The sequence below is a fragment of the Equus asinus genome, chromosome 10 (genome assembly GCF_041296235.1).
Source record: "Equus asinus isolate D_3611 breed Donkey chromosome 10, EquAss-T2T_v2, whole genome shotgun sequence".
Classification (NCBI taxonomy): Eukaryota; Metazoa; Chordata; class Mammalia; order Perissodactyla; family Equidae; genus Equus; species Equus asinus.
In genome coordinates, this window is record NC_091799.1 from 89271225 (window position 1) to 89559582 (window position 288358).

Below are 288358 nucleotides of genomic sequence, written 5' to 3' on the forward strand. Positions count from 1 at the left end.
CAAATATTTATTATCTCACAGTTCCTGTGCGTGAGGAATCTGGCAGAATAGCTGAGTGACTGAGGCTCAGGGTCTGCCCAAGGCTGCACTCAAGGTACGAGCCAGGGAGACAATCACCTCAAAACTTGAAAGGAGGAAAATCTGATTCGAAGTTAACTCACATGGTCCAGGATGGATGTTGTTCAGAGGCTAGGGTTCCTTGCCTTGTGAGCCTCTTCATAGTGCAACTCACAACATGGCGGCTGGCTTCGCTCAACGCAAGTGGGGACGTAGGATTATAATATCTATAAATATATGTTCCATGGATTTTTTAATTCTTCTAGATTGCTTAGTTATTCTCATTTCTTTGTATTTCCAAAGATATTAAAAGTAGTTTGTCAATTTATCTCAAATGCTATTCTTTAATTAATTTTCCTGCTAATTCCTTCAGTGTCTTTGTTGTTACTTGTCTTTTAGTGTAATTCTCTCTGCTGTAGTTTTTCATTTTAGTGACTTGTATTCTATTTCTTAATCCCATTCTTCACATGTTCTCACTCTGATGACAGCTTTTGCTGTTTATCATCGTTGCTATGGTAAAGATTTTTGACATAGATATGTATATTTGTTGTCAACTATTCATGAGATTTATAGAGGAGAGAAGTTAGTTATGAGTAGTATATTTCCTATTATTATTGAGACAAAGAAAGGCACCCCATGACAACCTGGAGCTGGCCTGGTAGATTTAGCTAGGAGTTGGCATTGCTACGAGCTGGTCTGGCACTCACAGCTGGGCTTTGGTGTTCTCCTATTGGACATAAGCAGTTCTAAAGAACATGTACACCAGCCAGGGCAGCTCTGATTACGATGGATCAAGGCAAAAACAGCAAGACTACCCAATCCTGTCGGAATATAGGCCAAACATGACCATTATTCAAGCCACAAAACTCCCCTTCCCCTTTGATATGAATGATTGTTGCTTCTTTAACAATTACAGTTGTGCCTCGGTCTTGTCTTCCCTCCCTCTAACTAAGACTTACCTAATACTCAATCATAGAATTACCCCTACTTCCTGACAGCATCCAATCCAGAGTAAAGCCTCACTCCATTAAATCCTCCCACAATCACCTAGCATAACCCACATCCTATAAATCCTTTCTAATACTCATTTAATGAACATCCCACAATTTCCCATGTGAGTGTTCTCCCTTGATGCAACAAGAAATAACTCAACTTGTTCAACTACACTTGTGTTCCTGGTTGTCTTTGGGTGGAGGGCGTTGATATTAACTAATATAAAAGTCATTTATAGGAAATAATTCTATACTGGATTTTTTTCACAGATATGAGATAAAAAGTTTACTAGAGGAAGCAATTTGTTTTGTAATTCGAACTTGTTTGCAATTTTCCAGATTAATTAAAAGAAGTGGACTGTTTATATTTTGCACACTTTTAAAGTAATATTTACATCAAAATTTTTATTATTTCAAAAAATTTAAATGAGTCAATGCTTAATGAAAAATACTTTTCTGAACACTAATGTTGATGAAAATATCAACATACTGAATAAATAAGGGAACAAACATTTTATCAGGGTTTGTTTGTTTAAGAAATCTACTTGTCCCTATGATGCTTAAGTTTCTAATCAGATGCAAATATTCACCTTTGAATATCTGCTAGTTCTTTTCCCTAGAATAGATTATTTTATAAGAAACTAGGAAAACGCGAACATTAAATGGCAAATACAATGCAATATCTTTATAAAGTTGCCTTTATGTGCGTTATCTAATGCATACACAGTCTCACATTAATATATTTTATTTTCTCAACACAAACAGTTTTCATGGGTTTTATGTACATTATACTATTTATGAAGTTTAATGTGATTCAACATAATAAAGGCGTTTGCATTTCAACGGAGTCCTTCAGTAGATTTTTGTGCCAAGAAGCTTACATTGCTATATAATTCATTTGCTTCTTAGCAGTCTCTGGACAGGATATTTCATGACCTGCCCTTATTACTCTGTGGCACTTTACTCTCAGACACTGCACACTTAAAGACTAAAAAGCCAACTGTCTTTATGATAGAAAGTACCGCTACACTTCTCACTCTCTGCTGAATTATCAGATAAATTTCTTTTACATTCTCTTTATCTTACAATGAACACAAAACTCAGTCCTCCTCTTGTCCTCACCACCATTTCAACCTACTGTGCCAATGGCCCCATAATTCTATTGCATAGACAAAAATCTCAGATTATTTTTCTTTAAAGCATGAATTCACTCCAATTGATTATTTACTTTTTCTATCAGCAACAAACTAGGTAAGTTGAAACTTTGTGTTTCAAGGCCAGTAATGACATCATTATTTTTTCATCTTACTTGACCTCTCTGTAGATTTTGACATTATGGACAATACTCCCCTTCTTATGACCCTTTTTCTCCCAGTTTCTGTGACTCAGCTTTTGCCTTTTTTTTTCCTTTTGGGTGTTGTCTTTAATTCCCTGTTAGATAATCTCCATTCTCTTTCAGATAAAGACAGAAGTTTTCAAAATCTGCAGTGATCTCTTTCTGTCTTCGCTCTTCACACCCTCCACCTAACTACATTATAGGCTTTTTTAATCTAACATACCAACAGTAAACTCTAGAGTATCTTCTAAAATATGCTCTTCTCTAGTGTTCTCCAGCCACATAGAGGGCACCGCTTCCATGATTCATCTCTGTCTTTACTCATATCTATTAAACCATCACGTCCTGCTGATCTTGCATCCAAAACATATCACAAATATGCCTTCCTCTCTCCGTCTCCTTGGCTAAAATCCCAACAAAACTTCAATGTGTCTTGCAGCTACACTGCGGCAGCAGCTTCCTAACAACTCATCCTACTTTTCTATTACTCCCCTCACAAACTCTAAAGGATAGTGCTGCTTCTAGCTTTGGAATCCATTTCTTTCTTACTTCTTTCTAAAAAAAAATATAGAATTTAAAATGGTGCTATTTTAGAAGGATTAATACCAACTTCATTTAAAAGAGGTCTACTCGGCTTGATAAAAATCCACACATCACATTCCCACAGGGCAGGGTTTGTTTAAAGGATCAGTGAGTGAGAACAATTGGGCAAATCAGAACCAGCAAGCTACCATTTGGGAATGTGTTTGAGCTTCAGAGAAAGTAGAATGGAGATTTTTGGTTTTCGCAGAATGTTTTTCTACTCCTATTTTTATAGCACTTGTTTTTGTACCGCCTAGAATACAGAGTGGTCCTCTACAATATAAAAGAGAGACCACAGCATCTGGATGCGTAGAACTTTAGCACCTTCCCAGTAGACTGAGAACAAAATAGGAGTCCTTTACTTTGGCTTAAAAGCCCCATGTGGGTTAGATTCAGAAAAAGTCAACAGAGAGGAGCTAACTGAAGCCAGGGTAATGAATGGCTCTGGCTAAGGGAAGAGTGGCTTGTAAACAATGGAAATTCTTAAAAATATCAACATTAAAATGCGGACTTAGGAAGAAGAACTATAAAAAGACAACAAGTAAGAAAACCAATAGAGTTAGGAAGGAAACACGAAAGGGCATTTTATGAAGAAGAAGGAGGAGGAAGAGGAGGAGGGGGAGGAGGAGGGGAAGGAGGAGGAGGAGGACAGGGAGGAGGAGGGGGGAGGAGGAGGGGGAGGAGGAGGGGGACTAGCAGGAGGAGGAGACGGAGAAGGCTGTGCCAAAAACTGCATTTTAAGAAGGAAATGGTGATTGGCAGTGTAAAATTGCTGTGTGGCTTCCAGTTCAAGGTGACTGACTAAACAATTTTCTCATCTTTTGTGTCAGTCAGCTCAGTCAAGATGCCATAACAAAACAGTATAGACTAGGCGGCTTAAACACAGAGATTTATTTTCTCACAGTTCTGGAGGCTATAATTCCATGATCAAGATGCCAACATGGCCAAGTTCTGGTGAGGAATCTCTTCTGACTTATAGAAGGCCCCATCTCTCTGTATGCTCACATGACCTCTTCTTCATGCACACACAGAAAGAAGGAGAGATAGGAAGAGACAGAGACAGAGAAAGACTTATTTTATGAGGACACTAATCGCATCATAAAGTGCCCACCCTCATGGCCTCATCTAAACCTAATTATCCTCCAAAGGCTCCATATCTAAATTCCATCGCATTGGGAAGTTAGGGTTTCAAAATATGAATTTTTGGGGCACACAAACATTCAGTCCATAACTCCTTTCCTCCCTGGCAAAATCCCACTGCAATGACAGAATAAGCAACAAACAAACAAATAATCCCATGGTAGCCTGGCCTACTAGGAAGGATGCCATAATAGACTAGAAACATTAAAATATTTCTGGAATTTATGAAGTGGATGACATCTGATTATTGGGGAAACATAATAGAGCTGAAGGAATTAGAACTCAGTATAGGCAAATTAGTGGAAATACGGCAAGAGATTTTTTTTTTAAGAAACGGAGAAAAGAAACTTCCAAAGATCACAAATAGAAACAGCTTGCTTCAAAGTCAACTAGAGAAAAATTGGTGAAATGATTTATCAGTAGGAATATAGAATAATGACCCATCCCTAGCTGGAAGTTGAATACCTACAGAATTTTTCTCTAGAATAAAATCCAAAAACTATAAAGAACAGCTTTATCAATAAAAGCTATGGGGAGATTTTGCTGTGGGGAGACTTCACTCTAGGCAGTTTGTTATGAAAGAATAAAGCTAGAACAAGGCCACATATAACGTTGTAGAGGAGGAAGAAATTTTCCCCCACCCTTGTAGGTTCTTCTGGCTGGTCTAAGAATTAAATTGACATGAGACAGAATAACAGGAGAAAATCAAACAAAGTTTAATAACATGTATACATGGGAGAAACTCAGGAAAACTGAGTAACTTGCCAAAATGGCCAAAGTCACCACAATAAATACCATCTTCAGCTAAAAACATAAGAGGATGTTGAGGTTGTAGTTTGGAAATTCAAAGGGGAGGAAGGCAATTCAAATGGAGATAGGAAAATAAATGTTTAGTAAACAAACATTTGCCATACCTTACAGAGACAATGAGACACAGAGAAGACTTTGATCAAATGGGCCTTGCTAGGTTTCTCCCTGTCTACCACGCCTCGTTCATGTCACTCTATAGCTGTCTATGGTGATAGCTCCTTCCTGGAACAGGCCTTCTATCTGAAATTCTTTTAAGCAGTTAGGGGAAGGCCAAATTTTCTTCTGAGTCCTTTGTTCTTAAAAGCAATCAAGCCAAAAAAATACATTTTGGGGTAGAAAATACTGCTCCCCTAAAACATTATGTGATACTGCGATAGACAGAGATCTTCTAAACCTGGAAGGTGACCTCTCTAAAACAGAGAATAGAGAGCTGGGCTGTGAATCCCAAAACATTCCTCATGACCAGGACACCAACAATCATCATTTGTGTTCTCTCTAGAGGAGAGTGATTTTACGTGAGGGGAGAAACCAATTCAAGCAATGGATATTGAGCAACTTTGAACATGTTTCATTAATATAGACAAGCAGTCGAATGAAAGAAAAAAGCTAGAACAAGGCCACACATAATGTTGTAGAAGAGGAAGAAATTTTCCTCTACCCTTGTAGGTTCAAGGGTGGTGGAGAAATTTATTAAATGTTTGAGAAAAATTACCATGCTAGATGGGCATCAAACTGGAACAAACTCCTCAAGACAAACCAAAAAACAAACTGGCATACCAATCTCTAAGAAGTAGTGTTTAAAATGAAAGGGAAGATATACACAGAGGGAAACAACAATCCAAACTGCTTCCATAAATATATTTTAGAAAATGTGACATCTATGTGAAAATAATTGTCTACCATTTTGAATAAGGAAACAGAAAGCAAGAATTTCTAGTAATTAAAAACAAGATTGCCAAAATACAAATATGCATCAACTGAAGGATTAATGATACAGCTGAAGATTGGGTTGGTGATATGCAAAAGCAAGTTAAGGGATTCCTCCACAGAAAAATGTTTTAAATGTACTCTGCTTATGTTCCATTTCAACCTTGCTTCCTCCTAACTCCTAATTTAGTCTCTGATATTCAATCACAGTTTTGCCTTCTATGTTGGTAAAGAAATCTTTAATTTTGTCTTGGATTTATTCTTTCTATTTTTACTTATGATTATTTCAGGGTAATTTGCTTACCCAAATCCAACTCATTAGGACCCAACACTAAAACATATGCATTTGAATAATGCTTTTTATCAGTTAGAAATCTTTTTTAGCGGAAGAATCAGAGTTAGTCAACTTGTGATCTGGAAATCAGCAGTCTCAGGGTTGACAGTTTAACAACATCATCAGCAGCTCAAAATCTATTCACTTGCTCTCTTGTCTTTAGAGTCTTGGCACTTTACCCACCTGTTCATTCCTTGTGTTCACAAGATGGCTGCTACAGCGCCAGAACTATTGTTGCATTCATGCGCTGAGGACAGAAACACAGTGCAAATGTAAACTCTTATCTCATGCATGTCCCTTTTATAAGGGAGAACTTCTCTGTAGGCTTCCAGAAGAATGTCGCTATTATTTCATGGGCATATGCCTGCCACTGCAAAAGAAGCAAGTACCTTCTCTCTTGAAATCAAGGTATCTTCACCCAGGACTTGAAAACATTTCAGTATTCTATTAATTGGAAAGGGAGTGGGAGAATGTCTGTTGGTTTGATAAGCATAAGAGCACAAGAGAAGTTCCCTGGTAGGGAGAAATAAAACAACAATAAGGACATACAGAATCCTTCCAAACATCTTGGCTGTGAAGTAGAGGAATGTAGCATTGTGGCAACAGAAGGAGAGATGGTATAAAGGGAGTATGTGTATATAGGTAACTGTTCATATGTATCCACACATATATACAAACACACACACATAGTTGCTGCTATTTTGCTGTTGTTAATGTCTAACCTTGAGCATGGATAAGAACCTGGGTTTAATCTCTTCCTTTCACTTTGATACCTATGGACATAGTTTCTATTTTGGCTCCCCATCCACAAAATGACAACACACAGAATGTCTTTTATTCTATGAAAAAACGCACTTTCACAAAAGCATTAGTAAACACTCCAAATTTCACAGATGGTTTTGTAAGCTACATGTAGGAGAAGATTTACATCATATATCCACAATAAATAATTTAAAATCCTCTGTTAGGCTTTTTTTCTTCTTTCAATGTCCCATGGTTATGATTAAATTATGCTCTGATTTGACAGAACAATTCTAATTTGTTCTAGTTTTTGAGAATGATTATTAAGAGTATCCTCTTCTACTCCTCAAGTGTCCAAGTCTAACCATGAACTCTACGTTTACCCTACTACACCTGGGTCAAATAACCAGCCATCAACTCAGGAGGGAGGACAAGGACAGGCAATTCCCTCTTTGAACTCAACTTAGTGGGATTTCCTTTCTCCCTTGCCATCACGCAATACTTTAAAATTTTCGTATCTTTATTTGCAAATAAACTTTTATTTAACTAAGTCTTGGGTTTGGCCAACATCCAGTTCTTAGGCACCATTTTCTGCCACAAAGAGATTTATTAAAATATATTCTCAACATAAGCACAAATCTATTAGAAGGGATTCTCATATCTCTTGCTAAAATATCACAAAGTCTCTCTGAACATTAAAAGGGAGGGAATGAGACAGAGAGAGAGAGGACAACTGATGTGTTACATTTATTTGGGTTTTCCCAAGACACATCTGTGTATCAGGAACTGAAGTTGAATTGAATAAAACTGAATATTTCAAAATATTCTTAAAAAGTGGATGTATTCTTCATTTTTAGTATGTTTTAGCTAGTCTGTCTGTATTACATATCATTGTAAGCTCCCTATTTAGTAGAGATTTATCTTTCAATGGAAATTGTAAAGTTTTATTAATCCTAAAAACAATGATTTTCTACAAATAAGGCAAATTCACATATTTTCAAACCATACTTTATGTTTAAAATAGATCTCGGCTTACATTTTTATGTTTAGAATCGACACACTTATTAGACTTAATGACATTATTCATTCTTACTTTGGTTCAGAGAAATCAAATTCTATCATAGATGGATTCTCTTTTCAAAATATGAGAGGGTCTTTTCACTGTTCACAAGCTAGTAAAAAATAATAATAATGATAATATAATAATAACATATAAAATTCATCTGTAAATCATACCTCTTCACAAACCAAAAATAAATTAGCATTAAATATTTTTCTAAAGGGTTAATTTCTTACAGGTTTCAGAAAATATTATGTAAGTTATAAAGACATATGTCAATGGAAAATATATTGTGGACCACATATTTGTTTCAAAATACTTATATATACCTCATGCATAAACATGAGAAAAAGTAAAATGAGTCTTTTCATTTTATTTTAAGATCTTAGTCTATTTTCTTTAACTCTATCCCAAACATGGATAAGGCCTAATTGATTTGGTTTCTTTATGTTTTTATATAACACATTTGATTTTTATCCTGATCATTTGAGATTGCTATAATATACAATAAGAATTGCTCGGTTGACAGCTATAGAATAGCTTTGAAGCAAAAATATATGCATAAATATAACTGAAAATGGAAGGAATCAGTATTCAAAAACAGAATCTGTCAAACAATTCTCTGTAACAATTCCAATCAAGGGCACTTCCCTAAATATTCCATTTAAAGTATACTTTGCTATTATAAATCACTCACATAAAATCAGAAATAGAATTCCAAGTACAGTTCAAGACATTTTTTATTCATGATAATCCTATCATTTCTTCACACCATTTCAAATGTTATTACCATAATCCCTTAAATATTTTTTGCTTTTAGCTTCTTATAATATCTTGGTATACCACGTGAAGAACATTTCAAACAAAAGAACATTTTCCACTTTATGATTAGATGAGAAATTGAGTTTCAAATAGATTCTCCTGATATATCTATATAATTTTTCTGGTTTTAAATTATATAATGTATTAAACTTTCTTCTCTTTTAGAAGTGAAGTTTGAATGATGCTATTTTTATCATATCTCACCATGAATTCTCTTCTAAACTAGCTGACATTATTATTCCTTTATTTTAAGCTTTGATTTCCTACTCTTTTATTTGCTAAATGGCCTTTATAAGCTTTGATCCTTTTTTGCCTGTTGTATGAAGAACTTAGTCTTTTAATTTATCATCTTTCACCTGAATCCTCCACTTCATTATTATTCCATTTTCTATAATCTCTTTATCTCTAAATAAGCTCTCTTTTTTTGCTCTTCTGTTTTCAAATGACACAAAACACATATTTTTGTGCTAATGCCCAAAGGAAGGTTTCAGTTTATACAAATTCTTAAGGTCCAATTCCTACTATTATTAAAAATATTTAGCAGCTACCCTCAAATAAATAGTCATTTCAATTTAAAACTGATCCAACAAAAGCATAATTTATTCTTTTCTTTTTCCTTTTTTTGTTTTTGAGGGCAATTAGTCCTGAGCTAACATCTGCTACCAATCCCCCTCTTTTTTTTTTTTTGCTGAGGAAGACTAGCCCTGAGGTAACATCCATGCCCATCTTCCTCTACTCAATATGTGGGACACCTACCACAGTATGGCTTGACAAGTGACACGTAGGTCCACACCCAGGATCCAAACCAGGGAATCCCAGGCCACCAAGTGGAACATGCAAACTTAACTGCTGTGCCACCAAGCCAGCCCCTATTCTTTTGCCTTTTTTATTGAAAGATTTTTTTCTACTGTTTTAGCTGGATTACTACACAAAAACAGTTGAAAAGTATTTTTGCTGGCTATATAAAGTATATAAAACACACACACAGAGAATGAGATTATGGATAAATGGAAACATTTTATATATATATGCACTAAATGACTAGATACCATCAATAATTAATATGTTGTATATAAAATGGTATCATTTGAAATAGACATGCATTTAAAATAGTTTAACAGTATGCAACTTTCTCCTTACAAGTTAATATCAATATTGTCAGAATCTCTATATTTTAGTATATTTATAAAATAGATATCATAGTTTCTGCAGATTATTTTTTTAATTTGTGACAAATTTTTACTTATAAATTATGAAGAATGGTAGATACTCATATTGGAGTAATCAGCTACCTTACAGATGAAATCATGCATTAAATATATGAGAAATAATGTAATAGAAAATAAATAGAAAAATGTCAAACTTTATTACTAAAGCCAAGAATTATTTCTTCAAAAATACAGTGAATTTTTGACCAATAAGGAACACACAAATAAACTCATTAAGAATGAAAATAATGATTGTATAACTGAGTAGGTTTGTGCACACACAAACACAGAAATGCACTATAAATTGGATGATGTTGGACGGAATATAATTTGATAAAATTAACTCAAGAAGTGACAGAAAACTTGAATAGTCCAAAACATCATTACAGGAATTGAAAAACATTCAAAGTTATATCTCTTTAAATTCACTGAGTTAATCTGTTATCATACACATTGTTTTGAAGTATTGTGAAAGATAAGACATTTCCCAGACTCTTATAAAAATTAGTATAACTATGTAAAAAAAGGAAAATAAAGAAAAAGAACTGAACTCTTTCATCTCCCCTATGAATAGAGGTGGAAAAATCTACATAAAGTACCAGAAAATCATACCCAGCTAAGTACTTAGTTTGTTAAAGCTATTCATTATTTCAACCCCATATATTATTCTCAGTAGATGACAAAAAGTTGATTAAATTTCAAAATCCATTCTTGAATAAAGACTTAGAAAACTAAAAATAGAAGATACATTTCATAGATTTGCATTTCTAGGAATAGAATAAATCTACAGAAAAATTACAGAGATAAAACTTTCCATTAATGTCAAAAAGATGAACAAGTCCTCACTGTGCACTATGCCTATTATTTAATATTTTGCTGTCAGTCTTAGATGACATTATAAGTGAAAAATAAATAAATACAAGCATAAATGCTGCAAAGGGCAGCACTTACCAAGATTTTTTCTGAATATATCATTATACAGCTTGAACATACAAGACAATAGATTGTAAAACATCACACCTAATATTAAAGTTTAGTATATTATATTAATACATGTTAAATATAAAAAAGTAACTTTTCTATCTAACAGCATTATCTAAGCTGAAGATTTGAGGCAAAAGGAAGCAAACCATGTCCCTCACAAGGAAGCTGCTGTATGGAGAGAAAGTCGCTATATGCTTCACACGTCAAAATCTTATATCAGTAAAACATGTTTCTTTTTGTTTCTTTTTGTGAGGAAGATTGGCCCTGAGCTAACATCTGTGCCAATCTTCCTCTATTTTATGTGGGATGCTACCACAGCATGGCTTGACGAATGGTGGTAGGTCCATGCCCAGGATCTGAACCTGTGAACTCCAGGTCACTCTGGGTATTCTCTGAAGCAGAGCATGTGAACTTAACCACTAGGCCATTGGGCCGGCCCCAAAACAGGTTTTTTTTTAATGACAGATTTTTTTTAAAAGTGAAACAACTGATTCTCATTTTTTTTTAAAGGATAAGAATAATGAAAATATTATGAAATAAGAAATTACAGAATTGAATGGAGTAAAAGGCAAAATCCTACTTTTACCACAACCCGGCCCCCTCTCTAAGCAACTGGTACATATTCTTCAATATCAATAGACTTTATTACCGATTCCAAAAATAATATATAAAGAATAATATAAGAGTAAAGTACTTTATCTCTCAGAGAAAGATAACCTTTCTAGTTTGTTGAATTTTCTAGTTTATTGAATAGTTTTTGAATTTTACTTCAAGACCTTTCTAGGTAATTTTTTTTTTTTTAAAGAGCAATAAAGATAAATTCAAAGCCTCCTTTGCTGTCCTCCAGCCTTAGGTTGCTCTCCCTACCCTGAATATGTAGCTGGAAAAATAAACAACTTACTGTCTCTTACTCTTTGTTTTTGAAAAAAAGTCTGAAGGAGGAAAGAGGGATTATATTAGGAATTATTTTCACATTTCAATCTATATACTTTCAAAATTATTGCCCCAAAATATTATTACGGTGGTAAGATGGCTAAGAAAGTTTCTTTGTGAAAGTATTGTCAGTTGTAATCAGGAATTAATATGATTATTACAAAAAGACCTTGGTTTGGGAAAGCAAAAGTCCTGCATTTTATTCCTTTCTTAAGGAGATGAAAAGACCTATGCTAAAATAGTCCTACTTTTAAGATACAGTTCACGATATTCAAGTTCTAAATATGCTGTTTCATTCTCTGATTTTTTTGTGTTTCAGAAACTAAATGGAACTAAATATACTTTTCATCTTAGTGCTGCTTTTATAACAATTTATTATGTTTTATCATAACTGAACATCAGAATCACTTGGGCGACGTGAAAAAGAAGACAGGTGTTGAGCCACTTTGCTAGATTTTGCTTTAATTCATCTGTGGTGGATCTAGGCATTTATATTATATTAAAAACCCACTAGATACTTCACCTGTATAGACAGGTTTGAGAACTGCCTAGAATCAAAATCAAATTGCCGGATTTGGTATTTGAAATTAACATTTACCAGAAAAGAAGGTTTTCTACCCATTACCCAAACTCGAAGGAGACTGATTTGTGACCTCGAACTTCAGTGAGCTTATTAAAAAGAGGAGATAGGCGTTAAGGTCTCTGAAACTCCCAATTCTTGTATAATTGTTGAAACAGAAAAGCGACTTCACACGAGAGAGCTGCTCAGTAAAAAATGAAATTAATCACTTTGTTACGTCATTATTACGATGGGTGATTTAAATTCCTTGTCAGTTCCAACATACAGATTTATCTCAGACTTGGCATTACTTGATTTTCAGTTGTGATTTTTCTGCTTCGTGGGATGATGAGTGGTTTTTGATTGTTATGGTTTGGGATATGGTGTTAGGAGACTGTCAATACTATTTAAATCTTTTATTTCAGCAGGCACTTGCACTACTTAGCTTTAGTGTGTATGTCCTGGCCTAAATTTGTACTCTGTGGTTCCATTGACACCTTAGCTTGCTTCGGTGGTTTTTTGGTCTTCTTTGTTCTTTGGGCTCCAGGAGAGCTCCCCCTCTACCCCTGTCGGTGCTGCCTGTTGGGGTAGCTCCCTTTCTACCCCGTGTTGGTACCCTGGGACTCCCCACATTGCTCAGGAGGTGGTGAGGATGCTGACTGGAGAATCTTTTCTCTGGCCAGTTTGCCACACACCTGGTGCCATAAGCTTCCAACTTATCTTTACTGGGGCTGTTGGGGGAAGAATTACCTACATGGGCAGCCTTCTGCTACCAGGGGAGAATCAGGAAATCCTGAGCTTAGCTCACTTTCTGCTCTTGGGTGGAGCAAGGCCGGGAAATACCACCTGGTTGGAGCTGGGATGTGGTCAGATCAGTTCTGCTGCTGCCAGAGGTATTGAGTGGTGGATGGATCTGCCTTCCAGCCTCACTGGTCCTGTCACTGCTGCTGGATATGAATCAGTGGATGGATCTCTCTGCCAGGCATAAATAAATTCTACACTATCGTGCAATTGGCTCTCCCTTCTGTTATTGATAACATAGGCATCCACAGGCCCATCCATTTTTGACCTGTATTGAGCCTTTTCTATTTTCTCGATCCTGGATCAAGTATCCAGTGAATATTTCAAAGTCTTCTGGCCATCTTTTTCCATTGTTTCTGTTAATTTCAACTCCAGAGATCTCTCTCTCTTTCTCTTGTCCTTTTCATATGCTCCACTTCCCTCTGACCAAATTCATTTTTGTTTAATAAAATTACTGGCTTCTCTTCTACGGTCTACTGCCCACACCTAACAAATTATAAAATCACATATTATAATATTAATTAGCTAAAACTGCAAATATTCTATAATTGATTTGAACTTCAAATTAAAAAATACTCAACTGTTGTGATATAATCATATCAACTAATTTCCTATAAGTTAATTATCAAAAACTGGGAAAATAATTCTTAAAATAAATAACTCAGGAAATCTTTTTACCATCAAATACAACCTACATAGTAACTATAATTAGGGTAGTTGTAGAAACGTAAAATAAAACCAAGTCCATATTAGTCTAATTGACATCATACAGTAGAAGTCGCAGCCATAAGGGCAGAAGTACTTGAATTCATCAGTAAAACTATTCAATAAGTTCTGTATTTGTTAGGATTTAAGAAACTTGGTGAAATATAAAGTATCTGATGGTAAATTATTTAACAGGACACATCATAAGCAAATATGAAATGTAGACTTCAATGGTTTTACAGTCAGCTATTCTCGGACAACTTGTTCAAGCATTTAGGTTGTTTAAAATATTTTTGCTACAGTCTGCATAGTAATAGAGAATTTTAGAATATGTTTTACGATTATGCAAAAATTGCTGCATAATAGTAAAAGTTAGTGAGTGTGCATGCCCAAGCAATTACATTTTTCTTTCAGAGACATATGATATATAAACAAAAAATGTAACGTGTGTGGTGGCTACTGTTTATTGCTACACAGGATGAGGTATACATAGTATTATGTCAAGAATTTTAAAATGTGGCTAAATTTAAAGTCATTCATCACAAACTAATCTGCACTATATTTCCTTATTTCTTCGTATATCTCATAAATAATTGCTTTAACTACTTAAGGATTTCTAGGACCCTAGTAGTGAGAGTCCTCAAAGATCAGGTAATATATATTAGCTCTTTAGACACTAGACTATAGATTAATCTTAATTGTTTAAAAGTGCTCTTCTATACAATAATTATGTAGTTTAAATAAAATTTATTCAGGTTTATTACATTTTTCATAATATATTTTAGATAATTATTTTATGCCATGGGGAAAATTGGTAACTATATTTATATTAAAATTAAAGAAGATAGAGAAATTAAAGGTTTCAAGGGAATTAGAAAAAAGTAGCAAACTGCTAACTGTATCTCTTTGTGATGAACTAAAGTTAAATATTATGCTATGGTGTCAGAAATTTAATTATTTAAATAGACACCTGATGCATTCCTGTCACTGTAAGGAAGAGAAAAAATTTTGCTGATAAAAATAAAAGATTGAAGTGCATACTAATTGTGCTATACTTGGTATTTTCAGTTTCTCTGAAACTGAGCTGTATTTGACATTTCATTAAGTTTTTCGCTCTGTAAAAACAATGATACCACTACTAAGAATAGATAACAGATGCCAAGTTTATCTAGAAATATTGTAATACTAAAATATATGTCGTTTGGATAGAAATACCTATTTTTAAAATAAAAATCAACATGCACTTCATTCAGAATTATATAGAAGATGTTAATTTTTATTTTACAAATAAAAATGATCTTTTTTATTATTAATTATTATTTTATTTTGAGTTTTGATAATTTCGCTATGTAATAATGGACTAGTTGTGATGGACAGGTATCAGACTGCCCTTCTGCCTGAAAATAAACCTAAAACCACAGAAAATATGTGAAGCAACTGGTTCCAGGATTTAGACTCCAGCGGCCTTAGCCTGCAACCCTTGGGATAAGTTCCGCCTACAAAGTGTACTCCACAGAGGTCTGGAGGTTGCTCAGAGCTGAGAGGCAACGAACCAGCCAGAATGAACACATGTCAGTAAACATTCCAGGAATTCAATTCAGACCCAAGAAGGGCACTGCCTTAGTTGTAGGGCTACCCTTGATGAAATGTCAAATGTTCAAAATTTTTTAGTAGACAAGCCTACTAAAGAAAGATCAACGCATCGATAGATCAAGCTGATCTGCCAGTGAATTAATTGGCAACCACAGCAAACGTCAACACGAGTTCTATAGCGCATTCAACAACATACAATATTTCCAGTGTACAGTGAAAATATTACATACATGAAGACAAAGGAACATGTGCCCCATAACTAAAGGGGAAAATTCATAGATGATGAAGATGTTATAATTACAAAGAGGAAAAAAAGATTTGAAACATTTAACTAAAAGGATGAATGTAATGATTGGAAGGATTGAGAATCTCAGCAGAAAAATGGAAATTATTATGAAAACAATGGAAATTCTAAAACTGAGAGAAAGAAAGAGGTTCACGTGGGATGCAGGACTTGTCAAAGCACACACAGACACACACACATACAAAGAGCCACCTCTTGAGAGGGCATCCGATAATGACATTTAGAGCAAGAAAGTGAAGAAAATGTTAAGAGAAGGCTATGAAGAGTTGGAGATTTCTTCAGTTATAGAAGTTGAATTTCAAAAATCACACTGGACCATCTTGAGAGTGGAATGTCATGGAGGGATTAGAGTTTGGGTCAGAAAAGAGGATGTGTGAAGCCATGTGATGCAAAGGTTCTCAATGAAATGAGATGCCTTGTGGGATCTAGAATTCTTCAGTGATTGAGGGAAACAAGAATGTAGGGCATAATGGGATTTTTCCTTTATTCTTTCAGAAAAATTTGATAATCAGCCTCATTTTTTACACGACCTTTGGGCCATGGTGATGGTAAAGGGGGGAGATTTAGGAGGGGAGGGTGCAAGAGATAGTTGTCAGAAGCACATCAAGTTCCAGGAGTGGGGGTTCTTTTAAATTTCGCAATGAGTAGTTTTTAAGCTGGACTATGCAGAGTCTAATGTATCCATTTTATTTTTGTCAGTGTTTGTTTCGAAAACTGGGAATGTGTTCTATATACTTAATTCTTCCTATTTAAATTGATTCCCTAATGGAAAGTCTCCCAATTCAAACTGCACAGATTAACCTCAATTTTAAACTATGTTAATGTGCTCTCACTTCAAAAGTTTAGGTTATATTCCCTCTTTTCAGATTTTATTTTGATTTGATTTGATTTCTTGATTCTAGAGACAGCTCTGTATGTTTCCCACGATGGCTGTGCTTTTCCTTTCCAGATGGACCCTTGGGTGTGTGATTGGTGAGAATTCTGGGTCAAGGTTACACTCATGTTTGTGTTAACACATACCAACACACCACTTTCTAAACAGTTGTAACAATTACTATGTGCAAAAGAAATGTCTTGAGGCTATATCCTGTCCTCCAAACCCAGTTGACTACGGATATTATTATATTTATTATTTTAATGTTCCCTAGTTTGATGGGTGAGAAGTGATACTTAACATCTACTTTAATTTGATGTATTTGAATCCTATAAAGGTTGATTCTCTTTTCGTTTGTGCATTTGCCAACCAGATTTGTTTTTCTGAGAATTATTGTTTCAAATAATTTGCATTTACCATATTTCATTATAAATTTTGTTACCAATTTAAGTAAACATTTATTAATTCTAGATAGAAAATATGCCACATGATTTTTTCTATTAATGTAGCAGTAGCAATGTCTATAGGCTATGTTTAATACAGTAGCTAGATGTGATTTCTCAGTCAGTGTCAAGTGAAGTGCTCAAAATGCGACTATTGGTTACTATATTGGGCAGTGCAGATATACAACATTTCCATCATCTCAGAAAGTTCTACTGGACAACACTGGGCTAGATAGAATGTGCCAATCTTTTATGGAGTCAAATATGACTGTGTTCTCACAGTCTTTGGTTTTCCTATAATGTTTATTAAAAAATTATCCTTTCTGTATAATATGTAGATACTCTTGTAAATCCTTTGCTAACTGTTATATTGTTTTATGTTTTACATTCCTAATTGTAATCGCTTGGAATTTATTAGGTATGAATTAGAGGTCTAATCACATTCAACTTTTCCTCCAAATGGAGAAAAAACAAAGTACTTCTTATGATACCAGACCCTATGTACTAAGTAGTATATGTTTTTGAACATTGTGTAATTTTCCATTGATCTAGTTGTCTGTTTCTGAATTAGTACTGAAATCTTGTTATTGGCATTGTCTTACAATATTCTTTTTCACTATCTGTTTTGGCATAGGCCTTGTTATTATTTTCAATATATTTTTTAAATTACTTTCAGACAATATTCTTTCATATGGACATTAAAATCATTGTAATCAATTCCCAAAGCAAATTTCATTGGAATTCCATTTAGAACTACATTGCCTTAATATATTGAATTTTGGAGAAGTGATTTTTTTATCATATTAGGTCTTCTCTCCTGTAACTTTGTTCTAATATTGTTTTATACCTTAATTCTACTCTTCACTGATTTGATTTAATTCTTAATTCTGTTTTTTAAACTTATTCTTTCCTCCTTTTTCTTTTCTAACTTTATTTTCTTCTCACCTTGATGCAATTTCAACTCACACTGCTAGGGTTTTATAGAGTGATGGCTTTTTTCTTTGTTGAGGATGCTAAATCTTTTGAGATCTTTTGTATTTTACTCAACAATACATCACTTTGAGATGTACATCTTTGACTTGAAACTCCTAAATACTCATCCCCTTGTCTGGCTCTAAAGTTATTTTTTAAAGACCACATGATAATTTATCTCTTCTCATTCTGGAATTAGGAGAGGGCTATCCATACAGTGTTTTCAAGAATAAGGCTAAGTTATTTGAGCAGGTTGATCCTACTGTAGCTATTTTTCTTTCATAATCATCATATTTTTCACTCTGCAATGGTAGAGCAGGATGATACTTAGTTCTCGATTTGGCTATAGTTTCCAAATCTCTGATGGATTTTACTACAGACTGAGTGGATTAAGCAACAGAAATTCAACTTCTCATAGTTCTGGAGGCTGGAAATTCCAAGATCAAGGTCCCTTAGGGTTTATTTCTGGTGAGGGCTCGCCTCCTGGCGTTCAGAAGGCCATCTTCGCACTGTATTCTCACAGGGTAGAATGAGAGAAATTTCTTTCTCTCTTCTTCTTCCTCTTCTAAGGCCACAGTCCTATTAGAGTAGGGTCCCACTCATATGAACTCATTTCACCTTAATTATCTCATAAGGATTCACCTTGAGAGTCAGGGCTTAAAGATATGAGTTTGAGGTGGGGGGAGAAAAATTCAGTCCATAGCAGGGTTTCAGGATAAAAAAATGGGACAGTGATGTGTGCCATATGGATCAGGAAGCCTTTTACTATGCACTATACAGCCATGGAAAACCACCACTACCTCGAGAAGGGCTAGGTGGATGGGAGAGAGGTCAATATTGGAGAGTCTATTATTTAAAAGGACTATTTAAATCATCAGATCCAGTTTTGATTTAATAGGAATAAAATCAATTTCTTTTGCATTACTGACTGGGCAGAGGCTCATGGTAATAAATTATAAAAAAAGGAAAAAGATATTTCCTTTGCTTACTCTGAGTATCGGGTGATGTATTTACAACCTTGACACCTAGTCACTGACATGTCAAAGATAATGTTAGGGGAAAGGTGTAGAAATAAGGATCACTTAAACAAATTGGAAAAGAAAATTTGAGGTCATCACAAGGGATATAAAATCTTAGAAAAGTTAACGGGATTGTAAATTAGGGTGACAATCTTGATGATCCAGGAGATTTGTGATTTATGCCTGTTTCTTGATTTAATATTAAATTAATATATTAAGTTTAATATTAAAGTGTTCCAGATTGGTTGGATCCCTATAAATATCTTGTCACAGCAGAAAGCAAAGAAATTGTCAAAGACTGGTAGAATCATTTATAAAGGGCTCAGGAGGCAGTTTTAAGATGTTCTAACAGGTCTACAGTGGGACAATTTGAGTATCAATGAGTAATAATGCAAGTGATTGAAATTCATAATTAATTTAGATCAATAAGCCTATCTTTATGGGATTATTTCAGCTCATAAATTAAGAAATTAAGAATTAGAATATCACTATTTTGTAATCCCTAATAGATAAAGAAACTAAAGCATTGTCATCAATAGCTTCTAGCATCACAAATAAAAGACAACTAAACATTATGTGTCTCCTGATAAAAAAGAATATCTGTGAAGTGTTCTTGACAAAACAGCAGAAGGCTTGGGAGTAAAGAATCTAATCAGGTCCCTAAATATAATTGCCAATTTAGAAATAATATGATGACAAAGGCACTTATTTGACAATTCTACAGGGATGCCATCAGAAAAATTTAGAATGTGGGTACCCTATACATAGTTTATTTAACAAATAAATTGTGATAAATATTTTAAAAAGTGAATTTTGATAATATTAAGAAGTTATCCTTTTTGTTTTAAGTTTATTGATAGCATTTTAGATATATATTTTGTCTTTATTTTTTACAGATATATACTAACATGTTTATGAATAAAATTATATGATTGTGGAATTTGCTTCAACATAATCCATTAGGGTGATAGAAGTATGTGGAGTGCAAATAAAACAAAACTGGTCATGAATTGATAATCGCAGAAAATAGTGAATTGCTATGTGTGCAGTGACTATTATTCTCCTTATTTTTAATATATCTTTAAGATTTGCTGTAATAAAAGTTAGAAAAAATACCCTGTTCTGTTTGCCTTCCAACCAATTCTAGTATTTGGGATTTACAGAGGTAATTATTTTGATTAAATAGAGGTAATGGTTGGCTAAGTGGAAATTCATCGCTTAAAGGCAGCAATTGATGTCAGAACTAATATCATGGTGTTTTGTCGTTAATTCTAAGATGAGACTCTCATTGACTTTTCTTGATAGATGAATTGCGGCAGGAGATTTTTATTATGCAGTCTGGGTTTCACAGAAGGAAAACAGGCAAATCTTTGATTAGGTCCTTGATTTTTATTTGAGAACTTGTTTAATGTGGTATTTATTTAAACACATACTAAAAAATGAAAGACCTTAAGATTCCTGTTTGTCATGGCAGCAGAAAGAGAAAATGTTAAGAAAAATGTAGATGAGAATAAATCATTTGCAGTTTAACTTAAGATGAGTGATCTACATCTTATATTCTTTCATTTGGGATGTTAAGTTATTCTATGTTCCCCACTTTGATATTCCAAAAATCGAATATCTACAGGAGGTATGCTCAGTGAATCTCTGACTCCTACTAGGATAAGTACTATGGTAACTTCTGATGTTTCCTATGACTTCACATGTTGTACTTTGCAGAAAAATATCACTGAAAAAGTATCAATTTCTTGGGAGGAGGATGGAATTACTGTGGTAATATTTTACCAATATTAAATTGTGTTCATCCAAGAGGGGCAATTATGTGCGAACTCAAATGGAGATATCATTAGACAAGAATTTTTTCAAAAGAGCTTTACAACATAAGCACAGGAGATATATATGACTAGCTCAATATATAAAAATGAGTTTACGATTATATAAATAAGCAGATAATGAGGGGAAGCAAGCTACGTAATGAAGAGGAAGACACGTGGGATCCACAGGGTTAGGATGCCTTAATCTGGATTTAGCAATTTTCTCTTTGTGGAAATTTAAACAAGCTGTTCTCTGGGTACCAGCCAATTTAAAATAATTTGGATGCATCTTATATTTAAATCCCTGTCTGCTCTATAATAAAATAAACATTCAAATATAAGAGGCAAGGCCCTACTTTTTCTTCTAATGAACATATACCTCATTTAAGCATGAATGCTGCCTTAATAGTGAATATTTTCAACAAAACTGTGGTCATTTTCTTAGATTCTTTTAATGGGAAAATATTATATAATGTCTATGCATCATTTTAGAGTTTCTACATAAGTATATATTTAAACCAGGCTAGAGTAAATATTTTAAGACTACATTCTTAAATAGTTCCAGTACTTTCTACACTGAAGTCTTCCTCATAAAGATAGGTAGTATGTTTAAAACTTGTTCATTTCTTCACTTTAATGTATTCATCGAAGGAACAGAAATTAAGATTGCTTTGGTACTAATTGTTAAAGAAATGTGATTTTCAAAATTTCTATGATTGAAAGATTCTATTGTGATTGGTGTTATTCAAAACTTTCTAAATTTCTCTTGAGTTAATTCATTTCCCCCAAAATAAATGCATTTGGTATTTCTCTCAGAGTACTTTAGTGTTGTTATAGCATGAATTTATTTCAAGTGTGAATTAACACGTACATACTCATACATTCAGATACACATAAAAATAAATTTACAACTTGTTTTTCTATGTAACATTTGTTCATAGCTCTAGCATATTTTCTGTCAGTCTTTCTTTTTAGCTTTAAAATTCTCTTATAAATTTAGGCTATACTTTGCAATTATTTTCCCAGTGTGCGGTTTGCCTCTTTACTCAGCTATGGTGATTTATTTTTAACACACAGTTTTTAAAAAAGTGTTTAAGATTAAATGTGTTGATATTTTCTTTTTAAGCACCTGGAAGTTTTAGTAATAGCGCATATTCCCCATTTACTTGTGAAAGGTTCACCTACATTTTCTTCTATCACTTGTCTGGCTTTATTTTCAAATTAAAATCTTTGATCCACTTGAACTACACATCCTGATGTATGATATGAGGAACAGATCCAATTTTAACTTTCTCCACATGACTCTATATTTATTCCAGAACTACCTATGTCAAACACTATCCTTTCCATGCTAATTTGAGACTTCAGCTTTATCATATATGAAATTTCCACAGGCAAATTATTTTTTGCATTTTCAAGAAAGATTTTTCAGGTAGAGACTGCTGTGTAAATGGCTATAAAAATGTCAATAATGGATAACAACTAGACTTTTAGTGGTAAGCACAATGCAGTCCATGCAGAAGTTGAAATATAATGATGTACACCTAAAATTTGTATAATGTTATAAACCAATGTTACCTCAATCGAAAAGAGATATCGATAAAATTGCCTATTCTAGTTCAACTAGACCTACTTTTTCTAGGAAGGCAATATTTGGAAGAGCAGCCAAAACATGTGAAAAAACCTTCTATTTGTTTTCTGCTGATTCTCAGATGTATCTTCCTACATCCAAAATAGCACTGGCTTTTTCAGTGCGTTTAAAGAAATTCATCTCAGAGGTCCACTGATGAAAGACATTTGTCTTTAATTCCAAATATTGAACTCTTGATCTGTCATCTACTGCTTTCACATGGTAACCAGACGGCATTCTAGGCAATGGTGCAATTTACAAATTAATTATTTTGGGTTATGTCCTCACACTACCATATTTTTATTCCTAATAATTGAGTTAGATCATTGTGATCAGAAGCACTCTTTTTGGTAGCCCAGAGTCAAGCCTGAGCCTAAGCAGGCCCAGTGGCCTCCTCGGGTTTGTCACCCAGGCTACATGCTGATCTCAGTTATTACAGTGTTACTGGCTCAAAGACAGGCAGAATCATCCTCAAAGTTAGGCACATTGAAGGAAAATGAACATTTCCTCTGCACTAGAGACATTAGCCTGCATTGTCGTCCTATGCTTCATTTTTCCCGTCTGATCCTGATTTGTTTTCAGAGGGTGAGAAGGAAGTGAACAACTTGGAAGTTGGTTGAGAATCTGGACCAGCCTTTTCCTACCAGCCACACAGGAAAATATACATACAGCAAATCCAAAAAAGAACACATCAATCTCCATTTTAATAATGTTTAATGCATTCTTTTTTCACCCATCTAGCTTGAACTCCTCCTTTCAAACTCCTTTAAAAAAAAATGAGGACATAAGTTTCACTTATAAGATTAGGAATAAAACGAGCAGAGATTTATATGTATAAATTCACCGACTTCTTGCCTCCAGAGTCCTTCCAGTGTTTACTTTTCAAAGTGTTTCCCCTTTCTTACTTCTGGGATTCAGTTGTGTCTCCATAATACCGACAGACCTAGGGCATCGCTGGCAAAAGGCTTAGGCAGCTCAAGGATGGCAGGGAGTCACAAACCGACATTAATCAGGGTGCAAGGAACGATTCCAGGAGACACCTACCAACACAAAATAGGGCTAAGCTGTAGGTGCACGTGGCCTGTGTATTCAGAGGTAACAAAGAGCAGACTATGGACATACTCAGCTTTTGGCATGGTGGATGTCTCAGAGGTCTAGCAGGAATCTGTGAATGTGGCGAGGAGGGTCTCAAGCTACAGATGTGTCTGACAGTGGGCAACAGGATAATGGAGTGATGGATATTATCAACATTAGACAGGTGTGTGAATATGTGTGCATGAGTGGATGTGTACATGTGTGTGTATATGCTTGTTTGTGCAAGAGAGAGAGAGGTCTAGTTAAATAATAGGATGACCAATGTCTAATTCTGGAAGGATCAGTTGACTCTCTGGAGTTTTATTCCCAGAAGTTCTGGAATAATTGGCAGGTAGAAAAGGAGCACATGCCTGAAGCAGGAAGCCAGAAAATCAGATCAATATAAAAGCAAACACTTGAATCTGAGGAGAAACACTGGCCTTGGCATTTGAAACTTGGTGTGGCTTCAGTATTTGTTTATTTTCCTTGTCTATGGAAAGATTGTAGTCTGTGCTGAGGCGGAATATGAGGTATTTCACCAAGAAGACAACATGCCAACATGAATACTCCCAATGTTAGATTCTGAATGTGAAAATGAGTTGTCAAGCATTAACTCTCACCCCAAAATAATTTTAAGCTGTGGTGCGTAGTGTCAGAGACCCAAGCTAGATTTATTCATATGTTCATGCAAATGCATAGTTGATTAGAATAGGGGAGTATTGATAATATTCTAACATTTGTTATAAAGAATCAATACCAACATGTTTGCCTATACCTGGTTACTGTTCTTCCTTGAATCTCACTTTTTCTTCTGGGTTCAATTAATTTCTACTCAAAATTGATCCTGTAGTACTTGTTTCTAGAAGTTTTACTCCCATGCCCAAAGAAAATTGTCTCGGTCTTGGTTTGTTTCTTTCCTTTATTAATTAATTAATTAATTTTAAGGAGAATGACTAGAAATAGTTGTAACAATAGTTCTCATTTATTCATCCCTTAGATTTAGCCCAATCCTGAGGTGAGCACTTTTTCTGTGTTCCTTCATCAAATCCTCACCATTTTTTTCCTCTTCTTTTTTTTTCCTCAAAGCCCCCCAGTACATAGTTTTATATTCTAGTTGCAGGTTTTTCTAGTTGGCTATGTGGGATGCCACCTCAGCATGGCTTGATGAACAGTACTAGATCTGTGCCCAGGACCCGAACTGGAAAAACCCGGGGCCATCAAAACAGAGTGCTGAACTTAATCACTCAGCCATGAGGCCAGCCCCTCTTTCTTTCCTTTGAATTAAAAAAAAAGGTTCCAAACTTTTTTCTCCTCCTAATTCTATAAAAATGGCTGAAATAGTTTATTTGTTTACTAAACCTCCTGCTGAAAATTCCTTTTGCCCCAACATTCTCAAGATACTATTCCATTGCTTTCTGACTTCAGTTGTTGCTAACGAAAAGTCTGATGTTAGTTTAAGTAATATTCCATTGTAATTACCTACTTTTGTGTCCTCTTTGTTTTATTTTGATATTCCACAGTTTCAAAATTATGTTTCAGGTGTTAATTCATTTTAATTCTATTCATTTACTCTCTTTGGAATTCAAAGTTTACTGATTTTATCTCTTCTGAAAATTCGTAGTCTTACTTCATTAGATTATTATATCTATCCTTATTCTATCTTTTGGAACTCATACTAGATATATGTTGCAACTTCTCATTTGATCCTCCAAGTCTCATCACCTATCACATATTTTGCATTTCTTTTTCTCTCTATGCTGCATTGTGGGTAATTTTTATCAAATCTATGTTCCAGTTCATTAAATTTCTCAAAGTTTAATTTAACACATTTAAAAGCTAACATTTATTTTAAAAAATTAAAGTAACTATATTTATCATTTATAGGACTTGTTTTTGGTTCTTTCTCAAACTTTCTTGACTATTTTTAATGTTGTTGTAGGCATCTTTATTTTAAACATAATTTTTCTACAGAGTCTATGTAATAGTTTTACTATCTAAAGATACACAAGAATTGAATTCCACTTTTTTGTGACTGTTGACTCATTTATGGTATAATGACCACTTTTATATTTTTATTTCTTAATTGTGAGCTCATTTTTAGAGAATCTTTATGTGTGGATTTTTAAACATTTGATTTCAATTTATGTCTTTGCTGAAAGGATTTTGCATTTGCTTCTGCCGGTAAAACATAGGTGGCACCCTCCTACAATTATATTTTATCGTCATTTGTTAGCATGGATTTCACCTCCGTAGCCTACATGTACTTGAACCTAAAGCAGTGGATGGAAAGATCCAAAATTAAGAATTGTCAGAAGACACTTATTTCTTCTCCTATTAATGGGCTGAGTATTTGTCTACTCAATTTACCAATGGGAGGATTCTTTTTTCCTAGTCTAACTACCCTCAGAAAAATGCACAGAGATTTTCACACTTTGAAGTTCCAAGCTTTAATCAAGCATCTCAGTACCAATTAAAAATTTAACATGGACCAAAGAACTGGTCTCTGACTTGAATATAAATTCAAGACTCTAATTATCCAAATCTGAAATCCTTAAGAATACTGGTTTATCACCTTGGTTTTTAATTCTCTCCTTTTTTTCTAGGCTTGAGTTATTTACCTTATTTTTATCAAAACCGTATCTGTGCTTTTAGAAATATGTTACTTTACTTAATTCAGAATTTGTGTTGGTAAATAAATCAGTCTTGCTGAGGGAGAAAGATAGACAGAGGTAAAGAGAGAGAAAAAAAGAGAGACAGAGACAGAGACAGAGATGAGAGACAGAGAGATACAGAATTACGGAGAATTGTTTATAATTTATGGCTGTGAGATCATCATCACAGGCGACTTCTTGCTCAGTTTTGCCAGAATCGTTTCTCAACTATTATGTGTCAACTGATGATTATTCTTAACAGAACAGAACTTATCAGAGAAGATAGCAACCTCTATCCACATGACAGAACACGTGCAGAGTTTCATGACTAGAAACAGATCTAAGTTGTTTCCCTAACAACTCTAAAAAGAGTTGTATACAAATAATGCAGAAAAAAGATATGTTAACACACTAACATAACAGAGAATCTTTTCACTGCATTATAAGAAAGCTGCTCTAATTATCTTAAACATTCACTGCTCAGTTAGTAACACTGTAAACAATAACCTTGCTAAAAACAGTGCCATATTTAAATTAAAGGGCAAGCATGCATGAAAGTAGTTAAAAGAGGCTTTTCTTAGTGTTACCGCTAATAGTCTGAGAAGTTTCAAGATAATTTTTAAAATCATTATTCAAGTAATTTGACTAGACTGTGTGCATATCAAGGCATTATTAAAATAATTAATTGCTCTTTCTTTATTCAGTCCAAAGCTAAACTATTACATCTTCCAAGTCAATATAGTATGTGAAATTAAAGCATTAAAAATTAATTTTTCATAGTTACCCTTTATTGAAATAAATTATTTAGAATTAATATGTAATAATTCAATACTATTTTTCCTTTTGGAGTTTTGGTAAGTTATTCAATCCCTCTAAGTAGTCTGAGGATTCTACATGAGAAATCATTTGCCTTGAGAGAGAAATGGGCTGCTTCAGTATAGGAAATGTTGAACAGAGGAAGGGTTATAATTAAGTAGAAATGTTATAGATGGAGTATCGTCATTCAGGTTGCCTGCTTCTCAACGGACTCCATTAGTCTCTCCATGCTTTATTCTTTATTTCTGAAAAAAAGATTTGAGGTATTACTTAAAAAAAATCAAAGTTCTTTCCCTTCAATTTTCATCAGCCCAAGACTGAGTAGTCTGACTTTTTTTCTTGAGCCTGGTTAGTCAGAGTTTAAAAAAGAATACAATGAAAATCTTTATCTTTCTATTCCAAAGAAGAGTCTAAGATAGACCATGATTTTTGAATGTATTTTAGAATAATGCTTCCTCCCTGGGTGCAACCAACACACGCAGTTCATATTATCATTGATTTACTTCATCGACTGGTCACAGCTCTCTTTAGAGAAGCACACAATTTAAGACTATTGTTGATAAGAACAGACAGTGTCCTAGCTGTGGAAACAAATAAACCTATAGCCGAGTAAAATATTTGGATTTTCTTTAAGAAAACATGTCTGCACAGAAAGAAGGCATTGTAAATATTCAATATTAATTTGAAATTCTCTACTGCTCAATTCTACACTATTTGGTTTGAAAACACTGGTTGCCATCAATTGGTAGTTTATACCAATTAAGTATTTTATATATATCTGAACCGTTACCAAAGGGAGATATTCCATAAGAATGCCTTCTATGACTATTCTAAAGGTATTCTATACTTTCCTCCCATCTCTATTGAGGTAAAAGTGATAAATAAAAACTGCATATATTCAAGGAGTACAAGTATACAACTTGATGTTTTGATAAACATACACATTGTGAAATAATCACCCCACTCAACCTAATTAATTTACCCATCACCAAAGCCATGACGAAGCCCTTAGACGCTGCATTTCATTTCATTTTGCTCATCTAACTACAGGTCTTATTCACCACATTAATGGCTTACAGAAATCTATTGGTCTTGATAGTAATATACCAGACGTAAATTGAGGCAAGCTGCTTGCCTTAAGACAAACAGTAATTTTACAATGTATTGTTAACCTGCGAAAATTTTGTGTGTCTCTTTGAAAAGTTAAAAGATCAAGTAAATATGTGTGCAGTTAAATCACAATTGATTTTAAATCCCAGACACAACAAAGCTCCAGAGTATGAATGTACGTTTAGGTATTGCCACTTTTGATACAATAACTAGGATTTACTTTAAAAATGGGGATGGGAGATGTTTCCAAAATTAATACACCTTTAACGGTGGTTTGTGTTTTTTTTTTAGTGAATCAGGCTGCTTTCCTAAAATAGAATTACACATCTAACTATAGCTAAAGCAAAATAATATATAATCTTGAAAACTCTAATATGGTTTTTACCCCTACACAGAGAAAAACAATGGGCTTTTTAACTATCAGTCTACGAAATCTAAAAATCATGTACTAGTCTTTCTGTCTTAAATAAGGTTTTTCTGAAAGCTTAAACCCGCAAGTATGTTCTTCAGGCAACAGACTCATTTCTGAAATAGAGAAGGGAAGTTCACCAGAGGAAGATAAGTGATGGAAATTCACCTAAAGATAAATCACATTTATTTCTTCCTCTCTATGAATACTAAACTATCTTTTTGCTTACACTACTTTTTGGGATCATAAATTTACTGCCTCTCTATTCTAGTGATCAGAGGATATTTGCAACGTATTGTAAGTAGACAAATTGCCTTTCTGATGTATCCTTCCTCTAGAGATGGATAATTCTGGCTGAAGAGATAAAACTGAGTTTGTGAAATTGAAAAGCCAACCACTAGATCTTAAGACACCATGGTAAGTATAATATGACAAAAATTTCAACTGCATTGTCAACCCAGAAAAACAGAAACCAGTTTAAGAGGCAAAGCATTTATTTGCGATCAAAGAATTGCAATTCAGAGATCCCAGATTCAGGGAGAAACTCGAATAGTGTCCCAATTACAGGAGAAGGGCTCAGTTTTTTATGGAAAAGAGGAGGAAGGTGAGGTAAGATGTTTTTATGGTGTTTTTGGTTGTTGAGCCATTCTTTGTTCTTGGAAATAGATCTTACTGGTTGTGGTTTATTATTCTTTAAATATACTGAAGAATTTGAATGGTTAATACTTTTAGAATTTTTTTCCAGTAATTTTATTGAGATAATGGTTTATAACTTTGTGTAATTTCAGATGTACATTATTATCAATTTCTGAATACACTTCATCCTGCTCACCGCCAGTAGTCTAATTTTTATCTGTCACCCTACGTATGTGTCCCTTTGCCACTTTTCCCCACCCCGCAACCCCCTTCCCCTCTGGTAATCACTAATCTGTTCTCTTTATCCAAGATGTTTTTAAGAAGAGTTCTTTGGTACTGACAAGCTAAGCTACTCTTGGTCGTACGTGATTAGTTACTGATTCTATCTTCAGAAAGTCCACAAACAACTGTCTTGTGATGAGGATGGCCCATCTCCTGCTCATTTCTCTAGCAACTGCTTGTAAAACAATTGCCATTTTGGCCAAGTCCAAAGGTTTGGCCCAGTCCAAGGTTTAAAGAACAAGATGAGTGAGGCGGGTCCTCTGCAATGGCTGCTCCGGCTGTATGTTATAATGGCTCCACTTACTTCAATTTTCCACAGCGTCATGACAATAAATATAATAATTAATTTTGACAATAATGAAACAAAATAGTAGTTAGTTTTATATTTATGACAAGAACAAAACATTCAAAACAGTTTTTAAATATTTTTTAATAAATAGTATATTAGGTAAAGAAACATGAAACATTAAGGAAGTAATATTGTAAGAAACATGTCCCACTAAAATACTTATTTACCTCTTTATAGTCTTTCAGAAAAATTTATATTTCTCAAAATCTCATACACTGAAATGCACTGTAAAAAGTAATGTCATTGTGGATATTTGTTATTGCAGACAACATAATTTTGACTCAATTTTATTTGTATATATAAAGGCGATATTTAAAAAATCATAATCTATGTTTAAAAGATGATAAAAATAGGATTGTTTATCCTCTTTAAAAGTGCTCGTTTCATTTTATTAATTCAAAGTGGATTACAAACAATTATTTATGGGTGCATATATAGCGGAAAGTGCTTATCATTCATTCCTTTGTAGCTAAATTGTCATTCATCACTTAAAATCTAGTAACTAAACAATATATTGCTGCTGCAAATTCACTTTGGAATGAGGCAGGTGTAATAAACAAGGGGAAAAAATAAATGAGAAGAATTTAAATTTTCTGCCATATAGGATTTTGACTTATCTGCACGACCTATATAAACAATTCCTGGATACTTTAAATACTTCAGAGGAATAGGGTGATAAACAAAAGTTGGAATAAGCACTGCCTGAAACTGCAGTCATGTCTCTGGTTATGTCACCAAACTGGTAGATAGACAAACTGCCCAAGAATAGCTGGGCTAGTTAAGTTCTCATTTCTGTAAGTAAGAGACATTTGCTCTCCCTGAATTGTGTAAAGGTTTCCAGCCTTGGTGTGTGAAATAAAATTTACATGTTTTATGAGTCCCACGGCTAGAGTTCAGACATCGTCCACTGCCTCTGTCTTTAGAGACCCTGCCTTAACTCTAAAACTGAGCCTAAAAGGTGATTAACTGAGAGAACTGTGCGACCCTAGGTTAAGCATCAATGTTGGCCAAGAGTCATGGAATGCTTATTTCATATAAGATTTAGTAGTGAGACTTTCTAAGAATTTCATCTTCTCTGTGATTGCTTCTACTGAAATGGACATGCTGCCCCTTTGCCAACTGCCTAAGAAAATGAAGACTGTCACCTTTCCAGCCCCCTGAGTATAAATGTTCCCTGTGTCTAGTCTGGTTTCCAGAAAAATAAAGAGGACACAGGAAGTGAGGTTGTTGAGGATATAATAAAGATAAACCATATTCCTCTTGGGTATATTCGCCCATTTGACTGAATCCATAACTACATTCCATAAATTCTTGTCCATTTCTTTATATCTGTGATATCTCCTGTCCAAAAAAAGCTTCTATTTTTTACAAGGTGCTTTCTACACTTCTTTTATCATTTTTGGCCTCTGACTCTGTCGATGTTGTCAGAAAAAAGAAAAAGAAAAGTAACATGTCCCACCCTCTGTGCCACTTTTCCACAAACGACCCAGTTCATATTATCCATAACTGGCATTTTCAGTCTGAGGTGATTTTAAGTTCTGCTCTGTTTTCTTTAACATATAGTGAATTTATTGAATCATTTCTATTTTGCTTTATAACGGTTTAGGTAATTTATAACTTTCAAAATTTTATTTCATTCTGGTAAGAATACTTAATATGAGATCTACCCTGTTAACAAACTTTTAGGTGTACAATACAGTATTACTGATGATAAGTGAAATGTTGTACAGCAGATCTCTAGAACTTTGTCATCGTGATTAACTGAAACTTTATGCCCATTGATTAATGACCCCGCATTTCTCTCTCGCCCTGTCCCTGGCAACAACCATTCCACTCTTTGAAACTATGAATTGGATGACTTTATAGATACCTCATAAAAGTGGAATTATGCAGTATTTGTCTTTTTGTGCCTGGCTTATTTGTTGTCTTTTATCTACACTTCTTTTCTCCTCCTTTCATTTTTTTCTTTGTTTTTCTTTTTTGAGGAAGACTGGCCCTGAGCTAACATCCGTGCCCATCTTCCTCTACTTTATATATGGGACACCTCCCACAGCATGGCTTGCCAAACTGTGCATAGGTGCACACCTGGGATCCGAACCAGTGAACCCTAGGCAGCCAAAGCAGAACGTGTGAACTTAACAGCTGCACCACTGGGCCGGCCCTCCTCCTTTCATTTTTGAGATGAGTTAATCTTGTCTGTTTTCTTTTTTCTTATTCCATATTTATATCTATTATTTAGTTCATGCATAGAATGTCTAGTAATAAACTCAGAATTTTTCTATGCATATTTAAATTAGCTAAGCTGAAATTTAAACCTCTCTCCTCACTAATAAAAGTATGTTAGAATATTTTAACTATAGTCATCTTCATCCAGATACCTTAATATTTTTGGCCAGTATTTGAGCTATTTTATCTTCATAGAATATTGAGAATTCTTGTTAATATTGTTTTTAATATTGTTATTTTGTTACAGACACTAGGCTTTATTCAGAGGATTTACAGAAGTTTTTAAATGTATCTGTGTTTTAATTTTTCTTTCTTATCATCTCAATGTTTCCTTCTTTCTGATAGTTTTCCTCCATATATTCTTTTATTATGTTTCTAGCAGTAAACTGTTTATTGCTATACATTGCTATTTAAACCTTGAAATGTAATATTATTTAGAGCCTTAACATAGAAACAGAATGCATACTCAAATGGAATAATATAGAACAGACTATGTACCAAGATGTGAGCAGGAATAATGAGAATCAGCTAGTGATAATGAAGCATTCTGGGCATAGCAACAGCAGAAGTTCCCACCTTGAGGCCTGAAGAATTCAATGAGGCAGTGTTACAGGACTAGTAAGAGCTTTAGGTGTAGAAAAGGACCAATGCTAATAATTTGAGGCTTTGAAAGAGGAACCTCCACCAACCTAAGAACTTGAAGGGAGAAAACTTAAGGAAAAATTATCTTAACATCTCTTCTTTCATCCTCTGATCTCCAGCTGATGACTCCCAAACGGCTGAAACAAAGTAGAGTTTCGAGAGCTTGTTTACATGGTACATTATTTTCATTCCCTTTCTCTCTCCCTCCATCTCTTCTTTTTTTCCTTCTTCCCCTCCTTCCTTTTCACCTTGCCTAATCTCTTCCTTCCATAAGACATTTTTAGACCAAATTATGCATTGGATATAATTCTATGCACTGGGGTTTTCTTGGACCACATGACTTGGTTTCTTCTCTCACGGAGTTTAAAGCCAAGATATGGAAAGTCTTTATTTCTCCTTCACTGTTGAAGGATAATTTTGCTGAATAAGGAATTCTAGGTTGCTTTTTTGTTGTTGTTTTTAATGTTTTAAATATTCCCCTCTACTCTCTTTTTATTTTCATGTTCTTGTTGGGGCTCAGGGCAGGCCATCCCAAAATATCCCACAGTAGCATATTGATTATTTCGAATGTTACTTGAGAAGCAAAAAGGGTGTTCTGACCCTCCTGTCTTTGCTCCCCTTGAAAGCAGGAAATAACCTCTCATGTGAAAGGTACTCTCTCTCTGCCTCCTTATCACCAGAGCTGGGGGAGTCAGGGCTGAGAAGCCTGCGTAAACCTTGCTCACTTACTCCCTTAAGGCTAAACTCTGCTTAAATTCCTCACTAATTACATACTTCAAAACTAAGTTTCTTTGTCTTGTCATTCCTCGCAAATTTACTGTTTCTTCGTGTAAAAGATATATATATACTGGGGGCTGGCCCCGTGGCCGAGTGGTTAAGTTCGTGCGCTCCGCTGCAGGCGGCCCAGTGTTTCGTTCGTTCGAATCCTGGGCGCGGACATGGCACTGCTCATCAGACCACGCTGAGGCAGCGTCCCACATGCCACAACTAGAAGAACCCACAACGAAGAATATACAACTATGTACCGGGGGGCTTTGGGGAGAAAAAGGAAATAATAAAAAAAAAAAAAAAAAACCAATACTGGGAGGTGTACCAGTATTGTAAAAAAAAAAAAAAAAAAAAAAAGATATATATATACTGCCTGCTTTGTTCACTCTTTGAGCATCCTTCCTCTATAATCTCCAATACGTATGTGTTAAACTGGGGTTTTTCTCCTGTTAATCTGGTCTTTTGTCAATTTTATCATTAGACCAGCGGTAGGAACACAAGAAGAGTAGAAAGGGAATTTGCCCCTGCTCCTACAGTCTCTGTCATGAAGTTTACTGTAATCCTTAAACTTGATTCTCCATAGGTTAGAACCACTCACCCCCCCCAAATCTCTCATTCTATATTTCTATCAGGGTTTGGATTGACAGATTGATAGATGGTACTCTAAAATTTTGTGTCCTGGGTATTTAATTCCATTTACTCTTATGAATTTATATCAGATGTTGGATTTTTTTTTCCCCTTAAATTCATAAGTAAAACAATTGAAATCTTTTAAATCTTAAATGCAATCAGCAAATTCAGTTTATTATGTTTATGTAAGTCAGATGGTTTTTATTACATCTATACTTATAATGATAATCTGCTAAACATAACTTTCGGCAAAAGAGTTATTTGAAGGCATCTTATGCAGTTACAGATATACAAAACAGATTTGACATCTTGTCGGTTACATTATTCTAAGTATGTATATTCTATTTACTTGTAGATTTGCATATATTACACTTGAGAATAGAAGGAATATGTGAGTTAACAGAGAAGTCATTATGTGATCTCATAGCTCTCATAGCCTAAAACTCTTTTGATTGAAAAGATAACTGTTGTAGGCATCAGGATGCCTAAATAATGAACTTTTAGAATTTTGTAGTATACATAAGATAGGAAGTGATTATGTAAGTACAATCAGAGGTTAAATACAAGCCTTTAAAAGAAACTTATTGTCCTAAAAACACCGGATAGCCTGGTCTAAAAATTAAGTAATTTGTTTTAATGTGCAACAGCCATGATTTTTTCTTCTACTCTCACTCTTTCATTTTAGCCATTCTAGTGAATGTCTAGTGGTATCTTATTGTAGTTTTTTTAAATGCATTTTCTTAATGACTGATGTTATGGGATATTTTTCTATAACTTCTGATTTTCTATCCATCTTCTTTGTGAATTATTTGTTGAAATATTTTGTCCTGTTTTATTTAGTGGGTGGTTCTCTCATTATTGAGTTGTAAGTATTCTTTATTTTTGAAATGAAGTTTTTGTAAAATATATGTATTGCAATGTTTTTTCTTCTAGTATTTGCTTGCCTTTCATTTTATCTCTGGTGGTTTCTAAAGAGCAGGATGTTTTATTAACTTCTTTAAAGTCCATTTAAAATTTTTTACATAGTTTGCCTAAGTATTGCCCTAAGGATTCTTTGCCTACCCCCACATATTGGTGATTTTCTCCTATGTCTTCTTTTTGAAATGTTATAGTGTTAGCATTTACATTTAGACCGGGGTCTATCTTATCTTATGCCAAAACTTCAAATCCACAGATAAGACAATCATAAAGGACACATTTGATGAAAAGTACAGGAAGGCAAGAGCAAGCTGGAACCCACAAGCAAGAGCTGAGGTTCATGATACAGACTAAAATCCATGTCAATTCTTATTGTCTCTGACCCATGTGGAACGCATGAGTCCACAGCAGTTTATTATGGAGATAAATGCACATACTTAGTCCAGGATTTGGAGAAACTGAAGGAGGATTGTAGGGAGGGTAGACAGTCGCAGACCTGGCCACTCTTCAAGCCAATGAGGTGAGCTAGCAGATAAATGACAACATGTGTGTTACAAAAACCACTGCTGTTTCACTTCTATACCCCAAGTCTCACACAAAGAAATTTTTATTTTGGCCCACTCTAACCAGAAACATACATGGAAGAGAATTCTGGGAAATATAGCCCAGCCTAGCAAGCTGACATGATTCAAAAGACTCTATATTCCACTCCTTGGCAATTTTGCACTGGCACCCACCATGGATCTCCTGAAACTATACTTAGTATCCAAATAAAGACAATAACAATGTCATGCTAACACGATATGCAAATCCCATGTACAACCCAAAATTACACACTGTTCTGTTTTCCCAAAAGAGGACATAAATCCCGTTTAGTCGTAGGTGATTTTCTTTGCTCCTAGCTGATTAATTTTGATTTCCTGTAATGTAGGTATATTGATAAAAAGTTAACTACTACACATATTATGATGAGATGATGAGAGAGAGGATGAACACACGCATGCACACACACACAAATCAAAATGAGGAAGAAGTACTTATAACTGTTATAGTCCTAGATTCTGGAAGTTTACATAGTTCACATTTATAACTAATGTCCATATTATTCATTTCATAGTTCTTATATGCCTAGCAAGTACCCCAGTTGGTTGTGATTCATTGCCTCATAGGGTTCCTGAAAGATTCATTCTTAAATGTTCTGGGCAATTATTATTAGACCTGCCTTGGTTGTTGTACTTTTTCATTGACTTTAATCATGGGCCATGACATTCCTAAGAGATGCTCTAGGGGATGTCCTTATAATTAATAGGCTGACTCCATTTTTGATGTTTCACTATAATAGCTTTCAGATCCCCTGCATGCTCCACATCCGGGTAACCAGGAAAAGAACCCCACACATGTCCTTTGTTTTTGCATACCTGTGGAAATTTCAACTATTTACAGTCTCCAGACTGTTTGTGGGAACTCCCCCATGCTAGGTGCCCCTTCTCCTTTTTATCTGACCTGTGTATGAGCCCTTCTCCTCCTGGGAGTCTCCAGTTTGTTGTGAGTACTAAGCATATTTTATTCATATTCATGGGTGAGTGGGTTGTGTCATCTCTCTTGATATCCAACTAAATTCCTGGGAAGGCAAGCATAATTACCACTGAGTTTATAAATGAAACACTCCTTCTCCTCTTACCCTTTGTGGAGGTGCAACCCAATTCTCCTTATACTCAGGATCGATCACCCAGAATCACAGTAATCTCTTTTTTACCTATTGATTCAAGCACATGAAGAATCCAATGTGACCAGTGGCAATTTTCATTTCTAGTTTACTGGCATCATTATTTTGTCTCCAGGTAGAAGTATTCTTCTCTTTGGAACTAAGACCTCTACATCAGCAAAGCCTAAAGTCATGGGGACAGGAAGCAAGTACTTTGCTACTGTATTTCCAGGATATGAGGGAGAGAAGCCATTTTTATTTCCACCCCTTGTTTCTCACACCCATGAATTCCGACTATGAGAAAAATAACACCATAAACCGGATGCTAATTTAGAGCATATATTGCATCTTGGCAGATATTGCCCCGTCCCCCCAAAAGTGAGGTGTTGCCACCTGGCTGACATTGTAGCTGAATCTTCCAAAGACTATCCCACCATTGCATTAAGCTGCTGCTTCAAGATGATGGGGAGCATGGCAATCCCTGTGAATTCCAAGAGTGTGGGCCCATTGTCACACTTCATTTGCTGCCAAATGATTTCTTTGGTTAGAAATGCTGCTGTATGCAATCTTATCATAGTCGATAAGATCTCTGTAGTTTTGTCAGAAACATTGCAGGCAGGAAGACAAAAAAATATACTGTCTGTTCTAGGACGAAAAAAGTGCTGCTCCTTCCACAATATTAGTGGTCTAATATAATCAACCTGCCTTGAGGAATCTGATCTATGCCCCTGAGAGATAGTTCCATATTCGGGCTCAGGATTGATCTCGGCTGTGGCAGATTAGATACTCAGCATGGCTGTAAACAGATCACTAATGGTGAATATGTTGTTGAGCGTAACTTTTACTTCATTTGGAATTTATTCATTCAGTCACTCATTCATTTATGATATATTGTGCTACTGCTTGGAGAGATTTCTCGGTTTGTTAAATACTGAGGTTAGATTTTTGTTTCTTATTTTTCTCTTATTTTGGTAATTTCTGGAGAAGAGACAGTTTTGAGCTTTAAAATTTTAAAACAAGAAATTTATCTGGAAGTTACCTTTGAAATTGAAACATACAGCAGAATAAGGAATTCTGGTGATGTTTGTCTGATCCATTTATTAAAATGTTCAATTCAGGCCCGGCCCAGTGGTGCAGCAGTTAAGCTCTCACAGTCTGCTTCGATAGCCCAGGGTTCAGCGGTTCGTATCCCAGGTGCAGACCTACACACCACTTGTTGAGCCATGCTGTGGCAGGCATCTCATGTATAAAGTAGAGGAAGATGGGGACAAATATTAGCTCAGGGCCAGTCTTCATCAGCAAAAAGAGAATTGGTGGCAGATCTTAGCTCAGGGCTAATCTTCCTCACAAAAGAAAAGTTCAACTTAACCTTTCACCCAATGATTTGGCAAGTGTTGATGATCATTCCCTGGTCCACTAATTTTCCTTAAGAGTTATGAAATATTAACTTTCTAATCAATTTTCCTGAGTTGATTATTCACCATTCCTTTTTTTAAATGTTTAGCAAATCTACTTCATCAAATGCTTTGCTACCCTTAGATACAGTCAGTAGAGGAAAGACATGACACATACTTAATTCTTTCTCTTTTTTTATAATTATCTATTTGCAGAAAATGGTGCCCTAGTAGCCTTCAAATATTTTTTATATTATTATGAAGTTATGAGTTTTTAATACTTTCCAGTCCATTGAAAATATGCAAATAAAATAAAAAATTATTATTTTTATTATTATCTTTCTATTAGTATTGTCCCTTTTAAGCCAGTGGGCATCCTCTGCCAAAACCAAAGTCAGTGAGAACAGAATTCCTCCAAAAAAAAAATCCAAAGGTTTTTTTTGTCATCCTATCAAGAAAACATACCTACATTCAAAAAGAGTCAGTATAAGATGTAATTTTTTTCTGGAATTATTTTTGATTACATTTTTGATAATTTATCATGCGCAAATAAAAGGACATTTCAGACAAATTTGCTGATGTCAATGCTTAGTAATTAGACTTCAGACTGTTACGGTTTTCCCCTGTAATTTAAATTCTTATGTATTCAAAGTTCCAATCATGTATGTCAAATGTGCCAAGTTCCAATGAATGCTATCATTTTTCAGAGCTTGAACATTTTATATTTTCCCTAGTGGTCCAAAAGTAGGATAACTTTCCTCTTGTTTAAGTATCTGGCCAAGAAGGTATTCCTTTGATCAGCAAAAACAAAGTATGGGACAGAAAAGTGGTATGATTATAGTCAAATCTTCCCAAAGCAGTGCACATATTTTAATATTTCACACACTCTTTTTCACACGCTGCCACTTCTATATCTAGACCAAAGATTTCTTACAGGCTGCTCAATAGAATTTTGGAAATAAATGTAATTAAATGATTCAGTGCACTTTAGAGTCAGATGAAATTTTTAAAAATATAATTATTTATTGGCAACAATAATAAATCTAGTCTTCATATATCCCTGTTGCTGCGTATGATAATCCATTTTCCTAACTCAGCTCACTTGCAACAGCAATTCTAGAATAGCTTCTTCAGAGAAAAATCTTAAGGGCAAATCCTCAAGTTTTGAGAAAACGTTAATTGCCCTTCTTTAGTATCATTAGCCCAATGTCCCTCATGGATGAATCATTATGAGCAACTTCTTTCACTGCAGTTGATAAAAGTTTAATGATTTGTTCTTTTTAAAAAACAGATAGTTTATACCCTGAGGTAGGTCACCAATTAAGTGCTTGACCTTAGAAAAAGAAAGAAAAATGCTCAGGAATGTCTTTCCAATTTTCCTATAATAAAATTTAGACAGTACTCAGAAAAAGCATTCTTGAGTCAGATAAAGTTGACCCAGCTCCAGACCTGCCATTTATTAAAGATATGGTCTTGTTCAAATCACAGGACTGAACCAGTTTTCTCATCTTAAGATAAAAATAATATAGGACCTCAGGTTTTCACTGGTTTGAATCCTGGGTGCATTCATGGCACCACTCGTCAGGCCACGTTGAGGTGGCGTCCCATGTGCCACAACTGGAAGGACCTGCAAATAAGATATACAACTATCTACTGGAGGATTTGGGGAGAAAAAGCAGAAAAACAAAAAGAAGATTGGCAACAGTTGTTAGCTCAGGTGCCAATCTTTAAAAAAAGAAAATAATATAGGGCCTCATTCAATTCTGTGAGAATTAAACATGGTTTCTTGTATGTGTGCACACATGCATGCATATGTATATATTATTTACCACTATATCTGGTACATATTATTAATAAAAACTATAAAAATTGCTACCATAATTATTATCATTCCTAGTAGTGATAGAGTCTCAATATCTTGTATTTATCCTTAAGGATAATGTGTAAGAAAAAAAAAAAACTGGAATGTAGATCCCATTAATTTAAAATCTGTTAAACAGTACTTTCTTTCAGTCACAGTACTTTTTTCTGGTTATGAGTCACTCCCCAGTAGAAAGGTGAGAGTTTTAAGAGGTAGCTTAATTTTCTCAGGCCATAACGATAACAATTTCTACACTTATGCACTTATTTTTAAGGATGCCCTGTTAACTCAAATATTTTATAGCATCTTGTAAACATATTTATTTATTTTCAAGGAGTACCTCATTTACTGGAAGGATGCAATATTCATTCAATGCTAGTATTGAATGAATTCATTCAATTCATTATTTCACTCAATGCTAGTATTTTGGGAAACCAAAGTAAACCTTTAACAGAGCCAATTAAGTTATGATTAGAAAAGAGTGTGTGTATACTGCTTAGAGACCTCTAAAGTGCTTAAGTATAATGAGGAAATTTGGTGATGGTGGAGAAATTCACTCATTTATCAGTTTATTCCACTAGCCACTCTGGTCATTTGGACGTACTCATTTAAAGTATAATGAAAAGAATTTATAACACCAAATCCAGTGCAATGTGATTTCACTCTACAACAAGCAGTTTGTCATAATGAATCTGCCATTCTGTTGCTGTAGGATGTAGTATTTCAAATTGTTCCTGAGTGCGCATTACGACTATTATTTTGAGTTGTTAACCGACAATATATGCAGTTATTAACCTGCAGTATATGCAAACATAGAAGAAGGTTTATTAAACACATCAATGTGGGTGTTTAATAAATGTGGCAGTGTATTTTAATGTGATTAAATATAATTGGCCCATGGCTCAGTATATTGATAATTAAAAACTGCAAATTATAGAAAATAAAATGTCAAATGTGTTGTGTTATGAAATGCTAGTATGATAATATGAAGTAATATACCATTTTCGGTCCCATACAAGTGATTCCTGTGAAACTCATTTTAGCCTGCTCTAAACCAATAGTCTAAGAGGTCCCCTGCTTCCACCTTTGCCATCCTACACCTCTCTCTCAGTACCTAGTCATCCTCTCAACATATAAAAGAAATCATGTCATTCAATTCTCAAAACCATCCAGTGGCTTTTGGTCATAAAACAAAATCAAATACAAATCCTTAAAATAATTTTCAAGGCCCTGCATGATCGATATCTCCTCCTGCCATCTGTCTGACTTGATTTCCTCCTAATGTTCTCGAACATTCCCTCCATCCACACTACTCTACTTGCTGTTTCTGACCCCAGATATGTGACAGCTCAATTCCTCACTTCCTCGGGGTTCCTTCTTACATGTCACTATATCTGAGGGGTCTCCCCTGATCATTTTACATAAAATAGCAACCCACACTGCATGGTTTATGTCTCTTATCTCCTTTATTACTAACCGCAACACATCATCTGATGCTAATTATGTTTACATCATTCATTTTACCTGTCTCAACCCATGGAAAGGGATGTACAGTCGTATTGATGAACAGAATTGTATATAGACTGTTAATGACAATTTGATGAATGGATGAATGAGGCTTAGGTTCTATTTTTCAATTTATTTTTAAAAAATAAGATATGGTACAGCAATTTTCTACTTACAGATATACATTTAAATGTTATAAAAATTGCCTATTGATCACTTTTAATTTCTTGCTTAAAAACATCTAAGGCGTAAAACATAATGCAGAAAGCAGTCTTAAAAAGTCAATAATGCCTAAAGTCACTGTGGATATAGAAATGTCTTGTAAATTCAACAGAAAATTTGAATTAACCCATGATGATGTAGTTTATTTTAAGATACAGGTCAAAAATAGGTTAATGAATCTTAATATTTTTTAACCAAAGCATGCATGCATTTTCTATTAAACTATAAATTATGTCTATAGAACATATAAGAATAGACAGACTTTACAATTTATTTATATTACTGATAAAATACTGTTAGTAAATTTTCTAAAAATAAGAAAATTTCAGTCATTGAACTTTAGTAACAAAATAAGCTTATGATGTGACATGGAAAAGACAACACTTTTACTATACTCTGTTACTGTCAAGGTAGACCAGGGAAGATTTAGTATAAGAGTGTATGCCAGTGAGGGTACTTCCTATAATATGACTTTGTGCAACGTTTAATTATTTTATTTATTTGACAAACATTTATTTTGAACAAACACTCTTTTAGCATTGGAGATATAACCAGAGTAAAATGTATCAATGACCCAGATCCTATGATGATTATATTCTAGATCTGGGAGATATACTGCCAGCCATTTTATATGTGAAGTGTCAGAAAAAATTATTTAAATAAAAAATTAAAAAGTGTTAGGTAAGGAATTAATATGGAGAGATGAGATTTTTTTTTTTTAACAGGATACGGTGCAGATTTACTTTGGAAAGGAGAAGAACGGCAGGAGGTCAGGTCAGAGGTCTTGTTTTGAGTGAATGTTTGAATGAACCTCTTAGACGTTCTTGAGCCAAAAGATAGAAATCAGTAGAAAGAATCACAATAACCGCTGAGTGTAGTATAATCTGTGGGAGCTTGTAGACAATTTAAAAAGGCATACAAATAATTCAGGAGAGTAATAACCATGCCCTGGACTAGAGAGGTATTGATGGAAATGCTGAGAAGTTGAACACTTCTGAATATGTTTTGGATTTGCTAATGACAGATGTGGAATATGACAGAAAGTCAAGTGTCAAACATGCTACCACTGTTTTTAGCCTAAGTAATAGACAAATAGAGTTCTAAAACACTGAGATTGGGTAGACTAAATAATGAACAGATTGAGGGGTGATGTGATATTTTTTGTGATGAACCAATTGAGCTAGGCTACAGTCACCAGTTATTCAGTTAAACACTAATCTAGGTGTTGCCTTGAAGGTATTTGAAGACATGATTAAAGCCCATAATCAGTTGACTTTAAGGAAGTGACAGTATCCTAGACAATCTGAGTGAGTCTGACTCAATTAGCCGAAAGCCCTTAAAAGCAGAGCTAGGTCTTCCTTGATGTAAAGATTCTACCTCTGGACACAGCTTCAGGCTGTGCTCGGGAATCCCAGCCTGCCCCTAGAGCTTACTCTACAATTTGGAAATTGCCCTAGCCAGTCCCCAAAATTACACAAGCCAATTCCTTGCAATCAGTCTCATAATATATATCTTCTGGTTTACTTCCCTGGTGGAACCCTGAGTGATAAAGCTAGGTAGTATTTTTTTTTTCCTTGAGATACTTATGAATCTCACAAATGAAGATGTCAGGCAAATATCTGAAAACTGTCATGGAAGATGTGGGGCCTGGAAAATCACATGTTGGCATTATTAGTCTATAGAGATCTCTCATTGAGAGAGATCAAAAAATGATCCACCAGAAGCTATTCATTGGAACCTGTGAAATCCCTGGAAACTGTGAATAACTTATTTGGAAAAAGAATCTGTACAGTTGGACTTAAGTTAAGGATCTTAAGATAAAAAGATCATCCTGGATAATGAAAGTGGGCCAAAAATCCATGACAAGTGCTCTTATAGGAGACACACAGAGAATAGACACACAAAGAAAGAGGTGATGTGACTATAGAGGCAGAAGTTGGAGTCATGCCGTCAGAAGTCAAGGAATGGCGACAACTGCCAAAAGCTAGAAGAGACAGAGTGCAGCCACACCAACACCTTCATTTCGGACTTCTGGCCTTCAGAACTGTGAGAGAATAAATTGATAGCGTTTTAAGCCACATATTTTGTGGCAATTTATTGAACAGTAATACAATCTTATCTAAAACCATGAGACTGAAGAAGATAAATTAGGAAGTGAGTATAGATAGAAACAAGACTTGTAAGAACTGACTTCTGGGGTACTCCAAAATCAAGAACTTGGGAAAATGAAGAGAATCTAGCAGAGGTATTTGAGAGGGAGCACCCCAAAGCTTATAAGGAGAAGCAAAATAAAGCGTTATTTCAGCATCAAGGAAAAATAAGTGCTATAAAGAGAATATGGGCATCTATCAAAATCAGATAGGTCAAGAGAGATGAATGTTGAGAACTGACATTTACATTTGGTGAGTTGAAATCATTGATAACCTTTATAATGAAAGTTTCAGTCCTGTGTGGCAGCTAAGGACTGATTTCAGTGCTTAATAGAGAATATCCAGAGTGAAAGTAAATACATTGAGTAACGATGTCTCTGTTGTGGTATTTTTGCTTTAAAAGGAAGCAGAAGAAGAAAGTGGTACCTGGCCAGAATAGTGACGTCAAGGATGTGTGTGTGTTTCATGGGAGACAATGCATTGTACTGGCTCACTGGTGAGCTGCCACCCTTACAGAGGAAGTTATAAAATAATTAGAAGACACAAAAACAAAAAACAATAAAAACTTGCCCTGAATGTGTTATTAGAATTGATTTATTGAGATCCTAGGGAATGAAGAAGCCCCTATTTGAATGAGATTACTGGCAAGTGGACATTAAAAATAGGAGCTTCTGGAACTTCTCTGACTCACTATATTATGACACAGTCCCTCTTTCTGAGAAGAGTAAATGAATTTGCTACTCTAATTTTGTAATCAGACAAACTAAGAGTTATTTGCCTCCATTTTCTACTTCAAATGCCCAATTTGTCCAGTTCCAGAAAAGAGATGGCGCTTGTAGATTAACTGTGGATTATTGACAAGTGAAAGAAGTTGCAACAATGGTGATTGGTATTGTCTGCTGTGTTTCTGTAATGTAGGAGTTTCTAATTCAACATTTCCTTGGTTTTTTGGTCATTAAACTGGCTGGACATATATTTCTTCATTTCATGTTATTTGCCAGTTGACTTCAGCATGTTTCATGAAGAGCTGACTCTGTTTTTTGGACCAGGCTTAATGTTTATTACCAAAAGGGCAATGAGCTAAATTTTAAGACACCAAAAAAGAGAGAAGCAAACCTTTTCTAGTGTCCTTTTAGCCTTTTTTAAAAATAACCTTAAACGTCTTCCCTGTTTTACTTTCACTTGCTTCTGTGCTCTGCTAGGATTTTAAGATTTTTTTTTCATTCTTTTCCTTCCTCCTCCTCTCTCCTCCCCCATTCTTCACCTGCTCCATTCCTCGCCTCCCTCCCTGCCTGCTTTCCTCCCTTCCTTCCTCTCTTTCTTCTTCTCTCTCTCCCTCCCTCTTCTCATTTCCACCTCTTTTTTAATTCCTTTATTTCAACAGTTCTGGGGGCATGTAGAGAATATGCAAAATTATTTTTCCTTATGACAAGATTCCTCAGGAAAAGTAGAATTTTTCAAAGAGGAAGATATATTGACCTCTTATTTTATTTTCTATCCTTTCTGGAAATGATAATGATTGACAACACCAATATCCAATTATACATTTTCTTACTCTATTAAACACTGAGAGGAAGGCAAAGTATCACAAGGATTTCCTAAAAATTACAAATACCTCTTTCCTTTCCTCATTCCCACAGACTTCTGTTCTCCCTGGCGGTGCTGTGGTCAGTCTCTCAGGTCTAAGCTACAGAACTACAAGTGACAGTTTGTCAATCCTGTCTCTTTGTAGACAAAGAAAGCCTTGACATATGGCCAATATCTAGAGAGCTCTTTGGCCTGAAACCCAGATCATTCAGGTATTTCCCAGAAGGGATTTAATGTATTGTAATAGTCTTGCCCGGGACCAAAAGCTAGATAACAATCCTGTGGGCAGATAGAGCTTTTTAATTGATAGGTGATTCAATTCTGTTTCTTGTGAGAAGAGGCAAGATTCTGGGGTCAGAAGTAAGAACACAGAACATGAACCATAGATAGGGTTAAAGGGAAAGTGATTTCTGTCTGAATGCTAAAAAATCAGGCACATCAGTCTTGACCAGTGAGGGAAGGAATAATGTGTAGTATTTCTAGAGCTCGGATGCACCCTGGCTTTTGCCAGAGGGCAAAAGCAGAAGGCAAGAAAATATCCTAGTAAGAAACCCCCACATCCTTCTTTTTATACTTTTATCCTTTAGGTGTATGGGTTTTTCTTGCTTTCATTTTCTTTTTGAAATTCCCAGCAGTGTGAACACGCTGAGCCAGCACCTCGACAAGATCACAGCAGAGCAGAGGGGTCATGAATATAAAGAAGAGATTGCAACTTCTTCTCCAAAACATTGTACTTGGGTAATATTTAACTTGAATAAGCAATTTCCAAGGGCCCATCATTATCCAAATCCTTTGTATTTTTAACTTATTGACTATCCATAGCAAATTTAAGAGGGAGGTCATTTTTAAAGTGCCGAAACAGATAGACTGAACAGTTTGCACATGATTACATAGCTAGGCAGTTGCATTCCTTGGACTGAATTTTAGTCGGGATTGGAATTACAGTGTTCTTGATAGCTATGCTCGATGTCTGCAGGATCAGTATTTGTAAGAGAAATTTGTATCTTAATTACATACATCCCAATTTTAATTTTTATTTCACCAATATCTTCTTCCTTAGAATGTTTTGAAGCTTTTTCTTGCACCCGTCTTAGGTGCTGTATCTATCAAGAGTTGCATCAGGATGTCTGCAAAAGGCCACACACGTCTTTTCTTTCAGTTTGAGGGCTTTGTCTTCCCAGAGGAAAAGGAAATCTTCCAGATGGTCAGCCCTGGTCCAACCATCATTGTACGCTATGCTTCCAAAACACCTCAGTGATCCAGAGCTTATCATTAGGTTTTCCTGATTATTTCTCCTGATATCCAAAACACACATACTAGACTGATTAAGAGTCCCTGATTTCTTTACCTTTGTGTGGTTCTCTACACTGTTCCACTGATTATATGGGGACAAAGTCCATCCTCAGACGTGATGTAATTGCGTGCAGTCACCTTATTTACATCATGAATAAAGGTCCTACCTCAGGGTTGGAGAATGAAGTTTGTCGAGGTTCAGGTTCTTCTTCCTTTAAAATAAGGAGGTTGAACTACACGAACGTTAAAATTATTTTCAGTTCAAGTCACACGCATTTTATAATATTTAGAAACTGATTCGTAGATGTAGAAACAATCACTGCCATTTTCTCTAAGGTTCTAAGAAAAGCAAAAGAAAACAAGCAGACAAGCAAACATTCTGTATTTTTGTATTAGCTCGATGATTGTACACAGGCTGTATTTAGTGAAAACAAACTTATAGTTGAGAGGCTGTATGTGTGATGTTCTCTGTTGCTTTTTTCAGCACTTTTTAAAAAAAATTCAAATTTCTTTTTGAGGAGAGCTTTGATTCCAAAATAAATTTTTTGAAATATTGAAAAATAGTTATCTATAATATTTGAATATTGTGATTGAGGAAAAGTTTGCTTTATCTGTATCAGTATATCTGTAAATAAAATCAATCTGGTATATGTCTAAACTCCCTCTGAGTGTGGATACATAAATTTCTGTTGCATTATTTTTTACTTTTCATTGTATGCTTGAAATAGTTTAAAAATAAAAAGAAAAGAAAACTTTGAAAAAGTAGACTATGAAAATACAAAAAAGGGCAGAATTTTGTTTTAAGGAAAGCTAGGTAAAGAGCTGCAAATACTTTAAAATATTTTTAGAGATTAGAAAGAAAGAGCGGAGCAGTAAAAGTTTTTTTTATTGGATGCTCAAAAAATAAATATGGGCTATACATATCCTAAATCACGTCAGAATATTGCTAAATATAGTACAAAGAAACAAATAGACTCAGAAAGAAAGCCCTTCACTTCACATCAAATTACATAACATAAAAGTAAATTGGACATAAGAAGAAATAAAGGGAAAAAAAACACCTACACACTTCCCAGAAAGAAAATCAGAAGGTTAAAACAGGCTATAACCAGACAACTGTTGGTAAAAGAGTTATTGAGTAGGTTCATATATCTTCTTCTATGTTGACCACATACATTTAAATTTCTAAGTAGATCTTTCTCTGTAATCCATTCAGAAATACATTTCTTGCCATTTTTACCTCCCATAGATACTATTTTATACTGAAAGTGGTCCTTAGGAGACTATGAATAATTGAAAAGGAAAGATAAAGCATACAATAAAAAAGAAAAGCAGGCCAGTGTTCAGAAATAATTTTTTATAATGCTGAATAAAAATCACTTGAGTGCACTTGTGATGTTCCATTTGTATTAATATCTTAGAGCAAGAGTTTTGCATTTTTTTACACCCTTGAAACTATATCTTGAAACCTTCTTACCCAGAAGCATAAACAAATAAAAAATACAAAAGCAGTAACAACACTTGTGCAAAAGACATACTGGGAGAGTAGTATGCCCATTTACAGACACACAAACACACACATACACACACACCCCCAAGGACAGCAGTAAGAGGCCTAGTTTGTTTATCGTTGCTGTTATATTTTTCAAACATTTCATTTTAAATTCTTATATATCTCAATGCTTAAAACGTAAGGGAAAAAATAAACATTTAATGTAGTCATATCACAGTAAAAAAAAAGGGAAATATAAAACGGGAAGTAAAAATTTTACAGAGAGGAAGAAAATGCTAAATTACACAATACATGCAGGAAATCAATTCACATGTTAAAATATCAGGATATCAGAGATGAGGCATGAATTGTATGATTCTCCACTCCTCCCAAACGGTCACATTTAAAAAAAAATTTTAAATACCATGTAATACTTGATCATAAGAGTATGATGTAGAACATTAAATCATAACTTTTTGCCCAAATAAGTCCATTTAAGTTTGCAAATAATATTTAAGAATATAGACAAAATCTAATTTGATCTCCTATATACACTAGTTGTTCTCATACAACTTTGTGAGTATAGATTCTGTTCATAAATTCTGAGAGTTATATTTTGTATGTGTGTCACTTATCTAAAATTGCATCAAGTGCCTACAAGAATGTACATTGATGCACTGTTTCTGTGTAAACTATCCAGAGGAAGAATGGGATTCTTATTCGGTAAGGGATTGTATCATGAAATAGTTTGGTAGGAACTGATTTACAGTCATGCGTTGCTTAACAACAGGGATTCGTTCTGACAAATGTGTCGTTAGGTGATTTCAACATTGTGGGAACATCATAGAGTGCACTTAAGCAAATCTAAATGGTATAGCCTACTACACACCTAGGCTACACGGTACTATTCTTATGCACCCACTGTTGTATGTGTGGTCTGTCATTGACTCAAAGTGACGTGGCATCTGACAGGAATTAACACACCTGCTTCTATCAACATCCCTATCTTGACAATGGTTTCTAGAAAACTATCTTTTTGTTTGTTTGTTTCAAAAGGTGTGAGCATTGGGTAATCTAAAAAAGCATAGACACAGTAAAATAAAGCATATCTTGCACATGGAAAAAGTTGATAGGATCAAAACCTTTTTTTCAAATAATTTCCTTTCTGCAAATACTTTTAACCATTGGAAAAGAGTATGCTCAGAAGAATAATCATCTTTTACATTTTAAATCCAGAAGTAACACATAAATAAATCCAAGAAATTTTAATTTATAAATTTCAGAAAAAGCATAGCGTCTGCAAATTAGTTCAAAAAAGACCTTATCAAAGAGGACAAAGAAACCCAATTATATTTCCAGAAGCACTGACTATTTACCTAAATTACAGTCATCAGGAACACCAGCTGCAACACACTCCTTAGACTTTTGCTCTAGGCAACTTAAGTCTTAGAACTACTTTTGGGAAAGAGATCTAGGAAAATGAAATGAGATAACTAATTGTTGCATTAAGCTTATTGTGGCTCAGGAACAAGGAAAAATAACAGTCATTTGGTAAGAGGCATGTCCCACTAAAAGCCTGCATTATCTAAATTTTAAGGGATCATATCCATAAATCTTTTATGTACTTTCTTGTTTTATTTAATTATGTTGCTTGTTTACATCATGTTGCCCTGTGTTTATTGAGATCTCGTATCCTTCTCATTCTCCTGCCACTGTATGACTCCTTTCCAGCTTCTGACTTTGTAGGAGTCTGCAAACTTTGCCGTGAGTCAAAGTTACTTGAAACGTTTGTCAAAGAACCAGTCTTCCAAGGCTCAACCTTAAGAGTCTGCTGTAGCAGTTCTGAGGGGAAGCCCAAGAAAGCTTTTTATTTTTTTTTCCTTTTTTTTTTAAATTGAGTTAATGATGGGTTACAATCTTGTGAAATTTCGGTTGTACATTAACGTTTGTCAGTCGTGTTGTAGGTGCGCCCCTTCACCCTTTGTGCCCAGCCCCCACCACACCTTTCCCCTGGTAGCCACTAATCTGTTCTCTTTGTCCACATTTTTAAATTCCTCATATGAGTGGAGTCATACAGAGATTATCCTTCTCTAACTGGCTTATTTCACTTAGCATAATTCCCTCAAGGTCCATCCATGTTATTGCAAATGTAATGATTTTGTTCTGTTTTGCAGCTGAGTAGTATTCCATTGTATATATATACCACATCTTCTTTAGCCATTCATCTGTTGATGGGAGCTTAGGTTGCTTCCACGTCTTGGCTATTGTAAATAACGTTGCAATGAACATTGGGGTGCATAGGACTTTTGGAATTGCTGACTTCAAGCTCTTTGGATAGATACCCAGTAGTGGAATGGCTGGATCGTATGGTAGTTCTATTTTTAATTTTTGAGGAATCTCCATACTGTTTTCCATAGTGGCTGCACCAGTTTGCATTCCCACCAGCAGTGTATGAGGGTTCCTTTTTCTCCACAACCTCTCCAACATTTGTTACTATTAGTTTTAGATATTTTTGTCATTCTAATGGGTGTAAGGTGACCAAGAGAGCTATTTTAAAATAGCAAACAACAGGTACAAAAATACTAAAACCAAACAAACATAAAACACTCCAAATGATTCTGATAAAGATTCTTCTGACCATCTCAGAAGTCTCTGCTCTGGTTTTCCCAGGCACATCTTTACTTTTTATAAAAGAACTAACGTGTTTTAAAAAAAAATCAAGTAGCAAATAAGAGACAATGTAAGTAATTCATCATTCTCCACCCCACATTTCTGCACCTAAATGCCCTCTCCTTAGAAGAAAACACAGTTAACACTTTACCTCTTTTTTCTCTTAGATTATCTTATCTCTTAGATTAATGTGTCTATATTGATTTTTCTTTTCATCTACTTTAAATATTGTCTATAGAAATCATCCTATGATTAATAAAAGTGTAGCTCACTCAATCTATGCAGACTTCTCCATTCTCAATAAACATATATTACTAATTTAGTCCTCTAGGTCACAACATTAATTCTATATTAAAATACTTAAAATTTGGTCTATGCTAGAAACAGTCCTGTATTTTCAGATCTCCTTCATCCATTCTTTTTACATCAATTTGCTGTTAACGGGATTGGAAAAGCTATGTTCAAGTTTCCATTACTGGATTTGCTTTTGAGGCTATGATTTTCTGAACAGAGACAGTGAGCATTGCAAGTGATGGTCTTGGAAAATGTACGGGGTGGACCTGCCTACCTCCTTCCCAAAGCACTACAAGCTGTTACAAAACTGCTTGCGTGATCCATTGCTAACCTTCAGATGAAGTGGAATAGTTCTAATATATTATAAATACCACATATCCCATTTATTTATGTTAACCAGCTGAAGCTTTTGTGCCTGGATAGTACATAATTAACATGTCACAAAAACTTACCATAAAACTATTCACTATTTGGAAGAATAAATTCACATTCCATTAAGTAAGGATCATCACTACTTTAATGGTCTACATGTTACATTTTAATAGCCATATAAGTAACCAGAAAATTAAATAGGTCTTTTATCTAATACGTATTTTCACATTTGAGCGTACTCCTGGCAGAAGATAACTGGGATGGCTGCAACTGATCAGGTTCCATTAATGTGAGATTGCTTGTGAAGTAGTACATTTTCTAATATCTCCCGTGGAAATGTTATGCAAATTATTTGTAAATGTGAAATCCTCAAGAGCAAAGCTACATTAACTGTTCCTATTGCGAATGTATGCTCAATAATTTACAACCCATCAATGGCTGAATTGGAAATAAATTGTTTCTCAGCAGTTCCAAAATGCAGTAGAAATGTAAACAGCACCATCTTCTGGATTACATGAACTCTCATAATTGTTTTATAAAATACTATCCACGTCTTCTCTTAAACAGATATCTAACAGATATTAAACATTACATGTGTATGCTGCATATTTTGACATTTTTACTGTTAATTTTAAGCACAGCATTTAGATATAGACACTAACCCAATAATGTGTGGATAAAATATAAGCATTTTTATATACATTAATTTGAATATTGAATTATAATCCAAGCATAAATACTTTAGAATACAATAAATACAAGAATATTGTTCTGATCTGATTAACTTCATCCTTCCATAGCCGTTGTCAGTTTATGAATTATCTGAAGTGGAAAAAAAGCGTTTCATAGCTTGAACATTTCCTTGGAAAAGCAAAGCAGAAAACAGACACAACATCAATATGTACTGTCAAAGCTCTCATCTCAAGAAGCAAAATACAATAAAAGATTTCCCCAAATGCCAATATCTGGAAGAAAGTTATTTTACCATTTCCTTATCTTACTGTAATTAGCCTTAACAGGAAGAAAGTATTCAAGGATATTGTGTGCCTTGCAATATCCGTATGTTTTCAACTGAAATATAATTTTAGTGATTTAATTTTTCATTTGCCAATACTGAGAATAAATTTGTGATATATATATATATATATTTTTTTCCACTCTGATAGAATGTGAAAGAAGCTAGGGAAATTAAGACGGAAAACCAAGATATAAAGATTAGAAACAGAAATAATATGAAGAATATAATTAGTAAATTTTTTTTAATTCTTTCTGTCATTCCTCCAACAATAGTCCTTGGCCTTCTTCTGTGCTCTGTGGCTGGGCTTTCACCTTTCTTCAAGTCATTAGCCATATCCTGTCATCAGTTTATTGGCTCCTCAGGCTAGACACTAGGATCCTGCTCCCTAATCACTAACTCCTTAGTGCTCTCAATGATGGGAGTCCCTTTATCTATCTTGATTTAAAGAGTAAACCTGAGATCAATCCAACCCTCCAACTTCCCTTCAGCTTTGAGTGGGTTGAACAGTGCAGGCGCTGAAAGACAAATACTGTACATCACTTACATGTGGCATCTAAGAGAGCTGAACACATGGAGACAGAGAGTATAATGATGGTTACCAGGGCCTGGGAGCTGGGGATATGGGGAGATGCTGGTCAAGAGTACAAACTTCCAGTTAGAAGATGAATAAGTTCTGAGGATCTAATGCACGGCCTTGTGATTACAGATAACAATACTGTATTATATACTTAAAAGTTGCCAACAGAGTAGATCTTAAATATTCTCATCACAAAAAAGAAATGGTAATTATGTGACATGATGGAGGTGTTAGCAACAATAAGGTGGTAATAATCATAGTGTAATATATAAATGAATCAAATCAACAAGTTGTACATTGTAAAGTTACACAATGTTAGATGTTAATGATATCTCAATAAAGTTACAAAAAAAGGAAAGTTGATGAACTTGTTGCAAAGGTAAAGCTGGACCTTAATTCTTTAAGTTGATGGTGGTTAGCATCAGATTTGGAGACCTAGCCTCCTATTTTCTCAATTTGAATGTGAAGGTCTGAGTACAAAGATTCTTTGGATTACTGATTCTGTCTCCCACTATTATTTCCTGATAAAAAAATCAAAAATGGAAAAAAGAAATTACAGGGGGATGGTCTGGAGAAGAAGCTAATGTGTGTATGGGCCCACAGGAAAAATAAATTACAGTTAATCTGAATACAAATAGATATATTTGGATTTGGATTTATATATGTTGTATTTACACATATATACACACAACTATTAACCTATATATATGATATACACTCAACACAAGGTTGACATAGGGAAGCCATATTGTAGAAAAGAAATCATATTGTAATTTTGAATGACTTCTGATTAACTAGCCCAGACATGCTCTGTAGATTTTGTGGCCATTCCCAACTGCTTTAAGATGATAACTTTGTTCCTTTGAGCTCCTTAGGAATGTGATGACCCCCCTGGCAGAGCGCCTATGCTGATAGCCATCATCAATGACAACTGAAAGATCAGGGTGTAGGGCATTCTTCTGGTCTCCCAAGCATATCCAGTAAAACAAAGGACTATCAAGAACTGGGAAAAGATGTCTGCCCCACCCAGAGACCAGCCCCCTATGTAACTGTCCTGTAGTCTTTGTTCTGTAAGATGGTTCTTTCAGACATTAGTTGGCCATCTTCCCTCTTGCTAGCAAGCTATAATAAATAAACCCTTTCTCTCCTACTACCTTGCCTCTTGACTATTGGCATGTCTTGTGGCAAGCAGATGACTGCCCTCGGGTGATAATATATACATGTATATATGTATATACGTACATAGATGTATGACAAAATGAGGCCTAGGCATACAAATTAATTTAAATGAGATTCTTAGAAATTTAGACTTTCCTTGGAGGCCCATCAGGAGCCATTAATGGTGTTAAGTAAGGGAGTGCCATGATGAAATTTTCGTTTCATGAATATTCTGTTTTTTGGTATAGAAATTTGAATGAAAGGAAGTAGTATGGGAAAAAGAATCAATGAGTAGTCTACTTTGGGAGTTATCAAGGTCTGTTGGCAATTTTGACTTGATCGTCAGTGTAAGAACAGGGAAAAGAGAATGATCCTCAGATTCTGGTCTTCAGTATATAGATGATGGTGCCCTAAAATGAGTTAGGACATACAGAAAAGGAAAATATTTAGGGGGAAATATGCTAATTCAATTTTAAAAATACGGAGTTAAAGGTGCTTGCTGTAGATACAAGGAGGAAGAATCGAATGTCACCAACAAAGTCGGTTGTGAGCTCATTGAAACCATCTTGACCTCAGACGTAGATGTGAGAATTTTGTTTGCCTACATTTTGTTTGCCTACTGAATCCAAGAAAGCAAACAAGATCATCCACAGAGTATATTGGGGACACATAAATGAAGTGAGCATCTTAAGTAACAGGATAACTAAAGAGAGATGTTTTTACAGAAGACCAAGTGCGAGGTGCAAGAAGGACAGAAAAACAGTGCCATGAAATATCTGGAAACAAATTAGGAGAGGGAATATTGTAAACTGCCCAAGGCTGCAGACAGGCAAGTAACATCCGGCCACAACGTGTCCATTGGAATTTTTCATCTAAGTAAGAGCATTTTTTATGAATTTTGGGATGTTAAAGGTGAATTCATAGTTTATGTGAAGATGTTATTGTTCCTAAGCCCATTACTTGTCTTTCTGTCACTCTTTTATCCACTTTGCCATGAGGTTTTGCAGTGATTTATTTGATTATTATGTTTGGAAGGAATAAGTGAGCAAGCTTACCTCAGCTATGCCCTTCTTCACTTTGAGAATGAGTCAATTTACCAAATAACTTTCCAGTGCTTTTTTGTATGGGGGTCCCCTCCTCGGAAGGAATCCTACCCCTATCAATGATACCATGCGTGAGTGGGTGTATTAGTTTCCTGGGACTGTTGTAATGAAGTGCCACAAACTGAGAGGCCACAGAAATTTATTGTCTCATAATTCTGGACGTTAGATGTTGAAATCAAAATGTAAGCTGAGTTGGTTCCTTCTGAGGGCTGTGGAGGAGAATTTGTTCCCTGTCTCTTTCCTAGCTTCTGGTAATGCTGGTGCTTGGTATCAGCTGAAGCCATATTCTCCAATTCAGTTATTATCATCAAAAAAGGTTAACTTTTGGTTCCCATAAATACATTTTCCATTCTTCAATTTGTTCAGAAGTCCTGTAGGGAAAGATATTGTCATTTATTTGGCCCCCTCAGAGTTCCCACATGTGGGAGGAATGGAGTTTACAGACTCTTGGGATCATCACAATGGCAGGTTGGAGCCAGTTTGTACCAGCTCACAAGAGCCAATGGTTACATTTTTAAGAATTTTGAGAGCCAATTACTAAACACACTCATTACTAGAATAAACTTGACAATTAAATACATTACAATAAATATACAAAATTCTTCGCTTCTTGTTTTACTGCATATTTTTTTTAGATTGGTACCTGAACTAACGTCTGTTGCCAATCTTCTTCTATTTTTTTTCTTCTTCTCCCCAAAGCCCGCCAGTGCATAGTTGTATATTCTGGTTACAGGTCCTTCTGGTTGTGCTACTGCAGTTTTTAACCATCTATGCTCTTGGATTATTTGCCTCTATTGTATCTTTCTGGTGGAAATACTATCTAATGCTACTGATGTACTATGATTCTATATCTGTGTCCGACTTTGCATTCAATAACCTCATAATGGTCACTTGAAACTGGCCATGGTAGACATATTTACTCCACATAAATCAGCAAAGAGTACTAATCAAGACTTACTTTATTGTTTTATTAAATCTCTAGACTAAAGAGCATGACTGAGAAAATGTTGATAATGCACATTAAACTTAAATGCTTCCTGTCTCTAGCTGATGCTTTGTAAATAACAAAAAAAAAATGAGAAAATAGTATTCCAGTATTCTAACACTATTCTGATTCAACAAAGTAATCAAAGTAGTCACTTGCATCATTGACGAGTAAGTGAATTTCCAACATACATCTGCATTATTTGACTTTTGTTTTACTCATTAACATAAATGAAAACACCAAGCAGAACTCACTTTGGAACTACATGTGAAGAACCCAGGTGCTAGTGCATCACAGAATAGTGAGGAAATAATGGTAGCAAATTTAGACTTTTTTAGTAAGAATTTTGACACTACAGGTAGGTTGAATGATGTGTGGGCAATGTAGTTTTCTTGGTTTGTTTTTGTAGTGGAAGAGATTTAAATATTCATTGGAAGGATGTGTGTGGGAAGACAGAAAGAGAGACAGAAACTCAATCTGCACATAAAGTGAATGTACTTGAAGAGAAGAGATGAGAGCAAACCTGTGATGTGGTTGAAGAGTTTGGCCTTGAGAGTTGCAAGCAACTCTTCAATCTGAGAAGAAAGAATAAAATAATGCCTGCAATTTTAGGTAACTTGTAATTGGTATTGCAATATATTGAGAGAATTCACACCTGGTATTTTTACATTTTTCTGTAAAACAAATTTATTACTAAAATGAGAAGGAAGTCAGAAAAGCAAAGGACTTTGAGTCTAATGGAGTGGTTTTGTTATCTACAGAGACAAACAGTGGTAAAACTAAACACTGGGGGGAAGGGGGGACTGAAGGCAATAAGTAGGGCTTTGTGGGCGCCTATAAATTTGCATATTATTCAATAATCTGCCAACACTGTTTAGCCCACTCAAAGCCAAAAGGAAAAAGTTGGAGAGTTGAATTGATCCAAGTTTACTTTTTTTATCAAGATTGACAAAGGGGCTCACATATCATCTAGAGCACTAAGGAGGTAGTGCTTAAATGTCACGATCCTACTGTCTAGCCTGAGGAGGAAATAAACAGCCCTAAGCTGTGCAGGCTTGGGAGAGGGGTGATGCCAACAAAGTCAAATTGTTCTTCTTACCCACTTCAACGTGTCTAAGCTCATTTTGTTTGTTTTTTTGTTTGCTCCAATTGGGCGCTGGGAACTTCTCTGGAAACTTGGACTTCCATAAAGGCTTTCTCATCCATAGGAGAAAATCAAAGTCTGTGTTCTGCAGGCACTCACAGACCAGGGCCAAGAGGGGCCAGTAGAGATTCACAGTCTCCTGTAGGTTCCACAGCTGGTAGGGAAGTCCATCTGCCCATTACCCCATGCACTGGTGGGTGAGACTCCTTCCAGGACCGTTGGCCTGTGGAAGTGGGTCCTGCAACTCCCACATAGGCACTTCCGTTCATGGATGGATGCTGATTCTATCTTGAGGGGAGGGAGGCAAAACCGAGGAACGTCGTATGTGCCGTGATGCTGATATTACCCCCTCTAGTTTCTGTTTGTTTTTGAGACAATGTTTAGGAGTTATAACGCTTTGCAAACAATTGTTTTTCAATCTTATCATGAGTATTTCATCACTATTATTTTTTTGCCAAGGAAAGCATTAATGTAAAAAAAATACATTTTAACTTTTTCTTCATAGTATCTTGATTTTGTGCCACAAAAGGCCTTCCCCATCAAAATTTTCTATTAGTATTTTAATATTTGTCTTTGTTTTTATTTTTAGTATTTTCTATACCTTATCCTTGAATGACATGGGAGTAATGTAGGTAAAAAATATGTTTTAACAAGTGGCTATATCTAAATTTTTACTAAGAAAAATAATTTGTGACATTGGAATGGATATATCTTGTCTTGACACCTCTTTTCATTTGTTGAAATTTTGAGAGGAAGAAATTTGGTTTAAATTAAACATATACAATTTTTCAAATTGGAGTGGATTTGCTAAGAAAGCAAGAGAATGTCTAATAAGGAACATACAATTATCCGTTACTGAAATTGGAGCAACTGTACTTAAAATGTATGAGTTTATCAGTTGGAGCATAGAGATATTTTAAATATACATATATATTTCTAATATATACAAATATAAATTTAGACAATTTTTTTGCTTATAAATATGTTGCAGTAGAGTGATGTCTGAGTAATTGAGTGATATATGTATTATTAATTTATTGATTTTTAATTTCCACTGTTTTCATGAAAAAATTCACTTTAGGGTATGTATTAGGGAAAAATGCAAAAGGTTCTAAAAACTAGGCAACAGGAATACACTGAAAATATAAGTTGAGGAATTTCTCTCTTGCATTGTCTTTCTCACATGATTTCTACTGTTTGAAAAAAGGGTAAAAAACTTTAAACTTGGATAAATACACATAATTTCAAGGGTTACCAGTAAAATAAATGAAATCATATAGACAATCAGCACATATAGGTTCATATTTAGAGTTTTAGAATTCAGAATGGAGTCTCTAGACTTTCCCTCAAAAGGACACTATTGAGCCACGGAGAGACAGCATTTTTGTAAAATGCTTTTTATAGAATACTTTTGGCATTCTCTTTCTTCCAATGGCCATGTGATATAAATGCAAATTATAGTTATAACTACATAAATTAAAGTTTCAATAATAGGGGCCGGTCCTGTGGTGTAGCGCCTAAGTCCACGTGTTCCTCTTCTCGGCAGCCCCGGGTTTGCTGGTTCGAATCCTAGGTGCGGACGTGGCACCGCTTGGAAGCCATGCTGTGGCAGGCCTCCCATGTATAAAGCAGAGGAAGATGGGCACGGATGTTAGCTCAGGGCCAGTCTTCCTCAGCAAAACGAGGAGGATTGGCAGCAGTTAGCTCAGGGCTAATCTTCCTCACAAAAAGAAAATAATAATAAAAAAAAATTAAAAAAAGCTTTAACAATAAGCATGATATAATAAAAATGGAAAAACATGTTACTGTCCATTATAGTTTCTGTTCTTAGAATAAGAATTGTATTTGAATAAGTATCATTTTAGATAACTTTCTCTTCTATTAGATAGAAAATAAATTATAATTAAACAATACCATTGTTTAGTATTACTCTATCATTCTCTTCCATCACAAGAAATTCGTGATGAGAAATCTAAGTACTTTTTACATACTAATTTTTATTTATTGAACACATTTTCCTGACCATAATATTCAGTTTGTGTAAAAGACTGAAATTATTATAATAGCTCATATCCATTTTTACCTGCAGGTAGCAGCAAAATACTATTAACCGAGAACAATTATCCTCTGAGCCATCAGGAGTTTTATTGTAAAACACAGGCTTAGATGCAGGATTCCTGGATACCTTAGAATATGGTTACTTAGTTTTTCCTCTAAGTTTATGCAAATGGATCAATAATTCTAAATTAATGATACTTAAATTGTGGTTCCCAGAAGAGCAACTTCAATCTCTCCTTGGAACTTAACAGAAATGCAAATTCTCAGACCTCAGCTAGTCCTGGGCAGGGAGGGCCTAGCATACTGTGAGTCTGGGGCAAGCTAAAGTTTAGGAGCTATGGCTTTAAGTTAGGGCTGTGCAATAGAAGTTTCTTTGATGATGAAGATGGCCTATATCTATATTTTACAGTATAGTAGCCAACAGCCACATAAGCCTACTAAGTAATTGAAATGTGGCTAGTACAACCAAGGAACTGATTTTTAATATTATTTAACTTTAATATAGTTAAGGTTAGAAAGCTGCATGTAGCGTAAGTCTGAGAGAACCCACAATTGATTGGAATCACAGAAGATTAAATTCTAAAGGAAATATAAGTTTATTATATCTTTCAACCACTGTTGGAATTCTTGGTGCTATAATTTACTACAAGAAAAAAAATCTGGGGCTGGCCTGGTGGAGTAGTGGTTAATTTCACTTGCTCTGCTTTGGCAGCCTGGGGTTCACAGGTTTGGATTCTGGGCACAGACCTAGGGCCACTTGAGAAGCCATGCTGTGGTGGCATCCCACATAAAAAATAGGGGAAGATTGACAGAGATGTTAGCTCAGTGACAATCTTCCTCAAGCAAAATGAGGAAGATTGGCAAGGGATGTTAGCTCAGGGCCAATCTTCCTCACCAGAAAGAAAAAGAAAGAAAGAAAAATAAATCCATTACAATTTTGATCCTCACAAAAAGACTGTATTAGTGGAGTCATTTACTTTGACAAAATTTTTAAACTAAAATTGATTTAAAATTTTTTGTATTTTTTACCAAAAAATGTTGTATCTGTGTGTAGTAGGCAGAAAGCTCAGATGGTGTGCATGCCCTGTATAATCCTTGCCCCTGGAGTGGGGATGGGACCACTGAATGTGATGGAATCATGTTCATGGTTAGGTATCTTTATAAGTTAAAGATAAATGGATTTTGCTGATTTTATAAAGGTCTCTTCATTTGATAGTAACTTAATCAAATGGGAGATTATTCTGAATGTGGCTGTCAGGTGAGCTTTTAAGAGAAAGTCATAAACCATAATCAAGTGAAGTTTATCATTGGGATGCAAGAGTGGTTCATCATATAAGAATCAATTAGTGTAATCAATCACGTTAAGAGAACAGAGGATAAAAACCACATGATCATCTCAATAGATGCATTTGACAACATCCTTTCGTGATAAAACCTTTTTATGATTAAAAACAAACTAGGCATAGCAGGAATTTCCTCAACATATTAAAGGCCATATATGAAAAGGACACAGCCAATGTCATACTTACCAGTGAAAAATTGAAAAGTTTTCCTCTAAGATCAAGAACAAGGCAAAGATGCCCGCTCTCACCACTTCTATTCAACACGGTACTAGAAGTCCTAGTCAAAGCAGCTCCAAAGACGCTACAAAAAAATCTGTTAGAACTGTTAGAACTAATAAACAAATTCGGTGAAGTTGCAGGATACAAAATCAACACAAAAAAATCAGTTACATTTCTGTACAGTTAAAACAAACTATCTGAAAAGGAAATTAAGAGAATAATTGCATTTATGCCAGCATCAAAAAGAATAGGAATAAACTTAACCAAGGCATTGAAAACCTTGTATACTGAAAACAACAAACATTGATGAAAGAAATTCAAGAAGACATAAAACGGTAGACAGACATCTGTGTTCATGGATTGGAAGACTTAATATTGTTAAAATGTGCATACTGCCTAAAACTATCTATAGATTCAGTGCCATCCCCATAAAAACCTGAACGACACTTTCTACAGACCTAGGGAAAATCCTAAAAGTCATATGAACCAAAAAAGACCCTGAAGAGCCAAAGAAATCTTGAGCCAGAAGAACAAAACTGGTGGCATCACATTTTCTGATTTCAAAACATATTACAAAGGTACAGCAATTAAAACAGGATAATATTGGCATAAAGACAGACATATAGGGGCCGGCCCCCTGGCAGAGTGGTTAAGTTTGTGCGCTCCACTTTGGCAGCCCTGGGTTTCACAGGTTCAGATCCTGGTTGCAGGCATGGCACCACTCATCAAACCATGCTGAAGTGGCGTCCCACATAGCACAACCAAAAAGGACCTACAACTAGAATATACAATTATGTACTGGAGAGCTTTTGGGAGAAGAAGAAGAAAAATAAAGAAGAAGATTGGCAACAGATGTTAGCTCACATGCCAATCTCTAAAAAAAAAGGAGAGACATATAGATCAATGGAACAGAATAAAGAGCCCAGAAAATAGCACACATATAATGTCAACTGATCTTTGACGAGAGTGCCAAAAATATATAACGGAGAATGTATAGTCTGAAGAGCAAACGGTGTTGGGGAAATTGGATATCCATATCAAAAAGAATGAGAGTAGATGCTTGCCTTACACCATACACAAAAATCAACTCAAAATGGATTAAAAACTTAACTGTAATAAACAAAACCGTGAAACTCCTAAAAGAAAACATAAGGAAAAAGTTCATGACATTGGTCTTGGCAAGCTTTCTTGGACATGACAACAAAAGCACAAGCAACAAATGCAAAAATAGACAAGTGAGACTATATCAAACTAAAAATCTTCTGCACAGTAAAGAAAACAACCAACAGAGTGAAAGTAGGAAATAGGTATTGTAGAACAGCTCACATATACTGAGTATTTAGTATATGTTAAACCTGATGCTGAGTACTTTACATGGATTGATTTATTTAATTATTAGTGAGAAAGCACTGAATGCTAACCATTATTGTTAAACTTTCCTGTTGAGAAATTGGGGCACAGAGATATAAGGTAATTTATCCAGAATTCACAGCAAGTGGTAAGTCAAGGATTCCACAATAGGGATTTTAGTTCCAGAGTCTTCCCCAGTGCTTACCCAGTGCTCTTTTTGCCTCTCAATGGGACAGTTCACATTGGAATGTGGAAGGAAAGCATTTCTCTGTGGAAGGAAATTATTTCTGAACACAAAAGACATTTTGAATTGGAGAACAGGGCATCCTGGGAGATGTTGGTCTTAAGGAAAATTGAGGCAACTCTTGAAAAGATGCAGTAATTTTGAGGTAAAATGAAAAGCAGGAGAATACTTAGAGAATGGTAGATGGCCAAAGAAAACTGACAAATTTAGCAGAGTTGGGAAAGTTTGAAATAGATGTTCTAGGATATTCAATAAATCTTCAAAAAGAGAAAGGTAGTTACTGTGTAAGATAGACAAGCCAGAACCATAAATATTATCCATAAAACCTAAAGCACAACCATCAGATATTTTAAAGCAGACTGAGATAAAAAGGACTTGCTAGTGCTTTAAACCTGGCCCCTGGGACCAGGAGAAGTATATAGACTTTTCTAAAAGTAAATGTTACAGATCTTTTTTGTTATTTGAGATATCTGATCTAGGGATCTGCAAGCAAATTTTTCTATTAGTATCCAATTAAGTTCTAAAGAATAGGAGTGGAAAAGATCCTAGAGAAGAAATGAGGGTAACATTCCACTTTTATTGTCTATAACCTAGCTAATATAAAAAATAAGTGGATGGAACTGAAACATGATAAAGAAAGAAGAGCACACAGTTACAAAATTTTACCATAAAGTTACCAGACAAAAATATGTTTATTAAAAGAAGAGGAGGGGAGCCAGCCCCATGGCCTAGTGGTTAAGTTTGGCACACTCTGCTTTGATGGCCCAGGTTCGGTTCCTTGGCACGGACACACACCACTTATTGGTGGAAAAAAAATAGAATAGGAAAATAAAAACCTTATGAAATGAAAGTCACATTGAAAAAAGAAAAAATTGAATAAATATGAATATAAACAACACCACTACATACAGACTTATGAAATGTGATGGTTAATTTTGTGTGTCAACTTGTCATGGGGTGCCCAGATATTTGGTCAAACATTATTCTAGGTGTCTCTGCAAGGGAATTTTTGGAAGAGATTAACATTTTAATCAACACAGTAGAGCAGATTATCCTTCCTAACGTGGGTGGGCCCCATCCAATCAGCTGAAGGTCTGAAGAGAACAAAAAGACTGGCCCTCCCTCAATAAGAGAAAATTCTCCAGTGGACTATCTTCAGACTTCATCTGCACCATCGACTCTTCTGGGTTTCTGCCTGCGGACCTTTGGACTAGAACTACACTATCGACTCTTGGGTCTTGTGCTTGTGGGCCCACACTGCGGATTCAGACTCCCTAGTCTTCATAATAGCTTGTGCCAATTCCTTATAATAAATCACACACACACACTTCCTGTTGGTTCTGTTTCTCTAGAGAACCTGACAAAATTCACACACTATCCAATGGAAAGGAAAGCAAGTCTTAAGCTGGTTCCAGTTTTGATCATGAAGAAGTAAATGGGCAAGTCACTTACCCTCCTACAAAAATATCAACCATAATACTGTACAAAATTTACACGTTGACTGGCTTCAGGCATTGAACAATAGAAGGTAAAGGCCTGTGATCCTGGAGAAAAAGGAGTCAGAAGAGGTAACTCTACATTCAAAACAACATTGTGCCTGTGGGCACTTTTCAAACCACAGCACAGGAAATGGAACTCAATCACAAAGCGATGTTCTTAATGGGTAACATAAGTAGAGATTAGAGATTGGGGTTCTTGAGACATTTAGAATTTGAGGGACATTTAACCAAAGGATTTGACTGTATGAATAAGCAAATCCTGAAAACTGCTTCCTTCAGCCTGTATCCCCATCCAAATTGTGCATACAGTGGGCAACATTCTGTGAGCTCTGGCAGAACACAGTACTGGAGGTTTGTGAATTAATAGAGACTATAAGTGTTGTACAAAAGACATTAGTGATCTCATCATGTAACATGAAGTGACCTTGCTGTAGCGCACACAGTTTTTTCAAGCACATATGGAACATTCACAAAGATGAACCATCATTTAGTACATAAAACAAGTCTTGACAAATTTCAAATAATTTCACTCATATAAAATATATACCCTGACCAAAATGAAATGAAATTAAAATCAACAACAAAACTATCTGGAAAATCCTCAAATAGTTGAAAACTGAGCAACACAGTTCTATATAGTCATAAATAAAAGAATAAATAATAAGTACATATAAAAACATTTGACATAATAATACACAATAATGAGAACACAATCAAAATTTGTGTAATGTGTTTAAACCAACGCTTAAAGGAACTTATATGGCTTTAAATATTTATGTTAGAGAAGGAAAATTTTTAAATCAATGGAGAAAGTTTCTATCATTAGAAGGTAGGAAAAGGGGAGTAAATTAAATCTAAATTAAGTTAAAATATGGAATGTACAAGTATAAGAGCTGAAATTAATAAGAAAAGGACAAATAGAAAGAGGAATAAAATTAGAAGCAAGTTATTTGAAAAGCTTAATAAAACTGATAAAACTCTAGCAAGACTTATCAAGAAAAGACTGAAGTGTAAGTGTCAACGAGAGTAGCAATCTCATTTATGGTTCCATGTCCTCTTTCAACCTCACTCGTTGTTGGTAGAATTACCAATGTAACAAGTGAAAGAGGGGACATCACTACAGGTTCTATAAACATTAAAAAGGTAATTAAAAAGTATACAGTTTTACATCATAGTTTTCTAGCTGAGAAGAAATGGACAAATTCCATGAAAGACACAAATTACCAAACTGTCATAAAAATAAAAAGTCTGAAGCGTCATCTATCTATGAAAGAAACTGATCTCCTAAGAAAAGAAAAACAACTTTCATTTGAAGGAAATTTTAGATTCATATATGTTACAGGTAATTCCTTTCAAATATTTAGAAAAGAAATTATGTCAGCATTGTGCAAAATAATTTAGATAATATAGGAAGAAGTAACATTCCTCGTTTATTAAGTGGGGCCAGCAAAACATTGACACCCATTGCTTAAACTAAGAAGATGTAGAAAATTTGACAGATATATTGATGCTCATGTACTGGTGGATTCAATATTTTTAAGATATCTATTCTTCTCAAATAGTCCTAAACAGTTAAAGAAATCCCATACCAAATTCACTGGGCTCTTATGTACTACAGAGTTATATTAACTGTAAAGGTGTTAAATTCATTCATAATTCAATTCTAGTTGGGAAGTCAGAGGAAAGCAAACAGTTCATAGACTATACAGAACACATGGTTGTTTTAAAGCATATCAAGCGTTAAGTATTGAGTACTAGCCAGGAGATGGTCAAAGTAAGATTTTGGAGAAATCAGAAAGATTATGAGGTCAGGGCAGTAGGTCTGGACTCCCAATTCCGCTGCTGCCTAGTGTTGCTGCAAGAAGGAAAGGCAATGACTTTAAGGCGCTTGGTAACTGCCCAGCACATACTAAAACACCTTATACATCCAGTTATCATTACTAATATTAATGTTGGGAACAAGAATGAGGGCATCAGAGGTTTTAGAACTCCAAGGTTCACCTTAGTCAGACTTTGCTTTAGTTTGGGAAAGCAAAAAAAAGAAACAGACCAAGGCCATTTGCATTAATCCAAGTCTATATTCTATGTCTGAATAAAATGTTTTCTGTCAAATTGTTTTTACTAGCCATAATCAAATTCCTCATAATTTATCCAAATAAGTTTACCCACAATTCTCCAGAGAGAATAACACAGCATTCATGTGGAAGGCTTTCTGGATGATTTTATGTATATTATTCTATTTGATCCAATCAAAATAATTAGAAATTATGAAAATATATTTTGAATTTTGATGACAAATTTGAAGATAACGCCTGTTTTATTTAGTCTTTTTCATTATATGATTAAATACTAAGAATTAACTTATTTTGAATAGAAAAAAATCGAGTGAGAGATATAAAATTTTTCTTCAATTGAAGAACCGTTTATCTTCCACAGCTCAATGCTTGCCTATTTCAAGAAAGCCAAATGCTCTCACCTTGAAAGAGGTAATGCCTTACTGAAAGGTAAGGCATTAATACCTGTTGTGAAAAACTTTTATTAGTGCTAATTGTTCCAGCTAGCGGTGAGTGGGGAACAGCAGGCCCAGGGGCTGTGTGTGACTATCGACAATAAAAAGAAGTTCTACACTTCATGGTGCTCTAAGCCTGCAGCTAACCCTCCTGATTACAAAAGGCGCAGAGTGCCATTAAAAGGCATCAAGATTTCCTGAAGACAGTTATAAAGGCTTATAACATCTGTTCTCAATCATGGGCGACAGGAGAGAGAATGTGCACCACACGATATGTTACATGCAACAAAGCAGTCCAGCTGTGTGAAGAAAAGCATGTGAAAAGCCAGTGGCCAAGAAGGGACAGTTCAGAGTAAGCATCGTTACAGCGACAGTGACCCGTGGTGATCTCTGAGCAGCTCTGTGAGGCCAAGATCTGTTTGTGTTCCCACAAAAAGAGCCACCTGCGACATCCTCATTTATCGGTACTATTCATAAAAGCATACAATTTACAGGACAATTGGGATTTAACATTTCAAATGACAAACTTCAAAAAAGCTAGATGGGAAAAAGCATTTTCTTAACTCTTTGTTCTAACAGCCCGGGATCAGAAATGCCTTTCTCTCCTTATAGAAATCTATGTCAGTCCATATCATTTTTACGTGATTCAAAATAGAACTAAAATAGTCTCATAATAACTGTCAATATGAAAAATTATTGCTGAAAATAATGATTAGGGAAAAATTATGTAACCATTTACCCATTTGGCCCCACAGCTTCTCTCTCTTTCTCATTCCTACTGGTCTTCAGCCACATGGCCTCCTTGCTGTTCTTCCAAAATGACATGCATTCCAACCAGGCCTTCGTACATGTTCTTCTGTCCACTTGCGATGCTCTTCACCCAGTTATCCACAAGGCTTGCTTCCTTATCACCTGTACACATTTATGAACATCTTACCATCGCAGTAAGGCTGTTCCTGAAAAACCTAATTAAAATTGAACCCATTCTATACCCTTCCTATTGTTTCTGACATGTTTTCACATAGCACTAATCAGTATCTAACATATATTCTTAGCTTTTTATTTTGTGTATTTATTATCTTTCCCTGGAAAATATAAGCTTTGTGAAGTTAGGAGATTGGGGCTGTTTTGTTCAATACTGTATCAACACCTACAACACAGAAGAAAAGTTCAAAATTACTTCTCAAATGATTGAATCACTTTATGATTTCTCTAGTCCTACATTTTAATTGTGTAGTAAAGGATTAATTCAGCAGGTTTGGGGTGCTCAAACACTGCACATTCCAAAGAAAGGACTGGCCGCTGACCATTTCCAAAAGGATAATCTCTGAGCCCCTTGGAATATTCTGCCTGATAAGAATGTCATTGTATACCTGACACATTGGGCCACATAGATATTTTATGCTAAGAATGTAATTTATGGTGAACACTTATTTTTGTGTACTTGATATTTTGGGCCACTCTGTATCGGTTTGACCTCTGGAGGGCTGGAGTCCAAGTGGCTTAGGTTAGTCATAAGTGTTCTCTGTGCCTATATGACAGACCATTAATAAAAACACTGGCCTCAAGGCTCGAGAAGGCTTGAGCTTCTCTGCCAACACTTTGCAAGTGTCATCACACACCATTGCTGGGAAAATCAAATGCTGTCTGTTTGATGCCACTGACAGAGTACTGTTGGAAGCTGGCACCTGGTTTCTCCTAAACTCTGCCTTATGGTCCTTTTCCCTTCGCTGATTTTAATCTATATTTTTCCAATGTAATAAACTGTAACTGTGAGCATAACAGTTTTTTTGAATTCTGTGGGTCTTTCCAGGAAATTACCAAACCTGAGGGTGCTCTTGCAGACCTCTGAGACCATAATTATATCCATGTTTGGATAAAAATAAACTAATCATCACTTTGTAGTCAAGCTAAGTAATTTTTTTATTTATGAAAGTCATTACACAAATTCCATTCTATTAAACTTATAATTTAGATTCCTTTATGTGAATGAATTGTCTTCTTTGCATAAATAATAATTCACTGACTTTTGATAAATAAGTATTACAGAGAAATTAACAGAATTGATATTAGTATAATATCAATGTCACTAATTGACTAATTCTACTCCTGACCCTGAACTTATCTGGGAAAAATGAAAATAAGTTTCCATGAACACTCAAAATTAATCTAAGCCATACCTTACAAAAAATAATGCATAGTATTTATTATCATTCTTTCCTATTTGAATAATTTCCAAAACCAAAGTGGAAACATGCACAGAATCAAAAATATAAGCCATAGGTTCACGAATATAAAATAGGTACATTCTTCACAATTACGAGCCCACATGTTTGTTTCAACTTACACTAATGTCATGTGACTAGGTTACCCACATTCAATGGCTTTAGTTTCAAGTGATGGAAAACTCTGACTGATTTCAAACAGTCAATATATTGACACCTTTAACTTAATAGTTTGGAGTCTGGATGGGATTCACACATAGTTCTCTTATAGCACTGGCTGTGTTTCTGAGAGAATCTCTTTTCTCTGTTTTTATCTATATCTGAGCTTCAATCTAAAGTTGCAAAAACACTAACAGCCATACACAGCAGTGTATGTTTCATTACTCAGAGCCAGAGCAGAGGGAAAATAACTCTTCTGACAACTTTTACATAAAATCTTTATTTCCTTCTGAAGATCTCAGGTCACTTGAATAACCTTGAACTCTAAACATGACACATGGGATAAGATTAGTTTTCTTAAACTCATCAAGGTCTGCTCTTGCAGTTTTGACTGGGTTAATCATATCCAAGCAAATAGCTGCTACACAATGGGGTAGGGTTTGAAGGATCATTAAAAAGACAATACCAGATGGATGTTAACTAACCTTATTGTGGTTATCACTTCACAACATATATAAGTCAAATCATTATTATGTACATCCTCAACTGATACAGTGCCATATGTCAATTATATCTCAACAAAACTGGGAGAAAAAGGCAATAGCAATGTTCAGAATCTATCATTTGTTCACTTAATATTGATATATACCCTCCATCTTATACAGAAAACTTCAAAAAAGTGTATGTTTAAATTCATCATACTCATGCCATTTTAAAGGGAGACAAATCAACATTTATTCCAGCTGCTGTGTGAAGCTCTGGTTTCAGAATCTCTGCTGTATCAGCTCTCATCTTAATTGGATCCTGTCATTGGTCTTCATATTCCAGTTACATATGACTAATTGACAAGATGTCTACCTCTAACACGTGATCTATAATGAAAAAGAAAGAAGAGAATGTAATGGAGCATCTCTGTTAACGTGCTGTCACTTGAACTAGTCACTATAGTGGATGTTAAAACATTCAATGTGGCAGGTTAATTGGCAGGTAGGGGGGATTGAACATTTAGCTAAATAATGAAAATAGAAAGATAAACATCAAATAATAAAAGTTCTAAATGATCAAACTAAGAATTAAAAATCTCATAGCCAAAAATGTTTTTAAGTGGGGACATGATCACACCATTTTTGATAATGAAGAAGCATCCTGTGCCAGTGTACAGAAGATGGAGTAATGAAGTTCTTTAGTCACAGTGAAACCTAATATTAAGCAGCAGGCTTTGCTTAAGAAGACATGAAAAAATTTAATAACCATCTGAATATACAACAACGACTTAGGTCACAAAAATCAAGCACACAGTAGATGTTTTTGAATGTTACTGGAATTTTTTTGCACGACCATCATCATTCGTATTTGCAATCTATAATTTACTCTTATTTTAAAACCATATTTTGCTGACTTTGCAAAATGAGGTGAGAAGAGTATTTTTTTTCTATTTTCTAGATGAATTTGTGTAAAACAGGTGTTTTCTCTTTAAATGAAGGAATCCACAAGTGAAGCTCATCTGAGACTGGAGTTTTCTTTCTAAGAAGATATAAAATGATGGATTCAAGTTCATTAATAAGGATTATTCAGATTTTCTATTTCCTCTTGTGTCAATCATATTGAGTTTTTAAGAAAACTGTTTTCATTGCCAAATTAAAATTTTTCTTAATATTTTCTTAACTTTTTATGTCTGTAAAATATATAGTAATGCTTTTTTAAAATTCCTGGTATAGGAAATATGTTGCATTAATCAGTTTTATTAATACAATAAATTTTATTTTTATTATAAATGATTTATGATCTCATATTTGTCATAATTTCTTTCTACTTTCCTTGGAACTATTTTGCTTTGCTTTTTCTAGCTTTGTATTATTAGTATGCTAGTTTCCTGTGGCTGCTGTAATAAATTTGGTGGTTTAAAACAACAGAAATTTATTCTCTCAACGCTCTGGATGCCAGAAATCCTGAATCAAGGTGTTTGCAGGACTGCACTACCTCCAAAGACTATTAAGAAGGCTCTAGTCTTTACCTTTTCCAGCTTCTGATGGCTCCAGGCATTCCTTGGTTGGCATATATCCCTCCAATCTTTTCCTTTGTGGTCACAGTGTCTCCTTGTCTGTTTGTCATGTCTCCCTTGTGGATCTCTTACAAGAATGCTTTTCACTGGATTAAGGGTCCAAGGGAATTATCCAAAATGATTTCAAGATTCCTAACTTAATTACATCTGCAAAGACCCTTTCTCAAAATAAGGTAACATTCACAGGTTCTGGGAAGTAGCATGTTGACATTTCCCTTTGAGGGCTACTATTCGACTATAGCCCTTTGGTAGTTTAATGCTTAAATCGTGGAGTTCCTGTCATGCATTTAAGGCTATAAATTTCCTATTGAAGATAGATTTTGCTGGCTCCCACAAATTATGAGACATTTTACTTGTATTATTATTTGACTCAAAATATTTTCTGTATGTAAAATAGACAAATTGTACTTGCATTCTTATTTGATTCAAAATATTTTGTGATTTCTTCATTGAAACGTGGCATGTGAGATACCTAGAACTGTTTTACTTAATAACACAGTTTTGTGTTATCTTTTTAGTACTGAATTTTAGATTGCTTTCATTGTAGTTGACAAATATTCTCAGTATGGTTTGGATCTTTGAAATAAATTTAATTAGCCCAGAATTTGGTACACATTAAAAGTTTCCATATTTTCTTGAAAATAATTTTATTGTTGGGAGATATGGCTCTAAATATGTGACTTTTATTAAGTTTATTAATCTTGTTATTCAAATATTATCTATCCTGAGTTTTTGTCTGATTTTTCTATGGCGCGATTTGCATTGATATCTCCAACTGTGACAACATTTTTCAATTTTGACTTTAATCAGTTATTGCTTATCATATATTTTGAAGTCATGCTATTAGCTGCATTAAAATTTAGGATTTTTATAGCTTTTATTCAATTGATCTTTTATCATAGCTAAGTGTTCCCTTTTACAGCATGTAATATTTCTTGCTTTAAGTCTGTTTTGACTCATAACAGTACAGTGCCATCAGCTTAAATATTCACAAAAGCCAACTTAAATATTCACAAAAGCTTCAATGGCAAATGACATGCACAATATCAGGCTAATTTCTTGATTGTTTTCTTCAGCCACTTCAAAATTAGGTCTGTTTTGCAACTCAGAACTTCAATTTTAGTCTTCTCATCCCAATGAGATGGCGAAAACTCTCAAGATGCTCTTTGTTAACTCAGTTTCTATTCCCCTGTACTGTTAATCAGGAAATGCCCTGAATGAGATGGCAGTGGGAAATGTGTGACCCATGGCACAGTACCAGCCTTTTCTCTGAGGTATTGGTTACTCAAATTTAGTCTGTCTGGGTTGTACTCTGAAGCTGTCAAATAATTGATTTGTGCATTTTATCTAATATTTATAATTAATCTCCGTGGGAGGCTTTAACTTTGACAGGGCTAGAAGCCATGATGCATTTATAGAGGGTTAGGGAAGAGAGGGCAGTGTTGGGAAAGGCACCAGTTGCTTAATTCCCATTCATTCAAATCACACCCTAAGGCAATCTGCCCTTTGACTTGGACAAAGCTTGTCACAATCAAACTTTTGATAGTTCTTCCAAATTCTTGATTCAACTCACACTAATCTTCTGTAATTAGCTTCCTTAGAGGAAAGACAGGCAAAAAATCTACAGAAGAATAGAAGTTTATTTCTCTGTAAAGGAATGGTTCAAAGGAAGATCCTCCAGAACTGGCATGGCAGCTCTTTCATTGTAGGTGTGCTGTTTCCATCTCTGTGCTCAGAGTGGCTGCTGTGGTTTTCATCTTCCCCCACAGCAATGATTAAAAGATATAGAAGCACCATAGCAGATGCTCATTCCTATTGGGAAATGGCCAGTAAGTGGTATACTGGTGCAAGAACCTAGACACATGGCCACAACCAGCTGCAAAAAAGATATCTTTGCCATTCATTACTCAAGATAAGACCCGAGAGTTCTATGATTAGAGAAGGAAATGAATATTAACTCTACAGCTAGAAGTCCCTGTCATCTTCCATCTTTGCTTTCCCAGGGATGGAAAAGGCATGGAGAATATGTTCAGAGTATCATGGTGTGGCATGAAGGTGTAATGCCAAATAAAAACCACAAAGCTCTGGTCTCTTGTAAGGAATCAGATCTTACCCTATCCCACCTCCACCCTTGCAAGGTCATTTTCTAAAAAATAGTATTAATGCTAGGTGACACTATTTCCCTGAGGATGTCCTCATGGAAAATTTTACTGTCTAAAGTACATGTTCCACAGCCAAACAGTTTACAGCTTGTTACACTATCCTCCATAATGATGTAAAATTTAATTTTTATGCAGCCTTTTCTTCTAAGTTCTGCAACATATTTCATTCTCTTTTCAACTGATTCTTGCCATATCAAATTTTACATGTACTTATGAAGTCTTACACAGTAGTGTTGAAATGCAATTCTGGAAGCCGAGGATAGGTGTTTACTCTCAAGTCATTGTATGTGATACTTTGGCTTCCCAGGATAGAAGTGTCAATATCAACACTGTCAATATCAGTGACACTCAAAGTCCATGTGGCAATGCCAACAGTTCAGTTATCTTTGCCAATCACTTTAATCACAGTTTCTAATACAGCTAATAATATTGGGACATCTGCCTCAAGGCACAATAGAAATAGAAATACAGAATAAAATTTTTTTCTTTTGTATTGTTTTTAATGAAATACTCTTGGAGTGAGTGGCGATAACCAAATTGGAAGTATGTCGTATAGCTGAGTGAATCTTTAACACATTCAAGAGGGCTTCTCATTCTGCAGATCAATTATCATGATTGTATTTTTCCCAAGGATCATTTCTAAATGGACTTTCTCTGAAAATGTAGTTAGACATATGAGTGTCTAAGTATGTCAAGTTTAAGTATTTTGCTTTCTTAAGCAGATACATTCCATAAGTGGAAATAACATTTTGACCAGGTCATGTGCAATTACATAAGCAAGCTGGTTGTGGACTATTTGTTCAAACCGCGTCTTTCTCTACCCCCTGCAACATGCATTGTCCAAGAAAAAGATATTTTGCAGAAAAAAGATATTTTGTAAATAGTTGTTGAATGGGAAGATAAAATCAATTAATAATATAAAGAAGAAACTGAAGAATGATGAATTCCCATTTTTACGTGTCGTGTTTGAGTTGACATTTGGACATTCACATGGGGCTATCTGAAGAGCCTGTGATAACTGATGCTAGAACTCAAGAACTGGGTCACAATCTTTCTCCTACATTGAATAATTTATACAAATATGTAGATAAGGAATGCTTTTTTAATAGATGTTGAAAGTAAATCCCAGATCACTAATATTCCATTAAGAAGGTTAAATTTAATTGCATGTATTAGAGGTCTTACCTTTCTTCCTATTTCCCCAACTGACAAGGAAAATGTAATTATTTTAGAAACATGATAATATGCTATAAATGTGTGACCTTTCCACAGTTTAAGCAATAAAGCTCACTCCAGGGTGTTCTGTTGGAGTATAATATATATATTTTTTTCTAAATATTGGCACCTGAACTAATAAGTGTTGCCAAGCTTCTTTTTTTTTCTTTCTGCTTTTTCTTCCCAAATGACCCCAGTACATAGTTGTATATTTTAGTTGTGGGTCCTCCTAGCTGTAGTATGTGGGACGCCGCCTCAACGTGGCCTGATGAGTGGTGCCATGTTGGTGCCCAGTATCCGAACCAGAGAAACCCTGGGCCACCGTAGTGGAGCGCGTGAACTTAACCACTCGGCCATGGGACTGGCCCTGGAGCATAATATTAATATACCTAAGCTACACTTACTTTTGATTAAATATGCTCACATATTACCGACAACATATCCTCTGAAGTATTTTAAAGGACCATCAAGTATCACATGTAGAAGAATTGCTTAATATTTGAGAAAATTTTTCTACAATCATGTTTGCCTATTTACATATTTGTGAAAACATGCACTTATTTAAAATACTCATGTTCTTCCAGTAAGTTTGAAATTTTTCAAAATAAAACATTGGAGGGGAAAAAATGAAATACCCATTTTAATGTATAATATAAAATTTTCCCTGTAAAATACAATCTTATTTTCATATGTTTGGAAAATCTGATGTTCCTGTTCCAGTGGATAATTACTGATATATTAATATACATAACTAAGAGGAAACAAATTTTATACTAAAAATGTTAAAGACTTTGAAAGTTGTGTATTGATAGTTTCAACTTTATTTATTCTTGTGTTATAGAGATGTTCAGAAACCAGAAGTCACGTAAATGGGCTAATAGTTTAAACATTGGCCATCATCACAATTTAATGTCTAATGAATTCTTGCCGGATTCATGAGCTCATATTTTCACTAGATAGAAATGGTATTTTTTTCCTTATTTTATTAGTTGTAGATTACATATGATTCTTAATGAAATATTTATATTTCATTGACAAATCAATGCAGGATTGCATGTACCCCGAGGAATAAAACATCATGTACATTTTAGTAAAAGTATAAGAGCTAACATTTATTGAGGATTTACATAAATTAGTTCATGTAATTCTCTCAACAGCCTCATAAGGCAGAGTGATTAGTTAAAATAATGTGAGTTTCTGAAATAGATAAGGCCCCAAGTATCAATGGCTTACTTAAAACAATAGAATTTAATTTCTTATTCATGTGAATCAATAAAAGGGATTTCTGATTAGGACTCAATTCCACTCAATCATTCAGGGAAGCAGGCTGATAAAAGTTCTTCCCACTTCAACACAATATTCCCGTGAGCATCAGTAGCCCGTCAGCAGCTGGGGAAGAGGGAGAGAATCACACATAGGAGGTTGTGATGAGCCACACTACGTTCACATTCTGCTAGTTTTAACTCGGTCAACGATAATGCCTCAGAAACAGGAAGTAATCTTAGTATAGGGAAAATTGTCTATTTTCTCTGTTACCAATTTCTCCCACAGTTTGCCCTTCTATTTATCAAATATCAATTTCATCATTTTTTCCACTTAGGGAACATGCTCATTCTTTCCCTGATGAAGATACAAGGAGTTTCCATCAAGTTTCTGCATTCAATTAGATGGAGCTCTGGTTCTAGAATATATGGACCAAGAAGACAAGCAATTTGCTCCCAGGTTATGCAATATACAGTCGTGGAACGGAACAAGATCATTGTAATTAACTTCCCCATTTTGAAAATGAAGTATGGAGAGACACAAGAGCAATCATGAAGTTCTGACAACTGGAATTAAAAAGTCTTGCTTTTTAGAAGTGGAGGAAGATCTTTGATTACAATCTAATTCTGTGCTCAAAAAACGTCTCTGATCTATTGCCTTTTGAGGTCCCTAGCTCAGCTTTCTGGGACACCCTCTGTACTTTCCTCTGAGGCCCCATTTATGTGAGCATTGAGGCAGAAGACTACCTCTCATGGGAAGGAGGGCTTGCACAGACAGCTGCCTATGCATGCAAGTTGGAGAACTTGAGAGCTCTTTTAAACCTTTATAATCAAATATATTTTAGTTCCAGTTGCTAGTTTCATTGGCACTATAATTCCCTCAAAGGAAGAGTGTACTTCTGATTTATTTGTTTCTAGTCAGTACCATGTGGCAGGAATCATGCTGGAATTCTGTACTAAACAAAATTCTGAAATATAATTCATTGCTTTTGAATTCTATTCTGTTCTTTTCCAAATAAATAACACCTACCTTGAGGGAATAAGACTCGTGTGAGAAAGAAATACTCTTTTTCATATTTTTGTCACAGGGATGATTCTTAATTGGTTGCTTGAACATATTTTTTTCAATTTATTTTCCCTGTTCAAGGTAAAGAGTCATTTTTTTTAAACTGTTGAGACTGCACATAAGCTAGCAGCTTCCATTTCAATAAATAAAGTTATTATCCCATTTACAGATGAGAAAAACGAGCACAAACTCTGGTTATGTAATGTTTCTTGCGTCCCACAGCTAAGAGCTTTGAAGGTAAGTTTTAAATACAGCCATTTTCCTAAACTTAGCATTCCCTGCTATGCTATCCCTCACATCCTTTGTCTCCTGCCATAGCATTTCTCTCCATCAGGGTTCGAATACCCGTCTCTATGGCATAGAAATGGAACAGACTTTATCACATTATTCTCATTAACCCTTACCGTGGGTTTCTTCAGATCCAATCTCTCCTCTATATCTCAGTGAGAAACTGAAACTCTTGTGCATACACATAACCTCACTGAAACAGATGTCTGGAAGTATATGATGTGGTCATTTCATCTATACCCAGGCCAAGTCCAAATTTCTCTTAGACTTCCAAACGGCTCCTTCCACTTATGCACATCTCTACATATGTGACAAATTTGCATTTTTAAGTGGTATTAAATGTATATTTTAAGAGCCAAGCACATATGTTAAGTCTATATATACACACATTTATATGGGTATTTGGGTGGACACATCATATGATTTTTCTGTAGCAATTTAAATTAGAGTGAAAAAATATTTTGAATGAGGTAATGTGGTATGCTTATATGTTTTTTCTTAAAAACATAGTGTCATATTTTCATGCCCATGCTTGTCAATTAGCAGATGCTCAGAAATATTTAAAATGGACATATAAAGACCCACCACTGAAGATACCAAGGCTGTAGGTCTGGGAGAGTTCCTGCCTTTCTCTATATTTTTTAAGAAGTTGTAGTATATTTTGATGCTCTGAGTGAAAAACCAGTGCTTCCTTTATCGGGTAGGCAGAATAATGGCCACCCAAAATGTCAATGTCTTAACTTCTGGAACGTGGGAATATGTTACCTTACAAGTAAGAAAGGACCTGGTAGATGTGATTAAGACAGAGATTAAGAATACGATTAAGATTGAGATTGGGAGGTTATCCTGAATTAGCCATGTGCACCCAAACTAATTGCATGAATTCTTAAAAGCAGAAAACCATTCCCAGCTGTGGTCAGAGGGAGCCGTGGTCAGAGGGAGCCATGACTGTGGAAGGAAATCAGTGAGATTTATTAATTTAATAATCACTGGCTTTGAGGAGATGCAAGGGGACCAGGAGCCAAGGAATGTGGTGACCTTAAGGAACTGGAAAAGGCAAAGAAATGGATTCTCCCACAGGGCTTCCAGAAGGGAATGCAGCCCTGCCTACCCACAGATTTTAACCCAGTGAGACCTGTGTTATACTTCCAACCTACACAACTGTAAGATATTAAATGTGTTTTGTTTAAAACCACTAAATTTATGGTAATTTGTGACAGCAGCAATAGAAAACTAGTATGCTGTCTTTCTAATTCATATATTACTTCACTTTAACACCTTCGAAGTATTTCTTCTAAGTTGAATCTTTTAGTTTGTATTTAAAAAAATGAAAAAAGTGAAATAAAACCCTAATATCACAGCATCTGTTTTATTTTTACAACAAACATTGCATTAAATTTCAGTTTTTTACGTAGTCATGAATGGTGAGCGAATTTTCTTATTGCCCCCAAATTGTCAACTAGGATAGAAAGCTGAGAACAGAAGACCATCTCCCATTCTAAAGTGAGCCTCAGACTTGGTGTCAGAGACTTCCTTCAGGGTTTATGAGTTGATCACTTGCACTGTGACCCGTAACTCTCAACTCATTTTCCTCCTCCATCTGTGGAAGCAGAAAGCTCAGGAGAGGGAAGACAGAGAAGGAATCACTGGACTTATGGTTGTTATTTCAGTGGGATGTTGCAAGCAATACCTAGCTTTGCTCAAGAAAACCGCTAGCAAAGACCTGTGGTGGTTGAAGAAGGGGATACTAGTGCCCCTCCCTACTACTTGGTGTGTGGTGAACTGCAGAAATTAAGCAGTCCATCTTTGGGACAGCACTTTGAGAGGGAGTTCTTCAGAGGTGGACATGAGTCCCATTAAGACTGAGCACTTTTGTGAACATAGTCTGATGTCTATTTCTCTCCTAGACATTCCTGATGGCAGGGGACTTGTTGACTTGGCCTACATCGGTTGGATACTATGCCTCGGTAGAAATGGGTACAGAAAGAAAGGAACCTTGAGGCTTCCCATGAAGCAATAATAATGAGCTCAGTGGTGAAAGCAGAAGCAGAAAAAGTAAGAATATGATAGCAGAGACTATATTCTTCATTGCATATATCCTTAGCATAGGGGTTGGCCTGTAGGAAGTATACAATAAATATGTCATGAATCCATGCTCTAATGTAATGTAAAAGGCAAAATAAAAACTCATAAAAATATTCATTAATTAAATGCAAACAGAGAAAGTATGCTTTATATCCTAAACATAGACTATAGAATTTTCCTAAAACAATGCTCTTTTCAATGGAAAATGGAAAAAATAAGGTCCATATCTCATACATGAGTATGTAGAAAAAAGTTAATGGCCTGCAAAGACAAGAAGGTCGTATTCAGAACTAATAGTTATACAAGCATGACTGAATTAATTGATACTAAGAATGAGGATAAACATGGACTTTTATTACTACGTGATAAATGGTTTAAAATTGATTTTGTTTCACCACGGTCGCACAACTTTTAAAATGTCATATTTGTACTCAAATGACCTTTCCTAGAAAACAAAAATGTCTATGGTTTTATAAATATTTTGCTGAATGGTTTCATGCTTGGGTAACTTTTTTCTACTTAAAATTCATAACTTTGTATGCTTAAATGGCAAGAACATCTATACTATCTAAAAATTACCAGCTATTTAAAATATTGATTATTTCCAAAAGTCAATATATGATATAAGGTAATTAAAATGAAATAGAACATATGGAGTGGTTCAGAATTGCACTACTTATATATGCTTACAATAATGACAAAGTTACTCACTAATAGCTTTCCAAACTTAACCACTTGGCCATGGCCCGGTCCCCTTATTTCTTTTTAAGTTGACCTTTTTTATAAAAATGGGAGGTCAGGAATTATCAGTTGCTTCTTTACAAACAACTTTATTGGGATATAACGTCCCCACAACCAAGTAATACAGAAATACTTTTGGGGGAGTTGATTGATAATTTTTCTGTTGAAATTGATTTGTTTAAGCTTTCTATGTTGAATGGGGTCGATTTTTCTAAAGGGTACCTTTTCTAGGAAATTACCCACTTTGTTTTTATATTGAAATTTATTTCCTTATAGTTCTACAAATATTTCTCTTATACTTTTATTATTCTGTTTTTTATTTTTCTGTTGAAAGTTTGCTTCTCCCTTCACAATCTACTACAAATGCAGTTCAGTAACTGACTGTATGGAAAAGTTCAGCTCTTCAAATTATAAAACAGCTATCACTCTCTGCATGACAGTAACAGCATTGGCATTCTCAGTGGTTCTTTTATATAAAATAGAATAACAGGATACATCTAAAATGCAACATGTGGACAATAATCAGCGACAACAGGAGAAGACTGACAAGTGTTCTAGATATTGGAGTTGAAAGAAATGAATTTTAAAATGACTATAATTAATATATTAATGTAAATAAAAAGAAAGATGAACTACGTGCATGAAAAAAAGGTGACATCCAAGAGAGTACTGGATTCAATAAAAAATAATAATAAAAATATTTAACTTGGCATTCGATGCTGAACGTGGGATGGGAGAAATCACACCACCGCACTTGAGACATCACTAATTGCACTGTGCAGAGGCTGGGCTGGGGAGCAAAGAGCCCGCCCCAGGTAGCTAATGTTCAATGTTAGGTTAAGAGATGCAGAAGTCTCTAGAATTTTTAACGTATGTTCTCCATTACGTAAGGATGATATTCTTGTAGACCCTGCACTGGCAAGTTCTCAGAACCACCGCCTCAAGAATCACCACCATTTATTCTGTGAATAGATTGTTTTATTTCAGAATGGATGTCTATCACTGTGTTATGTTCTTTTGTCTTTTTTGAAGGGGGTGCCTTCTTAATACAGGTGGTAAGTATGTAAACATGATATTTCTGTTTGGTAGTCACCTCTTATGTGAAATTAAAAATGGAGACTATATCTAAAGAAATACCTACTTGTTATTTTTATATTACATAGCTAATTTCAACTAATTTACAATCTTAAAAATATACTCTAAAGTCATGGAAAATCTCCAAAGGGAGCCCAATAGCTGATTCATAATCTTGTATAAAACTCAATTTTATGAGGGCTGAGAACACTTAACAGTTGCTGTATTATGAAATGAATGTTTAGACTAATGGTAACATAGGTGAAAGAAAAAATTAAGGGGTGGGGCCGGCCGGGTGGCATGTTGATTAAGTTCACACACTCTGCTTTGGTGGCCCGAGGTTCGCAGGTTTGGATCCTGCGTGTTGACCTAGCACCACTTGTCAAGCCACGCTGTCATGGTGTCCCACATGAAATGGAGGAAGATTGGCAGAGATGTTAGCTCAGTGACAATCTTCCTCAAGCAAAAAGAGGAAGACTGGCAAGAGATAGCTCAGGGACAACCTTCCTCACAAAAAAAAAAAAAAAAAATAAGGGAAAATGCACCTGGCTAATCATGAAAAAAGAAAATAAGTATTGAAAAACAGACATTAATTAGAAAGCAGTAGCAGGTATATTTGTTTCTATTTTACTGCTCAAATTCAAGTAAAACAATGATAAAACAATAATGTCGTACAAATAAAAACAATCAAAGTAATTTCTGTAGCACATAATTGCATGTGTGACTAGAAAAAGGAGACTAAGAAACTATTTGAATGCCTTTATAGACAAAAATTTGTGAAACCCTGGAAAGGATATAATAAGACTGAATTAGGGGAAAAGGCAAAGCTCAGAGTTAAGTGGTCAAGCATATTAACAGTATGTGTGCAGGAGATTGCAATCTCTGTGGTTTGGAGCATCATTGAAAAAAGAAATTCTCAAATATAATTTTGTAACATTAAAAAGCTATTTCCACGCCAAAGTCTGAATTTATCTGTGCCCAAGCAGAAGTCCCACAGCCTGCTTTATTTTAGGTTACCTTGAGAATTGATAACAAGATCTCTAATCAATTATTGCCATTAGAGCAATCAGGCCTTTATGTTCCTTTAATGCTATGTGTGGGTAAAAACTTTTAACGTAACCACTGAATTTGGTACTCCAAATTCCCTTCTCCTTTGAAATAATTAATACCATATGGACATCTTATCATGGTGTAACCTCTTTTGTCTCTGTAGTAGTGGAGTTTTTTTGTCTTTTTTTTTTTCTGTGACGAAGATTGTCCCTGAGCTAACATCTGTGCCAATCTTCCTCCATTTTATGTGGGATGCTGCCACAGCATGGCTTGAGAAGTGATGCTATGTCTGCGCCCAGGATCCTAACCTGCAAACCATGTGCTGCCGATGTGGAGCATATGGACTTAACCACTATGCCACTGGACCAGCCCCAATAGTAGTGTTTTTAAGATAAAATCTATTGTCATCATGAATTTCTACATCATCCCTATTATGCTATTAATCTGTGGGACTAGATTATGTTTTTGGCAATTTAGAACATGATAGTCACTGTGCTCAGTTGGTGTTTTTCAAGGTGTTCCTCCTTGTTTTATAAGATTTAAAGATTCTTTTGATGGCAAGACACAATGCAATAACACTTGAATAGATGAAAGGCAGAACTCTTTGTGACTTACAGCTCCAAATGGAAAGGCTCCCAGGTTGGGCCACACAGGAGGTTGGCTCCAGAAAGGGTAACAGCAAGCTGGTGCTGTCAGGGGCTGTTTATATAGCAAGCAGTGTGAAGTTAACTGAGTTTCCCAGGCTCCCTGTGGACTGGCTAATTTGAAGAATCTGGATAGACTCAACGCTTAAGGATTGCCCCTCATTGTCTGGTGCCTGGTTCCCAGGTGAATGCCTAGGGATCCCAGTGTATGAAAGCCCAGTAAGGGAAGCAGTTAGGATGTGGACTTACCTGCTCAAGAAGGGGAACTAACCTGGCCGCTAGGTAGGGTATCAAAACTGGTCCAAGAAAGCACAACAAATCAAACAAACAAAAAATTTATTGTCATTCTTATAGGAATCTTGGAACTTGTCACCTTATCTGAATCGCCCAAGGCAGAGTGCCACATCTCCCATTAACTCCTGTGCTAAAAGAGAGCTTAACTTTTCTAAACTTGTGTCCAAAGATGGAAATAAAGCTGGACTGACTAAAATATCCAGGCAGTTGAAATTAGAATAAACCTTTATATAACTCTTCTCACAAGAGATCAGATCCCAATCCTGAGTCCCTGCAAACCCACTATCTTATTAATAAATAAACCTGATAAACATCAATTTGTCTAGGGCCTACAATTACTAGTAATGCATTTTTCCAATCTTAAAATCTGTCATTCTTATCATTTTCCATGCATTTCACCTGTTTCTAAGTATCTCACCATACTGAATTTTTTATATACATACCTATTTTCTTTCTCTATCTATCCTTATAGACTTTTTTTTGGCCTGAATTATATTAAATCCTTCCTTATGTTTAGACTGGAATTCCCCAATGCTGCCTTGAGAAATTTTGATTTGTTGTTGTTACCACCATTATTTTTCTTTCAAATTCTCAAAAGGAATCAGGCTGAAATGTGATGTTCTGTCCTTAATCCCTATGGTGAGGAGTTTTGGCTAGCCTCTTCCACAAAAATGATCATATATAAGGACTGTTAATTTTTCTTCAAGTCGTCTTATAAGATAAATTTATAAAGTCATACTTCATCAAGAATTTACTTAGTTGAGGGAGAAGAATAAAGTTGTAAGATTGACACTATCCGACATCAAGACTTACTATAGAGCTACAGTAATCAAGTAGTGTGGTATTGGTGAGAGAATAAATCTATCAGTGGAACAGAATAGAGAGCCTAGAAATAGACCACATAAATATAGTCAACTGATCTTTGACAAAGAAGCAAAGGCAATAAAATGGAGAAAAGATAGTCCTTTCAACAAATGATGCTGGAACAACTACACATCTACATGTAAAAAACTGAATGTAGACACAGGCCTTATATCCTTTACAAAAATTAGCTCAAAATGGATCACCGACCTAAATGTAAAACACTAAACTATAAAATTCCTAGAAGATAACATAGGAGAAAACCTAATGACCTTGGGTATGATGATGACTTTTTAGATACAACACTACAGGCCTGATCCATCAAAGAGATGATCGATAAACTGGACTTCATTAAACTTAAAAACTTCTGCTCTTCAAAAGAGAAGGTCAAGAGAATGAGAAGACAAGCCACAGACTGGGAGAAAATATTTGCAAAAGACACAACTTATAAACGGCTGTTATCCAAACATACAGAACTCTTAAAATCAACAATAAGAAAACAAACAAGTTGATTAAAAAATGAGGCAAAGACCTTAAGAGACACCTCACCAAAGAAGATATACATATGGAAAGTAAGCATAGGAAAGATGCTCCACATCATATGTCATCAGGAAAATGCAAATTAAGACAATGAGATATCACTCACTTCACACTTATTAGAAAGGCCAAAGTCCAGAACACTGACAACACCAAATGCTGGCAAGGATGCAGAGCAATAGAAACACTCATACATTGACGGTGGGAATGCAAAATGGTACTGACACTTGGCACTCCAGAATCGAAGCAATAATATTTACTATTTTGTTTGTTTATTTATAAATGTACTTATTTATTTTAGTTTAAATGATTTACCTTCTAACAATATATCAAATTATTAATCAATCTGTGATTGTCATTCATATTTTTAGACTACTCTTCTCACTACTCAAAAAACAGTGTCTTTAAAAAATAAGACTTTCTTGTAAATCAAAGTCAATAAAATGATGAGAATGTAACTGAGCTTTTGGACAGCTCTTCTATGTTCACAAATAAGTTTATAGGCTCAGCAATTTCTAATCAATCTCTAATCAATAACTAATCAACCTGGCTTCTATATCTATAATTTAGTTATATGTTTTTTATTTCTGGGCAAGATTTTATTCCTTTTATTTTGCTTCTCTTTTGCCCACTATTTATGTTGTAATCTAGTATTTCTGTGTTTTTAGGTAGGAAGGAGGGAATAATGTTTGAGGATACACTGAAAAACTTTTCTAGGGGAGAAATTTTGGTCATTAATTTTTGTATATTTTCATTTTCTTTGTGTTTACTTCCTTGTTTGATTTTTTTGAATGAGCAGAGGGATTGAGTTACTTGACATTGGAACAAAATTTTGGGTCAATTCCTGATAAATGAAATGTATAGTAACAACTGATTGAATAATTTATTTCACATGTTCCCCAATATTTCTGGATAAAAAATCCATGGCTATATCCAGATTCACTTTTCCAATTCTTTCATATTTACTTCAACATTTTTTTAGATAAACAAAATATCTATCTAAAAGTCTACCAACACACTAATAACCAAATTCAAACAATATGATAAATAGTCCATATTAAAATTTAACTGAGCCCATTATAGATGTTTTTAAGAAAGGCTTTTAAAATAATTATCTGAATTAGTTAACCACTACATTTCCAGACAATTATTTAATGCAGAATATTTTCAGAACTCAGGGCAAAAAGGATGGTCTTGTTAGCAGCTCCCAAAGAAAATTTTATGTACAGATCATTAAGGAAGTTTAGAATGCATAACTTTTACAGGTGTCCTGTTAGAAGTTACATAAGTAGACCTTATCTAAACATGCATAAGCAACCATGGACAACAAATTTGTAGGTTGGTATAAATCAGTTTTCAAAGAGGTATCTTAATTATCTTGAAACTTGCAAATGGAACCTGTTATTTAATTCCATCAAACCATTTGCCTGATTGTAAAATCCCAAACATCTTCTTTATCCATTCCTCCCTTCATGGGCACCTAGGTTGCTTCCAAGTCTTGGCTATTGTGTATAATTATGCATTATACACGATGGAATACTACTCAGCCATAAGAAATGAGGAAATCTGGCCATTTGTGACAACATGGATGGTCCTTGAGGGTATTATGCTGAGTGAAATTAGTCAAAGGGAGAAAGGCAAATACTGTATGATCTTACTCATAAGTAGAAGATAAAAGCAATGACAAACACTTAGCAATGGAGATTGGACTTATGGTTACCATAAAGGAAGGCAGGGGTGGGGGGAGGAGGCAAAACAGGTGATTAGGCTCACATGTGAGGGGATGGATTATAATTAGTTTTTGGGTGGTGAACATGATGTAATCTACACAGAATTTGAAATATATTTTGATGTACATCTGAAAGTTATATAATGTTATAATCCAATGTTACTGCAATTAAAAAAAATAAAATCCCAAACAAAAATCAAAATGAAACTACATTATGTAAACCCTTTGAGTTCACAAATGAAACTTTACAATGATGTTTTATAGATCACTATTGTTTTATTTTTTCCTTATTTGTAGTTGAATTTAAGCTTGATGAAAATTTTAGATTTCATCTTAACACAGGAAAACTTCTTTATGCCTTCCTCAGGACTGAAAGACAGAAATGGACCCATATTATCCTTCTCCACCTCTCCACTCAAGACCTACAAATTAAAGTTGAACACAATTCATAGTGAAAGTTTTCAGGCTGGCACGTCAAGTTGACAATTTCCCTACTAGAGAGTAGCACATATCTTTACAAGTGTCTTTCTTTCAACACTTCCTAACCTGTGTTGATAAATTAGAAGTGAGTATATGTTTCTGCTCTCAACTTCTGTCTTTGCTGTTCTTTTGGAGCTATTTTATGATAACACATGGAGAACTGCCATATATAATAAAAATATACCAATGCGTGTCACAAAATTTTCACAGGAAATCTATTTTCAGCCATATTATTTGATGTATAGTTCATTAATTTGTATGTTAGGATAGAGATATAAAATTTTTTTCAACATCTATCTAAAATCAATTAAATGATAGCCAAATAAAGCTGATGTTTATAGCCAGAGGAAGAACAGGCCCAAATAATACTGACGTGTTAGGTTTAGTTGAAAATGCTTGATTTATTTCTCTTAATATCACCATGGAGCTCCGTAGACTTGCTTCTTATTTACTCTAATTATGTTACCATAAATTTTCTTTTTTTAAATGATTTGACAGAATGTTAACATGAGACATATGATGCTACCATGTTTAGGTGCCCTTAGAAAAATCTAATATTATGGCATGTTTTAGCCAACTGTGTCTACTAGAGGAGTGCTGTGTTATAAATAGTCCTTAAAACTTTAATAATCCAATATTAAAATAAGTCTTCACTATAAGAATTCATATTGAGCAATAGCAGAATAAAGTATGCTTGGTTACAGGTAGAACATTTGAATTAAAACTTCTCCCCCAAACCAAAATCAATGAAGTAATATAAACGGGGATTTGAAAGTTTACTTTGGAGTATATTTCCATGAATGTTCACAGCTTTGGATCGGGTTATAGTGTGTAGACTTCCTTAGAGGAACCACCAACTCACATTGACCAGATGTCTTCAAATTTCCTTCAAAAATCATTCAGAGTATACTTCTCACAATTGGGCATAGTAAGCTGAAACTGAAGATAACTCTTTTTTTTTTTGACTGGTTTATTGTGGTATGATTGACACAGAAAAAGCTGTAGAGGGGCTGGCCCTGTGGCATAGTAGCTAAATTTGGTGTGCTCCACCTCGGTGGCTTAGGATTGCAGGTTCAGATCCTGGATGTGGACCTACACCACTCCTCAGCCATGCTGTGGCGGCCACCCTCATATAAAGTGCAGGAAGACTGGCACACAGATGTTAGAATCTTCCTTGGCAAAAAAACAAAAACAGCTGTAGATATTTAATATATACAATATGTACAATTTGATATATCTGAAGATAAGTACACACTTCTGAAACTAACATCACTATCAGTGCTGTAAACTCACCCATCATCTCTAAAGTTTCCTCCCATCTTCTTTGTAGTGTTTTTGTTTTTGTTTATTTTTCTGTTTGTGGTAAGAACCATTAACATAAGATGGACACACATATTTAAGTATACAATACAGTATATGTCTACAAACATAGACATTTAACTGATTAACAATAAAATTAGTAAAATGTCTAATTATGAACTAAAACAAAGTTTTACAACTAATAGTCACTAAATAAAAATTATATCAGATTCAATGCTAGGTGTTGGGATACAAATGAGGGAAATAATATATGCATCAATTGCTTCTTTTTCTAGATTGAAGATCAGAATTCACATTTAGCAATTTTTATTTCAATATATTTCTGGAGATATCTAAAATATATATGTTAATTATGAATTGGTTATAGGAGAAAATCTCAAGAATAAAATCTAGTCAAAAAACATTGATTTATGAATTATATCACATAAATGACTTTTGAAGATGTGACAGTGGATGAGATTGCTGTGGGGGAGCATAGTAGAAAATAGAAGGCAGAACCAAAACTTAAAGAATACCATTATTTAGGAATAGATGCAGATAAGAGCATCTTAAGAATAAAAGAATGACCAGTAATAATAAATGAGCTTGGAAATCATTTTGTGTAAGTGATTTGTTTTTGAAATTATTTTTAAACTTAAATTTAGGAGGAGAGTATGAGGCAGAAGTGCAATTGAATTGGAATAAGGAGAAGCTATGACGACAACTGTAATTCACTCTTTCAAGACACTTGTTTGTGGAGAATGGGGGAAGATAAGGTACGGTAGCTCGAATAGCTGAGTAGTGTATCTGGATAGTGGAGGATATGTTTTTCCTAATACTAAGGAAATTTTAGTATATTTAATATAGATTTGAGGGGCATATTTTAAGGAGGTGGTGGGGATATATAAAAGAAGGACTAGCCAACAGAGTAAGGCGGAATGGTCTGTCACTATGCCGTTATTAACCAATAATAAACCATCTTAGCACATTGCTTTCTACATGTGTTTACTCTATTCTCTCTCCACTTAGTCTTTGTACCTACATATTTGGAAAATAATCAAGGCTTCTAGGAAGTGTTTATGCAAACTGTAGGCAATAACAACATTTGAAGAATCAACTGTAATTACTTAATTTAAGAAATATATTATTTATATCATGAAAAAGAAACAATCGTTTGACTGTGACAGACATTAAAACAAAGTGCATATTTAGGTAAGTGCATGTAAGTTACCTTATTAAAAGCAATATATAGACAATATTTGAAAATGCTTTTTAATATTTTGTGATCCACTTTTATTTTCCAAAGTCGTTTCCTCATAGTTCCATATTCAACTTGCATTTTAAAGGAAAATTATTCATATAATTATGAATTCTTTATGCTTATCTCATCACAATGTTTTGCATGAGATATTTTCTATCTGTAAATGCTCTAAACCTCTTAAAAGTCCTTTATTCTATGTTGCACAAAGCTATTTTATCTACAATTTAAGTCAGGGTTGAAAGGAGTCAAATTTATTTGCAAATGAAAAATATGCAGTGTTAAAATGAATTGGGGACACTTCCCATTAAAGTGTATTTGAATATGTCTGGAAATTGTTATACCAGAAAACAATTTGTGAATTTAAACTTGTTCTGACATTTTCCCCCGAGTGTTTATAATGATATGACTGTTAACTAGAAATACGTATATTTCTTTGAAAGTACAGATATTTCCTGTCCTTAGTCCAAATATGGGTGTTTCTCATTTATAATAATCAGGGTCATTTTTGACAATACATTGGGCTGCTCAGCATAAAATAGCATTAGTTTGTGGGCTTAATATGATCACAGTATCGTTTTTTCCTAGATTTATGAATGCAGCGTATCACACTACCTCAAGTTCTACTCCACTTACTGCTCTCATTGTTTTAGTTCTTGTCATTGGCAATGGTGAATTGTTAATTCTACATCTTACACCTTTGGTTTCTTCCAGAATATGTCATGTTAACTCAGTACAGATATTGTTCTTTACTTCTTTGTGTCCCACAAACTGACAAAGACCATGGTTTGTGTCTAAAATTTGTACAATAACTATATAACTAATTTCTTAATCTACCTACTTATAGCTAAATATTGAGCTTGGATCCAAGTATAATCGATTTAATTACCTGTGATCTATTAGTCATTAATGCCTTTCATCTGAGCAAAAGTTTTATTTATCTTGAGATGCAATATGTACCTGAGTGAAAAGGATGGTTGATGCAACAATGCTGTATTTGTACAAAGAACTGTGGAGACTTATAGTAAAGAATTTCAGTTCGGCTCAAGGAACGTGGACTAGGTTTTAGGGGAAGCAATAAATATTTTTACATCATTGCTTCACATCTCTCATTTATTTTCTGTCCAGTCCCCAATGATTCATAATGTGGTAAGCTGGCACACTAGTTGCAATTACACACACTCACACACGCACACACAAAGTAGTGAAAAGAAATTTTCTAGAATTTCTATGACGTTGTGAGTTCAAAGCACCAGCAATAGCGTCAGGAATAGCTTGAACAGAAATAAGACACAAGAATTCTGTTGTTTTTAGTTAACAGCTAATTATAGCCACATGTCAAAGGCAGCAAGAATATCGGTTAGCTCATATGCTTGTCATTTATTTAAAAGGCAAGGAGGTAAAGCATTACCATTTGTTGGGGAATATCAGTACTCTCTGCACCAAACATTAAAAAAACTCAATGTAGATCCCATAACGTATCTGCAGCAATATTAGTTACAGCAACATAGCTACTGCTTTGGGTAACTATGGTGACTGAAAATGCCACCAGATAATGATACAGATGGAGAGAGGAAAGTGGCCAATATCATAAAATATACAAAGGAACGATTTTTCAGAGGAAAAAGTAATATCCTCTATTTCATAACAACTTGAAAGAGGCTAGAACTTTTAAAGAGTATGTGAGAATAGAAGTTTAAAATGTTTGTGATTCTTTCAAGGCTCTATTTTTGTCTTCAAGCTGTTGAGGACTGGGAAATATAGAATCATTTTAGTTCTGTTCAAAAAGTATTAGATAAACCAAAATTTACCAGGCACTCTTCTGGGTGTGAGAGACATGAAGATTAAGTGGACTTATTCCGTGGTCCTCCCATACGATAGACAGGTGCTTAAAGAGTGTGTTTTATATGTTACATGCATTATAATAGAATACAAATATTTTTAGTCTTTGTGAAACTGATCCATATGTGAGCTTTTAAGGATGAGTAGAAGTTAGAAAGGCCAAGACAATTATCTAATCAAAGAGTGAAAATGGTAAGAGCTAACATTTCTTCAGTGTTCCCTTGTGGTTGACGCTCTTCTAAGAACTTCACGTGGATCATTTATTAAACCCTCCAGACAACTCTATGAGGTGATCCTATTACGATACCAATTTTACAGATGGAGAAGCCAAGGCTTAGAATAGTCAGATAACTTGTACAATATCACATAGCTAATGGCAGAAGAGATGGATTAAAAACCTAGGCAGTCTGACCCCAGAGTCAACACTTAGCATTTTACTAAACAGGTTATGGAGAACCATGTAAGTTCACCTTAAACCTATCCTAGTTATTTCAGTCAGTCATTTAAAAATGTTTTAAATAGGGACAACACAGCAAGATAGATACTTAAGATCTGATAGTCTTCCGCTGAGGAATTTGGGGATGATTTAGAACTAGAGGCTGGAACACAATTTGGAGATAATTGCATGTGAGATATGTCAGGGTTTGACTTATGATAGATAAAGTAGTGAACAGAAAGGAGGATGGATTTGAGACACAGAGATTAAAGTTTCCAGGAATTGATGCTTTATCAGGTGCAGAAAGTAAGTAAGGGATGAAGGATGATTGTGTAGATGATCTTAAATCTAACTGAGAGAAGAAACACAAGTATAGCAAGTCTGGAGTGTGATTTGAAAGGCGGGATAGGAGTATATGCTTTGAATAAGTTGAGAATGAAATGTATGTTGAACATTTATATGGATGCTCACAACACAGCTCAATGTATAAGTCTGAAGCAGAGGGAGAGAAAGCGTTTGTGTGTTAGATTTCAGTTCCTGTTTTAGTTCAATTTAATGAATATTACTGAGCAAGTAGTATATTCTAGTCAAAGTAAGATGGAAAGACCAATAGGATATCATCCCTGCTCTCAGGGTTCTAAACATCTATGCCAATTTCATCAGTATATAGGTGGAACAGGAATTACATTACTCAAGGATAACACTAGACAGAAAGGAGAAATGGACCAAGTGCAGAATGAAGTGGAAGCCATAAGGAGATTGATTAAAATGGCAAGTGATTACAAGGAAGACCTAGAAAATGTAATGTTTGGACGTAATTTAGTCGAATTTCCATAAGGGACAGCTCAACAGTGACCTGCACTGCACAATGTCAATATGCGTAGTTTTTAATATTTCTTTTTGGTTGCTCCTCTTTAGCAATATTTATTTGAATTTTAAAATTACTCTATTTATCCAACAATACAGTCTAAACATGTACAAAAGATAGCATTGTTCCTCCTGCCCCTTCAGCTGGTTGTGTTGGTAGTCTGTTGCTTACAATGGAAAGAAACCAGACAAATGCAGCCCACAAAGCCAAATCCTGGCTTGTGGGAAAAGTTCGATCCCAAAATACATCCTTTGTCAAAAATCACATCAAGAAATGTGATCAGGGGCTGGCCCAGTGGCAAAGTGATTAAGTTCAGGTGCTCTGCTTCTGAGGCCCAGGATTTGCCAGTTCAGATCCTGGCTGCAGACGTATACACTGCTGCTCATCAAGCCATGCTGTGGTGGCATCCCACATAGAAGAACTAGAATGACTTACAACCAGGATATACAACTATGTACTGGGGCTTTAGGGAGAAAAAAAAGAAATGTAATCATATCTCAGTTGTGATTTAATTTCTTAGAGCCAACGTGATCTAGGAAAAGCACGTATGCGAGGTCACATTTTGTATAGAAATGTAATCTACTTGAGAAAAATGATTTTTATTTAATCGCAACTCATATTTACTCTAGCACTTTTAAGAAGGAAGAATTAAGAGTCCAGATTACTACAGGATATTATAGGATATATGAACAGACAGAAGATAGATATTTTGTCTTTTTCACGTATAGAATTATTAGAGATTTCTACAACTGAGACCTAAAAAGAGCATCAGATAACAAAGTGAAAAAAATTCAGATACAAAGACATATACAGTCCACAGATATGCCACTAATAATATATTACTGAGAAAAACTTCAACAAAATGTTATTTGGCATTTGTTAAATGGGGAAACATGCAAAGACAATATATAGCTTAACATTTTCCAACATGATAAAATTATAGATATTTTCTGATACATATTCTGTCACTTAAATTAAAATGCAGAAAGTGAACTATGTTTTAACAAATGCATTATAAGTAACACAAAATAGTGTGGTTCCTTATGTTCAATCATGCATCTCTCCTGAGGATTTATACTTAAATTGGGGTGAAAAATTTGTCAGAAGCAAGAAATAAATGTGAGCAAGAATTTGTTATTCACAAAACATCTGCTAGTATTTTTTAACTCACTGAAACTTAATCATATAAAATAAGTTACTTTCTCTGTAAGTGCATCTCTTAATGCTGTTTAGCACTATTAAATTTTATATTTCAATAGATTTAAAATGAAATATTTTGGAAAAGATTGTATATAAATATGCTTTTCTTATTGCTTTTAACTGAAAGAGAAATGAATCTTAAAATGTATGATTTTCACAGAAAAGCATTATGACTATATAACTATGCATCTACTCCCCACTTTTTCTATTTACTTTTCCTTATCACTTTAGTTATGTCTCCCCAAGGTTCTGGTCATAGCAGTCAGTGGCCAACTAATTTTATTGTCCCAACATTCATCTGGGTGGACTTTTCACAGAATAACTCCAACAAACATCCAGCAATTACTTGAAAACTATATCTAGACAAAATTTTTGGAAATATTTCTCATCAAGAGGTAATAACAAGCATAACTATGGATAACTCTATCAAAAAATACCTTTATTGAGATACTTCTATTTTCATCTGTGTCTCTATCTCCATGTCTGCTAATCCATATATCACTTACAAGTCTTCACTGGGTGTAAGAAACATCACACTTCATATGCAAACAATTCTTTAAACCCTGTCACAAACATGAGATGGGCATTATTGATTATACACTTTTCCAATGACTTTCCCAACATCATTTTAGACACTAAGTGCATAACTCAGTTAACCTGAACACAGACAGCCAGATTGTTTATGACTAATGAACTCAACTATGCAGCACCGTCTAGCTCTCACTAGACAAAGTCATGGGGACAAGAGATATCTGTTGCTCGGGCTAAAGCATTCTAGAATTTCTCAATGAAGATCAAAGTTTGTTGGGGGGCCTGGGGACAGATAGGATGAGCATAGATACATATACAGGTCCTGAGTGGCTTAGCTCAAAGGAGAGATAGATTTCCTCAGTGAGTAGGCTTACTTCCACATCCACCTTTGGGGCATCTTGGATGAGTTGTGGGGCTGAAGGAAAAGGGTAGATTTCCTATTATGAGTCCCTTAAAGGCACCCACTATCAAGTCTTGAAGAACACTGCTATACTACAGTGACATAGCAGCAACAGCAACCTCACTCCTGATCACCTTTGAGCTGTGCTCTCAGTTAAAGAATCAATCATTCACAAGAGTACGAGCTTCATGGTAAAGCTCTCCTATTCATTGCTATGTCTCCTACTTTGTGTATGATTCTTACTACACTGAAAGTATTTATTAAATATTAGCTGAACTAGTGGAAGGGAAGAATCTGTACCACCATTGCAATCTACCATACTCTCAGAAAGAATGTGAATATGGGACACCTTGACTTATTTGGGCACACTGACAAATCACTCATCATAACACCCCACCCAATGGGTCACTTGTGTGGGATGGCACCCTTGACTGAGATCATTAATAGACAGCAGGGGGTGATTCGGTGTATTTTCCTACCTTTTAGTATATAGGTCTTCACCCCTTTGGTAGAAAATACATGCCCAAACATCCAGTGACTATGTGCCAAACATGGCCTGTTAATTTTTATATGTTGTTAACCAATTTATATTTGATCAGTAGTAATTTCCCATATGATTATTTGTATTCATGAGCATTCAATTTTTTGAGATTATTCTTAAATTTGTAAAATACTTAATATTAAAATATTGTCATATATATCTAGTCCTTAAGATGCATTTCATAAAAAGTCCCATTTGTTCAAGTCTGCCAGAGGAAATAACTTATGACAGAATTGGCTCATAGTTTCCAAATTTTGCCTTAGTCACAGGCTGTCATATGCTTCTCTATCAAGAGATGTTCTAAAGTGAATTTTAACCATCCCTGATGAAGTGAATCAATAAACTCATCATATAGGTTAAATATTAAGGTAGACTTGATTTTAAAAGTACATCTTAGGCCAAGTACAGCCAGTTTTGAATAATTATAATTAATAAAACTGAAATATGGGTCTACTATTTAATATCTAGAAATGACTGAGAGTCTTTACTATGAACTAATCTCTTGATAAAGATAATTGGTTTCTAAAGAAAACTGTAAACTTATCAATCAGAAGCTGTTCTGCAGACAGCACACAGACAACTCCCCCTTCTGTTCTCTGACAACCCGCTCTTTTACAGGCACTAAGTACAAGGCAGTAGGTCCTAGGTCAGTGCAGAGAATCGCCCTACCTCAAAGTCCACCCTGTAAGCATAGTCAATTTTTTCTCCAATTCAATGTTTACATAAACTGCGCTAGGAACCAAAGCACTGGCTACTTATTATTTTAAAAATAGTGTGATATTTATTTCCTTGGGAAAGATTGTATATGATATAAAGAAGAACTTGGTTTTGGTCCAAGCTCATATCACTTTTAATGAAATATTGAATCACTAGAATCAGGAGGACATTAGACTTCCACTATTGGCTTCATATGTTTTACGATGAACAATACTTTATGGGAACAAAAAAATAGTGGCACTAAGAACCTGAATTATTTTATAGTTTCCCTAACCTGGTGTGCTCAAAATGCATTCCAAAAAATACATTGTGTTTCTAAAGACATAAGATAATACGATTAGTAACAGTAGTCAAAACAATAACAATATCAATAATAATGATAATAAATTGAAATAATCAGTTGTAAACTCAGATCAGGAGGTCATAAAAATAGCTTCTAGACATAATTTTGGCCTAATAATATGAGATTACAAGTGTAATGGTATTATTGTAATTTGTATTATTATCCTTTTAAAATCAATTTTAGTAGCCAAAGAAGAAAGGATAATATTTCTTAAGATAATAATTTTAAGTAGTTTTAAATCATTTTGTAAAAAATCAAAAACAAAGCTCAGACTGGGGTAGAAGTAGTTTGCAAATAAGAGCTCAATTAAAAATATCATGGAGGACATAGTAGAGAAGATAGCCAGAATTATAAAAAATAAATCGTCTTATTCTTTGATATGATGAAGCACATATAAGTACTAAACCTAGAAAGAGAGAGAAATATTTTAGCATTAGGATTAATCATATGAGAGAACAAGGAGGCATGACTAGACATGACTTGTTCAAATGACAGGTCATTGAAAGGGAAAACGCAGATTGAATGCAATGTGATGTAACAACACCTACTTCAAAGGAGGGAAAGTTGCTTTCTCTGTAGACTGAGCCACCTCCAGAGCTCTCCATTCATCTGAGATTCTGAAATTGGAAATTAACTCAAGAAAGTGGACAAGCGACCTGGTTAATAAAACTTTGGAAACAATGTTATCTGAGGAATGATAAGAGGGTTAGGAAAGTCAATATTTGGAACAAGATGACCTTTCTCCAAATGTTTGAATAATCTTTATATGAAAAAGGAGAAGACTCATTTCTTTTTTATCCAAAGAGCAGAATTAGGATGAGTGTTTTAGGAAGGTATATAATAACTTATTATAAGAATTCTAGAATGAGAGCTAACCAACAATAAAATGTGCACTATGGCAGAATTATGAGTTTTCTTTTACTAAAAAATGTTGAAATGAGGCTAATTCAGTCTACAAACTTGTAGGGAGGTTGATTAATTTTGAAATTTTACTGTTTCTATGATTTGAAAAATTCCGCATTAAGATGTAATAGATAAACATCAAAAGGTCACATAAAAATACATTGGTTTATGTTTTATCTGCTCCATATGTTTTAATTTATCTGAATTGATCACTTTGAGGTCAAGGTTAATATATTTCTTACTGTTATTGATTGTTCAAAAAGCTAGACACAGACTTGAATTTCTTTAGCATGCATTGAATTTATTTGTGCTGATTCTAATGAAAGTTTAAATAAAAAGTATACACTGTAATAAGCTATATACTTATATGTTTTACATTTATGTAACATTTTCAGAACAAATAAGATAACTTTCTGTAACATGGAAAAATAAGGTGATGCAGCATGCTTTCTCTATCCATGAACAAATGGAAATACTATTTAAGATAATTTGTAATTAGAAATTTTAGGGATAAAAAAGAAACTGGGAACTCAGAGATAAATAAGTTGGAAGCTGACACCACAGTGACAAAGAATTGAAGACTGGGGGTAGGAATTTTGAGCACACACAGGGACCAGAGAGTCAGCCATGGGCCAGGAAAAGTCACAGAATGACAATTGAAATTTTCGCAAATATTGGACCTCCAAAATACATTACCATCCATACCATGGGAACTGAAAATGTTCTTGCATGGTGGGCCTGGTGAAATAGGAAGAATGTGTACCACAGACACACTGAGCTCTGAGGGACACACACACACACACACACACACACACACACACACACAGAAAGAAACTCCCTTGTGAGGAGTCAAAATCTCAAATCTGTGCAGGAAGTGGGGAATCAAAATTTATTCCGCCCACATGTACAAGAATCCAAAAGATGAAAAATTAACATAAAGTGGTCCAGAGTTGTTAAACTTTGCTGTGAGAGCAAAAAGAAAATTTAAATCTACTCTACAGAAAAATTTCTGCCCAATAAATGTAGAAGACCCCGTCAAAACATACAACCCTGTGTAAAGCAACCAAACACACACATGTAAATTGAGCTTACAATAAAAATAATCCCAGCTCAAGGGGAAAAATAACAAAAGCATCATCGTGATGAAAAATTACAGATATAAGACAGAAAAACTTCATGCAAAGAAATGAAAAACAAAAAAACAAACTGAAATTAGCTTAAACACATACAGTTTAAAAATTTTAAGATGATTCTCCCTCAGGAATAAAATGGTATAGCGTTTTTAAAAGAATAGATCATTTTGATAGAGAACCAAATGAAACATCTAGAAATAAAAGCAAGTTTTATAAGCACCCAATTCCTTGCGTCAAATATCTCTCTGTTCAAAATAACTAGAGTGGTTTTTTGTTTTGCAGTTGAACTGTTTCTACTACATGAAAGATTTGCTTCTTCAGAAACTTTTCAGCAATAGTCTTTTGCAAATAATAGTCATGAAATAATTTTGCCATTGGTAAAAATATCTTCCTGGGAATGGAGACTCTACAAAGGAACTACTGTTTGATTAACATATCCACTTAAAATTTCAGCATTGTTTAATCATATCTTTTTAACAAATTTATATTAATATATTCTGTTGTGGCTAGCTCCTTAAACATGCCACTATCATTCCACACCATTAGACTAGCCATTCACATATCAAACTACTTATTGACAGGTTAGGAAACATTCTCTAAATATGAAAACAATCCAATATGAATTAGTAGTACCAACACCTGATACATCAGGGTCGTTGCTGCTGAAATTCCTTCTCTCTTTTACATTCACTCCTATTACTGCTTTCAGCAAATAGTAAATTTTAAATAGATTATTGTTATTTTTTGTTTGGCATGACGTGAGGGATTTCCTGGTCTATATTTTGACAGCTATATGAATGGTGATAGTTAGAGTTAAATTACGACAGCATGTGCAATTGACTAATTTAGGCACCAGCCAACCGATATCAGCAGTACCTGATCTTGACGTTGATCTTGATCTTATCTTTGTCCTGCTTATGTCGCATCATCTAAAAGAACAACCAGAGTGGAATAAAGTTGAGCAAAATAAGATGAAGACTGATGGAGGATGTAAATACCCTTTGTAACAAACCACTGTAAAAGTTAGCGCCCTCCACAAAAAAAAAATCACTTGTTGTTTTTCACAATTCTGTATGACTGGGCATTCTTGCATCCTGAGTTGGCCACACTGGGGCTGGTTGACCCAGTATGGGCTGAGTCATCTGACTCATATGTGGGTTCTCCGCCGAGAAAGCTGAGGTAACTGTGAGGTCTGGGACCACTTTCTAGTTGGTTGCTCATTGTGCCAATTTGCCTTGGCTAGTTCACATGGTAGAAAAAGACATTTCATCAGCAAGAGAGGAAATGCCCCAATATACAATTACTTTGCATATTATTTTGCATTTCTCTGGGTGCCTTATATTTGCAGATATCCTACTGAACAAGGAAAGTCATATGGGCAAGCCCAGAGTAAAGTTGGAAGGAGGTATTATAGAGTGTATATGTTTAAATATTTCTGTAGGGTCCATTTTTAGGGAAAAAAAAAAGCTTGTGCATGTTTTATAATTTTTGACATTGACCGATAATATCGTCTATCTTTGTTAAAAATGCCCCTTTTTATAAACTGTTTTAAAATTTTAACTAACTAGAAAAGGGAAAAACAGAAAGAATAAAACTAATTGAAATCTGAGTTTATTATAATGTCTGTTTGAACAGTTTATACTGAAATTAATTCATTCTTTCCAACTAAATTTAACAAATACTGGTGATTTCTAATACGTGCACAGCATTACTCTAGGATTCTAGCAAAATAAAAGGTCAGTAAAACATTGCCTGAGAGTTGACCATCAAGTAAGAGAGATGAGATATGTTTACAAGTAAATGTAAAAGAAGGAAGAATGTGATTGATGTCTCTTATTGATTTGAGAAAGCACAAGGTAAGGATTCTTGCGATGTTATATTTAAATTGTCTTAGTCTGCTCTGGCTGCTCTGACAGAATACCATAAACTGGGAGGCTTACAAAACAGACACTTCTTTCTCATAGTTCTGAAGCCTGTGGAGTCCACGATCAAGGTGTTGGCCTATTCCTCCCGGTGAGAAGCTCTCTTCCTGGCTTGCAGAGGGTCATCTTCTTGTATCTTCAGATGGTGGAGAAAGAGATCATCTCCTTTCTGTCTCTTCTTATAAGGCCACTGATCCCATCATTAGGGCTCCACCCTCAGGACCTAATTAACTCCCCAAGGCCCCACCTCCAAATATCATCACATTGGGGATTAGGGCTTCAATATGTAATTTTATGGGTACATAAACACTGGGTGCACAGCATTGTCCTTCAACCAAATACAGAATTTTGACAGGTAGAGATGAGGGAGAAAATCAATGAAAGTAGAACCCAGACAGTGGATAACTATGAACGGCAGTATTCTATGTGCTGGCCCTACCTGTCTCTCAAAATTGTGACAGAAGGGTTATTTAGCTACGAATGCAACTAAAACCATTACCAATTATTGAAAGCTAAAGGAAGTATTATAGATAGTCTGGTAACATGAACAGGATAAAAAGTTTAAATCCATTTCAGAGAAGAATTTTTGTCTGAAAACGTTTTCATACAAGAAGATATAGTTCTTCAAATAGAATTTTATATCGAAATGATGGCTATATTTTCAAAATAATTTATGCAAATTAATAACATTTGAAAACAGTCAGCACTCTTTAGGAAAAAAAGAGGGAGAAAAACATGTCAAATATCTAACTAAATTTTCCTCCTTTGCTGTAGCAGAGAATTGACTTTTAACAATGTCACTAATGATTAAATCAATAAGAATATTTTGGAGAGTTAATAGCACCTTCGGTGAATAACACTTTCAAATATCACTGTTATCTTAGTTCAGCGCAAACGTAGAGTCATTGCTAGAGGCTGGATCTCATACTCATCACCTATGATTTTAGTGAATGGGAGGGAGTAGAAAGTCAGCTCCAGAAAAGGCTGTGGAGTAACAGCTAATTAGATTGTCTTAAAGATGGTGTAACACGTCATCACGGCCAAAACCTCATTTCTGAATATTGACTTTCTCTTGCCAGACCTTATGGAAAAGGGTTTCACACAAATTAATTGCTAATGTGAGAACTAATTTTTAAAGCTGGGATCTTGGCAAAATGCAATTTAGCATATAACGGGTAATATTTTCTCTCCACTGCCAACTTGACTAAGAAAAAACACAAAAGAAAATTATCAAGATAATCATGTGTAAGGTAAGATAAAATAAAAAATGCATAAAATAAAAGGGATAAATATGGATTGAGGATGCAGATAAGATTCTGTATTTACATATATATATATATATGTAATTTACAGCACACAAAGTAAGATATGAGAATGATATAATAGATTTTAAAATATACAAAGTCCCCAAAAAATACATTAGTTTTTAGTTAAAATGGAGGCCAAAAAAATGTGGAGAAAGAGCTAATAAGAAATCAAGTTCTCTCAGCAAGGTACCATAATCAGGGCAAGAGAGCATTGTGTCCCTGGCTGTGTCTGCCTGGAGCAGAGGTTCACTCAGGCTGAACTGGAAGGTTGGGCTGCAGAGGGCATGAGTTGTGGTTCGAATGACACTGTCTCTTGTTGTTGCTCCCGAGTTTTAGTAGATTTTCTAAAATATATGTTTCTTCATTTGCTGTATGATCTTAGAACAATTTTCAGAGACTTTAAATAGTTTTTAATTGATTTTGACCAGTTATTCTTGTCTCACTCCACAGAGCATCACACACTACCATTCTAGAAGTGGAATTCCTATATAAAATGTTAGAACAGTTAAAATACCACTATCTATTATATATACATAGGAATATATCTATATTCATAAAATACACACACACACGCACAATCTTCAGGAAGTGCTGTTGAGAATAAAGAATGCTGGGGCCTCGACAACCACGCACACACAGCTTGCTTGTAGGGTGGAGCATCTATGCTGGGAAACACAAGCTGAAAAGACCAGAGGCTACTGCCCACACTGAGTGCCTGCTCCTAAAGCACAAGTGTCACCTAGAGAGAAGCATGCCACTGTCCCTGCCCCCAGCTCCAGCACTGTGACTCAAAGAATTTTCTCAGGGGGAAAGCCTGAGAAAAAAACTAAACAAATATAAAATAGCTAAGAAAGTTTCCAAAAAGAATTGACTTTATTTAAAACAGGGTGTGAGGAAGCTTGGACCTAAGGGAGCTCTCAAAAACAATGGGGAATTTGGTGATTTGTCACTAAGGAGAGGGTTGGAGCTTCATGAAAGACTCAAGTTAAACCATAGGTTAGGTGGTTTACCAGGAAGAACTATGGAGAGACAGCTAAGAGGTCCTCAAAGATTTGCCTCAAGAACAACCCTTACAAAAAAGCCTGCATTTAATTGGTATTAGATTAAAAATAAAGAAACAAAACTACCCACAAAGAAAACCTAGGCCCGTAAGGCTTCACTGGTGATTTCTATCAAACATTTAAAGATGAATTAATATCTGTTCTTCACAAACTTTTCCAAAAGTTATTAGAAGAAGGAACACTTACCAACACCCTCCATGAGGCCAGTATTACCCTAATACCATAACCAGAGAAAGATGTTACAAAAAAAGAAAACTACAGACGAATATTTCCTATGAATAGGGACAAAAAAAGTCTCAACAGGGACTGGCCCGGTGGCGCAGCAGTTAAGCTCGCACATTCCGCTTTGGTGCTCGGGGTTTGCTGGTTTGGATCTCAGGTGCAGACACAGTACTGCCTGACAAGCCATGCTGTGGTAGGCGTCCCACATATAAAGTAGAGGAAAATGGGCACAAATGCTGGCTCAGGGCCAGTCTTCCTCAGCAAAAAGAAGAGGATTGGCAGCAGTTAGCTCAGGGCTAATCTTCCTCAGAAAAAAAAAAAAAGAAAAGAAAGGTAAACTCATCATATCAAAGTACTTGTTGGTATTGTGCAAACTTCTTATTTGTGTTGCACAAGTCTTCTAAGCACTCTACATTTTTGTTTCTTTAATATATTAGCTCCTGATAGGTATGTGCCAAAAGGATGAAAATAATTTTGTCCATATTTTAATAAAGAAAATAAAGGTACAGCTCACTATTATTATTTTATTATAATCTAATTTTAATAGTTAGATTCAAACCTTTAAAATTATTATGGTTATTAAGATTGATATATAATTTTTTCTGTCTTTCATATTCCTATGTTTTCAATGCTCCCCTCTTAGCATCTTCTCATTAAAGCAGAACATGTGATTTCAGTACTGACCATGTTCACTCAATGCCAGGTCAAAACAAAACAAAATGAACCTTTCTACCTGAATCCATTCATTGCCTCCTTCCATCCAATATATCTCTCCTTTAAGAGATAAGATTAAATATTGAAAGTGCTGGTGATTTTTAACTAAATGATTTTTACATGTCCTGAAACTGAACCGTAGAAGCATCTGCTCTCTACACAATTTTCCTACTTTTTTCCTCTTATTGCATTGGTTCCTTCTCTTTTCTTCCCCCCAATCCCTGCACTGTAGAAACAGAATGATGCTGGAACATGGCTCAGGTGATCACATTTTTCTTTATTTTCCTCATAAACATCCAGTTGAGGTGACCTCTAATAGCAGAGTCAGGCTGACGCAATTGTTCAGGAAATTTAAAAAAGAGAATTTCCCTCACCCGTAACATAATTCTGATGGCACTGAAGCTCAGAGGATGTACACAAAATCCAAAACAGTAACTACAAATTATATCAACAGCAAGGTAAGTATATTGACTTCAGAGTGTTATCCAAATTTTCATCTAGCCTTATTATGCACCTCTACATGTTTAAATAAAATTATCAATTTCGTTATTCTTAATTTTTTCATCAATAGTCTCATTTTATGAGTTTTTTCAGAGCTTGGCCATTGAAATCCATTTTCTCTCTGTTCATATTTGTATAGGCTATTATAAAATATTACTTTCAACAATACCTTTTGAAACATCTGGCATCCATTTGTGATTTATCATGCATCCCATCTTCTAGACCAATGACAATTTATCGTTTGAGGGTTCTTGGACCCTTTTGGTCCTGGAGAAGTACCTACAATAATTCACCTAAGGAATAGGGCCATATTGCATTTTCAGTTTTGTTTTAATAAGTGATAAACTGATTAAATCTAGGTCAAAAGGAACTAGTAAATGCAATGCTTTCATTAACAATGAGTATTTGATTCTCTAATAACATTTTTAAGTAATTATTTCTGTTATAGATTGAAAACACTCCTGTTATTGAATGTTAATATGTAGGCAACCAGACTGAGGAATTTGTGGTTAATGATGAGGCATTAGGATTAACATTACCTATATCAAAGTAAAGATATCAAGTTCAATGAGAAGATGAGCATGCAACCGAAGGCTTATTATAATGGTTTGCCCATCAAAATTGGACTGAAAGCTTTATCAATGAAACTGCTTTGGGAGTTTCAGTTTCAACATAATCAAAATAAAATTTTCACTTTTCCCCTTCTCTTTCCAAAATGTTTTTGAGCTTTTATCTATGTCCAACATTATTAAGAACAATTAGAGACATTCGGTGTTAAAACATTTGGTACCTATAAAAAGGAAGAAGTAGATGTCAATATCACACCTATTGATTCTCCATACATCCTCAGATGAAATACAATATTCTTATTTTCAAGTGCATAATGAATTTCATGACTCAATACATGTATTGACTACAGTTTTAGCAAAATTATACAACTTAACTTTATCATGAAAAATAACCATACACTTACATAATTTTCCACCTTGTCTTACTGATGCCAAAATGAATGGGATTTAGAATGAGAACCGAAGGTAGAGAAAAAGTATGGCTAATGGTTTCATAAGCTGCCTTAGTGCAGTTACAGAAGTATAATTGGTAGACATTATAAAATGTCAGCTTTTATCTATAGTAAATATAATTTACACAGCAGACAAGAGTGATTAGAGTCAGATCACTGAGAGGCTAATGAAAAGAGCCATTGGCACAGATGGGGATTGTTCATTTTGCAAGAGATCAGAGAAGTGACAAGTGCTGAAGGTGTTTTCACACGCACTGACACTCATCTCAGAGTTGCTCGATCATGCCCTGGGATACAGAGCAATCTAATCATTTTCTATTAAATAATTCAAATTCTATGGCCTGTGTTTGACTCACATTTTGAAAGGTATTGAATTGAGTCATTCATTGCTGGGAAGTTAAAGTCTGTTTCATAACTCGGGCTTGTGAGAAACATTAACAAGAGAAGGCCTTAACAAAACAGAACAGAATAGAGGAATGGGCTTGACAGGGATAATAAACCAGAGACCAAATTGCAGAACTAAATTGCAACAACAAAATAAAAAGATCTGATATGCTGTTGAAAATAACAGTCTACATATTTGTTTTGTAAATGATGTCCTCTAATAACTATTAAAGGAGTTATTTGAAAAGTTTCATTTTTTTTGTACTCGAGTTAATGAGATTGTAGCACTTAAAACGTTGCCTAAGGAAGAGAGGATGAAAAAGAAAATTATGTTTCTTTAGCGTGTTTTGGTAAATGAGTGCTATTGCTTAATCAAATAAAATTAAATCAGAAGGGAAATCAGAGAGAAGCACAACTATCTGAAAAAACACTTTGAAGGACATTTAAAGGAAATGAAGGACACATGAAAGCGATAAGGTCAACAATAACAAGTCTTGTTAAATGCATATTTATCCAGTTATTATATTTTTCAAGATAATAAAGAAATCAGTTGAGGTAATAAAATCCTGTGGTATGCTCACATTTTTAAAAATTTCATAAAACTATTTAATTAATATTTTGGGAAAAATTTAGGCAGGAAGATTTAGAAAATCATTTTGAATTATGAGATTTTTAACATTAACCTGGAATATAATTATTCAACACAGCATGTTTTCTTAAGATAAATATATGTGCACTATTCTCAGCTGGAATTATTTTTTTATCTTTTACTTTTTGGTGAGGAAGTTTGGCCCTGAGCTAACACCTGTTGCAAATCTTCCTCTTTTTGCTTGAGGAAAATTGTTGCTGAGCAAACATCTATGCCAATCTTCATCTGTTTTGTATGTGGGATGCCACCACAGCATGGCTTGATGAGCAGTGCTTAGATATGCATGCAGGATTCGGCCCCATGAACCCCAGGCTGCTGAAGTGGAGCACATGAACTTAACCACTACACCACCAGGCCTGTCCCTCTTTTGTTATTTATTTATTTATTTATCTTTTGAGGAAGATTAGCCCTGAGATAACATCTGCCACCAATCCTCCTCTTTTTGCTGAGGAAAACTGACCCTGAGCTAACATCCATGCCCATCTTCCTCTATTTCATATATGGGACACCTGCCACAGCAGGGCTTGACAAGTGGGCATAGGTCCCCACCCAGAATCCAAAATGGCAAACCCCGAGCCACTGAAGCAGAAGATGTGAACTTAACCACTGCGCCAGCAGATTGGCCCCCTTCTTTTGCTATTTTTTGATTGGGAAAGGAAAATGTAATTTTAATTATTATTCTCAGAAGAGATTAAACAAGTAATTCAAGAAATTAAAATACAATAATTTAGATAATTAGAATAAACAAAAAATCAAACAAAAGTATAGCACAGCAGCAACAACAGCAAAGTAATTAAAAAGCAGCAGTGAGGGGCTGGCCCCGTGGCCGAGTGGTTAAGTTTGCGTGCTCGCTGCAGGCGGCCCCGTGCTTTGCTGGTTCGAATCCTGGGCGCGGACATGGCACTGCTCATCAAACCATGCTGAGGCAGCATCCCACATGCCACAACTAGAAGGACCTACAAGGCAGAATATACAACTATGTACTGGGGGGCTTTGGGGAGAAAAAGGAAAAAATAAAATCTTTAAAAAAAAAAAGGAGCAGTGAAATCAAAACAAAGAAAAATAGAGAAAACTTCAATTTGCCTGACAGTAAGCCTCAATTAATGAATGCATTTATCTAAGAGAGAGATGGGAAAATTGAAAGATAGTCCTCATTGTGAACATACCTGGAAGTACACAGAAAAACAAAATATTCTGGCAAAGAGGAAAATAAAAACTATACTAAAATTTGCATGAGAGAAATAAAAAGAAAATGAAAAGTCCACTGCAGAGTTGCTTACAGAAATGACATTAATCCTAAGTATGGATGATTTGTTTAATACAACTAAGCCTGAATATTCACATTAATAAAGAAGCAAAAATAACTTACTTTTTAATTTGTATAGGCTAAGTTTCATGTTATGGTATACAGTGCTATGAACTTTGATGTATGTAAAAGTCACATACCAACAACCACAACCACGACAACTACTTATGTGCCTCTTCTAGAATGCCACATGCGTGGAAACATAGTATGTTGCCTCTGGCTTCTTTTACTTAGTAAAATGCATTTGAGAGGCCCTCATGATGTTGTGTGTATCAATATTTCATTACTTTTTGTGGCTGAACAGTATGGATTGGCCCCAGGGTTTTTTTTGTGTGTGTTTTAAGCCCTTTACTGGATGAAGAGTATTTGGGCTGTTTCCAGATTTTGATGATTATTAATTAAACTTCTAAATTCCTGTATGAATGTAAATTTATATTTCCATTAGATAAATACCTAGGAGTGAGATTCCTGGATCATATAAGTTAATGGTGAATTTTACATGAAACTTTCAAACAGTTTCCAAAATGGCTGTGCTGTTGTACATTCCCGCCAGCAATGTCTCAGAGTGCCAGTTATTCTGTATCCTGGCAGTGCTTATATTGGTAAGTTTTTTGTTTTTTCTCTTTTCTTTAATTGTAGCCATTCTAGTAGATGTGTGTAGGTATGAATTTGTCATTTGGGTTTTACTTTGCACTTCCCTGATGACTAACGATGCTGAATGTCTTTTCATGTGCTTGTTTGCCATCTGTATATCTTCTTCGGTGAATTGTGTGTTCAAATTTTTAGCAACATATTATTTTTTACTTTTAGGTGAATATATACACACAGGTCCACAGATTGGGATAAAATATTTGCAACTCACATCTAACAAAGGATATCTGACAAAGGATATGTAAAATACTAAAAGAACTTAAAAAAGGAAGAAGAATGAATGTATGGTGTGGTAATTAAGACAATAAGAATTATAACAAAAAGTATGGTGTAAAGAGAACATTTCATTTAGTGAGATTTTCAGTGTGTATCAATAAGTGACTTAGCTAATTTTATCCAATGTTTTAAGTTTATGGGCACAAAGGTCTTGGTAATATTATGTTTTCTTCCTTTGCCGCCTACATGGTTTGTAGGGAAGTCCTCTCTTTCATTTATGATATTGCTAATTTGTGGCATTTCTCTTTTTTCTTGATTAATCAGACTAGAGATTGATCAAATTTCTAAATTCTTTTCCCAAAAGCAGCTTTTGCTTTCATTGAATTTGTGTATTCTTTTGCTGTTTTCAGTTTAATAGATATCTATTCTTATGATTTTTCTTTCCATCCTTCTGCTTGCTTTACATTTGATGTGCTCTTTTGTTCTATTTTCCTGGATGGAAAGAGAGATTACTTATTTGAGGCCATGTTTCTTTTATAATCAAAGCATTTAATGCTATGAATTTCCCTTTAATTGCTACTTTGGATACATTCCATTAATTTTGATATCTTGCATTTTCATTTTATTCAGATCAAAATATTTTACTTTTTTTTTTTTGGTAAGGAAGATCGTCTCTGTGCAAACATCTGTGCCAATCTTTCTCTATTTTGTATGTGGGATGCTGCCACAGCATGGCATCATGAGCAGCGTGCAGGTCAGCACCCAGAATCCAAACCCACAAACCCTGGGCCACCAAAATGGAGCGTATGAACTTAACCACTACGCCACTAGGCCAGGCCCAGATAAAAGCATTTTTATTTCACTTTAAGTCTTTCTCTTTGACACATGGGTAACTTAGAATTATGTTGTTAAATCACCAAATTGGGGGATTTTCCAAATATCTTTTTGTTAGCAATTTCTGCTTCAATTTTCATATAGCCTGAAGAGATACTTGAAGAGAAAAGCACAACAGTAGTTGTGAGGTGTAATGCAAGTAGTTGGGAAAAGAAAAGTAATCTGAAGTAGTGTTTCTGTGTGTTGGTGTTTAAGAAACACAAGAAAAGCACTTGGGTTATTTTGAAATAAATCTTTGGGTGTTTTGAATTTATGTTGGTAGACCTCTACTTCTCATTCTTAAACATTGCTATAATACTGGATCATGAAGGTTTCTACATCAATGATATTAAACATTGTGGTTACTCAACCTTGTAATTAGTAATATTTTGGGCCAGATAATTCTTTGTGGTCAGTGGCTGTCCTGTGTAATGTAGGATATTCAGCAGTGTCCCTGGCCTATTTTCATTACATGCCAGCAGCACCCATCCCCACTTGTAACAATCAAAAATGCCTCATGACAACCAAAACTACTTCTGGACATAGCCAAATGTCCCCTTCTGCGTAGAAGCATGCCTGTTGAGAACCATAGCTGTAAACAATTTAGTCTTATATAAAGATTAAAAGGAAACATTGAAATCATATGATTTAAATTTTTATACAATAAATGCAAAATTTCCCCATCTTAGTTTGTCTTTTCTGCATTGATTACATAGGGTCAGAACACTGAAACGACTCACAAAACTCTTCAGGATGTCCTCATAAACATCTTAAATACAGAAATAGCATATGATACAGTAGGAGAAAGGAGGCTCAAGCTGGCCTGAGAGACCAAAGGGACTTTCAGATGCAGCTCCTCACATTTCTTTCTCAGTTGCTTTGTCTCTGGATTATGAATTCCCAGAGTTTGAAAGAGAAATCTTGGTTTCAGGATACCTGAGGCAAAGTTTCCAGGAGGAAGCCAGCCCTGATGGACTAGTGGTTAAAGTTTGGTGTGCTCTGCTTCGGCAGCTCAGGTTCAGTTCCTGGGCATGGAACTACATCACTCCTCTCTCAGTAGCCATGCTGTGGTGGCAGCTCACATAGAAGCAAGAGAAGGGCTTACAAGTAGGATATAGAACCATGCACTAGGGCTTTGGGGAGAACAAAAGGGAAAAAGAAAAGGAAGATTGGCAACAGATGTTAGGGCAAATCTCTCCCTGCAAAAAATAAAAAGAAAAAATGTTTCCAGGAGTGTCTTTTATTCCCCACTGGTCACATAGCCAAGGCACACTGGATAACCAGATAAAGTAGGCTTAAGGCATTGATCTGTACGTCTCTAACTTATCTAAGCCAGATGTTCCAGAAGAGTTTCACAGTTTAAAGAGGCCATTGTACATCCCTAGCTAGCCCATCTTGTCCTTACATTGTCTAAGTTGCAGTACTGACTTTGAGGCGTTTTCAGAAATAAGCATAGAGCTGTGTCACTGCAGCTGTAAGAAAACTATTTTATACTTTGCTTCAAAAAACAAAAGCAAAGAAAAAGCACTTTTCTCAAATCTTTCTTTTTCTCTGACTGGCATTAAACAAACTCTCTTTACAAGCACAGTGTTTGGTATAATTCTTCTTACTTATTGTGTTTATTACTGCATCACACATTCTTTTTTTTGTTTTTTTAACTTCTTTTAACATTTTAAAACACACATCTTTAAGAGTAGAAATTGCTTAGATTTAGCAAACTTAGACAGTTGCGCAACTATCAACACAGTCCAATTTTAGAATATTTCCATTCCCCAAAGGCTCCTCATGCCCATTTGCAGTGGATTCCTGCTCCCTCTCTTGACCACAGGCAATCACTGATCTGCCTTCTCTCTCTATAGTTTTGCCTTTTCAACAAATTCCGTATTCCTGGAATCATGTTATTTTGTCGGACATCTTTCACTTAGTGTGATGCATTTGAGATTCACCCATGTTGTGCGTATATTGTTAGTTCATGCTTTTTGTTTCTGAGTACTATTTCGTTGTATGGATATACTACATTTTTTACATTTAAACCAGTTGATGAACATTTGGCATGTTTCCAATTTTTGTCTATTATGAATTATGTATCTGTGAACATTGGTCTGTAAATCTTTGTTTGGACATGTGTTTTCATTTCCTTGAATACACACCTAGGAGTGAAATTGCTGGGTTTTAATGTAAATTTATGTTTTATTTGCTAACATACTGTGCAAGAGTTTTCCAGTATGACCACAGCATTTTACACACCCCCTGGCAATGTATGATAATTCTGTATTTCCACTTCTTTGCTAACACGTAGTATTGTTAGTCTTTTCAAAATTTTAGCCATTGTAGCAGGTGTATAATGGTTTTGTTTGCATTTCCTTAATGACTGATGACTTTGAGCATCTTCTTTTTTTTCCTCAGAATTTATTGAGGTATCATTGACATATAATGTTGTATAAGTTTAAGGTGTACAACGTGTTGATTGAATACACTTATATATTGCAAAATGCCTACACCATAGTGTTAGCTAACATCTCCATCACCTCACATAATTACTATTTCTTTTTTGTGGTGAGAAGATTTAAGATCTATTCTCATTCCAACTTTCTGGTATACAGTAATATATAAGAATTGTTACTTATATTCCCCATGCTGTACGCTTAGATTCATGTACTTATTCAGCATTCTTTGAAAAAATATCTATTAAAATTCTTTGCATGGTTTTATTTTTATTGGGCCTTTTGTCTTCTTTATTGACTTTTCAGACTTTTTTATATTCTGCATACAACTTTATCAGATATATCTTTTGAAAATGTTTTCTCCTCAGCTTTTGCTGGCTTTTTAATATTCTTAATGCCATTTTTTGAAGAGTAAAACTTTTTTAATTTTGATGAAGACCAATCAACCATTTTTCTTTTATTGTCATGTCTAAGAACTTCTTCCCTAACTCAAGGCTACAAAAATTTTTCACTCACATTTTCTTCTAGAAATTTTATATTTTAACCTTTAAAATTAATTCTGTGATCCATTTTGAACTAATTTTATGGCACTAGCTAGGTAATGGGGTTCTTGTTTTATTTATTTTGTTTTATTTTGAATATGGGTATCCAATTGTTCTAGCCCTATTTGTTGGAAAAAGCTTATCCTTTCCCCATGGAATCACTTTGGTATTTTTATTTAAAATCAGTTGACCGTATGTGTATGTCTATTTCTATATCCTTTTTTCTAGTCCATAGAGCTCCATGTCAATTCTTATGTTGCTACCACAGTAGCTTTTTACTGTAGCTTCATAGTAAGTTTTGAAATAAAGTAGTATAAACCTCTTAAAATTGTTCTGTTATTTGGAAACTTCTTTTTATTTGGCTTAGCTGGCTTTGAAAATCCTTGGTTATTATAGACACCATTGCCGTGTAGTGATTTCCCTTAAATATCAGTTTAGGTATGTAAATACAGACATAAGCATATACTTTATTAAATGTGCCATTATATGATAATTTATGTATAATAAATATGATACTTTGTATATAATAAATGAGTGGATATTTTTAGCAAAGCTTGCTCAAAATGAAACAATAAAAAGTATTTATCACAACGTCATTAGAAATCAGGGAAATGTAAGTTGAAACCACAATGAGGTATTATTACACAACTATTAGAATGGTTAAGAAAACAAAACAGTAAAAAACACCATATTCTGGCAAAGATGTAGAGAAACTAAATCACTTATACACTGATGGTGGAGATGCAAAATGGTACAGTCACTTCAGAAAACAGTTTGGCAGTTTCTTACACAACTAAACATGCATTGATCATATGGATCAGCGATGGCAATTTTGGGCAATTAAGCCAGAAAAATGAAAATTGATGTTCACACAAAAACTGTAAATGTACAAAAAAACTGCACATGACTGTTCATAGCAGATTTATGCTTAATAGTCAGCACATGATGGTTCAATAAACTGATCCATACATACAATGGAGCGTTATTAAGCAGTGAAAAGCAACAGATGCATGTCACAACTTCGATGGTTCTTAAGAGAATTATTCTGAATGAAAAAAGTCAATCTAAAATGATTACATACTTTATGAATCCATTCATATAACATATTTGAAATGACAAAATTATGAAAATGGGAGAATGTCTTAGTGGGTCCTAGGGATTAGAGAAGAGCACATTAGTGGTTATAGGGGAGGAAGGATGGTGGCTGTGGCTGTGAAAGGATAGTATGACGGACACTGTGGTGACCCTATTCTGTGTCTGGACTATCTGAGACAATCTGGACGTGAACCTACACATGTGATAATATTGTGTAGAAATAAATGCACATACACAGGTGTGCACACACGGATGAATGCATGTACACTGGTGAAATCGTAAGATCAGTGGATTGCCTCAGTGTCAATTTCCTGGCCATGATATTGTGATACAGTTATGTGAAATGTTACCACTGGGGAAACTGGGGGAAGGATATACTGAATCTTTCTGTATTATTTATGATAACTGTATATCTATCTACAATTATCTCAAAGAAAAAATTTTTAAAAATACCTTTAAAAAGTTTATTGAATATTTACATCCCCAGCAATTTTGTAGTCTGTAGAGCTATAATTAAACAATGTACTGCTCATTTTGTTAATTAAATCTCTTCTCCCTTAGCATACATATAACACAATAAGGACACATTGTTTCAAATATATATTGTTTTATATTATATCATGTGAGCCAGGAACATTGTAAGTATTATATCCATTTTTTTCAATGACAAAATGCAATAAAAATAATGCTAGTTTTGGGGGATATAACTGTGAAAAAGATAAAATTGATCCATTTATTTAAGAGAAATAATATAAAAATAATGTTAAAACTTATGAGTGCTTACTAAGAGGCAACACTATTCTAAACTTTTTACATCCATGAAATCCTGACACTCAGAACTTTATAGCAAGCCTATGAAGTAGGTGCCAATATTACCGTTACTTTAAAAATGAGTAAACTAAGGCATAGTGAGCATAAAATCAAATTCAGACATCTAGTAAATAAAAGAGTCAATCTTTAAATCTAGGCATTTGTAGAAGTATTCTTAACCACCTCTATAATAGTTAACCTCTCCATGGTACCTAGTGTAAGTCTCAAAGAATTTAAAGATGTGTAAAACCAATGTGGACTAGAGAAGCTCTAAAAATTGTTATGAGCTACTTAAGCATATTTATATTCAAAACAAGAAGAGCAACCTGCAAGAATGGCAAAGCTGTAAGTTGAGACACATTATTGTTCAAGATCCACATTCAAAATCAGTCAAGTAAGAACCAGTAAGATTTAAGCCACACTAAGAGGCAGCAACATATTTGGGGAAACTGAGGTTTTTTTCTTGAGCTACAGATATAGTTTAATGTAGCTGTTTAAGTTGAAAAGAGAAAGTACTTTAAGTGGGGCTTGTAGGGAGAGTTCCTAATTAGTAGTATTGGGATGGGAGGGGGGAGACAAAAGTTGGAATCAAGAAAATAATGACTGAAATTGAGCATTAATTGACTATAAGCAATAAGGAAAGTGATTAGTCAAAATGATTTCTACAATTTTAAAGATGTGAGATTGAATAGTATAGTGTAAGAGATGCTGTCATGCACCACACAGCTCCTCCTTCAGAAATGAAGGAATTTTTTTCCCATATCCTGAGAATGCTGGCAGCCGACATCCTTCACCTGTCAGCTCTCTTGGGAAGGTGACTCGGCTGAAGAAGCTGCATCGTGTGAAGTCATGGACCTTTCCAGTGCAGCCCAAATCTATTGCCCAATTAATATAGTAATATAAAGATATATAAAATTGCCAGAAAAAGTGAAAACCTGGAGTGATCTCAGCTTCAGCGATCCACATAAGGCGGTGAAGCCTTTAAGACCACATCACAAACTTCAGTCTTCATCTAATGCTGCTCTTTTTCTGTTCTTCCACAAATTCCAAGCACGCTCCTTAATGAAATTCCAGCATCTTAGTCTCTGTCACAGCGTCCGTTTCCCTGAGAAGCAAATCTGCAACAGTCAGCAATTTTGAAAAACTGTAATTGACAAGGTGCTTCCACTTGTGGGGAATGAGATATTTACTGAGCACTGAGATGATGGTAGTATTCTGAAGTAAGTGTCTCATGAGCAATGTTGCCCTGGCTCTGAATTTCTTGAAAATACCATCACCAGAGTAACCCAGCCAGAAATTTGAGAATCATCCTTTACTCCCGACTATGTTCTTGTCATTGGCAAGTCCTATTCTACACTGTTTTGCAGAATTTCAATGTTGAGTTTCTCCTCTCCATCTCTCTACTATTGTCTGTGTTCTTGCCGTGAGCATCCCTTTCCTAATATGACTGCCTCATATTATTTTCTAAGCCATTCTCTATACTTTACTATATTATTCTTTTCCCACAACAGCTTATTATTATATAGCATAGTTAAGATTTTTGGAGTATTGGCTATTTACTGGAACAAGAATTGTCCAAAATGCTTTACCTGAATTAATTCATCTAATCCTCACAATCTTACACACTTAATAAACTTGCAATACCTTGAATATGTCAAGCTAATCTGTCCCTCAGTATGACATTGTTCCCTCCACATGCGATGATCTCCCCTTCCTCCTGTCTGCCATGTAAACATCTACTGATCCTTCCAGACTTTGTTTATTACTTCTCTGTTAATACTTTCTGCTGCTCCTTCAGGTGGCAGTGTTGACTTACTCTGCACCATTAATTTTAGACATTTCTATCATAAAAGCTCTAATGCATTACTGAAATCTTTTTTTAATCATTCACTGAGCTCCTGAACTTTTAGCAAGATGAAGAAATATATCAAATATTTTCTCTTTTGTGGTACAAAATCTTTAACAATTAAAAAAAATACATAGATGGTACTGCTGTCTTATTCCATTAACAAGGACAATGATTGAAGTGATTTTCTCAAATTTCTATAGTCAACAATAGCACTTGGCTTAGAGATGCATTGTGAAACAGCAGCAAAAGTGTGGGTTTTAAAACCAGTCAGATGTAGATTTGAATCTTGGTTTTTGTCTCTTGTTAATACTTGAATTCATGTGGAATTCTTGGTTATAACATGACTTTTCTCTGTAAGATGATAGTAATGGCACTTCATTTTTTTCAACAGATCTGAAAGGTAGAAACATTACTTCATATCACACATAGTACATAGGAAAATCTCAAACAACAACCGGGTATGCTTGACTTTGCAACTGAATTTTAACTCTGCCTTCCACTGTCTCAGCTTGGGTTAAGTCATAATTGGTGGCTGTACCTGAATGTCGGTCTTAGGATTCATGGTGCTAGGCGGTCTTCAACTGACCTTCGCTGTGGGCCAGGTTGTCTTTAGGTGCCGGTACTTGGGGCTGTTCCTTTTTGTGGTAGCTCAATTTTGGTGTTAAAGTAGGAAGCCATGTGCAGTCCACAAGTTGATGCGTCATCTAGATTCAGAAAAATAAGCCACTATGGCTGCTGGACTTGAATCACTCCATCGTCTACTGCCTCATTTCCTTTATGACATAATTTCCACCTTTAACCAAGTCCCCTTCCACCTGCACCTTTGTGTCCTGCTATTTATCACCAATTCCACTCAAGTGCCTGCCACCATTTGAAAAATACTGTTCTACATGATAGAAAATTAATTAATGAAGTAATACTTCCTTGCACTTGTAAAATAGACTGGCTTCCTAGAGGAGAAAATGAAGTCTGAAAATTCTCTTACTTATAATAAAACTCAGCTAAAAAAATGGAAGCTAATAAACCAATTTAATAAACTTATTTTTCATTTTCATTTGGATTATCTCAGTACTCAATTTAAGGGAGATTTAAGAAGAATTTCCAACAGCAAACTAGCAAAGCATGAGAAGTTTACATTTTAAAAAATTTATAAAGGAATTATGATTTTAGTGATAAGCATTTAATAAATAGCAATACATAAAATTACAATAACTTCAGACAACCTTTCAGCTAGATTTGCATTTAGTGTTTTCCCCCCTTCCAGGAGATATTAATAATAACAGATTAATTATGAACAACATCAAAAAAGAAAACATCTGAATTGTCATTTAAATTTAATTAAAACATAAATCGATGTAACATTGAGCTTATTGGGTAGTAATTACCTTTTCGAGTTTCTTTCCTTCTATACAATTACTTATAAAGAATTTGATGAATTTGTTTTGCATTAAATTAAACAATTTAATTTTTACTCTATAAAAAGTAAAACCAAAAATAACTAAGCCTGTATGCACTACATTACTCATGTTATTAATTTATACACAGGCAGGCCCAAATTGTTCATTGTGATATATTTCTTTAAAGGATGTTTTACGGAAAGTGATATGAAATGTATCATTTCCCCCTCATAAGTAATCAGAGGTATTCCATAGGACAGAGAGAATCGGTTACTGTTTTGACACTAGGTGGCATCCCTGTGTAATCAGAGGAGCTAAAGGCTAACAGCGGTGCTCTGTTTCTCAGAGATCTATCATAAATTCACAGATAAATGGATTGCAGCTGGAGAAAGTTGAATGTAGGCTTTTTATTCAGAAGATTACGTGAATAAACCAATACTGTATCATGTTATTTACAGTTTGTTGACTATTAGAACATTAAAAATTATTGTTCAAGCTTCATTAATTTAGAAGTATAGATGCTAGCTACTAAAAGCTATCTTGTTTCTTTTTACTTAGGATATCTACCTTCATGCAAGTATTTATGTTTATGTTAATAATGCAGAAGGCAAATTTAATTCAACTTTCTATAAGTTACTGTCACAAATTTATTTCAATGAGAAAATAATTCCAAGTATCAAAATTAAAGATTATCTTTGGTTCATTATTACTGCAAAAAGTTTAAGCAAAGTATAAAAGCCTCTTAAAATTTGTATAAAAATTAAACTTTAAAAAATAACTCACTGCTTGTCATTTGTATATGATAGTGAAATAAACCACTAATTTTATATGATGCATCTTTTGACATATTAAATATGCAAATGTTCTTGTTGACGTAGAGCTTCTCAAACTTTTACACCACAAAGCAAACACAGAAAATGATAATATTTGCGTGACAAACTTGGAGGGAAAGAAGGGGCTGGTCAAAGCTTGGTATTGAGCAGGTTGATAGGTCAGAAACCTGGAAGTTCTTCATGGCACACCAGTGGAAATGCTCAATACTAGACATAAACACACAAATATTAAAATGTTAGTAGAATTAGACACTTTTTTTCAAAATTATACTAAGAAAATAACATATGCTGTTAAATTTGCTGCTTCCTGAAACAAGAGGAAGATTAATTTTTGCAATAAGATGACATATTTATTGACATATTATATGTCTGGCACATCACACGTTATCTCTAATTTTCAGAACCATCTATTTACCTAAATCCTAGTCGCATCCCATTAGACATGAGAAAACTCTGGGTAGAAGAATTAAATTATGTATCACAGGCCACCAAATGCCAGAGCAAGAATTTGAACTGCAGGCTATTGAACCACACACTGAATTTTTCACTACATAATTCAGCATACTTCTTATGGGCTGAGTTGTGCTTCCACCAAATTCGTATATTGAGGTCCCAAAGCCCAGTACCTCAGAATATAACAGTATTTGGATAGAGGGTTTTTAAAGAAGGAATTAAGGTTAAATGAGATCATACATGCTGGGGCCCTAATATAATATGACTGCTGTCCTTACAAGATGAGAAAGAGACAGCAGAGATGCGCACACACAGAGCAAGGCCATGTGGGGACACAGCCAGAAGACAGCCATCTGCAAGACAGAGAGAAAGGCTTCAGGAGACACTAAACCTGCTGACACCTTGGATTTCCAGCTGCTAGAACTGTGAAAAAATAAGTTTCTGTTGTTTAAGTCACCTAGTCGGCAATGTTTTGTTATGGCAGTCCTAGCAACAAATGCAATGTTCAAAAGAGTGTTCTTAACATTTGATAGAATCCAGTTTATAATGACCTCTGATTTAACACAGGGAATCTTTTTGCAAACATATTCTTAAAATACTAAAATACTTAAAATACTATATACATATATACATATATATATGCAGACACACATACATACTCATTGAATGAAGTACATTCATTCAACAAATAAGTATACAGAGAGAAAGAGAGAGGACTACTATGCTACTATTTGTGACTGGAAAAGAACTAACTACAAATAAATCTTAAGCTTCATTCAGTGATTTTACTGCTTTGGAAATGATTTTTCTGGTATACATTCAGGTAAAAACTAATGTTAGAATTTTAGAAACCAAGATTTTAAGTGAAATAAAAAATTAAAACATTTTAGTTATATAAAATGGCTGCAATACTAAATATGCATTAGAAATTTCAAATTTTAAAACAAAGTCACAATTTTATCAATTCTTATTTTATATCTCTCCCTTAAACATATCTAAAAGCACTGACATCCCAGTAACAATGAGCTCTCTAACCACAAGCTTTTGGGTTTCCCACTAAAATGCATGCACAATAGCTGATGTGCGACCTGGCACAAGTAATGTACATTATGGTGAGCATAATGCTTTACGATGCACCAGAAGTAAAGAATTCTAAGACTAATGGATTCACTCATGCGGATACAGAAGTCAGCTCGAAGATTCTAGTACTTGTTAAATTTGTGAAAATGGGAGCATCGAAATGTTAATGATTTTAATTGATTGGAACAGATTGAATAAATAAAAATCTATGACTTCATAGGGAGACTCAAATCAAAGAAAGACAAAAAGCAACCAAATGGAAAAACAACTACTATCACAATTACATGTCTATCAGCTTCTTACTCAGAAAATTAGTATTAAAGAAACAGGCAAATTCTCATACTGTTATTTCATTAGAAAGTGTACCTCATTCAACAAATAACTCCAGATTGCTAGGAAATCATACACTCGTGACAATAATGCTAGTTGATAAAAGTAAAAGGAATCATAGAATTTGAAAATTACCAATGACCCCCAGTGAAATCATTGATTCAGAGAAGAACCATCAGGAAGTGCTAAATCCAGCAGGTGCAACGTTGGGTAACTGAACATTCCCAGCGTTCAAAGTTTCACGGTAGAGATTGCATACTATTTGTTACCAAAATGTGGTAACAATGCAGTGGAGAAACAAAATCACATTATGTGTCTTTTGATGTTAAAACATTCAATCTGAATCTAACCTCTCTCCTTTGGAGCTGATTTTCAGTTTACAGGAACACAGAGAATACCTTAAATAACAATTTGGAAATGATGAGGGAATCTAGAATAGAGAACATTCTTCAAGGCAAGTGTCCTCATCTTCCCCACAAGCCAGTACAAGAGAAAAAGGGTAAAGGGAAGAACTATACTAACTTAAATAGAAAAGAGAAAACAAGAAAATGAAATATGTAGACATTGGTTATAATTTTGTTTGAGGTAAAAAAGAGCTACTAAATGCATTTTGGGGAAAAATAGGGGAAATTAAAAATGGAATGTATATTATATAATATTAGTTTTGTTGGCATGACAACTGAATTGTAGTTAGATGTGAAAAGTATTCCTCTTAGTTTGAATATATTTATTCAAGATTATATACATAAAGTGTTAAGACACCTGTCAATAACTGTGGTATTTTAGCTCTTCAGTATTTGTTTTCACCAGAGTGCAAATGAAGCCAGTAGAGCAAAATTTAACAATTATTCAATCTAGGGATTGGTATACCTGAGTCTTCACTGTATTATTTTATGCTTTTCTTTATTTTTTAAAATTATTTTTATAATAAAATGTTTCAAGTTTCTTAGATTGTTTTGTGATATACAATATAGAACATATACAGTATAAGAATCCATATTTAGTACATAGAATAAATAATAGCTATTTTCATAGCAGTGAGCTTCTTAAATACAGTGTTCTGACATATATGTGACATATAATTTTCCAGTGTCACGTGTTCAATGTTATTGAGAGAGAGAGAAAGAGAGAGAGAATTGTGTTATTTTTTAAAACACGCAGTCAGCCAGAGGAATTATAGTTAAGAATTCCTTCTGAGTATTTTAAAATACCAGACTATCAATCATTTAAAGACTTTGAAAAAACAAGTGTCATTAGTGTGGGCATGGATAACAGAAAACTAATTTAATGATTCGAAGTTACATTCTCTGTCATGTCAGGAGTGTCCCGCTCAGAGCTCATTACTAGCCCTACATGACCTGACATAAAATCCAATACAGTACATGCCCCACAGTACTCAGCTGCAAGGGGCAAGGAGTCCTTAGACTGTGCATGCCTGGTTAGATGACAAAAGGGCAGCACAGCGGATGATTTGCTTTCATGACCTCTAAATTTTTCCCATTACTTATTCTCTGATTGCACATGCAAACTAGGTACATCTTGCTATGGCAAATAATAATAATCCTACTACTAAGAAATAACTTTTCAGTCTTAGGAGGTTGTGTCTTATTAGAAAAAAAAATGCAGCTTAATGAAAAAGAATCAAGTCCTGGAACAAATTGATAGTGTGAATTAGCACAGAAAGAAATTTGATAGTTATTGATAGTTATATATGGCCATTTGATTTCTGTATACCTGACTTTACTTAATTGTATTCTATGGAAAGCAATGAATGACTTGGAAAATCTAATTCATTTTTGATAACTGTAAGTCAATCCCTCACTAAAAAGAGATGTATTTCTTTCATATTCCAGAAAGTTCCACTATCTGATTTTTTAAGAATTGTACTTCTTTTCTATCCCAAACATATTTCACTGTGAGAAAGTAATTATTTCAAGTATTAAAATTTAACTGAATTGCAATAAAGATCCCTCTCAACCACCATTAACATCTCATCAGGACTCGAGGCCAAAATATATACGTTTTCTGTCACATGAAACCTTATTGCTTTTAGAAATTATTTGGAGGACTCCTTTCTCATCAAATTATTTCTGAATTTGTTAAATTCCTCATTGAAAGCAACTACTTATAACTACTTAAAATCAGAGTACAGATGCTTAGTAGTGACAATATGGAAGTTTTGCACTTCTTTCAGGCCCAGTTGTATTGATTCAAACATGTTATTGCAAGATAACTGTAACTTGTACATTGTTACAGACACAGAATTTCATATTTTAAAAAATGCCATGGGCATCTACATATGCCATCTACTGGTCACACTAAAATGTCTTACTTTCACCCTAATGAGGCTAACCGATTTTCAAGTTAATCAGGGTGATAGTATTAGTTTCACAAACTGACTGTCTGAATGCGGGTTTGTAAGTGAAATATATTTTTCTCCTTTCAAACACATTCTTGCCTAAAGTATGTAATGTTCTACAAGGCTAAGTGTAAACAAATTCTATTAATTTTCAGCAAGTTACTGTTCAGTGAAATAAAATTGCCGTTTGATTGTAACAAGGAAAACCCTAAACAGAACACATAACTCAGTATTACTGGCAGTTGGAAAAGACACATTGCCTAGATTACTGTTAGTGACTAGGGAAATAAATGACCATTTTAGAGGTTTTAGAAGCACTTGGAAGAGTAAATGAAGATAACTTTTGAAAACTGCTGATGGGAATTCATCATAATGGAGGCCTGAGTTATATAAACAACATTTATTTCCCTGATTTGATCATTCTAGAAAGGAATGAAGTTTTGGTGAAAAGAGATTTCTTTATATGAAAAAAATGCTGAAACAGCATAAGAGAAAATTCAGAAAGAGTTTTTGGTTAGTACTAACAGGTAGCAGAAAAAGTTTAGTTTACATCATGTTGAATTTAAAAGCCCAGGATTTACTTAGATGTCCAATAAAAAAAGCCGGCCCTGGTGGTCCAGTGGTTGAGTCAGTGTTCTCACCACCAGGACCTGGGTTTGCTTCCCAGTTAGAGAACGACACCACCCACCTGGTGTCATACTGTGATGGCTGCATGTTACATGTGATTCATGAAAGCTATGCCATTGGTATTTCAAATACCAGCAGAGTCACTCTTGGTGGACAGGTTTCAGTGGACCTTCCAGCCTAAGACAGACTAGGAAGAAGGCCCTCGCTACCCACTTCCTAAAAAATTGGCCATAAAAGAGGTCAGGCCGGTGGTATAGTGGTTAAGTTGGCATGTTCCCTTTCGGTGCCCTGGGATTTGCCGGTTCGGATCCCGGGTGCAGACCTATGCACTGCTTGTCAAGCCATGCTGTGGCAGGTGTCCCACATAAAATAGAGGAAGATGGGCACAGATGTTGGTACAGGGCCAATCTTCCTCAGCAAAAAGGAGGATTAGTGGTAGATGTTAGCTCAGGGCTAATCGTCCTCAAAAAAAAAAAAAAATGGCCATGGCAACCCTATGAGTAGCAGTGGTCCATTGTCTGAAATAGCACTGGAAGGTGAGAGGAGGGTGCAAAAAGACTGGGCAGGGTTCTACTCTGCTGCATACAGGGTTGTCAGGAGTCAAAATCTACTTGAGGCCTCTACCAACCACCAAGAAACTCCCAGGTGTTTCCTTTATTAGAATGTTATGCACAGGATTCAGAAGGCTGATATGTTAAGAGCTTCAGCTTGTCTATGACACTAGATGAAGCTGCATTAAATATAGCTCTGCCAATTGTCAGCTGTCTCAGCTTAGTAGGACAAAAAGTGATTAGGTTTGCTGAACACACAGAATAAAATAGTGTTTGAAGATATCTGGGGTGTGGACAGCAAGTGCATTCAATACATGTGCTCCAAGAATTTTTTTTTTTTAAAGATTTTATTTTTTTCCTTTTTCTCCCCAAAGCCCCCCAGTACATAGTTGTATATTCTTCACTGTGGGTCCTTCTGGTTGTGGCATGTGGGACGCTGCCTCAGCGTGGTTTAATGAGCAGTGCCATGTCTGCGCCCAGGATTCGAACCAACGAAACACTGGGCCGCCTGCAGTGGAGAGCGTGAACTTAACCACTCGGCCACAGGGCCAGCCCCGCTCCAAGAATATTTTTGAGAAAATAAAATCTATTATTTCTCTTTTACATGTCTAAGATACATTTTAAAAATTCTGTATATTTTTCAAATATTTATAATTTTAGTAAACATGAAAGAAATATTCACATATGCATCTATGTTTCCAAAAGCTCTAAGTTAATATCTAAGGAATAGACATTTAATAATGACTAAGTTGAGATCACTATCCTGAAGACCTCTAAAGATCATTAAGACACCTTTTAGTTTTATTGATTTGAGTTTTATTTTAATTTATGGGTTTGATCATTTAAGAGAAAAAGTATTCATCATCATTAGGAAAAGTTCTTTTATTCATCAAATATGTCCATTTTTTAAAACCACAATTTTAGATTTTAAAATACAACTAATTCATTTTAGATAGTTAAAAAAAGGAAATGGTATAAATTTTTTAATCCTTTATTTGTAGGAAAATAAAAACTTGGTAAACAATTCTAATGAATATATAAGGAATAGGTTCTCAAGAAGCACCTCTCATTAAGTGACCTAGTCATATATTTAACTCCAGTGATTTTAATATATTGTCCATTAAAAACAAGAATTGTTCACACTGATAATGTCTACAAATTATTCTACCCTCAATAATCTCTTGGATACTGTTTTCAGCGAAAGTGACTAAAGCATGTGATCTATGTGGAGATCAGACTTCACTCTCTCTCTTTCACTTCTTTTTATTACCTGAAATGGACTCTTCTACACAAATCAGATGTTCTCAGTGCAGACTGCCCAATTCAGATCAATTACAAAGAGTAAGCTACAAGACAAGGAATAGCGGAAGACGTGGCTGGAGAGGCAGGTGGTGGTCACGGTGAATCTTACATGTGATGCCGAGCGGTTTGGAACTGTCATGGAGGCTGCACAAAATCATTGAAATTTTAACCAGCACATTGAAATGATGAGGTATACTTTTAGGTAGATGTCACTGTCTGCTTTATAAAAAATATAGATTTAAGTTATGAATGACTAGAATTAAATGATCGTTTGGAAGACTTTTGCAACAACCCAGAAGAAAAATAACGAAGGCACAAAATAAGGTTAATGATAGCTGTGAATGAAACAGAGGGTAGGGGTTGAAGTAGGAAAGAAAGTAGGCACAAAGAAGGATTTGGAAATTTGTTCTATTCAAGGGGCTGAGGTCTTTGCATTCCGCTTCCAGATTTTGTTTAAGTGTAACATTTACAGCTTCTTTAAATTTGAAGTGTTAGATTACAGACAATCTTCCTCCTGGAAAGCATTCATTTGAAGTAGAATTCAAAGCAGTATGGAGGATAACATATTAGCACACCGTAATAATATGAACAAGCAATTGATGATAGTTAAGATTTATATTACAACTGCTGAAAGAATAAATAATAAACATAAGTTGAAAGTTCTGTCTTTAGGTAGGAGTGAAATTAATGCAAATTGAAAATATGTTTATTTAATGTAGTGTGTATATCTATGTTGTACATAATTAATTGCAAAATCAGATGGAACAGAATGTAAGTAGATGTTCAGAGAAGATGAATAAGTGATTATTAGTAAAGAGGTGGGAAATTTTCATATGATGTATAACATGCGATCTATAATTCTAGAATTAAAAATAGGTAACAATTTAAATAGAGTTTCTAGATTTATCCAAAAAAGTTAATTTTGAATTTCAGATTAGTAACATAATTTATTAGTATAAGTATGTCTCACATAATATTTAGTAACTTATACTAAAACTTATCCACTGTTTATCTAAAATTCAAATATAACTGAATAGCTTGTTTTATCTGGAAACCACAGATTTAAAGGAAAATAGCAGTCCAACAAAGAAAACCCTCAACAGTGAAGTGAGATGTGATAAACATGTCACATAAATATTGAGGTGAAGGTATATGTTGTAAACAGAAAAGCATACATTTATAGAGAGAGAAGTCCAGATCTGAAGAGCATCAAATGTTGAGCAGAGAAATGTAACTCATTGAAGTTAGAAGTATGAAACCATTTAAAGCTTTGATCAGGAGACCAATCAAAATGTGTTTAAGAGTAATCTATCTAGAAATTGAATTCTTAATGGATAGGACAGTTAAAGACTCTGGAGTCAGAGATTTAAGAGAACATTTAACCTGGGTTTGTAGTATACTCTTCTGATAAATTATTGCAAATAAAACAGAAGGTCTGTGAAAAAAGGGAAATTGTGGTCAAGAGTACTAAATGCAATTGCAAAGACAGAGTAACTGGAAAAGGTGTGATAAGAATACTGCATATGTTACTGGGATTTTTTTTTTTAAGTTAGTAGGAGGTGGTTTCGTGAATGAACTAAGACGATATATATGCTAAAAAGGGCAAAAATTAAAAATCTGACAATTTCAAGCATTGACAAGTATGTAGAGCAACTGGAACTTTCACACATTGTGGGTGGTAATACAATAAGGCATAATTATTTGGGGAAATATTTTGGTAGTTCCTTATCAAGTTAGCATTCACTTAACCATGCTGCATCATTTCTGCTAAGAAGTAGTCAACCAAAAGATATGAAAAGATATGTCGACACAAAAACATATACACTGATGTTCATCGAAGCTTGACCCATAATAGCTTCCAACTGGTAACAACCCGAGTGTCCATCACTGGTGAACTGTAGACCTAAAATGTGTGCATTTTATCTCAGGTAAATTGTATTTTGAAAAATTTGATTTAGAAATTCAGTTGGCATATGAATCACCTTTCAAGTTTATGAAAGCACACATTCTCAGACCATCGTGACAGATACACTCACCAGCTAGAGGTAGGTTAGGGATGGAGCACCTCACAGGTAGCTGCAATATTTGAATGTGGTTACATAAATGTTTACTTGTTCAAGGTGTTATATACTACGCCATATGTATTTTAAATATAATATGCGGCTATCTGGTAAATTAGCACCTAATTTCTCTGTTCTTAAAATTTTCCTATACTTAGTCAAATAGTATCCTCTTTAAATTGTCAGCTCTGTAGAGATAAAACAGATGAGTTCGTATTAAAAACTGTCAACTGAGAAAGTGTGTTATTTCTTTCTCACTCTTAAATGGAGATCCATATTTCCATTGAGTATAATATAATCACAGGAAGTGGGGCTTAGATAGGAACGCATTTGTCATTTCTAGTTTTTATATCAGTTTGCAGTTTATATCAGATACAGATCATATTATATAAACCTGTGTCTCATGGATCTACAATTTCAATCACTTCACAAAAGTCTTTACTTAAAAGATGTGTTTTAACATTCCACTGATTTCACTTATACTTAATCATTCTAAACTCCAAATCGAAAATAGCAAGTTTTGGTTGCTTATAAATTCTCTGAGCCTGTGTCTGAACATATAATAGTTATATTTTACCTCTTTGAAGAAAAGGAAGAATTACTGAAACCCTTTAAATCTTAATTTGTGGAGAAATGTATATATACAAATATTAATTGAGCATCGACTATATGCAGTATTATCTGGGTGACCCAAAATAACCCAAGCATTGATACTATCAATATGTGATCAATATAAGAAAAATTATCAAGATATTTAAATACAGTTGGGGTAGTCTGATTCCCACAAAGAAAGGTCAAAGTACAATGGAGTCTCAGAAAAGAGCATGATCAGATATTATCCGAGAGGAAAAACAAAATAATAACTTCAGAAATAGGACGTAAAGAGTGCCATAGGGGCTGGCCTGGTGGCATAGCAGTTATGCTTGTGTACTCTGCTTTGGCGGCCCAGGGTTCTCTGGTTTGGATTCCAGGTGTGGACCTACACAGCGCTCCTCAAGCCATGCTGTTACAGGTGTCCCACATATAAGGTAGAGGAAGATGGGCACAGATGTTAGCTCAGGGCTGATCTTCCTCAGCAAAAAAAAAAAAAAAAAAAAAAAGAATGCCATAATTAATTGAATGAAATGTACTTCAACTTTAAATACTAATCATTCACATAATTGCTCTTGTCTATAAATAACCTGTAAATACATATGTTTATGACTAAGCACAGACTTTTTTAAGGATCATTGGTCTTTGCTGGTCCTACGTACTATACTCGAAAATTGGTGGCAAACACTGAACTGCAATATTCCTCCAATTAATACACCAGCTACTCCAAGGTTATGATATCCTAATTTGGCTCTTGAGGTTTTTTTCCCCAAACAAAATTAGAGACTACACAGTGAGTTGATAGAGTGATAAAATTGTGATTATAGGTATTGATCACAGAGCTTAGAAACATGGAAAAAAGGAAGAATAAATATATGGGGGTCTTTTTCATTAAAGATTGGCCCTGAGCTAACATCTATTGCCAATCTTCTTTTTTTTTTTCCCCTTCTTCTTCTCCCCAAAGCCCCCCAGTACATAGTTGTATATTCTAGCTGTAGGTCCTTCTGGTTGGGCTATGTGGGACACCACCTCAGCATAGCCTGACAAGTGGTGCCAAGTCCGTGTCCAGGATCGGAACTGGCAAAACCCTGGGCCGCCAAGGTGGAGCTCAAGAACTTAACCACTCGGCCACAGGGCCGGCCCTGAAATATATGGTTTTAATTGTAAGAGAAATCAGGATTGTATGGTTGTTTTTCATTTTTACTTTTTTAAAGTATTTGTGCTACCATATGCTATGCTTGCATATGTTGGCAACCAAAAGAAAAAGAGCCAACAGAATCTTTGAGACTGGTTGTTAAAGATACTGAAAGGAAAGAGCTTGCTAATCGCCTTATAAGAGAGACAAAATATGACATTTTTTATAGTGAAGGCGTGGGACAGTTAGCCCTTCTTCTGATACTGGATGGGACTTTTAAAGAAAAAAAATGTTTGCAAGGTTAGAGATCTTTTGAAGGTAAGCATCCCACCTCTAATGGCACTAAAGGAAGAGACAGAGTGGGCAGACGTAGAAAATTGAGGTCTGGTGTGGCCACCAAATAGAGAATCCAGAAGGACCTCACCAGGGCTCGTGCATATATGACTGAGAATGTTGTGCTTCTGACATGTGCGGGAATGGCATTCCCATTGTAGTATCCTGAGTATGTATAGCTATTGGAAAATTTTCCTTGTGAAAACAGTAAACTGCTTTGAGGAAAAGGTATATTTTTATAATTAACATCGTCACCACATTGGTTAACAATGGGGAGGTAAGAAACAGTAAATTAAACATTGCCGGGCAGTGTGGAGGGGCTGGGGGTATCAAAGCCAGCGTGGATAGGCAGTGGCCACCAATGGTAAAGGAAAGGGGAGCAAACAGATGTGGTCAACTATATGGTGATGTGTGACAGACATAATTTTGAGCTAAACAACTTCTAATTCAAATGGAAGAAAATGAGAGATTCTAACAAACCTTGTAGGGAATGTGTGACGTGTCTGAAGATACCTGGTTCTGATCTGAGAAACACGGAACTTACAGAGTCGTCAAAGATGGTTGAAAGGGTGAGTTGGTGGGGTGTTTGCAGGATACGGAATAAGCTATATATCTGAACAGTGATTTAACTTTCCAAAATTGGCTAATAATAATTGGTAGTCAGAATAAAGAAAACAATTCTTAAAAAGTGTTCTGATTTTTCTCTCCAATTAATGTTTTATTATCTAATCTGCAAAGATTTAATGAGGAGAAATAATTATGGCAATAAAATGGTAAATTAATTCTGATCATAAAGTGATTTTAACTATATGCTATATTTAATTTCACCTGTGATGTGTTTTATCACATTGTTGATTTTTGGGGTCTTAAATTTGGCTTTACTGGCAGTGGTGGTTTTAGCAGATTTTTATATTTTCGTAATTTGATTCTAATTCATTTGACTGACTAGTTTGCTCATAACAAAGCACAGTTTTTTGTTATATTAACCATGTATATATGTGGACTTAATTTTTAAAAAGGAGGCTAAAACAGACTACATAACAATAGTGGTAACGTTAACTATTTCAATTTGTATTTTAAGAAATCATAATTAAGATTATGTGACATTAACAGTTATTTAAGATTCTATATCTTACATGTAAAATTCATTTAGGTCCAAAATTTCTCTTACTAACCAGTTATATACTTCCATTTCTTCATTCCACATATCAGATTATGAAATCCTGGGAGAAAATTTAAACTGTTTCTTGGGATAGTATGCATAGTGGTCGTCATGGGTTCAAATCTCCACTCTGTCACTTATTGGGAATATACATTTGGATAAGTTACCTAAACTCTCTGCACATCAATTACCTTCTCTGGAGAATGAAGGTGATCATAATAGTCCTCCGATGCCATAGGATTGCTACGAGGAACACACTGTCATTAAGTACAATACTTATAGAGTCTTTGGTACAGAGAAAGTGGAGCTCTCTGAGTTTTTCTATAGAGATTTTTCATACCACAATTTCTTCAGTTTTTTAGAAGACAGGTTTACAATCTGCTTTAACCTGTTTGCTGTCCTCTCTAGTGATATTTCTACACTATTTTGTTCATTTTGGATATGAATATTATAAATCAGTAACCATGAATATCTTAATAAAATAGCTCGCCGTATATATAAACAATTGCTATCATATTTCAAAACCCTAGAACTCCCAGCTTCACTCCCAAACACAGCCCTGACACTGTGAATTTGCATCTTTGGCCTGTGAGCCTGGGTATGTTTAATTGATTAAAAGTTCACCAGGTGAGACAAATACACACTTCTGGTTAAGAACCACAATTAAGGTTATCCCATGTAAGATTCCTCTCACAATTCAGCGTTTAGGATCACTTCCTTGATTCCCATGTTTCAACACATCTGTTGATACCCTTGCACCAAAAAGTGACAGAATTTATTTTAATTCTATTTCAGTAGAACTTCTCAAATAACTTTGTAAATAATAAAAAGATGAATAAATCTCCTTGGTGCATTCTTCCTTTAAATAGTACAATGCTTTGTGATCTTCATAGCTATACCTTCTTAGATTTCTATAGTCTTCACAGGTTTTTTCTGTGTGTTAACACCAAAACTCAGCAAATATTGATTTCTGAAATGCTGAATAAAAAATTATGTTGTTCATCTAAAATATTTAAATTTTTCCATCGCTCATCTATTATATCCCATCATAGACAGTTATTGACAATATATTCTACATCTGCTAACTTCCTATCTTCCTCCAAGGCATGATAAAGTTATTCAGGTAATGTTTAAAGCATGAATACACTAGTCTTTATAAATATTTTGTTACAAGGAGCTACTGAGAAAGATATTTCAACATTCTCTCATTCTTCTTTTTAAACTTATTTCTCTGGGAGAAGTCTGTCCTTATTAAACTGATAGACTTCTACTAAATATAACTCCAACTGAGAAACATGATTTTCTCTGATTTTAAGTTCTCAATTATAATCATTAAAGTTGAACTCATAGAAACAGAGGGTAGAAAATTGATTATCATGGATTAGAGGGTGATAAAGACAGGGAGGTAATGGTCAAAGGGTACAAGATTTAAGGTACAGTTACAAGATGAATAAACTCTGAGATCTACTATATAATGTGGTGACTATAGCTAATAACACTGTGTTATGTACTTGAAATTTGCTAAGAGAGTAGACCTTAATCTTCTTGATTTACTGAAATATTATAAAGGTAAATTAACCTTGTTTGTATTTTGCATTATTAAGAAATGATTCAGGGCCCAGCCTGGTGCCATAGCAGTTAAGTTCGTGTGCTCCACTTCAGTAGCCCAGGGTTCATGGGTTTGGATCCTTGGCATGGACCTACACATCACTTATCAAGCTATGCTCTGGCTGACGTCCAACATATAAAGTGGAGGAAGATGAGCACAATGTTAGCTCAGGGCCAATCTTCCTCAGCAAAAAGAGGAGGATTGGTGGTAGATGTTAGCTCAGGGCTAATCTTCCTCAAAAAAATGAATAATTCAACGTTACAAAGAATCTCCATATCTCTCTTCATTCTACTTTCTTTAGTTTATATTTTCTCACTTCTAATTAGTAAACGTAATCAGCAGATTTCAAAATACATACCTCAGAAAACTCTGCAATGTTAACATTCGCTGAATGATTCTTTCATTATATTCAGGATAGTCAAAACGTTATGCAAGTGCATCCTAGTGACCTAGCTTAAATAAAGTGAGAAGAGAAAATGAACTGAGAAAAGATAAAAACTGCTGACCAGCTCTGCTCTCTTTCACTAAGGGCAGTTGGAGAAAATATGAAGAGGAGTTTCAGCATGAAGGATTTGGAATTACTTCCTGTCAACGAGGGGCCTAAAATATATGTTTTTTTGATTGAACAATAAACTCAGGTAATAAAGCAGTAAAAAATCCAATAACGTCTGATTACACAAATATTTTATGTACCATAACTAAGTCAATACACAATTTAAAGCAAAAACAAAACTACCGAATTTTACTGTACCTTAGGTTAAATATTTTGACCATTACACTTGCCAAGAATCCCACATTAATAATTGCTAATCACTGTGTAATATGATCTTTGACAAAAGTTTTAAACTATTTTATTTGCTATTTGAGCACCCGGTGCTTAACAGAAGTGAACTCATTTTCTAAATCTTCCATAAACCTTTCATTGAAGGGGATACCAAATCCATACCAGACATAAAATGTTGGTAATATATTTCTGTTTGCTACATAATAATTCACTCTCCCAATTATAGCTGCAAAGTATTTTCTGTAATTATCTGATTGTCTGAAGTGATATTACTTACATTGTGTCTAACTAAAAGAGAATGACCCTATTTGTTTTTAATGGCTTTTGAGGGATATATTAACCTAATGAAATCGAAGCAGGGGAATAAAATAGGCTGGAGTATAATTTTTGTCCTAAATTGTCTTATGAAGAAAAAAATATGCTATAATTAATCTGCCAAGCCATCATCAATGGTGCTAGCTCAGTCAGAGGCATTAATATGCAAGTGAAGGGCTGTATTCTCTTACGGTAATATCGTTGAGGGAGGTTGTTGATTAAACTACTAAATGTGGACATACAAAAAGTATAAAACGAGAAATAATCAAGGGCTTATTGCACTTGAACTTAATTTAAACTTATATTTAGAATTTTTTTTTTTTGAGGACGATTAGCCCTGAGCTAACTACTGCCAGTCCTCCACTTTTTGCTGAGGAAGCCTGGCCCTGAGCTAACATCTGTGCCCATCTTCCTCTGCTTTTTATATATGGGACGCCTACTACAGCACAGCATGCCAAGTGGTGCCATGTCTGCATCCAGATTCCGAACTGGTGAACCCCAGGCGGCCCAAGCAGAATGTGTGCACTTAACCGCTGTGCCACGGGGCCGGCCCTATATTTAGATTAAATAATTGGCTAAAACCTTATGTGATTCTTATGTTTGTTTTTTGTGTCTCAAGAATACATAATTGCTGATGTTCTTAATTTTTTTTTTAAAAAGACATTAGAATCTCTAATTTTCCTATCAGATATTTGCAAGAACTTAGACTTCATTCTTTTGCATTAAATAAATCTGAGGATAGTGATATCCATACCAACTGGGCAACTGAGGGCGCATGGTAACTAGGTGACCAATAGGTAAGTGTTAAGGCCCAGTATCAAGCTGAAAGCTGTTTCTCAAAAGTAGAGTATTATCCATGAGGATGGCCAGACTTCGCTCTAGTATCCTAGGGGTCTGCACTGTGATTCATCCATAAAAGCCAGTAAAAGGCCTGAAGCAGCATCTTTCTCTGCCATTGACACTCCAAGCATCACGAGATTTGCCGGATCACACGGCCCAAGTAGAAGAAGAGCTTGCATGGCAGCCTGGACCTGTCGCAGAGCTTTTTCATGTTCTGGGCCCCACTCAGAAATATCAGTCTTTCAGATCACTAGGCAAAGGAGCTGGAGTGGCATCATTTGAAAAATATATTGCTTCCAAAATAGAAGTGTCCCACTAGACTGTGTGCGTCTATTTCAGTTTACTAGGGATCAACTGCAACAGTTTATCCTTTACCTTAGAAGGAATATCTTGATATGCTCCACATCATTGGACCTAGAAATTGCACTCAAGTGAAAGGCCCTTGAATCTTATTCAAATTTATTTTACGTCGTCTGATACACAAGTATCTCACCAATATGTCTAGAGTAGTTGCTACTTCTAGCTCACTATGTCCAACCAGCATGATATCATCCATGTAAAGGACCGGCATGATGTCTTGAGGAACGGAGAGTTGATCAAGCTTATCGTAGACTAAATTATGACATAGGGCTTGAAAGCTGATGTACTCTTGAGGTCGGAGAGTGAACATGTATTATTAGACTAGCCGGCTGAAAGCAAACTGCCTCTAGTGGTCGTTACAAACAGTTAGTGGGGAGAAAAAATTGCCAGATCACTAGTTGCATACCAAAACCAGAGTATGGATAAATTTGCTCAAGCAATGAAACAAATCTGGAACAGCAGCTGCAATTACAGTCATCACCTGGGTGAGATTACGATAATCCACTGTCATTTGCTAAAATAGAGCTGTTTCCTGTGCAGAGACAAGATCTTCTCTTTAGCAAGGCCAAATTCTCTACTACACAAGATAACCCCTGACCTTTCATCAAGGATTCCCTCCCCGCACCAAGTCAGATGCTTAACATTTGGAGAAGCCAATTTGGGGATAGGGATAGATTTAAAGAAAACAGCTAATCTATCATAGCATCTCTAGAAAACAAACAGATGAGAAGTTCTCTAATTTCTTACTTGATCCACACAAGCAGAAGGGTTCTAGGCTGCATGAGCAGAAGTCTAACTCAAATCACCAAAACAGAGACTCACGACCCCTTAATAAATTCTCAGACTTGCGCCAGTTTATAGACCTAGAATCTCTTAAATGAAGAGGAGGCAGGGTGCACTTGAAAAAGGAACTAGCATCACTGATAAATATTTATGCTATTAATATTTCTCCCAGTGTTTTCCAAAGGGACATATGACAATTTACCAGGTAACTTTACAGTGGGAAATCAGACTTTATAGGGATTCCAGAACACTGGCATTGAAATGACGCTAATCCCAGGACACCTTAGAAGGCACTGTGGCCCACCAGTCAGAGAAAGGGTTTACGAAGGCAAGGGGGTCAGCAGAGTTTTAGCTCAGGTCTGTCTCAGAGTGGATTCAGTGGATCCCATGACTCTAACCTATGGTATTTCCTCAGCTTTAGAACGTGTAATTGCAGTGGATATACCCAGCAATTGACAGAAATCCCACATGGTCCCCTGACCTTTTGTTGGGCTTTTATGGCAGGATAAAGGTAAAGGAGAGAAAGACTAACAGCTATATGATTTGATTCTAGTTTATTTTTACACTGTGACCAGATATACTTTTTAATACACTTACTTACCCAATCAAAAATTTTTATAATTCTTTGTGGGCTTTTATGGTAGAAAAGGCCAAGTGCATGCCATTAGGACAGCCTCTCCCTACAAAAATTGAAAACCAAAAGTAATCCTGCCTTCCTGGAGGGACTGCCGAGATTAATACTATAGTAAAGGATGCGAAAGATTCAGGAGTGGTAATACCACCACATTCCCATTCAGCTTAACTATTTGGCCTGCATGGAAGGAAGTCAGTTTTTCGCAATAGATCTTATATTTCCTACTGGTTCTGTTTCTCTGGTTGAACCCTGACTGATAAAGATTATGGTACCTGGTGTGGAATGCTGCTGAAAAATAGTTGAAAATATGGAAATGGCTTCAGAATTTGGAAGCTGACAGAGCATGGAAGAATTTTGATAACAATGATAGAAAAGAATCCTACATATATTTGATCAGACTACTAGTATAAAAATGGACCTTAAAGGGATTGTGGGTGAGGTCTCGGAAGCATAATAGAGAAAACCTGTTTCATCTTAAAGAATATCTAAATCATCATAAAAAGTCTTTTTGGAAGTGAGGGCTCAAAGGGAAACGAGGAAAATGTTATTGGAAACTGGAGGAAAGGTGATCTTTGTTATATAGCTGAGAAAAACATTATGTTGTATTGCAATGTATCATATGATGAATTGCATTATAAAGATGTGTGAAAAGCAGAACATTTAAGCAATGAACTTAGGTATGTAAATAAGGAAATTTCCAAGTGAAGTGTTGAAGACGTGGTATAGTTTCTTCTTATCCTTATAGTAAAACTCTAGAGGAAAGCGATAACTGGGGGAAGAACTATTAAGTGGAAACGAACCACACCTTCATGATTTGGGAAATTGTAAGCCTATCCAGATTGCAAAAGACACTAAAATGAAAAGATTAACTTTCAGTAAAGTGTGCTCTTAAGAGAAAGACAGCATTTTGCTAGTGTTCCAGCAGTGTCAAAATGTCAGAGTATTCAGTCACACAGAGGGAACCTTTGAAGGGAAGGTGATGTGACAACAGAAGGAGAGAAAGGAAGGGAGATGTGACAATGGAAGTAGAGAGTGGATTGATGTAGGGCTCTGAGCCAAAGAATGCAGGCAGCTTGTAGAAGCCAGAAAAGACGAGAAAATGAATTCTCCCCTAGAGGCCCTAGGAAAATCGAAGCCCTGCCAACACCTTGATTTTCACTGGCTGAGGCTCATTTTGTACTCTGAACTCACTCAAGAACTGTAAGATAATAAGTAACTTGTGTTGTTTTAAGTCATTAAGTTTGTGGCAGTCTATTGCAGCTGAAATAGGAAATTAATACAAGAACCCAAGTGGATTCTAATAATTCAAAAGGGATCTTGGAAAAGACCTTGTTATTATTATGGAAAAATAAAAATATCATTTCTCTCCTTTTGTGTTCTCTAAGAAGAGTTATTCTCCCAACATTTTCCCCAATATAGTTTAACAAATATAGATTATTGATTCCAACAGCCAAATTTCCATCAAACTTTTAAAGATAGATTCCACTTTTCTTTATCTGTTTATGGAAATATTAATCCTAGAGCCAAATAAGAAAATTAATTTCCACTATTTTTTAGTTCAGAAAACCAATATTAAGTAATAAATAACTAGACCTTATATAGTGTTAACTTGTGGTCTGTAATCATTAGAAAAACAGGATAACTAATAAAGACTGAACCTTTTTATCAAATTATATTATTTTCATGACAAATATATTTGGATTACACTTGGATATATTTGGCTTATCTCTCCTCTTCCACAAAGATTTCTGAAAATAGTCCGTGGATAAACTGTGATTTTAGCACATATACCCTTAGAGAAAAACAATTTGTATGGTGTACTATTTTGCTATGGCTGCCATAAAAATAAACAAAAAACCCACAAACTGAGTGGCTTAAACCACAGAAATTTATTTCCTCACAGTTCTGGAAGCTAAAAGTCCAAGGTCAAGGTACCAACATGGCTGGTTTCCTCTGAGGCCTCTCTCTCACACTTGGTCCTCTGTGGATTCGTGCCTCTGGTATCTCTTATGTCCTAATCTCCTTCTTTTTATAAGGACACCAGTCAGATTGGAATAGGACACACCATCACGATCTTATTTTAACTTAATTACATTTTTAAAACTCTATCTCCAAAAAAAGTCATATTCTGAATTATTTGTTAAGGATAGGACTTCAACATATGCACTTGGGGGAGCTCAATTCAGTCCATAACGGAAATGTACATTAGTGTTACATCTATCTCCCAAATTATATTGTGTTCATAGAACTAAATATACTATAATCATTTTTTGTGGCTCTTTTGTAAGAATCCTTCATTAATATCTCTTTGGTCCCTGCATCCTCATTTTCTAAAATATTATATGGAAATATAGAGAACATTACACACTTTTTTAGTTGGTTTAATAATTTCTTTTAAGAGAAAATCTGAGTAATTCCTTGATAGACCAAAATGTGAAGGAGAAAAAAGAAGAAAACAGTTCAAGGACTTTGAATTTTGACTAATCCCTTTCCTTAAAAACCTTTAAATAATGAAATACTTGGTGAAACTATTCTTGCGTGAAATAATAAAGAGAGGATGAGTCATCCAACTAAAACAGAGAGAAAGTAAAGTTAGCAGACGGAAACCCTAGGACTGAAAACAAGAGGAGATTCTGAAACTCTGTGGGAATTCACAGAAAACTTAGGGAAAGTTGGGACTTGCCCAGACTAACAAAACCAAGGGCTTGGAAGGGGACCGTGGGATGGTGACCTTCCAAGGAAATTTCACCTGGAATGCAAATACCGTTGTGCATTTTTTTATTTGTTATGGATTATTCAATTGGACAGCCTATCACAAGTAAAAGCACTTTTCACGCATCATGCAGACAGACTATGTTAAAATCACTGTTTCCTGGTATATCAGAAGGATTAAATTACCAACATTGAATGCTTTCTGAAGGAGTTTACAGAATTAGAATAATCAAAAATATTGCCCCAGTACATACAGTTAAATGTGCTGTCTGCTCTGATAAGCTTTGATGAAATGAGGGTAAAGGTGGAGCTGGGCTGAGGAGAGATTTTTCCAGGAAGTATGCTGATGACAAAAACACAGAGGTGAAGAGAGCATTTTACTTGAAAGACAGAAATCTCAAAGAAGCAGCTATTGTCACAAAACAGAAAAAGATTAAAGGTTTGGAAGGGGCAGTCAACTGCAGTGAATACGATCCTTTTGCCAGACCCCAGGGTATGCGGAATATCAAAGAAAATGCAGCCTTCTCCTAAAAATCACGCTTTCCTTCTGTCATCTGCTATAGCCACCATAGACTACTCCTTTCCTGAACAAATCAGTCTTTTTCAGGCTGCCACAGCTTTCTTAATGATGAGGAATTTTAGGCTGCTTAATTTTAAAATGGTTTATGATGAGGATTTTTAGGCTGGTTACTTTTAAAACTGCAGATGAGAAGCAGGCTCTGAGGACTGGAATTTTGCTTGCCCTTTTGAGACATTTGCGTTTGTGAAGGAAGGGGGGATGACCTTGTAGGGACCTGAAATTGGCCACCCCAGGATATGTCTCTTTGGCATCAGGATTGTTTTGGGCTGATTGCTTTCGATAAACTGGGACAGGGAAGGAGGCTCTGGGGAATGGAACTTGCCCTTTGTTAGGACACATTTACATTTGTAAGATAAATCTCTATCTGTAAAAGGTGCCTCCCTCTCTGTACCAGGAAGAAGAGGAGCGATGACCTTGTCCCTAGAAGCTCTTAATGGGGAAGGCAAGAACTTCAGTTGGGTTGCTGTCTGGCAATCTCATGTAACTGGTTTAGGGTGTTGGCGTCTAACCTTTCTAACCTTTACTTAATCCGATTTGATTCTTGTCTAAAAGTCATGGGATCACCCAATGACCAGACCCCACCTGCACTGATACCATTTTAACTTTTTTTTTCATGTTCTTTCCTTTGTCTTGTAAAGAGATGACTCACATACCTATGCCTTAAATTTAGTCCTAACCCTCAACTCGGGGCAGCAGCAGGAGCTCTGCCTGCCCATGGGCCCTGTCCCCATGCCAGCGGGGGCAGCAGAAGCTCTGACTGCCCATGGGTCCTGTTCTCATGCTACACTATTCTCTAAATAAAAGAGCACTTCTGCCAGATCTTAAGAGTCTAAGAAATCTTTCTTTCGACTCCTCGGCTCACTGACCCCGCATCACTTAATACTCTTCCTTCTGCTAAGAATTGCCTCTACCTTGTTGACTGATGACTAGACACTGATGGAGGTTCACCTCAGACATTGCCTTCTCTTGAAGTCTTCCAAACATCTCTAAGAACACTTCAGTATTCCTTTGTTTGTGTTCTCTTATTATATTGTGAAGTTTATTTTACTTTTGTTCATACTGGAGAATAGGTTACTATTTGAATACTTTTGCCTACAATAAAATGTGCTTTTGGAGCATAGAGATGCAGCTTTGTTATTATATTGCCAGTCCGCACGACTACCGCTCCTTTGGCCTCTGTGCCTCCATTGGTACGAGTCAGGGGGGATCATTATTTCCCTTGTCTCCAAATCACCATTGTCAGGAGTGAAGAGGGGTCCCCAAGGTCCTGGAAAGATCCCACCCTCTCACCTCCTCCAAAGTCTGAGACTGAGAACCCAGTTCATCATGCCATTCATCTCTGTTATGTCTATCATGAGAAATTTAGGATTCCTGAGATATTCCTTATTCCCGGGCTGTAAATCTCATGAAACTCAACGAGTAGTAAGTAAATTCATCACCACTCTCCCACTCTGTCCTCTGTCTCTCACTTCCACTCAGCCTCATAGACTTAGCATTATCTGATGTTCTATATATTTCACTTCTTACTTATTTGTCTGCCTCCCCTCATTAGAAAATATGTAGCATGAAGGCAAGTTTTTATTTGCTTTCTTCGCAGCTGTACCCTAAGGAACTGGTACATTTCTTGGTCTATATTAAATGTTAAATTAATGTTTATGGAATGAAAACGTATATGCTTAGAATATAGTGAGTCCTTGATAAATGCTTGTAAAATATACCAAAATGTTTATTTTATATAGTACGGTAAAATAATTACAAGGCGACTTGTATTAGATGCAAATTGTCATGATAAGATAAAACTTAAAAGTTTACTTTTAAGTAAAGAACACCGAAGAATGACTGACACAATTGCCCTAAGGTTATAAGAAATGCTAAATTAAAAAAAGTAATGTGAGTGTTCAGGGATTTTTCTTAATTTTATTTTGCTTATTTCCAACTAAATATCTTCTATGGAGACAGTAATTCGTACATGGTCTTCTACGTATAAACTTGTAAGATGTTATCATGTGTTTTTGTTTTAGCATATATATGTTTTTATTTGGAATGTATTTTTCCTAAATTTTTCTTCATAATTTAGCAGTCTTTATCATTAAGTTTCTTAATAAAAGTGTTCCATTTTTCTCCAATATTCTAGAAATTTCTGTCCAGTGAAAGAGCTATAATTTCTGACAATGCAGCATACTCATTTACAATAAACTACTTCTTTCAATCTCAGCTCCTAAATGTAGCAAAATAGAAGCAGACGTCCCTGAAGAGCCTGCTCAGCTTCCAGCTGTGCTTATGCTCCAAAATGAAGCTGCAGTTTTGTTTTTTAACAGGGGTTATTTTATTAGTAATAAAATAGCTTCTACCTGGAAATTATATTTATGTATACAAGAAATCAAGAGAAAAAACTTTTAACAGATGTTATATCTTAAATATTCTTGCTAGAAAGAATAATTCCCTTTACATAATGTTTTTAGCAAGTCCTTTCATGTTTGTATTAGTACATTTCATTTATTTCTGCTCACATAACCTGTCATTTAATATAACAGAGTTGTTGGCATGTTGCTGATTTCTTTCTTTTTTCTTTTTAACTGAGAAAACATATTCTTGACAGAAAACTTAAAAGCAAGTGTCATTTTAAACGTAAACTTGCAAAGCTAGTTCCATGAAAAATTCTGTATACACTCACTGTGTTCTCCAAATTCTAAAACAAGAATATACTATAACTCAGGTCTATTCTAAAAGAAAAAAAGTATAAAAATTTAAGGCATGGTAACTAAAATTTAAATGCTAATTTTTATTCAGCTAATATGTAAAACAAATTCATACTTACATGCAGAAATTGCATCACACTTTTATGCACGTCAGGAAACTAAAATTTAAACAAGAAAATTATCACAGTAATAGAAACAAAACCTTGCCATATCTCAAAAAAAGAGAGATGTTTTAAAACTAAATTAAATAAGCCAATAAAATAAATAAAAATACAAGAAAAAGAATCCAGAAGAGCTTGACTTTATAATGATTCAATTTTAAGTGTACTGATGATTTTTCTTAGAAAAAAAATAAACCCTCAAAAATACTTCTAAGTGTACACTTCCAGAATAAAATGAAAACAGATAGACAGTTTATTATTTTTTTCTTTGTATATGGATAGTTTTCATTATTTTTTCATTTTGGGTGAAATTTAGAGTTAAATTGTAATGTAAGAGAAGAAAATTTTTTTAAAAATATAAATAATGCATTGAATGAAGTAATAATTCCTTTTGCCTTCATAACCCTTAAAGTGTAAATTAAACATATGGAAATGGAGTAATTTTCTTCTCTATTCCTTCACTTTATGTGAAAATGTGAGGCCAAATAGAGCTTAGAATATTTAACAACATAACCATATAGTACTTTTTAGCAGATTCATAAGGTGTCAGTCTTTCGACTCAACTCCAGTAATCTTTCTCCTGGACCATTCTACTAGGCATCAACAGTCTTCTAAACCAGCGTAAACCTCTCTTGACACTTTTAGGGGGCTGGTTTTTGAATATTTTTATGTATTTATTCATTCATCCGTTCAGCTTTTGTTTATTGATCTATCTCAATAGCTCTACATTTTAAGAGGTGTAATGATATAAACATTTAAAATATAATGTGATGAGTAAAACAGTGGAGCGATGTCCACCATGCAGCAGTTTCCTTACAAAGGAGGGGGTTACTTTGACTGATGTTCAGGGAGTTTTACGCTCTTGTTTCTAAAGGGTGATGAATTCGCCAGATGGTCGGAAAAGGAAAGACATGCTGGGCAGTGGGAGTAGGATGGCTGAGACACAGGTTTGAAATTATTGTGCGTTTAGGGATCTTTGAAAGTATGCTACTGATGGTTTGTTGAGTTGAGGATTAGAAACGTTTAAAAAACAGACCTGGAGTTGCATGCAGTTTCCACACAATTTCTTCATTTATTTGTTGAACAAGTATCGGTTAAGTACCAACTCTGAGCCAGATATCAGGAAAGATTTGGAGGAGGGGTCAAATAATGAGTAAAGTAAACATGGATTGTTCTCACAAAACCTATAGTCCAATGAATAAAAGAGCTTATTCAAAAATGCATGTAAAATGTGAAAGGACTATTGTAGAGATAGTAACTGGTCTGGTCATTTGTTGCCGCATAACAAACTTCCCCCAAGTTGACCAATTAAAAAACTATTATTATTATTATTATTTGCTTGTTTGTTTGATTTGGTTCAAGTTGTGGTTTTCTCACTCAATTGTAGTCAGATATTGGCTGAGGCTGGGTCATTTGACTGGGCTGAAGGACCTAAATGGCTGAGTTGTTGCTGGTAACTAGTGAGAGCTGTTGGCAAGCACACCGATGTACAGCGTCTCCGTGTGGCTTGGCCTTCTCACAGCATGCATGCTGGCTTCTGAGAGTGAGCTTCCAAAAATCAGGAAGCAGAAACTTTGGGTCAAAGCAGTCTCATGAACTGCACAGATTCAAGAGGATGGAGAAATATATACTTTTAGAAAATGCTCCGGTAATCCTAGCATTTACTACCCAGACTGGGTTACTTGTGATAAGGAAAGAGGGCATAGTTTTCTAGATGTGTTTAGTTTTACACCTAACTTATAATTCTCCTTATTTCTGACTTCCCTTGTCATCTAGTGGCTTAACGGTTTCCTGAATCTTGCTGAATGTGTCATGGGCCACAGCAATGCAGGCTGGTATATCAAGTGGCCAGAAAAAAAATAGAAGCTTCTCCCTTACTACAAGGAGTAAGATATCCCTAACCATTTCTACCTCAGAGCATTTTGCTTTAGTAACATGCCCTACCTAATGACCTTGAAAGGGAAATCATTAGTTATCTTGCTTTTGGAGTGGATCCAGAAGAGAGAAAAGTATTATCCATGGCCATTTTCTAGGGATAATCTGTTTACTGAACATGCATTTCAGTCTCTACTAGATGAATACCTGGAAGAATCTGGAAATAAAATTTAAATAGTTTTCAAACCCATCCAGGCTATTTTAATACAAAACATCAAAATAACACTTAAATTAAAAGAAGGAACAATTTCAGAAAAATGCTAAACCAGACAGGAATCTGGGAAGACAGACACAGACTAGGCAATCCTGGGCAATCCAGAATACGGTCACCCTAAAGGACATACATACGGCTAAAGGAGTACACTGAGAAAAACCTACTGAAAGTTAATGGAGGACATAGAAGTATTTTCTGGCAACCTAAGCAGTTTTTACTTTATCCTCGGGCTATGCACAATCCAAGCATGAAAATGCAAAATCAGATTGGCATTTCAGAACCGTAACTATATAAATATAGGGAATGGATTGCAGTGTGTATATACAGAGACATGAAAGAACAATGAGGAAGCTATAACCATTTTCCAGACAATAATGTTAGAAGAAGGGTGTGAAGTAAAGTGTAGCAATCAGAACAGAGTAATGGAATTTTATTTAACCAAGATCTGGAGTGAAGAATTAGACAGACATAATTACAGACTTTAGCATGGTGCTATCCTATCACCTTTAAAATAATTTAATTTTAAGATAACTTTAAATTCAATGAATCATGGGATTAGAAAATGAGAAATTCCAGCTTTTTTTAATCAGGGAATTAAGATCCAATTGTCTTGTAGAGCCTCTTTACTGACTGTTAATATTTGATATAATTCAACAACAACAAAATTGGTGTTTATCAAAGCTAATTTCTGAAAAGTCAACTCAAAATAATTCCAGTAAAAAGTTCCAATGAAATACATATATTCTGGGAGGTTTTTTATCAAAGGGACTGTCTCAGATGAGATCTGAGTGATGTTTTAAGACTTGCCTATAGAAAGCAGGCTGACTGACGCATTAGAAAAGCTGATGTTTCCACACTACCCTTTCAAGGCACTCATTCTCTACTGGAGGTAGGGAGATTTTAATTCATTGATTTTTCTCAACTAGATGCTTTTGAGTAATAGACAAAAAGAAACTCAAAACTTCCCTTCTTGAGGTTGGCACACGAATGTGCACACATTGTTTGCAAGCTATGAGGGAGAGTACACAGTAGCTTGGAGAAAAGCTAGAATAGCGAACATAGGGAGCAGGGATCAGATGTCAGAAAACTTAAAAATGATAAAGTTATTATTATCTTAGACCCTGTAACTACGATAGTGCCGGGTTGTAATTTGCAGGCTGTAATTTGTTTCTGTGATAATTTTGCCGTGGGGTATCATGTGCTTTTCACATCTAAGGCCATATACTAAAAACGGAAGTCATAACATTCAATCCTTATCTCCCCTGTTCCTTAGCTTAGAAACTGAAACATGTGTATGTGCTAGAAACTTGAGAGTTATCCCCAACTCCTCGCCTCTGGTCATCTTTCCTTATCCAAGAAAAATTCACCAAGTGATTTCTTTTCAACTGTCTGGATATAATCATATTGATCCATGTCTCCCTTGATATTCTGATTTCAATTTCCTGGGCATCCACAATTTCTCACTCTAATTACTAGTGATAGCCTTTCTAAGTGATCACTACTCCCCACACCTTAGATAAGATTATCAATGTAAATTTTGTCTTGCCTCTACCCTGCTTTAACCCTTCAATAGCCTCCCAGCCTTTTATTTTTTTATTTTATTTTTTAAATATTTATTTTTATTTTCATTTATTCATTTTTTTTGAGGAAGATTAGCCCTAAGCTAACGTCTACTGCCAATCCTCCTCTTTTTGCTGAGGAAGACTGGCCCTGAGCTAACATCCATGCCCATCTTCCTCTACTTTATACGTGGGATGCCTGCCACAGCATGGCTTGACAAGCAGTGCATATGTCCACACCCAGGATCGGAACCGGCAAACTCTTGGCTGTGAAGCGGAAAGTAAACTTGCAAGCTTAACTGCTGGGCCACCGGGCTGGCCACCTCCCAGTCTTTTAGAACCGATCTCAAATCCTTACCAAAAATGTCAAGCCCCTACTCAGGCTGTAGCTTGCTGATTTTGCTCTCCTTTACTCTAGATTCATGGCCTTAATGTGTTACTCAGGCAGGCCAAATCCACTCCTTCCTTGGAACATTCACATGTACTCTTCTCTCTACCTGTAATGAACTTCTGTTTAATCTATCCATACCCAGGAAACTCTCTTCATTTGTAGGGCTCAGATGAAATGTCACTTCCTCAGGAAAGTCTTTTGTCAACCCTAGGAACAGTTTAGAAACAACAGTGATACTCTCATACCAGTCAAATATCGAAGAAAAAAGTTCTCTGATGAAAATATTGTCAATTGTCAATTGAAGAATCAAATTTAGTGAATCTAATAAAAATGTGTTGATGCTTGCCTTCTCTCTTTGGAATAGGGAGCTGCATTAAGCAAGCAGAGGTATTCTTGTTTTTAGTTTCTTTTTCTTTTTAATGGAGATATGCAAGAGTTAGTAAAAAATGAGAAGAATGGGGATAACAAGAGTTGAACATATGGACTTCCTAGTTCAGATATGGATGGTAAAAAATGTTTAGCAGCATTGTGACAACTGGTTTGGGAATAGAACTCATTGTTATTCCACAAAGTTATGGCATTTGCTTGGATGAAAGTGGTGCCCAAAGCAGCCATCCTGAGCAAAGCTTGGCAGATGTCTGTTCAGGGGTTTTGCTGCTCCTCATGATGGATGTTTTGTAAAGCAGAGAAGCAATGAATACACCAACTTCAGATTAAGGCAAATCTACACCTCCCTCTCTGTATACATATATACATGTGCTATTGTTAGAGCGAGTGAATATCCAAAGTCTGTACAGGAATAGCCAAAAACAACCCTGATATTGCATGGAAATTTCAAATATTTCTGCAGAATGTAAGCAAATTTGATTCCAAAGACACAACAGTGCTCTGTTCAGAAATATTGTTTATTTTTCTAGTCTTTTAATATATTTGAGATCACTAAGTTGGCAGGAACACATAGAAAATACCAATCACCCAAGGTTATCAGTAAATTTTTGACACTATTTTCATCACTTTTTCTTGATTAACACTAATCTCATTGTTTAAATATACCAGAGGGATCATGGTTTCTGAGTTGGACAGGAAATGGGTCATTTTGTTTAATTAAATATTCATCTAACAGTCAACTAATACAATCTATAAGATGAACCATATGTAGCTTATATATCCACAAATATTTAATATTTCATAAAATATATGACAGGTTATGATTGTTACTTTCTATTATTTCAGTTGTACCCTAGAAAATATTTGCATACACAAAATCATTAAAATGGAATTACTATACTTAACAAAAGCAAGTCAGCGTTGAAAGTCCTTCTACAAAGATTGCTTATAATACTGTGTTTTACTAGAATTTAAAAAAGGAAGAAAAATATCACATAAATGTTAACCGTGGTGTGCTATAGAAAAATATGAAAACATTCCCTCAGGAAATAACTTGTTTCATTATTTTTATTGCTTCATTATTCTCAGAAAATGAAAATAAATGAAAAAATTGCTGCTCAAAAAATGTAGGGGTTGAAAATTGTGAAATATGGGTGTGCAAAATAGGAAAATAGTTGATACATATAAAAGTACCCACGTCACATACTTTAGGATGCATCCAATATGGATTCTTTTCATCAGGGATCATTCTCCACATTTTGTTTACATTGCAATGCAAAGGCAATGACTACTGTATTCAGACACACTGGGGTTCAAATTCTAGCTCTATGTTAATCGTCCTGTTAATCATGTCTGTAGGTCCTAGTTTTTTCTTCTGTAAAATGTAGAAATAATATCCACAGGATGGTTACGGCATTAAAGAGAATGAAATATTATGATTAATATCTACTATAATTTTATGTTATTGGTAATTATAGGCACATGGATACAGTAGGAATTCATATTTTTGAAATCTCTGAATATGCTTTTCTCTTGCATATTTTCATATGTGTAACTTTCTCCTAGTCAGCCATAAGTATTCCAGGAATTTAGGTTTATTTTCTTTCTTTTTTTTTTTTCATGAGGAAGATTAGCCCTGAGCTAACATCTGTGCCCATCTTCCTCTATTTTATACATGGGATGCTTGCTGCGTCATGGCTTGATATGTGGTGTATAGGTTCATGCCCAGGATCCAAACTGACAAACCCTATGCCGCTGAAGCAGAATGCACAAAGTTAACTGCTGTGCCACCAGGCTGGTCCCACAGGGAATTTAGATTTTAACAGCAGGGATACCAAAAGAAACAAGTCAATGTCCAGCACTTGATAAAGGAGAATTTCTGAGTACATAAGCACACCACAGTCCTGATATTCACAACAGAGATACTAAAAAGGACTCTCTAAATTCAAATCTATACTCAGGCCTGGCTAACTGGATTAGTGAGATGTCTTACAAGCCATGGTTAGGAAGCAAGTCATATAAAATCTAAAGGAAAAACTCTTCCCCAAACCAAATATGGAAATTTCATTCTGTTTTTAGTCTAGTGAGGTTATAAGGACATAAGAAGATGGGACAGACAGTCTTTAGGTGACCCCAATGATCATCAACTCTTGATAATCACAAACTTGTATAATACATTCCTATTGAGTGTGGGTACAATCTGTGATTTTCTTCTAATCAGCAGAATATAGCAAATATGGTGAGATGTCCTCCTTGTGGTTATGTTACCATATAGAGGAGTTTATGTAATTGGCTGACTCATTCTAGAGACTCTCCTTGCAGACTTAAGTAATTGGCAATGTTGGTGATGCCTATGTGGCAAGGAACTGCAGTAAGACTCTAGGAATGTCACTTCTAGAATCTGAAGGTAGCCTCCAGCCAAAAGCTAGCAAGAAGCTAAGGCCTTCTGTCATAGGCCCAAGGAAATACATTCTGCCAGCAACTTAAATGAGCTTGAAGGAGATTCTTCCCTAGTCAAGACTCCATATGAGAATGAAGCCCAGTTGAAACTTTGATTGCAGGCTTGTGAGCCCATGAGCAGAGGACCCAGGTAGACTGTACCTAGGCTTTTGACCCAGAGAAACTATAAGATAATAAATCTGTGGTGTTTAAAGCCACTAAGTCTGTGGTAATCTCTATGCTGCAATAGAAAATTGATACAACAGAGAAAGAAGGAAAGAGTGATCCTGAAATCCTCCTGGATGGATTATCTTGGTCATGTATGATCTGGAAAAAAATAGCCTGACCCATAGTGGAATATTAAGATCCTGTACGACCCAGTACATGGTCAAGAGCTAAAGATGCACTGCTTGCATCTAACCAAGCCACGAACACAAAGCACACAAGTAGATTTCACCAACTGACAATAGCTGAGACACCAGACTGGAGAACAGAAAAGATACAGATAGCAGTATGTGGAATTGAGGGTCCCTCTCTCTCATCTCCATGTGGTTTGTCCATTCCTTCTTATAGAATAATTCAAATTTTCATTTTGATCTCATTGGCATTACATATCAGTACCGCAGGTAATGTCCATAAAACACTTTGGTCATCATTGTGCAGTGATTTAGGAACAAAAGCTCTGATGCCACATAGCCTGAGTCTGAATCCTACATCCTCCATGTTCCAAAAGTATGGCCGAGCTAACTTCTGTAACTCAACTTCTTCATCTGTTGATTGGGGATACCAATAATCTATACTGCCTAGGGATCTAGTCAAGAATTTAATGAGTTGATACATATAAAAACCCTTAAAACACGGGCTGGCATAGAGTTAGAGATGGGAGATGATCATATTTATCATCCAGATCAGGATACCTTGAAAGAGAAAAGGGAATACTCTTTGTAATTATCCTGGATCAATTGAGGACTAAACCTGTCCTAGGCAAAAAGATACATATAGCCACCTAATTGAGGGTTACTACATGTGTTTTGCAGTGTTACTCTCCTGTGAGTCAACTTCTATTTCACATACACATTCAACAAATTGAAGGCTCCTTTATACCGGACACTGTTATGTACTGATGATACAGCAGCTCTCAAAACATACAAATTCCGCTTTCATCATAGGATGAAAGTCGTTATAGGATGGTGATAGACTTCAATAATTGTATAAATTATTTAGTTATATTTGTAATAATTTTACAAAGGAAATTTTGGTGATTAGGTGGTTATGTTTATTTTGTGTTTTTCTGTTTTCCAGTTTTCTAGGCCAAAATAAAAAGGATTTTACTATATACAGTTAGGCATTTCTCCCACAAAACTCATATAAGCTATTTAAAGTAATCTACTTGTTATTAACCATGGTAAGAGGGAAATAAGATCACACACAATTGTTAGAAACACAAAACAAAAATTGCACACACCACAAAAGTGAAATAAAATGAAATTAATAAACCAATTTGCATTAGCAATTTAAAGCTCCAAGTTTTTGTAATCAGGAATTTTAATCTGTTTTTAAGTATCGTGTGCCTAATGTACTACAAGAAATAAAATGTTAAATGGGAAAATACGTGGCTTGGTTTCACAAAAAAAGAGCTTTTAAAAAAATTATAGTTGATTTGTTTACTTTTAGGTCATGAATTGTACAGTACTGGCTCTAGCATGTGGAAGGAAATCTATTTGAATGAAAAGTAAGTTTGTTATTAGTGCTAATAAAATATTAGACCATTTACATGGACATGTATCTAGATTTGTGTAATATTTCAATTATAACTAATATAATTCATTTACAATGCACTAATAACATTTGAATTAGACATTAACATAAATGTGTGGTGGTCTTATGGGATTTAAGAATCAAAGGGCAACATACTCCTCTGTTAGTCAAATTGAGGAATGCAAAGCAAAAACAAACAAAGCCAAATAATCTGCTGAATTGTTTACCTGTTTTTCTTTTTTTTGGAAACACTTCGTACATGAATGGTACAAATCTTGATTGCTAATCGTAGCACTGGAAAAACTTTCGACTTACTCAATTTGACCCAGAAATATTTCTTGTGTCAGTCTTGAAGACAACTTCATAGATAAATAGTAGATGGTAGGAAATCAGCCTAACAGTAACTCTAGTCCTTAAAAATCTCATTCTTAGACATGTTATATATATATCTTAGTTGATATGTGGAAAATTACTAGCTCTATGGGGCAAAATGTGTGCACATGCATGTGTGTGTGTGTGTATTGAGTGAGGAGTATGAAGTAGAAGGGTTAAAGGATGAGATTAAGCAGTAATCCAGGAATTTACTTATTCGTTTTATTCTGAAACCTTATCGTCAGTAGTTAAGCAGTGAGCAGACATAAGGAATGAACAAGGTAAAGAATTGTGTGTGAAAGTCAATGGAATTTTCCATTAGAAAAGGGTGAGTGTCTGGAATCTATCATGACTATTCTTCCATTGACCCCTGTCCGTCAATGGAACAAGAGCAACACTATCTATCACATCTAATGTTCTGCTGCAAAAGTTTGGGGCCAGTAATATGCATTCCTGTCTTAGGATTGTTCAGGTTATAACCTCTATTAAATCAAAACTAGTAACTTACTCTCTGAACTATGCCCATGCCTCCATTCTTATCAAGAAATAGAACAGCACTTCATTGTTCTTAATTTATTGAGAACTTAAATCTAAGAGTTTTCCCTAGGTTGTATTTCTGACTTCCTAGAAAGAATTGGAAAAGTCATTTACCCTTCTTTGCACTCCAACCACACTATTTGTCAGGAGGAGGAATATTCATCTTTCTCCCCCAGGTACTTGGCTTAATTTATATTAGTACAGAACTTTTCATTTCATATCATATTTCATATAAAAATATCAAGCTTTTATTTCATCTTCATGTACTTCCTGTCAATTGCTTCCCCTGTTTTATTTCATAGTAACATTTTTAGGATCAGTGCCATTGTGATCTCTGAAGAAATAGCTTTCAAGACAGTATATCAACAGAGGACCTACTTTTGTATTGCTTTTGCAGTCAGCAAATGTGAACTGAGTGTATATATTTCAGACATTACATATAACATTTCAGATGTCTCTAAACCTTACAGGGGAAAGGAGGAGAAAAGCTTACATGTATATTTTCAAAATTACTTTCAAATAAGTAGGCTCAATTGCTATTATGTGACATTCCTGAAGATCTTAGAATTTTCTTTGACGAACTTCATAGAGCAGTATCTTAGAATACCTTGCTTCTAGGGATTAATGCACTTTTTAAACACCTAAGTGGGATAAATATGACAAATACATTTGCGATTTCATTTTAATCTTGAAAAAACTGCAAATGATTTAAATTTTGGACACCTAATGTCCTATAATGTGGAAAATGAACTACAAGCAATACAAGCTTGTAAACCAGAGAAATCATGTTTACACACACACAATCCAAGAAATTACTTTACCTCAGGTTATAAAAAGTATAAATATGTAAATTTCTCTACTCCCACAAAGATATTTCCATTTATTATTTCTGCCACAGGGTAACACAGTAACAGCTTTTGATTGTTAATAAGATAATAAGATAGTGTTAGCTGTTAACTCAAAAGGTAGTATTCACACCTTTCTCTTACATTTATTAAAGTTAAGATTTTCCATGTAACGTTTACAATTCCAAATTGAGGGAATTATGTGTACATCAGGAATTTAATATAGCATAATTATTTTAATGGTAAAAGAGCAAAGTTTTCTGTTCCCAGTTACGTTTCAAAACAACTGTTACTAAAAATAAAGATAATGACAGTAAGATGAAACATAATGTTTTAAAAATAGATCATCTACTTCTTAGGTCTAAAACAAATTTCAAACCATAATTAACAAATTATACTAAAGAAAATCACCTTAGCTTCTAGTGTCTGATATATGCTCATATATATGGTATCTGATATAAGGAGGGCAAAACAGATCCAATATCCAAAAAGTTACAAAAGGAATTAGTGTATATTCTTGACTAGTGCAATTGGAGACAACTTTAGAAGGGCTGGAATGCTTCAGTCTACATTCAGTATTTGAATCTTAAGTATAATGATTCACAAGCCAAGCCCACATTGTTTGTTTTGTTTGTTTTAGGTCCAGTGGTCATACATAGGGAGCTCCTCATGAGGCCACAGGTGTGAGCTGAGGGATAGGTGACAACGAAGTGCAGGTAAGTACCATGGGAGTTTGAGCCACTTGCTTATACAGTTTAATAGAGTTTTAAGGCTTACTAGAGCTCAATTTCATACGTACCCTTTCCAGCCAATTATAGAGCTCAGTGGTACACCCTGATTTTATGACTCAGTGGATCAGATAACATCCAGCTCATTAAGGAGAGCTGAGGAAAATACATGTTCACTTGGTTCCCCAACAAAGGGGGTTTACACCCTGCAATGATGCAATGTGAAGCCATTTTCTCTTCCAATCCTTAGAGACTGGACTACGATTTTCCTATTGGGCTTACCAGCACCCCCATACTACATTTGTAACTTGTGTTTGGTCACAATAGGATCTGAGACGTTATAAGGCACAATTGGTGGAGTGACTTGCACTGCACATTGTACTACCAGCGAGTACTTGTGGCTCTGATCCCCACTCAAAAGTGGTAGCCTCATGGGCTTTCTCATTAAATGGTTCAAGGCAACACATACATGTATGATAAATGTTACTTCTATAAATCTAATAAGCTTGGCAAATTATTGAGCTTCTTTCTGAAGTGCTGGCTCCCTAAATTTTCTCTGGAATTTTATTTCACCTTCTGGGAGACATATTGTCTTAACAAGTTACATAGACATTTGCTACTTCTTGCTTATAAGCTCCAAGCAGCATGCCATCACCAACTGAATGGAACAGCATGATATCCCATTCAATATCAGAAGATCAATGTAACAGTGAGCCTGTTCATGACAGGGAGCTGTAGAACTAAAATAGCCCTGAGCTTAAACAGTAAAGTTGTACTATTGTCTTTATAATATGAAATACATGGTTTCTGCTGGCCTTTCCTATTTGAAAAAGGAAAAAATAAAGCATTTGTATACAAGGAGACAAAGTCTTGGTTGATTGCATCCAGTAAAGATAAAATAACTAGGACAGCATGTGGAATTGAAGTCAGCACCTGATAAAAATAACAATAATACATACTCATTTATCAATATCTATTTTTCTTAAAAGTCAAATAGGAAAATTCAGAGAAAGTAATAAGAAAGACACCTCTACATTTTTCATGTCTTTGAGTGTGGCAATGATATTTGCAATCTGTCAGCTATGGTATATTGCTTTCGGTTTATTACTTTGTCAGGACAGAAAAGTTCCAAGGGCTTCCACTGTTCTCCTTTTTCTGTAATAAACCCCTATCTATGATTCAGGGAGCTGACACAGAAATTCTGCCAGCTGTTTCCCAACTATGTATTTAGGAACAGGGAAATAGTATAATGTGTGTTTGTGGGTACATTGAGGCGTATTTGAGTAAACCTCTTAATCTGTAATTTGATCACCTGTGCTATTTATTTCCTCTCAGCTCCAAATTTGCCCCTCAATATATGCTCTGCTGTAATCAATGGAATTTCTTGAAGCATCTCTGCCTCCTAGAGAGCATAGTGTTAAGCTCTTTCAGTAAAAGGCACCGGAGGGACATTGCAGATGGAAGGTATTATACAGAGCTTTTGACTATTAGAAATTCATTCAAACATTTCTACGTCTCTAAGTGTTGATTCTTCTATATTGTGACAAAGAAATTCTAAAGCTGTATTTATTACAGACTACTGTCGAATCTAGGTTCATGTCATCCAATCAAGCTAACTATTAGAGATGCTTCTGTGGCAGGCACGAACTCAATGACGCCAAACACTTTGGTAGGTCCAGCTTTGTCCAATGCTACATACCTCCCTCCATGGGATAACCCCTTAGATTTTTTTCTCACAAATAATTCATTAGGTTCTGCCAACATAAATAGTAAAAACCTTATATTTCCTTTAATTGCCATTCTATCTTCTTCCAAGAAAGGTTTTGTCCTCTCCTTGAGTGATTTAGTCATTTCTCTCTAGTTATCAGATCTAGTTGGGCCTGGATGCAATGAGAGGTAACGGGGTAGACCTTGAGGAAAGTTGGCACATGCGTGTAAGTAAAATGTCCCTTTTTGGAATTTCACAGGTTCTACAAGTAAAAGTAGGAGGGTCTCCTCAGAAGAGAAGAGGATGGCATTGGCTAGGAGGGAGGCACACTAGCCAAATAGAGAGATTTAATACAGTTGGATTCATTGGAATTACCTTAAGTGCCCGCCATTCCAGTTTCGCAAGTTTTGTCAATTACCTAAATCTAGTATAAATGACCTTCAAGGCTATAAATTATACTTACATTGTAATTCTTCATAGTGTAGTCAGACATTTGGCTTAGAAATTGGATATATTGACTCTGGAGCTACAAGAGTTAGATGATTTCAAGACAGTCATACAAGGTCTTTGGTCTTTCTACCTGGTATTGAACTGAGATTTACAATACTTTTCTGGCCTTTGACATTCTGTAAGTTCTCCAGTGTAATAAGAAGCTGTCATCACCCCAAGTCACTTTAATCATTATTTCCAATATGTCATTCTGTAACTTGTACAACTTCATCTCCTAAATCCTTGCCTTCCGTAAAAACATCATTCCAGCCAATTATAAGTTATAATTTAAGTAAGTATTTTGTTACTACATTCTATTTGCCTATCCAAACTCAATTTACAACTGATGATAAGAATCTTACTAACTTGAAATCAAACCAAGTCATATACGGAATTCCAAATTTCCATCTACGACGCTCTATTCTGTGAAAACATTTGAAACACCTAATACTCTATCAAGAAAGATTCAAATGGCAAAACACAAGTTACACTATGCATTTCAAATAAGAAGGATTTAATACAGGGGTTTTATGATTAAGAGCTATTGGGAAGAATGGTAACAGAGGGTATTCCTGGGTTTCAGCTTTCAGACACTGTAGGGATCATAGGGAAATAATGATTAATGATGTCAGTTGCATTCAATACCCAAGCAGATGATTATTAGAAACATGCCAAAAAGCCACTGGTAAAATTCCAACATTTGCCTTGTTGCAAAGCAAACAGACCTGTCCATAGTAGCCACTAGACAAATAGGTTTTCATTCTGTTTTACTTTCAAAATTTTGTATGAGTACTTTTCATTAGCGACATTTAACCTGAAGCTTAATTTTTAAGGGAGTCTAAGAAATGAAGGTTTAGGGATTTCAGTCCTTGTGGTAAAAGGGGAAGTATGTAAGGGATAAAGGATAATATTGGGCACAGAGAGACATTGATGTTTTGAGTAAATGATGTGTCTTAGTCTGTTTTAACTGATAGAACAGAATATCATAGATCAGGTGGCTTATAAACAACAGCAATTTATTTTTCACAGTTCTGGAAGCTGAGAAGCCCAAGATCAAGTCACTGGCAGATTTGCTATTTAGTGATGGCCCAGTTCCAAGTTCATAGATATCCATCTTCTCACTGTGTCCTCACGTGGCAGAAGGGATGAGGGACCTCTCTGTGGTCCTCTTTATAAGGGTACTAATCCCATTCATGAGGGCTTCATGATGTGCTGAAAGAAGACAGGAGGAGCATGAGGGAAGAGCTAATGAAGTCAGTTGGGAAGTTTTTTCATTAATCAAAAAGAGAGAGAATGGCAGTTTGCTTCAGGATGGCAGTGGTGGGGGTGGTGATAAATAGTTAAATTTTGGAAATATTTTGAAGATGAAACCGATAGTGTCTGCAGGTGGATTGGCTATGGAGTGGGAGGGAAAAGGTGGAGTCAAAGAACATTGTTTGGTCTGAGCACCATAGGATTGAGCTGCCATTAATGTGGATGGGAAACACTGTGGATAGAGTATATTGTGGAATAAGATAACAACTTTAGTGTACATACACAAAATTTGAGAAGTTTATTAGATATATAAGTAAGAATATTGAGAAAACAGTTGCATATTCCAGTGTGGAGTTTTGAGTGCATAATTTAACAGTCATTGGCATACAGATGCATCTAAAATCATAGACAAATGAAATAACACAAATAGTGGATATATTTATGCTAGAGAAAACAACAAATACTGAGGCTCAAAGTATTCCAACATTAAAAGCTTTGGGAAAGAGAAGAACCCAGCCAGTGACACTAAAAAAAAAAACAGTGGGATAGGACAGAAACCTAATAGGGCGTGTCAGATAAGGACTGCAATGTGACTATTCAACCTAGCAATATAAAGATGAATATTAAATTTGACAGGAAAAAATTATGACAAAATGTGTCCAAGAGGCTGCCTAAAATAGATGTGGGTGAGAATAGGGAGAGAAAGGGCTAGATGGAAGCAAAAGATGTTTTGGAGGCTTTCCAAATTTCCTCACATAAAATACACAGCCCCTCCCACTCCCCAGAGATAACACCTTCAACAAACTAGATATATTGTCATGAATCACGAAAATATAATTCCATGGGTTCAAAACACCAATATTAGTCAGACCAATGCAAAATGACAGCTGTGTGCGAGAAAACAAAGAGAGAAAAGATGGGGGTTTTTTGATAGTCCAAATAGCTTGAAGCCTAGAAATTACCAACAAATATTCATTTCTCCCCAAAAGGATGGTTATCCAATAAGCAGGGAGGAACAACCAGGCGTATTAATGGAATGGCCAAAACTAGGAGTCATCTCCCTAAGTTCCTTTTGCTCATAAACCCAAGAGGGCCAGAGAATACTTACTGCGGTGGACTGGTTCTCAAAGATCTTAGAAATATCCAATGAAAGATCTCTTTAAGAAATCAAAATTAGAGAGACTATTTAGGGTGGAATCAAACTTTAACAGACAGAACACAGAGGTGAAGTTAAGAGAAGTTTGAACACCAATGGGAGATGAGAGTAGAGCAAACAGACAGAGCTCAGAAGGATTTGGGTGTGGGCAGTCCTTAAGGGAATATATAAGTAAAGCTGACAAAGGCTGATGAAAATTTGTTTGAATATAATATATGAATACATAAATATAATTTAGTTCTCAAACTTTGTTACTTTTATAAATATTATTAAGATGCCCAATGTTTTTAAGCTTCTGAATTCTAATATGAAGATTTAACCATTTATACCCTACATGTCTAGTATTAAATTACTATATATTAAGAAAAATATATTAAACGAGTCTTTGGCACTGTATCATTTTAATTACTATTAAGTATAATTTTGCTTCTCTCTAAAGCCATTGACGTTGACCCCTAAAATCCATTGTCAACTATGTGTGAAGCAATTACAAACTCTGTTCCTGCAGTGACCACGTTCTTAAGATTCTCAACATAAGGGCAGAAGAATGTCTCCTTACATCATCAGAAGATAATGGATAAACTCAACTGTAAAATTTTACAACCATAAGCCCTTAATTCATTTCCTTTGTCATAAAGATACAGTCTTTTATAATATGGAAAGTTTGGAAGGGGCTGCTTCTATTTCCAGCTCTGTAATGTATGAACTTGTAAATAAATGAGAAAATTTAAACAGTGATTCTACCGTTGATTACTATCAAGAGAACATTTTGCAATTCATAAATTCTAGTAAAGCCTATTTTGCAGCTTGTCATCTTTTGTAAATCACCATTTTCTTTGTAAAAAATAGATGTTAGAAATACAAATCAGCAAGGTATATTTTAATCCATCTAAATGTGGGATAAATTGTATTTTTTAATTTGAAGTAGATTAAATGAACACATCAGAAATATAACTTAGCCGTAGCTACAGGACATTCAAGTATATTTTCTAAATAAGACTACCATTGATTCGGACAGATAAAATGAAAATAAATCATGGCTAAATATAATCATCTAGTCTTTGGCAATATTTAATCCTTTTGGGGTTGTGATTTATTTAGCTTACATACCTAGATATTTTACTTTGTGAACAGGTGCTGGTGATCTTAATATAAATGGAATAATTTACTATCTCCCTCCCTTTGCCAAGAGAAAATGAAGGAAAACTAATTTGATTCCTTACTACAAGGGGAACTCGCCTGTGGAAAGTGGTCATAAATATGTGATGTGTACTATTTATTATGGTAGTAGGCTCCCAGTTAAAGTAAGAAAGAAACCAATTACTACTTTATACAATCATACAGCTCTTGGATTGCTAAGGAAGATAGAGATGGGTACCTTATTTTTTGATACTATACTGGCACTCAAAATGGATGCCTGTGCTTGAAAGACACGTGTGTTTGATAAACAAAATTTAATATTAAAGAAACAATCATGCTTTCATTTGCCAATTTTTGGTTAACTATAAAGGAAGTCTGACTGGATCCAGGCTTGATTACGGTTTCTGGGGTGGAATTTGGTAAGCAACACTGATCCTAATACTGAATGCCAGTGCTATTATAGAGAATGATATCAGTCAGGATGACAACCAGGGATCAGAAAATAGAGACAGGTCCAGAAATTTAGATATTGTCCAGTGATCAAAGAAGAAGCTTCACTTAGGAAAAATTGCATATGGTTTCTGAAGGAAAAAAGGAAGAAGCTCTACTAAGAAAATAAAAATAAAATGAAGAGTATCTACAAGAGGCCCCTTTGATGGCTTTTGTAGGTCCTTCCTTTGAGAACCCTGGTGAATCCTTATTTTAATAAAAGCCTTCCAAATTCCCATTCCACATTACATTTCCCTTAGAAATTGTTCCCAGCCTTCAGTAATATATACATGTTACTTTTTTATATGTACATATAATATGTATAACCACAAAGGAGATCAAGGAGACGGAAGGCCAGTCAGCCTCATCCCATCCTTGGGACGTTCTATAGTTCAAGGAAGAGAAAGCAGTGGAGTGAATGACAACCTAGGGTGGGGCTGGGACCAGGAGTGAAAAACAGCATAATAAGTGAAGAGATATATAACAGCATAACTTTCTGATTTTCTCTTCATAAGAAAAAAAAATCTGAACTATGGGTGGTGGGGACAGGGTCAATAATTATTACCATGTCAACAATCATTTTCTAATGTCTGGGCAGGACATTATGACAATCAGGAGTTTTTTATCAGGCATATACAGAGAAAAGTCACATGAGAAAATTCTGGAGCACCTAATCTTTCTCCCATATTCAGTGGGTCTTTTGTTGTTGTTAGGTATCATTGCTGCAAAAGCAAAACCTAATTTTGGACCTCTAGTTTCTAATATTGAATAAGTAAATTTAAATGAAATTTTTTTGGAATATATCAGATATTAGTGTGAATGACATAATTTCATCATTCATACTGAAAGTGCAGGTAATGTCAATGATGTTAAGTAGATAGATACTCAGAGTATTGAAAGTAGAATAAAACAGAAATACAATACTGATAAAATTTGAATAAAAAGGTACCAAATGTTATTTACAAATTTCTTAATAACTGAATTTTCAAAACTAAACATTTTCTTGATATTCACACTTTTTGGTCCTTCTAAAAGACCCCATGATTCTAATCTCTCTAATTAGAATTAATTTTATACATAGAGAACTGTTACATTATTATGTTTTTTGTTCACGTTTGTGTTTGGTTTAGTTTGGGTCTTTTTTTTCCTTATATGGGTGGTGTTTAAATAAAAGCTTCATATCGCTGATTGTTATTTGAGAGGGCACTAATCATGCAAATTCATCCACAAAAACAAATCCAGTTTTGACTGTTACATGTTAAGATGTAACCTCACCTTCAAAAGCATTTGTTGAGTTCTTATCGTATACCAGGTATTAATGTTAAATCGTTAAACAACATCAATGATAAATTACATGAAAATTTCTCCAAACTATTGTGTCCTTAAAAGAATAACCAAAATATGTATAATAATATCAGTCAGCTTTACAAACATCAGCAATGAACAGCATATGCATGCATGTATGAATGTATATATTCATATATATGTGTATAATTATTACATATATGTATATTTATATTTTTAATTGGTTACTCCTTACGAATTGAAATGGATCCTTTATTTGAAGAGTGCCTTTGACATTGATTCAAATTGCTTGGCTGGGTAAATTACACAGCAATTATCTCCTTAACTTAGTGGCTACTAGCACAAAATGAAGCATTTCAAGGTCAAACTGAACTTGCCAAAGGGAAAAGCAGCCTTTCTTTTGCATGTTTAATTTTATTATTCTCCATAATGATTTTTTATGGCAATAATGCTTAGGTACAATGTATTCCTTTAAGGTGAATATTATACATTTTAAAATGTAATAGCTGATCTGAAAAGTAACAGTTTCTTTGAGAAAAACTGAACAGGCCTGTAAAATGTTGTATATTGGTTGAAAAAGAACCAAATTTAGTTTGTGTAAGTATAATTTGTAGTCTGTCCTTTACTTGACTTTATCAATAAACTCTTCCTCAAAATTTAGAAAACCATTTTCTAGAGGGAATGCCAAAATCTATATAAGGAGTTAGTGCTTTTGGTCAATGTGGCACTGTACTTAGCATTTAGTGTATATTTCTCATAGAATATTTTAAAGAAAGTGTAGTAAAAATTATTTTTGTAGTAATTCTTTACTCAATGAAAATACTCGTATTATTTTCAAGGCTTTTTCTTACTTTTTTCACTACTTTCCTTCCTATTTAATTCTTTTCTTTCTTCTTTCCTTCATGCTTAATTACATGATACATAATTTGAGTATTTATTTTTATTTTTTATTATGTTCTGGAAATAGACAAAAGGAGTTTTTAACTTCAAAGTGGGAATGCATACACATTTAATAGATTAGGTTGATAGATAGATGGTAGATGGATAATTATTGAGATTTGTCCAAAGTTCCATGGGGAGCTGGAAATATCGTGTGCAAGGCACAGTTCATGTGTATATGCTAAGTTAGGTATGACATTCTCTTATTTCTCCACTCAGTCAGTTATCCATTCCTTCATTTATTTCATTTATTAAAAACAAAACTAAAACTGGAGATGTCTATTATATGACAAGCACTGTGATAAACCCTCAAGAACAAAATTTCCAGTAAGATACTGGCCTAAATCTCTCAGAGGTCTCACACTCTCAAGGAGGAGAAATACAGGTAAATCAAACATTTTAGTGTAGTATAAAAAAAACTATAGTCGGTTATCCCAATATCATCTTATAACTTCGGAAAAGTCCTTTAGGCCTGGTTACCATATGCCAAGCATTCTGCTAAGTGCTTTACATATTTAATTTGAACTAATCTTCAAAGCAATGTGTGACTTAGTTCTCATTATTTCACCCACTATGCACTTAAGAAAAGTGAGGTGCAGGAGGCTAAGTATCTTACCTAAGAGCATTCAGGTCAACGGAGCAGACAAGCTTCAGACCAAGTCTACATTGCCCCAAATTCCATGTTATTAACTAGTCCACTAAATGGGCTCTCTGTGGCATAAAATTAGCCTATATTTCCTCTTTGAAGGTAATTTCTTGTTTTTAAAAATCTACTCTATTTAGATTTTGGGTTCTGATTTTTGTGATTGCAGTTCTGAGGAAAAAGAAAGAAATAGCAACTTGCTGACCAAGAGTGCCTGCTACCATACCAGGCACTCAGTTGAAAAGTCAAGGGAATGAAGTGATCATATACAGCTGCTTCATTTGTAGGGATGTTGGTCAACCCTGGGTTTTACTTAGAGGCTGAAATTTCACAGAATGCACAGGAAGAGGGTCACTATTGGAGTCCAAAGACTAGAAGCATTTGTGATCAACATATGGGACTAGAATCTTAAAAATATAGTTGTATATAAATAGAGGGCATCAAACAGCCAGATATGTGTGGCAAACAGCCATAAGTTAAGGAGAAACATGACAGCTAACAGATTCTGCCACTAGGAACAACCAAAGGCTAAAAATCTAAGCCAAGTACACCCTGAAAAATAGAGAGTAATTTTCTACAGAGAAAAAGAAAATATCTGACAGAGAAAAGGTCTGTGATAAACCCAACCTGTATTTGATGGCAAAGCCTGCAGAGCTTTACCCATGTAACAAGAATGAATTAGAGAAAGACTACATCTTACAAAAGAGAAAATCCAGCTTCAGTTAAATTTATTAGATTAATATGGCTCAATTTCCTGCCAACATTCTTCATACAACGTCCAGAACTGTAATCAAAAGTTAAAAGCCCAATCAAGAGAGGTACAATGAGTGAAAATTAAAACAGAAAGCAGTGTAACCAGATGTACAGGTATACTAAGTATTTGAGTAAGTAGACAAGTACTTTAACTGCATTGATTAATTTAAAAGTTTATAATAAAAGATTAGAAGTATAGAAAGAAGGATATAAACGTAAGCATAAGTGTTGCCACCCAAATTGGGGTTCTCTGCCCGATGTGTGCATAAACAAGACAATTAATTATGGCACCAGCTTTTGATGGGAGAAATCAGCTTTTTATTCTGCCAGATTGATCTCCAGACAGACAGGAGGCGTGTGCCCTCAGATCTGTCTCCCCAATTCATGATTTGGGACTAAATTTAAGAGGTTAGGGAGAACAAGGTGGCACGCAGAAAAGCTGGTGGGACAAGTTTTGATTGGTGGGTTTCCTGTATTTATGGTAATGTTCTAAACATTATGATAGGGTCCTAAACATTTATGACAGGATCCTAAACATTTATGATTGGCTTCTAAAGATTTTGCATGTGGTGGAGAAAGAATTTTAACACCAGATCTTCCTGAATGCGGGACACTTCACTTCTGATAAGAGTCCAGCTTTCAAATTCTGGTCGTGTCCCAGTCCCTGGGTTCCATGAGAAGGAGGATCTTTGGTTCTGAGGTCATTTCAGGTCACAATTTCTTCTTTTGCACATGCCCTGGCTGCGTGACTTTGCAGTGTTTCTAAAAGACAATCCTTAACCATTTTTGTTGATCAGAGACGGAGGTCTGTTCAAACTGGCTCTAAATGGGCCCAGGGTTACATAAGAATGTATTTATTAAAATAAAAATAGAACAAAAATTGTAGAAACGAGAATTCACTTTTTGAAATTAAGAATTCACTGCAACAAATGTTTAGATAGCAAATGACAGCAACAATGAAGTGAGTGTCATAAGCATGAGAAAATATCATTCTGAAATAGAGAAGGAAAAAAATCATTGAAGATACAGGGGGAAAGAGACATGTGGGACAGCAAAAGCTGTAACATATGTATAATTTGAGTGCCAGAAATGAGAAAATAAAAACTGAAGAGAGAATTGCTAATAATTTTCCAAAATTGATGAAAGATATTAACAGACAGATTCAAAACTTTCACTGGATTTCAAGCAAGTGACCATAGACAATCATAATAGAACTCTCAAAAACCAAAGCCCTAGATAAAATTGTAAAATCTAGTAGAAGGAAAAAAAAGTATTATTTTCAAAGGAACGACAATAAGAGTGATAGCTAATTCCTCAACAGAAATAATGACAGCAAGAAGATAATCAAAAATTATCTTTAACATCGTGGATAAAAATAGCTCCTAATCTACAATTTTACACTTAATGAAAATATGTTTCTAAAATTGACATTAATTGATGGTGGTTAAGAACACAAAAACAGAGTATTGCTGAATAACAATTAATAGCATTACCAATATCATTTATTTGTTTTGACAATTATACTGTGGTTATGTAAGATATTAACATTAGGATAAGTTGGGTGAAGTGTGTACAGGAACTCTCTGTTCTATGGGGAACTTTTTTCTATACAAAAAATTATTTTAGAAACCTGAAAATATAATGATAAACCGACAGATATAAAATGAAAAATAAGCAAATCCACAACGTTAATACTCTAACGAGTGGCCCAAGGAGGATAATAGATTCGTGAAGTGGTTACTCCAGGTGAACCCAGTCTAGACTAGCTGACCTCAAAGATGACTAGAGGGTATATATGTTGGGTACCATCTTCTAGTACCTGTTTCTGAATGTGGCATAACAAACCACTCAAAAATGCATAGAATCGAAACAACTATAGTTTCTTACCGCTGGGCTTGGATGACGTGACTCAGATGAGACTACTCTGATTCTCATTTCTCAATTCTACTTCAGTAACTGCAGGCTTAAGGTGAACGTCTTTTGGTTTTTTGAGCTTTTTTCCCCTCACGATGATAGCGTATACACAAGAGAACAAGTAGAGACACACAAGGATTCTTAAGACCTTAACTCAAAATTGGACACCTGTCACTTCTGCCTAATTCTATCGATCAAAGTAAGTCACATGGCCACACTCAAAGGCAAGGAGGAGGAAATATATTCCACCATGGAGGTACGTAAAGAGAATTATAATGAAAACCAATAATGTAGCCTACCATAGTGCACCTTCTTAGCCACAAAGGGTTATGCCTCTCCCACATGCAAAATGTGCTCACTTCTGGGACTCCAAGTCCACTCAATAATCATGTCAGGAGACTCAAAGTCCAAGATCTCAATTATATCGGATTCAAATATGACTCCTCCTCATCAGATGACCTGTGGACTACACAAGTAAGTTATCTGCCCTCTCATAACACACACCCCACAAAAAATGTTAAAATATGAACAGGAAAACTGCAGCAAACTCTCATTCAACAAAAATAATAATGGGAGACATATAACAGTCATTGATTTTTAGCAATTCTGAAATCTTTCTGAGTAAAGGTTGGCAGGTTCCCGTACAATGGGAATAGGGGATGTTTCTTAATTAGGTCCTAGTTCTGCTCAGTAAAATTGTTTATCTGTGCATTGTTCTCCAAGGGTTTTTCTGTTATTGTCTTTCATCACATATAGAAAGAACATTGAACAATATCACCTGTTTGGTGGCAGATAAACATTTTAACCCTGCTTTCTGCCTCTAGAACGTTCAGATTCCAGAGAAAATTTCATATCTAAGAAATTGCAGTCATCTATCAGGTAAGATATAGATAACTTTGCCAATAATGATTTCTCAAAGCAGATGGGTTTTCCATGTATTTGATTCTAATTAGTCCATTAGACAAAAGCTATACCTGGTATTCTATTAGACATATGCCTCTCTCCAGTCCTAATGCTAAAAAAAGACAAAAAAAAAAAAAAAGAAAAAACCCAGGCTTCTATAGAATGATGCTCTTTGCTTCTTAGAGTTTCTTTTTTTCTAGTTAAAGAGCCCACTAGAAGCCATCTTTATTATGAGTCATGGATCTTTACTTCGAAACCATATAACACTGGGTGGCATCTGGATTTCGTCTAGGACCACATGCTGTAATTGAATTTGAAAGTCTTTTATTTGTTGAATAGTCTGGATATAAGAACTAGTTTTATTTTCATACCCATAATTTTGCTTTCAAAGTGGCTAATTCTTTTCTGAAAATACAGTCTTTCTTCTTGTAGTTTATCATATGCAGCTAAAAAGAAACAATTCATTCTAAAATATTCTACCTAAAAACCATGACTCTGTTGACAATATCTTAGATACATTTTCAGTCTTTCAAGTTATTGTGAGTTTAATTTTACCAAACTATCACAACTAAATAGTACAGGTCAACATTTTTTCAGTCTCTGTAAATAGTTTCTTCACCACTTCTCCAGCATCCGTTCATTATGTGATTCTAATGACAATTACACATTATAGATTTTTTGTTATAGCTTATCCCAACTCTCAGTATCAAATTTTTGTCTGTTAATTGCTGTGTATCAAATAACCCCTAAACTCAGTGGTGAAAAGAACAATATTTACTTTTATTTGTGCATCTATAGGTCAACACAAAGTCAACTGAAGGAGGCTGGGGTGGTTGGACAGCTCTGAAATCAAAGATGAGTTCATGCACATATCTGTGGACCAACTTGTAGACAACTGTTCTTAGTCATGGCTGAGGTGGCTTATCCCAGCCTTCTTTGCTCTGTGTGTCTTCTATTCTCCTGAGATCAGTAGCATGCCTCAGGTGTGTAGTAGTCCTAATGGCATGCCTCGAGTAAGTACAAGTCAAGTGTAGGAAGCCAAATTCAAGAATATACTGACCATCTTTAGTGGAAAGAATTTCAAAGTTATACATATGGCAAAGGGTGTGGATCAAAGGAGGGCTGAACGATGGGACAAATTACAATCTACCAAACAGAGATTTTCATAACTCTTTTGAGTTTTCTCTCAGATATTGCTCCTGCACATATTTCTGCTTGAAGTTTCTTTTTCTTTGTATTCTATTGCAATCTAATGTTACAATCATAACTTTCTAGGTGCAGTATAAATCCTCCTTTCTTAAAATAAAGCTTCCTTAGCTTCCTCATCCAGAAATTATATTTTATCTTACTAATCCTTACAGAATGTTATTCTGATTACTGGTTGAATGCATTCTTTAGACCTTTGCACTATATCCACTTGTATTCATTTCTTCAAATACAGCTCTTATTTTAAGTTGTTAAGAAGGAAATAATATCATATCCATCATTATATCACCTTGAGAATGTAGTATATAATCTTTCCTATTGTGGCTATTCAATTACTTAATTTAGTTATTAAAGGACACTAGTTAATGAGTCAATAATGTCTGTTCTTGAACTATAAATTTTGTTCAAGTTTTCAAATTTAGTTTCTTTGCATAGAATAAAAATTGTGTACTGTTTTTGGTATAAATTTATTTAATATTGAAAAACCAGCAAATGTTGAAAACTTATTTGAATCCTCCACTAATATTAATCTGATAAAAAGTTTACATGACTTTGAAATTTCACCTCAGAAGTGCTTTAAATGAATTGGAAAAAAAGATTTCTAAAAACCATTACACAATTCATTGCCTTATAGCTAACATGACGTTTATAAACCAATTCAAAAGAAGTATTACTATTGTAAGCATTTCACTTTGATATCTAACCGTGTAAAAAATCATTTTAATCATAGAGTCTACTTTTCACATATCTAACAAACACATTATATTTAATCCATGAACAATTTTAAATGTCTGATATTTGACTCATGTGCTAAAGCAGACAAATAATTGTAGAAAATATATGCTGAATGATCAAAAATATACAGTTTTAGATAATAAGAGCTGCAAGGCGGAAGATTAACGTAAGTATCTGTTGGCAACCAGTAATGAAGGCATATTCATTCCTCAACATAGAAGTGTTAGTAATTTGTCTGGCAGCCATACTTTTCCTTTAGATTGCATGCTATTAAATCTGATGTTTTTTTGAGCTGAAAGGATTTGCTTTTTTATTACCAAGCTTATATTATGCGTCATTATTTTATATCCTGATAACATGATTCTCTCATCTTAGATTAAGTTTCAACAGCAATTTAAAACAACTAATAAACTCTGGAGCAAATTGACATTAAAGAAAAAAAGGAAAAACACAGTGCTATTTGAGGGTGAATTTAATTTAAAGAATCCTCTTAATCAGCAAGAAATATTTACCAAGTAGTGCATTTCTTTATGTCAAAAGTAATCTTTATCATGTTAGATTAGTAGCCATTAAGCCAGCCTTGAAATATTAATCTTTCCAACATAGTTTTTTATGCAGATTATGTTACAAAATCATATCAAATTGCATGGTTAAAAGTAATTTTGCATTCTGTATCTAATCATCTGTTACTCAGACTTGACCCAATCAATCATACAGATTTTTTGAATTATTGCTACATATTGGATAATGTGTCCCTATGAAGTTTATATATAAGACATGGTTTGTGCTGTCAAATCGCTTAAATTACAAACACATGAACCTGATTCTATTATGCATGGAGGGAAGATTATAAATCGTACCTTAGAAAAGTAGATGGCAGGGAGACATTTTTCTCCTATAACGTATTCAACTTTTCCTGTCTTAGTAGGGATAGACAAATAGTAGATAGGATAAAATGTCATATGAAGTTCTTATCTTTATTTAAATGTCAAATTATCAAATGATTTCTTGCAACAATAACTTCCTTAATTGTCTTGAGATTATACTAGTCAGAGGATGCTTTCTGAAGAGAAAGGTGTGGATATATTAACATAGAGAAGTGAAAAAACAAAATAGGATAGATAAACATTATGAGTTAAGTCTTACAGTTAAGAAAGAACATGGTTTACATAAAAGTGGCTGTGGGAAACAGCCTGTAGAATGGTTCCTATGACACCTAACTCCTGGTGTTCGTGTCCTTATGAAATACTCTCCCCTTGAGTGTGGGTGGGACCTGAGACTTACTTCTACCTAATAGCATACAGCAAATCTGATAGGATGTACATATTAATTAATTGTAAATGATAATTTTTCATAAGAATGCCATTCATGTTGCTAAAAGATTCTATTTCCCTTGCTTGCTCTTAAGTCTCAAGCTGCCATGTTGTATACTGCCTATGGAAAGGGCCACAAGGAAAGATGCTGAGGGTGACCTCCAGTCAACAGCTAGCAAGAAACTGAGGTCCTCAGCCCAGTATCCTGCAAAGAACTGAATATTGCCAACAGCTATGTGAGCTTGGAAGTATAGCCTCCCCAAGTTGAGCCTCAGATACGACTGTAACCCTGCTCAACACTTGGAATTCAGTCATGTTACACCTTAAAAACAAAAGGCCTAACTAAGCTGTGCCTTGACTCTTGACTTACAGAAACTGAGAGATAAACAAATGTTGGTTATTTTAGGCCATTAAATCTATGGTAATATTTGCACACAGCAACAGACAACTAATACAGTAACTAAAGATCTGAGTCTTTTAAATGGTAAGCTTACGATAGAACCATGAGAAAAACTGATAGATTGTTTGCTACTTAGAATACTGTCAAAATGTGAAGGATTGTAAATGCCAGTATTGTTCAAACACTTTCCTATAAGCAGTGTCTGTCAGGGAGGTGGGTGACATGGCTTTTGAATATTTTGCTAAAGGGAGGAATCAGATAAAATAATTGGAAGAAGTTTAAATATGAATACGATAAAGAGATCAGAATTTAAGAGGCTTGTAAAGAAATTGAGGGACGAGATGTGATACGCTGTGCTTGGCTGGAGGCAGCAATGAAAATAAACAGAAGAAATAAATTTCCGTAGTACAAATTAGAAGTTGCTCATAAAAATGGGACGAAAAGAATAAAATACAAACTATAAGACTATGCTTGAAAACATGCTTTTAGACTTTGATATTAAGAAAAGAAAAAGAAAATAAGGGAAAACTGCACTGATCTGTCAGGAGAAAGATCTGGAAGGAGAATATGATGAGTTCATTTATCCATGTTACATTTGAGATACCAGCCAGGTACCTTAAGTGATAACATATGAAAAGGGACTCAAAATAAGAATGAGCTAAGGTTGAAGCTGGGGGAATGTACGTGACCATCATTAAGATTGAAGTAATTATGAAAGTTGATAAACAAGCAAAAAGAGAGGGGAAAAAAAATCCCCAAAGAGAGAAAGGGACAGGAAACAAAGAGGTAAGCTTAATGTCATCAGAAATAGAGGCATTATTATAATACATTCACCACTTAAAGAATATAATATTTACCTTTTTAATAATCCTTACAATATTTGTGTTATTTTTTATAGAAAATATTCCTCCATGACCCCTCTGTTTTATTGAACAATTAAAAAGTGGAATTATATTAAATAGTTTCATAAATTTCAATTTTTGCATTGAATTTAACATAAAAAATCAATACATTTTATTGATATCAATGTGATGGGCTGAATTGTGTCCCCTGCCAGAATTCATATGTTGAAGTCCTAATCCCCAATACCTCAGAATGTGACTGTATTTGGAGATAGGATCTTTAAAAAGGTGATTAATGTTAAATGAGTTTACTGGGAATGGACCCTACTCTAATGTAAGTGGTGTCTTTACGAGAAGAGTTGATTCTTATCACAGACACTGATATGCACAAAAGGAAGACCGTGTGAAGACATCAGAAAAAGATGGTCATCTACAAATCAAGGAAAGCGGCCCTCAAAAGAAACTAACCCTGCTGATACCTTGATCTTGGACTTCTAGCCTCCATAAACGTGAGGAAATAAATTCCCATCGTTTAAGCTACCCAGTGTGTGATACTTAATTATGGCAATCCTAGAAAACTAATAAAGTCTACAGTCAATAAAACAATAAAGTAATTGTTTAAAATTTATAACAGAATGCCAAATTATTAATGACTATCCATAATTACAAATAAATCTAGTTTCCTTATGATTTGTTTCTGTAGAATTGTTTTCATGTCTCCTAGTATGACAGATAAGAAAACAAAAGAAAAATATTTTCAAACATATTACACAGGAAGCATTGTTATAAATTTCAGATTTTTCCAGAAGATGAATTTCCAAAGATGGAGTAAATATTAGCAGTTTCTGTCTAGTCACTTATATGAGAAATCTGAAATAGTCAAACTCATAGAGGCAGAAGGTAGGATGGTGGTTGCCAGGGGCTGGGGGAAAGGACAAGTGAGGAGTTGCTGTTCAAGAGGTATAAAGTTTCACTTATACAAGATGATTAAGTTCTACAGATCCACTGTACAAGATTGTTCTTATAATTAACAACACTGTACTGTATGCTTAGAAATTTGTTAAGAGGATAGATCTCATATATCTGTTCTTTCATATATAGATGAACTATATCTACCATATATATAATCACCATGTATGTATATATATTGCATACTTATATATTATATACATATTAGCCAGGGAGTACGCAAGAATACAAGTGTCGGAGGCATATTATTTTGTCTTTTCAAATTCCGACCTCTTATTCTAGTTTCCTCCATCTCCTGCTTCACTGACAGCAAGGACAGCTAGGATTTGAACTTGAAAGAGTTATCATGGAATCTTGACAAGTAATGCTGAGTCCTGGCAAGTAAATGGACAGGAAATTGGCTTCTGTACTATATAAAAGAAATGTGCATGCTTCATAATTCTCAGTTGTGTTCTTTCTAAAGATAATTATTTCACTTGCTGCAATAATAAAAGATAATGTAAGCTTTGTGTAAAATGACTTACAACCAATCAAATAAACTCACTTTTTGTTTCCTTTGTGGAAATGCTACCAGGCTGCATCATTTTGAACAGATGCATATATAATCAGTGTTTTGTGGAGTTGTGAACATAATTTCCTAAACCTACCTCAATTGTATGATAGTGATTATAATCTGTATAGACATTAAAGTTAGCCTTATCATTAAAATATTTTTAGAAATGTTCAAAAGTAGGTAAAAATTCTTTTTTCTGTTGTATATAGATACCATCACACACAATCTGCTTACTCACAATCCCCATTTTCCATACATCCCCCCCTTATCACTTTGGAACATTGTATAAGTCACTTCTAATCTCTAAGTATATATTTACTTCTATGTTGTATGCTTTTCAAATTTTTTATTGTGTATTCCCTAGTAGGGAACTGAGAAACTGTTGCAAATACAGCTGTTTATTTGATACTAGGATCCATCTGTGTCAACAGATATGCTAGGCATGTAAGATGAAAGGTTTCTTGTAATTATTCTGATAGAATATTCTAAAGTGACTGTGGGTTTGGATATATTCATATGTATGTGTATTTTTAATATGTCAAAACTCTTAGCATTTTCCCATTTCAACTGAAAAATACTTAGGCCATTATGTTCTCATTGCCAATAACATATAACCCAAGTTGTATGTTTTATACAATTTAGCAGAATTATATGCATACAGCATATGCTGTCACATAAGATACTTATTTTGATTTCTATAATCAAATATCTTATTATCTTGCTGTTAGCTTCTTTTTAAAACGAATGCTTTAAAAACATGATCTCATCAACATACATGCTAACAGTTACTGTTCTAAAGATAATCTTCTTGAAAACACATATGCAACTCATGTTTTGTCTTGTAATGTATGTACATGACAGAGAAATTCATAGCATGCATGTCTTACAGAAACTGATGATATAAGCAATAGGAATGTCTTTAAAAATAACTCCTGTTGGGGCTGGCCCAGTGGCATAGTGGTTAAGTTCACATGCGCCGCTCCAGCAGCCCAGGGTACATGGATTCGATTCCCCAGCAGGGACCTGCACACTGCTCATTAAGCCATGCTGTGGTGGCATGCCCCACACATAAAATAGAGGAAGATTGGCACAGATGTTAGCTCAGGGCCAGTCTTCCTCACACACACACAAAAGAATAATTATAACTCCTGTGGATTCTGATTAGGTCAAATTATCTATTGCCTAAATTTAATCTGTGAATGTAAAATCCATCATTCCAATCCCATACCCTTATGTGAAACACGTCCTTCTAAATTAAGTCTGTAAATGCTTTCAAAGATCTTTAGAAAAAAACTATCTTGAGAATGATGCATTTCTATTTTCATTTTCATTTTAGAAGAAATAATTTAAATCTTTAATATGTACCTTATAAGCTGTTGTTGAGCATTCTTTGCTACGATTGGCCCTGAGCTAACATCTGTTGCCAATCTTCTTTTTTCCTTCTTCTTCTTTCCAAAGCTCCCCAGTACATAGTTGTATATTCCAGTTGTAGGTCCTTCCGGCTTTGCTATATGGGATGCTACCTCAGCACGGCTTCATGAGCAGTGTTAGGTCCACGCCCAGGATCCAAACTGGCAAAATCCTGGCCTGCGGAAGTGGAGCATGAAAACTTAACTATTTGCCAAGGAGCTGGTCCCTGGGCATTCTTAATGAGAAAATATACAATGATTTTTATTTATTTATTTATTTATTTTTTTTAAAGATTGGCACCTGAGCTAACAACCGTTACCAAACTTCTTTTTTTTCTGCTTTTTCTCCCCAAACCCCCCAGGAACATAGTTGTATACTTTAGTTGTGGGTCCTTCTAGTTGTGGCATGTGGGACGCCACCTCAACATGGCCTAATGAGCAGTGCCATGTCCACGCCCAGGATCCGAACTGTTGAAAACCTGGGCCGCTGACAAAGCGGAGTGTGCAAACTTAACCGCTCGGCCATGGGGCTGGCCCCACAATGATTTTTATTATATTCAAAATAAGATGGGATTTATAATTTCCTGTGCTATATTATGTCAGTAACAGTGTGATACTATGGCTCTTACATGCGTGAAGTTGAATTCTGACTCTGCTACTCCCCACTGTATCATAGGCATCTGGGTAAACTTTTATTGCCTCAGTTTTCTCATCTTTAAAATGGAGATGATAGTAGTAGTTGCTTCATATAAGTTTTATAATAAGTAAATGACAGCATACAAATTAGGCTTGCAAAAGAGCCTGAAACAACAAACAGAATTATTACCGATACTAACTTTTATCATTATGTGCCCTTGCTTCAGATTTCCATAATCCTCCTCCAGACAAAACTATTTCAGAGTATATGGAAAGTTAGCCATGCTAATCATGATGTCATGCTTCCACCATGAATTAATGTTAAAAAATATTTTTTCAGCAGAGAAACCAGGATGAATTGGAAAAGACTTGCCTCATACTTATTAAGATGTTATGGATCTGGGTAAAAGGCATTTCTTTAGTGACAGTGTCATGGATATGATTATTATTCACAACTCTTAGGTACTTATTGATAATAGTATTCTATTTCCTTGTTCTTTGCTATACGACTCTGTGGTGCTTTCCAGTAGACTAGAAAGACTGTGCACCCTCACCACCACTCCCGTCTTGTCCGGGTGAATGGCTTTGACCAACAGAATGTGGGAAGAAGAGCAGTGTACTCAGTCTAAGTAGAGGCTTTAAGATGCATCATCTTATGCTTGCCCCTTCGAGCTCTCTTCAATAACATTGTCATGTCCAGAGAACAGCTGTTTCTTCAGCCGGAGTCCTAGAGTGAAAGGACTTGTGGAGTCCAGCTGAGCCCAATAGAGATACAGACACCAGAGGAAGAAAGAAACATTGGTCTTTGTAAGCCACTGAGGTTGGGGGTTATTCATCACCACAGGAAAAGCTGATTAATACGTGTGCTAAAGGCATTTATATAAAAAGAGGACATATAGTTTCATTCCACTAGTCTATAGAGAAGGGAAAAGAAGAATTTAAACACTAATTAAAATTTATGTTTCCCTGCAAAAGTGCTAGCATTAGTAAAACCTATTGAAATAAGAAGGTATTTGTATACAATGAGAAATACACAATTTTGTGCTACATTTTAAATTAGGGTATAATGGTTAATTTTGTGTCAATTTATTTGGACAAGAGTGCTCAAATATATGGTCAAACATTGTTCTGAATGCTTCTGTGAGGATATTTTAGGAAGAGATTAACATTTAAATCAATGGACTTCAACTAAAGCAGATTACCCACCGTAGTGAGGGTGGGCCTCATTCAACCTGTTGAATGTCTGAATAGAACAAAAGCCTGACTTTCTCCAAGTGAGAAGAAATCCTGCCAGAAGAACGTTCTGGCTTGAATTGCAACATTGGCCCTTGCCTGGTCTCCAACATGAATGCTTGTGGACTTGAACTACAACGTCAAATCTTCTCCAATCTGCTGGCACTCCCTGTATATTCTGGCCTTGCCGGCTTCTATAATCATGCAAGCCAATTTTTAAAAATAAATTTCTCTCTATCTCTATGTCTCTGTCTCTCTTTCTTTACATACACACACACACACACACACACACACACGCATACTTTCTATTGGTTCTGTTTCTCTGGGGAATCCTGATTAATACAGATTTTAGTACCAAGAATGAGGAACAGAATCTTAAGAATGAACTGAATGAATTGTTTTTGGGGTTTCTAGAATAGACTTTCTACTCTGATTAGGTTTAAAGGTACTAACAACTCTATTTCCAGCAGGAAAGAGAGCACCAACAGTCCATCTTGTGATGTGGCATAGAGATATGCAAAATATCACCATTGGACATTCCTAACAAAGCATTTATAAGAGGCAAGGATTTGATTGACCCTGTATGATACCTTTGAACATTTTTGTCAAACAAATGAGTAAAAGGAGATTAGCTGGTTGCTCCTAATGTCTCTGTACAAAGTAGAGAAAGAGTAGGAGGAGCTCAGGGATTTGAATTCTAGGCTCAAGGGCCACATAAATGACCTGAAATCTTCTACATCTGCTTTGAAAGAGACTCTCATCTCCTGGAGTCACATGGCTGAAATTGTTAAAATCAAACCCCAAATTTCATCCTCCCAGTGGCTGAATTACAATGCATATTGAATCCTAGCCTCGCAGGGTGTCTACTGTTAAAGGGAGAACATTGATTGGGAAAGAATGGGATACTGAAAGTTGGAATACAGATGTGTAGAAAGACCTTAATGAAGCTGGAAAAACTGAGCCTCTAAATTCTGATGAGTCGTCTTTGCCAGTAACGGTAGCTTCGCCATCCCTGTCTGAGGAAATTAACCCTGGATTGCCTGAAGAAAATGTTATGGCCTCCTTTGGGGAAGTTGCCTTGCAAGACACTGCTAACCCACTCCCACAACCCCTTTTTGCTTCTAGACCTATAACTAGACTCAAATCTCAGGGTAATCCTAAAGGTGAGGTACACAGCATGACTCAAGGAAGTATGCTACACTCTGAAACAACTACTTGATTTTTCTAATTTGTAAAGACAAGTATCTGAGGAATATGTGTAGGAATGCATCATAAAGGTGTGGGATAATGGGGGAAGGAGCATAAACTTGGATCAGGCCACATTTATTGATATAGGCCACTAAGCAGATATTTCAGTGTTTAATATTACAACTTGGGGAGTTAGAAAGAGCTCTATCAGATTGCCTAATTGGCTGGCCCACATTAAGTGAACTTAAAAATGCTAGACCTGCCTTGGCTTACTGTAGAAGAAGGGATTCCAACGTTTAGGGAGATTGGAATGTTAGAGTAGATTTATCAGTTAAGAACCACTTACCCACCCCAGGAGAGTCCAGAAGATGCAACATTCAACAATACTGTGAAGTTAAACGTTCTGTGATAGATCTTTTCCGTAAGCCAGAACTTATAGTGGGAATTGCTACGACCGAATTGAGAAACCTGAATGCAATGGGAGTAACTGGACACTGGAGTGGCAGGGCCAAACAGCAGCACTCAACTTCAAAGGCAAGGTAGGTATGGCTACCTGAATGGGCAGCAGAGTCAAAGCAGCTATGGGAATAGTCTGAGTGATGTAAACCTGTGGTGTTGGTTAGTAGATCTTGGTGTTCTTAAAAGTGAAATAGATAGGAAACCTACTAAATTCTTACTTGATGGGCATAAGCAGAAAAGTTCTAGGACAAGTAAACAAAAGTCTAACATGAATTATAAAAACAGAGATCATGGGCCCTCAATCAATTCCCAGATTTGAGTCAGCTTTCAGACCCAGAACTCCTTGAATAAAGGAGAGAGTGCATCCCCTTGAGGAATGATCTTGGTACCTTGCCAACAGTTCATACTCTTAATATCTCTCCCAGCCTTTCCCAAAGGGACCTTTTTCCTTTTACTAGGGTGACAGTGCATTAAAGAAAAGGAAATAATCAGATATGTCATGAACTACTGGACACCAGCTTTTAACTGTCATCAATTCCAGGAGAACCAAAAAGTCACAGTGGTACACAAGTCAGAGTAGAGGTTTGTGGAGGTCAGGTGACCAATGGTGTTTTAGTTTAGGTCCTTCACATGGTTGGCCTAGTGGATCCGAGAATCTGTCCTGTGGTTATTTCCCCAGTTTCACAATGCATACTCAGCAACTGGCAGAATCCCCACATTGGTTCCCTGACTTGTGGAATAAGGGCTACTGTGGTGGCAAAGATCAGGAGCAACCCACTAGAACTACATTTACCAAGAAAAATAGTAAACCAAAAGAATAACCACATTCCTGGAGGCACTGCAGAGATTAGTGCCACCATCAAGGACTTGAAAGACGCAGGGGTGGTGATTTCCACCACACGCCCATCCAATTTACCTTTTTGGTCTGCACAGAGAACAGATGGATCTTGGAAAATGACAGTAGATTATCATAAGGATAACCAAGTGGTGACTGCAATTGCAGCTACTTTTGCAGATATGGTTTCATTGCGTGAGCAAACTAACAGATTCCCTGGTGCTAAGTAGGCAGCTATTGAGTGTGCAAATGCTTTTTTCCTACATCCCTGTTGATAAAGACTACCATGAGAAGTTGGCTTTCAGCTGGGAGGTGAGCAATACACCTTCATTATCCAACATCAGGGGTATATCAACTCTCCAGCCTCATGTCATAATTTAGTTTGCAGGAATCTTGATCACCTTTTCCTCCCACAAGGTATCACACTGGTCTATTACATTGATGACATTATGAGGATTAGGCCTAGTAAGCAAGAAGTAGCAACTTCTCTAGACTTATTGATAAGACATTTGTGTGTCAGAAGGTAGAAAGTGAATCCAACAAAATTCAGAGCCTTCTACCTCAGTGAAATTTCTAGAGGACCAGTAGTGTGGGGCATGACAAGATATCCTTTCTAAGGTGAAGGATAAGTTGTTACATCTGGCCCCTCCTCCAACCAGGAAAGAGGCACAACACCTAGTGAGCCTCCTTGGGTTTTATTTCAGGTGTGTTATTCCCAACCATTTAGCAAGTGACCCAAGAGCTGCTAGGATTGAGAGGGGCCCAAACAAGAGCCTGCAACAGGTCCAGGCTGATGTGCAAGCTCCTCTGCCACTTGGACTGTATGATCCAGCAAATTCAATGGTGTTTGAATGTCAGTGGGCAACAGGGGTGCTGTTTGGAGCCTTTGACAAGCCCCTACAGGTGAATCACTGTGCAGTCCTCACAGTTCAGGAGCAAAGCCCTGCCATCCTCTGCAGATAATTACTGTCGTTTTGAGAAACAGCTTTTGACCTGCTCTTAGGCCTTAGCAGAGACTGCATGCTTAATCCTGGGCCACAAGTTACCACACTACCTGAGCTGTCCATCATGAACTGGGTGTTTTCTGACTCACCCAGACATTAAGTTGGGCATGTACAACAGCACTTCATCATCAAATGGAAGTGGTATATATGTGATAGGGCCGGAGCAGGACCTGAAGGCACAAGTAAGTTAAATGAAGAAGTGGCCCAAATGCCCATGGTCCTTACTCCTCCTCTACTACCTTCTCTCTCCCAGCCTGCACCTGTGGCCTCAGGGGGAGTTCCCTGAGATCCGTTGACAGAGGAAAAGAAGGCTCAAGTCTGTTTATAGAGAGTTTTGTGTGAGATGCAGGCACCACTGAAAAGTGGACAGATTCAGCACCATAGCCCCTTTCTGGAATACCCCTGAAGGAGAGAGGTGAAGGGAACTCCTCCCAGTGGACAGAGCTTCAGGTAGTGTACCTAGTTATTTATTTTGTTTGGAAGGGAAAATGGCCAGATGTATACTGTATCATGGGTTGTGGTCACGAATTAGTGACAAGGAAGACTAGGGAAGAGGTATGTGGATAGAGCTCTCTGAATGGGCAAAAAACATGAAAATATTTGTATCCCATTGAATATTCAACAAAGGGTGACCTCAGCAGAAGAGGATTTTACAAGTCTACTGGATAGAATGACCCTTTCTATGGATGCCAGACAACCTCTTTCCCCAACCACCCCTGTCAGTGCCTAGGGTAGTATTTTGTTATAGGAGCCCAAGCAGACTAATATACCCACAATCGTGAAGCAACCTACTTGATAGAATCATAGAATGGCATTTTGAAGACTCAGTTACAGAACCAGCTGAGTGGCAACACCTTACAGGGATGAGTCAAGGTCGTCTATGAGCTCTGAATCAGCACCCAATATACAGTGCTGTTTCTCCTATAGCCAAGATTCATGGGTCCAAGAATCAAGGGGTAGAAATGGGAGCAACACTACTCACTATTATTCCTAGTGACCCATTAGCAAAATTTTTGCTTCCTATCACCAAACCTTATAATCGGCTGGCCTAAAGTTCTTAGTTTCAAAAAGTGGAATGTTTTCACCAGGAAATGCAACAATGACATCACTGAAGTGGCTGTTAAGACTGTCACTCAGCCATTTTGGCATCCTCATGCCCAAGAAGGGAATTACTGTACTGGCTAGGCTGACTGATCCTGACTACCAAGGGGAAATTAGACTGCTATCTTACAATGGAAGTAAGGAATAGTGTGTTCTGGAATATCAAAGATCTCTAAGGGGTCTCTTAGCATTACCAAGCCCTGTGATTAAAATCAATGGAAAACTATAAAACCCAACCCAGCCAGGACTACTAATGGCCCACACTCTTCAGGAATGAAGATTTGAGTCACCTCACCAGATGAAGAGCCATGACCAGCTTAGGTGCTTGCTAAGGGCAAAGAAAATATGGAATGAATGGTGAAAGAAAATAATTAACACCAGTTATGACCACATGGCCAGTGGTTGGTTCTGTTTCTCTGGAAAATCCTAGCTAGTATTTACAGGCATAGAAGACATGCCCAGATAAAAAAGTAATCATCATCAATTTTACAACTATAGTAAACTGAAATTTGGTAATGTGCGATTAAGACAAAATATTCTTCAATTATTTTACTATTTAGAAATAAAAAAGAGTTTACATGTATACTTGTGTTTGCATATGCATTTATCAAGACAAATAAGTATTTCAAAGCATAATGTTACATTCTTCGGTAAGTACCTCAAAATTGCCACGTTACATCTTGAGTTTATCTTATTTTTTTAAATCCAGAGGATTTTAGACAAAGATCAGGATAAATAAGTTTTCTTTTTATCCATGTAGTATGATAAATTCTCTGTGACACATGACAGCATATCCTCCAAATTGTGAGAACAAATTAATATGAACATTAAACAATGATGCAATTGCAAGATAAAACTTATTTTAAACCCTTTACCAAATGGCTGTTTCCTCTTTGGAAAGGAATCCATAATTGTTTTCTGGACAATGATTTAATAGTTTTTTGATATGCATATATTTTAAATCAAACATACAAAATACACATCAGTAACTTTTATGAGTGGCTTAAAAATTTAGAAAGGTCATTTGGAACTTCAAATTTCAGGAGAACAATACATAATGGGGAACATCATCTCTCCTTTTATTCAAATTCTAGAACAATTTTCCACATAAAATTAATTTGTAATTTATTATTCATCCTTATTTTCACCATTATTTGACTTTGTAAATATTTGTGTAATTGCAACAATATGATTACAATGTTATCTGCTTAGCTTCAGTGCATTTTACCTTCTATAGATGATTCTCAGTAAGTATATTTTACATGTTAAGCATCTGAATTTTAAAGATCTAGTTTAAAATTATGTCAATTTTATATTTAATCATATTCACTCATTTACCATTTTGTTAGCTGGATTTTCTTTGTTCTTTATGATTCTCCATTTAGTAAAGTATAAACATTTTATTGCAATCTTTATTAGTCTGCTTGGGCTGCCATAACTAAGAGCTATGAAGGAATGGCTTAGACAACAGAAATTTATTTCTTGTAGTTCTAGAGACAAGGAAGTCCAAGAACAAGCTGCCAACTCCTGGTGAGAGCTCCTTTCCTAGCTGGCAAGATGGCTGCCTTCTCCTTGCATCCTCACATGGCAGAGAGAGAAAAAAAATATCTCTCTTCCTTTACTTATAAGGCCATCAATTCTCTTGGATTAGGGCCCCACTTTTATGACTTCATTTAAGTGCAATTATCTCCTAAAAGCCCTATCTCCAAATACAGTCATATTGGGGATGGGGTCTTCAACATAAGAATCTGAGGGACAAAACTTTTCAGTTCACAGCACAAGCCAAGTTCTGAATTTCATGACCAAGTCGATGTCTCTAGAAGTCTCTACAGTTTAAGTATATTTGATTCCATCCTGAAATGACTGAATTAAACTTTTACAAATCTCTATGGTAAGATAAAAGTACAGATTGTGTCTCTTCTATTTGGGTAGTTTTGTGGTTGCTGTTTTGTTTTTTTGACTCTTTATTCTCAAAAACATTCTTGATTATTTTAATGATGTTGAAAGTAAACACAAGGATTTACTAAAAGAGTCTCCTTGAATGAGCATGGGCGTCAGAGGCAGAAGCAAGGCAGGGTCCGGCCACCAATATATATGGAGGAAAAGACCTCATGTGTCTGAATAGGAGGCCCATCTACCTTGTCTCCTCTCTTCCTTGTACTTACATCTGTAACCAGAAACTACATGCAATACCCAGGAGAAGTGAAGCCCATCTGGCCTGCAAGAGATGTCTTTAATCTTATGTTTTAAATACTCAGATTTTCTCATATCTATATTTGCTGATTTGAGTGGGCAGTACAGACACATGGCGAAAAAGAAAAAAAAATGAGATTATTAAAAGAATAAAACTGTGAAGAATAACTTACCCTTTCACCAACTATCTCTTCCCAAAGCTTTAAATTTCCGAATTTGTCACTGAACGCATCATTTTTTCTATATTTCTTTCTCTTTTCCTTTTTTCTTCTCATTCTTCTCATTGTTCTCTCTTTCTGTCTCCTTTCCGCATCTTCTGTGCCATGGAATGCACACAAGATTACTTCTGAGGTAATCTTCTAAGCCAAATGTCATTGGCTTTTGATTTCTAACCTCTATCAGCAAAAATAACCACTACTGAACTTGAAATAAAGGGACTTGTTTTAGTAAATCAAATTAATAAGCATAATTTCTCTCTTAGTGTGCATAAGCAAATGTAAGTCATACAATATAGAAACGTTTATTTAGGGACCGGCCCAGTTGCACAATGGTTAAGTCTGCAGCCCAGGTTCCCCGGTTAGGATCCCGGGTGCATACATAGCACTGCTTGGCAAGCCATCCTGTGGTAGGCGTCCCACGTATAAAGTAGGGAAAGATGGGTAGGGATGTCAACTCAGGGCCAGTGTTCCTCAGCGAAAAAAAAAAGAGAGAGAGGAGAGTTGGCAGCAGATGTTAGCTCAGGGCTAATCTTCCTCAAATAAAAAAAAAAGACGTTTATTTAATCTGCTCAAAATACAACTTTGACACTCAGCTCCCTACTTAGAAATAGGTTATGGATACTTTGTTAGTTATTCTTGCTTTAAACAAGTCTCAGTATATATTTTTTCCATTTCAACTACGTAGAAAAAGTTGACATACAAACACTAGATTAATATCAATGAACGTTAGAGAAATAAAGAAGTGAAAACTAAATTTTGATGCCATGGTCATAATAATAAAATCTTTCAATCTTCCATTGATCTTTAACATTCAACTTGTGACCTCATCAGGAATATAGTTTTTTCTTACCATAAGGATCACAAAGCTAGATATTTTATTTTCTTTATTTAAACATGTATGTATGGCCCAATTACTTCTCTTCCATTGGTGCTGAAGAATGGGAAGTTTTAGAATAACAAAACCATTGTTATTATATTAGCAGATATTATATAACAATTAAGATTCTAGGATTTAAAGGAGACTGCTTCCAAGCTCTAGAAATAGCTAGCTATGTGGCTATAGGGAAGTTGTTAAACTTCTCGGGTTGTTAGTTTCCTTGGATGTAAAATGAGAACTAAAACAGTATTTATCTCAGTTCGTTGATGCAGTGATAAATTGTTTAACAAATGCACAATATTTAGAATAGTATTTGGACTGCACTAAGCCAAAACATAGTTTTAATGTATATAAGGCGACATTCAAATTTATTCTCCAATTAAACGTAAATAGTTCCATCAGAGGATTAAGTATCAGATATACAGAAAGGCAAAGTGTGTACACCGAATTGAGAGGAAATAGAGGGGAATATGGAGCACATAAAAGCAAAGTATTAGAAATTGGAAGAAGAAGAATTATGCATATATATTTAATGTAAAATAAATATCATTATCATTTTCATATTTTCACACTCCTAAAGATACACTGAAAAAAATCAATTTTAGGGAATCCAGGCAGAAAAAAGTTCTACATTTAGCGTTTGATTTTTATACGAAATGTATATAGTTGTAACTAAATTTATAAAAGCATCTAAAGTTGTAACTTATTTAGACTTGATATTTAGAGTTATTCGTATTTCTGAATTATTTAAATTCTGCTTACCAGAACAAGAAAGTTGTGTATTTGAAAGATACCAAAAATATGTGAGTACCATCTAGTGGTAAAACAGGAGGTAAGCAACAAGCTATGAGAAAAGGGGGTTAAAACAGGTCAGGGAACACACGGCCAGAAAAAAACCGTAAAGAATGAGTGTGCCCAGAATCAGTAAATATCAAAAAAGAGCCCAAGTCTTTGTTATAGTGTGTACGGGTGGTTAGACAATAGATCACTTGAGCTGTGACCAACAGGAGAATAACGTGCATCTACCAAAACTGTGTTCCTGACCACATTTCTGTATAAGACCAAACTAAATTCTAGAACACTACAGGCTGGGATTATTGGAATTTAAAGCCCTCAGATTGACAGAACACCACAGTAATGCTGCACAACTGTGAAACAAGGCCTGACATTGGCAAGAGGAGCGAGGGACATGCAGATTACTGTGTAATATACAGAAGTAAACATTGCAGGCTGTACTGTCACAGGATAACAGAGTTTCCCTTAAGTATAACAGCAATCATTATAGAAACAAAGGTTTGTTTTATAAGATAGTGTTTCAATTATCTTAAAAGTCCAGGTGAGAAAAACTGAAGTATGACCAAGGATTCAAATTTAGTAAGACATGAAGCGGGAATTCAAATTCAACGCTGTTGGGTTACAGAATTCAAACTCAACAAATAAAAGATGCTTATTCAAAATATATAGTGAGAAAACGTGTTTAATGTGAATGTTGTACGAGAGCCTAAGGAAATAACAAGTGTAAATATCATGATGAAATAAAGTTGTGAAATTCCAAGCTGTCTCAAAGCAATCAAATCAGCAGCAGATGAAGAATATGTGCCTGATTTGGATATTATGAGCAAACAACCAAAAAATAAATAAATAGAAGAAATTCACACTTATTTAAGAGATAAAAGTATAATTTTGGCCACAGGACTAAAGTTTTTTCATAGATATCTACATGAAAATGAATTGATAACAAATTTAACTGACAAAATGCACTATATATGCATATGTGGTGCATATGCATAATGCAATATACATAAAGTATTTATGTATAATATTCATATTACATATGTATATCGCATATGGACATTTTTTCAAAGTCTAGATACCATAATTCATAGAAAAATTTGTCATTTTAACAAACTGGAAATTTCAATCTCTGTTTATGTTAATAAGGGTTCAATAGAGTTTTATTGCAGGACATTAAGCAATAGAATAGCAGAACTGAAAAAAAAAATTAAGGTGCTGGAGGCTCTGAAACAGGTATGAGGAGTTCCAGGCCACCTACAAAGTTAGAGGGCACACAGCCTCCATGAAACCGGCCTTACTTCTGACACTAGCAGCTCATTCAGAAGGTTCCTCAAAATACCCTCAGCTTCAACTATTTGCTAGAATGACTCAGAATTCATCGAAAGCTTATACATTCAAAGTTACAATTTATTACAGGGAAAAGATACAGATTAAAATTTGCCGAAGGAAGAGACACATAGGGTAGGATCTGGGAGGGTTCCAATTGTGGGTCTGTTGTTAGCCTCTTCCTATGGAGCCAGGGCACCTTATTTTTGGGGTATCCATGTGTCACAATGCAAACAGAGCACCGCCAAACAATGAGGTTCACCATAGCCCTGTGTTCAGAGCTTTTCGCTGGGGCTCCATTCAGTAGACATGGTTGATTTATTGTTTTCCCATGTGGTTGATCTCAGCCTCCAGGTTGATTGATACTGCATCACCCAAAGTCCCCTCCTGATCCTCATTGTTGGTCTTCCTGGCATGATCAGCCCTGACCCTAAGAATATAGGGGTATGGCCAACCCCACCCTAAACAAAATGCTTCTATCAGATATAACCTAGATTACTTCCCAGAAGCTGAGGGCAAATGCCAGAGCTCTCTTTGAGCAAGGCCAAATTATGCACTACACAGTAGGTCATAACAAGGTTTTCAACTGGGAGATTGGTAGGGGTTCATATTAACAAACAAACATGATAAGTTTGGTTTACAATGTTAGCCCTTATTCCAAGAATAATACAGCACCTATTATACTTTTACCATGTTTCAAGCATGAAGAGATTGGAATGTGTATGTAAATGTATATACTATGCATATGCTGTGTACAGATAGACATGGGTATGGATATAGATAAGATATACAGCCGTGTGCCACAAAATGACATTCAATCAATGATGGTCCACATATACAATAGTGGTCCCTTAAGATTAAGACCATATGGCCTAGGTGTGTTGTAGGCTATACCATCTATGTTTGTGTAAGTGCACTCTATGATGTTCCCACGATGATAAAAATTACCTAACGACACATTTCTCAGAACTTATTTCTGCTGTTAAGTGACACACAACTGTGGATATGACATGGATAGATAGATATAAATACACTTTTTTCTCCAGTAACTGTGTACTCTATTCATTCATGGAAGTTGAAAACAGAAGTTGGACAGCTAATTAGGAATCCATTAATCCACTGCAGGAATCCAAGTGAAAACAGATGGCCAGAGAGGGAGAAGAAGATATATTACTATGAGAACTATCTAAGAGGTAATATTGGTGACAAGTTCTATATGTAAATATGTTTAAACAGACTATGATGTTATTTTGGATATACAGACTGGTAAATATTGAACGTCTGGAAAGCCTTCAAAGGAGTGTAAAGTCCTAGATAATGGTATTAGAGTTAAAAATGGAAAAATTATCATGATAAGGAGAGTTTCCACTGGAGAAGTCAGTATAAAAAAACAGATGTGATTTGTATAGGGAAGGACAAATCAGATAATCAGAAAATATACATCCATCTGTGCACGTTTAGAGCGTTCTCCCTATTGCAATAGTTATTTTCAAATAAAATTTCTCCCAGCTCTGGATTTGTGTTTGATGTAACAGCTCAGTGCGATCACACGGATCGTTGTGAGACGGAGGCAGCAGAGCCAGAGGAGGAGAGGGGTGATGACAGAAGCGGAGGCTGGAGGGAGGCCACTGCAGTGGGCCCCGCTCAGGAAATGCAAGCGTCCGCAGAATCTGGAAAAGGCAAGGAAAGGGATTCTCTCCTAGAGCCTCTAGAAGGCAGCAGACCAGCTGACGCTTCGCCTTAGCCCAGTGAGACGTGTTTGGATTTTTTACCTGCAAAACTATAAGAGAATAAATTTGTGTTGTTTTAAGCCACTAAATTTGTGGTAATTTGTTACAGCAACAATAGGAAATTTAGACATTTCTTGTGTAAATTTTACCAAATCACTAATTTCTCCATGTGTCAAATGACTGCATTGAATAAGTTATTTTCCAAAGATATTTTTAGGCTAAATCTTCTGTTATAATATTGTGGTCAAGTCCATGTGCCCAGAGTGTTAAGCCAAACAGCACGACTTTGCAGGTTTTGAACTTAGACTTTAGAAATCATGTATCAACTACTTGAAAAGGAAGATGTTTGGTCTAAGTAAGCAGGTAATGTAAATACACCAGAAGCAATAAGAGCACTTCAAATTTCTCATGGAGTGGGATTGTGATTAAGTCAGAAAAAGACTGATCAATCATGACAGAGTACGAATATGGAATTATAAGGGACCAGAAGCAAACCCAAGTACCAAGAAAATAAACAACCAAAAAAACAAGAGAAGAGCTCAGCTAAGGGACTGGATAAGAGGTCAAAGTGGGAGCGACAGACAAAATGACTCTCTTGGAAAAGGCATCTCCAGTCTTCTCAGAGTGGCAATGAAGTCATCATAGAGCTATCACCTGCCCATTGATCAGGACTTGTCCAGGCTTAAAAATGTCAGCCTCAAACATGGAACTCACACAGTTCAGAAGAAAAAGTAATTCCAGACCCATGTCAGGCAAATGCAGACTTTGACAATGTGACAGTGTCACAAAGGCATAACCTTTTGTGTCAACTTTTGATAAAGCATCAGTAATTACCATAAATTACCATGGAAAGATTTCAAAAATGTACAAGACAATTAGCGATATTTTTAGGCTTCTCAGGAGTCCTAGGAAATTGAAAACCTACATATTCTTATGAATAAAAGACCCCCTGGAACACTATTGTTTAAAACTATATACAACTATATGTCTGTGTGTTTTATAAAGAGCTAGGCGATATTTTTGAAGTTATAAGGTTGCGTTAGCCTGCTTGGACTGCCATAACAAAATCCCAGACTCAGGGGCTTAAACAACAGAAATTTATTTTCTCACAGTTCGAGAGGCTAGAAGTCCGAGATCAGGGCACCAGTGTGGTCAGTTCTTATGAGGTACTCTTCCTGGCTTTCAGAGAGCCTCCCTCTGGCTGTGTCCTCACATGGCAGAGAAGTTCTGGTGACTCTGCCTCTTCTTATAAGAGCTCCCATCCTATCAGATGAACACTCCACCCTTATGACTTCATTTAACCTTGACCGTCTCCTTAAAGGACTTATCTTCATACAGTCACATGGGTGTTAAGGCTTCAACGTATAAATTTGGGGGGACACAATTCAGCCCATAGAAAAGGTAATATGCAGAGACCGACCCTGTGGCTGAGTTGTTCAAGTTCAGCACGTTCCACTTCGGCAGCCTGGGTTCGCAAGTTTGGATCCCAGGCGTGGACCTGCTCTGCTCATCAGCCATGCTGTGGAGGCATCCCACATATAAAGTAGAGGAAGACTGGCACAGATGTTAGCTCAAGGCTAATCTTCCTCAGCAAAAAGAAGAGGAGGATTGGCAATGGATGTTAGCTGAGGGCAAATCTTCCTCACACAAACACACAAAAAGGTAATATGTAGAAATTACACATTACAATTTAGGTTTATTTACTATTAAATAAATCATTTATTTTGGTGGAGAGGGGAAACATTGAATTAGTAATAAGAGCAAAATTAGCTACATTCCTACTCCCAGGGGTAAATGCTCAATATTATAGTTTCATTATAACCATAGTCTGTAAGTGTTGATTTTACAGAATAAAACTTTAAAATTTGACCTTGCAGCACATATTTTTTTCTATCATAAAGAACATTACCAAACATTCTAAAGGCTTTAAAGTATTTCAATGAATATCTGAAAAAAATATATATAAATGGCAACACGTTTCATCTTTCGCTGGTCTATCTGTGGGCTCTCCTCTTGTTTTTTTCACAAGTGGAGGATACATTAATGCAATTTATCAGGTTCTCTCCAGTAACTATTTCTATATTCTGTCTCTTTATGTCAGAGTCTCTTAGTGTATCCAGTGTCAATAGTTACCACAAATGGGTCACATGTGGGCAAGGTACAGATGCACCCAGTGCTCGGGATACTGGGTGGGCTCTGGGCCCTTGGGGCCTCTTGCTGGTAACACCCCTGTCTATTTAGTCCAGGGTGTGGTTCAGTATTAGGATTTCCTGTGTGTACCTCAACCTGGAAACATTTAGGAAGAACTGCTTAAGTCTCACATTCTAAAGGCACTATGATGCACATATTTGTGAGCAAAAGGGCATTCAGTGTTTCATATTCCTTGTTAGACAAGATTCCTCAAAGCAAAGGACTAGAAAAGGGATAAAAGTTTTCAAGTAAATGGTTCATAGTGCAAGACAGCTTTTTATAAAAGTTGCATCAATTCACACTCATACTGTTATGGACTGAATTCTGTCCCGCAACATTCATATGTCGAAGCCCTAACCCCCAATGTAACAGGATGGGGACACAGGGCCTTTAAGGAGGCAGTTAAGGCTATATGAGCACATAATGGTGGGGCCCCAATCCCAAGTAACTGGTGTCCTTATAAGAAGAGGAAAAGACAGCACAGAAGAAAGGCCATGTGTGGACACACCGAGAAGGCATCAACCTACAAACCAAGAAGAGTGGTCTCATTAGAAATCAACCCTGTTAGCAGCTTGATCTTAGACTTCCAGTCTCCAGAACAGTGAGAAAACAAATTTTGTTGTTTCAGTCACTCTTCATAGAAGAGCTTTCACAAAGAAATGATTTCAAATCAATTAATTAGAATTTAACAGTTACTGTTAATTTTGCCTGCACGATTTTTAAACTCAGAGAGATTGGAACATTATTACTTTTCCAATGCACATTGCAATTGTCAAAGCAAATGATATTCCAAGGATAAAGACAATATAATTCTAGAGATTTATTCTGGAGTTAATGGCTAAGTAAATAAAGAATAATTTTTATTTATTTATTTGGGCTCTGAGATAACATCTATTGCCAATCTTCCTCTTTTTGCTTGAGGAAGATCGTTGCTGAGCTGACATCTATGCCAATCTTCCTCCACCTGGTATGTTGGGCACTGACAAAGCATGGCTTGATGAGTGGTGTATGCGTCCGTGCCTGAGATCCAAACCCGCAAACCCTGGGCTGCCGAAGCAGAGTGCAGGAACTTAACCACTATGCCACTGGGCCTGCCCCAAGAATAAATTTGAAACAATTTTTGTCAATAAAAGAAGTTTAACATATTTTAGAAAAAGTGAGTTGATTTTTGAGGAGATGAACAGCCTTCTCAAATGCTACCAGTAGATGGTGTAACAGGAGTAATCAAAATTGAGAAAACATCCTTATGTATTTTCTCAATAACCACTCTTTAATTTCTTTGTTCAGGACAGTTATTTTTTTAAATAATACAAATTACTTTGATATGAGTACATGCCTGTGTAAAGTGTATTTCAATTAGATCTACGCTGTTCTAAAATTACCACAACTGATTCAAACATAAAAAGCAGAAAGATGACGCTTCATTTTTTCTCTTTTTCATTAAGTTCAGGCACAAATATTTCAGACAAAGTTTACTTGCCTATGTGCAGTTAGTACTTCACATAGACTATTTGCACACTACATATGTGTATATGTATCTTTATCTCTTCCAAAACAGTACATTAGCTTTATAAATCCATGTTACTAGCATCTATATTGGTCTATGAGAAAATATTGTTTTTATTTTACTAATGCTTATAAATGTCTTGCTAGGATTGAATTAAACACTATATTTGTTATTCCCTTAGCATCAACAATACATAAGTATCAAAGAATATATGTGTATCTAATTATAGACTCAGTTTCAGCTACAAAAATTTCATGAATCATCACATATTTGTGACCACTCTAAGAGGACCAGTGCAAAATCAACATAATAATGTGTAAAATATAAAAGAGCAACCTCTTGCACACCCATATATTCTATGTTGTGTGGTCATTGCCACAAAAGTTTCCTGTCTACCATGTGGCCTCGAATAATGACAATTATTTCATGTGCTATATAAAGCAGTGCAATCATGATCATTTTTCTAATAGAAGTTTGTTTTTTAGCTTCATTCTTTTCACATCCCTTTTTAAGACAATTTAGTCATGGGCTGCAACCCCCATCCTCGATTGGAATATTTTACAGATCATCGAAGATTTATACCAAAAGCATAGACAAAGCAATTGATGATGCTCAGCAATTCTTTCCAGCGCTATCTCTACCACTCCTGTGTAGGATCACACATCCTACTTCTTTTCTGAAGTAAAGTGTGGCCCCAGGACCTGTTTTGGATGCGTTATTTTGTGGAGATTTATGAGTCAGTACAGGATTCACCATATTTTTTCCGTGCAGAATTTGAACTTTATTGATTAAATGAATTACTATCCATCAAGGATATAGGACAGCACCTGATACAAGTGTTCACAAATGCCCATTACTTACCCACTGATTCAGCTTGACTAACTCAGTCAGGCTTCTCACCTCCTCATAGACCCTAAACACTGGCTCACACTAAGTTTAAGCAAGCACTAAGGAGCAGAAGATGCCCCTGAATGGCTCATTCCAAGAACCTGCTGACCGTAGAAGGAAACATTTCCTGCTGAAGAACCTGATTTGGCCACCTGCTCACCCAGCCTGCTTACCTGCCCCTCCACGAAGTTTCTGCTGGTTCTGCTCACCTCCGCCTACAGAAGAAAGGCATTTTCTCTGCTTAATTTTGACACTGGCAATCCTGAGGTCATAGTGTTATCCCTATTATAACAGTCCTTTAAAATAAAGTCTCTCCTCAGCTAAGTCGCAATTTCTTTTTTGTATATCATATAATTATTTGTTGTTATCAGCATCTATAAAGACAAAAATATGCTGCTAGTGTGTATCTCATGATATTGAATTAAAATCTGTACCTATATAAGATGAAACATTTGAAATTATTATTACTTATTTGATCTATAAATTGGCAATTTCTCATGATTCAGTCTAAAATGTTGCTAAGTGAGAGTAGTCCATTTCTTCTTTGTTGTGTTCACGTTCCCCGGTCGCTGCTGGTTTATAAACTGAATTGGGAAATTTCTAGTATTCATTGTTGCTATTGTTCATCTGAAATGACTTATAAATGTGAGAGATAGAAATTTATTGAAAACTTATTTGATCTTTCGTGCAACGTCAGGAGTACTTTGATATTTTGTTGTTCTTATAGATTGCTTAATGTTTTCTACTTCTTTTTGCCAAATTGTTAGGCAATGTAAAGATTTCTTAGTAAACTCTCGTTATTTGATTGGCTTAAGTTGCACATTTTTATTCCTATTTCTTGTTTGAAAACCATGCATTAGATCTCTCTTCTTCTAAGGGTTATCACTAAATGTTCAAACTAGAAATACGAGTGTATCACTTATCAATACGTGGAATGAATTAATCACTAGATAATAATATTAGCATTCTTTTCTTTGTTACTCAAAACATCTTCTACAATACACCATTTGGTATCATACAAGGTGGTCTTGGACATTCTGATTGCTATTTCTTTTTAGATTTTGTTTTCTAAGAGCTGTTTTAGGTTGACAGCAAAATTAAGAAGATACTGAAATTTCCTATATATCCCTTACCCCCCACATACATAGCCTCCTCCATTATCAACATGCCCCACTAGAGTGTACATCTGTTACAACTGGTCAACTTACATTGACACATCATAATCACCCAACGTCCATAGTTTACCTTAATGTTCATTCTTGCTGTTGTACATTCTATGGATCTGGAGAATGTACAGTGTGTGTATCCACCATTATACCATCATATGGAGTATTTTCACTGCCCTAAAATCCCCCGCACTCTACCTATTCACCCCCCAATCCGCCCCCTGGCAACCACTGATATTTTTACTGTCGCTGTGGTTTTGCCTTTTCCAGATGGTCATATAGTTGGAATTCTATAGTATGTAGCCCTTTCAGACTGGCTTCTTTCACTTAGTAGTATGCATTTAAAGTTCCTCAAGTCTTTTCATGTCTTAATAGCTCTTTTATTTTTAAACCTGAATAATATTCTGTTGTCTGGATGTATCACAGTTTATCTACTCACCTACTGAAGAACATCTTGATCACTTACAAGTTTTGGCAATTATGAATAAAGTTGCTATAAGCATCCATGTGCAGGTTTTGAGTTTTCAATTCCTTCAGGTAAATACTAAGGATAACAACTGCTAGATCATATGGTAAGAGTGTGTTTAGTTTTGGAAGAAAATGCCAAACTATCTTGCAGAGTGGCTGCGCTGTTTTGCATTCCCAGCAAAAATGAAGGAGAGTTCCTGTTGCTCTTCATTCTCATCGGCATTCAGTGTTGTTAGTGTCCTGGATTTTGGATATTCTAATAGGTGCGTTGTGGTATCTCACTGTTCTTTTAATTTCATTTCCCTGATGACATATGGTGTGAAACATCTTTTCGCTTGTTTTCTACCATTTACGTTCTTTGGTGAGATTGCCTGTTAAAGTCTGGCTCATTTTGTCAAATGGGTTGTTTGTTTTCTTATTGTTGAGTTTGAAAAGTTCTTTGTATACTTTACATAACAGTTCTTTATCAAATGTGTCTTTTGCAAATATTTTCTCTGAGTCTCTGACTTGTCTCTTTATTCTCTTCACATTGTGTTTTGCAGAGCAGAAATTTTAATAACAAACTCCAGCTTATCAATCATCCCTTTCATGGATTGTGCCTTTGGTGTTGCATCTAAAAAGTCATCACCATATCCAAGATCATCTAGGTTTTCTCTTATGTTCTTTTCTAGGAGTTTTATAGTTTTGCATTTTACATATAGATCCGTGGTATATTTTGGGTAATTTTTGTGTAGGGTGTAAGATCTGCAACTAGATTCATTTTTTTGCATGTGGATATCCAGTTGTTCCAGCACTATTTGTGGGAAAGGCTATTTTTCCCTGTTATATTGCCTTTGATCCTTTGTATCAGTTGTCTACATTTTTGTGGGTCTATCTGGGCTCTCCACTCTGTTCCATTGATCTATATGTCTATTCTTTCACCAATACCACAGTCTTGAGTGCTGGAGCTGTATAGTAATCTTAAACTAGGGTAGTGTCAGTCCTCCAACTTTGTTCTTCTCTTTCAATATTATGTTGGCTATTTTGCCTCTTCATATAAGTTTTAGAATTAGTTTGGCATTATCCACAAAATAACTTGCTGGTATTTTGATTGAGACTACATTGAGTCTATAGATCAAATTGAGAAGAACCAACATCTTAATAATATTGAGTCTCCCTATCAATGAAATTAGAATCTCTCTCCATTTATCTACTTCTTTGATTTTGTTCATTGGAGTTTTGTAGTTGTCCATATATAGATCTTGTGTACATATTTTGTTAGATTCTAACTGCTATTTTAAAAAGTCATTTTAAAAGACTTGTAATATACATTAGTAAATCAAACCAAATCTGGAATTAATAAGGAGAGATTTCATTTGAAAATATTATTTTAATAAAAGAATGGTCCAACCAAAAGATCTGCAAGCATCTTAAAATCAGGCATAAAAAGGCTTTTATTTTATAGGAAGTGTAAAACAAAAATAGAAGGAAACAGGATCAGCAATTAGAACAAGAAATGTTCTCCTGAGGTCTATTGATACCTAGTAGGGCAGCTCTGCCATCAGTTCTGCCCAGGGCTGAGGATGGGTCTATGTTCCAGATGCTTTGGGTCTTTGTGAACAATATATAGAGTTAATGTGAGGTAAATATAAACCCTGAAAGTCATTTGGTGCATCGTGGATATATTAGTTAGGATTCTCCAGAGAAACAGAACCAACAGGATATATATAGAGAGAGAAATGGATTGATTTTAAGGAATTGGCTCACATGATTATGGAGGCTGGTGCATCCAAAATCTGCAGTGGGCCAGCTGGCTGGAGAACCAGGGAAGAACTGATGTTGCAGTTCGAGGATGATGATGATCTGCTGCAGATTTCTCTCTTGCTTGAGAGGGATGAGTCTCTTGTTCTGTTCAAGCCTTCAATTGTTTGGATGAGGCTCACTCACATTATGGAGAACATTCTGCTCTACTCAACAATTTCAATGTTAATCTCATCCAAAAACACCCTCAAAGAAACATCCAGAATAATGTTTGACCACATGTGTGGACATCATGGCCCAACCAGGTTTGACACATAAAATTAACCATCAAAATGGATATGAAGGCTTTTCCTGCCAGTCTCTTTTCCCTAATGCAGTGTGACTCATGTAGTAACGTGCATGGAATCCTCTGGGGTATTGCTTAGATAGTGAGAATTCCAGACACCTCTGTTTAGTATTCAAACTCATTAAGCCTCAGATAATGGACATGAATTTACAATTTCAGCAGTCTCCTAGGGGGAATTAAGATACAGGTGATCACACGCCTTCCTTTGAGAAACACTGTCAGTGATTTTCTTCTGACACTTAGTGTTTAATTAATGTTTTATGAAGTCATGGAGATTGTAAGCACCTGCAATTGTTCATCATGGTCATGTTTAATAGTCTGGAAATAACATGCCATGATCTATAATATTCTTTGAAACCATTAGTTTCTCTTACTTTTTTCATCACTAATTTACTAGGCTCATTACGCTTACATTTTTTACCACTCTGAGTAATAAGACTTGTTAAATGTGAACTCTAAATATCATCCCCTGTAGATGTTCTTTTCGCTGCCTTATTTATTTGGTGTTCAGTTAAGATTGTCAGTGAATTAGCTGAATGATGATACCAGAAGATTTTAACAATTTGCTCACTAAAACATGTATGCCTGTTTTATTATATGCAGAAAATTGTCTACTCAATTCAAAATTTAAAAATAGAAACAAAACATAATAGAAATAAAATAAAAATATAAAAATATATCTATATTAATTTTAAAAACAGACATATATTTCTATTAATTAAAATACTTTTAATTAATATAAATTAAATTTATGTTTGTTTAACAAAATACTTAATGGTTTGGACTTCTAAATAATTAAAAAGATAGTAATTTTTCATATTAGATGAAAATAATTTAATTACCAACACGGACATTTAAGAAAAATGACCATAATAAGTATGAAAATATAAATAATTTGTTATTTGGTGAAATTTCTAAACCTTACAGTTTTCTGTGGTGTTTGCATAGAAACAGTGTACGGACAGCATATATAAAATAATTATAATCACATTTTCAGCACAATTAACATTTATTGGGTATATTAGATGCTATAAGACAATAGAGAAATACCTTCAAATTTTGAGGAAAAAATATTTAAATATGACAATAATGTGATATATTGTCTTGTCTCTGTGCATGCAGACTGATAAACAAGTCCTATACACTTTTTACAAAGAAATTAATCAAGATTAAATTACAGAAAAAGGAAACTAATAGAAAATATGTGATATAAGAATTAGTGGCTTATATGAATTATAAAATATATTGCAAAAAACTAACACAGATGAAGAGGCATGCTTTATTTAATTTATTTTTAAAACATAGGTATTTTATATGGGTAAGTTGTAAACCACTGTAAATTTTTATGCATTAAATAAAATATTAAATATTAATTAAATAAAAATATTAAATAAAATATTAAAATACTCTGTTATTTAAATGGTAACCACCTCAACTTTCTAGCTCTTCACTCAATCTTTCTCTTTTTTTTTAAGTGGAGGAGTGTTTTGCTTAATATCTGAATCACTTCTTCCGAGTACTGAATTCCATCGTTTCACAAGTTCTAGGAAAATTTTCGCTATTGATGGTTTTTTTCCTTATATAATTGCAAAACCACTCTCTCTACCAGATCTTTCACATCTGCATTTCAATATATTATGTTCTATTCAATTTTAAAGATTAAGTAATTCTACATCAGGTAAAATTCAACTCTTGTCCCAAATGTTTGCTATACCTAATACCCAAATTTTCCCATGATTATAAAAACTACATAAACTAGCTGTATTTCAGCAAAATCTGAAATCTTCAATTCAGTTTTATTTGACCTATGATCTTACCACTCAGGTTAAACTTTTTTTTCCAAAGCAGTTTTTATCTTTAAACACATATAAGCAGAATTCAAAGGATTTGCCTGCTTTTTTCTTTATTAAATAAATTGTTTTCACCATTTGTTCATATAGATATAGATATGTTTGGATACGATTATACATCTGTGTCAATAAATTAAAAGTACCTCCCAGTATTTCAAATGAACATAACATAAAATAACCTGTTTTTAAAGACAATTAGAAAATCATTGTTTGCTAGTAGATGGATTGAAGTAGATTACATTTATTTGAAGACTGTATATGACTTATACATCTGTTCTTTTGTGTATTTAAATATATTTGAATATTAATTTGTTTTACATTTTGGCTATATTAGTATAGTTTTAGGCAATAATATATTAAGAAGTTATGGGGCCAGCCCCGTGGAGGAGTGGCTAAGTTCATGCGCTCTGCTTTGGAAGCCCAGGGTTTCACTGGTTCCTATCCTGGATGCGGACATGACACCACTTATCAGGCCATGCTGAGATGGCATCCCACGTTCCAGAACTAAAAGGACTCACAACTTAAATATGCAACTATGAACTAGGGGGATTTGGGGAGAAAAAGCAGAAAAAAAAGGAAGATTGGCAACGGTTGTTAGCTCAGGTGCCAATCTTTAAATAAAAAAAAAAAAGAAGTTACACAACCTGTTTTATTTCTAATATCGGTTAATTTATGATGTAAAAATAGTGACCACAGTGGAGAAATTTAGCAAACAAACACTTCAACAAGTAATGACAGTTAACATCACCCATAGATCATGTGTTCATCATGTACACCCCAGACAAATGTAAACAGGGCACATAACCTCTGTTTTATTTTTTCCAAAAATCTGTAACTCCAGTCTAACAAAATGAAACAGAAAATTAAAAAAACTAGATTAAGACATGTATACTCGGTCCACATTCATGAAGACTGTGAACATCATGACAAACAGGAAGGGGAAAACATCACATATCAGGGGAGGCCCAGGTGACATGGCAACTAAATGCACTCTAGAACGTTGGATGGGATCCTGGAGCAGAAAGAACACATTGATGGAAAAACAGATGAAATCCAAATAAAATCTTGAGCTTAGTTTAACTAATAGTAATAGTAATGTACCCATGTCGGTTTCTTCGTTTTGATAAATATACCACAGTAATGTAAAGTGTTAATAATACAGGAAACTTGGTGATGAATGTTCAAAAAGATCTCAATATTAACTTGGTAACTTTTCTAATTTCAAAATAAAAAGTTTAGCTAAAAAGACATACATACTTGTATGTTTGCTTGTACGTATGTATGTATTTACCATGGGCTTCAGGTGTATTTGTTGAATGTACAGCACATTGTCATCATTTACATGTTTCTTTTTATTCTCTATATTACAAAAGAATTTTCTACATTATGTATTCACAGTTTCTGAGTTTTGTAGATGCTTATATCAATTACCAATAATGGCAGTTTTATTTCTTCTTTCTTTATTTGATTGATTGCAAAAATGGCCCTGATTTCTGAGCCCACTCTGTGTCTGCATATTTAACAATGTTACTTTGCAGCTTCTCCCAGGATGAGGTTGAGTTTATTTCCTCATTCCAAATTTCTGCACTGGGCTTATGATTTGCCAATAGTATGTAGCAGAAATGCTGTTGTACCACTTCCAAATATAAGATTCAAAAAGCTTGGCATGCTTCTTCTTGCTCTCTTGGAAACCTGCTGCTGCCATGTGAAAGGTTTTGGCTAATGTGCTAGATCCTGAGAAACACATTGTCTGATCACTCCTGTTAACCCAGCAGCCAGCCGGCCAATTGCCAGATATGGAACAGCGGCCTTCCTAGAATAACCAGTCTCCAGCCAGGCATACAGTTAACCACTGAAATAATAACGAGTCCAACTGCGATCAGCCAAGCAGTATTTGCTCAAGTGATCCACAGACCTGTAAAAATTAATATATAGTTCTGGTTGTTTGCTACTATGGACTAGTTAATCGAAACATTTTCTTATCATATATATACATATATATAATTTTTTCTTTATATTTTATGGAATTTTTGATATATTATTTTAAATAATTAAGAGAACTTATTTCTGTGTACTCTAGCAAGTAATTTTTAAGTGTATAGTGTTGTATATTTATCACTTTTTATCTATTGAAAGAAATAAAATAGTTTTCTCCATTATTTTATTAATGTGTTGGTTTATATTTACAAACCTTTTGATGATAAGCCACCTTTGCATTCTTGAAATATAGAGCAGAGTTCATCTTGTCCATTTTTCAAAAATTAAATTGTGACATCAGTTATATAGTGCTTTACACAGGATTTGTGTTTTTGTCATAATTTATAAGTGAAATAGGCCTACGGTACATACTTACTGTATTGTCTTTTAGAGGTTTAGAAATCAATAGTATACTAAATGCATATAATGAGTTGCACCTTGTTTGTCTATTTTTGTGTGTGTGAGGAAGATTGCTCTGAGATAATATCTGTTGCCAATCTTCCTCTTTTTGCTTGAGGAAGATTGTCACTGAGCTAACATCTGTGCCCATCTTCTTCTATCTTATGTGGGATGCCACCACAGCGTGGCTTGATGAGTGGTGCTAAGTCTGTACCTGGGATCTGAACCTGCAAACCCTAGGTTGCCAAACAGAGCACACGAACCTAACCAGTATGCCACTGGGCCAGCCTGTTTGTCTATTTTTTAAAAACAAATCTTCTATGAAATTAACTGCTCTTGGCAGCTAGGTAATAGTTGACTACAATAACTTCTTGCAAATAGCTTTGTATTAGGAAAATTTTTTTATTTTTGAATTTTTGAGCTCTTTTCCATGTAAAACTTTTGATTTTTTCCTCTATTCTTATATTTTATCTGTTTTACTGATTTCTGCTTTTTATTGCTCCTGATTTTTTTCTAATTATTTCAAAAACCTTTTTTTGTGGTCATTGTGTAACTGATTCTAACATTTATTTGGCCAGGACCCAAAAAGGAAATATACACTTAAAGAATAAGGACAAGGTGGGGGCTGGCCAAATGGTGCAGCAGTTAAGTTCACATATTCCACTTCAGTGGCCCAGGGTTCACCAGTTCGCATCCTGGGTGCAGACCTACACACGACTTGTCAAGCCATGCTGTGGCAGGCATCCCACATAAAATAGAGAAAGATGGGTACAGATGTTAGCTCAGGGCCAGCCTTCCTCAGCAAAATAGAGGAGAATTGGCAGATGTTTGCTCAGGGTTAATCTTCCTCAAAAAAATGAAATAAGAACAAGGTGGAAGGATTTACTCTATGAGGCGTCAAGAATTATTTTAAAGAATACATGGTATTGCATTTCCAGAATGACAGCCTAAAGAGTTCTGTGCACCTATTTCCCAGAGAAACAATCATAAAGGCTGAAAATTATTTAACAAATAACCTTTTAAAGTCTCTGGGAATTCCTCTAAGGGCATACCAAAAGTTAAGAAATAGGTACTTAAGAAAATCTACCAAATCTTATAAATATGAGCAAGAACATTTGGAGTCTTTGGCACGTGAGCCATGACTCAATCCTCCACATTCCACCTGAGCTCTGTGTGACAGAAGCTCCACTTGAACCACGACAATTGGGGTCCATCTCACTTCAGCTCCTAGTCAAGGAAAACAGTACATCATCGAGAGGGTCAGGCCACAAGCATTGCTCAATCCCCCGTTCTAAGTTACAGAGTATAACCTGGCACCCATAGCAATGAGATTGGGGCTCCCTTCTTCCACCATCTCCCATTCATAGGATGGAGTCTCTACTCCAGGAACCACCAAGGATACTGAAACCCTGATTACTCTCACCCAGCTTGCTCACATGATGGACATTCCAAACCAGGAGAGTCAGACTGAGAAAACAAGAGGTTTCTACTCCAGCCTAGCCCCATAGTTATAAAGCAGGGCATCATTCCAAGAGAAAAAAATAGGCCATGGTTCCCATTTCCAGGTCAGGATCAGTGATTCAGTGATTTTCAACAGCAAGACAGAAAGTTCATAGGAACAGAGAGCTGCAAAGCTCTCCCTAAAGGAACGGACTTTATGTGAAACAGAGTGTGGGGCCTAAGGGTGCTCTCACATACAATGAAGACTTTTAGTGGCAAACAATTAAGAGGAGGCTTTTAGTTTCATTAGAGAAACAAGAAGAACTATAGACCAGGTAGTTTATAGGCAAGAACCATGAAGAGTGACAGCTACAAGGAACCATAATGAGGGCCAGCTCCATGGCCGAGTGGTTGGGTTTGCACACTCTGCGTCAGTGCCCCAGGGTTTCACTGGTTTGGATCCTAGGCTTGGACATGGCACCGCTCATCAGGCCATGCTGAGGTGGCATCTCACATAGCACAACCAGAGGCACTCACAATTAGAATATACAACTATGTACTGGGGGCTTTGGGGAGAAAAAGAAAAAGAAGAAGGAGAAGGAGAAGAAGGAGAAGCGTAATAAAGTTAGAACAAACTAAATGGATTGCCTCAAAAAGTATCCCAGAAAAGAGGCTCACATTTAATTGTCTAACCATGGAAACATTTATGCTCCAGGACATTGTAGCTTCACCTCCATGGATCCCAAAAGCCCTAGCCACCACTGTGACCCACAGGACCTCTGAAGTCTTGGCCACTGAAGACCTCTGCAGTCTGTGCCAATGTTGACCTCAGTCGAGGAAGCTACATAGACACTACATCTCTGCACTCTCCTTGCAACCAAAGATGCTGTGCGCCCCCCAGTTGGCACCCTCACAGCCACCTTCAGGTGAAGCTCTTTCCCCACTGAAGCCAGGTTGAAAATTTTATACTACCCAAAGCAATCTATAGATTCAATGCAATCCCTGTCAAAATTCCAGTGGTATTTTTCAAAGAAACAGAAAAACTATCCTAAAATTTGTATTGAATGATAAAAGCTTGATAAAGAAGAACAAAGCTGGAGGCATCACACTTCCTAATTTAAACTGTATTCCAAAGCTATAGTGATCAAAACAGCATGGTGCTAGCATAAAAACAAATACATAGAACAGTGGAACAGAATAGGTAGCCCAGAGATAAGCCCAAGTATATACATTCAACTAATTTTTGACAAGAGCACCAAAAATACACAATGCAGAAAGGATAGTCTTTTCAATAAATGGTGATGGAAAAATTGTATATCCACACACACAAAAAATGAAACTGGACCTCTATCCTACATCACTCATAAAAATTAACTCAAAGTGGATTTAAGACTTAAATGTAAGATCCGAAAATGTAAAACTCCTTGAAGAAAACATAGGGAAAAAGATCCTTGACACAGGCCTTGGTAATAATTTCTTGGATAAGACTCTGAAAGCATAGGCAGCAAAAACTAAAATAAACAAGTGGGACTATATCAAACTAAGAACCTTCCACACAAACAAAGAAAACAATCAATAAACTGAAAGGCAAACTACAGAATAAGAGAAAGTATTTGCAAACCATATATCTGAAAAAGAGTTAATATCCAAAATATATAAAAAACTCATACAACTCAATAGCCAAAAAAACCAAATAATTAGAATAAAAAATGGGTTGAGGAACTTAATAGACATTTTGGATGACAATCATCCAAATTAAGATAAAGAATACTACCATCTTCCCACAAAGTTTAACCATGTCCGTCCCCAATCGGTCTTCTCCACTCCATAAGTAGGAAACTACAGATTTCTATCACTAACAATTAGTTTTATCTATTCTAGAATTTAATATAAATGGAAGAGCAACAAATATTCTTCTGTGCCTTGCTTTTTCTTCTCATCATGATATCTGTAAGACTCATCCATGTCATTGCCTGTATTAGTATTTTTATATTTTATTCTCAGTATTATATCCTTGTAGAATTATACCAAAAATTGTTTTTGGGATTCTTTTTTTTGCTGTGGAAGATTCACCCTGAGCTAACATCCACTGCCAATCTTCCTCTTTTTGTATGGGGGCTGCCACCACAGCATGGCCACTGACAGACGAATAGTGTAGATTTGTACCCAGGACCTGAACCGGGACTGCCAAAGTGGAACGTACTGAACTTAACCACTATGCCACCGGGGCTGGTCCCCAAAATTGTTTATCCATTCATCTTTGGATGTATGTTAAGACATTAAATTGCATACAAGGTTTGCTATTATGTGTAAAGCTGCTGTGAGTATTCATTTACAAGTCCACTTATAAACATATACAGTCATTTTCCTTAGAAAAATAGGTGTTCAATTGCTTTGTCATATAAGTTTATGCTTATGTTTTAAAGAAAGCGTCAATGTGTTTTCCAAGAGAAAAAGTAAAAATAAATTTTCCAGTCTATATTCTCATTAAATGAGTGAAAATTCTGAATGTTTTACTTCCTTGTAAACAGCTGGAACTGAAGCCCTTTTAACTTCAGCATTCTAGTGAATATGAGATATATATCTTAATAATTGTTGTTTGCAATTCCCTGATGACCAATGGTGTCACATATGTCTTCAGGTGATTATTTTCCAATTACATATTATTTATTTCTTTTTATTGAAGATTGGCACCTAGGCTAACAACTGTTGTCAATCTTCCTTTTTTTTTTAAGGATTGGCACCTGGGCTAACAACTGTTGCCAATTTTTTTTTTTTTTCTGCTTTATCTCCCCAGCACCCCCCTGTACACAGTTGTATATCTTAGTAGCAGGTCCTTCTAGTTGTGGGATGTGGGACGCTGCCTCAACGTGGCCTGATAAGCTGTTCCATGTCTGCGCCCAGGATCCGAAACCTGGGCCCCCGCAGCGGAGCACGCGAACTTAACCACTCGGCCACGGAGCGAGCCCCAACACATATTATTTTTGAGAAATGTCTATTCAAGCTCTTGCTCATTAGCTAGGGTTGCTTATATTCTTAATTTCTAGGAGTTCTTTATATACTGTGGATAAAATTACTTCATCGTATATTTTTCCCAGACCTCAGCTTACCTTTTCACTCATTTTCTTTATGGTATCTTTTGAAGAGGAACTGGTTTCATTTTGTTGGAGACCAATTTATCAAATTTGTCCGTTTTGGTAATTTTTTTGTGTGTGCTAAGAAATTTTTCCCATCTCAAGATTGCGTAGATTTTCTCCTGTGTTTTCATCTAGATATTTGTAGTTTTTACATTTATGCCTATGATTGATCCATTTCAATTGTTTTTGTGTATTACGTAAGGGAAAGATTGAAATTCATTCTTCCATACAAATGTCTAGTGGTTCCAGCATCATATGTTTAGGATAACAAGGTTCATTGAATTATTTTAGTTCCTCTGTTGAAAATTAATTGTTAGTGTGTATGGGAGCTTAATTCTTCACTCTTTAATCTGTACAATGATCTAGATATCTACCATATGAGAATTACATATTTTGATGACTGTTCTAGAATTATGATAAGTTATAAACTTAGGAAATTGAATTCTGCAATTTTGTCTTTGTTTTTCAAAATGGTTTTGGAAATTTTAGAATTTCTGCATTTCTTAAAATATTTTAGCTAAAATTTGTCACCTTCTACAATAAACCTCTTGAGATATTAATTAGGATTGACAAACATATTGATTTAGGAGATTGGAAATCAATAATATTCACTCTTTCATTCTGTTAACACGGTAAATACCTACAATGTATTCATTTTATATTGTTACATAAGAAACTTCCACAATTTTATAGCCTTAATATATATTTATTATCTCAGTTTCTATGGTTCAGCAGCCCTGGCATGAGTTTCTCTGCTCAGTTTCCCCACGCTGCAATCAACACGTTGGCTGTGCAGTGTTCTCTTCTGAAAGGGTGAAACCTCTTTCAGGCTCCTTCAGGTTAGCAGAATTCAGTTTTTAGTCGTTGGACTGAGGACCAGCTCCTGGAGGCTTCCCATCTCCATGAGTGGTTCACAGTTTGATTTATTCTTTAAAACATACATCATTTAGCAGTGTGCTAATTTAATTTCTGGAGTATTTTTTACTTCTGTGGTTCCGTCCTTACTCCTAAGGCGAATCTGTTTGCAAGCTTTGCCACTAATAAGGTGTTCAGGAGACCTGCCTACTCTGGCGCTTCTCTAACCCAACACTGCCCACACTCTAGTATCACTGTCTGCTCTCAACTCCCTGGTACTCTTTGGATAGCCTAGTCTTGCGCCTGTTCAGTTTGGTCTTCAGCTGCAGAATTGTAGATGTCTTCCACCTGGACTTCTAGAACACCTTCTAGGCATAGCCCCTCACTTCCTGTGCTGCACTCTGTGGATTCTAGCTGTTTTATGGTCACAAATTCTTTTCTTTGTCATCTTAGTTCAACAGGTCAACCATGTTTTATCGGAATCAACTTGCTGCACCAGGGCTGGGAAAGTGTTCCCAAGACTCAGAGCAAACGTGGGGTTCACCTTGTGGTTCGCCTTCTCACAGGGACCACAGTTAGATTATTGATGTATGATTCCTGAGAACTGTTTTTGAATATAATTTCTATAATTTGGGGGGATATTTTCAGGGCTAGTCAGGTACCAGTTACGAGGTTCAGGTACCAGAAAATAAAAACAAATTTTACATATTGAAATGTATGTATGAGCTAAAAATCGATGGAAAAGTTATACTATTAAATACTTACTGACTAAAAAAGAAAACAAAAATTAAATGATCTATGTAACTAGTTAAAGAATTTCAAAAAATGCAATTATATAATCCTAAGGAAAACAAAATAGCATAACTAATGAAAAATAAAAAGAATCAATCAATAAATTAGAGATCAGAATATATGAGGTAGAAAAAAATAAATCCAAATGACAGTTCTTAAAAGTTTCAATAAAAAACAAATAAATAATCCAAATGTGTAATAATGGGTAAATAACTAAAGTAAAATAGAAATAAAAAGAGTTATAATGGACCACTTTGATAATATTACGGAAATGAAGTTGATAACTTCAATGAAATGTGTTATTTTCTAAAAATATATATTTTACCAAAGCTTTCCCCAGAAGATAGAAATAAAATCAAACCAGACATACTTCTATACAAGAAATAGATGATTTAAAAAAGTCTCTTATCTCCTTGCAAAACAGAACCAGCCCAAATATCTTCAATGGGGTTTACTACAAAGGATTTCGAGGAATGTCTGGTTTTGCCAGTCAGATTGGAGATGAGTGTTAAAAAAGAGTACACTCGTCATAAAACAGTATAAATAGTCACTCTTTTTCATTGCCAGTGGAAGTGTAAATTTGTACAACCTCTAAGGAGGCAGTTTGATAGTATCTATCAAACTTAGACACACACATAACTCTTGTGCCAGAAGTGTTGTATTTACATTACTGATAAATTCTTACCTGAGGGGGATGATTAATGTATAGAGCATTGCTTTGAAATAGCAAAATATAAAAAACAACCTAAATGTCCTTTAAAAGGGAAACATTTCAATAAATCATAGTGCATTCACATATTGGAATACAAAGAATTATTATAAAGATTGGACCACTTGCACGTACAGTGGTTGGGAGGTACCACAGAATACATTAAGTTAAAAAAATCATGGTGCAGAATAATGCTACAGGATGCAACACTTTATGTTTAAAAAATGAATACATATGCATGTACTTTTGCACATGCATAAAATATCTGTGGAAGAATAAATAAAAACGTAAAAGAAATTGCCAATGAGTAAGGTATCTTTATGTCTAGGGCAGTGATTGGCAAAGCTTTTTATTTTGTGTAAAGGGCAAGATAGAAAATAATTTAACCTTTGTGAGATTACATATAATCTCCGCCGCACATGCTGCTTTGTTTATACAAGCCCTTTAAAGTATAAAAAGTATTCCTAGCTCAAGGGCCAGAGATGCCCAACCTTTACACTCTCATTAATTGTCTATTTATTTTTGTAACATCGTATACATGTAGATTAATTAGACACCCCCCAAAACCCCTACGCTATGAGAGTTAAGAACACAAATAGGAACTTATATTTGCTTGTATGTTCCACTTCATCCCACACCCCAAACAATTTTAAGATAGACACTATTCTGAATTTGGTTTCACAATGTCTTTGTATTTTCAGATATAATTCTTATGTATTTGTGTGCATATATATATATATAATAGTTTGTGTTATGTTTATAAAAGCTTATCATGCTGATTTTATATCGAGTTAGTTAATATCATATTCAGTATTATGTACCTCATATTTATATGTATTTTAGCACTTGGCTCTAATTCTTTCATTTGGATGGAGGTATAAAATTCCATTATGTGACTATAACAATATATCTATCTATTCTCCTGTTGATGGACATGTGTATTTGTTTCCTAATTTTTACTACTAAGGACGGTGCTGTATAAGTACAATTGTATATACCTCTGAATGAACCTATGCAAAACTTTTTCTTGTGTAAATATTTAGAAGTAGTGTTTTAAGGTGATAGGATATGTAATTATTCAACTTTGCAAAACAATACCAAACTCTGCCAATGTCGTTGTATCAAAGTGTATTTGTACATTCATTATCATCCACTTCAACACCTGGTGTTGTCAGTTACGAATTTTTCCAGTCTAATGCATATACGATGGTATATTATTACATCATTCATTTAAATTTTCCTGACTTCAAATTTGTTTACCTATATGTGATTCTCCTCTCTGAAATGTCAGTCAGTTTCTGACTTTCGTCCGGTTTTTATTGCTGTTAATTGCGTATATTATTATTTAGTTCTATAGATATTCCTGAATAATTTGGTCATATTAGCAAGATACCATCAATTTTATATACTCTCTTTTATTCCATTAGAATATTATGTTATCTGTCCTTACACTAATAGCATTCTCTATGAATTTTGTATGAATTAACTATAGCTTCACAACATATCTTGATATGTAGTAGGGCACATCCCACATTTCTGCTTTCCTTCTGCAGTAGTATGCTGACTGTTCTTGGACTTAAAATATGCCATACGAATGTAAAATTATCTTACCAAATACACAGAAAATCCTATTGAAAATCTTATTGGAATTGCATTGAATCTGTGAATACTTTAGAGGAAATTGATATTTTTGTGATATATCCTCTAATATAAACATACTATACTTGCTAACATTTTTTTGCGGGAGGAGGGAGACCAGCCCTGAGCTAACATCTGCTGCCAATTCTCCTCTTTTTGCTGCGGAAGACTGGCCGTGAGCTAACATCCGTGCCCATCTTCCTTTACTTTGTATGTGGAACGCCTACATATTTTCTATTTAGGATAATATTTGCTCTAGCTTTTTTTCTCTTTTTTAAGAATGAAAGTTTTCTAACCCTAATTTAGGGTTTCTCTTTCTAATTTATTTATTACCTGTGAAATTACACCAAGCATACATATCTTAACAAAACACAAACTCAATAACGTCAATAATGCCTTAGCTCTGAATATCTCCCAGCTTGCCAGTGTTGTTTTCCAATTTTTCAGGTCCATCTTTTTTAATCCCATAAAATAGCCACTTTCATTACTTTTGTAGAGATAATATTTTGTTTCTCTTATAAAGTTACATTTTATTTGTTCAGAAATTCTTCTTGCGATTGAGACTGTCCTTTGTGATACATTTCCTTATTCTTGAAGTATATTCTTTTGATGTTCCTTAAGAGAAGGTCTCCTAATGTTAAATTCTTCCATTTTTCTTTAACTGTATTTACTTGGTCCTCTCTTGGACCATATGTTGCAATACGTGAGAGCTAAAGTTGACAAATAATGTGTGCCATATGTGTGAATAGCATAATTATTTGACATATTTATTTCTATAGACTCTATAATATTAAATATATTTTATAAAATTACATGGAAACTTTGAAATTATGGCTCATATATATTTTACAGCACTCACATTAACAGAGTGAGTGAAATAGAAATGAATAAATGTGAATAAATTCTAAAGTTATTACATTCTCATGATATCCCCTGCATTTCAATGATTACTTGCATTATAGTCTAATTAACTAGTACATACTCAAATCGGGAAAAATGTTAAGCAATTCTTATTTTTAATTATTAACGACCATTGTTCGGTTATTAAAATGCAGTTATAAAGCACTTATTAAAAACTGCATACAGGAAATGATGCACTTTTAAAATGTGCTACATGAAGGTTGATTAGACATCGTGTGTTGAAATTCCACATGCATATGTGATTGTGCAGGGTAATAGGAGAGAATGGTGTACAACATATAAAATATACATAAAATAAAATATACAAAATACAATTTGTCAGGGTCAGCCCAGCGGCATAGTGGTTGAGTTTGCATGCTTCACTCTGGCAGCCCCGGCTTTGTGGGTTCGGGTCCCAGGCTCAGACCCGCACACTGCTCATCAAGCCATACTATGGCGGTGTCCCAAATATAAGGTAGAGGAAGATTGGCACAGATGTTAGCGACTGACTTCCTCAGGCATAAAGAGGGAGATTGGCAACAGATGTTGGCTCAGGACCAATCTTCCTCACTAAAGAAAGATACATATATAATATTTATAGATAATTTGTCACTTGTAGGAAAAAAGTTGACTTCAATGTGATTTTAGATATTCTCTTGGTTACTCATATGGACAAACATTTAACACAATATATGTATAAAAAGGCTCTTCAAAAGAACAGTTAAAATTTGAGGATGCCCTTTCACGACTGATGTTATTAAAGAGAAGAGGAAACACACCAGACTGCCTATCTCATCCATGCAAAAGTTTTGTCCACAGAAAGCCATGAAAGTTACAAAGTGTCTTCTTATTTACAAGGTGCTTTTCTTTGAAAATCTCTAAAGATTTCCTTGTGATGCTTATTTAATAAGAAAAATCAAAAGAATGTGTGAAAGGTGGAAAGAAATGGTATGTGTCTTCGAGTGAACATTAAAGTTCAGAAATTTGAAAGTACTACTAATATAATCGTTCTAACTAAAAAGAGAAGAAACTAAAGGAAGTTTGAAGTTATTCATTATAACTTCAGAGGATTTCTCTGAAAACCACACAAAAGATTATATTACAAACTTGCTTCAATTAATGAAAGACCATTGCCTTTCAAATAATTTCACAAGATTATTTTCGATTACATTATGTATTATTGTTTCTTAGCTCTCAGGTTCTATTTTAATAATTACTTTACTTTCCAGGAAGATTATTATGAAACATAAATAACAAATGCATGGTCTCACCTAAATGTTGTCAATATTCACCTTGGAATGATGAATTAAAAATCTGATACACAGTGAAATAACACTAGCAATAAATATGTCAAAGAATGCTGTGCATAAGGCGACTCATAGTAAACTTCCTCTAACCGTGATTCAACCGAGAAAAGGTGTTTTCCAACTCATATAATCTTAGTTCAATAAAATAGATTGGCCCTTGTGCATTCATGCCCTCATTTTCCAGAATGAAAAATCTATTTACTTTCTCACCCTTTTTTCCAAGTTTTTGTCCAAAAAAGCATTTCATCATTATCTTTGAATTTCTCATATTATTTCTCAGATTAGAGAGGGAAAAAAAGAAACCATAGGAAGAGAATTGCATAATCGCAATAGTGATTAAATTCACCCACACAAACACACACACACGCGCGCAAACACATACAAAAATGTTTGAATATTTAAAGAAATACCCTTTGTTATTACCTTTAGGTGTTAACAAAATACCTGTTAATACCTTTACGTATTAACGAAAATACCTTTGTTAATATGTTTAGGATAACGAAATCCTTTGCTTTGAGAAACTTTACTTCCATTGTTTGAGAGCGTCTTAGCAAACTGCAGATATGAAGAGAAACTGCTCCATACTCAACTAGAATATAAACTTCAAGTTGACAAGTACAAGAATCTAGTCCAGTCATAGAAGCCATATAAAGATTAAAATAATTGTGAAGATATAGTAAAGTCTAAAAAATATGTATACAAAAATTTTCCTACTCAGTGTTCACCTTCTTATCCTGTTAGCGTTTGGTAACAGCATTTTAGAGCAGGTGATGTTTAAATGAGAAGGCTAGTATAGATGCTTCATAGTTTTACCTTTTCAAGCCAGAACTCTTCCACCCTCTCTAATCATAAAAAGAATTATCCCAAATTAATTTCTATTTATCACAAAGACAAACAGAAGTAAGTAAATGAGGTAATATCAAGTTGCGTCTGTTTTACTCTTCAGTATACCCTCTACATCTAGAACACGGTCTGGGACTGCGTAGGAGCCCAAGAAACACACTTAGCAAATGTGTGAGCATGGAGTTGGGGCTTTGTGTAGGTTTTAAGTGATCACATTAAAGAGTGAGAGAGCCAGCATGCCCTGAAAAGATAGTGGTAACCAGCAAAGGGGAGTGGTATTTTAATTGCAGGATCAGCAGCATCAGCAACACCTGGGCACCTGTTAGAAATGCGGAAACCCAAGGCCCAGCCCAGACCCATCAAACCAGAATCTGCCTTGTGGTAAGTTCTTCAGCCAATTATCTGTGCACATTAAAGATGGAGAAGCACTGTTTAAGAGCATGTTTCATGTCGATTAGGAGGTTCATGGCTTAAATTTAAAGTGAGACCATTCAACAAGTCTGCAGGCTTGTTTCCAGCCCTGGTTGGTAAGGCACCCGTGTGATGGGGTGGAGTAGGTGGGTTGTTGGATTTACCCAGAGTTTGGGCTCTGTCTGAGACTACCATGGAAATGTAGGAGCCAACAACTTGGAGAACATGGTTTTTTAAAAAGTCTTTTAAGTGTTGAAGATTTTTTGGGAGGGTAGGATACTCGGGTAGGGTTCATATTTCATGTGCTGGTGGGACTAGAGTCGCCTCTTAGGCAAACGGCTGTCAAGACTTCAGGTGTGGTATCGCAGTCAGTGATGACACATTTGCTGATGCAAAATGGTAAAGAAAAGAACGTTTGAAACGTTCAGAAGATTTAAACCAGAGTATTAGAAAGAGCAAGTGGACGCCAGAGAAAGCAATATGGTGACTAGAGAGGGGAAGAGAGGGAAATGAGTGAGGTAAGAAACTATCAATGAATGAGGGGCAGTATGTGGGATATCAGTGTATCCAGTTTATTATGTAGCAAAATTCTGTAATTTTTTCATATTAAAAAATTTGTGTGCAGTGACAAACAAAATGGGTTCACATAACAAAGATTTGAGGGCCTCTCTGAGCTCTAGTATCTTTCTCTTTTTATAACATTCTCTTCTTTCATTCTCATTTTAAACAGCCTGGTGGATATACTTCCCTTTCTCAATGCTCATAAAATACACATTTGTCTTTGTGTGTGTGTGTGTGTGTTATTTATCTGTTATTTAGAGTCTATCTGTATTCTTTTCTGTCATTTGTTTCACAAAATTAAAACCCTACTATATAAATCTTGAGTCTTTTTTCCCAATTAAGGAAATATCCTGGATATTCCTCTAAGTCAATACAGATTGAAATAATTACCTTTAGTGGTTACATTTTTTTCAGTTATGTAGATATACAGTATATCCATCTGTATTTTTTTATGGGCATTTAAGTTTTTTCAGCTGTATGTATGGTTTTGATAATTTTTTTTGGTTAGTACGAAAAGTAAGCATATTTGAACATGAATTCTCACATGTGGGTGTTTTCTATAATGTATGTCTTTGGGGTTTATATATTTTTACAAATGGATATGACCAAGTTACCTTCCTCACAGATTGTAGGAGGTGACAGTTCCGACAATATTCCTTGCACGTCAGTCTCAGTTTACTCAAGTCTCTGGCAGGAGTTGACAGTTTTTAAATTTTTTTGCCAATGTTATGGGTGAGAAGTACACCTACGTGTTATTTTACTTTGGATTTATTATAACTATTACACTTTTAACTATTACATTGCCCTTTGGTTTTATTCTTTCATTAATTGCCTTTTGAAACTATGCTTGCTTATTCTCCATCCTTTAGATCCTTATGGTTTTGAAATAATTTTGACCAGTTTGATTTATTGTCTTCTGAATTCAAATATCATGTATATTTGCCCTTGTCAAATAACAAGAACAAAATAAGTGGAATTTTTTTCCCTGACAGAAGCGTATCATATGGCAACTTCTAACTACAAGCACGTTCTCAGACTTTACACTCAAAACAGATAAAGAAATTGGTGTCAGTAATTTGTTTTGAATCAGTCAGCCATCACAGAAGAATCTACAGTAATGCAAGTCTCTATTCATTCATTATTTAATCTATCTATCTATCTATCTATCTATCACCTATCTATCCAGCCACCTATCGATTTTGAAAATATCATTGCGATTTTATTTGTCATTGAGCTGCTTGTATGGTTAATTTGAAGAAAATTAGCACCTTTACAATAATAAATCCTTGCACATTGGAATAAGTTGCATCTTCACTTTTTAAAAAAAAGATCTTATATGTCTGTTATTAGATCCATCCCTATCTACTTTATAGTTTTTGATGCTATTGTAAATAGTATCATGGTAAAAATTACATTTGCTAACCATGCTTGAGAGTAGAAATGCAATTGGCTATTTTATATATTTTTGCAGCCATGACCCTTTTAGAACTCTCTTATTCTAATAATTTTTTCATTCGTTTGGGTTTTCTGTGTACACATAATGACTGATTCATGTCTTCCTTTCCAACCACTTTATTTATTTATTTATTTAGTTAGTTAGTTAGTTAGTTATGTAAGGACACTTAAATGAGACCTACCCTCTTAACAGAGTTTTAAGTGTATAACACAGTATTGTTATCTGTAGGCAGAATGTTGCACAGCAGATATCTAGAAATTATATTCATCCTGCATAATTGAAATTTTATTCCCATTGATTAGTAACTCCTCATTTCCCCCTTCTCCCAGCCCTGGGCAACCACCATTCTATTCTTTGCTTCTATATTTTTGACCATTTTAGATACTTCACATAAGTGTATCATAGAGCATTGTCTGTGACTGGCTTATTGCACTTACACCGATGCACTTAAGGTTCACCCACGTTGTCTTATATTGTTTTTATTTACATTTGTTTTATGTTCCTCAATAAATTCGCATCATTTTCTTCATTTGTATTCTGAAGATTTCCTAATTGAATTATTCATACATGGTTTATGTTAATACACATATATCATTATAGATGAGATTTTCTCTCCATTTTATATACTTACTTATTGTCAACATAATGGAAATAAATAGATTACTGAACATTTATTTTACAACCACATTCAAATGCAAATTAATCTTATTTGTTATTTCTTCATCAATTAACATGTTTGGTCTCTTTTACCTTTTGAAAATAGCTCTTACTTTTTGGAATAATTGTGACTGAATTTTAAATTAACTCTGACCACTCTTGCTAATTCTTAGTTACTCATTGTTCATCATCATTGTGAATTTTATACCAACTGCTTTGCATATTTAAAGACTCAATTTTTATATCACCCTCCTATTTCTCTTCCTTATCTCGATTATATCAAATAAATTTCTTGGGAGTTTAATGTTTGTCCTACCCTCTAGACACTAATAGTCATGAGAGAAAAACTATGCTTTTCTGTTTCATTGCTATCTGCTAAGTTTACACCCTGCTATGTAGAAATTTCTTCATATGTGACCTAAATCAGTGATTTCATATAACTCAATCATAGTTTTCATAATGATTCTAATGTCTTCTATAGGTTAACTTTATGTTAACATTATGATGATTTTGTGATATTCTTCCCATATTTATATATCTATTACTATTTTTAATGAATAAGTCTTCCAGAATTGTGATAAATATAAGCAACGATAGTAATAATTACTTGAGTTTAGTGTTCCAACATTAGGTATAATTGTATAGTACATAAATTTTTATCAGGTTAAATTTTTTGTTTGATTTTATTTTCTTGTATTTTTTCCAAGAAATGTATCATGACATTTACAGATTTTTTTTTTAATTTAAGCCATCAGAAAGCAATGTGTACTTTAAATAATGAATATATATGATTATATTTGGTTTCTAGATAGAACTAGTAGCATGGAGAGGAAGATTGTTAGGTGTGTGGTAAAAGGAATCTCTTAGGAAACTCTTTCAGTAGATTAAGTGTATGCTAGTTAAGTGATATATAATAATGAACCATGATTAAAAAATTGACAATGCAAATGGAAAGTAGTATACACACATATGTACACATAATAATTTAATAATTTATCAATGGAAATATTGGTGAATCTGTGGTTGTTGAAGTTCAAATTGTGGAGAATATTTTTTTAAAATCGGAAATTGGTAAGGGAAAATGATCTAACTTGGTATCTTATTTATTAGCAAATTTATGGTATATTTTACACTCAGCTCAATGAAAATGAAACAGGAGTTCAAAAAGAGATCCACACACATATGGTCAATTGAATTTTGACAAAGATGCCAATTTAATTCAATAAAGAAAGAATGGTCATTTCAAATAATAATGCTGAAACAAATGGATATTCATATGAAAAAGAAAAATATTAAACTCGAAATTCATACCTCTCACTGAAAGCAAATATTAACTTAAAAAAAGTCCTAAGCATGAGCTCTAACTCTAAAAAATTTCTAGGGAAATCATCTGCTTTTATAAATGGACATGTAAATATTTCTTACACAGCACACAGAAAATCCTTACCTTATTTTTAAAAATAATAAATTTAACTTCATCAAAATGAAAACCTTCTACCCTTCAAAAGATATTATTAATAAAGTGAAAAGGCAAGCCACATACTGAAAGAAATAAAAGAAAAGAAACAAATGTAAAAATAGAAATACCAAGGAACAAAAACTTGGACATAAAAGATAGACAATGATACACAAAACACATGGGTAATTCTCAATATATTTAGTCATTAGGGAAATACAAACAAAACCACAGTGAGACACCATAATACACTGATTTGAAAGGTTAAAATTAAAGTAAAAACAATAACAAGAAGAACAACGACCACACTGACGATAACAAGCAGTTAAACAGTGAAGATGCAGAGTAAAGAGAAACTGGAATCTCATACATTACTGGTGGGAATTTAAAATAGTATAGCCCTTCTTGCAAACAGGTGGCAGTATTATAAGCATCAACTTAACATATGACCCAATAATCGATTCCTAGGTATTTAACCAAAAGAAACAAAATCATATGTCCATAGGAGACTTGTATATGAATATTAAGAGCATCTTCATGCATAATAGCCACAAACTGAAAACAACCTAAATGCCCATCAACTGAAAAATGGATAAAAATGTGTGGTAGAAGGATAGATAAAATCTGAGAATGAAATGCTAGCTGGTAATAAAAAAGAATATATTAAATAAACACAAAACAACATTATGGTCAATGAAAGAAGCCAGAAACAAAAGAATATATACCATATGATTTAATTTATATGCCATTCTAGAAGAAATGACAGATGAAGCAGAAATTTAAAATCTATGATCACATTTATAATCATTTATTATTATACGCTATTTACGTTTTTATTTAATATCTAGTTCATCTTTACTTTTCTACAAAGATTTTGAAGCTGGCTAAAATAATATAAACAGAAAATATAAAAATAAAGAAAAATTATAAATGGCTGACAATTAACTTTAGAATTGAACAAGACTGTAAATTTCATTCTGAAAGTATGACTTGTTCAATATCACATCATACAGTTTCAATATCTCCCAATTTTATTTGTCAATTATACCTCAGTAAAGCTGAAAAAGATTACTTATTCTAGAAAAAAACATTCAATGAGCTATGTATATAAATATTTTCATTTGATATCTACATATTCAATTTACGTAGATTTTTAGAAGGTATAAAGTCAAAAATGTAATAGCAAATCTCTCCCTGAAGAATGAGGATCTTCATGCTGAGAAATACAACTAAAAAGTTGACGAAGTCCAAGCACATGAAGTAGACAAAATAAATGAATTATACTCATGTTTATAATTCCAATTCTTTTACCTTGATCAATCTATTAATCTTCTCTTCACAGTTTACACAGTGGTGAAATTAAAATGGGTTGGACTATCAATACTTTTGAAACTATGACACAAAGTCTTTTTAGGTACAACCCTGGGAAATTAACCTGGAATTCATAAATTCCAGGGTCCTGATTCCTAGACAACTTGTAACCTGAACCTTTATGAATGTATCCATTTACAACAACATTTTGTGTAATAAGCTTTCTTTTGAAAAAGAGTTTTGTGTAGATTTATAAAGTTAGAGAATCTTCCAATCTTTTAAACACTGTGATTCACCTTTTCTAAAATATTAAATTCTTACACTTTTTAGTTTTCTTAGTCTATTGTTTCATAATCAACTAAAAAGTTCCTAATATTTAAAAATATGGCAATACAAGCAATTTCAAAAAGAATAACCACTAGGAGACTTTGGTAGCAGGTAGTAGCCACTTTTCTCCACAGAGATGGAAAAGAAGAATACACACCCCCTCCTCTCTTCCAAAACATAAGGCCGTGATCCATGTCCAGACCATCAGGTGCTCTCTCCTGAGACGTCACATTTTGAGAGACTCACACAAAGTTGCGAGATTAGTTAAAGATCATCTCCAGAAGAGAGAGCGCGCGCATGCTCAGGTGCATAGATCCACAGACGATTGCCTACGGCAACATTTACAGGGCAAGGGCAGAGTCCTCGTGGTGATTTTGCTACAGCCAACGTCCTAAGAACAGCATTCCAATGCCTGGGTCTCAACTCTGTCGATCTTTGTTTTCTACCTAAGTTCAATTCTCCATCCACCCCATAGATCCGAGAAGCTACCAGTTAGCCTACTTTAAAACTCCCTTTGTTTCCTAAATGAATTGAATTTGTTTCTAATATTTGAATATAAGAAAATCTGACTTGGAGCATTCTCCATATGTCCTCCTCCTAAAATCTCTATTTGTTAGTGCCTGAAAATATTTAGCAAAAAACAAACACACAAAAAAACTCGTTTATCTCCTTATTACTGCTTCTGTATTCCTTTCTATTGAGACGAAAATAAAAGAATCATCTCACTATTTTCAAAATGTATATTTCAATCTCAGAAGACTGAAAAAAAGTACTACAGCAAGAATAAACATCATTAGGGGTCCTTTTTAATGAGCGCGGCACAAGCTAGTCAGAGAAGAGATTTCATAGTGAAAATAGACACTCTCTTGTCTTCAGGTTTCGAGAAGTTGTTTATTCTTGCTGTTACTAAGAAGGTCCCTGAGGATGTTCCTTTAAAACAGATATGTACTCGGTGTGAGAACCTGACTAGTCGATGTGACAGTATTCTCTGTGATTAGATAGTCCCTATTTGCATCTTATTCCCACACAATGTTACCAGAACTAAGTTTCGCTTTGGTGAAACCACTGAGGTTTATAAAATAAATCAAACTGAAAGCTGACCATTAATTAATATACCAAGTGTACATGTCCTACATTTTTGAAACCATATATCAGATAATGTTGACAGGAATTTTATGAAATATTTCAAAAGGATAAAAACTGAAAAAAAACCCTGTTTATTATCCATCATTCAGTCTCCCATGAATGTTCTCATTATGTCACCCTTTCTCACTGTAAAAGTATAATTTTATTTTATAATTTTATATTTTTATTTTTAGAGTACTTTAATAGTAACTTATATAGAGAAAATAAAAAGTTTTTGAAAATAATGCTTTTTACATTTTGGTGAATATTTTGATATTAATATTTTAATGAAGAAATCTCTTCTGAATATCAGGATTTTGACCATTTAAATAAACCAAGTAATTTAAGTACATATTTATATAAATATAGGAAACATTAAAACAAAATTAAAATTAAAATCATTTACATCGACTAAAACATTTCTTACAAATACTTGACAAGTGTGTGATACATCCATCTAAGAAGTAAATAGAAATAAAAATTCTGAGTAGATAGCTACATGGATAGGATGTAAGAAGGAAGACATATTTATTCTCTAACAATAAAATTTAATTTAGAATAACTGTCTTCTATAGACATGACCTTAATTTACCTGACTTTTTATTAGGATCAAATTAACATCCATCATTTAAATGTCTGTAATTATCTATTATCTGTCTTTGAAATTTAACATTTGCTAAACTGCTCCTATGAAAAGGCACTTTGAAAAAGGCAAGCAGTAAATGCAATCCTGAAATAGCAGGTTTATAAATGCATAGTGACAGGGTTTATTAATCACCGCAATGAAATTAACAGTGCATAGTTAAGATGAAATCATTCTGTTCATGGGCTAGAAGAATATCACAGAGACCCTTAAATGTATTAATGTGATCTGATATAAATCCAGTCTTAAACTTTAAAAATAATTATGAGGTTCAGTAAATTTCACCCTAAGTAGAAAATATATTTGAAATATGGATTTCGTGTTTTTCTAACAAATCTAAATAACGTCTTTGAAGAATTTCAGAATGAACAGCTCAAAATTAACTATGGTTTTCAGTGTCAAACAAGTGAAACTATGACACATAGAATGTATATGAAGATATCAGATTATGATTCAGAATGATTAGAGATGTTAGTTTTTCTCCCTCTGTTTTTAAATCAAATTATCTAAGAGGGAGGCTTGGTTGCAGAAAAAATCAGAAATAAATTTTATTTAAACAAGATATCATAAAAGGTTTATTTTCAGGGGCTAAGAGCATAGAAGTGATTGTTGCCATTTCTCTTAGGTCAACTCCATAGTCACTGATTAGAAAAGCAGTTTTCATAGTAACTTTATTTCTTCTAGCATATAGTGAAGTGCATTTCAAATCTTTACAACTTACCTTGTTAACATTAGTAAGTTTACTGAACCCCAAAAAAGATCTTAAATGCACCACCAATATTTAGGTGCACAACTTACGCTAGTTATCTTAAAAAATAGAATCCTGTGCTCTGTATTTTATTTTACCTCTTACTAATTATGAAGAATTTAGATAAACTCTTTTCAACTCTTTATTTCTCCCCAAAACATTGAAATAAAATCCCTCTAGCAGAACACTTGCTTCTTTAAGTAGTTCTATACACGCCCTTTCAACTTTTCCTCCCCCGGTATTTCTCTAAATTTCCTAAGAGATGGCATCAAATTCTCATATAAAAACGTAGAAGACAGAGTTAAAATTATTTTCTGGAGGGGTCCATAGAAGTGGACAGCTTTAACTTCACAAGCATCATTTACTCGTGTGATTCTAATATATTTGTTGCTGCAATTGAAGGTCTACATTTTTTTAATAAAAATAAGTCTGATTATTGCTGAATTTATTTTTTAAATTAACTTTTATAGGGGCAACATTGTTTTATAACATTATGTAAATTTCAGGCTCACATCACTATATTTTGACTTCTGTGTAGACTACATCACGTTCACCACCAACTGGTTGCCATCCATCATCATAAATTTTGTATGTGATAACACTTTCAGATTCACAGGAAAGTTGTAAAGATAGTACAGAGAGTAGTTTGCATATAAGCTTAACCCAGCTCACCCTAATGTTAAGCTTCTTACACAACCAGGGCACATTTGTAAAAATTAAATATTTAATGTTACATAATTTAATCTTACTAAGTATACCACTAAATTATTCATATTTCACAATTTTTCCACCAATGACCTTTTATTATACACGTACCTCTTTTGATTGTGCTTTGCTTTATTGCACTTCACACATCGTGTGTTTTTTACACATTGAAAGTCTGTGGCGACTCTGCATGAAGTGAGTCTATTGGCACCATTTTTCCAACAGTGTTTGCTCACCTCTTGTCTCTGTGTCTCATTTTGGTAATTCTCGCAACAGTTACAACTTTTTCATTATTATTGTACTTGTTATGGTGATCAGGGATCTTTGATGTTACTATTGCAATTGTTTTGGGGCACCACACACAGTGCCTACATAAGCTGGCTAACTTAATCAATAAATGTTTTGTGTGTTCTGACTGCTCCACTGACCAGCTGTTGCCTTGCAGCTCCCCTCTCCTCAGGCCTCCCTAGTCCCTGAAACACAATAATATTAAAATTAAGCCAATTAATAACCCTACCATTGCCTCTAAGTTTTCAAGTGAGAGGAAGAGTCGCACATCTTTACTTGAAGCCAAAAACTAGAAATGAGTAAGCTTAGCGAGGAAGGCGTGTTGAAAGCCAAGACAGGCCGAAAGCTAGGCCTCTCGTGCCAAACAGTTAGGCAAGTTGTGAATGCAAAGGGAAACTTCTTGAAGGAAATTGAAACTGCTACTCTAATGAACACAGGAATGACAAGAAAGTGAAACAACTTTATTTCTGTATGGAGAAACTTTTAGTGGTCTGGATAGAAGATCAAAGCAGCTGCACCATTCCCTTAAGCCAAAGCCTAATCCAGAGCAAGGCCCTAACTCTCTTCAGTTCTGTGAAGGCTGAGAGAGAGGTCAAGTAACTGCAGAAGAAACGTTTGAAGCTAGCAGAGGTTGGTGCATGAGGTTTAATGAAAGAGGCCGTCTCCATACCATAAAAGTGTAAGGTGAAGCAGCAAGTGCTGATGTAGAAGCAGCAACAAGTTCTCCAGAAGGTGTAGCTGAGATAATTAATGAAGGCGGCCACACTAAATGACGGATTTTCCATGTCGATGAAACAGCCTTATATTGGAAGAAGATGCCGTCTAGGATTCTCCTGGCTAGAGAAGAGATGTCAATGCCTGGCTTCAAAGCTTCAAAGGACAGACTGACCCTCTTGTTAGGGGCTAATGCAGGTGGTAACTTTAAATTGAAGGCAATGCTTATTTGCCATTGCAAAAATCCTAGGGCCCTTAAGAATTATGCTAAATCTACTCTGTCTGTGCTCTATAAATAGAACAACAAAGCTCAGATGACAGCACATCTGTTTACAACATGATTTAGTGAATATTTTAAGCCCACTGTGAGACCTACTGCTCAGAAAAAAAGATTCCTTTCAAAATATTACTGCTTATTGACAATGTGCCTGGTCACCCAAGATCTCTGATGGAGATGTACAGTGACATTACTGTTGTTTTTATGCCTGCTAACGAAACATCCATTCTACAGGCCATGGATCAAGGAGTAATTTTGACTTTCAAGTCTTATTATTGAAGAAATGCATCTCATAAGGCAATAGTTGCCGTAGGTAGTGGTTCCTCTGACGGGTCTGGGCAAAATAAACTGAAAACCAGGAAAGAATTCACCATTCTAGATGCCATTAAAAACATTTGTAATTCATGAGAACAGCTCAAAATATCAGAATTCAAAGGAGTTTGGAAGAAGTTGATTCCAATCCTCATGGATGACTTTGAGGGGTTCAAGACTTCAGTGGAGGAAGTAACTGCAGATGTGGTGGAAACAGCAAGAGAGCTATAATTAGAAGTGGAGTCTGAAGATGGGACCGAATTTCTGCAATCTCATGATAAAACTTTAATGAATGAGGAGTTCTTTCTTATAGATGAGTAAAGAAAGTAGATTCTTGAGATAGAATCTACTTCTGATGCTTTGAAAATTGTTGAAATGACAACACAGAATTGAGAATATTGCATAAACTCAGTTGATAAAGCAGTGGCAGAGTTTGAGAGAATTGACTCCAATTTTGAAAGGAATTCTACTGTGGGCAAAATGCTATCAAATGGCATCTCATGCTACAGAGAAATCATTTGTGAAAGGAAGAGCCAATTGATGTGAGAAAATTCTCTATCTTATTTTAAGAAATTGCCACAGCCACTCCAGCCTTCAGCAACCACCACCCTGACCAGTGAGCACACATCAATATTGAGGAAAGAGCCTCCACCAGCAAAAAGATTACAACTGCTGAAGGTTCAGATGATGGTTAACATTTTTTAGCAGAAAAGTATTTTTTAATTAAGGTATATATGCAGTTTTTTATAGATAATGCTATTGAACACTTAGTAAACTACAGTATAGTGTAAACATAACTTTTATATCCACTAGGGAATGAAAAAATTTGTGTGACAGTTCACTACGTTGTTCACTTTATAGCAATTGTCTGGAACCAAACTCACAGTATCCGTATCTCTGAGGTATGCCTGTGTGATTTTTGTTGTTCAAGCATCCAATCCTAGAGATCAAGTTGTATTTAATCATTTTGTAGCCTTAGTCTCCTCCCATCTCTGAAACTTTCTCTTTCTTTCCCTTTACGACCTTTACAAGCTAGAAGAATATTGGGCAGGTATTTTGCAGAACATCGCTCAGTTCAGCTTTGTTTCATGTTTTTCTTGCTCATGATTAGACTAAGGTTATGGATTTGGGGAAGAAAACCACAGAGATAAAATGCCTTCTCATCATACTATAAAGTATGTACCTGAGAGCAACAAGACTTATTACTGATGATGTTAATATTGATCAGCTGATTAAGGACATATCTGCCAAGTTTCTACAAAATAAAGTTATCCAGTTTCCTTTTCTATACTCTATTCATTAGAAGTGATTCACTAAGGCCAAGCTACACTCAAGGGTAGAGAAACTAAGCCCCACCTCTGAGAGAATGGAGCACTAAAAATTTTATGGACATTTATTAAAACCAACACGGTAGGGGCTGGCCAGGTTGTACAGCGGTTAAGTGCACATGTTCCACTTCAATGGCCCATGGTTCGCCAGTTCGGATCCCTGGTGCAGACATGGCACCATTTGGCAAGCCATGCTGTGGTAGGTGTCCCACATATAAAGTAGAGGAAGATGGGAAGGGATGTTAGCTCAGTGCCAGTCTTCCTCAGCAAAAAGAGAAGGATTGGCAACAGATGTTAGCTCAGGGCTAATCCTCCTAAAAAAAAAAACAAAAACAAAAACAAGTAAACAATAAAACATCAACACAGTAATTAATAAATATTTGGGAGGTGTAATTTGAGGCTCTGCAACTATCCTCCTTCTCCTTAAATGTGACCATTACTTTTAGTATTCATCAATGGATCTAGCAATTATTACTATGGTGTCATAAAGGTTATTTATTCTTTCCTTCATTCTTAATACTTTTATTTTTTGAGCTCTTCTATGTAAAAGGTTTGTCCCTTCTTCATTTTAAAAGAAATTATTCAATTATTTATTTATACCAGCACAGATTTATGAATATTTATTTTTTCTTCTGGATACACTCTAATAGTATAATTATTTATTCTGTTTAAATTTTTCCAGTTTTGCCATTGATAATCAGGTTGGCTCCTACGTCCTTTCGACATACCTCCATTACTTTCTTTCACTCCCAGGTAGTCTTGGTTTATTTTGAATTTTTCAGTTCCACACTAGATTTAGCCATTTCTCAAAGGAGTCTTGGTTCTTTTTTTGGAGAATAATATTTACAAATATGTCTAATTTAGGACTACAGCCTCTTACAAGTGCAAGATGCTTTCCTCTACACTGTTAAGGAGGACAGATTTCTATCCTACCCTTCTAAGTTCTCCTGGCTAGTCTGAGAATTAAATTGACATGAAACAGATTAACAAGAGAAAATCAAATTTAATTTTTTATATATGGGGAATCCTCATAGAGATTCCCAAGACAGTCAGTCAAGTGAGGAACATATGCTACTCTGAGTTGAGGAGAAGAGGGTAAGAGTCTGGTGCTTTAAACAGAAGGAAGAGAATTCACAGGAAGAAGAGAAAAGCAAATGTTTGGTAAAAAAACTTTTGCCATGCCATGCAGAGACAATGGGACACAGAGAGTAGTTCAATCAGACAGACCTTGCTAGGTTTCTACCACACCTAGCTCAAATTCTTTGTAGATATCTGATTAGAGCTCTTCTTCCTGGAACAGGCTCTTTATCTAAATTCTTTTAGGCAGTTAACAGGGAGGTAAAAGCACTTTCTGAGTCTTTTGTTTCTTAAAAACAATCAATCTAAAGTAATCCACATGCAAAGAGACCCATTTTGGGGTGGCAAATTTTACTCCCCTACAACATCATTCAGTCACTTATATTAACAATTCCATTTTTTTCAAAATGTGCTTCTATATCCCATTTATTATTTTTAGGCTTGCATTAATGCAATAAAGAGATGGAATAGAAGACTGAGTTAACAGTAAACATAGGTAACTATGTAGATATAATAAAAATATGTCATTTGACATGAAAAACATTTTTCAGTTTTTTCATCCTTAAGAGCCTAGACTTTTTTTGTATCAAAGCCAAATTGTTTCTGATGTTCTTTTGAGTTTCCTTTTCAATTTGTGGATTAAATTATTTGGCATGCCAGCCATCTTTAATTATTTAAATCCTAAAGGCATTTTTTTCATAAACTTGCCTTTGTAGTTTTTTCCATTACAGACATATATTTGCATATTTTTTATAAATACTTAGTAAAAATAGTCAATTTTCTATCTACCTTTATTAGCTACAAAGAAGATGCAATACAAAAAATAAAATTCATGAAGACAGACACGCAGAAAGGCAATGTGTTTGTTTCAGTTACATATGACTTGAGCTAAGGAAGCATATGTGACTCATTAATGAATTTGATATCTGGTTTCTTACAGAGCCCAAGCTGATTATTTTACTGAAACCTCTGTGACCTACAATATATAATATGCTAATATGTTTAAGATCACTTTATACAATTAATATGAAGTTTTAGCTTATAAATGTTCAGATAGTGTTAGAGATGAAACACCTAGTGACATTGTTACAAGGAGTGCATGGTAGAGAAATGTTTTATTATTGTACTTTATTTTCCTGATAGGTTCCAGAAATCTATTCAAAGGTATATAAATTACTTTCCAAACAATATAGAATTCATTAATCCAGCATTTAGCAGTTATGCTAGTCACTGAGAAAAATTAAAGGATGGATAGAGAGTCATTGTGATGAAAAACAGTCTAGTAGGGGGATGAGATTTAAAAATCACAAGTAATTCCTAAAATGAAAGAATGGACAAAATGCTACAGATTACAAATAATAGAAAGGTACGTAGTTTGGAGTAAAATAAAAATGTGCTAGCTTTGTGACCTTGAAATAATTCTGAAACTGAGATACATTTCTTTTAATCTGCAGAAATGAGTAAATGCCTGACATATTGGGTTACTGTGAGGCTTAAATTACATGAAGCCATGGTCATATATGAAGTGTCAGTCAAATTATTAGGAGACTCTTTTTACACTTTGTTATTTAATCTCACAACAATCACATGAGGGAAATATCATTATACCCATTTTATAAAAAGGAATTAAATAAAATTGCATTGCCTACTTTTTTATGACTGAGAGTATGCTGAATACTGAACAAAAGAAATATGGTCGCATTTATCATGGCTCATATCCCATTATAGGAAGAAAGGCATTTAAAATTTTACAATGTTAATTATTTCATTATGATCGTGTCAATTACTATCTGATGGAGAAGTAAAAGTGATATGAAAGGCTCTAACAGGAAACCTAATCTAGCCCAGTATGACCAGAAAGACTTTTTCATTTCCAACTTGATGTGTGATAGATAAATGGGAGTTAGATCATAACAAGACAATTAATAACAGGGATAGCAGACTGTGAGTTTTCGACAGGTGCATGGGCTGAATTTTTTCTGAGAACTGAAATTTGATCAGTCTGCTTGGATATTGATAAGCAATTGGGGGGAAAGCTGAGGATGAGTCCGGAGAGTCAGTAAGAGGCCAGTTCCTGTTAGACTTCTATTATGAAGGCAATGAGAAGCCATGGACGTATCCTCAGTGGGAAAATGACAATAAGCAGAATTTGACGGTAGAATGTTAATTCTTACTGAATTATGGCAGTGTTGGGTGAGGGGGCAGCAGTAATTGTTCTGAACACCCAACCACCATTGCTCCAAAGATAGCAATGTGAGCAACTGCCTCTAGTGGTATCTTCCCATTTATTGATTACCTCTGACAAGAAAAAGCAGGCAACTTCATACTTTATTTATACCCACTGGAACCACATTAGTGGGAAAATGATCAGGCATTGAAAAATGATCAGTGCCTAAAGGAACTTCAATTACGTGGGCTGTCATCTATAAATTAACCTTCCCCTACATGACCCCATGGCCCCATTTTCTGCAGTGAGGCCCTTCAAGCTGCACAGTACTTCTGCCCTCTCTTCTTGCTGTTGAAAATAACCTTTTCCTCCATATGACTCCTGAATAAGTTTTAAGCTTAAAGTTTTTATTCACTATAATATTGAATAAATTTTATTTTTCAAAATTGTAGACCATATGAAATATATTTTATTTTTAACAGTATATATGCCATACACAAAATATTTCCAAGCATGGCTGACAATAGAGAGAGACTCTTACAGGGTACGTATGCCAAATGTATTATGATCTAAAAGACTTTTCTTGTTTTTACACAATGCATTCCCCTCCTGACTATATCAAATTATTTTCATAAGAAAGACTATAAGTGACTCAGAAAATGAGGAGTAAGTAGCTTTTAAAGTACCCAGCTAATGATGGTCTATGAATTCCTTTGAAAACTCTTTTTTATGAGGCATCTCTAAATGTTCGGAAAGATATGATCCTCGAGCTGGCATCTGAAAAACTACACAATTTCCTAATATATTAAAGAATGGTTATTTTCCAGGCAGAGGAAAGAGAATGTATAAAAACTATGTAAAAGAAAATCAAATTAATAAATGTTAATTATCTAAGCCTATGAAGAAACAATACTACCAGGACTTCATAAACGTAGGAAGACTGATTAATGTCAGAGAATTGCAATTAATTATACTGAGGGTAGAAAATTCTAAAACAGTTTCCTCTTTTTCTTTCCTTATCAACCAACTGACCACAAATAGGTATGAATTAACAGGTTCTACTTACACGTACTGGCCTTCCTTTGCCCTGCACATCAATTACTTTGAGAAACTTTCCAGGTCTTTGGATTCTTATTGGTCTAGAAAGAGCAATAAACAACTCAAAGTAATTTTTGATTTTTGAAATATTAATGCCATTGAATACACAATTCTTAGGACTATTTAACCCTGCCCAGCTTTATGACTGTGGAGTAAAGTTGTCCCTGCATTGTATTCTTCTCAAGAACCTATTTAAAGCAAAAAGGATAAATATGAATGCAAAGCAATACAACTTTGATGCCAGTGACATTTGAAATCCCTAACAGCCTTTAATGAGGATGACATTCCTAATTGAGTGAAGAGGGATCAGAGTAGGGAAAGACAGTCAGAATCTGTAGTTACAAATTTCAGACTAATTTGGCGCAATGCATTTCTTGAAATATGAGCTTCAATTCGAGGAAAAGAAACTAGCAATTCTTTGTTAGAACAACATAAATAGATTGTCTAGACAGAAGAAGGAGCTTTATTGAGGGTTGTTTGTCATCAGAGAATAGCGCAAGAATCATAACTGGGAGAGAAAGCAAGCGAACATACCACTTTTGTAGGGTGCACTTGGTTATTTAACTGGTTTAATTTGTTTACAAAATTGTGATTATGAACACTCATAGGTTTATTTCCATCTTATTATGTTGTGTTTTTATAGCATGTCTTTTTTTCTACATTTTTACTGCTCAGTTTGTTCTTTTAATGGTATCCTTATAAACCCAGCACACTTTCAAGCTAATATCTATGTGTTCAACAAGGAAATTAAGAAACAGAGTATTTTAATTTAAATTTCATTTATCCTTTTTGTACGTGTTATTGCTGCCTAAGACATAGCAATTTCTTGTTTTATTAACCCTCCAATATATATTTATGTTTTTCAGTTATTTCTTTAATGACTATCCACGTATTTACCATTTATTTTCCCGATAGTTTTTGATTCCCCTTCCTTCCTTTGATTTCTTTCTCTCTTAAATCTGTCCCTGCTCATTCTCTCAGTGAGGAGCTGCAGGCAGCAAATTTTCTCACTTTGTCCACCTTAATTTGTTTTCCTTAACTGTTGGAGATAGTTGAGCTAGAAACAAAACTGCAATATGACCCTTATTTTACCTGTCTTTTAAAGATATAATTCCATTGGTTTTAGCTTTTCATTGTTGTTAATGAAAAGCCTTCTCACTCTAATATTTTGTCCTTTGTAGGTAATGTTTTTTCTCTTTGATTACTTTTAAAATCTTAAAAATCTCTTTGCCCCTAGTAATTTCTATTTCCATTACATATTTTAAGTGTGATTTTATTTTTATGAATTTTTATTGCTATTCTCAGTGTTCATTTTCAACTAGGACATTTATCAACTCCAGAAAATTTCATCATTATCTATTTAAATATCATTTCTTCCCATTCTTCCTACTTTACTGTTCTGAATTTCCTAAACATCCTATATTGGCCTTTCTTATTTTATCATCATTTTCCTTAATCTCTCCTTTAAAAAAAATCTATTTATATCTCTGGGTTGCATTGTGAGTGATTTCACAAGTATATTTCAAATGACAATTGCAACAATGTCTAATTAACTCTTTGACTACCCACTGAAGTTTATTTTTAGGTTAATTTTTTGGTTATAGCCATCTTAGTGTGTTACAACTTAACATTGAAGTAAAACCTGTGTCCCTACTTTAAATTACTTACACAAAGTGACTTTAAATTTTCAAAACTTATCTCTTCTACCTTTGACTCTACGTATGTTAGAACTATTTCCTTTTGACTGTATTGTGTGTGTGGAATTAATTTTACAGCAGATTGCTTTCTCTTTTTAATTTTTTAATTACATAATGGTACAATTGAAACAGATTTAAAGGAATTTTTATAAAGATATTTTCTTTTCCTTTTCTTTCTTTCTCTCTCTCCCTCTCGTTCTCTCTCTTTTCTTTCTTCCTGCTGCTGTGTGCATTTGGGAGTTTACCATTCTGGAATTGGTTTTTAAAATAATTACTCAGCTTGGGAATTCTTGACCTTTATGTTTAATAAACATTTGGACTCTGTGACAATATGTGACATATGTTTTGGTTGTTAATTCCTAAAAAGTTTTTAATGTGTGCATGTGTGTGTGTGTGGATGTGTGTACTTTAACCTTCTGTTGCATGCCACGACTACCTTACTTTCGCTTTTAAGGACCTATGTTATTTTTAGTTATTTGTTTACTCAATTACTAGTCTTTAGTTTCTTTTTCAATTAGTGCAAAGCTTCCAGAACCTTGGTCTTATGCTGCGGTCTTAAGGTTGACTGTTGAGCTTGCTCAGGGCTAACTTCTGACTTCCTATCTGTCTCAATTCCAGCCCTTGGCCATTAATATAGAATCCAAATCATCACACCACATTGGATCATGGCCTGTTGTCTCTGGATTTGTCTTCTTCACCAAACCAGTTCTGTGATGCATTTAATCACTACTTTAGTAATAGATGAGCTGGTATACTCATAATTTTTACTTGTTGGTGATGAGTATCTACTTTTATCAGGCTTTGATATTTCCAAAATTTAATGCCACTGGTATATTTCTTTGTTAACTAAATAAATATTTTTAAAAATAAGTCTAAAATAATGTTGAATTAAACTTTGCAACATTGTGAGTAGACACTTGCCATAAATGATATTCTTTTTGTCTTTTATTTCTCTGTTTATAATTACGAACTGAATTGGAAGTTTGTTTCTTTGTTAAAAATTATCTAATACTGTCACACAAGTTAGTTAATAGGCTTATCAATCTTCAGTTTTAGCTGAGTCTATACTTAGAATTTGACCATGATTTTTAAATGACAAAAATGAATGGTTATTGAATTATTTATCAGGTCTTTAAGAGTTTAGTCAAAGTTTCAAGGATTTGTCATATATAAATGCTACACTGAATCCTGCATATATGTCTTCTTTTAAAAATGAAGTAAACGTAGAAGATTGTAATATGATATCCATAGAAAGTTGACCCATGTATTTAAAATTTTCAGTTATGCAAAACTATTTATTCCAATTATGGAAAACTCAGAGTGAAAAGTGTTTATTATAGAAGCAGTGACAGTCTTAGCAAGTTTGCATTTCTTAAATAAAAGTTAAAGAAAATTCTATCTCCATCAATGTCCTTTCTATCAATCTAGAAAGCACGTGTGAAAAATATCATGCGAAAACTTGCGATTCTCAAGGGGCTGCCCTAACAGCAAGGATTTTGGAGACTGTACTGTTTTTCTTGAGATTTTCTTGGCAGAAAGGATACTAAAGTCATTTTGTTCTTTTCAACAATATTACTCCATTTCTACTCATAGCACAGCACATTAGCTTGTCAAGAAAAATCATCACCTAGCAGATCCAAATATGTTTATAACATTTTTATGGGCTCCTCCTAATGGATGCATGTCATCAAGAAAAACCATTTTGATATAATTTTTATGTAGCACAATGATGTTTCATAGTCTACATGAGATTTTCCATTTACAAGGGTTAGAGAAATTTACATATAAAGTGGGATAGTCCAAAAAGTGCCACATCATTAAGTTAAAGCATAGCACAACATACCCATTAGTTTAAGATTCTGTTACATTTCTTTAGTTAAGCAATTCCTGCAGGATATCATATTTTCACAGATAAGCACGGGAAAATAAGAGGCCATAAAACTGATTATTTGAGATACACTGGTTTGTTTTTTAAGGTATTGTTTTGTTTTCACTGATGTTCCTCGAGCTTTTATTGGCCATCCCTAAAAGATTCTCTGCTCTCAATGCTTTCATCTCATGCTAGTAATGGGAATAGCACCTTGTTGGAACATATGGCAGTCTGGGAAAGATATATCCATCTCCAAAGAGTCATCATCTTGAATGCTCACTAGAGAATTTTGTCATCTTTTACTTTATCCAGAATACAAATATGTTCATATGAGAATTGACCTGGGGATGTCATTGGACTCAGTCTTCTTAGGGCTTCAGCACAGTAATAAACCTGGATAACAAGGAATCCACTTGTTCCCTTCCCATTACTCACACAATATTTGTATCTTGAAATGACCATTTAGAATAATTTACTCAAACACTTTTTTCATATCACAGCTTCTTTAACAGCCTAAAAGAAATGCCCACGGTGTTTGTACTAAATAATAGAAAACTCAAGATTCTCAGTTTGGTCTCTCGAGTGTCCCATTCTCTGCTCCTGAGATCAATATGATCACTTTCATTCCTTGTGATTTCTCTAAATGGACAAGTTACTGGAGAAAATGTCATTCCACATAGATGTGTCCCTCAGATTTCTTGGTTCACATGAACTACTACTTTCCTAGGTGACTGTCATATGTGTTTAAAATTGTTGTATTCCTTGTTCTAGTGACTTTATACGATGTTTTCCCAACTACGCATGGGTCATGTCTTACTTCTTTCCCCTTTGTTCATCACTCCCTATTTGCCATCCTCCTTCTCTTCCCCTGACTTTTTAACTCTTTCTCTTCTTTCCATCTCCATCCCATGGAGACTTTATTTCTTAGAAGATCCAAAGTGTCATGGGTGCCCCACATTTTATTTACATATAATTTTTATATGCAATTAGATCCTCAGTGTGAAAGTCTTCTATTTAAAAGGCTAGCGAGGTAGGTTCAGAACCACTTACATACTTAGGATCCCTGAATGCTGTATTTATTCTGCTAACTGTATCAATTTGTAGTGGATTTGTTCATATGTAATAGAAGGCTGATTAAGAGTGGCTTAGAGGGGGCCAGCCTGATGGTACAGTGGTTAAGTTTGTGTGCTCCACTTTGGTGGCCTGGGATTCACAGGTTCAGATCCCGGGCATGGACCTACACACCACTCATACTGTGGTGGTGTCCCATATACAAAAAATAGAAGAAGATTGTCACAGATGTTAGCTCAGGGCCAATCTTTCTCACCAAAAAATAAGAAAAAAAAAAAGAGTGGCTTAGGGGCTGGCCCAGTAGCATAGTGGTTAAGTCTGGCACGTTCTGCTTCAGTAGCCCAGGTTTGCGGGTTTGAATGCAGCACACAGACCTACACCACTCATCATGGCAGTGACCTACATACAAAACACAGGAGGACTGACACAGATGTTTGCTCAAGGCTAATCTTCCTCAAGCAAAGAAAAAAAAAGAGGAAGAGTGGCAACAGACGTTAGAGCAAATCTTCCTCACCAAAAAACAAAAGAGTGGTTTAAACTATTAAAACATTTACCTTTTCTAATATAAACTTTAATGATGAATACTTTCTGCTCCAACATCCTTCAACACGTGGCTTTTTTCCTCTTGATTTTAATTGGAAAGTGCAGCTCTGGACACTGCATTGAATTTGAGGCAGGGAGAATTGGGGAGAAAAATTAAGGGGGGTAGAGCACAAAGTGATACCTTTATCAGGAAAGCAAACCTACTTTTGAGAAATCTCTAGCAGAATTTATCTTACTCTTTATTGGGAAGGATCATATCATAAGGTCACTGTGGCTGCAAGGGATGAGATGAGACATTAAAACATGGATCTCTACAAAATATTCAGAAACCGTCTTTGAAAATTAATGTCTAGATAGCTAATACTTATGGCCTTTGGACTGGCCCCTTAGTAGAGCATATAGAACAGAGTAGGAACACAATAAATATTGTTTAAATCAATAAGAGAAAAATCTGATTATCATTCCCATGTCAAATGATCCTAGCCTACATCTTCACTGTCTGTTCATTCAGAATATGTAGGCAGTTCATCATGAAATTTCTCATTCTTATTCTTTTTCTTAATCACTCTAATCTATTTTTAAAAATTCCCTACCGATAAATTCAGAAGTTTTTAAATAGCAGACAATTAACAAAGGCTTACTGAATATGTGACTGGATGTAAGAATGAATGGATAAGAGAATGAATGAATAAATTAATGAGATAGTAGGATCCATCTATATCTATACAATGGTTTTATTCATATCAAATCAATTAAAATGCTGGGCTCCAGCATTTCAATGGACACCAAAAAATAGGTGATTATTACTTATGGAAAAGCAGAGAACAATTTCCACTAGACTTCTATGACTGTTCTACAAAAATAGAGGAATAACACGAATTCAGTGCCCTTTATCCCATTCTCCTCTTAGCAGTCTGTTTCTCAATTTCATTGCTCTCTCATCCTACTAATATTGAATGTGCACCTAATGGATATTCCATTCTGGTGTCTTTACACAGCACTCTCCATCCCTCCTAACTCAGTCTTTTCTATTATTACTCCCTTGTACACATGAAGAGCCTGCAGAGAAAAAGGCTTCAATGACTTGTCCAAGGTGTCTACCTATTAAGTCATCTAACTGGGATCCAATGCTATCTAGGTCTGAATATTTGCTCACAAGCACTACCTCACTTTGCCAATTCCCTTTTTAACTCCACGTCCTGTGAAACCACAAAAGATGACTTTAGGGCAAATATTTCTAATAAACAGTGGAAAATATATTTTTGCATATAATTAGGAAGGTAACAGTTGAAGGAACATACTCAGGAGCCGTCAGCATGTGAGTGACTGGGAAAACTGCTGTAATAGAAGAGACTAGTAAGACAATAAACACAAAGGAACAAGCAAGAAAGACCAAGGAAAAAATGCTGGAACATTACATCATCTAAAGGGTGGGTGATGCAGAATAGATAGCTACTGAATTGAGATAGATGGGAGTAGAAAAAGAAGAGTAGTGTTCTGTAATTCAAAATATGAGAGTGTTTCAAGAAAAGTAATGGATATTCAATGATTATTACAGCTTTAACAATTATTTTAAATAATGGAGAATATCTACATGATCAGGGTAGTCAAACATTTATTAAACACATCACAGAAAGCAATAACCATAAAAGAAAAGAGGGGTCATTTGCACATCACTAAAGTGGATAACTTTTATTGGCCAAAAACACATAGAGAAGGAAAAAGCCAGAAACTGAGAGAAAGTATCTGCAGTGCAAAAATCTGAGTAAGATCTCCTTTCTAGATTTTCTTTGTAATCTAATAAATAAATAAGACACAGAACAAATAACCTAGTTTAAATAAAAGAGTATATCAAGATGTCAAATGGCCCATAAGAATACGAAAAATTATTGCAGAGTAGTACCTATCAAAGTAAGTGCATATGAAACCAAAAGAAGAACAAACATACACACTGGAATTATAGTTAAATAGTGATAATACTAATTGTTGGGAAGAATGTGAAGCCACAGGAACTCTCATAATTTTCTGGATAGAAGTGAAAATTGGTACAATCCCTTTGGAAACTCTTTCGCACTATCCATTAAAACTCAATATACACCCATTTTGTGACCCAGCATTTACACTCATAGGTATGTGCTCAAAGGAAATAAGTGCCAGTGTGCACAAAAAATATAGTGAAATTATTTGCATAGCATCTTATTCATAATAGTCAAAAAGTAAAAACAACTCAAATGTCCATTAGTGGTAAAATGTATTACTAAATTATAACATATTTATACAATGCAATATCTCACAGTAGTGAAAAATTCACTAAGAAACAAAATATTAAACTGTTGTTACACACAGCAACATTGGAAAAAGAAGTAGACACAAGATAATGTGTATTCTATGATACAATACATACAAAATTCAGGAAGAGTCAAGATTAATGTATGGTGTTAGAACCTACTTTCTTGGGAGCCAATTGACTGAGAAATACTTAAAAGGTGGCAGAAAAATCTTGATATGGATGATGGTAAAACAGAAGTATATTCCTGTAAAATTTCATCTAGATATATACACATATTAAAGCATTTATTATCTCTGTATCTCAAAATTTTTAATAAATAGATTAGAGATCATCAGTTATCAGCTTTTCTTCTTTCTAATGTATTCATTTAATGATACAAATTTTATGTTAGTTACAGTAAATCGTGCAAAACCAGCAGCTTGTACTGACGCTTCGAATTACAATTCCTAATTAAGGTTATAATTCTCTACAAATCAGCTTTCAAACAATATTTAACATCTTCCTTGCTAAGACATTTCTAAGGGTTCAAACTGTAGCTTTTTTTTCTGTACATTATAAAGTGCGTTAACCATGCTAGAAGAAACCAGAGAAATATCTTGAAGAATAAATCTACTTTTCAAATACCATACGTTATTTAATATAGGTAAAAATAGCAGTGACTAGCGAGTCAACAGTTAAAGACTAGGGGGGAAAAGTGGTTTGAAAACAAGCCTATTTTGCAGTCATTTAAATATCAATGCCAGTGTTAGATTCTAACTTTAAACCACTTGCAGAGCATATATTTGAAGAAGGTGCATACTTTTTACCAACTGGCAATTAACAACTGCTTTTGAATGTATCCATGGTTTAAATACTTGAAGAATACACATATCATTATCTACTCAGCAAATATGTAAGATCAACAAAATGATCTAACACTGTAGATATTAATATTTCACAATTAAGCATAAGGTCCCCAAAATACAGGAAAAACTTTGACATTATGTAAAAAGAGATTGGATGAACAACAATTCTAAGTATATCTAAAGATGAGACTGCCTAAAAATCTGCATAATGTTCTCAACTCAAATATTTTTAACATTTTATATTTGGGATAACTGCTTAACAGAGATGTTTTAATTGTAGTTGACATTTAACTACAAGCAAGAATAAAAATAGGCCCAAAATAACCATACGTTCTTATAATTTATTTTTCCCAGGAAATAAAAATACCTTTACCTTTAACTTGGTTTCATGCCTACCAACTTCTTTACTCCTTTGTCTGGTTCTGGAACACCAAAATAGAATGAGTGAAGGAGTACAACGGAAATGGCAAACACTGCAGTGAGGATCTTTTTCTTAGGATTATCCACAACGGGGTATTTGAATAACAGGATGCCTAGTTAAAAGATTATAGGTAAATTTTGCTTGATTAGAAAATGGCCAATTTAAATAATCATTCATCTGATAAAACTACAAATAGCTGTCAGGTAAAACTGGCAGGGAATGTTAACGTACACTCTAAGTGTACGTTAAGCTAGCAGTAATCAATGGTTTTCATAACTGAACACAGAATATAAACCAAAACAACAGAGTATGCTGGGTAGTGAAATTATGGGGAATTTTAATTTTTCTCATTTTTAATATACGTTTTCCCAGTTGTCTGCATTGAACATAAATTCCTCGGAGACAAAGAGTGCCATGACCACGTGGACAGAGCAACCACAGAGAAAAATGGCGGCATAAAAATGGTGGTCCCTATGGGACATCCCAAAGGCTCTTTCAAATACTATGCGGGACTGAGTAGTAAAATATAACCCAATAGGAACAGTCATTAATAAAGCAGTGAGAAACACAGGCGTCTTCAGGCACATGCTCTCATTTGTAAAGTCTCTGTACCACGTTCAGTGCTGCCTCATCACGATGCTCCTTGGTATCGTGACACCAGCAGCTGGCGGGTCAAAAGTACCCAAAGGCCTAGATGATACCTTTTTAATTCTGTACTGGATGCTGCACATGAAACATTATTGAGACATTGAGATGTGGGTGATTTTACCTCCTTCAAGGAAGAATTTAGTTTTCTTCGGTCCTGAAAACGTAATAGAGATTTTTACCAGAAAATTTGATTCTCTGCAAGAGATTCAAATGAGAATTTTAGAATTCAATAAAAGAAATTAAGAGTTCAACATGTCATTTTAAAAGCTGTCTAGACCCAACAGAAGGCAAGATTATTGCACTAGATGCACACAAATAAAGAGAAAAGAGAATGGATGTTAAGGGGGAAAAAAAGAGCAAGATGTGAGAAGTAGGAAAAAAGATTCTGAAATACAAATAAGTTAAATGAAACTATCTGAAGAAACACTAGCTAAAAGTTTTCCAAAACTTATGATAAGTATTAACCCCCAGATTCCTGGAGTGCATAAACCCAATAAGAATTGATAAAAAGTAATCACTTTCAAAATTTTCAATTTTCAATCTTCAAAAATCACACCCAGGCACATCATAATAAAGCTGCAGAAATCCAAAGAAATGAAGAAAAATACTTTGCTTAAAATACACATTTTTTTATTAGGACACAGAAAATGTGAGGAAAAAAATGAAATATACACCATGCAAATAACAGCCAAAATAAGTATTTGTATATGAAATAATATTTGACAGAGTAGCCTTTAGGTTAAGAATACTATTAGTGCTAATGAGGACTGAAGCTTATTTATATTTAATTTTATAATATAAAGTATGTACTGATGGTAGATATATGGTGGATATTCAATTTCTGTTATATCTATGTTTGAGTATGTTTCATAAACTAAAGTAAAAATCATCCAGCTTTGTGGGCCTGCTCACTTTCTTCATTTTGTTCAAAAAGTAGCCAGTAACATATTCGAGACAGAGAATCTTACTTCTATTTTGAAAAGTAATCTAAAATAATCTACTACACCAAAGACACAGATGTACACTTACATATAATTTGAGATAGAATTTATAATTGCCCCCAAAACCAAAACCCTAGAAATAATATTAATGACTAGTGATAAAGATTGAATTAAGCAGATTCTGTAGTTTTGACATAGCCATACAGTGGAGAAATATCAAGCAAAAAAGTTAACTGTGGTAGAGCTATATATACTGACATTAAAAAGTGCAAACGTATATTAAATAAGTAAAGCAAAGTTGCAGAAGATAGAGTATAACATTGCTTGTCTAAAATATATTTGCAATTCGATATGGGTGGGTCTGCATCTATGCATAATTTGCGCATGCATATGGAAGGATATGGGAAGATGTTGCAGTCATGTCTGAGTAGTTGCGCTGGGAAACTGCTCGGGAGCGATGAAAAGAGAAAATTTATTTTTCTCCTTATTCCTTTTGAACCTTTGGGTAATTTTCGTTTGCTTTGAATTTGTGTGTGTGTGTGTGTCTGTGTGTGTGTTTCAAAGAGGATTTTTACTTTAATAGAAAAATAGAAAGTGTTCCTTTTTAAAAGATCACACACACACATGCACACTAGGTAAAAAGGTGTTCCAGGATTTTTACGTTACTGGGATTAGTATAATTTCAGGATGACAATGAATCGGCTTATCCATTTTGGATAGAATGCTAGACTAAGCATATGTCTCTATTTCCTATTGCATTATGAAATTAGGACTGTACTTTGCCAAAAAATGCCAGATGGCCATGGTGTACCAATTGCTCATATTGACTACCGTGCCACATTCCAAGCCTGGAATAAAGCTGAAATAAGGTTCTAAATGTCAAAAGCGCCCCAGAACAGAATGTCAGAAGACATTGGCCAATATGAATTTCCAGGCACATTTTACATCCACATTTAACTAGATGTTTAAAAAAATGATAAAATAATAAAGCAACTCTATGCCTTAGAAGGAATAAGCATCATTTAATATGCATTCAGTGCTTCAGTGAATGGTGTGGAATTGTCCATTACACGACGTTAGTATTTTCATAACACTCTGTGGGCACTTGTGAAATCTGCAGCAATCTCCCATGGGAAACCTTATTTATTTATCTATTTGGATTTCAGTTCTCATCCTTAGAAGAACTATCCCAACTTAAATTAAAAAATTAATGTAAAATCATTTTTAAATGTCTGACTTCCTACTTCCATATGAAATAAATATATACATATAAAAATTTAAACACTACTTAATGATTAAAATACACAAAAATGTAGAAGCAATCTTTCTTAACCTCGTCTGCTGCTTAACTATCTGGTGCAAGGGACGTTTATAAGAAAATGACCTTCTCCCTCAAGATGGTTCTGAACCAGGACTTCGTTCTTGCCGACCTACATTTTCTTTTTTACGATACCATGTGTTCTTTTTCGTTGCCATAGTTTGTCTGCCCAGCGTGAGGCTGTGACCACAGTTTATCTCCTCACATCCACCACAGTCTCCGGGAGGGAACTGACCTACATTTTCAATTGCGTGTTTTACGTGGCAAGTCACAGGGACACAAAGAGTGTGAAGCATCGACTGAAGGACTAAAATTCAAGCTGGCACAGCAACACTCATCTATGCCTTATCAGTGTCGCTCATTTTTTAGACATCCTTTTCTTGCAAGACTCTACTCTCCCCATCCTAAAGCTCAAAGCTGTACCAGTGATATTTTCCTGCATGTTCCCTAGGCTCACATATCAGTAGTAAGTTTATTCTCTTTTACACTTTTTGACCCTGAACATTTTGAGTTTGCTTAATATTTGCTTGACTAATTTTTCTTCCTTTTTATATAAGCAAATAATATATTTTTATGGCCAATTTTGTGCAAAATATCAAATGATGTTCAACAATCAAAATACAATTTTATAGCAATTAATTATATTGTGATTATTTTACTTTTCCATTTTCCTAGGAGAATTACCAAAATAATAACATTTTAAGGAAAATTTCAATTAAGTGAAAAATATGTTTTGAATTTTTTTATATTATGTAAAATATTGATACCAAGACCATGTGGATATGTCATTAGGTCCATAAGACATTTATCATCAAGACTTTAGGAAATCGTTGATTTTCTTTTGTTTTCTCTCTCTGTCACTTTTTTTGGTGAAGGAAAACAGCTTATGGTCTATCTTCCTTTATTTTATATTTAAAAACTGCATATTTAAATCAATTCTATTAACATGATAAAATGTATCAGCATTTTTTTAGGTTTATTCTTTTTAAATCACATTTAGTTAATTTTAAGGATACTTTGTTCATGATTTTATATTCAAAAATCTTGTATAAAATTGATAACTTTAATAGTAATATTTCATTAATTTAGTCCAATTTTGGTATTCCCATACTTTGGTAAAAATATATGACTGACTTTAAAATACTGCTTAATGACTTCTAAATTTTTGTTGTTTTGATTTGAAGGTAATATACATTACTCACTAAATCTTCATAAATATAGAAGTAGAGAAAAAAAGAACAATATCCCCTATAATCTCACCATCCTGACAAATACATTAACAGATAATTTTCTTCATATTCTCTCCCTACTCCAGAGGGTTAAAAATTTTGCTTTCGGCATTGATATCACTTTTCACATAACACACTATCATCAAAGAATCATGTTTTTAAAATAGTTTTTGGAAATATTATTTGTAAATACTTTTTAAAGCATGTAGATTTTAAAGCATGTCAACTTTTTTCTAACTTTTTAATATTAATATAACTTTTGGCATAATTTATCCTGAGGTTTATTTTATTAGTTAATATCATAGAGTTTTAGATTAATTGTTAAATATAGATATTAACATCAGCCATTGAGGAACTCGACCTTTTCAACATTGAGGCAGGCAGATGTGGATGAAGGTATAGACATTAGTGACTTGCCTGCCGGATGGGTTCCGACAACGATGAGAAGTGAATAGATGACCCTCTTCCTGTCTCTCCTACACTCCAGTCTGCTGTACCTCCCAGCACCTCAACCTCCAATATTCAGCCTAAGCTGACGTCATCACCACTACCACCTCAGCCTTCCAGTGTGCTCAGTGTCTTCCCGATTCTGGTAAGTGACACTACACTGGACAGACATTATTTCTACCTTCTATAAGCTATGTATCTATCATGTCATTCTTGCTTTTACTATATATTAGTGTTATTTTAGGTTTAAGTGCTATTTGGTATGATTTGGTAGGTTATTTTGGGGATCTGTGAATGCTCAAAAGTTTTACCCATGCATATTAATGGTAATTGCTTCTTTGCTTTATGCCATTTTGGCTTAGGGAAGTTTCATAGAAATGCTGTACTTTCAGAGAGCGGGAGAAACCTGTATATCCCTGGCATACATTGTATTCTGAAATACTGTTTTTTTTTTTTATTTTCGATGACAATGGTAAATGTCATTTAAAGATAAGGTATTATTTTTCAAAATTATTTTGAAAATATGATTCCTACGATTTGGCCTTAAGACTGATAGAAAATGCAAATTCCATCAAAGTTCACCCAGAGAATGGTTAACACTTGTGAATCTGTAATCTTGAAAATGGACTTTGTAAAGCTGGTTCATTTTGTTGGTTGGATTAATTGAATTGTGGATGGATTTTGGTTAATGGCGTGTGGGTTTAAGTAAAAAGTTTTAACTGCGACCATGCAAAGCTGAGGAACCAACAGTCACTGCGTTCAACAAAGTCTATTTGGTACCCTCAATAGATCTCAACGTCTATCCTCAAGGCACCATAGGACCAAAGACAAATAAGAGACTGTGAGCAAATGTGTAGACCCAAAAGTGAGAAAATTCACAAAGCTTATGGAAGTGTATAAAGACTTCATGGAGGAAATAAAGTTTGAGTTTACTGGAAAGAGCCACCATAGAACAATAAAGAGTGAACATATGAGAAAGTAGCATTATAGAGGGTATAGAAAGAAATCTAAAGAGGTATATCCAGGAAACCACCAGTAGGTTTGTGTTGGGATACAAGTACAAGAAACACTGTATAATGACACTGAAGAGATACTAAGAAGCAAAATGAGGAAAAGACTTTTACAGTTTACAAAGGAGATTACCTAAAATAGTGTGTTTTAAAACACACTTCTTATATTTTAAAATAAAAGATGGATTTTTTTTAAAAAAATAAAGCACTGGAACAGCAGTTTAGATAATTAATTTATGTTATACGTGATTGAAATTAGGGCACTTTTTCAGTATTCCAGGTGGCATTTGCTGAGGGCCAAAGTGTACGGTACTGTTTAGTGTAAAGAGAGAACATGTTTCACATTTTTTCTGATGGGAAATCAACATTACGTGGTCTTGTAAAAGAAGGTAAATAGGATGGGGGATGTGAGCACACACAACTACCAAAATTCTTGCTGTAGTAATTGGTTGAATTGGAGTCAACCAAATTAAAGAATAGAGGGAGATAGTAAGCTTCTGAAAGAAGCAGATGAGTTGATATTTGATCAGCGAGCATCAGTGTGTCTTTATGAAACACTAGTGGAGGAAGTGAGAGAGATGACTCTAAAGCTCATAGAGAGACAGGTCAAGAATCTGTGAACTCTCAGCACATAGGTGCAGCTCAAACCCTCAGAGCAGAGAAAACTGCGCGAGGGAAACATGGACAACGAGAAACGAGTTAAGCACCTTTGAGGAAATACAGAATTATTTGCACATAAAGAGTTTAATTGCAATTCAGAATCAATTAAAATTAATCTAGAGGAACTACAGAAAATTTGCAGATTTTTGTGATTCTACATTAAGGTTTTAATTATTTTCTACGGCGTCTAATACAATGGTATTTATAAAACATTTAACTATGGATATTTCAGGAGAGTGAGGCAGCCTGTAAAGGGGTCCACATTTCAATCTAAACCAGAGACACCTGGCATTATAAAAGCATTCACATTTGTTCTGCTCTTCCAAAAATAAGAGGTTAGGTTACGAAGTTTGCAGTAAAACATAACTCATTCATACAATGCCCTAGATGTTACTAAATATTTGGAATCTTGATTATTCTCAAGAAAAGAAAAAGAGCACTTTTTGACCCAAGAAAATAATCAGATTAAAAAAATCATTTAAGTTTTGGCATAAAAGACTTCTAGAGTAAATCCAATTCTTAGGAACATTAAAAAAAAAAACACCTCATTTTATAATAATCAAATTGTCTTCTGTTTCTTGAATACATTCAAGGCAAGGCAACACGTGGTGTCAGTGTGTTAGAGCAGATCCCAGTAGACTCTGCAAGAAAGACCAGAAGTCTTGTCAAATTCTTCGTAATAAACAGTTCAAGTCAGTATGACATAGTACTCATTTCCTTGCCCTGGGAGGTAACTATTTAGATGCCAGAACTAAAGAGAGCAAAATTTATTTGATTGGAAGTTAGAAGAATTCTTGCTCCAGCAAATCCAGAAGATCCCCTCCATTTTCTCTCAGCTTGGAATTATACTGGAGAATGCCGTGGCCATGACAATTCACCCAAGCCCTAAACACTCTCATGCAACAATAGTGCATTAAAAATTTTTTTTTTGCAAAAGACGAAAAGTAAAAATAAAAGATGCAAAAGTACTTTTTAAATCTAAATTTTCTTCTCTATTATACACTTCCTTTATTGGTCAAGACACCATGACATTTTCTTGAAATGAAGAATAAAGTAAAAATATAAATTCTTTTGGATTTTTAAATAATATTTGCATACAGAAAAGCTTCACATAAGAAAATATTTTAAGGAAAATAGAGACTGACATACAGCAAGAGCAATACTTTTTAAGATATTAGAACAAATAAACACAAAATATTTTCAATTTTTTTTTAAAATATTTGACATATCCACAAAGGGGAGAATTACAAGTAGTAGATTCTATCAAAGATATAGATTTCAGGGATGAGCCCAGTGGCACAGTGGTTAAGTTTGCACATTCTGCTTTGGTAGCTCTGGGTTCGCTGGTTCAGATCCCAGGGCACAGATATTAGCTCAGGGCCAGTCTTCCCAGCAAAAAGAGGAGGATTGGCAGGAGATGTTAGCTCAGGGCTAATCGTCCTCAGAAAAAAAAAAGGATATAGATTTCACCATTTCAGACATCATGTACTCAGATCCAGTTTAGGGGAGTGAGGGATTATCTGAAACCAGCCAAAATTCTGTCTCTCTGAAATGTTTACCCTATCATCCTTGTTCTGCTTTTGAAGCCGCTTCATGTTGCCCATTCAAATATTTTATTTGTTCTGAATAGAAATGAGACTACTCCTTTTCAAGTACAGAAAGATTTATTACACGTTCTCAAGCCTAGATGAAGAAATGGTATTATTATGCTGAGAGTCATGTATCATTTGCAAATGAGCAAAATGTCTATCATTTATCTGTTTGCCACAAATTTCATATCTGTTTTTCCTTCAACAATGTGAATTCTTTTGTATTCTGAATAAGGGTTGTGCCAAAATTGCACAGACATGGTTTTCTCTTAGAGTAATAGCAAAAAAAAAAAGACAAAACAAATTTTGGCTTGCTTTCCTAGGTGGCCTTTGGAAATAATTCCATTATTACTATTTTTGTATGAAAGTAAACGTGTTTCTTTTTAGACTCATATTGGTTTTCAGAACGAGAGGCTTGAATAAATTAAAACTGGATTTCATTTTGGTTTGTTTTTTATGATTGCCAAACTGAAAAAAATATCTTTCTCAAGAATGAAGATCCTACTATATAGAGAGAAGACTTTGAGAATAGTTATTTTTTCTTCCATGTATATGACGTGTGTGTACACAGTTTAGATTTACTCCATAAATGATTAATAATAGAGCCCATGGTCCATGCTCTCATTCCATATTTAAAAGTGTAAACCACCACTGGCAGCAGATTTGCCAACAGCACTATTACGCAGCTATAGAAAAATCACATTTTTTTGCAGCTCCAGTTACAAAAGAAGGGAAAAAGGAGACTGTTTCCATATGGGGCATGAGATCTGAGTCACTGCTATCTCATCATGTGTTGCAATGAATAGATTTCAACTATTGAATAATAAAAATAATTTAGCTGTGTCAAAGAAGAGTTGTGATCCGGTGAGACACACACACACACATTTGAGGAAACGCCCCATCTCCCCAGCATACTTTCTATACATTGAAATGCACATATTTTTATTTTCTATAACTTCTTATGGATAAAACAGAAAAAATGCATGTTATGTACTTTTAGTCTCACCTTCTGTTACTCAACTTAATGTTTTGAGATTCACCTATGTTATTCTGTGTTTCAGTAGTCTATTCGATTTTTATTCTGAAAGTTATTCAGTTGTATGAATTAAACTACAATGTGTTTACCCATTTACTTATTGGGGTGTTTGCATTGTTTCCAGTTTGGGACTACTCTGATTAAATCTAAGCATTCATTTACAAATCTTTTTGTGGGACTATGTTTTTATTTCTCTTGGGGAAATATCTCAATGTGGAATTGCTAGCACGTATGTTAACTGTATGCCTAATTGATAAATAACAGATTTCTAGTTCGTCCACATCCTCAGAATTATTTGGTATCCTCAGTCTTTTTCAATTTCATCCATTTGAGTGGGCAAATTTGTATCTCATTCTACTTTTAACTGCCTTTCCCTAATGGTTTTGAACATATTCTCATGTGCTTATTGGCCGTTTGTGCACACTTGTGTGTGTGTTTGCATGGCTGGTAGGAATAGGCACTATTCCTGACACGACATTCTCCAGGGGGTTACACTTTGTCCTTTCCTGTGTTTTATTCCTTGGCCTCAGGTTGTTACCTCACACGCATGTGTTGATGGATCGCCAGCTCGATGTTGAAGTGAGACTGCCAGTTCATCTCCTTAGATCTCCCGGTGCAGGGCTTTCCTCTCAGTATTTTGACCTGCAAAATACTTGCTGCCTTGATCTCCTTGGACTCAACTTTGTTTCAAGTTAGGGAGTCCATGAATTCTGCCTGGGTTCGCTGTCCCTGGGGCAGGATCTGGAAACTCTCTCAAGGCAATGAGTTGTGGCAGTTGGAGAGTTCACATTGTTTCCAGTCTCTCAGGATGACCGCTGTACAGTTTCATGTCTGGAAAGTCTTTGTTTCATTTATTTTGTTTGTTTGTGGATTGTTTCAGGTGGGAGAGTAAATCTGATCACTGCTACTTCATCTTGGCCAAGAATGGAAGAGTCTGAATTTTAATTTTATTTACATATAATTAATTTATACTTAAATTCCTATAGCCCCTATGATGAGTGTCATCTGAACTTCACAACACAGCTTTAGATGCTTTGAGAGTGCTCTGTAGTCTAAGTCTGACCACACAGCAGGTTTTATCTTCCTCCCGGGAAGTCACAGGGTGAAAGTCCCTCCGTAAAGGCTGCTGAAATGAGCATTTCCCATACTTTTTTTGGCTCTAGAAACATTTCATTATGTGATAGCTGTTAACATCCTGTGAAGTTCTGTTTTGCAGAAGAGTTTTGGAAGATGCTCCTTAGAGAAGTTAGTTTATATTTAACACATTTGCTGTCAGTGTCAAGAGAAGAATTTCCCCAAGATATTAGGACCAGAATTCCTAATTTTACTTCTTTTGTGTGAGTCAAGATTTTTTCGGAATCCTTCTCTCTGCAGGAATAGCTTTCTTGATTGACAGAATGAAAAATAATAAAGACAGCATCTTTCATGGGCCCTGAGATGCATGTTGTATATCTTCTGTATTTTATGTATTTTCTGATGAAGGAATGAATAAATGTTATTTTTTCATTAAAAATATTTTCTAGATATGTCCACTGAGAAGGATTCAAAACATTGCCTAGCCAAGTATCAATGGGTTACCCTAGTGTCTATACTATGGCACCCAAATTATAATTTTCACTAAAAGTAAATAAGATAAATTAAAGATGAAAATAATTACAGATATGGAGAAAGCAATTTAGAAGGTGAGAGTGAAATATCTTGTTATACAATATAGCAAGAAAACTGTCAAAAACAGCTAATATATTAAGACTGTATTAACTTAGATGCTACAGGGAATCAGGAGCCTACTTCACATGGCTCCTACTGGTCAATGATGGCTCAACTTGAGGATTCATAAGCTTAATGACTGCAATGAATTTAAACATATCACATAATTTTTTAAGTAATGATTTCATAATGACACCAAAATAATTAAAAAATAATTGATCACCACTGGATGTTGGTTGGGAAGGAAATCATTCTTTTTAATTCTTTCTTAACAACAATAAACATTAAAATACCACAGAACAACTAAAGAGTAGATGAAATAAATTTCTCTTTCAATTTCCTTCAGCTAATAAATGAAGAAGAAATGACTTTTGTAATCCCCAATGCATTATTGTGGGCTGATAACATCAATAGAAAGAGATAATCAAAAAATAATGGTCTTCTGAAGGAAGAACAAAATACCGTCTATGAAATAGACATGTTAAAACACTAAGTTCAAATTTCATAATGCCTCCTAGCTCTAACTATCCATTTACACAAAATACAGATGACTTATAATCATAGTGAACACCTAGTGATGCAATGAGAAAACTCCAGACTATGGGAAACATTGTAGGGCCAATAACCCATTTTCACCAAGAAAAGAATTAATAAGATGAAATAAAGATTTAGAGGGGTAACCTATACATTAAAAGAGATTGAAAAGATACATCAACCCATCACAATGTGGGAACTTTTATGGATTCTGATTCAAACAAATAGTGTTTGCAGCTGAAAGTATTGAAGATATTATTGATTGGCTATTTGATGATATTAAGAATTTATTGTCACATTTTTAGGCTTTAAATTAGTGTTTTGGTTGTGTAGATGGAAAAGTATTATCTTTAAGAGATTTATTTAAGTATTATCAATTGAATTACAAACTGTGAAGTCCTTAAAAATGATATAGCGAGAAATGGAGGATAAGACAGATAAAATAATATTGAGAATTAATTGATAATTCTTGAATTTATGTGATGAGTAAATGGAAAAGGAATGAATTACTCTTTCTAATTTGTATATAATTAAAATTTTCCACAATAAAATGTTTGAAAGAATGATGAACTTAGGATTCTAAGTTTGAAGAGTATTTTAAGTTCTAAAAGTCTAAGACAAGACTCTAGTTTCTTTCTGGGTCCATCGGTTGGAATATTTCATGCAGCAAATTTGTTGAACTTTGGCCAGACTATTTCACTTTCACAAGTTTTCTTTTTCATTATCAAGGTACTGTTTGGCAAAGCACTTTTTACCTGATGTGATCAGATCAATTATGAAAGTTAAAAAATCATGTAATAGTATCCTTAGCATATAAAATTCTATAATTAAAATTAAAAACACATCTTCCTATTTATAGACATTATGTTCTGTGTATTTTAAGTACTTCATATGATGATTTCTAATACTGCATTACTTTATTTTTATGCAATTCCATAATTTTTCTTTTCCTTTTTTTTGGGTGAGGAAGATTGGCCCTGAGCCAACATCTGTTCCAATCTTCCTCTATTTTGTATGGAAAATAGAGCACGGCTTGATGAGTGACGTGTAGGCCTGCACCCAGGATCCAGACCTACAAACCCTGGGCCACTGCCAGAGCAGAGTGAACAAACTTAACCACTCTGCCACTGGGCCAGCCTCAGCAATTCTATAATTTTTCTACATAAACAACAAGAACCAAAGAAAGAAATCTTTTTTGTGGGAAATGTCTCAGGAAAATCTTATAATGGATAAAAAAATTAGAATTAGAAAATATCTATGTAAGATAATGACATTTAGCAATCTTTAATATCTGTATTTTATGGACTATAGGAATGTCATTAAAGTAGGAAAGTTGCTTAACAGCTAGATTGTTCTTTAAGAAAATAAATGGGGGCCGGCCTTGTGGCCTAGTGGTTAAGTTCAGCAAGCTCCACTTTCATGGCCTGGATTCAGTTCCCAGGTGTGGACCTACACCACTCCTCAGTGGCCATGCTGTTGCTGCTACAAAACAGAGGAAGACTGGTAATGGATGTTAGCTCAGGGGGAATCTTACTCAGCAAAAAAAGAAAAGATTGGCAAAAGATGTTAGCTCAGGGCAAATCTTCCTCAATCAAAAAAGAGGAAGACTGGCAATGAATGTGAGCTCAGGGCAAATCTTCCTCAGCAAAAAAGAAAAAAGAAAAAAAATGGTGAGTAGAATAATGATAGCAATGACACTTGTGTTGTAATTTTTTTCTAGTCTCTCTGAAATAAAAATCTTACATAAAGTATATCTTACAAACTTAGAAATCCTTGATTGCTGATGTCTTTTTCACAAGTGGACACATTTGTTAAAAAATGTATCTTTATGTGTCTGTTAAACACTTCAAATTTTGTAAGTATATAGTTCATAGATTATGTCAATATGTTTAATCATTTGATTTAATAAAAATAACATTATGGAAAACACATAAAAAATTTAAAGTATTTTGATTTCTAAGTTTACAACTAAAAGACTGCTTTTTAATTATTTAGCAAATGAGCAGATTGTTTAGTAATTCAAATAAAAATTATATCACAAAATCTTTCAGAAGCAATTTGAAGAATCATAAGTAATCTGTAATCTTGTAACTTTCTGTGGCATTTGAATAAAGCTTTGAAATAAATTAGCATTACATACTAAAATATTAAAGGAAACTTTTTCTTTCTCTATTGTTGCCTCATTTTTTCATATTTTTGTTTTACATTTATTTCTGGAAATATTTGCATATTTTCCTTTTAACTTTAGATAATGTGTGATCTGTGAGAAAATTTCAGCCATAAGAAACTAATTATAATTTTATGTTATTAAGAAACTTTAATAGGATTACATATAATTGTTTTACAATCCATTGCAATTTATTGAAATGATAGCTTTTAACAGTATTATGACACAAATTGCATACTATAAAGTAATCACCTATTAAAGTGTACATCTCAATCATTTTTAGTATATTCATAGAGATGTGAAAACGTGACCATAATCTAATTTTGGAGAATTGCATCAGCTCAGAAAGAAATCCTGTAAGCATTAGTAGTCACTTTCCATTCTGTCTCCCCCATCCCACTCCCATCTTTAGCTCTAGACAACCACTGATATACTTTGTCTCTATTGATTTGACTATTCTGAACATTTCATATGAATGGAATCACGTATGGTCCTTTGTGTCTGACTTCTTCCACTTAGCATGTGTTTCAAGATTTATCCATATTGTACCACGTGTCAGTACTTCATTACTTTTTTTTTTTTTTAAAGATTTAATTTTTTCCTTTTTCTCCCCAAGCACCCCGGTACATAGTTGTATATATTCTCCATTGTGGGTCCTTCTAGTTGTGGCATGTGGGATGCTGCCTCAGCATGGTTTGATGAGCAGTGCCATGTCCGTGCCCAGGATTCGAACCAAGGAAACACTGGGCCGCCTGCAGCGGAGCACGCGAACCTAACCACTCGGCCACGGGGCCAGCCCCAGTACTTCATTACTTTTTATTGCCAAATAATATTCCATTTTTTGGATCTACTTTATTTTATTATCTCCTTACTAGGTGATAGACATTTGGGTTGGTTCCACTTTTTGGCTCTTATGAATAGTGCTGCCATGAACAATCTTCTACAAGTTTTCTGTGGACATGTTTCATTTTTCTTAGGTATATGCCTACTGGTGTTACCAGCTCTTGGCTAATATCAGTCCTACTATTGGTTCCCCTACAGTGACCCTGGCATGTATGGGGGTAAAACTAAAAGCCTGCATTTCCAGTTCCCTGGGTTTTTAGTTACACTCATATGTAAACGTTTGTTTCTTTAACCTCTGACTCCCCGAGGTTTTTTTTTTTTTTTTTTTAAAGATTTTATTTTTTCCTTTTTCTCCCCAAAGCCCCCCGGTACGTAGTTGTGTATTCTTCGTTGTGGGTTCTTCTAGTTGTGGCACGTGGGACGCTGCCTCAGCGTGGTCCGAGGAGCAGTGCCATGTCCGCGCCCAGGATTCGAACCAACGAAACACTGGGCCGCCTGCAGCGGAGCGCGCGAACCCAACCACTCGGCCACGGGGCCAGCCCCCCGACTCCCTGAGCTTCACAACCAAACTGAAGTTACAAGTCATTAAAACCCAGACAACTCGCGCTGGACTCCCGCTAAAGTTGTGGCTATCACAGGACGTTGAAGTTCTTTTACAGAGACACTAATGTCCAGAGAATATCAAGAAACTGAAGCTGCCCAGGACAAACTCCTCAGCCTCCTGACATCACAGTCTACCTTCCACCGTGGAGATAAACAACCAAGGACATTCATCTGAGAAATCCTTTGTCTCTTGCACTGGAAGCAGCCTCAGACACAGGCGGTGGTAAAATGCTGACCAAAAAGTCCACGGACCCCTGCCCCTACCTAAAACCCCAAATAAAAACCCCTCCCCATTTCTTAACAGGGAGCAAGCAACTTTTGGGGCACTAGCCCTTGCTTTGCTCCCTCTGCCTGGCAAAGTAAAGACTTTCCTTTTTCTCCCAAGACTCTGTTCTCGTTATTTGCATTGGCACTGGGATCAGAGACAGATCTTTCGGTAACAGTAGTAAACTTAGTAAATCGTAAGGCAACTCTATGTTTAACATTTTGAAGAACTAGAGCTGTTTTCCACAGTGGCTGCACCACACATATTACATTCAGCCCTTTCCTTCAGAGAAAATAATTTCTTTTCACCACCCTCTCTTATGTTATTTTCTAATCAATTTCATTCCATGTCCTTTTCATAGGAGAGAATGTTTCTTAAAAATATTTCTTTCACTCTGGATTCTTTTCTGTTATTAACAGCTCTTAATGAAGATTTTATTCTAAAAAGATCAAATATATGTGTAAATGTGTGTGTTTCTTTATATAATCTGTATTTATATGTAATGTATTTATATAATGTATCTAAAATACATTTTAAATTTCTCCAAAACTACTAAAAATATATTCAGAAACCAACTTGGGATTAAAGAACAGTGTGGTACGTTATTTTAATTTCAAAAAAAAGAAAAAGAAAGAAAAGAAAGCCGAGAAAGCCTAAGCTACAATTCAATGTAATTACTAATGTACTATTGCTAATGATGATAGGTTGACATAAGATATGTTAGAAAAAAAACCCCAAAAAGTAAAATCATGACTGATTTAAGATATAAGGAAGAGGAAGGTGACTGGGGATAGATGGGTATAATTAAAAATAATAAATTATTTAGAACTGTAACATTATGAAAAAGAATAATAATAAAATATTGGTGCTTAGATTATTGGAAGGCAGAGTTCAATTAGTCATTCATCCATTTCTTTATCCTTCTATACATTAACAGTGACTGGAAGGAAGGTAAGGAACAAATGAAGCAAGTGTCTGGAGAAGACGGTTTCAGATACAGAAAGCAGCAGACGCAAATCTCTGAGCAGGACCTTGTTCATGGATGCCAGAACATGCTGGAGTCTCTAGTAGCTGGAGAAGAGCCTGTGGGTATGTGGGGAAAGTGGACAACGTAAAGGATGCAGCAGGATTAAAGAGATAACAGGTGCCAGAGCTTTTAAAGCTCGCAGTCTATTAGGGGAACTTCAGCTTTTACTCTTAGTTAGATGGGTGGCTTTTAGAATTGAGCATAAAAGTAACATGAATTTGTCGTTTCAAAAAGGAAAGAGTGTGAGTCTTGAGTCAAACATATTCAGAGGTCAAATTCTAGGTCTACTGATTTCTTGGTGTATAATGTTGCTTCAGATCATTTTAAAACATTTTTCTTCTAAGTCTCTAGGTTTTGATTTTTCACATGAAGTAAGTCATATGAAAAAATGAAGAATTATTAACACAATTAATGGTGATAGTAACAAATCAGGTAAAATTGCTACTGAAAAAGAGTCATCAGAAGGCACGTGGATATTCCATGAAAGTTTTATGAAGAACCAGATAATATGCCCTTCTCTTTTTCTGTCATTACATAATAAATTAAAAATATCTTAATTGTTAAATAAATATTCTTTCTCAAAAGTAGAAAATCTATGCAAGCCTTCCCTCCATTTTAGAAGCCCTAACCATATCTGTGGATAACACATCTGCTGGTAGAATTAGCCATGTTCCTTTCTTCCTGTACTGGCATAAATGTTCTATTCTGTTTTTATCCGATGGTCTCACTGAGACTACTTCCCATCTCCTCTCAAATTACACATTTTGTTTCTTTGTATCTTTCCCTACTTTATGGCCACGTTTATTTTTCAGCCCTTAGTGACGTGCAGTTAATTTTAGCTAGGATAATCTGTAATGCTCATCTCTCACTCAATTGTGCATCCTGTTGACATCTGTGTACAGCTCCGGACTTCTCTGTAAGTCATAACTTCAAAAGCAGTGAAGAAAAATAGTTATTGGAGAAAAAAAAATCATTGTCCATCCCATCGGCAGTGTTGGGTTGTGACAACAGCCTTCGAACTTGTATCTTTTTGTATTTCAAATTAGTTATTTTAGCCTCTAGAGCATTAGCAGACTGCTCTTCTGCTCCTTAATTGTCTTATTGTTTTTTTCTGTGACTACATCACCATATTTCTTCTGAAAACTCTAAATTTCTACTTGGATATTGGTTAGGAAAACAAAGAAAATTCCACAGGCAGATTTGTAGAAATGAAATGTTTTCATGTTAATATAATTCCCTGAAAGTAGAAGGAGAAACAATATCAATACATGAAGGCTCAAAAGAAAAATGTTTTCCTAATAACGAAGTTTGTAAAACGAAATAGAAAAAGATATGTAAAGCTATTTATATATGCAATCATTATTACCAAAATTTTCCAAGTAGCATAGAAATCAGACTAAGGATTAGAAAACAAAAACTACTGTCTTGACAAGATCATTTAATAAACATTTAAATTACTTAGAAAGACTAATATTTTGAAACATTTATTAGTAAATGTTTTAGTCTAAGGTATAGTAGTTACCAATAAAAAAACATTTTAATACTAGTATTATGAACAGTAACGACAATAACGAACTTCTGTGTCATAGGTGTCAGGCAGTAAATTAAGTGTTTAATATAAACTGTCCAATGTCTTTTTTACTTAAACCTTCAAATAAGTATTGTATCCATTTTAGAGAGAAAGAATTTGAAGCACCATTAAGTAATTTGATTCAAATAACTCAACTAGTAAAGGGCAGAAAGATTATTTGCTGTTTTACTGGATTTGTCTTTCTCGTTCCTGTTTTATGATCTCTCAGAGAATACAAAAATAAAGATACAATTTTTAAATAACTGTGTGATTATAAAGTGATTTAAATTAAATTTTCTCACAGATTTGACTATACATAACTGTGCTTTCCTCCACTTCATTGTCTGAAACACTCTCATTAATGGTACAGATTTTGCTGCTCTCATCATTTATGGTAATTAAAAAGATGCAAATGAGTCCATGTAATTTTCTCCGTTTTGGACAGAAAGTTTCAGCACTTGTTTCTTACTTTGGTGTTATGTATAGCTGCATGCTGCACAAAACTCAAAGAATAGCCAGACATGGAAAAACTTTTAAATAGTATTATCAGTGATCACTATTCCATTAATGTAATGGAGTTTTAATAAAGTTTGTTCATGCAAATATTACATTTATTTCTCCTTTACAATTTACCATTTATAGATAAACTTATTTTGCCTCACCCATTCTTTTTCGTTTCCCATGAATTTTGATTATGCATTACATATAGGTCTAGAATTATGAATATATTATTTTATTGCTATGATCAGCTAATAAAGCCAAATCAAATAAAACAAAATAAACTAATAATTTCAACAAATAAACTATGCAAGGAGCAAAACAAATTTAAAATATTAAAAATCATATGTAAATAATAAAACCATTATTAAATTCTAGAGGCAGCCATTATTTGCCTTTGCAGATCATGAATTTGATTTCTATAAAGTCTACTTAAATGTTCATTTATATACAATCTTAACATTTCAGATAAGATTAATAAGGGTAATAATATAAATAGATTTTTCTCTTAGTATTACAGAGGAAGATTTAAAAAGAAGGAGAGAAGGGAGGGAGGAAGGAAGAAAGAAAGAAGGAAGGAAGAAAAGGAGGAAGGAAGCAGAGGAGGAGGGAAAGGAAGGAGCAGAGGGAGAAAGATAGAGAGAGGGAAGGATGGAAGGCAGGAGAGAGAGAGAAGGAGAAAAGACTGGGGAAAAGGAAGAGGAGAGGACAAAATGAAGAAAGAGGACCTTACATGGGTGAATCAGATATATTTTCAAACATTAGAAAAGATGCAGAAAGATAAATGACAAAATTAAAATCAGCTACCTTGAAGAGTTTGGATTAAAGTGGGAACACATAGTCATTTGTTTCATTTTTCATTTTTTATTTTATCATGTCATATTAAAAAATACCTGCGCAACTTCTGTGGATAAATCTTTAATTGAACATTTGTTTCCTTTATCTTACATTATGTATATATTCAATAGTCTGGAAAATATGCTTATGAGATTGCTGCAAGACTAAGTGATATTTTTCTAAACCATGTATAAATATATTCATAACCTTTTTGGTATTTATTTTTTATCATATTTGTCCTGGTTACTTTTTATAGATAAATAATATTGAAGTTACTTTTTAGTGCAACTATATTTCTGTGAATTCCTTTTATTTTTATAACAATTTATAATTATATATTTTTGGTGTTAATCTGGTGCATGCATTATCTTGACTCATATGTTTCTGTAATTTTATTTTACTCATTTCAATTTAAATATAATACCTCATAAATTTAATAGTTATGTTCCTAAATTTTATTTAATATAACATTAATATTTATTGAGTTTTTTTTTTGATGAGGAAGATTTGCCCTGATCTAACATCTGTTACCAATCTTCTTCTTTTTTCTTGAGGAAGATTTGCCTTTAGTTAACATTTGTGCCGATCTTCCTCTATTTTGTATGTGGGTCACTGCCACAGCATGGCAACCAATGAATGGTATAGGTCTGCACCCGGGAACCAAACCCAGGCTGCCAAATTGGAGCACACTGAACTTAACCAGTAGGCCATGGGGCTGACCCCTTGAGCTCTTTCTTTTGCTTCATGTTTTTCTGATTCATACTTGCTGCCCTTTCCTTCTAGTACACTTTCATATTCAGAGTCTTACAGCACAACTTTGATATTTATTAAAGAAATGATAGGGAAAGTTTCTTAGAATTGTGTTTCATCGTATATAAGGCACCATGATGTTAAGACACACTTATTTCATCTTCCACTAAGAGAGTAAAAACACTACAAACACAACTATGAGAAAATAATTTCTCATTCCTGTATTTTTCTCAAACGACATTGTCTTTTGGATCATCAAAGCTATCTGTGATGCATCACTTCTTTTTTCCTCCACCTTTATAGAGATATAGTAGACAAAAATTATATGTCTAAGATATACAACTTGATGTTTTGATTATGTATACATCAGGAAGTAATCATCACAATCAAGCTAATTAACATATCCATTACCTCATATAGTTAATATTGTCTTTCTTTTTTGTGTGTGTGGAATGAGAACACTTAAAATCTAACCACTTAGAAAATTTCAAATATCTAATACAGCATTGTTAACTATTGTCATATTGCTATACATTAGATCTCCAGATCTTACTAATCTTGCATAACTGAAACTTTGTACCCCTTGACCAACAGCTCCCTGTTTCCATAACTCCAGGTCCCTGGCAATTACCATTCTATTCTCTGTTTTTATGAGTTTGACAATTTTAGATTCCACACACACAGAGATCATACACTATTTGTCTTTCTCTGTCTGGCTTGTTTCACTTAGCTTAACTTCCTCCAGTTGAGCATCCTCCAGATGACTAAAAACGTAATCCATGGTGCCACAAAAGCAGGATTTCCTTCTTTTTGTTGGTCAAATAATATTCCATTTATGTATATACCATATTTCTTTTATCCACTCATCCATCAACAGATATTTAGGTTGTTTCCATATCAGCTATTGTGAATAATGCTGCAATGAACATGGACCACAGATATTTCTTCGAGATACTTATTTTGTTTCCTTTGAATATATACCCAGAAGTGGGATTGCTAGACTTGTGGTAGTTCTATTTTTAAATTTTTCAGAAACCTTCGTACTGCTTTCCATAATGACTGTACCAATTTACATTCTCATCAACAGAATACAAAGGTTCCATTTTCTCCATATCTTTGCCAACACTTCTTATCTCTTGTCTCTTTGATGATAGCCATTTTAACAGGTGTAAGAAGCTATCTCGTGGTTGTGATTTGCTTTTCTCTGGTGATTGGTGATGTCAAGCTCCTTTTCATATTACTGTTTGCCATTTGTAAGTTTTCTTTTAAGAAATATCTATTCAGGTCCTTTGCTCATTTTTAAGTTGGGTTATGTTTTGTTTTCGTTATTGAGTCATATGAGTTCCTTGTATATTTTGGATATCAATCCCTTACCAAATATATGGTTTGCAAATATTTTCTCTCATTCTATAGGTTGCCTCTTCACTCTGTTGATTATTTCCTTTGCTGCGCAGAAGCTTTTTCCTTTGAGGTAATCATACTTGTCTTTTTTTACTTTTGATGTTTGTTCTTTTGGAGTCATTGACCAGAGTAACATCAAGAAACTTTTTTTCCATGTTTTCTTGTAGTATTTTTACTGTTTCAGGTTTTGTGTTTAAGCTGTTAATATATTTTGGGTTGGTTTTTGTATATGGTATGAGATAAAGGTCCAGTTTTATTCTCCTGCATGTGTATATCTCGTTTTCCAACATCTATTATTAAAGAGGTTATGCTTTCCCCATTGTGTGTTCTTAGCACACAATATTGAAGATCAATTGATTGTAAATGTGTGGATCTATTTCTAGATTCTCTATTCATTGGTAAACTCATTCATTGTATAAACTCATTGGTTTATACATCTGTTTTTATGCTAGTACCATACTATTTTGACTGCTCTAACTTTGTAACATATTTTGAAATCAGGAAATATGATGCCTCCAGCTTTGTTGTTCTTGTTCAAGATTGCTTTGAGTATTTGAGGTCTTTTGTGGCTTCATATGAGTTTTAAGATTGTCTTTTTTATTTCTTTAAGAAATGTCATTGGGATTTTGATAGAGGTTACATTTAATCTGTAGATTACTTTGAGTAGTATGCACATTTTGACAATATTAATTATTCCAAGATCACAGAATGTCTTTCCATTTATTTATGTCTTTTTAAAGTTCCTTCATCAATGTTTTATAATTTTCAGTGAACAAGTCTTTCACCTCCATAGTTAGGTTTATTCCTAAGTATTTGGTTCTTTTTCTCACTATTTTGAATGGGATTGTTTTCTGAAATCCCTTTCAGATAGTTCATTGTTTGCATATAGCAATGTGGCTGATTTTCATAAGCCGATTTTGCATCCTGAAATTTACTAAATTCCTCTATTAGTTCTAGCACGTTATTTTGTTGAGTCTTTAGGGTTTTATACATATATGGTTCTGCCGTCTGCAAACAGAGGTAATGTTATGTCTTCCTTTCCTATTTGGATGCCTTTTATTTATTTATTTATTTATTTTTGTCTAATTCATCTGGCTAGTAATTCCAGTACTAGGTTAAACAGAAGTGGCAAGAGTGGGCATCCTTGCCTCGTACTGGATCTTAGAGGATAAGCTTTCAGTATTTCCCCATTGATTATGATGTTAGCTGTGGGTTTTTTATATGTAGACATTGTGCTGAGGTGCATTCTTTCTATACCTATTTTGTTGAGAGGTTTTTTTTTTTAATCGCGAATAAATGTTAAATTTTCTCACCTGCTTTTTCTGCATCTGTTGAGATGATCACATGGTTTTTTTCTTTCATTCTGTTAATGTGGTGTATGTGATACATCGTTTTTTAAAAGAGTGCTCCAGGACAGTTCCAAAAGTTTTCTTCAAATCTTGACAACTCTTACCCAAGTGTTAAGGCAGGTGGCAATATCATCACCTAAAAGTAAAGCAATAATTTAGTTAAATGTAAGTGAAATCATTGATGCACATATTTCAACTGAAGTGAGGAAATAGGAATAGCTATAAGCCATTTCACACCTGTTCAGGTAATGTCAACAAGAATGGCTGCAACCTGGCCAGCAGTGACCATTAAATTTGGCTTGGTTTGGCAAGTGTTACAGTGTGAAAAAAAAAATACATGTATTAAAATTGATACAACACAGAACACGAAACACGTCCTTAAGTGGTTAACCACAATGCGCATCAGTTTTACACATAAGGGTTAATGTTTTTTGCTTATGTTTAGCCTGTGTGCTGACAGGATCTATTTGGCATTTGATATCACTTTTAAGCAGACGTCTCTCAAATTGTAAACAAGGTAATTATAGCCATGATGTGAGTTTCTTCTCTTAAACAGAAATCAACGTTGCAGATTGCCGTGGTGTTTTTCCTAGATCTCCCAACGAGACGGAGAGCCCCAGTTGTCTAGTTTCTGAGAAAGTTGATGGATGACAATTTTAATCGAAGTCCTTCTCCAGGAACTGTCGTCAGGCCCCTCTCCAGGGCAGTCTGTAGCCCATAAGTGTTTGAGCACAATATTTGCTTTATCACAAAATGTTCAGCATAATTTTTCTCCCTCCCACACTGGAAGAATTTTAAAACTGATAATAGCCAAGAACAGAATGGCTCTTGAAACAGAGCTGGAGATCCATATAAGGTACAGAAGCCAAAATTGGATTCAATTATACCATTGGGGAGACATAAAAATACTCATTTTAGAAATGGCACACAGAGAAAAACAGATGTTTTGATAATAGTTAGACTTTATGCTTACAGTACTTGAAAGTATTAGCTTCTACTGCATAAGAAAATGAAAAGACAAAATATATCATAGCACTTGAATAAAAATAAATACAGACACATCTATTGTCCTTTGAATTTGGAATCTTCATGTTGCCTGCTGCCTGCTTTAAAGGATCACAAAGAACTCAAATCTAGAACCTGCTGGCAGAGCTATTCAATACTCTCACCCTCACACGGATGAGTTAAGAGAATTTGTAGAGCTTAATTACAGGACGTTTTCTATCCATAGTCTGAGGTAATACACAATTAAATGTAAATGTATCATATCTACTAAAGCTGGCTTTGTTTATAACGAAAACATAAAAAAAGAAATTTTAGTGACGTGTTATAAGTCACATCACTTACTACCTCACTCTAACAGTTAGCTGCCAATAGCATTATTTTTCCGGGGAGGATTCAGAAGTACATGTATATTTCAAACGTCAAGTTGAAATTTTGTGTAGAATTTTGTACAGGGAAACATAGTGTCCCAAATCACTTCAAATAATTTCAACCTATTTACATTTTATTCTTTATGCTGTGAAACCATTGTTTGTTTTGTTCTCTATTTGGCTCATATATTTAACAGTATTTAATAGTTTTACTTCTCTGATTTCCCCAGTACAGGTTTACCTGTCAGCTTTTAGGAAATTAATATGAAACTAATTATAAACTAAGTTTGTTAATGAAGTGATCAGCGTTAGAGGTTGATTAACCATGAATGCTTCAGTAATACTCCGGATTTGCCTGTACTTTTAATGAACTATAATAAACCTGCATCAGTTAATGATTGTTACACAAAACCACCCAACACCCTGTGGCTTGTAAGCACACTCGTTTATTATTGGTAATTCATCTGCTTGCCGGCAGGTGTTTACTGTTCTAGGCAGGTCTTGGCCGGCGCAGCTCAGCTGTGGTGGTTCTGCTGCCCATGACTCTCGTCGTCTTGGTTCCATGATCCTCTCATGGTGATGTCAAAAGTGCAGGCAAGCTAGTGGAAACACATGAGAATTTTTCAGGCCACACCTTGGATATAGTGCACTTCACTATATCCAAGCACTCACTTGATGTTCAAGTACGCGTTTTCATAAGCCATTAGACATATAGATCTGGAATTTATGAGAATAATTTGGACTGAGAATATGGATTCTGGGCTCATGTGCAAAAAGGTCGTAGAAGCCAAGAAAAAATGGATGTGATGTGAGAGTTGTGTACCAAGTGAGATGAGAAAGGGAGATTCAGAAAATCCTGAGGACCACCAAATTTAAAGGGACAGACAGAGGTTGTGTGTATGGTTTCTAAAACAAAGATAGGAGAAATACCAAGTTATAGTGATGTGCAATTTTTCTTATGCTTCAGTTTATCCATATGTCCTCTTGCCCTGCCTTCAGTTAAGATCAAAGAAAAAGCAAAAAGTTAACTTCCATTTGCTGAAACATCAATGAGACCAGTTTACTAATTTACCTTTTGAATATTTTTAGCTCTCATAATCTTCCCTCTTTTTCCAAATACTTATTAATATAGGAGCCCCCAAATTTGGTAGAATTTCAGAATCTAAATTGGTCAGTGCTGAAACCATGAGACATTGTGACATCTGGTTTGCTAGCTTATCGTGTAGGGGCCCTGGAGCAGCTAGTGCCTCATTGTGTTTGACCAATAGCCCTCTACATTTTGCACAGGGTAAATTCTTTTCTTCCTCCAGCTTTATTGAGGTATAATTGACAAATAAAATTGTATCTATTTAAAGTGTATAATGTGATGTTTTGACCTATGTATACATTGTGAAATGATTACCCCCATAGAGTTAATTAACACATTCATAACCTCACATAGTTACTTGTGTGTGTGTGTGGTGAGAGCATTTAAGATCTACTCTCTTAGCAAATTTCGAGTATACAATACAGTATTATTAACTGGAGTGACCAAACTGTATCTAAGATCCCCAGAACTTATTTTCTTATAACTAAAATTTGTACCCTGTTACCAACATCTCCCATTTCCTTGACTCCCCAGCTTCTGGCAACCAACAATTTAAACAATCTACGCTGCCTCTATGAGTTCAACTTTTTTTTAGATTCCACATATGAATGAGATCATACAGAATTTGTCTTTCTCTGTCTGGACTATTTCACTTACCTTAATGTCCTCCAGGTTTATTTCATCCACCTTGCTGCAAATGGCAGGATTTCCTTCTTTCTCATGGCTGATAATATTTCATTTTATATTTATATAAATATAAATATCACAAAATATCATTATTATGCATTGATGGATACTTTGGTTGTTTCTACATTTTAGCTATTATGAATAGTGCTGCAATGAACATGTGAGTATAGATATCCCTTCAAGATACTGATTTAATTTCCTTTGGATATACATCCAGAAGTGGGGTTGCTGGATCTTATGGTATTTCTATTTTTAATTTCTTGAGGAACCCCCATACTGTTTTCCATAGTGGCTGCACCAATATACATTCCCACCAACACTGCACAAGACTTGTCTTTTTTCCACATCCTTGCCAGCATTTATTATCTCTTGTCTTTTTTATAATAGCCATTCTAACAGATATGAGGCGATATCTCATTGTAGTTTTGATTTTCATTTCCCTGATGATTAGTGACGTTAAGTACCTTTTCATGTACCTGTTGGCCATTTCTATGGGTTTTTTTTTTTTTGAGAAATGTCTATTAAATTCCTTTGTCCATTTTTAATTGGTTTATTTATTTTTTTGCTATTGAGTTGCATTCTGTTGATTATTTCCTTTGCTGTGCAGAAGCTTTTTAATTTGATGTATTCTGCTTGTTTAGTTTTGCTTTTGTTGCCTGTGCTTTTGGTGTCATATCCAAAAATATCATTGCAGGGCCAACGTCAAGGAGTTTTCCCCTACGTTTTCTTCCAGGAGTTTTATGGTTACAGGTCTTATATTTTTAAGTCTTTAACTCATTTTGAGCTAATTTTTGTGAATAGTATAACAGAGGGGTCTAGTTTCATTCTTTTGCATGTGAATAGCTAGTTTTCCCAGCCCCCTTTATTGAAGAAGCTATCCTTTCCCCATTGTGTGTGTGTTTGTTGCACCCTTGTCAAAGATTAGTGGACCATATATGTGTGGATTTATTTCTGGGCTCTCTGTTCTGTTCATGGATTTGCAGAATTAATATTGTTAAAATTTCCATATGATCCAAAGCAATCTACCGATTCCATGCAATCTCTATCAAAATTGCAATGGTGTTTTTCAGAGAAATAGAAAAAACAATCCTAAAATTTTTATGGAACCACAAAACACCCCAAATGGCCAAAGCAATCTTGAGAAAGAAGAAGAAAGCTGGAGGCATCACACTTCCTGATTTCAAACTATATTACAATGCTGAGGGTATATTCTAAGCTTTGAAAGGCCGTGAATTTCCACAGAAGTTTGAAGACTAGAAAATAAAAAGTAATTACTATAGAAGTCATATATCTCAAAATTCCTCATATTTCTATTAGCTGTCAGATTATATTCAAGGTGCTCAGTTGATTATAGCTACATTCCACATTGTATTTCAATCTGATAAATGATGGGATTGTTTGAGGCATTCATGTTCACCTCATTCTGAGCAGATCCTGTGAAATATCACTCCATGAAAGAGTCCAACTGGCTATATGCCAACCTCAATACTGAGGATGGAACTGCATCTATTGACAAGTCCTTCATTACAGGGAAAATAATTAGCTAAAATACATCCGAGATCAATTTAGCCACTCAGCAACAAATCAGCTTGGTTTTATAAAAACATAATATAGTAACAACATTAGTTTCAAATGATGTGGATTTTCCTCAGAGTCTAATCTAATGTGTTTCCTAATTGATTTTGATTGTTGACGGCGTCACCTGATTTCTCTTCCCTTTACTCCCACAATGCATCTCTGAATTTTACTGCCTACTGAGGGCTCCTTGTTAGGAAGGCAAAAATTGTGTTAAATATTAGTATCTTCTAGCTCCAAATTCAAGTTATCATATACGTTTGTGGCACTATCAGCCCAGGGAGCTCTGTCCAGATCCTGATTTTAGGCCCTTCTTGCTCTCACTTTTCCACCCCCCAACACCCCTACCAAACAGAACGGGAACCTGCTTACTGACATGCCACGTAAGAACGGTTTTAACTTTGTATTTCCTCACCATCTTTTCTCTAACTATGTGGTTGAGCTTGGACTTTTAAATTTCATATTGTATACATTTTCCTTTCCTTAACTAGTATGCCTGATGCATCAACTTGGGATTAGAGAAACTTTTTTCCAAGCTCCTTCCAACCATATTCTCACGAGAGAAAGTTGTATCATACTTCCTATTCACAGAACTAATAGAAAGAAATATTATCTGCTCTGCTGCAGATTTCAACCTGAACTGAATTACCTAATAATAAGTAATATTTAGTGAGTGCTTTCTATTTTCCAGGCACTGTTCTTATTATTTTACATGAATTATCCAATTAAATTCACACAATAGCTCTATATATTTGGCACTGTCTTTCCTTCAATTTTACAGAAGCACCTGAGGCACATAAAAGTTAAATCACTTGCTAAATGTAATGAAGTTAATAGTCAGTGGAACCAGAATTTGAAACAGATTTCACCATCTTAAATAATATGGAATGGTGCTTCTTCCTACATTTAAATGAAAATATTTTTGGCATCAATTGCTTCAAGATCTTGAAAAAATTACGCTTCTCAGACTGTGGGCCTGTGCCTCCTCTTTATTACTTTAAATTAGGTCTTGACTCAGTTTTGATTCATGCATTCTTTATCCCTTTTATATTTTTGAATTTTAACAAAATAGTTGAAACACAGTTTTGATATTTTTCCAATTTATCAAGCTAATTTTTTCTTAGCAAATTTTTCAAATAGAGGTCACCCAAGCCCTTTGGTCAATTCAGTGTCATGCCACATGCACATAGTACATTCAATTATACAAATGTGAAGGAATGCTAGGTAAATATCACTTGTTTGCATTCCTAATTTAGCATTGATGCAAAAATGACTATTTTGTCTTCATCAGTGTTGTTAATAAGATGTCTTTGAAAAACAATATTGAAGAGGGCCATGAAGAACTGTTGCTAAAGCTCTTATGGATAGACATGAAGAAACGGATAATAGAAATGTCAGAACATTTATTTTTTTGTTGCTAGAAAATGATTTACTCAATTTTTCAAATGTGTACTGAATACTTACTCTACCTATTTATCTGACTGTCACTGTGCTTCAGTTGGCAACCAGGGAGTAATGACATCATCTTCTGGTGATGACCAAAGTGTCATTATGCTTTGTTCCTATGGGAGGAGCCAATTTACCACAAGTTACGGTTGCCAAATGCTTTTGATAATACTGCTTTGAACTGATTTTCTCCTTAACTGACGAGAAAGTCAAAAGGAACATGTATAGATAAAGTTTCAGAGGTAGAAATTCATTTTAAGTTCAAATATTGTTATTTATAAATGTACTGCATTTTCTTCTTACATTTTTTACCTTTAAGGGTTTGTAATGTCATTATCCAATTATATCTTCTAATTACATATCCTATAATTATATATATATTCTATATTCGATAATTATATATAAATGTATATATATTTTACAGTGTTTTGAAAGCAATATGACTTATTTTGTAAAACAAAGAGGACAAAGATAAACAATTAGGTAATTACGTGGTTATGAAGAAGGATTTAAATCAGTTATTTAACATGGGAACAGAGGATGGGGGACGAGAATGATGTAAGAATGAGAGAAATGAGAGTAAAGAGGAAACAAGAAATGTTCAAACTGTACTAAAATAAAGTAGACATGTTTATTATCCCATTTATTTAAGAGTATATATATATATATATACACATATAATCTTTATCTATTTAGAAATGCTTTGAAGATTCAAATGTATTCAAAATTACAAGGACCCAACTGCTTATGGCTATATTTCCAACGAATATTTCAGAGAAATGTGAAGATTACATTTTAGTAAAAAAAAAAAAGATATTTTTAAAGAGTATGGAAGAATAAAATATATAAATGTATAAATATATGTGGTAGGCCCTGCAGTCTCCACTCCCTCATAAGGTACTAATTTTTATAATCTACGGAATCTCTACAATAATTTTCAGGATATGAAAGTTACATTTTGAAATCTGTAATAAATAAGCTTCCCATTCAGTTAAGTCAGCTCCTAGAAAATTAGTGTAAGTACATCTCGCATCTATTGGATAAATAAAAGAAGGGATCAAAATAAAAGGAGGGATAATTTTGGCTGGTATGTAGCAACATATTATGGTCTTTGTTGGCAAAGATGAAGGTTGCCATAGAAATAGACACCCTTCAGTCAAAAATAAAAACTCCAACTCAAAGACAAGAGACCAAAGTCATTTCTGAGAAATCTACTCATAAATGCAGCGTACTGTCTGCAGATGGCGTTGCAAATCATGGACTCTCCTCAACTCTCAGCGTTATATGGATCTATAGAGTAAAATGAGAAATAGACTTTGCTTGAAACTAAGTAATAAAATAGATTTTTACTCTGTGCATACATTTCCTTGACATAGGAAGTGATCATCTTTATACAGATAAGAGGGGAAAAAAAGAGAATCAAGGAATGGTGTAAAACAAACAAACAAAAACCAGGTGGGGGTAAAAAAACCTTTGCATCATTCTAGTCAATGGGGTTCATCAAATCCTAGATGTGACAGGATAAAGCCTGAAGATTAAATATCAGAAGTCCATAATTCATTTTATAGTGTTTTTCTATTTTCATAATCAACAGATATTTGTTTCACCTTAAAAATCAATAATAGCACACAATTTACTTTTTCGGTTCAGGAAAATATGAAAATTGTTAGTTAGATAATGGGTTGATTCCTGTTTGCTATGACCCACATTAAACAAACAAACAATATTTATTTATGTTTTTCTGGATTTGGGTCATATACCAGCTTCATTTACAACTTTTTTCCTCTATAAAGTTCTTATGAGCAAAGATTGATTAGTGCAATTCAAATAATTAGCATAAAAGTAAGAAGATAAGGGATTTTATTATTAATATAACTGTCCTTAAAAGTTATCACAAGCCATGTTTGGTAATAGTTGTCTTATATACAAGATGTCCTCAAATACGAATTTCCTCCAATTCACAAGTTCATCCAATATCTGTAAGAATAACTCCTTCAATTTTAATTATATCTTCCTGTCAAACCCTACCTGGACATTCATACATTTTGGCTGCTTTAATATGTAGTATCATTTTTAATGACAAAAATGACAGTTTCACTTTCTCATTGAGTAAATTATTCCAAAGCTTTTTATATTTTCATCACCTCAGACTATTTTAAATATTTCCAGGACTCCTCTATGTATTAGCATTTGTAACATATCTGATATATATGTATATATATTTACTATTCAAGCTCATCTCATACCACAGTAATGTTTATATGCTTAAAATTAAATCCTTTAGGGGCCGGCTCCATGGCTGAGTGGTTAAGTTTGCGCACTCCGCTGTGGCGGCCCAAGGTTCGGATCCTGGGCGCGGACATGGCACTGCTCGTCAGGCCATGTTGAGGCGGCGTCCCACATCCCACAACTGGAAGGACCTGCAACTAAGATATACAACTGTGTACAGGGAGGGGTTGGGGAGAAAAAGCAGAAAAAAAAAAAAGGAAGATTGGCAAGAGTTGTTAGCCCAGGTGCCAATCTTTAAAAAAAAAAAAAGTCAAAGGAAACAATAGTCTTAAAAAAAAAATTAAATCCTTTAATATATACAAATATCATAGTATATTCTGTGTAAAGTCAAATCATGAGGCAGCCTTCTTCAGCTGAGGACAATTCCTGGCGAGAACTCAGCTGGAACTGTCAGCCACTCACATCTGGGAAAATGAGTGCCTTGTCTTGAAAGGGGGCCTGAATGGTGCACCAAAGCATTTGCTACAGTCCACTTGTAGCCCTTCTTGGATGCCCTGCCTTCACAGAATCAGTTCATCCCATCTGGGAATGGCTCCTTCAGGAATCTAGATGGTCTCTTTTTCTGGGGAAACTTATAAGATGAAAGGTTAAAAAGACCAACTCCAGCCCCTGTTGCGAAGCTGGTCTTGAGCCTCAACTAATACTCATTGTCTCCCCCTTCTACTACCCCTTCTGGATCCCCTCTCTTTCAGTTATTACTGTTGATGACCTAGGTGACTTACCTGACAGAATGACACAGACTCTCATTCCTGTAGGGTCTGCGCTCTTGGTCACCATGCCCTTCTTGCCTGTGGCTGCTGCGCTTCTACAGTGACCATCAAAATAGGGCAGGGGAGTATCAAGAGACATCCTAACAGATCAATCTCTGTCAAATATATCCACCCTGTCCTGTTTATATAACAGCAGCCCTATCTCCTGCTGTTGATCAGGATCTATTTATGTTAGTCCCCTTTTCTGTGAATTTTGATACATTTTTCCAGTGTCTATCATGGCAGTCTGGCATTTAAACATCCCTTAGTATAGCCATCTCTTTTCCAAGCTTTCAAGATCCATTGTGACTGTTTTGTTGACATCTCCCAGTATGCTTGTAATGGTGTTAAATCCTGGGTCACAGCATCAATTCTCCTTTACACAATACATGTTTCCCCCCTTGGATCTGCTCCCACAAAATCCATCTCGTCTATCCTCTGCTGAATCTTGTTGATAAATACTGGAGGATCTTGCAGAATCTTTGGTGTATTGTTTTTATCCTCTCTTAATAGGGCAAGCATTTCTAGGAGTGGGCCGTGATATGACACATCTCTTAATTATTAGTCTCATGGTCTGAAGAGGAGGTGGGAGGAAAATCTGAAGGCAGTGCATATTTCTTTGCAAGATAAAAACCTCTTCATCATCTTCAAGCTAGGGAGAAAGACTAGACCTTAACCAAGAGGAGTGAGCCATGGCTGCAGCTCCATAGGGCTCCTGGGAATCTAGAGATTTAAGATTTTTCAAGTGAATGAATCTGGATGTCCCTATTCCAATTATCAGGGCCTCAGTCCTTTCAAATTTGGGTCCTACCCTTGGTGTAGAAGACTTACTGGTGTTTAGCCTTCTCTAGAGCTTCACTAATTTTATAATTAAGCATTGGATCTGATCTTAAATACTTTTGTCTCTCCGGCTGTAGAGATGAAAATCTATTAATATGTGGCCAAAGAGGACCATTACCTTCATAATTTTCTTTAAATTGGAAATTAATCGCTCATAGCCTTTCTTCTTTCGCCAATGCATTGATGGCACACAGTAGCATATTCAATACCGTAGTCCTTTAGGTTACTATTACCCTGAACCTATCAAACTCCTGAAACAGTGCACCTGCCAGGGCACTCCCTTCCAACATTATGCCATCTCAATTCACCACCAGTGAAAATTTTAACAATTGCACCTATGCAAGCTTCCAGAGGCTATGAGTACTCTGTCTACCTAGTGCCAGTGATGGAATACTCAGAGTCAGCTGTCTGGTTATCAGCTTTAATAACCTGTTCTAAAGTCTCCTTCCGGTGATAACTCCTGGCACTAATCATATTTGATCAAGTTCTCTAGGAAACAGGCTCTTTGATGGTGATATTCATGAAGGTGATTTAATAGAGCAGCTCAAATCAGAGATGAGAAAACTAGAATTGAGCAAATGAAGAAGTTGAACCACAGTGAAGTTTCAGAGAGGCTTCAGCAGATTCCACACATCCTTTGGGACTGGGATGGATCTGGTGCTTTATGCTCCCACTTCAAGCAGATATAGATAGGGGTCTCCTGCTAGGAGGGGCTATGACCACGGATAAGACAGCTCCCTTCAGCTCAGGGCAACTCCCAGGAAGGAAAGCAGCTGTGACCCATCAGTATCCAATGTTCTAGGCATCTGAGGAATGAGTGCCACAATGCCTAAGGAGGAATCTACAAGGGCACCATCACAGTCAGACCAACAACATGATTGAGCAAATTACATCTCTCCACATACGTGAGACATCATCAACGTAACAATAAAAATCTCATTCTTAATAACTTCAGAATTTGAATTTTTGCACGGATGCTCAGTTTAATAGTTAATTCGGAATTCTATTTATTTTTTCACTTATAGGCCCACTGACCTGGGATATTCTAAAATTTGATGAGGTAAGGAGTGGTGGAATTACTTTAACTGAAATATTGGGAATGAGCAAGGAAGAATATAAAAATAAGTTAAAAACTGCAAGCTTATACAAAAAGTTATATCTTAAGCATGCTATAAATATTTAATCATGGTTCACAAATCCATCTGCTTATTTTTAACCTCTGCGTTCCCACTATAAATAGAAACACAGGTTCTTGGGAATTATGGATTAATTAGAGCCTCTTTTGACAAATCTGGTTTAAGAGCAGTAGCTCTTCCTTTCCTATGGCAGGAGAGGCAGGGAAAGGACACTGGGTTTGTAATTTGGTTCTAGTTCTGTCTTTATCTAACATTTGAGCTCAGATTTTTTTTTTATTTCTGAACTGGAGTTCAGACCTGCAAATAGTGAAAAAGGGCCATTCAACACCTAGCACCATGCAAGAACTCAGCTGGCCTCAATTAGTATTTATTGAATGAATACATGTATCGTTATTCGTGCATTCATTGTATTATCAAAATGAGAAGAGAGCTAGGAACTTTGTAGCTTATTTTGGGCTGTTTTGTCCTCATATATTACCTCTTGCTTTTTCATTGCTAATTGTTGTCCCAAACAGAGAATTGGAAAAGGAAAAAATACGAGTGGATATTAAACAAACAGCAATGAAATTTAGTACTAATTAGTGATTTCTGTAAATGCTTTCATTGGAGGAATAAGAAGTAAGTACACATTGAGGTTTGAGGATTAACCAGTTATCTATTAATCTCATTTATTTCAGGCACACAATTAGCATAAATAATAAAGACTTGCTGAAGCAAAATTATATATGTTTAAATGTAAATGGACTTTTGAGATCACTTAAAAAATTTAGTACAAATCTCCATTTGGCAAATGCAATTTAGAGAAGTTTTAAGTGGGTTATTTAGAAAGGCGTGATTGTTAGTCCTTAATTAAGATTCCTAATTTCCCTCCTATTTAGTACTGTACAACTGGGAATCTTGTAGAAATAGGGGTAGGCTCTTTATTCTTCATTTTGTATCCCTTATAATCCTTTTTACTTTAAAATATGTTTATCTTTATAGAGGTAGTAACTCTCTTTAGATAAAAGCTTTTCTCTCATATAAGGCCCTCAATTATCCATTTTCTACCTTCCAAAGCAATTATATCAAAGCTCATGTAAGCAAATAGCTAGATTATATGAACATTTTAATAAAATCTGAAAAAAATCAGTTTCCTAATGTACATTTAATCTGTTTATATTTTTCAATTATTGAATATTTGGATTTACTTTGTATTGATTTTTTTTTTCCAGGGAAAGATTCACCCTGAACTAACATCTATGGTCACAAATCTTCCTCTTTTTTTTTTCCTTCTTCCCCCTAAGGCCCCAGTGGATGGTTGTACATCTCAGTTCTAAGTCCTTCTGATTCTTCTATATGAACCACCACCACAGCATGGCAACTGACATACGGGCGGGGTGATTCTGCGACCCGGAAGCAAACCCGAGCTGCTGAGGCAGAGAGCGCTAGATGTTAACGATTAGACCACCAGGACTGGCCCTAGATTTATTTTTATTATCTAATTTAGTGGTGCGTATTTGTTGTGCTTTTTTCCCTTCATCTATTTGATCAGTTATTTTTCTTGATTTTGTATTCTTTAGCTCTGCTGGTTTGGAATCCCATACATTCTGTTTCTCCAAAATACACTTTCGCTTTCTCTCCATATCCCTCCAATTTATACATTATATTGATCTTAATTACAGTTTTATAATTTTTATTTTTAATATTAGAAAATTAATTTTTATATTACCCACATATATACAAATTTACTTCTTCACCACAGAGTCTTGCATTTTATTCTTTTTTCCCTCTGGATTTTAGTTCCATCTTCATGAAGAACATATTAAAATATTTTTTTCAAGAATAATTGTGAACAGTAAACTCTCTGTTGTCCCATGTGTGTTGCACTCGTTACTTCTGTTGCTTAACTGAGTCTTTCTTTTCTTCCTCAGCTTCTCTTCTCTGATTCTTGTTAGACATGCAGCCAGGGCTTCACACCCTCATCTCCTGGTCTCTTAAACAATCTTCCATGTTTTCTGCACCCCTGTGCTGTATTCATTCAGCGCACTTCTCAGTCATGGCAGCTTGTGTTTTCATAGAATTTTAATAACGCATTTAATTTTTGCACACATTTGGTGGGCTTGCTTTTCTGTGAAAACTTCTTCAACTATGACCCTCTGGAGAATCATTAGTCAAGAACAAATTTTACTTTAAACATTTGATTATGGGGAGAGAAGCAGATGTTCTTATGCAGTGTGAACAATGGAAATCCAAACCCCCAAACGCCATGAAGTCCCTTGTTTTTCAATGATCTGGAGACCCAGCGCCTAGGGAGCGAGAAGATAGATGATGGAAGATAGATAGAAGATAGATCCGTGTGCTAGTAGAGAGTTTCTTGTTTTTGTTTTTCTAGTTTAGCCTGTCATAACTTGAGATTATTCAACTGCAATTCATTGTTTTATATATGAGTCAAGAATTTCTTAACTTTGACAGTTTTTTAAACTTGTTTTTACTATTTTTAAAAATGTTATTATTAATGTGATCTCCCACATTGCTGGAACTGAAGATTATCCTGGTCAATTTCTCATATAATTACTGCTAAATCAATATTAATATACTCTTAAAGTTAATAAAAATTATTAGAACTTCATCTTATTCTACATACATTCATACCAATATAAGACTATACTTTAAAATACTTTGGGAATTGAAAATATTATAAAGTTAATCTGTATAATTAACTCATAAGAAAGTTTCCTTGTTATCTGAGAGATTAAGCTATGGTCTGTTTTTTTTATTATGAGAATTTACTGACTGTTTATTCTTTGTAGAAATGTATTCTCATTGAGCTTGCAGCACTAACTTTTTCAAAGTGCTATGGATTTTATTTTATGGAGGAATAAAATTTCTTGAATCAACTTCAGGTTATAATGATTTCTGTGTGCATTACTTCACTGAGTGAGCATGCTAGAGAGTTAATGGAGGGTGAGAGTGGCTGTGGGTTCAGTCTAAATACTAATAATTGTTCGCACAACAGATATAATGAGAAATTACTATGTGTCAGGAACTATGTATTGCACCAAAGATACAGATGTGAGAAACCCAAAGCCAGCTCCTGAACTTATAGAACATTTGAATTTTAAGGTTAAAAAAAAAAAAAGAAATATTAAAACCATTTATTTCCCCCAAAGCAAGTGGAGAAACTATTGTTTCTCAAATAATATGTGTAACTTCATCAGAAAGAATGTATTCTGCCTAAAGTTCTGATCTATGGGTCACAGAAAAACAGTGCCCAAGATTGTTAAGTTTCCTCTGTCAAATGCAATAAGAATGCTATTTGAAATAATGTGTCACTTCTGAAATGCAAAGAAAATCGGAATTTACAAGTCTGCCTTTCTGACCCTTTACAAGACTGAAGTAGGGTATTGACTTTGTATTGATACACTTCTTATATATATTTTTTGTGCTTTGAAAGGAAGAGAGAAAAAAGAAAATGAAGGAAGGAAGGAAAGAGGGAAGGATGGACAGACGGAAGCGAGAGAGGGAAGAAGGTACCCATTATTTAATGGACTAGGCACTATAATTCAAAATAAAGTATTTCAGCCAGTTAGTTAAATACCGTAAATGAAGAAAGATTCTAGTTGTGGGGAAAAAGAGAATATTTAATATAGGAATAAACTCACAAAGAATCTGAGAAGAGACGATTGGATCTTGATTTCTCTCTCCTTATGTATTTACAAAGCATTGTTTTACAACTAGCAGTCCAGAGAGAAAAATCTAGTTAGTTACTACTGCATATTAATTTTCAAAACTATCATTCAAGCTGTAATAATATAGTCTAAGTAACGTAGATGATGTAGTTTTGAAGCATGAAGGGGTAGCTGCATGCACGTTACTCACTGTACTGTTGCATTGAAGCAACCACGGTCTGTCATATTTCTAGCCTACAGCAGAGGGCCTAGTGGTATTGACCAAAGAATTGAACATTGTGTTAGCCACGTGAGCAGAATGTAGAAACAGAATGGTAGTTGTCATTTGAATTATTTGTTCAAATGCAGTTCAATGTTGTCTTTTTTTCTCCTTTTTTTTTAGAATTGCATTAAGGCTGCTCAGGTTTGCTTCTTTGCCAGTATTATTATATTAACATTATATAGATCAGAAAAGTAATGTAGAGAGAGGCTGTTGATTCTTCTTTAAATCATTTTAGCAATAAGAACATTAAGAACATCATTATTATAGTAAAAATAATAAACTATCTTGCTATGAAAGCAGACAGGATTATAGTTCATAAATAAAATATAATTATTAAAAAATTGATATGTGTAAGACATGGGGCTCACCACTGAAGTGAGGCAATTGTCAATAAAATACGGTGTTCTTCTCTCATTGAGTATAAATAATATAAAAGGAAAGATAATCATGTAAGACAGAAGAGAGCAAGTGTCATGGAAGAGAGAAAACTACAGCAAGGTGCTAGAGCAGTTCAAGTGAGAAGAGTCACATAAATGGTTTATTAGGTGGATGAATGGGGAGGATGAGGGTGAGGAGCTTTGTAGGCAGAGCATAAAGTTCTACCAGGCAAAGCATTAGGGGAAATAGGGAGAATATCCAGGGAATTACAGATGCTCAGTTTGACGGAAAAGTAATGTTCAAAAAGGTGGTAAGAAAGAGATTGGCTTCGTCAGTTACAGTGCATAAATTTCATCAAGCACCTAGAAATGCCTTGATGAATAGTTTTATTTAAAATCAGATAGACTTTAATATGACCCCGGCTAAAACCAGAAGAAGACTCAAAATCCTATACACGCCAACCTTCTTGAAGTCATCAGGTGGCTATAGATTCAAATATTCACATATCTAATTAAGTTCAATAAATATTGAAAACCTTATTTATGTAAGAATCTCTGATGGAAGATACAGGAATCATTTTTATTGGATCTTATAAAATTTGACAACTGTTTAAATATTTTTGCTTTCCAATAGTAGTATAGTTTTATATAGTAAACTTCATGTACATTCAAGAAGTTTCCACTATGTTTTTCCCTAGAACACATGATGGATTTCTAGGAGAGAAAGTGAAAAATAGTCTTCTGTATATAGTATTGGCTAAGTTTTGACAAGAAAATTCCATGGAACTCTTAGTCCATTTAAACTTATTATAATTATCAATATATTCTTGAATATATAATTGTATTAAAAGCTTGACTTTTTATCCTAATAGATATGTGATGGTCTTCTTGATGTGTCCCCTTGTTATACAGTCTGTAGTTATTCAATCAAACAGTAGTTGAGGTTTTGCTGTGAAATATTTTGTAGATGTGATTAAAGTTCATAATTAGTTGTTTTTAAATAAGAGAGATTTGAGATTACCTAAATAATCTGGGTGGGCCTGATTAAATCAGTTGAAGAGGCTTAAATTTAAGCAGAAATGAAGATTCCCTGAAGAAGAAGAAATTCTTCCTGTAGATGGCAGCTTCAACCCTTGCTAAAGAGTTCCAGCCTTCCCTCTCTCACAACTTGCCCTTTGGATTTTGGACTTCCTAGACGTCCTCCAAAATCACAAAAGCCAAGTCGTGGCAATAAAACTCTTAATATTTATCTGGTAGTGCTTCTTTGGTTGAATCTGCTTGATATAAATTCTAACACTGGAAGAGTTCCTAGAGGAAGAGAAGTTTAAGGGTGAGTTTTCTTAATTGGTTCTTGGATTACTGGAATTGGCTTTCTAATATTATTAGATGTACATGTGCTCGTAACTTTATTTCCAGTGATAAAGGACTGGTTGTCCATGGTATAATGTGGCAAAAGAGATACACAAAATATTACCATTGAACACTTTTAATCAAATACCTGTGGAAGATACCTTAGAATACTTTAATCAAACTAAAGGAATTAGCCAAAATATGATTGCCTGGAGTAAGTGGAGAAAGAAGAGAATAAGCTCAGGACAGCAAATTCCCGGCTCAAGCTCCACAGAAATGACCTGAAAAATTCTATACTTTCCCTGGAGGAAATTCTTATCTCCTGCAGACTCTGGGGAAGCTTTCTGAAACCCAACCAAGAATCTCATCCTGTGAGTGGCTGAATTGTAATCCAAAGTGGATTCTCAACCTTGCAGCCTCTGTTCAAGTAAGGGCATTGATTGGAAGGAAGGAATGGGATCCTGAAAACTGGAAGGGCAGAGATATGAGCAGATCTTGATAAAGCTTGGAACATTAAGCCCCTAAATCCTGCTGAGTCCTCTTTCCAGCAGAAGCAGCCCTTCCACCCATGCCTGAAGAAGCTGTATTGGCCTCCCCTGAGATAGAGACCTTGCAAAGCACTGCTGATTCTCCTCATGACCCACTCTCATCGCTCCTGTTTGTTTCTAGATCTATAACTAGACTCAAGTCCCAGCGGGCCCCAAAAGGAGAGGTACAAGGTGTGACCCATGAAGAAGTATGTTAAACACCAATAGAACGGTATGATTTTTCCAATTATACAGAAATGTGGGGAATATGTGTGGGAATTGATCTTAAGAATATGAGATCATGTGAAACAAATATAAAGTTGGGTCAGGCTGAATTTATTGATATGAGCCCACTAAACAGAGATTTTGGAATCAATATGTTAGTGTTAACTGTTAGAAAGACATGTAAGAATTTATAATGTACCACAGACTAGGTGGCTTAAACAACAAAAATTTATTTTGTCATAGTTTTAGGGTCTAGAAGTCCTAGATCAAGGTGTGGGCAGATGCGAGTTAAAAAGAAATTTTCACATATTGAGGTATATGGGGTAGCTATTCTGGCCCAAACTAAAGCCTGACTTATGGCCTATCAAACATATACGGTACATGTGATTAACCATTAAAGTAAAGAATGCATTAGACATTATCTCAAAGTAAAAGAATGCACTCTTTGAAGATGAGGATGCACACTTCTTTTCCTGCATCACCAGGATTGGTACTCTTGAAGTTAAGTTCCCTTTCCTGGACATTGGGGTCATGTTGAGCTGCTAATCTGTAACTGACTACCTCTTTGAAACTTTGATGAATATGTATACTGGACACGTTTAATATAAATTCTTTGTTCTAAAGGTAGAAAACTATACTGAAAACTATGCTTTTTCAGAGCACTTTCTTCCTTTGTGAGGATTTCTCTCCCGGGTGATAATCTTCAGCTTGGCTCAAGTAAAATTCACGTTCTCTCTCTTACATATAGAGTGGTTATTGGTTATTTGTGTCTACAAGTGTCATTCTGAGGCCTTTCTCCTTGGCTTGTAGGTAGCTGTCTTCTCCCTTTGTCTTCAGCTGGTCCTTCTTCTGTGTGTGCATGTCTATGTCCTAATCTGCTCTTCTTTAAGGACATTGATCATATCATATTCAAGCTCAACCCAATGTCCTCATTTAGCCTTAATGATCTCTTTTCAGGGCTTATCTCCAAATACAGTCATATTCTGAGATTCAAGCAGTTAGAACTTCAACATGTGAATTGGAGGATTGGGGGGAACACAGTACCTTCCCTGTATCTTTCCTTTTCCAGGTATGGTTGCAGTGCTCTCATATGTAGACTCTGGCTTGGCCATGCATCTTGCTTTGCACAGTGATATAATAGCAAACATGTGGGAGGCAGAGCTTGAGAATCACGTGAATGATTGACTTCTTCTGGTCTTATACTACTGCCATCTCATGAGCATCAGCCTAAGATAGTCTATTAGAGAAGCAGAGATAGATGGTGCCCAGCCCAGTCACCCCCAGTTGTCCCAGCAAACAGCCAGCTGACCACCAGACATGTAAGCAAGGTCAGACAAGATTAGAAGAATCACCCAGATGAAGCAGAGCCAAAATCACTGACCAGCAAACTCATGGCATAAATCAATGCTTACTTATTTTGCATGTGTGTGTATGTGCGTGTGCATCACTGAAGTTTTGTTGTGAGATCACTGAAGAAAGGCCATACCAAAAAAAAGATGCACTAGTAGACATACCAGGCACTGGGTTGGGACTCAGGAGAGTTAAAACACAGATGTAAGTTGGGACCGCACCATTGCCTATTGTCTTTCTCCCATCATCAGCAGTGATTTGGATCTTTTTATAGGTAAATTAGAGGCATTGGATTTTTATAAGGCCTACTACACTGTGCTGAATGAAGTTCATTATGTATCACTTGAGATGGTTTTTTCAAATTAATCTCCCCAAAGCATTCCTTATCCTGGCAATAATCATGCAAAGAAGTTTGATTTCCATATCATTTTGTCAATGGACTTACAAACACTTTTTCTCCCTATGTAGCCATAGCATAGGGATTAAAACAATGTTTGGCATACCGTATATCTTTCAAAATTACACTATCATTTTTATATTTCTTTCTAATAAAAATGAACATTTCTCATGGAGCATACATGTTCAGTGATTGGGTTGGTAACTAGAGACCACTGTTCAATTAATTTCAGATTCCACTTAGTTTGTGGACATAATGATATTACAGGTCTATATGAAAACAGACTTCCAGGTGAAGGGGAGCAAAATGTGCCACTCCAAAATACACCTCTTTGGAATAAGGATTATCTTGAGCTGGTTATTTTTAGAAACAGCCAATTCAAAAGAAGCTCTGAAAACTGAGCCAAAGTTACCCTTTTGTAAGAGATGCTTGCACTTGTAAAGGAAATCTCCATTTGTAAGAGTGTCTCCCTCTCTGTACCAGGAAGAGGAGGCTGACTAGATCTCTAGAAATTCTTATCATTGGAAAAGGCATGGACTTAAACCTGCATAACAATCACAGTCTTGTTTACTGTGCTTAGCCCTGTAACCTGCCTCAACTGGTTCCCTCCCGTGTCTCCACCCCCAACATCTTATTTTGTCTTTAGCTGGAGGTGCTATTTAAGGTCAGGCCAGGGTCATTTCAGGAGTTACCCGGTTTTCCTGTATATCTCCCATGTATACAGGAGGGATACAAATTATTAAACTTCTGTTTGTTTTTCTCATGTTAATCTGTCATTTTCTACAGGAGAGTCTCAGTCAAGAATCTCAAAGCATAGAGAGAAAATTATTTTTCTTCTATGCAGGTATTATTACGAATCACCCATATGAACCCCGTGGAAAAACCAGAGTTGTATCATTTATTTGCCGTTTCCCAGCAAGCTGACACACAAGGATGTCAAATCCCATTTTTATCCATGGGACATAATATCTTACATATTTCAGCTAAAGCCACACTCTCCAAACAATTTGTTTCATCACTTAGGCCTATTGTAGGGTTTTTATAAAGGAACTGCCTCCTCCTAACCCAAACTGGGCCTCTAGGACTCCTGACCAATTTCTAAGAATCCATAGTGATATAAATCTTTAATATTTCTTCTGGGTCTGACTAAAGACCTCCTTCAGTGTTGTTGTCGATGACTGTGGTGTCCTTTCACATAGAGGCAAGTCCTGTCCGCTCATTTAAATTACTTTATAACCTTTACAAACTCTTGGAAAAGAGCTCCCTCTAGTGCCCCTATTTGGTCTTTTTCATCTAGAAACAGCACTTTGGGTTGACTTGGTATTCCAAATATAGCTCTCAAATTTGTGAACTGATTTTCAAGCCAATGTTGATTAAACCCCAACACACCCCCCATTATTGTTAGGTACAGTGTTTTTACAAAGTAAGAACACCAATAATGGGTGCTTCATGAAACTTTTAGCAGAGCACATTCTCTGATCAAGACAGCTCAGTCTGGGTGCCCTATTGTACTCTCCGCTAGTGTCCCATATGAAACAAGAGAGGATACTTACCAATGATAGTTGGCCACTTTCTCATTCGTATGCTCACTCTCTTCAGGGCTACCCAGGTCCCATTATCTCTTTTCTTAAAGGCATTTCATCTACATTCAGATTTGATAGAGGTGAAAGAGTGAAGCCGTGACAAACTGAGCAGGTGGCAAAATCTACTTCTCATCATATCTAGTCACCTGCCTTAGCAATGTGTCATTTAAATCAGAGTGACACAATGTGCAGATGCTCAGCTATCCAACAACCTTTGCCCTGTGTGATACAAAGGTCACACTTCTCTCTAGGAATCTGAAAAAGAATAGCAAATATAATTCTAATATCATGAGCTAAATGGTAGCTCCAACAAGGCAATGGCCAGTTAGGGAGTGCTTTGTTACACCTTAATTTCAAATTATCCAGGTGGAGTCACTTTAAGTAAGCAGTGGTCCAATTTTTCTTTTCTGAAAAAAGGAGTTTAGGCAGCTTCTTTTAGCATTAGCCATTTGTCAGTACTGATCCTGGAAAGAGTGGTTAAGGGTATTTTTCACTTTCTCTGAGAAAGTCTTGTGAGTCTTCTCATTTGCCACAATCTCCATCAGTTTCTATTTATTACCGCATTTAACCGGCCCTCGTAGAATAGCCTCATTTGGCAGAACTGCTTACCCATAGAGCAAGTGGTAATAACAACGCTGACATGGTTTCTCCTTTGCCTCCTCCCCTGGAAGATGTCAAAGGGTTTGACAGATAAACAATTGCACAACTGTCCTTCCACTTGCTAATGTAGTTACAACTAACCATATTCTAACTACATGGGAAGACATTATGATCCATCCCAAGGTTCTGTCCAGGAATGCACAAGCCAAATTCAGTGGTGTGGATTCATGCCTTTTGCAGCGATATCTTCTCTAACTGGCCCAGGTAGCTGCTATTCTTACACAATCAAGTCAGTCAAAACAAAATAAAATGTTTGAGAAATATTAAAGCTAGCATAATTACATCATTCCCATAACTTCTTTTTTTTCAAAGATTTTATTTTTTTCCTTTTTCTCTCCAAAGCCCGCCGGTACATAGTTGTTTTATTCTTCGTTGTGGGTCCTTCTAGTTGTGGCATGTGGGATGCCGCCTCAGCGTGGCTTGATGAGTGGTGCCATGTCCGTGCCCAGGATTCGAACTGACAAAACCCTGGGCCGCCTGCAGCAGAGTACGTGAACTTAACCACTCAGCCATGGGGCCAGCCCCTATTTCTATACCTCAGTCCTTGAAAGCTTTTCAGTCATGTCTCACTCTTCTCTCCTCTCATATTCAATTGGAGACCACAGTTGCATTATCAATTTCCAGACTTTCTCCCCTTCTGAATTAAACACATTTTAATTGCTTAATGAAACTTTTCCTGAGACCACTGCATTAAGCGTGACAGGGAATGTACTATGCCTGTGTAACACTGTTTCTTTGTCCATTTCTATATGTTAATAGTAATAAAATTTGTAGCAGAATAGGAAGAAATATATCCAAATAGGCCAAATTGATAGACTATTCTCTGTTGTGAACTTTTAAGTGTTGGCAGTGTTCTTGTACAGGATTTCAACTTACTCTTGTATACTTCCCTAGAACTATTGATATGAGTTTAAATATACTCCACTTGCAAGCTATTCTCAGATTCATAGTATTCTCAAAACCTTATTAGTTGAATAAAAGTACTAGATATATTGATTATACTCTACTTATTTTTAAATTATTTATTGAGATATAATTGACATATAACATTATATTAGATTCAGGTGTACAATATATCGATTCAATATTTGTGTGTATTGTGAAATGATCGCCACAATAAGTCTAGTTATACTCTACTCATTTTTAAACATCATTCACTACAATAAGTTTTTCTGGGACAATAGGTGGACTGCCATTCTAAAGACTCACAATTGGCAAAATGACAATATCATGAATTGTCATCCCATAAGTTGAATCATCTATATACGCTATGTGATCCAAAAATATTATTTTATATCAAATTTTAAAATAATTTTTTAAATTAAAACAGTGGTAGGACTCTTTATGGCATGTTATACATGTTAACTGGTCTTCCCCATCACCTTTCCGGTGATTTATATTACTCTGCTGATTTTGAAAATGAGAGAGGCATCTTACTCCTGGTCACCAAATTGGAAATTTGTAGACCTGACATCTAAATGTAGGTAGTAGAGCTCGATTACCTCCTGGAATTGTAAAGTATTTCATTCCAGTTTTAATTATGTAGAACAAGTAAGCAGTAATGTTCAGCCATATGTGAGATAATTTTCTCAATACTTCATTTTCAACCTTCTCACATCACCCTCAGACATTTTAAAATACAAATATTTTGGTTAATATTCCTCAAGTGATTATTTATACATCTTCACTGTGCTATTGACAAAATAATTGCAGTGTAACATGCTATTTAATAACAGGATTTTCGATACTCTCTTTTTAAGAAAAATATGACAAGAATAACCCAACCCACTTCTAATCTGAGATTTCATGTATTAAAGATAAAGTTGTCCTGATGACTACTTAAATTCCAGGATTAGGTCATAGTAATAAACACGGTAACATTTTAATAATATGATTGAATTATATTTTCCAATCTGAAATATTTGAGGGGGGCAGAAAAAAGAAACGGGGATAAACAGATAACCCTGGAATTGTCCATACTTCTTTCTTTGTTCTACTTTTAAAATGATTCAGAAACAATTGTGCAAGGATTCATGGTCTGTAGATATGCTTTATGACAGATGAATGAGCATAGATTTTGTAGTTGGCATGACTGCCACTTTAATAAGCTTTCTCAGTGACAAGCTTTTATAACCTTGGGTGAAGTAAAACATTGTGAGTCACTATCTTACGCAGCACACTAAAACCTGTAATAAGGCTGTATCATTAGGAAGGTGATACTAACTGAAGAAACACAGTAAGATCAATTTGTGGTGCCCTGAAAATGTGCCACTTAAGCCTTCCTGTAATTGATTGATGGCCCTTGCCTTAGGCTCTGTTGATTTCCACTTTGCTTATCACACTCCCCCTTGGCTATGCTTCTGGGGAAAAATATACATCTTTATTGAGAATCTTGGAATCAAAACACACAAACAACAGAACAGATTTACATGATAACAATAAATTTAGAAAAGTATTAAGAAGAAGCAGATTCTTAAAAGTCAACTTGTTCCCTACAAGTGTATACATTTCTTGGGTCCAAAAGTTTTAAAAATCGTGGGAGACTAGGCATTTGTTGTTACAAAATTCACTGATTTCTTTATTGAGGGTGAAATAATAAAGCCTCTCTCTTTGCTCTGTTAAGAGTTCTAAATAAACAAAAATTTTTTTGTTCCTTATATAAAGAGTGAGGGCGCTGAGGGGAAAGAAGCAGGATGATAAATATCTCTACGTATCTTTCCTCCCAAGGTCCAATATTCTGTATGTACTTCCGGTGAGACAAACTCAGAGAGCAGCCAGAGGAGAAAGGAACAGAGTAGATTCAGTTCACCTAAAAACAAACTTTGGAAGATTATGTCCTTACCTGGTCTTTCATACAGCACTACTAGCTGTAGACTGGCTAAAAGATAGAAATCTTGGAGACAGACAAAACTTGGTTCAAGTCCCAGCTCTCCCAACTATAAATTACGCGATTTGGGAAAGTTATTTAACTTCCGTAATATTTGATGTCCTTTACTGAAAGCGAGATGTGTCTACTTTATGGATGTTTTGTTCTTGTTGTGGTTGTTTTTGTTTGTTTGGTTTTATTTGAGGAAGATTTGCCCTGAGCTAACATCTGCTGTCAATCCTCCTCTTGTTTTGCTGACGAAGACTGGCTCTGAGCTAACATCTTCCTCTACTTTCCGTGTGGGATGCCTACCCCAGCATGGCTTGACAAGTGGTGCATAGGTCCTCACCCAGGATTCAAAGGGCGAACTCCAGGCCACCATCATGGAATGTGCAAACTTAACCTCTGCACCAGCAAGCCAGCCCCTACTTCATGGATGCTTTGATGAAAATATTAGATGAAGCTCAAATATTAGTCTGGAATATATAAGGTTATAAGAAACATTTACATGACTATAATAAAGATTATACACACACACATGCACAAACACACACGTATATATCCTCACATAAAACAAGAAGTTAGAAGGTACAATCTGTTAATTTGCTGACATTGGTTTAGCAATTTAACCTTAGGGCCTATTTAATTTCTCAGTGATGCTCTTGGCCTTTCCCTCATGGTCTCAGGATGGCTGACAATTCTAGCTGTCATAGCTACGTTCAATCCAAGAAAAGAATGATGTGGAAAAGGGGTAACTACAATAGATTCTGCTTTTATCTCACCAACTGAAACTGTTTTATAAGGACTATTCTGATAGTCCTTGGATAAAGGGGTGCTTGGATAAAGTAGTGTTCCAGTTGCTTCAAGGTCTACAGTAGAGGCAGAGGAGTTAGTAAAAGGTTGGAAATGGATGCCAGATAAGCCAAACTAGAGTGTCTATGTAAACATAAAATCCACTAACTCAATTTATGATACACAACTGGGCATCAATATTTGCCAATTAATGCTATTATCATTATCTTGCATGAATATTCCATGATTAATTTATTAACATTCTATTTTTCACATTTAGCCTTTTTAATTATAAAAATACTCCACAGATAAATATTTGTATATTGTACATGCTTATGCTTAATTCATTAGAACAAATTCCTACAAGTAAAAAGTAAAACAATTCAGGATATATATGTTTTTAACTTTATAGTGACTGCTGAATTTACGTCTAGAAATATTTACCCTTTGGAAATATTATCAATAAACATTATTTCCCCTCATTAAAGAACATTTATTTCGTTGTTCTGTTTTTGTTTTATTCCAAGTTATTCCAATTTCTTCTTTTCTAATTCTGTGTGAGTCTGCCTACTGCACCCAATTGCCCTGAGCAAGTGCATGTATTTGATGTAAGATGAAAACGTTTTAAACAGAGGCTTATAGCAATCGGAATGTATGTAATAACTCTTCACCTCTTCCTACTCCCTTTCCAAGGATAAGGAAAATAAACAGGTCTTATCTGTGTTATAAGTAGATGCAAAGACATCAACTTGATCGATTTAATGTTTAGCAACTAATGCCTCTATTACCCCGAATGAAACCCAGGGAAATTCGATTTTTAATTACATTCAAAGAAGTTCCAGTTTGAACCAAAATTCTCTATTAGAAAATCTAATTTCCTCCTGAGAATGATCTCATCTTTAGGTAAGAAAAGTTTGAGCTCATGTTCAGTATCTCAGCATTGGCTAAGGAACCTATTTTTACAAATCCAATTTTTTGGTCAAAGATTGGTGTCTGAGTTCTGGGAGATTATTTTCCTACCTATTTTTACTCTCCGGAATGTATAGAAAATTATATTACAGTGGGATATATTGGAAAGAATTTGGGGGACTTGGAAGCATCCCTATGTGGTACGGGAAAATTTACTTTTTTGCATTATATATTAGAGTAACAAAAATAAAATACATAGTATTAAGAAATATACTAAATATTGAATATGATAGGGTTTAAATAAATTATTAATAGTTTTAAAACAGCTTGCTTTCATTAACACACAGCTTTCATATCAGCTTTTATGCTGGACAAGTCTACAGGTAGTTTTTGACCGTCAGTTTTAATTATGGTTTCCTCACATTTTGGATATAGACACCACTACATCATTCTTACGTAAGTAAAAAATTTTAAGTCTGTCTTTTTGCCGTCTTTTAAAAATTTACAACAGATGAAATTAATGGATTTAATATCTTCATTTTCTATGAACAACTGTAGTATTTCAATTTCTTTGAACTTTTAACTGAATTTGAATCTATTTAATCCATTCATTAAATCCATTTGAATGCATTAATATCAAGAAATTAAAAATACTTAGAAGCCCAAATTTGCAGCACACCTGTCTTGGCAGGGTAGTAACCCTGGAAGTTTGTTTGGATGATATAAAAAGGGACATGAGCTACAAAAAGACAGGATGGATGCCTGAAACTGAACCAGCTAGGAGACCCCATTAATGGCCACATTTCTTGGACTGTGTGTCATTCTCTCTGGCTCCTAGACCATGAACCCATCTGTTAACTCCAGGGGTCATTTGTTTAAGATACTCTTGAAATAAATGTCCAGGGGCTGGAGGATTCTTTGGCTGCAGTCAGCATATAGTGACAAAGCCCTGAGTGCCAAATCGAGCTCAGAAGCTTTCTACTTTCTGGGCTCATGGGATACCTGGACTCCTGGTGTCAGACCATATCACGATAAAGTCACAGTCTAAGGACCTCTCCCCAACCAAGGTTGCTTGTACCTGAAAGAAACATATCCCAGGGACACCTGTTACCCCAGAACCTGCCCAGTTTTCCTGAGACATCTTGGATTTATAGTTGATGGAACATATTGTCATATCAGTAAAGTTGAAGTATAATTTCTCATTGAACAATTGTTGATTTCTGAAGAGACAAAATAGCATTTTTAAAATGTATACCTCTTGCCTGGAATGATTATGCTATGTTTAAATAGAAGCTTATTTAACATCCTCACAAAATACTATAAATTAGATATTTTCATTAGCTCTGTTTTATAAAGGGAGTAACTGAGGCACAGAAAACTTAAGAAACTCAACCCAAGACAACGGGGCTAGGGAACAACCTTAGGCACTCTGGCGTCAAGGTCTATGCTCGTGGAGTCTAAACTCTGCAACCTCTTTATTTTAACCAAAAAGAAAAGGGGGAAATATGTTTAACGAGAGCTGAAAGAATCTGGACACTCCACAAGGCAGGTAGAGAAGAAAACATAGACCAGACAGTTCTGGTTCTTCTCATAGCCCGATCTCACCCCAAGGTTTAGGGGCAGTGTATGTAGCAGAGAAAAATAACAATTTGCCTCATTTTTCTTAGAAATATGTATCATCATTCTCCTATCTTGCCTTGCCATTAGTCTGTCTTTCTCAAACCTTCGTCATTGTAGCGTGCAACCAGTTTGCTCCTTTCCCAACGCCAAATGGTGGTACAATCAAGGAACTTTTTATCTAGTTATGTCCATAAGCCTTGACCAACATTTTAAGTTCTTAAACTGTGCATCATTCACAAAGAGTAATACTGAATAGATACCAAGTGAATCTTTGGCACGGAATCCTTTCTCTCTCATGTCATGTATAATAAAGATGTGTAGGCCTAAAGCTGGTTATATGTAGGCAATATGTTAATAACTTACTGTATGATCCATTTGGAGTTTCTTCTTCATTCTTCATTATTACTGGGAGTTTAGTGAGTTCGCTCAAAGACTTTTAGAATTGACAAGTTAAGTAAGTGATTCATTAAATGAAACTTTCTTATAGCTCAAATGATCTGCTAAATGTGCAAACACACAGTGTTTCCTAGACTAGATATTAATCCTACTTAATCTATGAAAATTACATATTTAGCATTCTGTTCTGATTTACTGTCTCTTCCCTAACAAGGAGATTAAAGATTCTTCTTACACTTTCCACTGAATAATGTCATAGTTATAAATGAGGAGAACATCCCTGCCTTCTGGATTCTTATTTTGTTTGCAAGATAACATCACAAAGGTAAAAATATATTGATTATATAAGAAACTTCCTTCAAAAGTGTAAATAGATTACATGAGTGGATGTAATCATTTCTTAATTTTAAATCTCAAAATTGAAAAAAAAGACTCCCTTCTAACAAAATGTTTAAATAAAAGTGTCAGGACTAAAACAAAAATCTGAATTTAAATTTCAGACATAGTGTAAAGGTAATATAATTATGAGATATTACCAAATATCTCATTCAATTATCTAATAAATATGTATTACTTGAATATCAGTTTTTGAATACACTATAGAAAACATTTTAAAAATCAAAATATTATGGAAAAATAGGTATTCTAATCTTCATTAGTTAACATGAAACAGTAATCACTTGAACAGAAACCAAATTTATTACTCTAATGGGAAGTCAACAATCTAGAAAATATAGAGAAAGGAGATACATTATATGAGAGTTAAGTGAGATTTTTTTTTTAATTTGGTAAGAAGGCATAAAATGAGGTCTTCCCTCTTAACAAATTTTTAAGTGCACAATACAGTATTGTTAACTATAGGCACAATGTTACACAGCAGGTCTCTGGAAGTTATTCATCTTGCATAACTGAAACTTTATACCCATTGGACAGCAACTCTCCATTGCTCCCTCCCCACCAGCCCCTGGAAAGCACCATTCCACTCTGCTTCTATGAGTTTGACTATTTTAGATGCATCGTATAAGTGGAATCATGCAATATTTATACTTCTGTGACTAGTTTACTTTACTTAGCATAATGTCCTCTAGGTTCATCCGAGTTGTCACATATGACAGCATTTCCTTCTTTTTTTAAGGCTGAATAACATTCCATTGCATGTTTCAAAGGGGGCTTACAAAATTGTGATATTAATGGAATGTACAAGCACTGATATAGAAATATTTCCTATTTTGCTTTTATTCTTAGTATTTTGTTTTGTATGCAAGTAGATACATGTGACCTCTCTTCAAATAAATGGATTAGAAATTTAGTGTACTCACTAAGCAGAATTAGGAGCCTTCTTGTGGACATGGTCATATATTTAACGTGAGACCAGTCAGCACTGGTGTATGTGTGCATTTTCTCTAGCCACTTTTAGCTGAATGGGTGCTAGCAAAAGAGCTGGATTTAATCAGGGTTGAAGCTTTTCCAAGTACAGTCATGTGCCAAATGACAACGTTTTGGTCAACAATGGACCACAGATTCGAGGGTGGTCCTATGAGATTAGAACTATATAGCTTAAGTGTGTAGTAGGCTAAACCATCTATGATACTGACACTGATATGACTTTCTCTACATTAAACCCAGCATGTATGAGGTTAAAACCAAAACACTTATTCCATGTTTACTCCCTGGCTTCCAAATCCAGAATCCACTATCCTCCACGGAGACAGACACCACCAAAGACAAGCACCTGGACTCACTATCTCCTCCCCACAAAGAGAACAGGC